The sequence below is a fragment of the Anarhichas minor genome, unplaced genomic scaffold, assembly GCF_050575085.1.
Source record: "Anarhichas minor isolate MPS153535 unplaced genomic scaffold, ASM5057508v1 ptg000090l, whole genome shotgun sequence".
NCBI lineage: Eukaryota > Metazoa > Chordata > Actinopteri > Perciformes > Anarhichadidae > Anarhichas > Anarhichas minor.
In genome coordinates, this window is record NW_027466536.1 from 832,741 (window position 1) to 1,121,098 (window position 288,358).

General features: G+C 43.9%; 3 protein-coding genes across 3 annotated transcripts; all 3 read left to right on the top strand.

Annotated features, from left to right (window-relative positions):
• Positions 1 to 8,762: 8,762 nt before the first annotated feature.
• znf423 (zinc finger protein 423) lies at positions 8,763 to 143,577 on the top strand. The gene is made up of 21 exons (XM_076082095.1): positions 8,763 to 10,092; positions 29,763 to 29,825; positions 40,784 to 40,981; positions 68,592 to 68,769; positions 69,362 to 69,486; positions 69,726 to 69,807; positions 70,006 to 70,081; positions 70,379 to 70,659; positions 70,765 to 71,048; positions 71,187 to 71,567; positions 71,822 to 72,003; positions 72,580 to 73,119; positions 73,255 to 73,405; positions 73,608 to 74,201; positions 74,346 to 74,530; positions 74,958 to 75,382; positions 75,712 to 75,925; positions 77,485 to 77,569; positions 126,397 to 126,528; positions 128,624 to 128,739; positions 142,554 to 143,577. Exons 1-21 carry the CDS (start codon positions 10,053 to 10,055, stop codon positions 142,581 to 142,583), a joined length of 4,362 nt encoding a protein of 1,453 aa, XP_075938210.1. The 5' UTR covers positions 8,763 to 10,052; the 3' UTR covers positions 142,584 to 143,577.
• A 3,680-nt stretch (positions 143,578 to 147,257) lies between these two features.
• peds1a (plasmanylethanolamine desaturase 1a) lies at positions 147,258 to 172,487 on the top strand. Its single transcript, XM_076082275.1, has 6 exons — positions 147,258 to 147,498; positions 160,138 to 160,257; positions 160,513 to 160,604; positions 165,890 to 166,034; positions 170,105 to 170,317; positions 172,172 to 172,487. Exons 1-6 carry the CDS (start codon positions 147,339 to 147,341, stop codon positions 172,294 to 172,296), a joined length of 855 nt encoding a protein of 284 aa, XP_075938390.1. The 5' UTR covers positions 147,258 to 147,338; the 3' UTR covers positions 172,297 to 172,487.
• Positions 172,488 to 212,658: 40,171 nt separating this feature from the next.
• Positions 212,659 to 229,536, top strand: cbln1 (cerebellin 1 precursor). The gene is made up of 3 exons (XM_076082253.1): positions 212,659 to 213,011; positions 214,382 to 214,501; positions 229,339 to 229,536. Exons 1-3 carry the CDS (start codon positions 212,754 to 212,756, stop codon positions 229,534 to 229,536), a joined length of 576 nt encoding a protein of 191 aa, XP_075938368.1. The 5' UTR covers positions 212,659 to 212,753.
• Positions 229,537 to 288,358: the final 58,822 nt, after the last annotated feature.

The following is a 288,358-nucleotide window of genomic DNA, read 5'->3' on the forward strand; positions in this document are numbered from 1 at the left end:
CGTGTTCTTTCCTATTCCGTTCGCTCTGACCGACTTTAGCGCCACTCTGTCTAAGAAACGGTAGGTTGTCCGGCAAAAGAATCCTAGCCAGGTTCAACTTGTTTACCCAACGACCCTGCGCTTGTTATCTGGCAAGGTACTGCAGTCAGTCAATATATACACTCTAGCTTACATTACTGGTTTATTACTTTGCAACGTGAATGCTGTGTTTCTGCTTATCTTCCGATCATCCTACGAAGGAATTGTTACACAAACAGTATGGAGATTAACATTGCTTTGAGATAACCTTTTATAAGTGACAAGAAAACTACAGATAAAGAGCAAACATTTGAAAGAAATTAAATAAAGTACACAGACAAAAAATAAAAACAATATATTGAAAAGTAATAATAGTAACTATAATACAATTGCTTTGCATTCTAATACTTCCTTATTAATCTTCCCTGTTCCTGCAAAGGGTCGGCAAGGACACATCTTATATATGGATCTGGTTAATAAAGTTGGGATCAGCCTCACGATGCCAACATGAACACTAAGACCGGTTCTTTAACAGAGGTCAAAATCCCTTCAGGATAAAGAGGCTGGCCGTCTGATCGGCTGGCTACCTGACAGAAAGCCTGGCTAACGGTTTGGCAGCCTGGTTTGCTGGCTGGTTATCTGTCCGACTGCCAGGCTGGTGGGTGTACCCAGTAGGCAGCTGGTTGGCTTCCTGACTGTTTGACTGGCTGCTGTGACTGAGTGGGCGGCTGGCTACTTGCCTGCCTGGCTGGCTGGCTGGCTGGCTGGCTGGCTGGCTGTGTGCCTGGTTGGCAAGCTGGCAGCCCCAGCTGTGTCCCAAGCCAAGCCCCTGCGCCCCACCAGATCTTAATTGGGTTAAGTTTGTCCGCCACAGATAACACTTCCTCTTTCTTCCGAGAGTAAGAAACAAAAAAAATGGCCTGGCACTAATGACGCTCTTTAGCGGGGCTCTTTTCTGTTTAGGTGGAGGGAAATTAAGAAGAAGGGGGTGGGTTCCCTGCAGTGAGAGATCGTCGAGGGAAACTTGCCATTGTTCGGAGCCGAGCGCTCAATGAGAACTGAGAATACCAAGAAAGAAAGAGAACGAAAGAATGTAGATTTGGTTTGCGCTGTAGTGCTTGTCACATTGCCACTGTTTCTTTTTAGCAGCCCCTCATGGCTGAGGCAGGCCCGACCCCGAGAGATGGAGACACACACGCACAGGAATGCAGAAGTGTCATTGTATGTGTGCGTGTACCAGTTGTACACACACAATTTCTCACTGTTTTGTTAAAAACAAACGCAAAGAAAATGTTCTGTAATTACTTTGGCTTCACCAAGATAAGTGTTTTTCGCAGGCACAGTTGTCTTAAAGTGAAGAAACGTGTGTGCGCCGATGGCCATTGAAGTCCTTTGTTCTTCAAGCAAGGAAATAAAACTCCCCATGTTGAATCTTAGAACAAAAGAATATAATGTTATGTAAATTGCTGTAATATTAGTTAACTAACTCCACTTAAAATTGCATCTTTGAGAGTTAGGGGTTCATGGCCCCCCCCCCATTCACGGTGAAAAATAGGCTACATCCTTGTTGATGGCCTCCACTTAAAGCAGCAGCTTGACATTTTGGGTAATCTGTTTCTTTGTTTTCTTGCTGAAAGTTAGATGGGAAGATTGAAACTACTCTATTAGTTTAGTTAACATAAAGCTACTATAACCAGCAGCTGGTTAGCTTAGCTTAGCATAAATAATGTAAATAGGGACTAGCCGGGTTCTCTCCAAAAGGAAACTAAATATGCCGTCCAGCACATGTAAAGCTCACTAAATAACACATTGTTTCATGTTTGTTTATTCCCTCCCAAAAACAAAGCGTAAAAACGGCATGTTGTGGTTTATGATCAGGACTATTTTTTGGTTGGGAGTAGTTTCTTCCCGAAGCTCCCACTTGTTTCCTGGAAGCCTCATGTATAACAAACAGTAACATATCAATTACTGAGCTTTAGGGCTGTTGGTGGGCAGATTTGATCAACTTTGTTTCCTCTCATTTCCAGTCGCTAAGAAGCTAAGCTAAGCTAAGCTAACCAGCAGCTGGTTGTAGCTTTAGAGCTGATGCACAAGCATTCGAGTGGTACCGATAGGCTTCCAATTTCTGAGTGCCTGAAACACAATAACATGCTTATGATTAATTTCCTGTAAAACAGCATCATCCTTCATTGACTATGTATGGGAGAACAATCGCAGTGAGCCAGATCTCATACAAGGTGTATAAGTAGCACGACTTTGCCGACATTTCTGCGTGTCATTATTACACATTTTAGGTTTTCCCATGTGTCATTTAACAGCACGATTTTACCGTAAAATGGTTGGGATTAGGTTTAGGCAACAAAACCATAAAGTAAGGTTTAGGAAAACCATCATGGTTGGGCTTCATTTAAGTCCTTATACGTATGGAAATAACGTAAAATGAAAATGTCACAAACGTCACTATCGTAACTTCATAAAAAAAACACTCCGGTCTCAAATACTCGTCTCCTGGTTTCAAGGGCTGTGTTTGTTTCCTCCCACCCAACATTAGCAGTCTTTCTCACATTTTATACTAAGTCACTTGTTCAGAGCGTAGCATATTCACACGGATGCGTCAACATCGCAGTCAGCACAGATTACAAATTACACGCAAAAAGCAAGAAAAGCGTTTTTATTGCACTCAAAATGACTTACAAATTGTCTTTCATTCGCCAATTAGTGAGAGCGGGCTGTGTAGGCACAAAGTCACCAACTATTTTAATTAATCGCACCAACATTAATTTACTTGAAATCATGAGCCAGCATCTTCCCATATTTCCAAAGGGGCCAGCCACCATTTCAGCATAAACAACCCACACTATTTCCTAAATGACATCCTTCACATCCTTCATTTACATGACATTCATCATTCATTATCATCATCATCCCAAACAGTGCCATCATTATGATGATATCTACACTAACCACAAAGTGTGTTATCATAGTGATCATCCTCAAAGTCAAATCAGCAAAATCGTAAGCATACATCATCATCATTGCAACCATGTTTTGTTTTCTTTTGAGATTTCAGACAGCTGGCATCCTGTGGCAGTCAGCCTCCATTCTGTCTTACACACACACACACACACACACACACACACACACACACACACACACACACACACACTAATACCTCTGCAAAGACCTCGTGGTTGGCAAGTGAGACTGTGTGTAGAATAACAGGCTTAACAAATGCTCAAAACAAATATTAAAAGTATTGTTGATCTTTTTCCTCTGTCTCAATACCCAATATTTATTCATAAGTAACCGCAGGGTAAATGTTCTCCCTTGTTCTCACCTTCGGCTCAGATAATGAATGCAGCCCACACACACACACACACACACACACACACACACACACACACACACACACACACACACACACACATATTTAGAATAAAGCAGAAGATCAACATACCTTTTATCCATACCACTACTGAACTCCACCTGCATAACAAATAGCAATTAATTTAGAGCACACTCACGACTATGTAAATTAAACACACACGCACACACACACATGCACTTTACACCTTTGGCATTGTGCACCCAGCCCACATTAAGTGGAGACAAAAGAATCTGGCTTTGCAGTATTTAAATCAGTTATGTGTCTAATTATTCCATATAAAAATAGCCGATATCTAGGGCAAAAGCAATGAGATGGAACATTGTTGTCTGCAGAGGGGAGACCTAGTGGAGCTGGCGAGAGTTCAACACAGCAGAAGACAGGGATGGAGAGAGAGAGAGAGAGAGAGAGAGATGGGGAGGCAGGGAGGGAAAGTGCGATAAAGGAAGATAGGGAGAGAGAGTGTGCTTTAGGCTACATAAATATAACATGAACTCTATTCGCTAGTGGCAGGCAAGCAAGCAGCACAATGGGCTGATGTTGAGGAGCAGCTTTGTGAGGGTGTGGAGAATAGACTGTGCTACCTCCTCACCTCAGGAATATCAGGCTTTGATACCTGAGAGACCGACAGAGTGGTACGTGGGAGAACGTGTGTGTGTGTGTGTGTGTGTGTGTGTAAACGAAAGACAAAAGGAGAGAATTTACTACACATGCAGTTATTCTGCAGGTTCACGCTGAAATGGAGACCCTGCAGTCAGCTCTCAGCAGTGTGTGACCCTGACTCTGCATTCAGCAGACTCGGCTTGTGATGGGTCTGCTAAGGATGCACATTGATCGTCATTGATCACATTTCACTGACAATGCACGTATTTTTAAAACCCTGATGCCATTGCTTTTGCCGATTTGCGCCTCTGTGTGTCCATGCAAACAGTTCTAATTGTTCTTCAGAGGCAATACATCTGGATGTTTGCATGTGGTACCTGCATATTGGGAAGTAATTCTTCAGAGAAAAACCCATTTCAAAAACCCATTTTGTCATTAAATGAACACATAAATAATTTAGCCTTTGTAAAACCCTCTGTCCTGAAGTGTTATTCCCTGTTTCCTCACAGTTTAAAATTCCAATTCCACAGCTTTCCTTATTGCTGCTAACTCGCCTGCTGGCCTGTGGAGGGCTGCAGACAGTGTGTGTGCTTCCTCTGTGACGGATGGTGTTGCCAGCTTCTTCTGTTCCCCTGTCAGCAATGAGGGTTTAACGTGTAGGAGGTTAAAGGTTGAGGTATGCTTGAAATAAGCGATTTATTTGTAAAGATTTTTTTAGGGGGTCATTTTTTACCGTTACTTGACAGATGACGGTGTAGAAATGGGAGAGCGAAAAGGGGTAAGACATGCTATAAAGGTCATAAAGCCAAAATAGAAACCGGCTGGTTCCGGTAATATGGTATGCACTGTAACCACTCGGCAAGGCACTCCGTACAAGTTTTCTTTGACGTGTCATCTGACCATGTAAAAAATGATGCCGTTTGGCCCCACACTCAAAGGCCTGCTGTCACGTACAGATGAAAAGTGATGGAAGTAGTGTGACGAATAAGACAAAGAGAGCTTGATGGAGAAGTCCAAATCCTGACTCCTTTCTCACCTGACCAGTCCGTACACTTGAACAATCCAAGCGTAAAGTGGTCATTCTTACCGGTTCGTTGGTTTCGGAAAGTAAAATGTCAGCCGCAGACCCCTCAGTTGTGACTTCACAAAGGTGTGTGTGTATGGGGGTTTCAGATGCTGGTCAAGGATCCGACACTTTGTTGAAGCATACCGACCCCCTCACTGAGCCAGGACCCTGGAGAGTCACTAAGTGCCAGTAGATTTGTTTTTTTTTGCTTAAACTTATCTTTATGAAGTAAATGTTGATTGCATATGGCCATAGAATAATGAAACCATCGGCATTTGGTTTGGTTTGGTTCCATATAAGCCACTGTGCAATTCTGTCTGCCACGGGCAACAATCACAAGGGAAAATGAAGACTTGATTTACAGCAGAAAGGAAGAGCATCAACCATTGCACAACCGAAACAGGAAGAGGATAGCACCTTCTTTTCCCCTGGTAGCTATCGAAGTTACTCTGGCCAGCAAAATAGGTAAGTATGTCATTTTTTCTCTCCCTCGCATAGTGGCTTTAATCGTTCATGCAAATTTTCAATAACTGGACGCAAAGTGCAGGCCAAGAAAACCTAAAATTATATAGAAATGAGTATAAGTCAAAGGAAACTAAGCGTGCCGTTTTTGTTAATTTGGGGAATACTCATTTCACTTCTCTAAAGTGACTTGTGTTCATGACATGAGGTAAATCAGGCTTACTGATGTCAAAAAAAAGATACGTTTAGGACGAGTACAAGGTTAGAGAGTTTTGAATAATTAGCCAACACTGGCCATTACAGATGCTGTGGTAATAACACCTCAATATTTCCACCCATCAGAAGAGCTACTTAGTTCAGTTATGCATCAGGTCTAATGTAGCTTTACACATCAGAGGGTATAAAACAGCTCTTTGAGGTGCACCTGGATATTCATTGTCCTCTGAAAATAATAAATACATCTTTATTTATTATCTTTTGGGGTATTAAATTCACCCCTTATAGAAAGTAAGTTGTAGAAAGTTAGCAGTTTTGCCATGCTGCATGTCTGCTGCAAACATTCGTAGTTTTACCAAAATATGACTAAAGATACTTGATTTTCTTTTCTTTTTACTTTTACTTCATATTAGAAATATAATTGCCAGTATAAAGCACTCTATGGTGTATATTAGGCTTGTAGTTCCCATGAGCATTTGATAAAAGGGGGTAACTTACTCAAACATGAGGATGTATGTACGCACACAAGTTAATCAAAGGAAGTTTTTTGTAATGACACCGTCTCACCACAAATCCATTTGGAGAATGTATTCAGGAAAAAATACACACAGTGCTGGCACCTTATTTTCTGTGTCATAATCTCGCTGCTCTTGCATTCCACATCACTGTAAACCAGACTGCTGTCAAGGTATGAAATCCTTAAGCCTAATCCCCATTTTTGGGGGGCTGTAATTCTGCCGGTTTACTCCATTGATGTCCTGTCTGTATCAATTCCCACTGCATGCCAGTTGGCCAACTTATTCAGTGGCTGTTACTTGAAGTTCTCTTGTTGTGTGTATAAAAAAGCCAAATCCGCGCGGAGATGACAGAGGGTGTAATCGCAAGCTATGTGATTCAACAATGCCACTCTTAGAAGCTATTCAGACTGGGGCCTGTCCTTGACCCTTAAGGAGCTTGTAATGTGGGCTTTTTTTCCCACTCTTTGTATTTACCGGCAGAAACGAGGAGGGGGGACCAACCACTGAGTGAGGGCTTTTGCCCCTCCATGCCAGCGGCAGTCACACTGGGGGAGCTATGCACGTGGACACACGCACACACACACACACACACAGAGAAATGCACACACACACACACACAGAAATGCACACACACACACACAGAAATGCACACACAAGTCTCCTGGCGTGCACTCATTTCATAGGGAGGGAGAGGTGAAGGTTGGAGGGTGAGGCAGAGGGAGACAGAAGGGGAGGGGGGGGGGGACAACGGGAGGCCACGGAGACAAGAGCCCCCCACCTTCCTTAACCCGGCGGGGGGGGGGTCAATCTTAAAGGCTAGTCTGTCTCTCCATGGGAGGACGGGGTGGGGTGGGGGGCAGGGAGGCTCAATCTGCGGTCCTGCTGGTCAGCACAGGGAGCTCCACGTTACCCAGTTATCCATGACAACCAGCGAGAGAGAGGGAGAGACAGGGAGGGCGGGCGGGGGGGACAACATGGAAAAGCTCAGCTGCGGTCAGAGAGCGCTCAGTTGGAGCAGAGAGTGAAGAACAAAGCACCCAGTGATTTTCATTTTTCCCCTCTTTGTCTGCCTTATATTGTCCACAGATGTGTCCCTCTTTTCTTTACTGGAAATAAAGGAGCTTTGACGAAGACACACACACACACACACTGGTGTGGCTAATTGAATTATGTTTATACAGTAAGTCAAACGGTTTATTTTCACTGTGACAGAGGGTGCCCACCGACGTGAGAAGAGAAAAGGTTTCTTCTTGGAGGGGAATATCCAAATCACCATAGAAAGGGGCAATCTGCTGAGCCATTTTCTTTTACAGAAATGGCTCAGCAGATTTGAAACATTTGGACGGTACATCTCTGCAACACAAAGGTCCATGTTGTTGTATGCCTGTATGGCCGGACAGGAGCAGACATTTCATGTGGTCTCGATCTAAAGTGCGGAAAATGTTCATTTTGCACGGATAGGTTCTGCTCAGCCTAAATGAAAAGGCTTAAACTAATCCTGTCAGAAACCGTCCCACAGAAATTAATCCGCCACAAATGAGTGAAATGATAAACGCTCAAGGAACAGCGAACATTTCCAAGATGAATAATGTCTGACATTCAATCCCTTGAATTCTTTTTTTTCATGTGGGAAATTGGCCACTAGAGTGAATTCATGCATTGGGATTGCAATGCACACACTGCCTCTCTCTCTCTCTCTAACATTGTGCTACCAAAAAACAAATCCAAAACATCCAAAATTGTTTTCAGGTGCTGTGCAGAGGACAGATACCAACAATAAAAAGTAAAGGATGTCTGTTGCTTTGCATATTAACTAGTTTTGACCGACAAGATGGCTGCTTACAGGTGAAACACTAATTTGCAAATAGATGAGTTCAAATCAAATGGCACGCTGTGTTAATTCCTGCTTACCAAAAACATTGCATCACACTCATGAAGTTGTTTCTTTTGTCCACTCACAACAAGTGGTATATCCATTCTCTGGCAAACGTTTTGTTTTGGCAATTCTGGTTTTGAGTATAACAGACATAGTGTGTCACAGCTTGCAGTGGCCCACTATAAAGCCACACAGGAGAGGGGCATGCCAACAAGAAATGTTTAACGCACAGATATAAAACACTGGCATTGCTACTGCGGCTTGAGAGTTGACATGTTGTGACACCGGTTGCTGACATAGCATAGCACATCCTGCACAGCAGAGCAGTGTTAGAGATTGTAAGTAGATAGCCTGCCTCAGCAGCACCTGGTGACGTAATCACTCGATCACTTGCGCTGTTAAAACAACCCTCATTTTGTTTGTAGTCTTAACCTCAGGGCCTCTTCCACATCCCACTTTAATCCAAGTCCATATTTTCCCTCTGCCTCCCCTTTTCTAGTCTCAGAGTCCCTGTTGTAGTTGCGCCTGTCGGCCACAGCTGGGCGCTGTTGCCTAACTCTCCCCGCGCTTCCCCACTCTCTCTCTCTCCGTCAGCCCAGCCTGCCTCTCTCATGCCTCTCTGCCTCAGCCAACCCGGGCTGTGCCGAGCTGCTCCCTGCGGGATCAGAGCGCTCCCCCGCCGGGACCCTTCTCTCACATCCCCCTGCTGGGACGCGGCTACATTTCCAGCCAAGCACTGCCTGCCTTGGCTTTATTATGTGTGTCTGCGCCGCAGCCCCGCCAGCAGAGGCAGGCAGAGGAGGAGGAGGGAGACTGGTAGCCAGAGTCAGGACAAAGAAAAAGCAGGGAGACAGAGGCTAGCGAAGGGTTAGACTGGTAGAAATATTAGGCTGCTATTAAAACCGCCGGTAGGGCATTGCGAAATATTAACAAAAAAAGGAAAAGCGTGGGTTGTAAAAGCAGTAGGCTATTTCCCTCGGGGTGGAGATGCTGGGGAAGAGCGCAATGTCCATGCCACCAGACCACCACCACCACTGCCTAGTGTAGAATAGCGGGACGGAACACGGGAGGCTGGTCGGTTCGGGTCGGTGTCGCTTTCCTGGAGGACAAAAACAAAACAAAACAGACTGAAATAGTTTCGATAAACTAAAAAAAAAAAAGCCCAGACGAAGCTGCGAGGAGCGCGGGGGAAGAAGCCACGTTTCATTTCGGAGCAATTTCCACAGAACATTCTCCGTCGTCTCTCTCCACCTGGACCGTCACGACCCGTTGTGGCGCCGCCGCCTCACACTCGGACGGTGCCGCCGCTGTCACTTTTTCCTCAATACCGCGCGGGGGGACCTGCTCAGGTGTTTTGCCGCGCGCGCGTGGCTGGCAGCTCGCGTCCCGGTCCGTACTGCTGGAAGAAGAAGTCGAAGCGGCACGAGCGCCCCGGGCTGCACCGGAGAAAGCAACGCGTATGCGAAGGGGGTGCAAATTGAAGAAACAACAACAACAAAAAAGCGAGACTGTCGGAGTCCGTGCACGTTGTCACGAAGACGAAGGCAATTCCAACGGGAAGTTGTTCCCGTTTACGCTACAGGTTGCGCGAGCCCTACAACGCACCGGAGGAGCTGAGTGTTGTCTCCGAGGCTAGCCACTCCACTCCCGGTGTGTCCGTGTCCGTGCGCGTGTGTGTGCGTGGTTTGTTGTCGTTGGACTAACGACCGTTTCCCAATCAGAGACTGAGGCTGCCGCATTGCAACAGGCGAAGAAGAAGAAGCAGAAGCAGCGGCGGCGGCGAAGTGGAGGAGCAAAGATACCCCGACCGTATCCGCCTGCATGGTTTGCTGAAAACACGGAACGGAACAAAAAAACAATTACAGATTAATAATTTAAAAAAAGAAAGAAAGCTGCTCGAGACCAGAGATGTCGAGACGAAAACAGGCCAAACCGCGCTCCGTTAAAGGTAAGTCACTGTTTAATAGTGAAGGCTACCCCATGTGAACGGACAGGAGTAGGAAAATAAGACAACGCGACCACAACCAGGACCAACATTTCATGCCCAACTCTGCTGCTTGTTAGCTAATTTAATTTACCCCCCCCTCTCCTCCCTTACTAGCGTTGCAAGCAGTCTGTGTAGTTTTACAGCAGAGGTAAATCCTCCTCTTACTTTTACAATTAGTGTGTTAGCTCACTGTTGCTGCTGGGCTCAATAATTGTCTGTAATTGTTTCAAGGATTAAAATGTTAGGCAAAGGAGAGCGCTACAGTTACATTTCACTGTCTGCTGGCTTGTTTTTTAAAAATTAGCTGTCACAACTTGAAAGATGATTCAGTGGTGTAAAGTTTCTGACAGCGTGGGTCGTGTTTTTTTGGATCGATTTGTCGTAATTTACTCGGTTAACGGGTCCATGTAATCTGGATTATTCCCTTGTTGACATGTAGGCCCGCTGCACTTGCTCTAAACAGATCACTGCTGCTTTGTTGGAGTGAATTTGGTTGGTTGACCCCAAACCATGTCACTTAGCCCCCACATGATATGCCTTCTTATATCTTCTCTTCACACCAAAATAATGATACAAATTGGATTTAAAACTCAAATGTTCTCTCCTAATTCTAAAATCCCCCGCACTTTAATAAGGGAGGTGCAGTTCATTGCTGGACATTAATGTATTTAATCTGAGATTTTATGAGTCGCTGTGAAGATTTTCCATTTTCTCTGGTTTTCAGGCCTTTCCTACTTTGAAAACGTGTCCTGCAAGGTTGGCCACACATGAAGACCAACTGTGGGATTTATAGATTTATTTTCCTGAAGTCCAAGAAAAATCTGAATTTATAGGATTAAAATCCTTGTGTTAAAAAGCTGTAGGCCCTATTTTTTTCTTCTTCACTAAGGCAGCCTCAATTTCCTGCCATTACCATAAAATAGTATTCATAGCAGTGCATGGGTGAGTGGGCATCTTGCATGAGGGCATGTGGTGGCCTTGGCCTCCATGTTTCCTTTATGGGACCCAGATGGGCAACGGGACGGGTTGACCATGTGGTTGCCACCCCCTCCCCCGTTTCCTCCACCGTATAGGCTTTCCCCTCTTTTTTTTCTCGACTATCTGGGAAGCGGGCAGAATTCTGACAGTGGTTCAAAGTGCGTGTTTAGTTTGATTAGCAGCGTAGAGGCTACTTACACGATAGCACACGCGAAGTACTGGAAGCGCGTGTTATTGTGGTTGCTTTGGGATACGTGTGAGGTTGTAATATCTGTTACTGTATATGTGCAGGATAACTGACATGTTTTATAACACGTTGTGTCTCAGTTCGGTCCACAGAACAGGGTTGTGAGTAAGAGGGATGCAGATTCCACATCCTCCTCAGGAATCTACTGTAAAGCTGGTTTCTGTTACAGCTCATCTTTATATCTATAATAAAAAATAAATAATGCTGTTTGTAGTTAATGACAATGTTTGATGCTTTAAATCGACAGTGTATCCTATAAAGTGGAAATTTGGGGGAGCACTGAAAGAGTGTCCAAAATGATTATTATTATTTTTTCATTTGCAAAGTATTTTAGAGAAATGACGAGGATACATAAACTGCTGTACATCTTCTACGTGATCACTGTAACATGATCTGTTAAACAGAAAGGCTTCGCTGCAGTGATTGGAGGCCCTGGCTTTTGACGCTAAATGAGGAAATACAATTGATTCAGCTTTTACATGTAAAAAACAACAACGATAAAATCGTTATCAGAGAGTGAACTTCAAAAACAAACAAGAACAATCAATTTATAATTATACGAAATGGTGAAAATCAAGCAAATCCTCACAATTATTGAAGCTGTGACCAATGAGTGTTTTCTTTAATTACTAAACAGTCCTGATCGATTTAAATTTTTCTTGAAATCAACTAATCAATTGTTAATGGAGTCACTGTTTCAGCATTTGTTTAGAGCGGCATGAATATCTAGTTGACTTCCACTTCCTCAGTATGTGTAAGATGTTGGCTGGACCCCCCCGCCCCCCCCTCGGTGATGCTCGGTGCAGTTTGTCAGGGAACAAATCAGCTGCTGTGGACCAGTGAATCTGTCCACTGTGTGTGTGTGTGTCCGTGCTTATGCTCGCAACATCCACATTCTTGTATTTGTGTTTGCATGCATCATGGACATGTGTGCGTGCGTGTGTGCGTGTGCGTGTGTGTGTGTGTGTGTGTGTGTCGCTAAGGCAGCCTGGTCTCAGCAGCCTGGATAACGAGAGCTTAGCTTTAGTCAGGCAGCCAAGCGAAGCAGAGCTGAGGCGGACGACCACCACTCTCTGTGCGCGCGTGCAGCGAAGGTAACGCAGCCCATGTCAAGCTCGCATAAGCACCATGTGTTTTCGTGGACGTGTACTCATGCATCTGTGTGTGTGTGTGTGTTTGTGCACATGCATGTTGCTATCTCCCCTCCACACCTTGCCCCACTGACAGCTTGGCAAGACCTGACATTGGGGGAAGATGGAGAGAGGGACGGAGGAGAGAGAGAGAGAGAGAAAGAGATGGAGGGTAAAGGGGAGAGAGAGGGGTTTTGGGGCAGCACAGTGGCACACAGCGGGTGAGTGGGCAGGGGGGAGGGAGCGATGGAGACCAGGAAGAGGTGAGCATCACCGGGGGGATTATCTGTGTTTTCGTGTTCTTCTGTCTTTCACCTGCTCACCCAGCTCTGACTGGCCGGCTGGCTTACGGACTTCCTGGGCGGCCGGGCATGGCAAAACAATAACAAAGAAGCACAAAGTCCCACCGTCGCCATATCCTGCTTTAGATTTGCACTGATTCTGAGTCTGGAAAGGATTGTTTCTTTTTCTTTTTTTTATTGTTACTTTATTTAGTCACAGTTTTCCTGAATAGGAAGATCTTGGAAAGGGTGATACACTTGCCTATGACCCATACATTTAGTTTGTGTCGGATGACATTTACTGCCTTCACCTGACTTAAATCACAGATTACTTCAAATGTATCGCTACTGTGCCAATAACAACCAAGTGTTAAATCACTGGAAGTTCTGTTTTTTTTCCTCCTATTTGCTGAGACTGAGGACATGGACAGTACCAAAGCACTGTGAAACAACTGACAAAAGTGACATCAATTAATTTTGGTCATTTGTTTTTTTTTGTCTTTCACGGTTTGTACAGCGCATGTGCAACTCTCAACGGAGACGAGGAAGAAACGCACTGCTTCTTCCTCGGCTAGTCTAGACTTTTTCTAGTGAAGACTGACTGTCATAGTTAATAACAGATAGCGTTTATTCTCTCTTTGTGTGTGTTAATGTTTGCAAAGGGTTTAACCTGAGCCAGGCCATACGACAGTTACTTATTCCAGCAAGTATTTGGCAATCATATCACATCCATACAGGGTCAGTAGTATACTGCTGTTAAAATAATTCAAATATATATATATATACATGTTTTTGTAATTCAAACATGTTTGAATTACAAAAATATGTTCAATGCATTGGACACAAAAATGTAAAGAATTATCAAGATGTTAAACCAGTCTTTAGCCATAACAAACAGCAGCATCAGTGTTATTACTGCTCCTCTGATGTACTTGACCAGTCTAGCCTTTACAGTGATTAGGCCTTGTTAACAGTGGGGGGACTTGACTAATTGCAGTCTGTTAATTGAACACGGACTAATGACGCGATGATGGGCCATGAAACTAGCTGATGGGGTGAGAGAGAGAGAGAGAGAGAGAGAAAAGGGAGGGGGGAGCAGGGGGAAGAAATGAGAGAGCACGGCTTCTCTCTTATCAAAATATTATTTCAATGGAGTAATCCGTTTTTAATGTGTGTCTTTAGCGAGGCGAGGCGGCAGAAATCTCCTCCTCTGTCTGCTCAGGCTGCCTCACTATCCTATCTCTCTCTCTCTCTCTCTCTCTCTCTCTCTCTCTCTCTCTCTCTCTCTCTCTCTCTCCCAGCTCTAAGCCCCTTGAGTCTCTCATGCATTATGTAGTGATGATTATTACTTAATTACACATTAATAAATCCGCTTCATTTGCAGGACATTAAACGGGAGTTGAGGGCATATGACAGAGAGATGGAGGAGAGCAGGGAAGATTTGAAAAGAGAGAGAGGGGGGGGGCACTTACTTTCTATCGTTTATTTGGTTTGTTTAGAGTCAGCGGAGCCAAATGAGGCCTTTGACCAGGAGGGAAAGACCAGGAAGTTTGGTTCGCTGTCCGTGTGTGTTGAGCTGAGCTCTTCCGGGTTAATGGCATCATTTACACTCAATCTCCTCTCGCTCTCGCTCTCTCTCTCTCTCTCTCTCTCTCTCTCTCTCTCTCTCTCTCTCTCTCTCTCTCTCATTCTCTCTCTCTCTCTCACATCTCTCGCTCTCACACACCAAAAGTTGGCGCCAAATGTTTGACCAGATAGTTATTTACCTAAGTTGATGTATACACTGAATTGTATTTGTTGTGTGATACATTTCATTGTTCTCGTACAATGCTTTGTGTTACCACAAGATTGACCACTAATGGATGAACTAATTTTGGATTATTTCTTCCATGAACAACGTTGTCAAGGACAAAGAGTTTGAAGAATGTGAAATACTATCCCGTCCCACTCGATTGCGTGCAGTTCGTTGTTGTGTCTACACTTGGGTTGCAACTAAATCTTTTTCATTATCAATCAAGCTGCCTGTTCTTCAAATTGCTTTTCTTTTGTATAAAACCCAAAGATACCTAATTTACTATAATGTAAGATGAGGAAAAGCAGCAATTTATGCCCCCCCAAAAAATGCTGTTGATCAAAATAGTTAGTAACAGTAATCAAATAATGGAATAATGCTTTCAGCTGTCGTCTACCATCTTAGTTTTTAAACACTGGTTAGGGCTGCGTGATAATTCATGTAAGTATGTGATTTAAATGTAACAAGAGACTCTGGGATATAATTATTCATTGCCTGGAGTTAAAGTTATTGTCAATTAACTGCTCAAGACTTTAAAATTAACAACCGCCAACCCGCCAAATGTGGGTAAAAATTAATTGTGGTGGGAAATGTCATCAAGCCGTTTCGCTGGTTCATACTCCCAAAACGGCAAAATGAAAACTGACCGCTGCGCAAACAGAAGGTCATGTGTGTAGCGACCGGCTTGCCCGAGTGCCCTTGTGACTTGTGTTCATATAAGCGCAGAGGAACCTCGTATCATCCCAATATCTGACAGCAGCATCGGTAGAGAGTACAGTACAGTTAATCTGTCATTTCTCTTCACCTTTCTCGCTCTTCTGTTTTTTTCTTTCTGCCTCTCTCCCCCCATCTGGCTTTACCATTAGAGTAATTTAATGTCACGCGTTGGCGGAGCACTTTCATAGGGCGACTGGCTCTTATAAAACTCAGAGACCCTGCACATGTGGTTTGGATTACTTGAAGACAGCAACATGTCATTCTGCATTGAGTGTATATGTTATGGAAGGCACCGTTTATGTCCTTTTTCTTTTACTAACGCCAAATATTCGACAGCTTATCTCGTTTTTGTTTTCTTTGGAGCTACAAAGGCAGTAGTGCGTACAGTGTGCGTGCAGACACATCGAGTAACTCCTGTATAAAAGCTTGTATTGGCTTTGCATTACAGCCTGCTGAACCATTAAATGGCTTTCCGAGAGCTTTGTTTGAAATTCCATTGACTTCTCAGCAGGGGGTGGATTCTAGTTTTTGGTAGTTTTTCTTTTTTTTTTTTTAATGGGACAAAACAAGCTCATGTAATTGGTGATCGGTGGAGCCCAGCAGTATGAATGTAATTGGACTCCCGTTGATCTGCACTCAATTTGAACCAAATTACTACACAATTGAATGCACGGAGTAGAATAGAAGTCAATAGAATGGGTCGTTTTCACGGAAGACATTTTGACACGCGTCACAGTAGGACAAGCACAGGTCTAAATAACATGAAGAATGTCTGATTCTGATTTAGCTTCTTCGGTTTCAGGGTCCTGGAAGTGTGCACGTTTGCCCACTGTCGCCCCGTCACGGGACACTTAACGAGAATCAAGCCACCATTAAAGTAATTAGTCAAACCTGTTCTTTTCACACTGTGAAAAGCCAAAAATGTCTGCTGTGAAAAAGGCCAATTGAGTTCAGTCAAATTTGTACTTTGGCTCGAAGTCTCAAACAAGCGCCTCAGGTAAAGAAGTACACGTGTGTAATTGGGGATAAGTGCTGTAGATGGTGAATGGTTTGATAAGTACCATTCCTTCATCAGCACTGAGCAGGGAAAATGAGGTTTTGTCTGAAATAATGGATGAGAGAAGGTCATATCATCTGGTAGGCTTGGTTAGGTTTTTAGTGTGTGTGTGTGTGTGTGTGTGTGTGTGTGTGTGTGTGTGTGTGTGTGTGTGTGTGTGTGTGTGTGTGTGTGTGTGTGTGTGTGTGTGTGTGTGTGTGTGTGTGTGTGTGTGTGTGTGTGTGTGTGTGTGTGTGTGTGTGTGTGTGTGTGTGTGTGTGTGTGTGTGTGTGTGTGTGTGTGTGAGAACTCATCTGTGTGTCCAGAAGGGGTGAAGTCCCTCAGTGAGGTGTGTGTATGCCAGCGACAACTCCTTATCAGCGGCTAGCCTGGTGTGTGTGTGAGAGAGCAGGGCGTCATGGGCCACGACTGTGCCATTGTAGCGGCTTAGCTAGCTTCGTTTATCAGCTGCAAACTCACTGGACCTTAACACACACCCACCCCTCTGGAGACACACACACAGCGTAGCTGCGCTCCGTGCATGCCTATGGTCTCAGCTTTTAAGAAGAGAAAGATGATGCTGGTGTGACTATGTACATGCGCGCACACACACACACACACACACACTTAGTCGATCCAGACCCTGCTTGCCAAGCCCGTATCCCCCCTCTACTAGATAGTCTCAGAGGACGTGGGCCCTTCTAAGTTTCCTACAAGGCTGAGTGTGTGTGTGTGTGTAAGCATCTCTTACAGTCTTTTACAAAGAGATTATGCTTGTTTCTTTGTTCCACACTGACTATTGGCCTGCAGTGTACTTCTCTCCATAGTTTGGGGTGTTTTTCCTGTGGTGTTAGTTGCGTTAGTTGAACCTTATTAGATACCCAACTACAGTAGCAACTTCAGATGAACTTTTTAACCATTCATTTAGTTTTGCATGAAACGTATGATAATGCTGGTGACAAGTTACCAGAGCACAAAGTAAAGCAATGGTAGCAATTGTTCTAGGGCATTCTGAACGAGTTTGTCCTCGTTTATTATTGTTAGTAAAGTTCTTTTAAATGGCGAAGGCGGCGACTTGCAGCTAACGGTGCTGACAGAGCTAACAGTGTTCACCTGAGGGGGAAGCGGGGGTCGGGTGCCGCGTTGACGCTGTTATCAACTCGAGACGCTTTAAATAATAATGCATTGAAAATCCATCGTTGCTTTAAAAATGCAGGGCTATTTTAGGTTACGGGTTTATTAACTCTTTGGAAATACAAGGCTTTCACTGACAAGATGATGATGTGGATATTGCCAGTAGGCATCCATGTCTCTTATAAATGGTGTGGAACTGGTCAGGGAACAGGATTATTCTGGATTTAACTACAGACAATGCTTTGCCTTATTCAGCCCCATCTCCCCCTCTTCCCTCTTCCGCAGCCTCATGCATTTCTTCCCCTCCACTTCTTCGTCCCGTCTACTTTGCCTTCTCCCTTCCTCCCTCGCTTCCTCCCCCCTTCCTTTTCCTGCCTATTCTGTACATTAAACATTAGTGGTGGGGGCAATTAGCGGTGCCCCTCTGCACACCTGGCTGATGCATAATATATTTATTGGGCCTCCCTCCCTTCCTCTCTCTGACACACATACACACGCACACTGCTGTTGATGAAAGGGTGACTTTTGGGAAATGGTAAATCTGTGTGTGTGTGTGTGGGCAACGAGGACTTCTAGAGCTTTATGCCCCCTGGTTTGACCCCGCAAATCCTCCTCAGTTTGAGCTTCAGGCCAGGTCAAAAGTCGCTGGTCTATTCAGGTTTTCAGACAAAATACTTGTTCTTTCTGATTCTTTTTTTCCCCCCGAGTCAGGTATTCAATTCCCCTTTTTTCCCCAAGCAACTTAATCTGGCAAAGTAAGCCTCGTTCATAGAGCAAGAAAACTAGGAAGACTTTTTCACGGGATAGCTTGATTGTCGACATTTCTCAACTAGGGCTGCAACTAACGATTATTTTAATAATCGATTAATCTTGCGATTATTTTTTCGATTAATCGATGAATCGGATATTAATGGGCCAAAAAAGGCGAGTGAATAAAAATGTGTCTTTAGTCTTGCAAACTATACCACCCCTGCTTTACTACTGTTATTAACGAGCTAACGCTAACTTGTCAAGCTGGATAACGAGTAAACACCAGCACCAGAAGAGCTGCTGGAGGGACGTTACGTTCCTCACTTCAAAACAGAACAAAAGTAGGATTCTGTAGTGATTTACCCTGCTGTTGAACTCCCTTCCTCCTCATCAAGGACTCCAACATGTTTACGTTTTAGGTGCTGAATCATCACCGTGGTGCTCCCGTGTCGTGCCATCTCGCTTTTGCATATCTTGCAATTAACACACTTTTTCGATTTATTTAGTGTGAAATGCTCCCACACCTTGGATGACTTCACCCCAGCGCGATAGCCTATCAGCGTCGAGATGTTTCTCCTGTCATCACTGACTGCCGTTGTTGAATCAGGAAATAAATACTGTAGCCGTCTGTGTTCACCCAGAGCTCTACGATACCTCATATCAATAGAGACCGGACCAAACTATGTGTATAAATGTGTGTGTGTGTGAACCATATGGTACAAACAATGAATAGACGCTGCCGTATTTACATCTAGATGACGTTATTCTGAGTGTTGGTGGAGCTGCTACAATGTTAGCATAGCCTAGCACCGATCCATCCGAGCTCCATTGAGAAGACAAGTAGCCTACAAATGGGCATCATTACGTAGTTATTTTGGAGTCCCTTTTTGTCGGTTTATTGCCGTTAAATCACAGCCAAATCAAAGCATACGTACTTTTGGCTTCACACGGGACACGAACAACTGGCTCCTGGGTGTAAGTCAACTTTTTTCCTGCCGACTGGGCTGTGCATGTCTACCAATGTTAATATGCACAGACTTTTAAGCACACGCTGCTTTGTCTGAATAAACAGCCTTTTTTTTTTTTTTGATTCCTCCATTCAATTATTTTATGTGTGCCTGCTTTGCTCCCTGTGCTTGCACACACACACACACACACACACACACACCATGGACCCAGACGAATGTGCAAGTCTTGAACAGAACAAGCTGCTTGTGTTGTGTTCCTTTTTTATTGGACACTCTGCCGGGTCTTTGTAGTGCGCCCCGCTATAGACCTACCAATGCTTCTTTTTAGTGCTCGAGTCTTCAGTTGGTTTTTCTAACTCCTTTCCATTCACCTCCCAGTCAAAAGGCAAGGGCACCCCGCTGTGAGACAAACAATGGAGCAAGAGAGAGCAGGAGAAAGTGAGAGTGAGAGAGAGAGAGCAAGAGAGCAACAGTGAGAGAGAGACCATGCTGAATAAAGAAAGAATAGAAAGGGTGTGAATGTTCTCTTTAAAGTGGCACTGCTCAGCAGTTCTTTAATTAGTCTGATACTGTGTGATAACACTTGGTAAATATTGTACGTGAATTTGGTAATTATAAAGTAACGTCTTTGGTATTTTTCAACATTTGTTACGAGCTAAAATGGATCAAACTGCTAACATAAATATCAACGTACAAAAGTGTCTTGGGTGAAATGTATTCAGTGTGTATGAGACGGCAGTACGGTAACCATCAGGCAAGCTAATATTAGTATTCTAGTCATCGTAGCAGAGTGGCTGAAATGAATTGAATGTGTTTCGGGGAAATGTCATTCCAACAACAAAATGTTAAACGCCTTTGTTGACATCATGTTCTCTTTCCTCTGCGTAGTCTCAAGATTCATTTCGGGTAGACTCGCTGAAGTTAGGAGAGCGAGGGTGCTCCTCTGTGACCGCACAAGCAGGTTCAGAAAAGCCAGAGTGACTTTGGAGGAGGAGGAGGAGGAGGAGGAGGAGGAGGAGGAGGAGGAGGAGGCTCCTCCTCCTCCTCCTCCTCCTCCTCCATGTCTGGTCCCTAATAAAAGCTTCATGCCTGTATCAAGACAGAGTGAAAAGAGAGACAACGCAGACAGAGAATAAGAGATCACATGGTGAGATTAGTGTGAAAGTGTGTGTGTTGGTCAGTGCAGGCCAATTTTAAAAATGCAGAAGTACTGTCTGCCTTAGAATAAGAGTTGATAAGCAGTCTAGGGACGAGCACACCCAGCCTCCTCTTCTCTCTTTTCCTTTCCGCTCCTCTCCCCTCTCCTCTCTTTTCTCCTCCTCTCCTCTAAGATAATAGCTCTCAGTAGGAGAATGATATCTGTAAATACATTTCTTATTTATTGACCAAGGCCTCTTTTGGTTGTTGGCACTTTTAAATGCATGTCACCTTTAGCTTTATCTTATAATGAACTTCAGCACCTGGAAATCTCTCTATTATTATAGACTGCCCTGTCCTCAGTAGAGTTTCTAGATATTGATAACTGAGCACTTGGCTACAACCTTGTCTATGACGAAGTCACTCATATGTTTCTCCGATAAGTTTTTTTTAAGCTAAGCAATATTAGCAAAACTTTTGCGACAATTATTTATGAATTGTTACGCTGGAACCTATACTCTTACCGTATGAAGTTATGTGAAGTTGACCCAAAGCCGAATATGGGCTAATTATATAAATATTAAACACAAAAATCTAAAAATAATTGTGAAAAGATCTATTTTGAAAAATGCAAACGACATTTTGTGTGTATAGCACAGGATGCTTCATCATTATACATCCACTCAAACAAACAAACAGCCATCCGCGCTCGGAGCTCACACACGCGCTGTGTGTATATTTTTCTTGTTACTCCCAGAAGGAGCGTGACGAGCAAGTTAATCTATCCGCCGGCGATGCGGCGTGACACAAAGCTGTTTATTTCCCTTTTTCCTCTCCGTGTCACCGTCTCTCGCTCTTTCTCTCCCCTCCTGTAAAGCCTAATCAAGTTTGTATCAAGCTAAATAATGCCGTAGCGTGAAATTGGTGTCTTCAGTCAAAAAGCACTCCCCAGCCTGTACTACAAGAGAAGGCAATTATGTACACCCCCCCCCCCCCCCCCACACACACACACACCCCTCTGCTCTTGTTGCTCATGTTCTCTATGTGCAGATGTGTAAATATGCATGCCCTATAAATGCTATAACCCATAATTCGTCTGAGATGTTTTTGACAGGATTTGAGTCTGTGTTCATTTTGGAGCTCAGTCTTCTAATGGTGGACTCGGTGCCTTTTATTTGACTTGTGTGTGTGTGTCCCAGTCTGTAATGGCGAGTGGAGACTGCTGGGGGAACTTCTAGTTCAGTTATTTCTGGAGCCTTCCCCAGAGTTGAGGTACTCCAGAGGAATGCTCTCCCTCTCCTCCTCCTGCCCTCTCATTCTCTCCTCCTCCTTTATCTCTCTCTCTCGCTCTCCTCGCTGCCCTCCTTCACCTCTCTACTTTCACCTCTCTGGTGCTTTCATCTCTCCCCTCCCCCTCTCCTCTCCTCCTCTGGTTTCCTTCTCCTCCCGACTTCTCACTCCGCTCTCTTTACGTCTTTCCATTTGTTCTCCTTTTACTCCTCACTCTCTTTCCTCTCCTCTCCTCCCCACATCTCTTCTGCTATCGATTCCTCTTCCCGCCACACACTCTCTGACAGACAGAAAAACAAATGTCAGATCAGAGAGGCTCTTTAATCTCAAGCTGTGTTGTTTGGCCCTGAACATCAACTCTGTGCTTGTGTGTTTATATGTGTGTGTGTTTGTGTGTGTGTGTAAAAATGAGAGTTCTTCTCTCCGACTGCGGTGAATCTGTTTGTTTGATAATTAGCGGATCTTAGTTTCAAATGCTTGTGTGTGTTTCCTGTTTTTGTATACAGATTTATTCATGCTCACATGCATGCGTTTGCGTATGTGCCCACTACTCAAAAAGGAATAGTTCACTGGAGTATACAAAAAAACAAAAAACAAGAAAGCCTTTACATTTTTTTGACACCTGTGATTTCATTCCCTTTGTTTCAGGCCTTGGTGTCTTTCAGTCTTACATCAATAATCTTTTTTAACACAAGCCTTTGGGATACATGTGTCGCGCAAAGCATGAGAGCCTGCGCGTTTATGTTGTCATACATTGCTTTGGGTAAGTTTTGGGGATGTTGGGGAGGTTGCATAGCAACTCAGTTGGACAGCACAGCGTGGTGTAAAACCACGATGACCTCATATTCAGCAAGAGACCAAAGAGAAGGTGTGAGGGGCAACAAGGGTGAAGGGAGGAGGGTAGATGGGATAGAAATACAGAGGGAAGAATGACCGGAAGACAAGGTAAGGAAAGAAAAGAAAAACTAAGAGGACACAATCAGATGGAAACATTTTGGATCAAAAGAGAGGGAGGGAAAAAGGGATGAGTGAGGATGAGGGGACGAGAGAGACAGCAGAAAGAGAAAGATAGAGAGGGCGATGAAGCTTGTCCGCCAGGCTTTGTGTGGTTGTTGTTCTTTTTCTCTGCCATCCATCTAAGCCCTCTGCTACCTCTGTCCCTTTACACACACACACACACACACACACACACACACACACACACACACACACACACTGTCCCAAACCCCAGACTAGCCTGATGTTTCTGGCCAGTGGCTCAGTGCTTGGGGTGTGTGTCTGCGTGTGTGTTTATGTATTTTAAGGCCGTTTTGTTCCGAATGCAGGCAGGCAGAGAGAGCGGTTTTACTGCTGATAAAAGTATTTGGTTAATCAGCTTCTGTCCCCGTCCCCTGGCTAGAAGTGCTTGCTTGTGTGCGTGCGTGTGTGTGTGTGTGTGTGTGTGTGTGTGTGTGTATGTGTGTGCTTGACACAGGCCATTGAAGTTAGGGGGGCTCCCGGGGGGCGGGCTGGGGATGGAGATTGGCATCAGCCCTCGGCCAGTAGCGTCACAAAGTCGTTCCTGAGGGACAGGAAGGGCAGCCAATGAGAGAGTCCCTCTGGAGCTATAGGGAGAAAGCGGGTTGGGGAGGGGAAGTGGGGGGTTGGAGAGGGGACGTGAGAGGGGGAGAGGAGGGAGGAAGAAAAAAGAAGGAGTGTCTAGGAAGAGACAGAAAGAGAGAGAGAGAGTTGGATGACAATTACCCTCTTGACTTCTGTCCAGCGCCAGTTGTCAATCAGCCTGCCCCTCTGGGGAAAATAACCGGCGTATCATTGGCTACACTGACCCACATCCCGCCTCTCTGGGCCGCCTGGCCAATGCGTGATTGGCCACAGTGACCCGTTCGTCAAAGAGATCTGGGAACACCAGAGCCTTGGGAGTAAATGGCCCTGATAGCGTGCGTGCATGTGTTGTTTAGGAGGGGAGAAAAAGACAAAGGGTTTTCTTATTGAGGCTATAAGTGCTTCCATGGGACAGAAGAGAAGGACAGACCAAGATAGAAGGGGAGCAAGTGGGAATGTGCTAGAAGAGGGGGGAATGCAGAGGGAGTTGTGGAGGACAGATGGACAAAAGGAGAGACAAAAAATACATTGAAAATGGGTGATAGAGAAGGATGGAAGGTGAGTTGTGGTCAGGGGAGAATCACTTAAGAGATGAAGGAAGAGAGACAATTGTGAAAAATGACGACAGGTAATGAACAAGGGAAGACAGAAAAGAAAAGTAAGGGAGAGAGGGAAAATAGATGAGGTTGTAAGTATAGGAGGAAAAAGATAGGGAGGTAGAGAAAGGAGACAGTGGAGAGAGAAATGCATTGTTGTACTGCTTTGCTGTAGTGTTTGTGTGTGTGTGTATAATTATTCATGATCATGAACATCATGATGTGGAACCATAACTTAAATGGCTTTTTCTGTTCCAGTTAGCTTCTCTCTTCTCCTCTCCTCTCCTCTCATGCCCCCTAGAACTCCCCCAGAATTACCATGCGTTGTAAGAGACTGTATTGGTTTGGATAGATCAAATGTGTAAATAATATCACCCATCAAGCACTCTTCACATTACTGTTTTCCAAGACAATCTGCAGTCGAGTTTTGGAGTCGGATTCTTTATTTCACCCCCTAGGATGCCACTTGCACTTCAAACGAGTACACTGTTTGAACGTGGAATAGCTTACCAGTTACTAGAACAGTAGGTCTGTTCCTCTAGGTGCTGTGTCAGAAAATGTAATTAATTACCCTCAGTGCTAAACCCACGTGTGCAAATATTTGCAGTGCGTTGTTAAAATGAGAGACTACAGATGGAACTCTGCGTATCATTGCTGTGTGATGGCTGCAGGTGTTCAGTCACCTGAAAGAAAGGGACCTCATGCATTCTACAAGCTGTTGTGGTGACTCGACCGTTAATCTAAGCCAGTGCTGCCTTAATCACACTAAGAAGTTATATTGTAAATGGGTTGAATGAAATTGCCTCCATTATCGTCATTAAAATGTTCCAGGAGATGCAGTTTTGTGTGTAATGTACTGATGTCTGCTGTTCTTCCCATCGTGGTCACTGATGACATGTCTCCTCATGCTACATTAAATTAGAAAAAAATATAATAATATATAATAAAAGGGATTCTCGTGGCCCATTTCTTTTCAGCTTTAAGGTCTAAAATCTCATTTCCAATTCCTGTATGTTTTTTGAAGCTGGAGACTTGAGACTTGGGAAATCCGGCATTGCAGATTATCATATTGGGACCTGTTTAGCGTGTGCATATAAATGTGTGTGTGTGTGTGTGTGTGTGTGTGTGTTTTGTCGCTGTGGACACCCTGGTATAATTGTGTGGCTGTCCAATGAACCATAGCAGCCCATTACAATGCAGACAGGGGTGTAGTTTTGTGTTGCAACTTGATGTAACGGTTAATGTAAATGTATTGTGTGTGTGTGTGTGTGTTTGCATCTGGTTGTCTGTGTTGCCTGCAGGTGTGGTGGACACTGTTTATTGTATGTTGCCTTAGCTTTGTATGTGTTTGCACAGAGTGGATAATGTGCTGCTCTTGTACGCCGCTTCAGTCGCACGCACGCACACAAATAACTTAAGCCAACAACCAATGACCGATGTCTCTGTCCTTGTCTTAAGCTGTCGTGTCTATAGCATAGTTCCACCTAAAAATAAAATGAAAAACAAAACAGTCACTTTGACAACACTTTGTCTGTGACATTTCCGCCATCTGTAGACCTCTCACATCAATCTGTGGAACTTACCCAAGCTGCCAAATAAACACAAATAGTCCATGTTTATATTGTGAGACAGCATTCACTGTAGGAGAGCTTCTCCAAAACCTTAGCAAGGAACGCCGCCTTCCAAAGTACACCGCCTTCCAAAGTACACCCCACTGCCAGGGACATCACTTCTATACTGTTCTCATCGAACCACATTTGGTCTATTTGCTGAAACAAACATCTGAAACACACATTTAATAGACTAAGGTGTCTCAGGGGTCAACAAAAGCAACAGCAAAAACAAGGCTTAATTGTTGTGTGTGTGTGTGTGTGTGTGTATAGATGCTTCCAGGGTTCCCAGTAGCATCTTGTTTGCTTTGTGTCACACACACACGCACATATGTCGTGCTCTGGGGTTTGTGTTCGTGCCGAATTTGTGCAGTGTGTGTGTGTGTGTGTGTGGTGATGTTGAGGCAGACTGTTTGACGGCCTCTGCTGTCTCAATAATTATCGGCTTGCCTACATGTGCGCTACTTTTGCGTGCGCATGTTTTTGCGTTAAAGTGGCCGTAGTTGCATAAGCCGGGATGATGTCGCATGAAATGAATATCACAATTATTTGTGAATGAAACAGCAGATCAGCATTAGTTCTTAAAGTCCCTGCATGTCCACACAGGTGTTTTGATTTATTCTGTCTGATAAGGACGACGTCAGACTCCACCTACAAAAAGCATGTGCAACAAAACCAACAGGAGAACAATAGAGATGTTAACGTAGCTCAGACTGTTCATATCCGCGCAGTACAAACAGGTGAAAGCACCTGCGTTTGACACACCAGAGGACCAAGTACAGGTGCAGCTAATTAGAAGTGATTAATGGTTCACGCACCAACCAAAGACACTAAGCTACTACTGATACATAGAGCTTTTGTTCGAGCTAAACACTGTTTAAGATCAGTTCCCTGCAGACCTCCTGAGCAGCCTTTTGACAAATCAAATCACATCCGATATCGTCCCAAAAAATATGAAAACATCTCCCTACAAAATGGGCAGTATTTTCTTCAAAATGTGTCATACATTACATCCTTCAACTCCTTGTGTTAGCCCGTATGAAACTCCGGCAGTGCTGTGAAACGTACTCATGGGGAAAAAAGAGACACCTTGAATGCTATATTTTCTTCAGGTCTCTCTAAAGTATATTTTCTCCTCATGGTGTAAACTAGACAGACGCACACGTACACACATCTCATTGAACTCTCTCTCTTTTTACTCGCACAGTATGTGCAGGCATGCCCCCCCCCCCCCCCAACCACCGACCCCCGTGGTGTGTGCAGGGTTCACAGTAGCGGTGTGCGTGTCTCTGAGGGGGGACAGAGAGAGGATAGGGGAATCTAAATAAAGCCGTGTGTGCTCGGCTAATGAAACGTACTGTATTCCCTACAGTCTCATCAGGAAAAATGGAGAGTTACCATACTAGGTCTTTGTATAACATCCCAAACTCCCCATAATTACCAAAAGAATTTGGTTTTATCATCAATTCACCTTTTTTTTGGCAAGACCAGGGAAGCCTGGTTCAGGCAGAGTGTGGTCTCAGCGGGGGAACACTGCTTGCGACAAAGGAAAGCTTTTGATTCTGGTCTCTGTCCATATACGTTCTACAGATCCCTCTTTTCATGCAGGTTTCTGAAGATTCTTCCTCCTCCTTTAAAGCCAGTGGGGCAGAATAACATTGTCAGGCTGCTGAGATGCGTGTTGTGCTCTGAAACAGTGAACCACAATGGGCCTTGGAATTAGGATTGAATAATTCAACTTGAACACATCTGACTGCGTTTTTTCTGCTTCAAATTACTTGTAAGCAAATGGCATCAATGACACGTACACATTTCATGTTGCCACGGTAATAGTATGGTATTAATCATGCAACCCGACACATGGCTGGATTGCGGGCTAATATAGGTGTTTTGGGGGGAAAGCCCTTTTTTTATTATCCTAAAGGAAGTACCGGTACTTTGTTTTACTTCTGGTTTTCTCTTCCCATACCTTCTCTCGTCTGTTTCTGTCTGCTGTGTTTGGCAGACGTGTTCGTCATGTTGGGAGGTCTCTAGCCGCACTGCAGACGCACAGCCTTCAAGTGAAAATCCTGTGTGGGTCCGTCTCGCGTGTGCGCTGTGCTGTGTGTGCATAGTGTGTTTGTCCAGGGATCTATTAGTCCGTTATTAGCCCACTGTGGTCCACATCTGGCCCTCCGAACCAGCTCCGGCCCCAGACTCTCAAAGGGAGATTTCAGACTTGATCCATATGGCGACCCGGGTTTGTTTCTTCAGTTTTGTAGGAGGGGGGAGTCGCTCCTTCTGATTTGTGGGTCAATCCAACATGTAACAGGCTGAAAGTGAACCCCGGGGCCACTGTTTTGAGATGGACTCAAGGCTGCTTCCTAACTACACCAAATGCACCAAACAATCTTCAGGGTCAGGGGGAAAAAAAAGGATTCAAGATTAAATATGTGTCTGTTTGTTTCTAGACGGTGCTTTAGCATCTCATTTAGCGCTGTAGTGTAGGCGCGCTATGCCTTGGAGCACCTCTGTATATATATGTGTGTGTGTGTGTGTGTGTGTGAGACAGAAAAGTAGATTTTATTTATATCTTGTACATTTGCCTGGAAGTTATGGGAGGCGCAACACTAAACTTGTGTGTGTTTTTGTGGTGTAGAATAAACAAATCCGTTGACTTTGCAGTAAATCAAGATTTTCCCCGTTTGTTTTTGGAAGAAAAGCTTTGAGTTGTTGTTTTCATATCCATCCCAGCTCTGCGTCCAGTTTTCTTTTTATTGTCATGATTATGGTAATATGCTTGATTTCTTCCTGTCGTTCTTAAAAGCTTGAACGTCAACATAAGTACGTTTAAAAGTCTTCACTTGTGTGAACAGATCAACAGAAGTATAATGTCGCCATGGATACAGTGAGTTTGACTGTAGGCAACAACGTTTTATATTCGTTTACATTTTGGAAAAATGAAGTTTGCAGAATGAACTATTAACAGTTCTTTCTTCTTCTGCCGCTGCATTGGATGTACTGAAGCAATGTGAACAGAGGATTCTCAGGTTCTGAAGCGGTCCTGTCCCGCTACATGATGAGTCATGATTATTGCCGTTATTGATATTGAAGTCAGTTTAACTTTTTCAACGGATGTGAAGAAAAAGACTCTCAGCCTACGGCCTCCGTTTTCATTGGATGTGATGAGCACGGGGAACTCGTTCACTAGCCCTGTGAAATGCTTCATTTGAATTTCACATAGAGGTATTCTGTGTTGTGCGTATCTCCAGCAGGTTGTGCTCCTTTATATTTATTTAGGATAAAAAATGCAAAGACAATGTATGACGCAGAGGACATGTCATCTGCTTCTGATGTCCGTGTTTCAAACTTTCCTTTTACTTCTTCTCTTATATCTCCTCCAGATCATTCATTTTATTTCCTGTCAAATTCTATCTTTGTTACCAGATGTTGATAGAACTTTACACACCAACATCAAGTTCTAACCGTCTACATTACCACCAGGGAAAACTGAGCCCCCCGGTCTTTGCACATATACAGTATATTTGACACAGTGTGTACAAGTTGACAGCATGGGGTTGAACTGAAACAAGGAGCATCTCAACAGCCTGTTATTCTTTTAAAGGAACACTTCGCTGATTTATGACTTGTTGTTTTCCTTTGAGCTCTTGGCTTCGCTTAACTGTGAGGATTGGGGCGCGTCACGTGGGAGCTGATGAGGATGTGGAGTGAGGAATATAAGGAGAGGTATGGAGAGCTGGAGGGGGGGGGGGGGGCACCGGGGAGAGCAGGATGAGAACCAGGATTCTGAGAGATCAGAGACAGGAGGCGAGTAAGTGAGAAGTGAGGAGTCGTGCGGTGGGGGAGGGGGTGTGTGCAGGAAACCCCATTGTGTGGTGGCTCCGGCCATTTCCTGTTTGTGTGCCAGCTGTACTTCCCTCCTTCCTGTTGTACCCAGGAAGTCGGTGTCACATTCCAGCTCTGATCAGCTCTGTGTCCGTGTGTCAGGGAGATCTCAAGACATCGGCATTGTCAAAACCCGCCTGTTTGTTGCTTCCCTGCTCTATTTATATATTATTAATATTGTTGAATTGGGTCCCAAGTAGCTTGTTTTGTCCGACTAAAACCGAAACATATTCAGTTCACTTTCACATAAGACAGAGAAAAGCAGCAAATCCTCACGATTCAGAAGCTACAACCAATTCATGTTTGGTATTTTACTCGTTGTTGATTGATCTTCATCTCTTCACTCCTCCAGTGTAAATGAGATGGAGCACGTTTTGGCTCGTGATCTTGTGCCTTCGGTCGGGGCTCTGACCCTTCTCAGTGCAGTCTGACAATAAACATTTCATTTATCTTTCTCTCCCTCGTCTTTTCTCCTCAGCGGTGGAAGAAGGGGAGTCCTCAGAGTGTGGAGGGACCTGGGATGAATCAACTGTCCAGACAGGTTTGTGTGCAGAGACACACACACACACACACACACACACACACACACACCACACACACACACACGGATAATGTAAGAGTTTCAGCAAGCTGTCAGATCCACACAAGAGGCTTAAGTCTATACTGCACGTCTGACACACACACACACACATACAATTTGTAATATCAATTCCACATGGTTTGTAATGGCCTGCTCCGAGGGATATCAAGGAGAAAAAGATGGAGGGATGAAGTGAACATAGAGGCGTTCGGATGGAGGGATTTGTGAAAATACTCGGAGAAAATAAAACCATATAAGCGAGAAAAAGGGGAGATTTGAAGAGAAAGGAACGAATGAGACATGAGAGGAAAGTGAAAAGAGACACTCGCTCGTCCCGGGAGTCGGACTGAATGGGAAGAGAGATGACAAAGGGGATATGTAGAGAGAAAGATGGGTGTAGGGGGGACAAGAGAGAGACTTGTGTGCTTTCTCGCTGCTCTCTGTGGTCTGGTGATATCCTGGGAGGAAGTGAGAGAGATGGTTGGGCTCTTCTTTTCTTTTTGTTCTTCGCTTGGATTTTGTTTTCTCCAACTGCTGTATTCCTCCCTCTCTGTCTCTCCGATCCTCCCGTCTCTCTTGTTCCCACCCTGAGATGGAAATGGTAAATTATCCTCACTTGCCCTTTCGCCTTGATGGAAAAGGAACAACTGAAGTTCGTTTGTCAAGATAGATGGAAGGCAATTATATGGATTCACTGGGTGGGTTTTTATTCATTGTTGGACATATGAGATTAGGCTTTGGGTGAGCCATACGTAAAATGTGGTCTTTAAAAAACACATTTTCATGAAAATAATAAGAATATAGTGCGTAATCTAACCGCTCAGAACTTTCTTTAAGGCGGTTTACCGTGTTTTGAAACTGTCACTGTGACTTCATAAATTAAGAAAGGCACAAAGCTGTTCTGCACATTATTCAGTCATTTATGTCTCAATTGACTCAGAAAGGATATGTGTTCTTGCATAAAGTGGAGTTCAGCAGATAAAAAGTACATAGAGTGTCTGTTTCAAGAGAATTTGCCCGATCCTGGTTCGGCTTTAGAATTCAGGTCAGCTAACAGAAGTTAGCACAGCACCTGGTGACGTGATTAAGTGTTACTCTTTTCCCCCAACTAATCGTCTAAAATCCAAACATGTTCAGTTTACTACCGTAGAAAACCAAAAACTTAATAAGAAAATTCAAAGAAAAATTAAATTATTGAAATTGTTGCAGGTACATTTTCTGCGATTGATTAATGGACTCATTACAGATTTCAAATGACTGGACTAGATGAGTTCCAGAAGATGACTCTGGCACAACCAGGCTGTTAACGTTTTTCTCACTGTTGTCATCCACACTTGGTGAAGATCAAACTACACATTTTACAAACCATCGGCAGAAGCAGTTTGACTAGTGTGGTTGTTTGTCAGCTGCAGCTAGTTTTCTGCTCTGGTTTGCAGCCTATCAGAGGACAGTTAAACACTTCCTCTGACTCCATCCCAACAGGGAAGTAAGATACTGCTGAATGTGGTAAATATGCAGCTCTCTCTCTCTCTCTCTCTCTCTCTCTCTCTCTCTCTCTCTCTCTCTCTCTCTCTCTCTCTCCCCCTCTCCTGCCTCGTCTCCCGTTCAGCTCTAGAGGGAGAGAAGGATAGGAAAGTATGACCCTTGGGGTGTCTATGACGTACTCAGCCCTCCCATCCTTGCCCTCCCCCTCCTAAGACCCGTGCTAACTCTCCTCCAGGGGTGCTGTGTGTGTGTGTGTGTGTGTGTGTGTGTTAAGAGGGGTGCTGACTGAGGTCCTGGGTGGCTCACTAGAACTGCTGTGTGTGTCAGTTCCTGCAGGAAGCCAGAGTCCCATGACACACACACACACACACCTATCTCACTCTCTTCCTCCCATAAAAACATACTGTCCCATATTCCCTTACTCAGCCACTCTTTCAATTTTGATTTCACCATCAATTCCCTCTCCCAGCATCCTCCACATCACGTTCTCTTTCTATCTCTGCATGCTTGTCTCTTTCTGCCCTCCTAAATGTCTTTGTGTCTTTATTTCTCATTGTCTGTCTGTCTCTCTCTCTCTCTCTCTCTGTCTCTCTTCTTCCGTCCCGAACCGTTTCTCATCTTAGAGTAAGTATGTGCGATAGAGAGAAGAGGAAGGAGAACTGCTGTCTATCCCTTATTCAAGCAGATTAAAGAAGAAGAAAGACCTTGTTTCCTTTACTCCCTGGGAGATGGTGTCGACAAGGACGGGGTGAGAAAGGGGGAGAGAGAAAAAGAATGGAGAAGTGTACCTTCCCATGCTGCTATTAAATTCACAAACTTCCATCCCTCCTTCTCTCTCTCTCTGTCTCTCTCTCTCTGTCTCTCGATCTCTTTCTCTGGAAAATGTGTGTTGAGTTTGCAAAGACCCGCGGGAGGGAGGGCGGTGGGAGGGTGACTCAAAGGGAATTGAACCCCCCCCTCCCTCCCCTCCCTTACATCTCCTCCTTTCCTTTCCTCCTCTTCCTCCCTCTCCCCCGGCCTTTCTGCCCCAGAGAGGAGCCCTCGGAGGTCAAATGTGCCACAACACCCTCCGCCTCTCTTTCCCTCTGCCCACGCCACCCCTTAGCGGGACAGAAAAACAACTCGTCCCCTTCCTCCCCTTATTTCCTCTCCTGTTTCCTCGCTCCCCCAGTGTGCTGGGAGAAGAAAAACAGTGACGGAAAGAAAGGAAATGAGAGATAAAGAATTGAACAGGGCAGGTAGCAGCAGAGTTGCCCTGTTTATAAGAGTCATCTTATACTTATATGTCTAAGTCTACTTATATATTCTCAGTCTCATGTAGGAGAACAAACCAAGCAGGAGACACATGTCCAACCAGGCCAGATCGCACTTTAGAGGCATGCGAGTGTCTGTGGTGCATTGACATCCTCTCTTTCTCCAGAGTCTTGTTTTTCTCAATTCTTGTCTGACAGTCTACTATAGACTACACACACACACACATCTTTACACACACATTGTGTTTCTCTTGGACAACACACACAGAGACGCACACCGAGTCCCGTCCAGAAAGAGCAGTGAGTCATCATGGAAAAGGTTTGTCAGGTCCCCAAGCTGAAAGTGAGAAACTGAAACTTACTGCATTATTGTTCTTCACAGCTTAAGTGCTGTGTGTGTGTGTGTGTGTGTGTGTGTGTGTGTGTGTGTGTGTGTGTGTGTGTGTGTGTGTGTGTGTGTGTGTGTGTGTGTGTGTGTGTGTGTGTGTGTGTGTGTGTGTGTGTGTGTGTGTGTGTGTGTGTGTGTGTGTGAGCATAGCTGGATCAATTCAGTTTCCATTAATGTAATTTCTAGTACCCTGAAACTTAGAACGACATGCTTTGTCTTTTTTCGTCTATCCGTACAAAAGAAATATGTGAGTTGTGTTTTGCACAGTTCACATACTACGTGTTCAACACCACACTCCAGTGTGTGTGTGTCTGTGTGCGCTTGTTGTTCTCCAGTATCTTCTGGGAGTAATTACCATTTCGACAAATGTCACCAAAGCGGTATTTCCTCTAGTGTAACGGCCCAGACTCTTCAACTACAGGTGAAATTGCACCTTATGCGCTGCGCGGCTGTAGTTCATGAGGACACGTGCACCACAGTGACGCGCTATGTGAGATAAGTGTTTAAGATGAAAGACAAAAAGAATGTGTTCCAAATGAGGAGGTGAGACAAAGAAGGGAGATTACAAGCTGGTTCACTGTAATATCTTGATGATGGCCAGAGCTGAGGAAAACAGGACACTGGCCCTTCTCCCTCCTCTTTCTCTTCCTCTCTCTTTTTTTGCCTCTTCCTCTACCCCTCTCTCTCCACTACCCTCTGGAGGTCCATAATGTAGTTTTAATTTCCCCAAGGCTACCACAGGAAAACAGTTCCTGTGTGTGTGTGTGTGTGTGTGTGAACTATTATTGCCTGCTTGTGACAGCGCATCTGTGTTTTTGTCTGTATTGCAGCATTTAAGCCCTTTGTTTGTGTGTCGGTGTCATTTTTGTGGGGATGTGTGCGTGTGCAGAAAAAATTCCAATAAATGAGCAGCTGTTAACTTGTTTGTGATTATACTTTTCTGCCGATCTGCTTGAGTCTGTGCATTGCATGTGTGGCTTATTTAATGTGTGTTTTCGTACATACATTGAGTGTGTGTGTGTCTTTTCTGCTCCCTTCCATGACGTGAGTGGCTCTTTCATCATCCTGTTTCCAGACATTGGTGTTGGGTGCTGCTCTCCCTTGCCGCAGCACGTCCCAGGGGTGTGTGTGTGTGTGTGTGTGTGTGTGTGTGTGTGTGTGTGTGTGTGTGTGTGTGTGTGTGTGTGTGTGTGTGTGTGTGTGTGTGTGTGTGTGTGTGTGTGTGTGTGAGTGAGAGACTGGTACTCTGTGGCTCAGTAGACCTGCTCCCGGGGGGAGAGGCCTTGTATTTTGAAAACACACACATACAGGCTATGGTGGGGGGGGGGGGGGGGGGACATGAGGCAGAGGGGAGGAGGTGAGGAGAGATGACCTCTTTATTTAGCCACCTAACATACATACACACCCAAACAGAGCGAGGCAGAGGGTGAGGGAGGGGTGGGGGAGTCATTCTCTTGAGATACAGAGAGCAGGCCTGTGTTGTCGTGTCCGGCTGCACCTGTTCAGCCTGTGTGTGTGTCATTGTGCATTTGAGTGTGTGCACACGGTGCCAAATGTGCCCACTGTTCTTTGTATACTTCTCAACATTTTGAGCTGAAATAGGTGGGTCATTGTGCTGACAGTTGCTGTCTCGGTGTCCCCTCACTGTAATATTGTGCTTGCATTTAGTTGGACAGGGACGTACCGCGTGAAGTAGAATCCGCACATTGTTCCATTGAGCCCCGTGGTTTCACCTCTCGTAACACTTTAACATTAGGGTCAACAAACACAGGCCGAGAGCACAGATTAGTGCGCAGATTGTTTTTGTCCACGCTGTCCTCTCACAGATGTATCAAATACACTCTGAGATATGACAGCCAGCCATCATCTACATGCATCTTTGACTAAATGTGACTTATTTTGCTTGATTTTTTTTTACCATGTACACCTTTTACACATAGCAGGAAAAACTTTTTTTTAAATAAATTCTATGATTTGCCCAGCCCCACCTCAGAGAGGAAGTTTGTTTAATTAAAACAAAGTGAAGCAGAATATTGCCGACAGTATATGTGGGTCCTGTATTAGTGTTTGAACCTGCTTCAGGGACACACAGTTGGGCTTTCCACACACACTACTTCACAAGACAATTTTGACAATCGCAAGAAATGATTGGAAGTATGTGCAACTTACCGTTCTTTAATTGTATCATAGCTCACACTTGTCCTGACTAAAAAGTCTCGACTAAGCAAACGCTCCGAGCTGGTCTGATGTGAACCTCATGGCTGGTTCACAGCCCCGCTGAAGGTGGTGGTGCTCAGCCAGGTGCTCTGTGAATCCAGGTCCAGTTTGCACTGCGATGTGGAGCAGAATGAAAGCCTTATGTCAGGACTGTTTGCTTTCTAAACATTCTGCTGGAAGCTGCACACACAATTTTTGTTTCCCCCTCCACCTTTTGATGCCTGTTTTAGGCTTACACAGACATAGATGTGTGTGTGTTTTATGCATGCTTGGCCCAAAGATATACATCTCTCTGAGCTGCCGAGTGTGGCCCAGACAGACCACAGAACCAGCTCCTGGCTGCCAAATGTAACACTTGAAAAAGGACCTTACCTTTGCAGTATTACAGTATGTTTTATTCCCCTTTAAGTCTCCCCCTCGCTCTGGCACTCTCTTTCAGTGCACTTCTATCACCCAGGGGCAGTTCAGGAACATTTCCCAGTGTTCATTAGTTCCCTGGTTTTCTTCCCACAGGATATATAGAGATGTGCGGTGGTCGTGCTGACTGTGTGCGTGTTTGATTTTTTTGGTGTTCTAGTTTGTGTCTCCACTAGCTTATCTTGGCAACCGCTCCCGCCAGTGCCATGAAACCAAAGTCCGACTGTGGGATGGAGTGGATCCACATAGAGTGTACTTGGATCCAGTACTGGAGGTTTTCTGTTCACTTTTTTTAAAGGGGAGAGGGAGGACAAAACGTCCGTCTTTGTCTGTCTGTCTTTCTCTCTCCCATCCAGTACGTTTAGGGCATATTATCATTTAGCTCAGTAATTACCTCAATGAAGTCATTTCAACGTGGGTAATGAGGAAAAGACACACCACTAACAAACACACCCATGCTATGAACGCACACGAGCATCCACACACACACACACACACACACACACACTCTTCTGTGAGCCTAACGAGTGGTGATTAGTGGGTCTCAGTTAGGCGTGGTTAGGCTGTGTAACATCATTCTGCACTGTGGACTCCGCTAATTCACTTCTCTTTATCTAATTACCCAGGGTGCACACACACACACACACACACACACACACACGCACTGCTCACACACCACCTGCATATATCTTTCCTGCAGATATGCAAAATGACCTCATTATTCCTGAGGTATCCATTTATATATTTATATTTGTATCTGTTAATAAACAGCCCATTGTCCTCGGGTTATGAGGCTGGTGGGTACAGCTAAGAATATGGCTTATTACTGTTCCTCTAGAGACACGAGGTGTAAAAACATCTTTTCTCGCCTGATGCTGCTCGCTGTGATAAACAGATGCCTGCATATATAAAATAGGCCTTAATAATGTTTGATATGTCTTTCTCTGGAATGTCACGGCGGCCAGTTCGTTGTCCATGAATGACGGACCCAGACCTTCGTAGATCAACATAGTAAGGGACAATGTACAGTTACAACTGATTATGGCGCTGTTGCCTTTATGTACCTATAATCCATGGGGGGAAAAGTACAAGTGATGCGCTCATTGATTGATTTGAATATTTAGGCTGCCGTGGATGTGTGACAGTGCATGGTCCTGTCTGCTGCATTGCCCCCTCCCGGACACTGAAGACCTGGATATGATGCGGCATTGACATTTAAACACAACATCTGTATTACATTTTAGACAAGGCGGCAATGCCAAAGAGACTCAATTTAGTTTTCTTCTGCAGCACGTACACCCTTTTCCCCCGCAGAACCAAACAATGGTCTTCAATCCTGATCCTCGGCACCCAGAACACCGCTGGTTCTCTGTCCTACCAGCTAGTTAATATCCTTTAATTGCATTCACTGTGCATCTCAGGTGTGATTCAGTCCCTCATTACATGGCTGGAATAAAACTCAGCAGGGCTCTGTGACTAAAGGAGAAAAACCCTCTTCTGAAACGCATGCCTTTAGGTGAGAACGACTGAGTGCTTTGACTCTCATTTAGTAGTGAAATTAGTATTTTTCATGTTTTCTGTAGTTTGTCTGCCGGATGTGATTTAGATATTATTTAGTGTGTCACGCTTGATGACGTAAGAATAGAACGGGTTTGGGATTGGAGGGTTTGTGTTTGGGTGTGAGGGTGAGAGAGAATGTGTCGTTATTCCTGGCATAAGGACAGTCTGTGACTCAGAGATAATGGTTCTCTGTAGAGCGTGCGTGTGTTCATATGTCTATAAGTGACTATAGCTCTGTGTGTGTGTGTGTGTGTGTGTGTGTGTGTGTGTGTGTGTGTGTGTGTGTGTGTGTGTGTGTGTGTGTGTGTGTGTGTGTGTGTGTGTGTGTGTGTGTGTGTGTGTGTGAGAGAAAGAAAGAGAGACTGGTGCTATTTGCTAGGGACCACTGTCGTACTATTCAATCAATACCCCAGCGCACACACGCACACACACACACGCACACACCGTAGCACCCATGGGAATTGCCTGACTTCATTAAGTAGGCCTGCTGCTTCTTCCCTGTGTGGTTGGGTGGGGGTGGGCTGGTGCAGAAAAAAAGGAAGGAGATGTGAAGGATTTTTTGTGAAAAAGATGAGCAAGACAGATGAATATATTTATGTCTGGCTAGTTGAATTCTGATACACCTGAACAACTGTCTGCAGGTGAAAACATGTGTCCACGCTGGCGATTTCAGATACTTTCACCTGTACTACTTTTTTTTTTTTTTACACGTTGGAGATAAACATATATATATATAAATAAACTAAAAAAACTAATATCCATATTTCCCAAATTGAAAATGGACAACCTACCCAACGAACAGATATCCGAATAGTCAGATATGTCGGGTCCAGCCCTAGAAGACACATACTTATCCCGTCCTTGTGTGGAGACTCATGTGCAAACAGAAACACCACCCACTGTGTTAGCCTCTCTCATCCCTTTATCTCCCTCTGTTCTGACCCCCATCTCTCTCTCTCGCTCGCTCTCTCTCTCTCTCTCTTTTCATCCCACTGCACCGGCTGAAGACCAAATAACAGGACGAGTAGACGAGAGAAAAAACAAGCACTCAAAGAGAAAGAGGAGGGAGAGATGAGGACAGAGGGGTTTCATCTGGCTCCTCCCTCTGTTGCTATGACAGCAGGTTGTGTTGGCATGCACTGGAGTTGGCACTGCCCTCACCTCTGGCATCAGGGCACCCTGGGGAGTGTGTGTGTGTGTGTGTGTGTGTGTGTATGGGTGTGCTCGCTTTTCAAAGGCACGAAGGAGATGCTGCAAAGGAAACGTTTTTTAAAACACATTCTAATTTTAGGGGAGCGTTTATTTATCGAGGTCCTTTTGTTCCAAAAGAAGAATTTGAGATTTGCGTTAATATCTTGAGAAAGAAATAGACAGAATGTTAACATGGAAACTTTTGAATGTGTGGATTTCCTCTTAAGCCACTCTTGAAGTAATTATACTGAGACACAGTGTTTGCATTGTGTGTTACAAACACAACTGCTCTTCCAAGGACTCACCAAAAGGCATTTCTACATTTGTGAAGTCTCTATTCTTGCACATGACCGAGTTTCTCCAAAAATTCCAAAAAATAAACATGTAATACAATATCATAAACAGCAGTGGAAAACAAACTAGGGTCGATGTAAATATTTGTCCAGAATCCTTCTGCTCAGTTTAAACAATGGAACAGACTGACCACTGCTAACGCGCAGCTTACTGCATTATGAAAGAAGCTGTGATGCTATTTGGTCACGGGTTCGTGTGTGTGTGTGTGTGTGTGTGCACATTTACATGCGTTTTTCACATGCATGCATACCTGTGTATGTTTGTGTGCACAATGACCAGCGTGTATGGTATGTGTGCGGCCTGTGTGCATGTGTACGTGTGTGTGAGAGCGTGCACGTGTGTGTGTTTTCTCAGCCAAGGGGCCACTTTCTCTCCCCGGCCAGACGGTGCTCTCACCACTGGACAGATGGCCAACACCCTCCCTCTCTTCCTCCCCATCCCTTCATCTATCCCTCCTTCACTGTCTTCCTCTCCTGCAGGCCCTTAAACACCCCAGCACCTCAATCCCTCGTTCCCCTTCCTCCCAAGCATCCCAGCATTCTCTCTCTCTCTCTCTCTCTCTCTCTCTCTCTCTCTCTCTCTCTCTCTCTCTCTCTCTCTCTCTCTCTCTCTCTCTCTCTCTCTCTCTCTCTCTCTCTCTCTCTCTCTCTCTCTCTCTCTCTCTCTCTCTCTCTCTCTCTCTCTCTCTCTCTCTCTCTCTCTCTCTCTCTCTCTCTCTCCATCACACACCTCTCCCATAATTCCTCTGGATGGAATGGAGCCTGTGCACCTCGCTCTACATCTGTCTCACTCACAGACACACTTTCTCTCTTAAACTAAATAGACTAAGCTGCTGTTACTCTTTTGGCTTTTGTTTTATTGGACCGAAAATGATGAAAAACCGGCGGAGTGGTGTGCGATTGTACTCGCTGATGCCGAGCTGACAACTGGGTTTTGGTCTTAGACTCTTTCTGACAAAATAATGTCGATGAAAGTGCCAAGAATAGCACATCATGAGAGAGAAATGAATTTCCTGCCGCTTACACAAATAAAATGATGTCGGTAGCTCCTAATGGAGAACACTGAATTAGAGCGTAATCATTCTTTGACCCTTAACTGCACTCTCAAGTATTTTTCATTAAAAGTGATGTCGATTATTGATTCGCTGTAATGGCCCACGCTTCAAATTTAATGACGGAGCTTTAACTCCAGTGAGTTAACCGTTTATTAGTCTGGCTATACCAGACAAGAGGCGGGAGATCTTACCTATACCGAATATCTGAGGCGAGAACAGCCGCTAACAAACTACTCCAGTTGCACGAAGCATTTAGAGATTGATTTGTGAGTCTACCTGTTCATTAGGTGCCATCAGTCCAATGCAAAAGCCCCGCAGGGAATCCTTTTCACTTTATTTGAGTGGTTGATTCAACTCTTTGGTCAATCAGGGGGCCGTAATTATTGGTCTTGTTGTATTAAATTGCTTTATTGTCGTAGAATATGGCATCTTGTTCTCTATGTTCCTAATTAGTCAAGATACTTCCAGTGTTGAAATAGTCAGATTTTCGTACAATGGGCTGTATGCGATTTATTGGGTTATTTTCTGGGAGGTTAAGCATGAGCGCACAAAGCAACACATTCCTTGAGCTCATTCATGTTTCCTGCTCACCGTTTCCAACATTTCAACCGCATTTCCCTCAAACCCCTCTCCTCCTCTGTCAAGCCAGTGTCCTCGGTGTCAATCCTGTTGTTCCTCGGCGTTTATAATGTGATAATAAGGTGTGAAAATGGAGACACAATGGAGCACTGAGGATTGGGCCGACGCAGCCTTCCTCTGGTCCCCTCTCACACACTCTGCTACCAGGACACACACATCTTCACACACACTCATTTATGTATTATCACTTGTGCATGTAAACAATGAAAGAATCTAAACTATCATAGATAGAGGGAGGACAATGACTATGGCACTTTGAAACTTGGATACGTAAGCTTTTCCACTCATGGTTGTGTGTTGTGTGTGTGTGTGTGTGTGTGTGTGTGTGTGTGTGTGTGTGTGTGTGTGTGTGTGTCCTCAGAAGTCCCAGCGTCTGACAGAGTGGCAGAGACCAAAGAAGGTCACGGGGCCGGCGGCGAGGACGGAGAACAAGAGGAACAAGAGGAACGCGATGACGACGACCTAGATGACGAGTCCATCTTCACCTGCGACAACTGTCAACATGACTTTGACTGTCTGGCTGAGCTCACGGAGCACAGAACCAACCACTGCCCAGCTGGTAAGTGTTCACGTGGACATTGTGATAGACAGTCTGCGTTCTTTCTGACTGACCGACAGGCCACACATCACTGTTTCACAGTTCATTATGAGCAGCTTACCAACGCGACCACAGTCCTGGTCAGGGGTTACTGATAGAAACCCTGCATGTATTTCAGTGACCATGTGCTGTGTTTTATAGAGCAAGGGAGCACGGAGGAAGGGTTGTGATAGGTGAGAGGATAAACATGACCAATCTTATGGGTTTCTGGGTGACTCCGTCTCTCCTCTGTTTCTCAATACCTATAGCTATTTGATTTAGTTAAACCCATGTGTGCCACAGGGACAGACTTGTGCATTACACACACACACATACAATGGCTGTTATTAGTACTGGTGTAATTAATGAAGGGGCTGAAAGAAACACGGCGGGGGCATCTGGTTCCTACAGATTAATCCAAACGCTCGCTTACCAAGCCAACACACACACACACACACACACACACACACACACACACACACACACACAATTGCACACATGTACACACACTTTCTTGCTACTGCAAGGCAGTCTGCCTCTTAGCGTGTGAGAGAGAGTGTGTGTGCATGTGTGTGTGTACTTTTGATAGGGGGATGAAGAAATACAGAGACGGGGGATGGAGGGCTTTGTTTAAACTGGTGAAGACGGTGTTTCCAGAGACCGTGTAATGTAGTGAGTCAGACCCCGGCCTCAGCAACCCCTTATTCACCCGCTGGCTTGACACCCAATCGGTCTTAGATCTCCCATACATGCTTAGAGAGATGCTTGGAGAGGCAGCAGGATACAGCTTAGACATAACAACAGTATTTACAGGAGTTATTAGGAATACGTGCAAATAACATGAACACAAACAATGGAAATACTACAGAACTGCATTTAAAAGAGAGCTCAATATAAGAAATGGGAAACCCATTTATGCTTTTTAAATTGTTTTTTTTTGCCTATTTTTTCCCTCTCTGAGCCCCAGACACACACACACACACACACACACTCATTTACTTCTGCATGCCGTGTCACATTCAGACACACACGCGGTGCACGCTCCGAGAGAATCACACCGCCAAAAGCGCAGGGCTGCTGTCACAGCACGGGATGTGGCCTGTGATTTCAGCACAGGAGTCTGGGGAGGGCTACATGTTGCTGAGCGAGAAAGCAGAGGGAGGGAAGGAGGGGGGGGAGGGAGGGAAGGAGGGAGCGCGGAAGAAAGAAATGAAATGAAATGATAAAACATGTTTTTCCCTGGAGATTGAGTGGTTGAGATTGCACAGTAATCCCCCAGCTCAGCAGGATGTGTGTGCACTTGCAATGCGGGAGTTTGTGTATGTTCTTCTATGTGCGTGTTATTGTGTATATATGGTCGTCTGATGTGTATGCTGGAGTGTGTATGTGCGTATATGAAGTTAGTGGTGGCACCACAGCTTTCTGATTATTATTGAGGAGAGGGCTAAATTAAAACACATGGACTAAAGAATCCTTTTAAGTTCTCTGGTAGAGACCCCTGGGAGCCAGTTTAGTAGGAGGGCATGGGACGCACACACACACACACACACAGCCTACTGGGGATAAACACACGCCACGCTGGATCTGGATAAGAGCGTTAATGTGTTCATGTGTTTTGTAGTTTGATGGTGTGTGTGTGTTTGTCCCAGAGCAGAAATCAAACAACTCAGACATCAGCCATCTTAGTTGGGGGTGACAGATGTAGCTAGCTATCATGTATGATGTATTTTGACCAAAATACATATAGAAGTTGCACCAAAAACCACAATTATTCCCAGTCTGTCATCAAACACAAAACACTGCTGGGCCAGTATGTATTGGAAGACAACTTAACTCTCATTCACACAGAGAAACTAATCACGACCACCTGAGTCTTATAACTTTAGCTTCACTTGTTCTTAATTACAAGAACAGTTTAGCATATTGTGTAGAGTTCGAGTTTTGTGGACTTTGCATTATGTTCAAGCATAAGGCGAAAACATCAGCCGGCTGTTATAGTTCTTTGAAGGGATTTATTGCATTTACACTCAATATAGGCGTAATAGATAATACCAGCGTCTGTGAAAAAATAGCAATAAGCACTTTGAGGATTTTATTGACTTTGATTAACATGTTTTGATGATATTTCCTGACTGATAAAACACGTTTGCAGGAATGAAGTTGCATGTGAACATTTTATTACACAAATAAGAGTTCATGCAGCACCGCCTGCTGCAACTATATACAGAATCCCCGCAATATGAATTTTTTGCCTTTCAGTCTTTTAAAGTGTCCCGTGGACATGTTGTCCACTCTCAGCGATGTCTGACGTACATCTGCGGGTCCCAGGTGCTGGCCTGAGAACCATGTTAGTTAGCGCTGAATTCTCTGCAGAAATAGCGCTTGTATCTGTAATGCTAACTATACTGTTGCAGCAAATGGGTCCCAAGTTAGCAGCTAGCTGTGGCTATAACATTGAATGGGTCCCAGGTGCGAGAGTGAAGCACCAAGTAATTCAGTGCCACTCTAGCAGAAGGCCTATAAAGAGGCACCATTAATTTGAGTGGAAATTGGACAAACACACACAAACACACAGTGGCACAGATCAATGACACATAAATGTGTGTACACCCACTCCAACACGCACATACCCACAGACCCCACACATCTGGTTAATGTAATGCACATTAATGTGCATGAGCCTGACTGCTCAGCTGGTTGTGTGTGTGTGATAAAGATTTTGTGCTTCAATTACAATATCATTTTTATTCCGTTCCACTGCAGCTTTAAACCAGTGTGACGGCTCTGCTTTTATACTGTGGATAAGACACTCTCTGTGTGTGTGTGTGTGTGTGTGTGTGTGTGTGTGTGTGTGTGTGTGGTGTGTGTGTGTGTGTGTGTGTGTGTGTGTGTGTGTGTGTGTGTGTGTGTGTGTGTGTGTGTGTGTGTGTGTGTGTGTGTGTGTGTGTGTGTAAACTGATTGAATAGTAGCTCCTTGCTGTGAACCCTGTAATTATTTTTTGCTATAAAAAAATGGAACCAAGTAGCTAGCACCCAAATTATACTTTTGGTGTCGATAGTAATGATACGATACCATGCCTTTATGCTAGAGTTCTTCAGTGCATAGTAGGGATCTCACCAAAGTTAGTAGTCGATACTAATACCAGTGAATTGCCCCGATTCTGGTGAACCAATTCGATACCACAATATGAAATGAAAACGGAACAATAAATCCCACGTACTTCAACATAAACTTCTTTATTACCGTTTGCAAACAGGTTTCTTTTGCGATTTTTTAGAATTATTATTAAAACCTGATGATCCGCCTTAAGTTTCTCGCCGAAAACTACATTTTACAAGATTACATTCGTCCACATCATGGTAACGTTATAATCAATTTTCCTTCGCTTGATACTCAATTTTACTAAATAGAGCTGGAACGCATCGCAATGTAATTCAATTCAACCTCCGTAAACGTCAGCTCCGCAGGACTGCGCCGGTCAGTGGCAGCTCACAGCTAAAGGTGCGTTCACACCAAACGCGTCGTTAATCGTGTTAATCTCGTCATTCCAACCACGTTCACTCGCCGGGGACCATTTGTGGTCATTCACGTGACTCGCCCCATTCGCGGTCAAACACGCCGGAGAGGGGGCTTGGCTTATTGCCCTGGAGCCCTGGAAGCCGTTCGACTGTCCGCCATTCATTTCCGCCATCAACCATGTTTGTACCATATGGATTATACACATACATTTATACACATACCGGTCTCTACTAATATGAGGTATCGTAGAGCTCTGGGTGAACACAGACGGCTACAGTATTTGTTTCCTGATTCAACAACGGCAGGACGTCACTGATGACAGGGGGAGCATCTCAACGCTGATAGGCTATCGCGCCGCAGCGGCACGCAATTTTTTTCGCCGGAGTTGAAAAATTTCAACTAGCGCGTTTGGGGCGCCATCTTTTGCGTCACTTCGGTCTCATCGCGTCTGTGCATAGACTTTGTATGTAATCTACTCGCGCGAATAATTCGCGCCGCGTTTGGTGTGAACCAGTGGTGTATAGTAACGAAGTAGAAATACTTAAGTCGTTTTTTTGGATATCTTTACTTTACTATTTATATTTCTATTGACTTTTACTTTTACTTCACTACATTTTGCAAAGAAAACTGATACTTTTACTCCGATACATTTCCCCTGAAACCTTCGTTACTCGCTACAAAATCAAATCTATCTTTAGAAAAAAAATGAATCATGAGACCAGCGTCGGGGACTGTGGTGGAACACAGACTGCAAGCAAGCAGGTTTGGTGAATCAGTGGTCCTAGCTTGCAAGTTAAATCATTGGTTAATCACGTTAATGCGCAATTGCAAACAAGTGCTCTCAAAGCCGCGGTGTTTTGATGCCCAGTGATGCTATAAGCTATAGCTAGCGAGCGACTACATTAGTATAACTCCACTCTACGATGACTGATTTCATGATGGAGGCAGAAATGGAAGCACCTGCTACTCCGCAACAAACGACGGTGGTGACAAAGACCAACACCCGTGGATCGCTAGCGAGTGTTGACAGTTGTGCAGCACTAGTTGGCTAACGTTAGCTATAGCTAGCCACCACACCATAGGATTGACAGGAGCCGCGAGAGCGCAGCATCAGGGTTAGCATTAGGGAAATCCTTCCCAGCTGTGCGCAAGCTGTCTGTGAAGCTGAACACACCTCTACCTGCCTCAGCGGCCTGTGAAAGGCTATTTAGCATCGCAGGACTAGTCTTCAGCCCAAGAAGAGCGAGACTGAATTCTCGCAATTTTGAAAACCAACTTCTTTTGAAGATGAACAGGACATTTTTCAGTTTCAAGTAATGACTGGGTTGTTACTTTCGGTGCTGCTTTAGTATTGATCATGTTTTGATATTTGAGTCATTTTGTGGATGATCAGATGGAGTTATGATGGTAGCAGTCGTCCAATTGCAGATTCAGCTTGAGCAAAACTTTTGCCTATTGTGTTCAAATCAGGCCCATAGGAGTTTACAAGGCAGGTGTCCATTCTCACAACACTGACCTGATGCATCAAGTGGATATTTTTTGCTGAACACAATATTATGCATTTGCCCTCTACATCCTCTAGTCGGAATGAGCATACTTATAAACGCACTGTTACAACTCCTTCATAGTGTCATATTGCTTATCGGAGAATTATGATGATAAGTTCATAGTAGATGCAAAAGTATACTTATGTACAATATATTATGTTGAACATTGTTGCTCCTGGATGGATCACAGCCAACCGCTCCTGGATGGATCACAGCCAACCCAATTATTGTCAACACAGCTCCTTGTCCTTGGTCATGGTGGCCACAGCACTTAAAAGAATAAACTTCATAATTCTCAAAATTCTGACGCTTTGCTTTTTTATTAACAGCATTTACTTGTACTTTTACTTTCAATACTTAAGTACATTTAATATCAGAAAATTACTTTTGATACTTAAGTACAATAAATATCAGATACTTTAAGACTTTTACTCAAGTAGTATTCTAATAGGTGACTTTTTAATTTTACTGGAGTAGTTTTCCAGTTAGGTATCTTTACTTTTATTCAAGTATGGCTTTTGGGTACTTTATACACCACTGGTGTGAACGCACCGTAACTTTAACTAGCTCTCCTCCTGCTGATTTCAACATCGATTTGTTTGTTCACTAAGCAGCATTATCGGAGTAATTCTCTGTCGTCCACAGGACTACCAGACGCCGTTAGTCTTGAGCCCCGATACCTGTGGTACTGTAGAAAAATCTGTATGTTTTCAAATTATTGCAAAACTGCAGTATCCATTTTACAAGAGTCTTATAATTTACCCCACATGGTTTAGGCTCTGGGAAAACTTACTTTCTCAGATGTATAAAGTGTGTAATGTTTATATGTGTGACGTGTGTCTACTACTTGTAGTAGATAGGTCTATATCCTGCATGTGTGTGTGTGTGTGTACAGTATGTGTGATAGAGACAGCAAGAGTCGGGGGAGTGTCGATGGGTCTCAGTAGGAGTCAGAATGTGGAGCAGAGGCTCCCCGAGGAGAGGAGGAGTGGGAAAAAAACTCCTGCAGATCAAATGCAGAACATTCTCTGGCCCTGCTCTGCCACATGATCACACACACACACACACACACAGACACAGACATACGCATCCCATGAGAGAATTCCAAAATCCATCTTACCGGCCACAAGGTTGGGTCAATGCGATTTTTTAAAACCGATGGAGGCCCTGTGTTTGTGCAGCCACTGTCCATTTACTTCAGTTATACTGTATATAATAGCTGACTGGCACACACACACACACACTTTTACACTGTCCACACTCTTCTGCTGGGTGTGAGTGAGAAGGAGACAAAAGGGCGAGAGATTGTTAAAGATCCGGTAAAATCCACTTGAGGGGGAAGAGGAAGTGATGAGAAGGTAGGCAGCGAGTAAACGAGGGAGCTGTCAGTCAAGGCAGGGGGGGCGGAAACTGCCGCTGTCAGTGACAAATAGCAAGTCATTAACCCAGCTAGTCGCTTCTTAGATGGTGTGTGTGTGTGTGTGTGTGTGTGTGCGTGTGTGTGTGTGTGCGCGTGCGCGCGTGTGTGTGCGGAGAGCCCGATACTGTGCATATTCTTTCCGAAGGTATTTTGTGAGGTCTCTGTTAATTGAGCACATACAGCTGCACTCTCGTCTATTCTCTCGCCTCTCTGTGGGGGAGAGGAGAGATTACCAGGGAGCCAGACTAGCTGGGAGGGAGGGGGGGAGACAAAGAAGGAAATGAGGGAGGAAAAGGAGTACTTGGGAGATGATGAAGACAGGTGAGGAGGAGGAGGAGGAGGAGGAAGGCTGGGAAGTGGAGGTAAAACTTCAAATGTGCAGCGAGGAAGTGAAAGACGGAAAAGGGAAGAGGAGAAAAACATGGAGCAGGGAGGAGAGCGCGTCTGTTCGTGCAGGGGCCCTTGGGTGACTGGTTGGCCTCCCATAGGACATCTCCCACTGCTAAGCTCTTACCGTCTGTTGCAACCCGCTGTCACACACACACACGCACACACACACACACCACACACCTCGCTGCGTCTGTCGTCAGGATAGCAGCTGAGTCCTGCGAGGCCAAGACTCTTATTAAAACCACAGATCATTTTCTGAGAGAGAGAGAGAGAGAGAGAGAGAGAGAGAGAGAGAGAGAGAGAGAGAGAGAGAGAGAGAGAGAGAGAGAGAGAGAGAGAGAGAGAGAGAGAGAGAGAGAGAGAGAGAGAGAGAGAGAGAGAGAGAGAGAGAGAGAGAGAGAGAGAGAGAGAGAGAGAGAGAGAGAGAGAGAGAGAGAGAGAGAGAGAGAGAGGTAATCTGAAGCAAAATTACAGGCAGCCTCCTGCACTCTGGCCTGCCACTGACTGTGCATGTGTGCGTTTCTCGTTTGGTAGTTGATTGACAAAATCAATATAATTCTCATTTCCTTTATGGTCACTACTTTTTTGTTTGTTTTTGTTTTCTCCCCATTTGACTTTCATCCTCTTAGCTCCTGTCTTTTTACCCTCTCCCTCCATCTTGCCCTCTTCCTCACCATGTGCCCCTTCTTCCCTCCCTCTGCCCCACCGCCCCCGCCCCCCTCCTCCCCTCCGTGTCTCTGTACCCGGGGGTGGCCCGCAGATTCCTGTGCTAAGCCCTTGGCATACATACAAGTGCACAGCGCACACACAGACACAGCTGGCTGCCGCTCAGGTTTTCCAGGGAGAGAGCAGGAGCCCGGCACCAGAGGAGAGGGGGTTGGAGAGAGGAGAGCAGTATAAGAAGAAGGGGGGGGGGTACAACATGCAGAGAGGGAGAGATGGAGGGATGGCAGGGAGGGGGTGAGATGGCGAAGGGGTTGTTGTGAAGTCATTTTTCATCACAGGGTTCATTTTTCACTGCAGAGTTCTCCCACTCTCTACATCGCTCTATTTCTCTTTATCTGTCCTCTCCTCCTCCCGTTCCCCTCCCTTGATCCCGCTTTGTCTCTCTTTATCTTCCCCTTTTTTTTTTTCCTGTTGTCCTTTCTCTCTCCCACCCCACCTCTCTCTACCTTTCTCTCTCCCCTTGCCTAAACTCTTCCCATCCTATCTCTGCCTCTCTCTCTTTCAGCCTAGTTTCTCCTTTATGAAATATGGATGGGAGCAGTTTTGGGCGCGCTGAGAGGTTTGCAGTTGGAGGGAGGGAGGGAGGGATGGAACCTGGGAACTGGCAAGGGAAGGAGGGAGGGGAGAGAGAGAGAGAGAGAGAAAGGGGAGGAGGAGGAGGGAGCTCGTGTCTCAGCAGACGTGCCTTGTGCATGCACCTAAACACCTCACTGAGCAATCTGTCAACATGTCAGCAACACATGTTTGGTAAAAAAAAAAAGAGAGAGAGAGAGCGGTTGGAAGGAGAGAGGAGAGGGTGAAAAAAAAAATCTCTCCCCTTCCAGTGGGAGTAATGGCTCCCACCAGGGCTCTGGAAATGCTTTGAATTCAGCAGATTTCTATTGCGGGGTCCTCCCCCGGGGGTGTCTTTTTACAATGCCTGCATCTCAGAAATTTGAGCCCGAGGACCCCTGGGGGCATCCTTTCATAATGCCTGAAAATGTAGGGTTATATTGTGTGCTCTTCCCCATGGGGCTTTTATTAATACCTGTATTCACTGCCACTGGAAATTACACAGGCGGCGCTGCAGGGGCCCGGGCTCGCTCCAGGAAGGGAGAAAGACTCTGCAGGGACGTTTTCTCTCTTCTCCTCTCACTTCTCTTCCCTTCTTTCTACCCCCCCCCCCCCCCCCTCCCCCCTTCTCCTTCTCCTTCCTCCTCCCTCTCCTCCTACTTCGCCTCTCTTCCCTTTTTTTTCTTACTTAATGCAAGAGTGAAAAAGAAGAATTTGCCAAAGGACACAAGAAGTGCGTTGTGTGTGTGTGTGTTGGCACCAGCTAACCGCCTTGTATTCAGCCCTACTTTGCTCAGAGGAGAAGAAACACTCGATTAAAAATGTAACTTCCCCTCTTCTTTCTCTCTCATCTCTTCCTCTCTCTGTCCTTGTGTGCCTGTGTGTAGATCTTGCGGAGAGTAAATATTTGTGTGTGTGTGTGTGTGTGTGTGTGTGTGTGTGTGTGTGTGTGTGTGTAGACAGGAAATATCCTAAATGTTTCGTCCAGTATGTGTGATTTTGCTCGGTGTGTAAGGTATCGACGGAGACCGCTGCTTCTGTCTCCAAACATTCATTAGAATTCTTCAGCCAAAGGGTTTGCCGCTTCTCTCTGCGTGTCAACGTGTTTGTTTGTGCGCATGTGTTCATTGATCAAATATTTACTGAGTCGGATTATAGAAAAATACATTTACATATCTTTGAATAAATAAAAAAGTGTTTGATCTCCCCACTCAGACTGTTTAGATTTCAGATTTCAATGTTGCACTCTGACTGTTTCAGACTGGACATTGCATTTAAGATCCTGCAACTCTGGAGCTGATTGAACTTCAGATGCCTTCATGTTATGAAACAAGTGACGCTAATCGTGTCAGGAAAACTAATGTTGAACACAGCTTTTTAAATATAAATGTGCATTTCCTTTTTTTTTTTTTTTTTGGAATTTCAAAAAAAATGCAAAAGAAGTGGGCAAGAACCACGTCCACCTTCCGTGGATGAAAGCCCAAGGGGTACTCATTATGATGGAATATAGTTTTTTTTGTAGAATTACACCCCGCCGCTGGGGGGACTACTTCCCAGTGAGGAGATCGGGCACCAGCTTCGGAGACTGACCGCCTCGGCTGTAGCAATTCAAATTTGGCCCGGGCGAACTGTAGCACCTCAGTCGGGGGGGTGCAGAGATCCAGCGCTGCTGCTCTGCTCATTTTCTGTGACCAGTGTAATGTTAGCATGAAAACATGGTGGACTTAGCGAGCTTAAGTTAGCTGGCTAACTAGCCAACCGCGAAACGAGAAAATCTAAACAACTTAATGCTTCATCTACTTATTATTGTCCCAGTGGAGGAAAACACATCGCTATCGCCAGATAATCATAACTTTGATTCACCAGATTTTGTCACCTGCTGATAGCTTCATTTCCAGGCTACAGACAGTGGTTACGGAAAAACTAAAAGGATAGACGTTGTGGGGAGTGGGGTCTGACTATAGGGCGTTAACGATCTTTTATTTCATGACGTAGACTAGTCCCAAGTGGACGATTCTATTCTCAGAATTGGCCTTGCGCTGTAGGATTGAATTAAAACAGCAGATGGTGTTTTGAGCCATTTTCAACAACGAAATGCCAAATTTTTTTAAGAAACGTCAATGCAGCATTGATGTGTTTCATGACAGTACAGTCATATCATTTAGTTTACAGCTTAAAAAAACACTTTGAAGTGAGAAGTTACTCCTTAATAACACAACTACCCCGTGGCACTGGCTAATTGCAGTATCACATGCAGAAATACCCCGCGGTACCCGCCTTGAGATCTGACAGCCTCTCGTAGGTATCAGACCCAGCACCGTTCCTAGACACCCTTTAAACGCCAGACTTTTTCCTCCCTCTGATCAACTCGTCAAATGATCTACTTCATGGAGTTCACAGGCGTTCTCTCCTTTGGGTGCTTATTTGAGCATCCTGTCACCAACCTACTGGTTAACAAACACACAAGTTGAAGGACCGTGATTAAAGACGTCCCTCCCAACAGTTTTGATCAAGCTGCTTGATATGTTGACACAGGACAAACCATAGAAATTGAGGGGGGGGGGGGGGGGGTCTCATTTTACTATCCTCACAGATACAGTGTCCTGGGTTTGTCTCTAAGTGTGTTTACGTTTGTATGTCAGAGCTAAACATGTACAGTGTGTGTGCCCTTGTTGGCTTATCTACATAGTTCTTTATATATACATATACATACATACATACATACATACACACACACACACACACACACACACACATACATATATATATATATATATATATAAAGAACTATATAGATAAACCAACAAGGGCACACACACTGTGTGTGTGTGTGTGTGTGTGTGTTATGTCTCTATCAGTGTTTGTGTGGCCGCGTGAGGATAGAGTTGTCATGAGGCCATGTGGGGGACTCTTCCGTGTATGTGTCGATACGTGTGTGTGTGTGTGCATGTGTGTTGGGGGAGAGGGGTGGGGGGGTTGTCTGGATAATGAGGAACAGGCCATTCCTTTGGATTCCTGCACCCCTGCCAACAACCAGGACCCCCAGAACCTCTACCCCCCTTTCCTTTTCTCCCCCCCCCCCCATGCTGACACCTGGGACTTTTTTCCCCCTCCCTCCCTCCCTCTCTGCTTCTTCTTTCCCTCTTCCCAAGTGGAACGTACAACCTCCCTCCATTTGATACACCTCCCCTCTCTCTCCCTTTCTGCCTTTTAACCTCTCTCTTCTTCCATTCTTTCTCCACTTCCTTCTTCCCTCCCTCATTTTCATCCTCCTCTCGCCCACTGGGATCCCAAGACGTATATCTCCCATTCATCCCTCCTCTCCTCTCCTCAGTCTTTCTCGCAGCATACAGACCATACTGTCTGCCTCCTTCTCCTCGCTCCTTCCCTCCTTGCTGTCCCTCCCTGCTGAGTTCTCAAACTCAAAACTGACCACATCCCTTCCTTTCACCCTCTGTCTCCCTTCCCCCATACCCTCCCTCTATTCTCTCCCCATCTTCTCTGTTCCCTGTGGAGCTGGCCCCAAAGCTCTGATCCCTTCCTCCATGCCCCCAAACTCCCCCACTGTGCCCTCCCAAGGCACATACACACGCACACACACACACATTCACACACACCCTGTGGCGACTGGCCCCAAAGCAGCCCCCGTTTGTCTCCCTCCCTCTGTTTTTCCACTCTTTCTTTCTTTCTTTCTTTCTTTCTTTCTCTCTCTCTCTCTCTCTCTCCCCCCCGTCTCCCACACCCTGTTTGATGCTTTAGATTTGTTATGCACTTCACTTAAACTGTTTTTCTCAACACTGTATTTTGAAGGGAGCTATTTATTGCACTGTACCCACTCGGGGTGAATACATCCTGTAAAGAATTACGACTTATTGTACGTTACACATTTGATTGAATGTGTTTCTACTCCAGGCTGTCTTGACAGAAAACCTGTTTTCTGTCTCTGTGATGTTTAGGTACTGATTTAAAATGATATTTTGCTTGAATGAGTCTAGGTCATTGTACTGATAGATGGCTCGAGATCCACAATATGTAATTCCCACTGGGGACTATCGCGGATGCTGCAACAGCAAAGACTATCACCCACTTATCTTTTAACACCTGTCCATCAAGTACAGGTGTGTGAATATAAATATATATCCACCGGCACACCTGCTTGACTCCGACAGCAAAGATATTGAATTTACTATTACAGCTTGCGACAAACTAAATTTAATACAAAGATACACTCAGGTGTTCTGGCACATGCACGCACACATGCACACACACACACACACACACACACACACACACGGTTTCAGTGGCAGACAGTAGTGGCAAAGGGCAGTGTACCACAGGGAGAGGGCCTATAATAGTTTTAACCCAGCGCTCAGGTGTGACTCGCCTTTGTCCGGCCAAATGTCAGAGAAAAGCACAACTCCAGGGAGAGAGGGAGGGTGGAGGGAAGGACGAAGCCAAGTGAGTCAGAGAGAGTGGAAATGCAGGAAAGGGGTGTGAGATGCATATATGTGTGTGTGTGTGTGTGTGTGTGCAGTGAGAGGGAGGCAGGAGTCGACCAGACTGATCAGGCTGAATGCTTTTCTGTGTTTTCTCAATAGATTAGCTGGCTCGCTGTATTTGTATCGATATAAATTACTGACTCTTTTGTTAACCGACTGACCGACTGACTGTTATGTCCTGCAAGTGAGCGGCTGTTTTTTGGCAGCCTGTCTGTCTGGGCCCCTGGTTATGTGGGGGCTGGGAGCCCCACTCTGCTCTGTTCTCTCCCCGCCTCAAGAGCTCCCTAGGGGGGCAGCAAGACCAACTCTGCCAGCCTCCCACACTCCCATTTACCCCCACCCCGATGCTGAGCATGCATGCACACACACTGACGTCAGCTGCTCTGGGCCTTCTCCCCTGGGTGCTACCAGAACCCTTTGTTTCCCCCACCCCGCTTCATCCCCGCCTCCCTCCTCTCCATCTCTCCTTCCACCCTCGCTCCTCTCCCTGTCCTTTGTCCCTTGAAATAGCTGTCCTGCTTACTGCCTGATTGGAATTCACTGCACTATGGGAAGTCACAGGGGAGGGCCATTGTCAAGTGTGTGTTTTTGTGCGCACAGACATGTGTGTAAATGTGCTTTTCCCCCCCTCTTTGTTAAATGATCATGAGTGCTTGCAAATTTTCTCGTGCGAGTTTGGCTCGTGTGTTCGGGTGTCAAGAAGGCATGTGGCGGTAGTGCTGTCGGTTCGAGAAGCAGTTCAGTAATAAACTGAAAGAAGAAGTCCGTGACTTGTTTTGAGAGATAATATTTTTATATTTTATATCCTGATCGAGTAATGATTGTTTGCCTGTTAAAATGTGATTGCTGGATGATATGATGCCGGACTTTCACCCAGGAGGCCGCTGTTTGTGTCCTGTGTGAAACCAAATATCGATTTTCTTAAATAACAAATATTCTCATTTCAAACCAAATGACCATGTTTTTACTCTAACCAAGCAGTCTTGTTGCCTAAACATGACCACGTAATTGTGTCGCGTTTTTGTTTTTCTTTCAACTTACAACGTTCTTCACATGTTTAAAACGGCAACCGTAACCTGTCTTTCCCTTGAAAGGTAATTGAGAAGGAGTTTAGTTGTATGGGAATGTGAATGTAGTTGGCGACATGGTTGGGGAGGCCGATACAGTATGTGCATACTCAGCCAGCATAGTTTTCCTTTGATATATATTGTCAGCAGGATACATGGTGCCATGGTGTGTTTACAGTATCTGTACAGTATTTGTAAGTGAACATTTTGTATGTAGGTTTTATCATCAGTGTGTTTTCTGAGTGATGGGGGAATGTGTGTGTGTGTGTGTGTGTGTGTGTGTGTGTGTGTGTGTGTGTGTGTGTGTGCGTGTGCGTGTGTGATCATGCGTGTTTCTGATCCCAGCATGAATCCTAGAATTGGGGTTAAGGAACAAGAGAATTCCTCCCTCGTATTCCCTCCGTTCCCCTCCTGTGGTCTCCCTCCCTCCCTCTCTCTCTCTCTCTCTGTCTCTCCCTCTGTCTTTGTCTCTGTCTCTCTCTCTCTCTCTCTCACTCACCCGAGAAAGTGGGATGTCTTGAAATATTAACCAATCTGCTCTTCATTTTTCAAATATGATAGAAAACAGACTGCTAAATAAGTCAGGAGCGAGGCCTGCCCGGGGAGCGCTGCAGGACGGGGCGCTCAAATAAACAACACAAACAACAACAATGGAGAAAGGGAAAGATGGAGAAGGGGAAACTCTTGTACTTGTATTTACCAGCATGGGTCACTGCAATGGCTGCTGCACCAGTCTGTGTTTCTCTGTTGGGGGCTGTGAAACAATGACTGGGGTGGGCTCCGAGGCCTTGCTTTACCTCAACACTGCTGCTGGCGCCCTGCTGGAGTGATGAACTCCCCCAGGAAGAAGCACTGCTACGTGGGCCTGCCACCATCCCGGGCTCCTCTCTCTCTCTCTCTCTCTCTCTCTCTCTCTCTCTCTCTCTCTCGCTCTCTCTCTCTCTGTTCCTGGGATGGTGTCAGGGCTAGTGCTGAGTCGGTAGAGGGCATTATTTCGGGGGGTTTTGGGTGGGTTAGGGTGAGTGGATATTTCTCCCCCTTGTTGGCTGCCAAGCCATGCGGCCTGCGAACGAGCAGATAAAATGTTTTGCGTGCGACTGTGAGTCAAGAACCGATCGTGCTTGTGTGCAGAGATTTGTATGTGCCTGCATTTGGAGTGTATGTGGGTATTTGGAGTGTGTGTGTGTGTGTGTTAGAGAGTTAGTCCTCAGAGAATAGTGTGTGTGGTGGGAGGTGCAGTGACAGCTGCAGAAGGGGGGGTGGGGGGGCTTGGGAGCTGACTGCTCGCTGGCTGATAAGGGGGGCTTCACATCAGAGACGCGACAAGAAGACTAATAATGCTGGAGTGCAACACGCACACTCAAACACATACACACACATGTACACACAAACACAGAGAATCTCATAGAAGAGAAGCGGTGTGAGAAAAAGTTAAGGAAAGCTAGATAGGGCTGTGGGACACCGGAAGGAGATTTTTTGTGTGTGTGTGTGTGTGTGTGTGTGTGTGTGTGTGTGTGTGTGTGTGTGTGTGTGTGTGTGTGTGTGTGTGTGTGTGTGTGTGTGTGTGTGTGTGTGTGTGTGTGTGTGTGTGTGTGTGTGTGTGTGTGTGCGTGCAAAGTGGGGGATCTCAGCGTTGAGGCAATAGACAGAATGAGAAAGATATGTGAATGTGTGTATTTGTAATGTACTTAACTTTGTGTACACGTAGTTACTGAAAGGCCGCCTCAGAGGTCAGTTTGAAAGGTAAAGAGTCCAAAGCACACACGGCTCATTAAGACATCTATAAAAGCCAACAGTTACAGTGTGAAGCCGCACACTAGTGAAGGCAAAGTGGAACTCTACATTGTGAAACAATACACCAATGTCCTATTTTCCAGTGAAGTAATGGTTGTTAAATATTACGTCTAAAACTTAACATGTCCGGCTTTATATTTAAAAAGCCATTTTCTGGTGAGCCGTGAAGGAATTCAGTGACATAAGACACAACAGAAGGAATCACAATAAATTGTAGAATAACGCACCAAGAATGATGGGCTGGTGCTGGGCGTCATTTTTGAATACTCTGACAGATAGATCAGATATTTTGACACTTCACAGCAGGAATAACGAAGGTGTAGCTGATGACATTAACAACGGCTTTGCATCAGCTAATTTCCATCAAGAAAGAAGTTCTATTGGAATTGTTTGAGACACTCAAACGTACTGAGAAGAGCAGGTGAGAGCATGTAGCCTCACGCTGAGCCCTGTGCAGTGTCACAGAATGCTGCACCAGCTCACCATCTACCAATACACAGTGTTTCGCTAATGTCTCTCTCCTAACGAAGGCCTAATCAGTCTCCGTTAAATCCACTCCAGTAGCACGATGCTTTTATTCCATTCCTCGTTCCTGATGTAATAATAGCCCCCACCAGTCCTTAATTATTCATGTTTTAGAAATACAATCCAAGTTAGCGGTTCAAACATTAGTACATAATAAAACTCCCGAGGCCTCGCTTTTAATTTAATTCCTCCGTTTAAATTAATTTTGGGGCATGCTTGTGCTTTTAGCTTGCTCAGCCGCCGAGGGGAGGGGGTTGGGAAACGGATAGAGGAGAGACGGAGGGAGAGAGGGAGAGACGGAGGAGTGAGGGCTCGCTCAGGGAGACGGATCTGCTGCAGGTGGAAGAAACAGCCATGCAGGTGTTTAAGCATGGTGAGGGCCACTGGATGGTGGAGGGGAAGACATGAGGGACGGGAGGCGGTGCAGGAAATGAATCCAATGTACACATCCAAGTGTGCTCTTAAGTATAAATTGGAAATCCGTATACAATCTGATCTGCTGTCAGTAGCCTTGTTAGACTTGAGTACTAAAAGGACAATCAGGACATGAGCAGGTGGACACGGAGAGATAGATGGAGGGGGAAAAAGGATGGTGGACCAAAGGGGGGGGGGGGGTGGCAGCGAGCAGGTGTAGGGAGAGAGAAAGATTGGAGGAGGATGGAGGGATACACGGGTGAGGGTAGAGGATCAAACGGAGGGGGAGGAAGAGAAAGAGATTAGCCATGCTGATGCTAGGGGGTCCCCCTCTAAAGGCACAGCAAACCCCAGTCAGTCAAAGAGGCATTTCCATTTCTCTGCTCTCACCGCTCTATTACACTGTTAGCGTCCGCTAACTGAGTGTGTGTGTGTGTGTGTGTGTGTCTCTGTGTGCCGTGTGTTTCCCGTTTTTTTTGTTTGTTGCATGTGCGCTCAAATTCATGTTTCATACCGTGTGCGTGACTACCCTTTTTCACGACAAACAAGAAAACGCATTTATAGAAATAAAGCAGAGCGGATAGTTTTTGTGTCTTCTTGGTAGCAGCTACATTCTTATGTTTGTCACCTTTACTTTCACAAATTCCAATTATCTAGAGAGGAGGACACACATACATATGCCAACACAAGGTCAGTTAGAGAGGGAATGATCCCCAAATATCAAGTTCAATGTGACGGTGGAGAAAGAGGGGCTTCAAAACAAACTGTCCAGAAAAGAGGCTCCTGTGTGAATTCGAGACCACACACTGGCTGCAACAAAGAGCAGCGCTCAGACACACAGGGAGCCACGCACAGACAGAAACAAAGGTGCATTTGGTAAGAAAAAAGAGAGGTGTGTGCGTGTGTGTGCGTGCGTGTGTGTGTGTGTGTGTGTGTGTGTGTGTGTGTGTGTGAGAGAGAGAGCTGGCGACATGAAACAGATCAAAGGGGGGGAGAGGTCGACAGGGCAGAGAAGGAGAAAGACAGAGAGTGAGAGGCCAGGGGGTCCCGTAATTACAACCTACATCCGCCAAGCTGAGCCATGTGTGACTGTGTGTGTGTGTGTGACTGTGTGTGGACTTCCTTCTGAGATTTCTGATACTTCTCTACCCCACACTACATCCATCCTTTTGCTCTTTTCTTTCTTTTCCCTTTCTTTATCTCAGTGAAAGGTGACTCACCTTGTATACCTTTTATTTCTGTGTGTATAATTAAGAACACCATCCAGGACATAACTTGCACACAGCGTACATTCTGTACATGAATATTGTCTCACAAAAACATAGTTAGAGCCTAATAACACATACAAAAGCAAACACAGTAGGTGACGCTGTCAGGCCTCTTATCTGGACCTTGGTCAGTCAATGTCAGTGAGATTAAATGCCTTCAGATGGGATGGACAGGAGAGCCTGCGCTGACCTGATCTTGGTGCCAGATGGAACGACAAAAATACTTCATGCACTAAAGCTTCTTGTCCTCTGTGGATTACGTTTTGATACGCAATAGTTATTCTTTCACTAGTATTTGAGAGCTAAATGTGTACATTTTGCTTCTTGAAAATAATATATTTGTTAATGAGGCCTCGAGGCTGTGCTACAAAAGTGACACACACACACACACACACACACACACACACACACACCGCACGCTACAGCTAATATCTGTTCTATTCATGTTAGAACTGAGAGGGAAATTAATTTAGCATTTTGTCTGATGAATGCACCCCCAAGTTTTTGCCACCTTACTGTGGTTGAGTTGCCATTTGTTGGCGCTTGCATGTGTAAGTTTATGCATATTACTTTCTGAACATTGTGTGTGTGTGTGTGTGTGTGTGTGTGTATGTACGTGTGTCTCTCTATCCCAGTGAGCATTCTCTCTCTCTCCACCTCTCTTGCCGTCTGTGCCTCTAATCCCTGAGTGTGTCACTAATGGCAGGTCCAGGTGTTCTGCTCTGCTCTGCTCCTCCCCTCGGGACTCCTCTTCAGTGTGTGTGTGTGTGTGTGTGTGTGTGAATGTGCATGTATTCCTCTCATGGGGGGTTTAGGAAGTGTGAGTAGGGGGCTGTCCAGGATCCCGTCCTCCAGAAGGTAAGGGAGGGAAGGGGAGCGGTGTGCAGGAGGTACCCGCTTCTCGCAGCTTGCTCTTGGGCTTCCCCTGGGCACAGGACCCCCCTCTACCATTCTCCCACGAGACCCCATGAGCCACATTGCCTCTCTGTCTCCCTCCCCTCATTTTCTCCCTCGCTCTCTCACTCTCCCCTCATATCCGTCGCTCGGTGGTTCATGTACCTGCACTGCTTCAGTTATTTTGCTCTAAATGGAGAGGCTCTGGAAGTTCGTTAAAAAGAAACAGTTTATGTGTATTCTCGGTGCATTTGTACCACATCCACATGTTTGTTTACCTGTGTATTCGTGTATCAGTGTGTTTGTGGTTTGAACAGAGTGCACCAGCTGCCATACATCTCTTATTTATAGGTCCCACATACACATAGGTGAAGGTGTGAGGACTCGTGTGTGTGTGTGTGAGATATTGTTTATACATCTGTAGATCAATCACATCCATTAGTAGTGGATGATGAATGCGCACACTTATATGAGGTTCTCACTTAGCACCAATTGTCCATCATAATTCACCAGGTAGCACTAATATGGCTTTGAAATATAACTCGACTGTTCTCATAACTGCATGTGCGTTGTTACGGTTATGTAGGTACTTCTGTGGGTATTTCTGAAACATCCAAGGGCCTCCTTACGTGCGTGAGTGTGTGCATTTACCGGCGAGTGTGTGTGTGTGTGTGTGTGTGTGACTCAGGTGAATGTGTTTCTAGGTTAGAGAGCGCTCTGTCAGTCCACCAAACCTCATTCTTAAAAATAGATAATTTAGCCGCCGGCATTCACACAACGGAACCACACCTCTTTGTGTGTTTGTGTGCGCGTCCTCATGCAAGCATGTGTGCATATTTACTGTACTGAGTGTGTGCGTTGGCATGGTGTTGTTGTTTGTCTAACACTCTGCCTGACAGCTGGTTCTCATTTCTGAGCGAACAAACAGCAGACGAGATGGACAGCGAGTGGGATGGGGGGGGGGGGGGGGATTTCCTACGCAGGGCACGGGACCACTAACCCTCCTGGTTAGTGCCTTGCTCTGCTCTCTGTTTTGACTGGAGCCATAGAAGAGATGAAGTAAATAATCAGAGGGAATCAGGGCAGCGTGAGATAAAAGGCTTGTTGAGAACGAGTTTGAAAAGAGGGAGGATGAGAAAAAGAGGGAAGTGTGTTAAGAGGAAGCAGATGCCAGCCCTCCTCTACCACATGGTGGATGTTTGTGTGTGTGAGAGAGTCAGTGCGCCGTTGCATGCATGTGTGAGTGTTCATGTCTTCTAGCTGTGTGTTTATGTTATTATGGTATATATAATACAGATCATGCATTTGAATTGGCACTAAATATTACGAGTTATTTTGCGTTAATTATTCTTCATCCTACCGACACTGCAACAATTGTTTTTTTGACAATTATTCTCTTTATCAAATAGACTTCCAATGTTTTGTTCAATAGATTGATTAGTTGTTTAGTTTATAGAATGTCAGTAAATGGAAAATGCCGTTCACAATTTCCTAAAACTCACGGTGATGTCTCCAAATTGCTTGTTTAGTCCAGCCAACAGTGTGGAATACAAATTCATTCAATTTAATATCACAAAGGACAGATATATGCTCACAATCCTTACATTTGAGAGCCTAGAAATAATTGACATTGACATTTTTCGCTATCTTTTGGTCTATAATATGTAAGAAAGAAAAAACGAAATACGGTCATCACTGTTTCCCACATTCCAACTAACGGTCCAGAACTCAAAGATATTCACTTTTGACAAATAGAAGCCGCAAATCCTCACATTTAAGAAGAGGGAACCAGTCAGTGTTTGGCACTTTTTGTTTGAAAAGTGAGGTTGAAACGCATTGAACACTTGCTGATTCACTTCATGGAATCGATCAGTCCGCTAAATGTTTCAGCGACGTGCAGCACCATTCAATGCTTCCCAATTTCCATTAGTTTTCTTGTAATTACAAGCATGACAACACAGGTGTGTCAAATACTGCCTAGGATATTTGTTGACATCTGAAAAATAAATTTGAAAATGTGTAATTACTTAAAAAAAACAACTAATATTGATGTCAAAATACATAAAACCAATTCTAACTCTGTCGTTCTTCTCGAGGTTTCTTTTTTTTCAATAAAGTTTTTTCTTGCCTCAATAGAGGATCTAAGGATAGTTGTTGTATGTTGCATTGATTTTAAAGCCACGTGAGACAAACAAAACTATTCCGTAAGTTTGTCTTCTTGACTCTTGTTACAAGTCTCAGATAAACTTCTGACTGTGTACTTCATTCATTCTGTAAGCCGTGCTGACCTCGTCTTTGAATGCTGCGCTGTTCTATATGTGTTCTCTCTGTGTGTGTGTGTGTGTGTGTGTGTGTGTGTGTGTGTGTGTGTGTGTGTGTGTGTGTGTGTGTGTGTGTGTGTGTGTGTGTGTGTGTGTGTGTGTGTGTGTGTGTGTGTGTGTGTGTGTGTGTGTGTGTGTGTGTGTGTGTGTGTGTGTGTGTACATTATATTATGCTGTGTGGTCTGGACAAACTCGTCATCTGCCAGCTCACTGTCCACCCACCCCCATCCTCAGCCCCCTGCCCCTAACCTTCTGCCCTCACACACACTCACACACACACTGCCCATATGGAGCAGTTGGCGCCCAAAAGCTTCCAAAGCAGCCGGACCCATTCCCAGGGCAGAAGGTGAGGGTCCCCACAGCCTGCTTAGTGTGTGTGTGTGTGTTTGTCCATCCACCGTGTCCTCAGGGGCTCGAGCCCCGGACAGACTCCCGCACCGTCCTTTCTGTCTGTCCTCGCTGTGGCGCGTATGTGTGTGTTTGTCCCGACTGACCGCATCCCTCGTGTGCGGCAAGGACAGCAGCAGAGGACTGTGGGTCCTCCATGCACAGGCCAGGGTTGCAGGGAGAGCAAACGTGTGAACCGCTGCACCCAGTTAAAAGCCAACCACATAGAGGATGCATTCTGCAGACTTTGGTGTTTGTGTGGAGGCCATGTTGTTGCCGTCTCATGAGATGAAAATGTCAGAACTAGCTAGGTAGCCTTCTTATTTCCTGTGGCTATCCCGTGCACCAGGAAGAGTATTTAAATGAGTGGATTTTGGTCACTTTTCATTGTTTTGGCTACTTCATACCTCGTACATCACACCAAGAGGAAGTAATAAGCAGCATTTGAACAGCCTCTAAGTTAATTGTGCAAAGCAAAAAACATAAATCACACAGTTTGTCACAGAAATGTAACTTCAGATTTAGGCTGCAATTTTCTGCATGAATCCAAAACGATGCAGCAGCTATTTTTGTTTAACCTGCAGGATGTTCTTTACAAAGATAAAGTGTGTGGTATGCTTGCTTTCCGTCAAACTTAATTTAGTAGTGGTGAATTATACTCTAATTGTGTTTGTGTGTGTGTGTGTGTGTGTGTGTGTGTGTGTGTGTGAGAGAGAGGGGGAAAAAAAAATAAGAGAGAGTTTGTGCCTGGCTGCCCAGAGAGAGCCAAGGGTGGAAGTTGTTTTTCTGCCCCCTATGGTGAGTCTGGGGCTGTGTGTGTGTGTGTGTGTGTGTGTGTGTGTGTGTGTGTGTGTGTGTGTGTGTGTGTGTGTGTGTGTGTGTGTGTGTGTGTGTGTGTGTGTGTGTGTGTGTGTGTGTGTGTGTGTGTGTGTGTGTTGGTGTGTGTGTGTGTGTGGGTGTGCACGCTTGGAGCAGCCTGGGGCCATCGGAGGGGGCCTGGGGAGCCGTGGAAGGAGGGATGAAGCGAGAGCGGGATGGAGGGAGAGGAGGTCAGCAAGGGTCTCGCTGGGTAAGGTGCAGGTCTGGGCCGATGGCCAAACAGAAAGGTGGAAAGGAGAGCGAGGCGGTCGGGAGGTGGAAGGAAGGGAGCAGGAAGGGGAGACGGGGAGAGAAACACAGGCTGATGGAAGGATGCAAATTTGAGCAGGTAGACAGCTATACCCAAGGTGAACACATCCATTGAACTCGTCAGAAAGCAGGTTTCCATGACACTATTACTTAGGTTTACATTGTTGATATTTGGAGAAACAGCCCTGTTTGCATATTTTCGGTGTAACTCCTAATGAGGACATCACTTGCTTATTCTGAATTAGATGAAAGTAAGGATGAAAGGTATGGTAAAACCTGAGATAATTCCTTTGATACAAGAATATTCAAACATTCAAGTCTTTGGTTCCAATACATATTCTTTTTCTTGGGGCGTTTGTCATCCTAAGGAAATGTTACTTTATTTTGACAGTCAATCGCGTGTTTAACTTATCCGATCACATTTTACATTATTCATTTCTAATGTTAATTCATACTTTTCTGCATGTAACAGTAGGCAGTATGCAGCTTTAGCACTTGCAGTGGGAGCCGGAACCTTTTTTTTTTTTTTTTTTTGCTGCTACCGTCTGAGCTCCTTTGATTCCAACATCAAAGCAAGAGGAAGGAGAGAAAGCACGACGTACATGGATTATATTTCCATTTCAGGCATTTAGCAGCCGCTGTTATCCGGAGTGAACTAATTGAACTCATTTTCTTGAGTGCTGGTTCCATGTCAGCCCATCGAGTCGTTTACTTCATCAGTTTGCCACTTTTACAGCCTCGTATAGAATATTTAAAAAAATGCCGGCTAGTTTCCAGACTCACATTTTGGAATGGTTGAAACCGTTCACGATCATTAAATCTGGAGATCACAATAGTCTCCAAAGTTTATTTTACCCAGAGTTCCATCTGATAAACTCTGCTGCTTTGATGCCATTTCCCTCTGTGTGACAGTCATGACAAAGCAACTGAGTTTAGATAGGGGGCAAGTAGACGGGGGAGGCAGAAACATGAAGAGAGATTGATCAGCGTGTGTGTCTCTTCATTAGAGTGTTTCACCAAGGCTGTGTCCTCCACACGTTGCCACACTGTCTGGCCTATTAGAGAGCCATGTGGGGAGTGTGTGTGTGTTGTTTGCATGTGTGTGTTTGTGTGCGTCTGCCGTTTCAGGTAGACTCAGGCGGTCCGTTTAGTTCCTTTCTGGTCTTTTCCATTTCTCATCACAGACCCCTGGTTTCTCCTCTCCTCTCCTCTTCTTTCTTGTCTCCCCTTTCATACCGCCATCTCTTCCCTCTCCTCTGGAGTTCAGAGTCTGTCCATCTGGAACGTCCTCCCCCCCCCCCCTCTCTCTCCCTCGGTCCCGTCCAGGCCGAGAACACAGGGGTGAAGGCCAACACCAGTAGGGGGAGAGACGGCGGGACGGAGGGAGAGATGTCAGCGCTATAATGAGTAACAACATGAAAGCTGACGGAGGGAGGGAGCGAGCGAGGGAGGGAGGTAGTGGAAGAGAGATGAAGACAGAAGAGTAGAGGGACTGCTGGGGACAGAGGGAGGGATGAAGGATAGAGGGAATGGATGGGAAAGGAGAGGACTGCAGTGTGAGAGATAAAGCGGTGGCAGAGCAGTTGGGGCCCTGTGGTCCTCCACTCCGCTCCTCTCCTTCGTTTTCATTCGCCAGAGAAGAACAGAAAGGAGGAGGAGGAGGAGGAGGAGGAGACGGGGGTTTGAACAGCATGTGTCGGCGTCCGCCTGCTCCTGCCTGTTACTCTTTCTCTTTTTCTCCCCCCCACAACTACTTTTTCGCCCTCATTTTTTATTTTTTTCCCCACTCCAACACCCCCTCCCCCCTCCGCAACCAGCCATCCTCCCCATCTTCTCTCGAGGATTCTTCTCTAATTTAACTTTTCATTGAAATTTTCCTCGCTCCCCCATCCCCATCCTCCAGTTTCTCCCAGTCTGCCATTCGGCCTTGTCTTGCCAGGTCCCCTCGCGGCCCTCTGACAAAGGCGCCGTTAAAAAGCCGTGTGATCCTCCATTTTAGCGCCAGCCACGCTAGTCAGAGGATTAGGGCTCTTTAATGACGCTAATCTCTCCTCCCCTTCTTTCTCAATCCCCCCCCCCCCCCCCCCCCCCCCCCCCTCAAAAAGAAGTGATTTCTCCCTCTTGCTCTGAATCTCTCTTGTCTCTCTTCCTCCCACTTTCCCAGCTCACAAACTTTACCATAACGGACTCATACTGGTGTTCCCATAATGACCCCCATGTGTCCAGACCAGCACTGTGAAGAAACACTTTCACTGTTTTTTCAAGGGTACATTCACACCCCCTTCCTCTTTACTTTGCTAAATATAACACGTACTTGAAATCAAATCGTTTTGCTGAACCTCGACTGGCCGTATTGGGTCGAGTGTTCGACTGTATGCTCTGTATCTCCGGTTATTGTTGAGTGAATCCTGTCCGACACAGCAGAGAGAAAGAGGGGGAAAAAAGGTGAGCGTGTACAATATCTGTGTTGGAGACAGTATCACTAATCTGTCTCAGGCTGCACTTAAAGACGTGTCCCCTGTTGAGTCGGCAGCGGGAGTTGTCTGGATTGGCGTTTTATAGACGCACTGTATTTTAGCACCAGCCCTGCTCCGTGTAGATGGTACATCTATTCATCCTGTTGATGTCACTGACATGGAGACAAATAGAGTCCGCTCTGCCTCTTATTCACCCATGGATTTGATGCTTGTGTTGTGGGTGACTCAGTGGCATAAAACAAATTAACTATCTGTAAAAAACGGAAGCAGCTCTTTGGACTGGAAGGACAGGAAGAATTTAACATCCATACTTGATCTGCACTGCGTTCCTAATGCAGCTCAAATGTTGGTTTTTAGATTTTTCATAATCTCATTCTAACTGTGTATCAGGAGACAATGCGTGGTGCATTTACAGGGATTGTTTAACATTTATCACTTGTACAAAACCTTTAAAAAACACATAAATGAAGCATGCTACCATTGATTATTTTGGCTACTTGTCATTTGATACACCCGGCATTTTGACATCTCACAGTAGGAAAGCACAGGCGTACGTATAAAATAAATGTCGGCTGAATTCCATTTAGCTGCTTCAGTTCCAGGGTCGTGGTATTATTCATGCACACTGTCATGACTTACCGGGACACTTGAATATAAGCAGAGTCATCGTCAACGTTGCTAATCGCACCTTTTGAAGTCCAAATGCTTGTTAAGATTCCACCCGATCATCTGACCTGACCTTGATGGATTTGGGATCGATATAGATGGAGGTTGACGTGTATAGGTCGCTTTCAGGCCGGGCGTACTAGAAAATGTCACGGGTCAGGGTGGGCGGATCAAAAAGTCAAAAAAGCAGCGTTGTGAGTAAGTTATTTATAACTTCAAGAAACATTTCAAGCAGTAGTCTGCCTTCTCGTCCCCCTTCACTGTCTCCTTTCCTCTTTACACAAAATAAACTAATCTGGAATGAATGCCGGAGTTTTGTTGGTGACAATAAATTGTCAATATCTTTCAAACATTTAGCAAAATTATACTTCTCCCCCCTAAGTTCCACTTTCATCCTCTCAAGGCTACTCATCTCATTGTCTCTCATCCTCCTCCTTTCATACTCTCAATTTCACTGTCTCCCCCATCTCTCTCTCTCTCACTCACCCTTCGTTGTCACCCGCTCTCCCTCCCTCTTGCCTCGCTGTTCGGCTTCATCTTGATATCTCTATTTTCTTATGTTTTCCTAAACCTTTTTTTTTAGTTTCCTTCTAGCTTCTAGTCAAATTTATAAGTCATGCTTTCACTATTTTTTTTTTTAACCCAGAACCCCCTGCTGATTCTTATTTGCTCATCGCAGTGCCTACATTTTCTCTGCGATCGATTCATCACAAGGATCCGTTTTCCACCCCCTCTCGGCTAGGCCTAACACCCAGTAGACTAGACACACACACACACACACACACACACACACACGGGAGATGCACAAGAGTGTAGGTTGAGGTAAAACGGTGCATTGGAGAGGTTTCTAAAATTATCAGCAGGAACTTCTCTTCTGCACACGTCTGTGCTGTGAGTGTTTGCATTTGCACACTCATTGGCCTTATGTCCGACTACTTTTTCTCCCGATCTCTCCGTCCTAACACTCTATTTCTATATTTTCTCTCTTTGATTTATTGCTGGCCTAATTGATACAGCTATCAGATAAAAGCAAAGAAAACCCCCCCCCCCCCCGCCCTCCCTTGCTCTCTTCTTTACATTTTTCAGGCAAATGCTAAATAGCCTCACGGAGCTGCTTCACGGAGCGCACAAAGAAGAACAGAACAATATCAAGCGTTATTCAGTTCCCTCTTTTGTTGCCTCAAATCCATTCTGAAGTGTCTATTAAAGGAGTCGTGGCCTTTTTGTCGCCCGAGCACCAGACTGCACAGGAGGGGGAGAAAGAGGGAGAGAGGAAAAAAGGAAAAGAGCAACGCATAATCTCCTATGTATGGCAGATAAGAGGAGAGAATATCGCCATCTTTCCGCTCTGCTCTCCACATCTCCTAATCGCTTTTCCGACGTTTCAATCTGCCAAGGCCCTAATGAAAATATGATGAGGCGGATCTATGGTCCTCGGGGACGGATGGAGGGATGGGAGGTGAGGGGAGGGGAGGGAGGGATGGAACGAGGGATGGCTGCAGAGGGAGGATGAAGGGAGAGAAAATACACTCTGTCCTTATTTCTGGGCTCCGTCGGGGATACATAGTTCTTGGAGCTTTCTATTTAGATGTTGCTGCTGCCGGAGTGTGTCTCGCTCTTCTGTTTCATTCTCTCTCTTTATCTCTGCCATCCTCATTTTCCCTCTGTATATATATGTGTGTGTGTGTGTGTGTGTGTGTGTGTAACCGGGATAAATGTGTTTATTTTTTAGTTTGTATTCCTTTTTTCTTATTTGAACTCCCACCGGCTGCCTCTCCCGCCTTCTGCCTTCCAAGGAAGATGTAACTTCTTCTTAATCATTCTAATGCTCCCTGTTTTACCCCCACTTTTCTTTCTGTCTGCGCTCGCCTATCTCTTTTTTATTTTTTATATAAATCCTGCAGCTGTGTACAAAATGTGTGTATATATGCGTGTCTGGCTGCAGATGAATCAAAGGCTTTTTTTAAACGTCCCGTGTCTGTTTCCCTTTCTGTCAGACGGTGATGATGACCCAGCAGGGCTGTCCTGGGTGCCTTCCTCGCCCTCCAGTAAAGACGTGGCATCGCCCTCACAGATGCCCGACGGCTGCTGTGACCTCGGCATGGCCACCGGCGGCGAGGAGGAAGGAGGCGCCGGTCTGCCGTACCCCTGCCAGTTCTGTGACAAGTCCTTCAGGTATAACACTCGCTGTCGTTCGCCTCCCCGGGATGCGGGCCGGTTCCGTCTCGGTGCCCGTCGTAGACTATGACACTGATATCATATCTGTCTGTTCAGCTGCCTCCTCATATGCTGAATATCAATGTGTACGTGAATAAACAGTATTCTCAATATCGCCATGGTAACATGGAGCACTAAGGCAAACAGTGAAAGGAATGAGGTGAATACATTTCCCACATACATCTCCAGGGACGAGCTAAGACCCACTTTAAGAACAGCTGTCACATACACCATAAAGTCATCATCATGATCCTCTGTATTACTTCTTACACCCAGCTGTCCTCTCTATTCCTCTGATTAGATGGATGCAGTGATATTAGTAATAGTTTGAATTTCAATTTGCTTTTGATACCAAAGACTTATATATAGAGGTTATATTCATCAGGGAGTGGTGTGTCCAAGCAGCACAAACCAGCAGTCACTTTCATCTTTTATGTGCTTACTTCCTTAAATTGAAGGTGGTGTGGAAGTTTTCATTTTGTCAAGCAACTTCGTAAACTTGAAAATGCCTTTTGTGAATGACCGTCCGTCTCCCATTGATTCTCCTCAGCCGTCTGAGCTACCTGAAGCGCCACGAGCAGATCCACAGCGACAAGCTGCCTTTCAAGTGTACCTTCTGCAGCCGTCTGTTTAAGCACAAGAGGAGCAGAGACCGCCACGTCAAACTCCACACAGGTAGATAACAAGCCCTCCAGGCCCGCTAAGTCTGCATCGGCATAGAGAGACCAAATGGGTTGCAGATCCACATTAATTTGATGAACGTGGATTCTTTTGTTATTCAAGAATTGAACAATGGAAAACACCAGAATCAGACTTGGCAACACATTTGTTCTGACAGTGTTTTGGGGGTCTACAATATATTGGGTTTGTTTTTCTGATCCAATCACCTCTCAAAAATATGCTGCTTGACACAGGAGACAAGAAGTATAGTTGTCAGGAGTGTGAAGCTGCGTTCTCCCGCTCTGATCACCTGAAGATCCATCTGAAGACACACAGGTAACTGCTTCTGATCCTGTTCTTAGAAACTCTTCATGTTGATCCAAATGTTCATCTGACGTTCATTTTACTTTCTTTTTACTCTTGACTCTTATTTGACTCTTTCTATTTAGATCTTAAAAATGTCTTTTGATTCGTAATTTATTTTTCTGATTCGTGATTGTTTTTGTTCTTTACATCATTTATCGACACCTCCAGCTCCAGCAAACCGTTCAAGTGCAGTGTGTGTAAGCGTGGCTTCTCCTCCACCTCGTCACTGCAGAGCCACATGCAGGTAAACGCTTGTTTGATATTTTCTGTTAATATAACTGTTAAAATGCCTCGATGCTTCAGCTCACTGCTGACATTTTCTATAGATAGTCTATCGTGTAGTTAAAATCTGATAATGGGACAGCCCTTATTTCCATTGTCGCTAGTGCAATTACCAAAATATATTACAATGGCAAATAATAAAAATCAGCAATGATTTCTTTTTAAGGCCCTAGCTTACTGTCATCAAATGAAACCTTTTGACAGAATGTTTTACAACACATGCTTCTTTAAACCTTGACTACCCTCTGACCTCTGGCAGGCTCACCGCAAGAACCGCGAGCACCTCGCACTGAGGAGCGAGAGGGATGGAGGGAAGAAGGGAGCAGGAGGAGACACTGACCTGGAGCAGGACCTGTATATGTGTGATTACTGCGAGGAGACGTTCAGCCAGACGGACGAGCTGGAGAAACACGTCCTGACCAGACACCCCCAGCTGTCTGACCGAGCCGACTTGCAATGCATCCACTGTCCAGAGATCTTTCTAGACGAGGCGTCTCTCCTCACGCATATTGAAACGCAGCATGCCAACCGCAAACACAAGTACTATAGACTTGCTTTTTGAAGTTGTCAAACCACTGATTTTCATTCATGTGCAGTAATGGTATGTAGCTTGCGTTTAACTGGTCTTTTGCTACTACCCCCCAGATGTCCTGTCTGTTCGGAACAATTCCCATCTGTGGAGGATGTCTACTGCCACTTAGACAGCCATCGCCAGCCTGACTCCTCCAACCACAGCGCTGCCAGTCCTGACCCTGCGCTGGGCAGTGTGGCCTCTATGAGCTCGGCCACTCCGGACTCTAGTGCCAGTCTGGAGAGAGGCTCCACGCCGGACTCTACCCTAAAGCCCAGCCAGGGCATCGAACGAGGCCGCAGAAGAAACATCGACTCTGTGGAAGACATTGTGATAAGCCTGGGTCATCAAGTGGGAGGTACGGTACAGTCAGTCACTTATCTACAGAGCAGCCAGTCCAGTTACATCTATGATTTGATGGCCAAAGCTTGGTTTATATGTTCAGACTACCTCTGTGTATTTCTAATTCAGTGGGTTTGCCTTCCTATCTCCACAGGGGGAGGGGCAAACTGGGCTAAAGTGACGTACTCTTGCCCTTACTGCTCGAAGAGAGACTTCCACAGCCTGGCGGTGTTGGAGATCCATTTGAAGACCATCCATGCAGATAAGCCGCAGCAGAGCCATACGTGTCACCTCTGCCTAGACACTCTGCCAACGCTTTACAACCTCAACGAACATGTGCGCAAAGCTCACCGTACCAGTGGAGGAACCATAGGCACAGCGGTGGCGGCTTTTCCCCTGCTGCAGTTCACTAACGTCACAGCGTTCCACTGTAACTACTGCCCAGACATGTTTGGAGACATCAACTCTCTGCAAGAACACATCAGAGTGTCGCACTGCCTGCCTGGTGGGATTGTGGCGGGGTCCACCACATTAGGTGTGTTGTTGGAGAAAGCTACTATTCCTAAAGTATGGAAAATGACTTAAATATGTCTATTGGTTTTGCTCGTGCATTGTTTGTTAAGAGGGCTTGTATGGTTTCTGGACTGAGAAAGGTTGTTGAAATATATAGCATGGTTAGTATTTGGTTAAGTGGCCATTGTATGGGATATATATGTACATTCATGTGTGTATTGTATCATAATGTAATTTAAAGGAAATAAACAATGCAACTTAATTCCTCCTCTCTAGAAGGGAACCATGCCTTCTTCTGCAACCAGTGCTCCATGGGATTCTTGACGGAGTCTTCGTTGACGGAGCACATTCAGCAAACGCACTGCAACTCCATCGCAGGGGGCGGATGTGTATCTGGAGGAGGGGTGGCCAAACTGGAGTCTCCTGTACTACAGACTGCATCGCAGTCCTTCATGGAGGTGAGAACTCGTCAAGAATTACATTTCAGAAATGATCTTTCAGCCAGAGTTGAAAATAATTGGTGGTGGGCCTGCCTGGCTTTTGCACACGTCAACGCTATTACCAATCTGTGGTTGAGCTCATAAACAATAAGCTGGTTCCTATTTAATTAGGTTGTTTCCTTTACTCTGTCATGAGCCCAATTAAGTGTTAAATGATGCATACTGCTCATGCAATTCTGATTAATGATAATTTGACTCTATGAATTACTTCCTGAGTTGAGTCTGCAGTTACGGTGAGTCATTGCTGGTCTAAAATCGTATTTTAATTAAAATTTCCCAAATTTTAATTAATGCAGACTTGACCGACCACAGTCAAAATTCTGTTAATCATCAGTCTATTATTTCTGAACTTAAAAGTTATGATGATGACTTAAATTGAATGTCTCTGCTTGTCTCCATGTCTCTCTGTCTTTCACTTCTTCTCTCTGTATCTTTCCAATATTCTGTTTTTCTCTTCAAGAACTAAACCACAGTATTTTGTCAATGTATACTATTCTTTAAAAAGTAAAATTAAGAGTTCTTTTCCACGTACAGGTTTACTCCTGCCCTTACTGCACCAATTCTCCAATCTTCGGCTCACTCCTCAAACTCACCAAGCACATAAAGGAGAACCACAAGAACATCCCGTTGGCTAACAACAAACGGCAGGCAAAGGTCGCAGACCTAAGCCCCGCCTCCTCTGACATAGAGATCTCCTCCCCGAAGCGCCACAGGCTGGGAGGGGACTCCACCCCCTCCATGGGGAGCAACGGGGACTACCCGTGCAACCAGTGTGACCTGCGATTTTCCAGCTTTGAGGGTTTCCAGGCCCACCTAAAGTCACACCTGGAGATGCTGCTGAGGCGCCAGTCCTGCCCCCAGTGCAACAAGGAGGACTTTGAATCCCAGGAGGCGTTGCTTCAACACCTGACAGTGCACTACACCACCACGTCGACCCAGTATGTGTGTGAGAGCTGCGATAAGCAGTTCTCCTCAGTAGATGACCTGCAGAAACACCTGCTAGACATGCACACGTTCGTCCTGTACCACTGCACTCTCTGCCAGGAGGTCTTTGACTCCAAGGTCTCCATACAGGTGAATCAAACCTCTTCCTTCCTTTGGGTGTTACTTATTTTCCTTCATATTCACATCACATTTAATACATTAGTGGTACAACCGTTGAAATTCACCTACTGGGATCGCTTCTTTTTTCCACTTTCTGCTATTTAGGTGCATTTGGCAGTGAAGCATAGCAATGAGAAGAAGCTGTTTCGCTGCACAGCCTGTGCCTGGGACTTCAGGAAGGAGTCTGACCTTCAGATCCATGTTAAGCATAACCACCTGGGCCAGAGGTCAGGCCTCCCAGGGGGGCTCGGAGCAGGTACTGTACATCTTTCCTGGTAGGATTGGCTAAGTTTCATTAGAAAAGTAAACCTGACTCTCTGAAAATAAGCACAATGATCTCAACAAGCAAAAGTCAACATTTAAATAAGAAAACCAACCCCCAAAAAATACCTGACAGAATTCTTGTGGGGTAGATTGGGCTTGAATCTGCATATCTTGACCCAAACTTTGTCCCACAGGACTCAAGCCCCGGAAGTGCATCTTCTGTGGTGAGACGTTTGGAACAGAGGTGGAGCTCCAATGCCACATCACCACACACAGCAAGAAGTTCACGTGTCGCTTCTGCGGCAAAGCTTTCCAGGCCATGTCGCTGCTAGAGAGACACCTGAGGGAGAAGCACTGCTTCTTCGATGGTGGCAGCATCACTGGCAACGGGGGTGGCACAGGGAGTGGCGGGAGTCAAAACGGGACGCCCAACGGGCTGGCGCAGACCTCCAAGCGAGGAGGAGGAGGAGGAGGAGGAGGAGGAGGAGGAGGAGGAGGAGGAAGTGGTGGCAATGGAAGTGCAGGAGGCATTGAAAGAGCAACAGTGGCGGCGGCCGAACAAGCCGACCTGCAGAACATGCTGCTGAAGAGCGCAGTTGCGGGAGGAGGAGCTGGCCAGGGAGGAGAGGCAGCCAACAGCCACGAGGCAAGCGGAGGCGAGGAGGAGCTGGACAATTCGGAGCCCATGTATGCCTGTGATATCTGCGGGGCAGCCTACACCATGGAGTCACTTCTGCAGAACCACCGACTGCGTGACCACAACATCAAACCGGGAGATGATGACGCTTGTAAGATTTGTTTTCAATCATCAACTTCTTGTTTATACCTTTTCATTATTATTTTACAGTTTAATACAGGACATGAAATATGTCTATCTGTATGTGTTATATGATGATGATGATGATGATGATAAAAGTCATTTCGTACACCAGGTTCTCGAAAGAAGAAGGCAGACTTCATCAAGGGGAACCACAAGTGCAATGTGTGCTCCAGAACATTCTTCTCTGAGAGCGGGCTTCGTGAGCACGCTCAGACGCATCGCGGCCCCGCCAAACACTACATGTGTCCAATATGTGGCGAGCGCTTCCCCTCTCTGCTAACCCTCACTGAACACAAGGTGCTGCTCTCTGGCCTGTATACGTGTATGGCTGTGTGCATGTCTTTTGGGCCATCTATGTTTCAGCATGTCATTTGGAGGTTTTACACGTAGGGAACAAGTACAACCCTCATAGGTATAAAAATACTGCCGCCTCCTTTTGTTTTTCTCTTGTGTTACTTTTTGGTCGCTTTCTATCTCTCTTTTGATCCAGAAGCTTCTTTGGCTGCTTTGAATTTAGAATGTTAAACTGTCCTAAGAGAGGCAATTACACTACAGGAAAGAAAATATTGAAAAAATGTATTGTGTAATGCCGCTACAGTCAGTCAGTATTATACCAACCGTGTGTGTTTCTGGATATGCTTCTATGCTTTGATAAAAGGTCGTATCACTCACTACTTTTTGCATCATTATGTTCATACCTTTTGTGTATATTCCCTCTCTGCAGGTGACCCACAGTAAGAGCCTGGACACAGGTACCTGTCGAATCTGTAAGATGCCCCTGCAGAGTGAGGAGGATTTCATAGAGCATTGCCAGATGCACCCTGACCTCCGCAACTCCCTCACCGGCTTCCGCTGCGTCGTCTGCATGCAGACCGTCACCTCCACCCTGGAGCTGAAGATCCACGGCACCTTCCACATGCAGAAGCTCTCCGCCGGTTCTACGCTCGGAGGAGGAGCTGGAGGAGGAGGTGGGAATGGCGGAACAGGAGGAGGGAACTGTTCTGCCTCTTCATCCCCTAACGGGCAGCTGCTGCAGCACAAGTTGTATAAATGCGCCTTCTGCCTAAAGGAGTTCAAGAACAAAGGGGAGCTGGTGAAGCTGGATGTACACGGCCTGCCTTATGGCCTCTGTGCTGGCTGCATGAGCAGGTGGGTGGCCAACTTATAAACCCTGTGGATAATGCCGTGTGTTCATATAGAGATACTTCAGTGGACAATACTTAACTTTACTTTTAAATCAACAGCAGCACATCGGTACAGCTTTGCCACAGAGTTTTAAACATGATTAAGTCTCTCACACATGTAACGCACATTTATTACCGGGTTGAACACTTGGAAGCTTGGATTTAGTATTGCTGTCACTATCTTTTCTCCGTACTGGAGCCTTAAAGGGAAGGAAGTCTGTGCTAAATTTTGTTTAGCAACAGTTAATATTACTGAATTCAGCTAAAACAAATTTAAATGTTCAATCAAATCAGGGGCACAAACGGCCAGAGCCCCAGCCAGGGAGGACACGCCACGCCAGGGGACACGCAGGGAGAGAAGGCCATGGGCGGGCTCAGGTGTCCGGAGTGTGGGGTGAAGTTTGAAAGCGTGGAGGACTTGGAGAGTCACGTCCAGACAGATCACCCGGAGATCAGCCCTGAAACCAGTGCAGCAGGAAAGAAGGCTGAGGCTTCACCTGCACCTAAGGTGAGACAGGACAGACTGAGACAAGACAGAGAGACAAGTGCTTCTATGGAAACTTTCTTCTCAAAACCTCTCAAACCAAGTCTTTGGCGTTGCATTTTTACTAAGATGAGGAGGACGTTTGGTAATGTGAGTAAATATAAAATATCTCTATAACACTGAAAACTAGAATCAGATTGGAATCTTAAATGTCAATACCTCTGTAGTGCTTCTCAACAAAAATATCAACACAAATGAACAGAACTGAGAGTACAGTGAGGTACATGAAACATTACCCAGTATCATTAATGTTAATGAGAAAAACTGCATTTAAAAGATGGAGACATTTTCAGGAGACTCAAAAATCCTGCTGTAGTATGTTTGCACGAGGTGTGTGTGTGTGTGTGTGTGTGTGGGTGTGTGTGAGAAGTATTGGTGCGTGCTGCTGCTTTTGTATCTGTAGCCTGCATACATATGCTTGTGTGTATGGCGGTGTGTGTCAGCTGAGCCCCACTGGGTCCTGGGGCTGGGGCGTGCTGAGGCATTGTGGGAGCTGTTCGTTCTACTTGATATTGACAGTCAGGCTCCCCGGGACCTGCCACGTGTTTACGTGTGTGAGAGTGTGTACTTGCAAGTGAGCGTGTGTGTGTGTGTGTCAGAGGCAGTTCCTAGGGACCCTCTGTCTTACCTGCACCTTTGTTTCTGCTTAGTCTAACAGCACAAAGCAGACAAAGTAGGATTTTCTGTGTATATGTGTCTCTGTGTGTGTGTGTGTGTGTGTGTGTGTGTGTGTGTGTACTCAGCCTAGCAGGCTGAAGCAGCAGAGAGATAGTGGAAGTGGGGCCTTTGTGTATTTTGTATGTGTTTGTGCATGAGTGATCGCTGTGTGCTATGAATGGATAAGCAGAGCCTCTGCTTCTCTCTCTCTTTGTTTCTGTGTCTCTCACCCTTGTTTCTCTGGCTCTTTATCTCTTTCGTCCTCTCTTGTCCTCTTTTCTTCTACACTCGTTTCCTCTGTTTCTGTTTCATTGCTTCTTCCCTTAATCTTTTTCCTGTTCACTCCCTCCCTTATTAATTTCTTTCTCTCTTTCTCTGCAGAGGCATTGTGTGTGTGTGTGTGTGTGTGTGTGTGTGTGTGTGTGTGTGTGTGTGTGTGTGTGTGTGTGTGTGTGTGTGTGTGTGTGTGTGTGTGTGTGTGTGTGTGTGTGTGTGTGTGTGTGTGTGACTGCATGCTTCTTCCTTTCACCAAATCTCCAAAGACTTGGACTTTCAGTATTGCTTGATTAGTGTGATACTTTGTGGGGTTCACATGTCTTGCATGTTGAGGTTTGGGAGCTTAAAAGAAAGAGTGACATTTAATACAAAATGAATAATAATAATAGTTTCTTACAGGTAAATCGTTACTACGGCTACAACATGATTAAATATATTTGTTCTGATCAACCTAACTAAATATATAACTAATATATATATTTTTAAACTATTATGCTTTCACAGTTAAAACACTCAAATATGATATATTGCTTTGTATTTTATTTAGTTTTTTTCACATTCTGTGGTGTTCTTGTGTCTCTATCTTACAGAAGAAGACCTACCAGTGTATTAAATGCCAAATGACGTTTGAGACGGAGAGGGAGATCCAGATTCATGTCGCTAATCACATGATCGGTGAGTGAGGCGCAGCTCTTCCACTCTGTTCGTGTGACTGAGAGTGTGTCGGTGTTGATGATGCACTTCGGCGACTGTGAATGTCTCGTCTCCTCGTGTTCTGTTTTTTGTTTCTCTCGATTTGTCACCACAACTATTGCAATTCCTGCACACTTTTGCTATAAAGCTAGCCAGAATAAAACACACACACACACACACACACACACACACACACACACACACACACACACACAGGGTGTTAGATACACAGATGAAATGAAGAGCTCTTTTTGACTTGTGGGCTGCCTGGACCAGCTGTTGTGCAATTCACCATTTGGCTACATCTTGGAAATCTTGACATAGAAAACAGTCGACATTACAGATAAACCTTTATAGACCAAGTGTAAAACAAGACAAATATTACATAACTCCTGGCTATTCATGCCTTGATGTGAGGGTTTATAGCTTGGCCTGGATGAAGTCAAACACCACGTAGCATGTGATGCTCTGATGCTGCTGCAGATGTGGCAAATCAACACTGAGGAGAGTCCTAATGTACTGTTGCACTCCTGGAACAATGTAATGCATTATCAAAATGATAATGTATAGGTCAGCTTCATCATTGAAAAGCCATTATTGCCTGTTAAGGGCTGAGAAAAGGTTATATAAAACTGTTTATGAGTGCACATATTATAAGTGGAGTGTGTGTTTAACGAAAAACTACCTCTGTAGTTTGGAGTCTATGTTCTTTTATGAGCGTCCCCTGTGACAGTTTTTTCAACTCGCTACTAATTTGCTGCCTTAGCATCTCTGTCGTCATGGAGATTAATGAGGTGGACCTGCGAGGTGTTCTGGGGAGCAAACGCTCTGCGCCCCCCCACCCTCTGCCCCTCTCGCCAGACCTGACAGGCACTCCCATAGTCACCGATGTACTCTGAGGTGTGTGTGTGTGTGTGTGTGTGTGTGTGTGTGTGTGTGCTGACATCGCTCGGAGTCGTCTGGAGACGTTGGAGGAGAGATTTGAAACAGAAGTACAGCTGGAGTAACTTTTACTTCCTTCCCCCCGTGAACCACACACACACACACACACACAGTCATAGATGCACAAACAGGGAACAACTCTCTCACACATGAAAGAACACAAGTGTAGTTAATCTCTTACCTACTGTTCCTCTCTGCGCGTCTTCTTAGCTCTTCACTGCGTTCAGGGAACAACTCCGTTTCTTTGTCCTCTCCTCCTCGGGTCCCTCAAACCTTCTCCTCTCCTCGCTTCTAACCTTCTTTGATCTCCTTCCACATCTTCTGTTTCACCTCAGTTTCCTCCACCCTGAGAATCCTGACAGTCATTCTGCCATTTCCCACACTACACACACACACACACACACACACACACGCATCCCTACACAGTGGTGACACTTTTGGGTTAATTAATGTGCTAATTGTGTGAAAACGTAGCACAGATTAATTATGAAATTGAGGCAGATTATTTTGAAGCACGTGCCCACCTTCTATTATTACATTTTCGACACCCCCACCCTGAGAAGAAGGGAGCAAATAATAAAGAGAAAGACCTTATTTGGAATAAAAGCATTAGAGGTGAGACAATTACCAGATCCAGGAGAGATTGTGTTCATTTCTCTGTCATCTTTAATTTTCTCTCTTTCACTGAACATCTTTCATTTTGTTGTTCTCTGCTCGCTCTAATCACATCACACAGTCACGAATAAAAGCTCAAACATCTGATTCCTCGGTTAAGCAGTATTCAATTTCCCATTCATTAAGCCAAATGTAATTGGTTTCAACTGGTCGTCAACATTTGAATGCAGTGTGTCTGGCTCCTAACAGAGGCACAATACATGACGCTGTGCTATCTTCCTGTTCTTTCCTCCCTCCTTCTCCTTCACTTCTTTTCCTCTCCTTAATCCTCATATTGTTTATATGACAACCCCTCCAATCATCACCTTTGTGAAGGTGTCGCTGTCTGCCTACTGGTCTCATTCACATTCACTCACATTCAATAACTCTACCACTGGTAGGTGTGCTTGTGTCACTTCTGATTCTCTCACATGGTTCAGTGAAACACCCTAAGGCATTAGAGTACCTCTCAGCTCGCCTGCCCGTCTGCGTGTCACTGAAACACGTGCACGGAGAAGAAGAAAAATCTCAAATAACATTCGACGTGAGGAGGTCTGCCTCCCATCCACACGCTGACAATGACGCGTTTCCACTGGTTGAGGGAGTCTGCGGTCGGCTTATCGAGTCCAGGACTGTGATTGTCACATTGCTCCGTGGGTAATATGCGGAGCCCCCCACGGTCCTGTTAATTACGCTGTCAGGAAGGGAAAGAGAGACAACATTCAAGCAGATAGAGGGAACAGAGGGTCAAAGAGAGGAGTCTACAGAGGAATCCATGCAGCGCTGAGGAGGACCCATCACAAGTATCACTGCTCCACAGTTCTCACTACTTATTGCTTATCATGTATCAGCAGTATTTTTGTTGCTTATACTTGGAGCAGTTATTCTTTGTTTTACCCTTTTATGTTACTTTTCCATTTTGCTCCCAAATGATGTGTCTCCACATTCACTAGCATAAAAGCCCCGTGTTATATATACAGTATATATATATAAGCCATTTTTTCAACCGGCCAGCAGCTGTTTATTTTTTGAAATATCGCAAGTGGCTGCAAGGGACAAAGGGACTCTCTGGGTATCTTTTAAACAGGGGCTGCACCTTTTGAGAAACAAGTGAGAAATGTGAACGGTAGTTCTCTGGTGCAACAAATAATGGTAAAGGTCGGTGTCAAGTTTAATAATGCTGGTCACGTTTTGATGCAAATAAGTGGTCATTAAAGTTATTATGATTGAAGTGAATACTTGCTCAACACTTGTGCTTGTGGTTAGTTAATGATGATGTGGCTTGACCGAAGCAGAAGAGCTGCTATGGTGTGTGTGTATATGTATCTATAATATTGACTTATCTAGCTTTTAGCTTGTCACATTTATAAAACGACAAACTCCTACAGCCCCAAATGTACCTGTAAATATCCTACACAATATCTAGTGTTGCCAGATTAACCCTTGAAATACCTAAAATGCACGAAATCAAAAGTTGAATATTGTGCGTGGGAATTGTCCTTTGTTTTCTATGAGCAAACGCAGTAATGATGGCAACAAATACATCAGACAATGCTCCGGATATTTAATGGTGTCTACGCGGTTATGGTCTTGAAATAAAAATCTAGAGTCCGTGTTGTAGGAGACCGAGACGAGACCGAGTAAAAATGCTGTCGAATGCGAGACAAAACCTTCAAAAGGTGGCCTCGAGACCAAGACTCAACAGTACTACAACACTGACACACACACACACACACACACACTACACACATATACTCACACACAGTTTAAGTCCATCTCCCACACACCGATGAGAGAAGGAGTGAAAGGAAATGGAGTTATCCATTTTTGCCTCGGGTAGCAGCTTGCCATTTGGGAATTTTTTGGGTGCTTTTGTGTGTGAGACAAAATGAAAAGTACAGTACACAGAGTACAGAGTAATATGTACACATTACAGTATGAATCACAACTTATGTATTTTATATAATATAGTTAGGATAGTTATGTAGTGATATGTAACATAGCTATAGTGTATGAATTTGTTTCGATGAGACAAAGAAGAACTCTGTCTATCCAGGTTTTTGTGTGTGTGTGTGTGTGTGGGTGGGTTGGGGGCATATCCCACCTGTGTGTATGTGTGTGTGTAATCACAGAGCCGTGTGCGTTCGGTTTTTCTAGCCCCCAACGCTGCTGAGCAGGTGGGAAGGGAAGGGAGGGCTTGAGGAAGTGGAGATGAGAGGAGAATGTAGAAAGTATTTATTTGTGTTCTTGGCTGCGCACACTGGGGGGGGGGGGGGGGGGAGACTTCATGGGAGGAGAAGATGCGAGGGGGGTTAGCGGAGAGATGAGAGACGACAGAAAAAAAAGAGAAGGAGGCAGAGCCGAGGGTGGTGGAGGGCAGCGCAGAAAAAGAGGCATGACGGTAAACTTCTGGGTTTTTATCTCTGCGTGTAGAGCTGCTCAGTCAGATCAGCTAATTCTGACCAAAAACAACAAAAGAACAGCGCCACTCTCATGTCTATCTGCAGCCCAATTAACACACCTGTACCATCCAAACTTACCCCGTTTGCTTTTAGATAACCCCGTACTGCTCCATCTCATCGTCACCAAGACTTTATAGAGATAATAAGGGAGGCAATGGCTCCCTATTCTGTAATGTGTGGTCTCGTTGTTAAGCACGCTCCCTCCTCTCATTGTATGAACTTGTGTATTTGTTTGTGTGCGTGTCTCCTTGGACCCAAACCGCAGCGTTTTTTTTTGGCAGGCTTTATTGTTGTCTGCTGTGCAGCTGCACATCATGAAGAACTTCCCTCCTCGTGTGATCGTGTGAGGTGAAGACAGTCACGTCTGTGTGCAACTACACATGCAAGTGTGTGTGTGTGTGTGTGTGTGCGTGTGTGATTGTGTGTTAATACTGTCCGTTGTCCAGTTTGGCCTGTATGGAATCAAAAAGCAGCTTCCACCCCAGAAAGTCCGACCTGTCCCGGTTGAGATGTCGAATTTCGATCTGGGTGCAGTGATGTAGCAAAGAAGCAGGTTGACTATGACATCCAGCTGGCAATTTTAAAGCAAACCACCAATATAAACACTGTTATAGCTTTAAAATACACAAATGCAAGATGAGGAAGAAATCCTGGTTCTGTGTATGTGTCCTGTGCCAAATGACCAATGAGAATGTTCTCACTTTGCAAAGGTATCCTCCTTCTGAAAGCCTACAACTCAAAATGGAGTCTTTGTGAGGACCACACGCACACACACACGCACACACACACACACACACACACACACACACACACCCCTAAATAAGGTCCTTGACAGCATGTTCTGAGTGTTGAACGCAGCCGCTAATGCTTTACTAATCACCTCAGTCTAGATTTCACAGCATGAGACCTCGCTTCTCAAACACATGTAACACACTCGCTCTCTTTTCCTCTCTATCTCTCTCTCTCTCTCTCTCTCTCTCTCTCTCTCTCTCTCTCTCTCACACACACACACACACACACACACACACACACTCTTAATATGCGTGTCTGCAGCAAACACGCATTCTGACTGTAACCCTTACTTTGATCTGACACAATGCACCATCCTCTCTCTCTCTCTGTCTCTTCATGCTAGCAGCTTTGGTCAAATTTCCTGCTCCAGCCATTACTCTTCACCCCTCTCTCACCTACTAATCTCCCCCTATTTCCTTTTGTTCACCTCCTTTTTGTCCATCACTGCGATCTTCAGCTGTGGCAGCAATAAAAAGTCGGCTTCAAGCCTTAATTATATGTCTGCGTCAAGGTGTCACTGTGGTTATGCTGTAGCTGCTGAGCGTGTAGGCCGTATTCTATAGCTGTACATACTGCAGGCCACACCAGCACCACAGACATTGACAGTTATGTCACTCAATAAATGGGTTTCTCATTTCCATACTTTCACGATGTGAGGTGGTAATAACGGTTGCAAAAAGAGGCTTGTAACCAGCTTTGCAAGCTAAGTTGTCTAAAGTTGAGGAGAAATGGCTAGTCTTCAAACCTGCTTCATGTTGTGTTCACTATCAAGGTATGAATCAACTTTTTGCCTCCCCCACACACACGCCACATTCACACTGCGTATTACTAACCCTGCCCATTCTCTCCTCCGCTCTCCCCCCCCACCTGCCTATTGGATGGCCCGTAGGAGAGCCCACCTGTCGGCCAGGTTTGTCCCCTTTCTGTCTCCTCTTAGCTCGCACTATGAGCAAGGCAGCATTGTGCTGTCTCACTGCCTGCCCATCAGCATTTCATTCTCCTGCTTTTTAATATCTCGATAAGTGCTCAGTATGTATTCACTTTGATTCTTTGGTATTGAACACAAGATACTGCCAGATCCCATATTGTTAGCAACCGTGTGCGGAAGCCACACTGCATGATGTGGAGAAACGTGGAAGCAGCTCAACTCAGGCTCAAAGTTGCTCGTAGCAGAAACCTATTTGCATAATGAAAACAGTATAAACTGTTTTCCACTGAATCCCTTGGGGATGAATTTGAATTTGACACTTTGTAGCCAAATTTTTGCACAATTACCCCTCACTTCACCTCAACTCCTCATTCACCCCAATCCCTGCTGCTAGCTGCATGCTTCATTGTCCTCCCCACCTCATACACGCCACACAAACACTACACACACACACACACACACACACACACACACACTCACAGATGCCTTGAAGGTATCGAGTGGCCACTCACCTGGATCTAAGTGCTCCCCGTGGAGTGTGGTGGCTAATGATGTGTCCTCAGCATGAGCTTTACTTACCTATTTACATCAGTGCACTCTAATAGTGTTACCTCGCCTTCCCTATATTCACATTCTTCACAGATTTGATGATCAGTTGTTGGGGGGGGGGGGGGGGGGGGCATAACTTTTACACTGTGTTCTTGTTGGCCAGATACATGCGAGTGTGCAGGTTCGGGTTATTTTCACTTGAATCGTCAGCACTCCCACGTTTCAATCTCACCTTTTGCAGGCAGAAAAACCGTGCGGAGCAAAAGCGCTGGATGAATTCAGCTCACTCTGAGATTGCTCCTCGAGGTTGCACTCATCCGCCGATTCCGAACAGTCGATCTGCATTCAGCCTGTCTGTTAGCCTGCAGTCAAATCTGTGATGCGCTTGACTAGTAATGCCGGTCTGCTGTCTAAGCAGCCGCCCCGAGGGCCTCTGTGTGTGTCTGTGCACACACACAGAAAGATGTGTGCACACCCCCTGCCCCTCTCCCTTTCTTCCCCCCTTTTTTGCTTTTACGCGCGCACGTACACACACACCTATCTGTATTTATGTGTATGTGGGAGTGAGCAGGGTCTGGTGTGGTTACTTTGTGTCACTGAAGACTTAATGAGGCGAATAAGAAGCTTTTAGAGTCAATGGAGGTGGATAATGTGATTGAGGGTTCACTCGTGTGTGTGTGTGTGTGTGTGTGTGTGTGTGTGTGTGTGTGTGTGTGTGTGTGTGTGTGTGTGTGTGTGTGTGTGTGTGTGTGTGTGTGTGTGTGTGTGTGTGTGTGTGTGTGTGTGTGTGTGTGTGTGTGTGTGTGTGTGTGTCCTTGCCACCGGCTAGCAATGTTGTTGTTCTCTTCTGCCCGGCTGCACCAGAACTAATGAGCTACAGACTACTCCAGCGTCTGCGTCGTTGCGTCTGCGCCTGTGTCGGCACGAATGCTCTGGACTGAAGGAAGCGCGTCACTTATTCTTTCCCGCGGCTTCCCGGTCGTACTGGTAACTGATGTCACAGCGCAGCATTTCACAAATACGAGAGTGAACCGTAGAATTTCTGTACCCAAAAAATGTGAAAATAAGTGGACAGCTTGTCAAAAAACAACCCTCTATGAACACGTGTCCTTACTGGGAGGGTTTTTATCACCACAGGTGAGGACATGTCCTCTCAGAGGAATGTGCTTAACTCTCAACACATTGATCAGTCGGTGTTCCGAAAGAAAAATGTGAAGTGTTAAAAGCTGTTTACACACCCAGCACCCAATACTACTGCTGCCAGGATCTGTAATGTTACCATTACTGGTACTTCTGCTGACAATAGACTGTGGGGTGAACATTTGATGTATTTATACGCTAAATTAAGCTTGTGTGTTGCCAAAGCATCAAAGAAAATAGTGAGCACAGAAAAAGAGCACAATAGTAATTTTAACATAAAGTGGTGCTTTAAGAATAAGAACTATCAGCGTTATTACATGAATGCTTTGCCAACCTATTTATTTGAGAAGGAGTCATCTAGTTTGACCATTTTATGGAAGCAGTGTTGATATTTCCAGTGCTACTGTTATACTGCACATTATAGCAGAACGTTCAGTAAAAAAAGTACATGTATTATTATTAGTAATTGTCTTGTCTAATTCAAAGAAATATCAATGTGAGTTAGAAAATCAAATTAAATCAAAAAGGTGTATTATTTATTTGAATGGCCAATTGCTGCATAAAATCCAGTCACTAAAAAGCAATTGATTATCACCGTGACTTATTTCTTTATAGCAGAGTCTGAACCTAAATACTGTTACTTAATGGAAACGTTCACATTTAATGTAGTATTTCGTTGGCATTGCAACTCTCTCTCCTGAGTCACGTGATGTTCATGTTGTTCTCAGTTCAATGTAATGTTTAGATAATGGGAGTGAGGAAAAAAAACAAACAGTTTGACTGTGCAGAGTACCGAGCAGGATGTTGGTCTGCACTGTGACGGTATGAGCATAGGGACAGATGACAGCACACACCCCCCCCCCCCCCCCTCCTGTCTTCCATCCCTCCCTCCATCCATCCTTCTCTACATCCCTTCCTCCCTCCCTCCCTCGCCACCTGGAGCCAGCGAGCCGTGACACCAGAGGGAGGGAGGGAGCGATGATGAAGGGACCAGGGACTGGAAAGAGGGGGGGAGAGAGAGGACCACAGAGGGCTAGATGAGGGAGAGAAGAAGGAAGGGAAGGATGAAAGATGAGATGGGGCATATGTAGGCAGATGTAAATAAAAGAAGGTACCGCAATTTGTGTCTGTCATTTTGATAATAGCTTTACTTTAATGGTATAAAAGTTATACATCAGATAAAAGTCTAAAGAATAAAGTAGTGAATTCAGGCAAAAAGTGACTATAAAACAGGTTTTAAATAAAAGATTATCTTCAAATATTTCACCTTAATTCAAATGGGGAATTTGAATACATGTTTCTTTTTCCAGCCTCACATTTACATATTTACACACAATCTCAACTGGAGCCTCTCCAGTATGACCTCAGTCTTCTGCCCACAAGCCTGCTGGTGTTTTAGTGACCGGTGTTTTATTCCGAGCAATTCGACATGTCACCGCATGTCATCAAAAGCAAAATGCAAAGCAAGTTTGAATCAACGCGGGAAAACAACGAGTGCATGCATTTCTGACCCCCAAGCGAGGAGAACAAAACGCCCGCGCTGTGATGATGCCGGAGATTCGCGTTGAATGCGGTCGTGATTCATCAGTTCTCGTAAAACCTTATCAACAGCATTTACTCACCACGTATAGTTTTCACAGTTTCACTCCTCCTCTGTCATCCTGTTTGTTTCTCTAACCTCCTCTGACACTGTTAAAAGAAAGCACTGGCTGTCTTTTAGTCCCCGTAACCTGCCATTGTCTGCTCTATCGACTGTGCATGAACACGCACACAGAGTTGTTAGTGTATTTCCGTTTGTGTGTTTTGAAGGCTCGGAGCATGGTGGTCCCCCGGAGAGCTCATTTTGTCGTCTTCTCGCTTGATTTACCTTCCTCTTCTTCTGCTGTTTATTACCAGTCATTACAAGCTGTTTGGAAACCTAATAGGACACACTGACAAATAGACTGGGAGAGACCCAACCAGGATACCAGGCATCAGAACACAAAGTAACTGTGTGTGTGTGTGTGTGTGTGTGTGTGTCGGAGAGGGAGAGTGTGCGCGTTTGCCTGAGAGAATATTTGTGCATGCAACATCAGCTATCTTAACTCATGTAGAGAAGTTGTCTGCTTTGTGTGAGTGATGTCTTTATTAGCCCTCTCCGTGTATGTATGTGTGTATTTGAGAGGATGGAGGGCTGTGTACCATACTGTACCTGAACCCCTCCTTTGCAATCCCCTCCTCTCTCTCTCTCTCTCTCTCTCTCTCTCTCTCTCTCCCTTCCTCTTTCTGTCTCAACCCAGGTGTGGCTGCACCAGCTGCTAAAGAGAACAGGACAATTACACACACACACACACACACATTAACATACATACGGGCTTCCTCTCTATCTCTGCTGGCTAATTGTCACAAGACAAACAAGGCACTTTGCCTTTATGCGCTTCATAAACAGGGGCCAAGCAACAATTAACTCCCTGCTTAATTCACTAACTATTCTGAATTCATTTTCTCTTGTGACAGGCACATCTGTCACAGCTGGTAGTGATTGTGTGTGTGTGTGTGTGTGTGTGTGTGTGTGTGTGTGTGTGTGTGTGTGTGTGTGTGTGTGTGTGTGTGTGTGTGTGTGTGTGTGTGTGTGTGTGTGTGTGTGTGTGTGTGTGTGTGTGTGTGTGTGTGGTAATATAATCAGGCTGTGGCTTTAAACAGGATACGTTACTGTATGTGTGTATGATAAAGTGCCGCAGGTGCCTCGGTGGCATGTTTGTGTGTGTGTATGCGACCAAAAGAGACAAATGTTTCACGGTATATGAACAAAGACAATGTCGTGCATATGTTTGATTTCTCTGTGTGTGTGTGTCCTTAGTTCCGTGTTTTGGGAGGCGGCAGCACACCCTTTCAGAGCGTCATGATGTAACGCAGCAGGGTGGGTTCACCTGTACTTCATTTAAAAGAGAGCGTGAAATGAGGACAGGGGAAGCAAGACGGGGCAGCTTGGGCAAAGGTCATCGTTCATTGAAACGAGTCGGCCAAATCAAAAACACAATGTGAGACAGAAACTACAGATTGGCAGACTTCTGGATTTACTTGCCCTGTAGATTGGTTGACATTTAGTTCAAACCCCTATATGTAAATACACAAAGATAAACATTAGGTACCACATATAAAACAGTGTTAAGTTAACACTGCACTGGTTTGTGAGTGTGAGATAATGGAATAGAAGCGACAGACAAGGCGAACGAGAGTAAAACGTAAGACTGTACATGACGCTACATCAAGAGACATCGAGAAAACAAGACGTTGACAGAAATGGTGGCGATTACAGATCAACTGAGTAGATTCATACGGATGGCAAACCGTGAGAGAGGAACTAGGAGGCATGCGGAGAACGAATCTGCAGAGGACACGGAGCGAGAAAGAGACAACTGAATGCAGATCAATGAGGTGAAATGAAGAGAGAGAGTGGGTGTGGATCAAGAATAAAGCGAGAGGCGGAAGGAGAGAGGAGAAACAGAGAGAGAGAGAGAAACGGGATGAGAGCAATTTCTGGCAGATTTTGGCTGGCGCTCAGTCCTCTTGCCGAGCAGCTGGACTTCATTAGTGGCTGGTGTTAATTACTGGGACTGTACACACTCGCATGCAGATACGTGTGCGCACACAGGCACACGAACACACACCGATAGAGACACACACATACGCGCACACTCACGCAGCCTGTGATTCAGGGTCACCTTGCTAGCCTTGTTTGAACCAACAGAGAGGGGGGGGGGGGGGGGGGAGGAGGATGGTGCCAGACAGACTGAAAAACCGAAATGGAGAGCGCTCACACACAAGTGGCGGTCCACTGTGGGACTTTTATAAGTATCGATGGCATTTTGAGCAGCTGGTAGGTGGACAGATGAAACTATAGTTCAGTCAACGGATGTGCGGAGTTGTTCCAGTATCGGAAACGCCTCCGAATGTGCCATTCCATCCGCCGATCCAATGTCACGTCGTCATGTGACTTGTCAGCTGATTTGCGCTACACAGGAACAGCAACACGTCTCACTCTCTTCCCGATCCGTACATCATGCCTGATCGGCCCCGCGCATGTGCAGCTCTCAACTCACAACAGAAAGAAGCGAGGTGGCTCACTAGGTGCGTAGGAATCGCGTCATTTTTAGAGAGTTAATCCTTTTTTTTCCCCTGTATATTTTTTGAGATATTTTGACATTATGACAGCTGACTCCCTGCTGTCCATGCAGACCAAACACATACCAACAAAGCAGTGTAGTAGGTGACTCCAACAACAGACTCTGAGATAACTCAAATCTGTAACAGCTAGTGTTTGCCGTGCAGTAATGCAACAGTAACTCACATGGCGGTGTATAGCATATACATAGGAACAGTGTAAATGTCTAAATGTTCAGTGCGATGCAACATTTGCAGCCCACATTGATGCGATTATCATTTTCTGGATCCTTGCGTCACCGTGATCTGGCTTTGAATACGCACATCGTGTGCTTGGCATACACACTGTATTTGGGAATGTTGCCAGTGGTGGTTCATTACTGATCAAGTGTTTTTTTTTTGTCAGTCAAGGTTTTACAAGCTGCCGGGGTGAGAGAGGGGGAGAAAACAAGACTTGGAAGATAAGAAATTTAAAAAAGAAATTGGCCAAAAAATTAAAAAAAAGCTTCAGTTTGATAGTCTTGGTAAATCCAAAAGAACATGATTCATCATGTTGAGTAGCAGTATGCTCCACCACTAGCTGTTGATTCACTAAAATCACGTTTCAGTCGGACCGTTAGCGCACAGTACCCGGAGAGGAAGCCAAGATGGTTTAAAGACGAGCGACGGCACAGCACGAGATAGGATGCAAAGCCATGCTGGGAGAGGTTGAAGGGTTTTCTTTGGCTCTTAATTACACGGTAGAAGACAGGAGAAGGCAGGAGTGCGAGCGAGGCGGAGAGAGAGGTTGAAACAACGGTATACACTGTCGCTCTTATCTTTCGTCTCTAAACAGATGTCGACCAGGCTGTTCTCTTTATTGCAGTACAAAGGCCTTCTGACAAAAACACACACACACACACACGCACGCATGTGCCATCCTCCTGGACAAATCAATGTATTCTGGTTTCAGTAATTTCCCAAGGTGCTTTGCTCTGTACCCCCCCTTGGGTGAGCAAGGTGACAAAAGCCAGCGAGGGAGGAGAGAATCTCTTACTTTCTGCTCTCCTTTTTTGAATCTATTTTCTCTTGTTTGCTTTCTTTCTTGCCTTTATTGCTTTCAGCTTACTTGTTCCCCAAACTGCATGTACATTTAGACAATATGCAATGTTCCACCACACTGATCGATCTACGTATACTGCAGGAGACTCTGTGAGCTATTTGCTTTTATCTTATTAGGTGTATGAGTGATCCATCAGTTCTTCTTTTAATCAACATCGTAACAGTATAATCAGCTGAAACCTTACAACTCATCCAGACCGTTCTATTACAATTCCACCCAGAACTTATTGACAAATCCACCGGCTGTGACAGGGCAGATATTCTTTCATCAGAATTCTTTCTCTTTATTATTAACACTGTACAGGATTAGTCCTGTATTGAGGTTAACACTGTCGGGCCATTGCGCAGCGTCAGCGTAACGTTACGTCCACTAAAAGCGCTGTTTTTTGCCTGCAGAGACATTTTTCTTTCTCTCGATCTGGCGTGTTTGTTATTACGTCCCACTCAAGGAGACGTGTCATTGTGAAATCTGAATATCTGGCAGCGACAGGTCCCACTCTTTACCCTCCTTATTCAAAGACCTCATCCACATTTTCGAAATCCTCTAACTTTGACGATTTTTAGAATCACAGAGGTAGACTCTAAACATTCTACAGCATTGTCGCATGAGCTCGAGTATACACAACCAGGCTGTAAAGGCGGACAAGTCGCGGTGCTGACGTATTTTATATTGTAAAACAAAGCCTTATGATCTCTTATTAATCTTAACCACAGACCATATTTCGGGCCTCTTACCAAAAACCCGTTCAAAAAGCTTCTCAACTTTGGGACGTGGGAACCGGAAGTGCAAAAATACCAACTCATGTCCCGGCTGTAGGACTTATTCCTGTAGCAGATATTTTAGAACAACAATCTGAACCTGTCGGTGGCAAAAACAAGCACTTTTAGTAATTCACGGTGCCAAATTGCCCCGGTATGATTACATTGCCGCCAGTGAGCAGCTGCTGTATGTAGCGCTCTCGCTCAATACTCAACCAATTTCAGAAATTGTTGTCACTATTAGTCATTTCGACAAAATACTGAAGTTACCCTTTTTGTTTTTTTTTCAACTGCGGATCTGGAACCAGGATCTTTTTTGGACCTTTTTAGAATCATTGTACATAATGCAATAATGAATCTCCAAAGGTGCGTACTTTGAACGCCAGCGATAGAAGCAGCAATACGCTGACAGCCTGTGCCCACACAATGTCCTACGCAGTGTAACAGCTCACCTGCAGCGCTCCGTCACGTGGTGATGTGTTCTGTTTAAAGGCTTTGTAATGTGGTGCTATACTGCAGGTTTGTAGATTGGACACAGAGTGGGGCCGCGAACACAACGTGGGTCCCCCTCCACCCACAAGATAATGATAATTACAATCATTATGCTAATATTGTATTGTCGTGCAATTTGGTTTAGGTGGAATAAGTAATTTTCCAAACTTCGTTCACCTTTTTTCCTCCTGGTTACTTTACTCTGTTCTCCTTCTGTGACCTCCTCTACCTGCTCTCTCCTTCCCCACCTCCACCTCCTCATCTCATGTCGTCTGTCCCTCCTCAGCCCTGCATCTCTCCTGGATGAGAGACACTCATTTGTGACGGAGCCAACCTGCTAATGGTGGATGGCAAGAAACAAAACTGGCCGTGCCAAATACACAGACACACACAAACAAACACACACACACACACACACACAGTATTATTACGTACCAACATGGACATCCATCTGGAAATACTGAGACATCCTCTGCAGCCACACACACACACACACAGCAAAACATTCCCAGGTACAGGCACACACACGGACACACATCAGTGCATAGATACACAGCACATTCACACTAATGTATTCACATAACACTCTGTGTGCTCCCTGCTGCATTGCTCCTGGTGCTGGGCTCCCTCTCTGCTCTGCGCCGCGCCTCCTTCGCCTCCTCCACTTCATCCTCCTCCCCCACCACCACCTCCTCCTCCTCCTTCTCCCAGTACATCTGGCACGCTCAGCTGCCGAGGAGCACCATAATTATCCCACCGGAGACGCACACACTCGCACAGGCATACACACACTCTGCGACGAAAGCTCACACACACTTGTCTTCGGCGATCCGCGCCGCTCCCTGCTGCTCTTCGTCACTACCGGGGCTTCATTAGAGTGTGTGAAGAGTGTGTGCAGAGTGTGAGTCTGTGTGTGTGTTGATGCATGGTGCCTTTGGATGCTATCCAGATGTTTTTTCTTTATAGTTGAGGAGTCAGGCGTGTCCTAGATGCAACTGCCCTGCGCCTGTATGCGTAGTGTTTTGAGTTTGAATCCTGTCTCGCATATAATCTCGTTACTTTCGGCCCTTCTCCTGCTGTTCACATCAGGGTCCGGTCCATGATTTAGCCATCATGCAGGAGACAGCAAGTGGACAGCAAGTGGGCAGCAGAGAGCATCGCTTTGCGTCAGTGTGGGATGGAACTAGCACCTTGTTGTGTCGGGCAAAGGGAACATTGATGCTGCGCCTTGCACCTCACCCGTCATGTTTGTCGAATCTAAATTCAATTCATGACAAAGACAATATTCCCAAAGCGTCAAGTAGTAATGACATTATAAAGAAAAAGTACAATTCATGAAATCAAGAAAATAGCAGTAAACAATTCACCGTGTGTGTGTGTGTGTGTGTGTGTGTGTGTGTGTGTGTGTGTGTGTGTGTGTGTGTGTGTGTGTGTGTGTGTGTGTGTGTGTGTGTGTGTGTGTGTGTGTGTGTGTGTGTGTGTGTGTGTGTGTGTGTGTGTGTGTGTACCGGGACAGTGGAGGGTCTGGGTGTATCTAGCTCATCATAAGACCCTCCATCACAAGAGTATCAGTTATTCTAAGAGCAGTAAATTATTCAAAAAGATCAAATAAAATCTGAAGAGAATTATAATTACAAAATCATATATAGCACCATGTTATAAAAGTAGAATGTAATAACTTAATGATTTGATTTAATAAACCATTGGACAAAAATCAAACAATAAAAAAAGAAGAAGAATTGTGTTTCTCAGGTTTCACTTGCTGTCCACATGTCATGACAAGGGGATGAATTTTGCTGCAATCATCTTACATTTGGGCATTTTGCCGAGTAAATGCATTACTGTGTCTGTTTTCTCTCCGGCTAGGCTGTGCTCGCCAAACCTGCACACACTCAAGTCTTTTCTTCATTTCGGATTTTTTTTACTGTGGTCCGATAATTTGCGAGTGTGAAGCCTGTTTTTAGTTTATTTAAATGTATTCTGTGCTTTAGTTGTTTCCTTCCAATATGCGAGATAGTTGTCTTTAGTTTTTTTGATGATTAGGTTTGATTGGGTTGGTGTTGTGGTCTTGAGGTTCTGTTGAGGCAGTTCTTTTGTCCGGACAGAGCCTCAGGACCAGCTGACTGAGGTTTCTCTCATGGTATGTCTGGGGGTCACTAGTTTTAACATGATGCTCTTTCTTGTATTTTCAATATGAGGGGGTTTGGCTGAGATCTGCTCAACAGGCTGATGTTTCTCATCTTTCGATGGTCATGCAGAACTCTGTGTGGAGAGATTCTATCGTTATTTTAATCCCATTTGTCAAATTCATTATTTACGTCAGAAGCGGTCGCTCACATCAGCTGCCACTACTTCCATGTGTAACTTGAGGGCCAGTTTGTGTGCTCTCTGCAGGGTGGTGATTGTACTAAGCCAGCTTCACTCTGTAACACCACTGTACAACAACCACTGTAGTCCCAAGAACTACAACAGAGTGACATCATCTAATGGATCGGACGATGCCAATTTCACACTATCTAGTTACATTTGCATTCATAATACATCAATAATTCAACAGATAAAGTGTCATCTGTAACATTGGAAAAAAATGTTGCCTGAATAGCAACCTTTTCTTGAAATACTGCTGCTTCTGTGGTGTTTGGCATTTCCAATCTGATTCTCACGCTGCACTATAAGAGCTTCAATTGACACGCGCCAAATAAGTCATTTAGTGCTTTTAGTGCATGTGGGCCTTTAGTCCGTTTGGTGTCACGTTGTAATTACTCGCCTGTTCACGTGAAGGGGAGGCTGAGGTCGGAGTGCTGCTGCGTGGGGTGGGTGGCGTGTGTGTGTGTGTGTGTGTGTGTGTGTGACAGAGAAAGAGAAAGAGAGAATGTGAATGAGTGAGTACAGTGTGATTGGCAGTAATTATGTGTACTGTAATTGTGTGTATTTATAGTGCGATTGGCATTCAGTGTGTGAGTATGTGGGTGTGTATTTGTGAGTGTAGTCTCATAGTGCCCGCTGTGGCTGCTCGCGGTGCTGCTGAAGGTTTGATTCCCCGTTCCACTTTGTGTCAGGCTTACCACAGAGCCAAAAGCAATTGTGAAAAGGTTCTGGAAACGCCTCCCACCACTTTATTGTCAACCCATGCTTTTAGTGCCACAGGAAGCATAGAATATAGCACCTGCATCAGTCACATGGATGGGGGCTAAAGACCAATCAGGTGACAAGCTTTGACTCTGTCTACAAGCCACTTGAGCCTATTGATTGCAGTCTGCCTGGGCCGGCTACCTTCAGTTTTCACCGAGTCTGACTCACCGGTCGGACGCGTATCTCATGCGGCATTCTCCTCCCCATCCGCTGTCTGCGCTGTCTATTTTCCTAAGGCACCATCGCTCCATCCCGGCCTTGTGCCGCCCAAGACGATTGTCATTGGCTTAAAGAAATACAAACAAGCCAGCACGTTGAGTTGTTTCCCTTATAACAGAATAAGCGTGGAGCCAGATCTTTGTTTAGCACTGACACAGCATTGTGCAGATTGGTCTGGCCACGCAAGAAGAGTTTTTACCTAATCCTTTCTTACAGAAATGGCTGTAAAGCACGTGTGGGTGTACGTCATTGTAATGAAAATAACACAAACATTCTTAGAATTGATTTAGAGTTTCCTTCCTGAATTAAATTACTGTGGAAAGTTATTAAGAAATGGCCCGGTCACGCCACAAATTGACACAGAGAATTATTTGTGGTTCTTGAGGCTTGGTGGCGTAATGCCTACTAGTTGGGCTAGTTAGTAAACTACTCTAGTTTGTGAGCCAATCGCTAACACATCGGTTTGTTAATTGGGTAAGTGCTTGTTTGTCACAGTATCTCGTGGAACGTCACTCTTATTTCCTAATTAATTTGTGAATAAGAATAACATTTAGACTACACACACATGTTCAGCGGTTTCTCCAACACAATAACGGGAAAGAAAAATGGATCCGGTCTTGTCCCAGCAGCTCATTGTTGCGTCTACTCTATGTGTATGGGGCCACCAATACATTTCACGCCATTTATATTGATTATACTACATGCTAGTTAATTTGGGAATAGATCTGAGGAGAGAACATCTTGGACACAGTGATGGGAATTCCCCACACACATAATGAGAAGCTATGTTGGCTTCACGTCCTCTGTCCTCTCGTCTTTTAATCCCTGCTGCTCTCTCCCGCACTCCATCATCCCATCCCCCCCCCCCCCCCCCCCGCCCACCACCACCAGTGCCTCCCTCTCTTCATTGTCTGTCCACTTCCCCTGCGGTAACAGGTTTACCCGTGAGATTCGCTGGACTCACACTCACAGACGCACAGTGCTAGGGCCTAGGTAGAGGTGTAATTTCCCCAGTGTTCTCCCTAACCTGGAATATCTGACACTGTGACACCAGAGAGGTGTGTGTGTGTGTGTGTGTGTGTGTGTGTGTGTGTGTGTGTGTGTGTGTGTGTGTGTGTGTGTGTGTGTGTGTGTGTGTGTGTGTGTGTGTGTGTGTGTGTGTGTGTGTGTGTGTGTGTGTGGGTGGACAGGGAGATGAGAAGTTTTGCAAGATGGGAGAGGGGGGAGCCAAAGAGAGGATTGAAAAAAAGGTATGTTTTTTTTCTCCGTGAGCTCTAAAAGGAAGTGCCCGGTTTCCACAATGGGGCCGAACAGGGCTTCAGGGTTAATAACAAACAATAGGGTTTATTACAAGGTCAAACAGGACTAGCTTTAGCCTACCTAGCATCACAATGCACCTTCAGCGAAGACGTGCTGACTGTTACGTGAAGTAACTGTTCTCATTACCGAAGCAGGGAAAAAGTGCTCGGCGAATTTGATTTGAAATCAGAAGGGAATCAGGTATTCAGTCATGGAGAGAAGACTGGGACTTTTTGTAAAGTATTGTAAGTAAGTAAAAGTTTCTCGACTCTTACATCTTCGGTACTTATTGAAGAAAGTTATCCAAGAGGGAAATTGAATCCCATGCGATGAGCCGTGTTTGAACCTCAAAATTGTCACCATGGTGGTCCTGTCTTTCTATAGAAACAGAACCTTAAAGGAGCTGTATTCAACGTTCTGAATATGAATATAGCAGCAAACCGCTTTCACCTATGTAATGTCTACCTGAGCAGAGAAGTAAGTCACTCTCTCTCTCTCTCTTATATTGTTATCCGATCTTCTCCTTGCTTCGTTGACATTGCCGGGCCGGCCGCGCATTGTGAGCGTGCGCTGCTCTCATACGGAGTTTAGAGCTGATAATCCCGTCCTGACAAACGTTTGGTTCCCCCTCAGGTTAAAACGGTCAGGCCCTTTCAGCACCTTTGCTGTCGTTAGTGCTGTCGGCTCGCCGTCGACATGTTGACAGCCGATAAGCGGCAATCTCAGATCTTACACCTTTAACTTTGACTGCTTTACTTTGTGTTACAGATAATTTGGCACTCCACAACACTTTAAGCCAATGTGAAATATGTAGCATTGCATCCATTTAAATGTTCTCTTGATTTTATTTTCACGTCTTTATTAGACACATGCCACCATAATTGCTATCCCTTTCATCAGCCTGAGCTCTGTCCGTCCCGCTGTCTGCTCATCTGTCCATTAGTCAGTGTAAAGGCTGCAGACAGCGCTGGCTTCCACATTTAAGTTTGGACAAATGGCTGTTGGATCGATAGCTTCCCACCAGCAATATTTGGTATCAATGCATGTCCTCCTCATTACCGCAGCAGGCTGCCCTCTCCATGGACCTGAATTATTCATACACACAAACAGGCACAATTATGCAGCAACACACACACACAGAATACCGCATCAGAGAAGAAGCTGGCCTTTTGCTTTCTCTCTCTGCCTCCAATCCCTCCTTCCTCTCTCTCTCTCTCTCTCCCCCTCTCTCTTCTTCCCTCCTCTCTTTCTCTGGTTCGCTTTAGCCCAGGGCAGAGAGAAGACGAGTAGACCAAGCAGCACCAGCCCCACCTCCCTGTTCCTCCCTCTCCTTTTTTAACCTTTCGTTCACCCAGATGCTTACTCACAGATACTTGCCTCGCTCAGCACATCCCCCTGCCTGTGTGTCTTATTTTAGTTTCTAATAATACCACTTACACCACACCATTACTTTTTAAAAAGTGGTTCCATTTAAATGTATCTTTAATGACTTTATTGTCCCCTCAGCAAAATGTGTTTGCAGTTTATTACACAGAGCATTTTTAAACCCTTCTTAGTCAACACAACAGTGTGGGAAACTAATGAGGCCTCACATTTATGATTGATAATGTATTATAAGCTAAATTGCAGCTTTTAGAGTCTTATCATCTGGTTGGTTTAGGTGGGACTGTGACTCACTTATTGGCCTGTCAAACAGATGCCACTTAATACAAATGTACCAAAACATGCACAATGTGACACAATGCACCATCAATTATTATTATATTTTCACTTCTCTGTCCCCTCTCTGTCTGTCATCCATCATTTCTGTCGTTGCTGCTGTAATCAAACAGAAATGAGCTGTTCTACACCTTGTGTTACCATAGTGGCAGCAACCTATAATAATGATCATAAAGTTTAACAGCCTGGTGTTGTTGTAGCCGCTAGCCACTTAATGTTGTCTGCTAATGGTTTCTAATGATGCTGCCTCTCTGTGTGTATGTGCGGTCCCTGTAGTCCAATCACATCTGCTCTGCAACAGTAAATAAATATGGGTTCAGTGTTAATTACAGATAACATAAAAGCTGGTGTAACTCAGTTTCGGCCCGACCCTGTTGACACAAACACGCGGACAGACGGATGGGTCGCCATGCAAGACATTCAATTCAATTTTTTTTTTTTTATGAATAAATATTCTAAATCTCCGTCTACATGAACTACAGTCAAACAACCTTTACAAAAGTCGCTTGTATTTATGATTTTGCCCGATGTCGTTACAGCGGATGTGTGCATGCTTGATAGTAAAGGATCCCTGTGTGGGTTATAAAATGTCATATAGGTCTTTTGGCTGCAGTGCCACACATCGCAAGCCAAGAGTGACCGTGATACACAGGCACACGCACACACACCACATATTTTCAGCATGGCTCCCAACACAGGGTTGATTTCAGAGCAGATGTTAAGAGCGCTCCCGTCGTAATTAATCTCATCACTATCCCTATGCTTGTGTGTGTGTCCGGCGGGAGGGACTGTTGAGTTCCAGAGTTTATTTTAATATTCAATATTTGATTTACAGTATTGTGCTTGATTACCAAAGAGGTTCCAATAGATTCCTTCTGCTTTTTTAGAATCAACAGCTATAACAACGTTTGAATTGTTTGAATGTTACGCTTGTTCGTCCATTTTTGCACTGTTCAGTATGAGGTGTTGCAATGGTGAGACATTGTTATATGGTGCGTTGTTTACTAGTTGTTGCTACGGTCTACTGTTCTGGACCATCAGTTGTTGCCATGGCACTGTGTTGTGCACCATTAGTTGTTGCTATGGTACTCTGTTCATCATCAGTTGTTGCCATGGTAAACTGTTCATGGTCCAGCAGTGAACTGCAAGTCCTGCCTTTTTACTATGTGCAGCAGCACCAACGCCTTAACTCTTGGGCTGAATTCAGATGACATATCTGCGTTGTTACATGTATGTATAGGTGTGTGTGTGTGTGTATGTGTGCGTGTGCATAGACGTAGGCTTAGGCAGGGGGGGGTATGTGCCCTGAGGCGCTCAGGCCTTAGCGGTTGGCTAACGGGGTGCAGAGCGACCCTCTTCCTTACCCTGATCGATGCGGTGTGTGTGTGTGTGTGTGTGTGTGTGTGTGTGTGTGTGTGTGTGTGAGTGTGTGTGTCTCGTTAGCAGGAAGCAGAGGAGAGTCCAGGGACCCCTGCATTCCCTGCCCAGGGACACACACAGGTCCCAGCACCTGGACCAAACATGCACGTGTACACACACTCACTCACACAAGGATGCAGATGCACACTCCAGACACACACAACTCACCACCTCTCTCTCTCGCTCTCGCTCGCTCGCATACACACCTTCTGCCTGACACACACACACCATGCATACAGATTGAGTACACACAGCAGTCCCAGTGCGCTGCAGTAGCACTAAGCCTAACGCACAGACATGGCCTTTAACACAAACACGCTCACTGCGGAAGGCAGTGCTTCCAGGGGTTTTTCACTGTGGAAAATAAAAAGAAGCGATGCATCCACTCTGGATGAACCGTGAGAGAAACAGTGAGAGGGTTTAAAGCTGAGCTAAATTTCTCATCATTCTTCAATTTCAGAGAATTCTGTGCACCTGTGTCTACAAATGTGTGTGGTTTTGTACACTTTTTTCTGTGCATATGTGCACAAGTACACGCTTGTGTTCCCAGTGATCGTTAACTATTTTGTTTAGGTCCTGACGCCGTCTGTCTAACAGAGAACAGGCAAGGGGAAAGACATCAGGGGTGGCAAATTCTACCCTGTGTGTGTGTGTGTGTGTGTGTGTGTGTGTGTGTGTGTGTGTGTGTGTGTGTGTGTGTGTGTGTGTGTGTGTGTGTGTGTGTGTGTGTGTGTGTGTGTGTGTGTGTGTGTGTGTGTGTGTGTGTGTGTGTGTACGTACGTTCTGTGTGTGTGTGTGTGTGTGTGTGGACTTGCCAGATGGACCATGAAACGTTGATGTGGAAAGGTATGGTGGATGCAAGAAAAATTGTGTGTGTGTGTGTGTTTCAATAGTCCTGATGTTCAAGGGTCCAAGAGTGTGAAAGCGCTCTGTCTTACTGTCAAGGACACCTTTAATTACAACTGCAGGAGGTCCTCTGTGTGTGTGTGTGTGTGTGTGTGTGGAGAGAGAGATGGTAGTTGCTGATAAATTAAATGTATTTGTTGGTGAGATGATCAGCTTTCTTTGACAGTACTGTGTTTTTTTGAATGTCATAGTATCTTTCAGTTTTTCTTTGGCATTTTTCGGCTTTGTTGGACGGATGAGAGAGAGAGAAGGAGGGAGGGAGAGAGAGCAGTATGACGTGCAACAGTCTTTAGCAGATGGAACTGGATCTGCAAGAGTACCAATGTCATTCACGCTGATCCCTTATTAATGATTGTGTGATATTATTTCTTATTACGATGTCAGTTCTGGCTACTTATTATATTTGAAATAATATAATAATCTAAGTACTTGTTATGGTTTGTAAATCTGTTTCACCTGCGTTTCTATCTGAGATAAGAAGGTTACCAAATACTGCCGTCCAACATTTTCATAATCTCCTCCTTTGAACAAATCAAATATCAATGATATAGTATATATATATATTTTATCGCTTTGACTGAGTAATGGATCTTCGATTTCAGAATTAGAGGAGGTGATAACAAAGGTTATGACATGTTCATAACTGTATTTACGTCCGCTCCTTTAAGGCCACAGGGCCGCGTTCCTCTCCTCTTCTTCTTTAAATTGACTTCCAACAACATTGACTTTTTCAGACAGTGGGGAGCAATAACAACGCTGATTACCTTTTGTTTTTGTGCTTGACGTGTATTTCAAATAACAGCTAATGGATAACTTATATTGAAATACAGTTCACTCTTATTAGCAGCCTTGCTGTTTTAATGTGCAGCCCCATTGACATCTATCAACTCTACTTGTTAGCACACTACCGAGCTAGTTGAGGAAGTCGCAGAGAAGCATCCAAACTGAAAGGTGTTTGCGGAACAACGTAATGTCGTCTTTGTCGCTCACGGAGGAATGTTGAACTGAGCTGAAGCTAAAAGATGAATTAAAGCTTCACACAGTAAGATGGTGACGAACACCGCTGAACATAAAGTGGCAGAGAGGGAACAGGGAACAAAATATGGCAACGGACCAGAAGATGGAGAAATAAGCGTCTTCTAATTTGGACATGATTAGAAAACTGTTGTACTGATTCCTGTTGTGTTGCAAATGATAAAACCATTCCAGCTGAATGCTCCAGCAGTTTTACAAGCTCTGCTGCGAATCACAAGTGCTTACCTTCAAATTTCGACTTCACGGGGTAATACGGGTACACGCCTCACCCGAGCTGATCTCGTTATATACAGACGTGTGTTACTCTAAATGTTTTCACTCCCTCTGCCTGTCCGTCTTTTTTTCTTCCCCCCCCCCCCCCCTCCTCCTCTGAGCTCCTCCCTCTCACTCCGTCCCCTTCTCTTCTCTTCTCTGCAGGAGGGGCTGGAGATTTTGGGGGGGGGGGGGATTATGAGTTGGCAGTCCAACTGCTGAAAGGGTGGACACCTATGGGGACCCACACAGCAGCACAAACACACACACACACATGCACACACTGCATACCCAGAGCCAGAGCCCAGGGAGTGTGTGTGCAGAGAGCAGCTGTAAGGCCAGTGGACTGTTACTGTAGTTCTTTGTTCAGCCCTGGCTCAGCTCCACTGAGCCTCTCTTTCTCTCTTTCTCTCTCTGTTATTCTTTCATTTTCTCTCTAGCCGTCTTTCTCTCCTTCTCATAAGTCGTTCACTCGCAACCTGTGCTAGCGTTTATTTCTTTTACTTGGCTTTATCCCTGTTTGCCTTTCTCTTTCTCTTTCTCTTTCTCTTTTTTTTTTCTCCTCTCCGTGTTGTCCGCAGGTCTTTAAAAAGTATTCAAACATTAAAAACAATATTAAAATCTAAATAGAAATTGACTTGCAGATGGAATGTCAACCAATTTTGATTCTGCATTCACACCCGGTTGGTGAAAGCTTTCATTGCTCAACAACAGCGAACACTGGGGAGTCAACACGAGCAGCGAGAGCTGGGAAGAGTGACACCTCCAGACACTCAAACTTCTCCGTTTGATTGACATGTGGCTTTCTGGGAAATGCAGTGCAAAACACCACTGCAACGCCGGCTTATCCTTAATGACCAAAACAGTGTCACATCTATTGAAAACATCTGAACAAGATGTCTGCCTTCTTTCATCTTCTACTTTCCAACACATGTCCAAAGTCCAAGGGAGAGATAAACAGACAGACGGAGCGATGAGAGAAACAGGTGAATTATAAAGCAGGACGGACCAAGAGAGAGAGAGAGGCGTGGATTTCTGTTTTGTGCAGTCGACGTTTGGTACATAACGGAGATCAAGCTGCTTTTTGTCACTGCTGCGACTCCCCCACACGCTGTGCTCGTGTGTTAACTTGTCTTTCTGTGTCTTCGCATGTTAGCGTGTAATGCATCCGTCCCTCTAGGTCTGCGCTCGGCCTGTAACACACACACATCAGTCGTGTGTGTGTGTGTGTGTGTATCTTCCTCGTGTCAGTGGGCCTCAGTGTGTCACGCCGGTTTCTGAAGTGAGGGGATGAAAGAAAGCATCTTCTGTCGCCACTGCGATCAGCCTAATTACAGCAGCTTAAGTGCTTTACCCACGGTCATCACACACTGTCAAAATACACCACTGAGCGCTTGAGCGCGCGTGTGTTTTAATTTTTAAAGACCATGAAGGCTTGCTTTTAACCAGCTCAGTCGTACTTTAGTGCTGCGCGAGCGTGTGTGTGTGTGTGTGTGTGTGTGTGTGTGTGTGTGTTTGTAACTTCACTTGTCTGTGGGAGGGGGTTTGAAGGCAGTTGATGTTCAATTTTGGTTATTTTGTTACGGTCCATCATTTAAAAGTGTCTTTCTGCTCCGTATTCTTATTTCTCACCCTCTCTTTCGCTCTCGTGCTCTTATTGAAGGTTAGATTTAGAGTCTTAAACGCATGGAGGCAGAGGGAAACGTGACAAATACGTCTGTCTTGCATTGATTTTTCTCCTTTTTATTTCAAAAGATATGGCGAATTGGGACAATGACCAGGCACAACACACGCGCTGGTGTGTTTGTGTGCATGTCCTTTGTGAGTGAAGAAATTAATTACTCCGGTAGTGTGCATGTGTGTACCTGTGTACCAAGGGTTTTTGGGTTCTGTGGCACTTGCGGGGCCCTAATGGAGTGTGGAGTGTGTGTTTACGCGGTCCCAGGCTGCTGTTTAACGCTTGGCGAGCTGGAACTAATTTACTAATTGAGTTTTGAGTTGGGAAGAAACGACAGCGAAAGAGAGGGAGAGAGGGACGGGGAGATACACTAGGGGCTCCTGGAAAAAGTATTCTACATTTCTTGAGAAAAGTAAGGGACAAGGATTTAGCTTTTTGTAGCTGTACAAGGCAGGACTCTGGTCTTTGTCTCTCCATCTCTCTCGCACACAGAATCCTTTCAGTGGCACTTGGCGTCCTCTGTACGGGCGTGTGGACATGGGTAGCTGACAGGCAGCTGTGAAAGCCTGCTGCTAGATTATAAAGAAGCCTGGCATCTCCCAGAATGCACTTCAACATGCAGTTCCCCATGAAGAAGGTGGCGGCTGTGAGCAGCAGAGATGGAAGTGCAATTTGAAATATGCAGCAACAACACGAGCACTTTTTGCTGAACTACAGGGAAAGATCTGTGAAGACAAGCTGCCGACCCATCTTACACAATGTACTGTTTTTGTGATAAAACAGACATTAAAGACGGTTTCCTCAAGTGACCAAGCTAATGATACTGTGCTAGAAAACAAAGGAACCAACCAGAAAGTACTGAAAGTGTTTAAAAACAAATCTGTAGGTTGGAAGAGGGGAAGGGGGGAAGGAAACAGGGAGGTAGGAGAAGGAGAGCTGAGGTAAAGGCACTGTGGGAGCAGTTCAGTCAGTGAAGGAGGTGAGAGAGAAACGGGGAGGTGATGGGGGGGGTCTCGGGTCGAGCCATTAGGGGACTCATGTCAGTACAAGCTGCCTCTCTCTCTCTCCATATTTTCCCATTATCCCCCTGGGATACTGACCGGAGATTTCCTACAAAGGTCAATTTAAATCCAGCAAACAAAAGACACCTGATGTGTTCCAACTGGAACAAGGTTTTCAACAACACAGCGATTTGACAGCAGGATAATTTATGCATGTACAAAGTACAAAGGGACTTTTCTCCGTGAATAAGGATTCATGTTTCATGCATATTTTAGTGTGGGGGGGGGGTTTCTAGAGATCTTTAGCACAAACACACACACACACATCTACAAACGGCAGTAAAGACACTGGACAACATGGATGAGATGCATCATAAACAGCACATTGCTTTTCTTCCTCCTGCTCCTGTGCTGCTGCAGTGTATGAACAGAAACATGTTAATAGACAGAATTTTGCATCATGCGAGTGTGGACCTATCGGCTTTGAAAACGTTGTTCCACTGCGTCTCCACATTAAAACGGTCTCTCCTGAGCATCAGTAAGGTGAGCACGGTGGGGATTTTTTTTTTTTTTCACTCAATGATTTTCATGATAAATCTTCCTCCTTTTCCTTCTTGATCTGTTTTGCCTTCATCCCCAGTCCTCCCTCTAACCCCCCCCCCCCCCCCCCCCCACACCTCTCTTAGTGGTCCTCCTGTTCTCCTCATCTCTCCTTCCCCGCCTCCCTCCATCCCTCCCAGGGAGAGCAAATCCCTCTTTTCCGAGGTAAGAGTGTATGGAGGAGTGGTACGGCTTAGATCTCGGCCCCCTGCATCTTCCCTTCATCGGCCCCCCCCCCCCCCCCCCCCGCAGTCCTCCCCACCTCTATCTATTCTCTTATTATGGTTTCATGCTTCTCTACTTCCCTCCCCCCCTTTTCTTTCACACTGCCTCCTCTCGTCTTTCCCATTACATTCACATTTACATTTTTGCATTGAGCAGATATTCTTATCTGGCATGACTCACAGTATTATCACTAGAATCCTCTTTCAAACAAGTAGCTGATATTCATTCAAACATCAGCAAACTAACTGTCCTTCATCAGAGATGTGAAAAGCTACTTTCTTCTCGTCCTTTCCCTCTTCCTCCATTTTTTGGTCCCCGCTTTTGTCATTTCTCACTATGCCGCGGTTTATTCTTTTGCTCTTGTTTCTCCTTCACCTTGTCACTATGGAAATAAACAGCCACCGTCTCGTGTTGCAGCCTCCTTTTTTCCCCTTCTCCATCTCACTCTCTGTCATCCCCTCTCTTCCTCTCTCAGTACTCTCTCCTCCCCAGTTATTGTCAAACACAGATTAACCATCACGTCTGTACCTGCAGCCCCTCCTCCTCCTCCTCACCCGCCTTCCTTTAGCTCTCTCCTCTACCTCCGCAGACTCAGTGTCGTACCTCTGCCCACATCCTTCCACTTGTGCACTTTTTTTTAGGGAGCAGGGGGGGGGGGGGGGGGGGATCGGCCAGTCATTAGGATTTATTTTCTCTATTCTGTCACTCGTTCTTTTCATCCCTCTCTCCATGCGCTGACTCTCTGCCACTTTTACCTGGCACCGTTAGAGGGTTGTCCCTTCCCAGCTGAAGGCCTTGTTTGAGGCCAAGGGTGTTCAAATGAAAGGGAAGGAGCAAGAAATGGAAAAGAGGGAAGGGAGAGATCAGGAGAGGAAGCATGCGGATCGGGTGTCCCTGGGGAGTTGTGGCGCATACTGTGTACTCACGCCATTATAAGTTAGAATCCAGCCCCCAACCTTTCTCCCCTGTGTATCATCTCTTTGTACACTGTTTTGTGTCACTCTGTAGTGTGCCGTCAATTCGGACATGTATTAAAATGCTCTTTAAACAAGCCTTCAGTTAGAATTCTCTTGACAACAACAATGTAATGTAATGGCACATTATAACATATAACGTACTTTATTGGTGTGTTTTTTTTAGTATGATATAATAGAGTTTGATGCGTTTATCAAAACTGAATAAGTCAAGTTCATGACATGCATGAACTTGAAAGACATCAATTATGCAGCCCACATTATTTGTCTGTTAATTCCATAAGATACGTGGTGTACATATGACGTGCCACTGACTCAATGGATTGTGGGTGGAAATATGAGCTGTGAGCGCTCTCAGACCCCAGAAATGACATTATGGCTCCATGGGAGGAAATGAATGTCTGTTACAATGCAGTGGGTGACTCGACACACATCTCTGTCGCTATACATTCTGGCCATTAAACTACGTTCAACACTCACCTCTTGTTTGATCAGGATCACCGTTCTCATGGTTATTCAAATGCCTGCTCAGTTTCCATGGTGTTCAGAATATAGTTACTGTATGTATTCTGGGAAGATGTGAACAGCTGACACCTTTACGGGGGGTTATTTTTCCAAATAACAGGCCGACTGGAATCACAGCTGTTGGCATATAGCGCAATGGTGGATTCTTGGTACATTAGGTCAAGTTGATCATATTAGTTACACTCTCTCTCTCTTGTCTCTCTCTCTTCCCGTCTCTATCATATATCCCGCTCCCTTAACATTTATCCATCTTCCCAACCTCCTCTCCACTGCTGTATCCCGCTCTCTGTGAGGCGGTGGATGGATTGCCCATGTGTGGTATTGAAGCAGCTCCTGAACACACATACTGTGCGTGTGTTACGGTTGTGTTAGCACGCTGCGCTGGTGTGTCCAGGGCTGCTGTGGATTAAACAGACTTTTTCTGTCTCCTGCCTCGGAAGCACACCCACGCAGTCGTACTGCACATACAAAAGGGCACAAGCCCATGTGGAAAACACATACAAGAAATAGCCTGGCTCACATGGGGCACACACACACACACACACACAATGATGGAGCAGAGCTCACCTGCAGCCAGAAAATGGACGCACACATGCCCACAGAGCACACAAACACACCATACTGTAGAACATGAATGTGCAGTTTGCTCATATACAGCACAACAAACACACACACACACACATTCTCCAATTTATTGGTCCTGATCTCATGGTGCGCAAGGTGTGTGACTGAGGAGTTAAAAGGCAAATGCCAGAGAGAGAGCTGGAAGAATGCACCCCCTACTATGTTTTGAATGGACCACCGGCCCCAAGGGGGCTCCTTCATTGCTCCTCCACCCCTCTCTCTCTCTCTCTCTCTCTCTCTCTCTCTCTCTCTCTGTCTCTCTCTCTCTCTCTCTCTCTCTCTCTCTCTCTTTTTCTCTGTCTCCCCCTTCAGCTGTTTTCTTGTTTTGCTCGTCTCTCTCACATTTAGTGTACTCCCCCTCATTGTTTTTATACATTCTGTCCTTTGTCACTTTTCCTCTTCTGACATCACATGTTGGGAAAGCTGTGCACAGAGATCAGGTTACGGGTGGCACGGTCACTTCCTCTGTGGTGTGTGTGTGTGTGTGTGTGTGTGTGTGTGTGTGTGTGTGTGTGTGTGCGCGCACGCGTTTGTTGGCCGTCTGGTTGCCATTCAACCCGTTGCACTACAGCAGTGGTTCCCAAAGTGGGGGTCGCGACCCCTAGGGGGGGCGCGGTGGTACTACAGGGGGGTCGCGGCTTCATCACCAACCCACACACACAGACGCACACATACACCGGTAAAACAATATAAAATAACCGACGTGACATGCACTGTGTTCCAACCACGCCACCAGAGCGGCTCATGTCACAGACCGACTGTGGCAAAACCAGCGAGAGCGAGAGCGAGCGCGCGCCCGAGCGAGAGAGCGCGAACGAGCGAGGGAGAGAGAGAGTGAGGGAGCGCGAACGAGAGAGAGACACACAGCGACACAGAGCGAGAAAGATACGGAGCGACAGAGAAAGATAAAGATAAGAGAAGGAAGTATGTACAAAGATGGACAGATTTGTGACTGGTCTAAAGCGCAAAAATATTTTATACAGTTCATGCATTATAATGCAATTCATTAAAAACCAAGACAAATTTGGGGTCGGGTTGCGGGGGGGGGGGGGTCGTCCAATGTTCCTATATCATCAAAGGGGGTCTTGACAGAAAAAGTTTGGGAACCACTGCACTACAGGATGCCGAGGTCCGGGGTTCTCCCACCACATTCTACAGTATGAGTGTAAGTGTGTTAGCGTCGCAGCAGCTCTGTGGGGCTGGGCCATTGGGACCAGGCCCCTGCTTCGTTGGATTGGAAACCCTGTCTAGTCAGACAGGACAATAGAGTGAACTAGATGTCTAAACAGCCTAAAGCAGTGTTGTCAAACCAGGGCTCAGGACCCATCGTGAACCGTGCATGTGTTTCAGGAGGCCGACTGTACGATAAAGGAAGCAGGCTAATGTGTTTTCATTGGACTAGCATTGTGGAGTAGATTGCTTTACAACAATGTTGATTCGTTTCTGTCTTGATTTCAGCAATTTTTTTATTCATTTTATTTCATGTGGTTAATAATAACATCATTTTGGAGATAAATGGTATTTTCCGACTTTGTGAAATGTGTGTTTGAACCTTGGTTTGCAGTTCTGGTGCTGCTAAAAGAATGCTTCTCTGTTCAAGGAGCCCGTTTTATTAGAGGCAGAAGTGTTTCCAGACCAAGTCAGACAGTTGGCGTTAGCTATTCTGTGTCTTGTGCAGCGCGTTGCATGCATGGACATGCCCACATCCACAGTTTCCAAAGCCTCATAGTATTGAGATATAGAAAAAGTTGCGAGTTGAGATTGTCTTGATGCAACAAGAGAACACGTTCTTGTATTGTAGATCTACGGGGTTTCCAAAAGGCTTCAGCAGCTGCTGCAGAATTCTCCTGCTGTTGACTGTCCGAGATCAGAGAAATTATAAAGTGTTTGGTCAGTGTTGTTTGTTTTCTCAGGGTTCCTCCAAGACACTGATGATGGTTTTGTTAGATTTATCGTTGCTCGTCCGTCTGCCAGTGGGTTCATTGGCTAATGACTAATCATTTAGACAAGTGTGTGTAGTGTGTCTGGAAGCAGCAGCAGAAGCTGAGGTGATTAAACAACGTTACCTCAACCTTTCATCCACTCTGGACCGCCCGTTCATCTCTCCGTCTTATCCTTTGTCTCCCCCCCTCTCTCTCTAAATATCTCTCCACCCTTTTCTGTCTCTCATCCAAACACTCTCCTCCCCCCCCCCCCCCCCATCCCTCTTTCCCTCTCCCCAGCTGCACAACATTAGGAGATGAGTGAATTAATAAACCCCACGCACACACTGACATGAACGCACGCACGCGCCAGTGCTGACAGGTAGACGGAGTGGGCGAGTGTTGTGCTGTCATTAAGTGGGAAACACCAGCTCTCCATCATCATGAACTGTGTGTGAGTTATGGGGAGACATCCATAGCTGTTGGCTGTGTGTGTGTGTGAGTACGGGTGCCACCCATGTTTACGAAATTGCGATGTCCTAATGTCTCCTTAACATTATCCTGTAGGACCCAGACAAGTGTGTGCGTGTGCGTGTGTGTGTGTGTGTGATATGAACAGACGACCTTTGATCAACTTGTATTAGTAGTCAGTTAAATGCAGGCAAGTAACACACAACTTCCAGTCATTGTGTCTGGTATGTGTGTGGTCATTGGCAAGTACTCAAGATGTGTGTGTGCGTGCGTGTGTGTGTGATCATGTATGTGCCTCTTTGCGCAGACAGCAGGGGGGCCCATGGGTGGAAGTAGGGGGAAAGAGGAGTGTTTGATATTTGACAGCTGATTAAGGAGAGGACTGAGGAGCAGGGAGCTCTGACAGGAAGTCTCCACGGGCGTCATGGGAGGTACGACCAGGAGAGGGGTGGGGGTTGCATGGGGGGCAATGGATGGAAGAGAGAGGGGAGAGACAGACGAGGGAGTCAGCAGGGAAAGATACAGCGGTGGTGCGTGCTTGTTGGTGGGAGGTAGATTGAGATGATGGGGGGGGGGGGGGCGTGAGGAGTGGAGCGGAGGAGGCGAAATGATGAGAGGGGCCTTTCCTGCGGCTGCCTAGTGGGGAGGAGAGAGAGGAAGCAAGAGGGAGCCGTGAGGAGTGAGCGGATGTCATGGAAGTGGAAGAGGAGAGGGAAGGTGGAGCGGCTGCATCAGAGGAAGAGGAGGATGAGGAGAGGAAATGGAAAACAAGGTGGAAGAGGAGAGAGGAATGTGGCCCGGCACCCTGCTGCTTATCCTTGAACACTCTGAGGAGGTCTCTCCTTCCATCTCTTCCCTCTCTCTTTTTCTCTTCACACACACACACACACGCACACACACACACACACAGTGCCCGACTGGCACACGAGGGTGCTGTTGCAATTAAACCGGCACAGCATGGAGCCCAGATTGAGAGAGAGACAGAGTGAGGGAGAGAGGACTCCACGCCGCATGAACACTACCCCTGGAAGACTAGAGATGGGAAGGGAGAGAGGGAGAGAGGGAGAGAGGAAGTGAGTGAGGGAGTGAGGGACGGCTACAGAGAGGACAGAGGTAAAGTGGTGTGATGATGGGGTAATGATGGAGAAAACGCAGGGAAATATATAGGCACTATGGTGGTTGTTATAGCAGTTACTGAAAAGCATCGTAGCAAACACGTTTACAGCTGGAGAAGTACTAGGAGTACTTATAGTAGGTTTAGTTGTACCAATCGTAGCAATAGTACCGTATTTTCCGCACTATAAAGCGCACCGGATTATAAGGCGCACCTTCAATGAATGGCCTATTTTAGAACTGTTTTTATATATAGGGCGCACCGGATTATAAGGCGCATAGAATAGAATAGCGTCGTAAGCGTGTCTCTTGAAAGGTGCCATTTTGGGGTCTTTATACACACACAAGTGGTGTTGGACTAGGAGTAAGCACAGTACCGGTGTTTACCGCGGTGTGGCTTTGTAGTTTACCAGTCGTACTGAAACATTTTGACAGAGCGCCGTGTACAACCAGTATGGATCAACCAATTAACCAATTGATCCATATATAAGGCGTTCCGGATTACAAGGCGCACTGTCGTTTTTTGAGAAAATTAAAGGCTTTTAAGTGCGCCTTATAGTGCGGAAAATACGGTACTAAAGATATATAGAAAAGTGCACTTGATTGCTCTTTTTTAATCAGGTTCCTATCGTTATCATACTCCGGAAGTGCTTGTGTTACTTGCTTGCCGTATGAGCTCCAATTCAATCAGTGTGTCGCAGAGAACCATCGCATTGTGTTCAATCTTTTTGCCCCGTTACTGTGACGCAGCATCATCACCTCTCCTGCTGTGATTGGTTCTTTAATTAGCTCCTAACAAGAGCCTCCAGGAAGCCGGTGTGCTGATTGGACGTCTTATCATTGTTAATTAGCTCAATTAAGTCATTAGGAGGGTCCTCGGCCCCGTTTCCTGGGGCCACGAAGGTAGTGTTCCCTCCCCTTGTATGCTTGTGTGTAAGTAAAGAAAGGTGGAGAGAGAGAGCGAGAGAGAGAGAGAGCAAAGGGGAAGCTATTTAGAAATCAAGTAATTTCCTCTGCAGTGTATCTGTGTGTGTAATGACATGAACATGGTGTTTAGGTTTCAGCTTCCTGTTTGATATCCAAGCATGAAGGCCTACACACTAACACTAAACACTCGTTCATCAGCGCACTTAATTGCCTACATTCTGTGAAGCTGTCTGATTTTGTTGTTTATTGGTGACATAGGTCATTTGTTTTTTGTTTTTGTGTGTGTGTGTGTGTGTGTGTTTGTGCGTCTCTGCGGTGTCAGGTGTGATATGGCCTGCGGTGGTTAAAAACACATCTGGAGCAGAGAGCACTCCGTATCCAGATGTGCTCTAGTGAGAGACACACACACACACACACACTTTGTGGTAAAATCATAGGTTTCTATTTGTTTCTGGTTAGAGGTGTGTGTGTGTGTGTGTGTGTGTGTGTGTGTGTGTGTGTGTGTGTGTGTGTGTGTGTGTGTGTGTGTGTCCAGACGTCATCTGTGTCTGTCAGGTGTATTTGTACAGAAGTTGACAGATGTTATTTTGATGTTGATGAGTGTTGAGAGTGATAAAGGACAGAGAGAACAGACAACAATGGAATGACAATACAGTGTACACACACACACACACACACAAACACACACACAGCCAGAGTCTCTGCTATGAAGTCAGCCATGACACAATGTTTGGTCAAGCATGGTTGGGTAGAGAGGCAATTAGTAAAAGCCGCGTAGGTACGTACGGCGGGGATAGACGGTTGTGTCGAGAACTCCAGCTGTTGTGTACCTACAAATTAGTCCGTTATTTTCACTTGCGTATGTGTGTCCGTATGCATGCACTCCAGTGAATGCAAACAAGTGTTAATGTGGTTCACATCACCGTATAATTGCTAACACCAACACACAGCCCCCAGCAATGAGCACACAGATGTCGAACATTACAGTCTTCAGCCATATTAGCTCGATAGCGTGACCTGATTGTGGGCTGCTTTTTCTTTTTGAAGCTGTTGGATTGTTACGTGATACAGACAGCAGGCTGGTTCGGCAAGTGATGACTTAAAGCCCTTGTCAAAGTGTATCACATGAAACCGTACAGTTTTCATGTAGAGAAGAGTTATACTTTCAGCTATCCGTCTTAAGTTTGCTAACACAGGCAGATCTAAGACCAACCAGATCAAATGTGAAACCAAACCGATTTTTTAAAAAGGTATCGTCTCTAAATGTCTAACTTTTTATACTTGTTTAGTCAACGAAAGAGGCAATGACAACACGGAGCTTTAAGCCGTATCTATATTATAGTACTCGACTGTATCTGTAGAGGTGAGAATCCAAAGAGAAGGGAGGGAGAGAGAGAGAGAGAGAGAGAGAGAGAGAGAGAGAGAGAGACTGATGGAGAGGAAGGAGAGCACCACAGAGACAATGAAACAATGCCCTCTAACCACTGCGCTGACATCTCTTTGTTGGGAGTGCGTGCGTCTGTGTAAGCGCGCGGGTGTGTGTGTGAGCATGTATTAATATTGATTTAGCATTCTGGCAGGGGGTCTTTGAACCTCACTTTCCCTGCTCGAGGCCCGAGGGACGTATCGCAGACACGCACACATAAACACACAAGAAGCGGCGTCAGATGTAATTAATGATACAACCTGAAGCCTTGACAGAGAGACAGAATGGACGCGTACGAAAATGCTTGTGACTGTCGGAGGTTGGGTTTTTTTTTTCCTGGTTTTTTTCTTTGGTGAATACAAACACATCTGTGTGTTCTTGCGTGTCTGGCTGTTTGTGAGACGGAGACGGAGCCGATGAGCGAGAGAAGAGGGCTAAACTGTGATTCCCAGTAGTGCCTCTGCTCTGCATGTGAACTCTCTTAAGTAGACTGGAGGACTGGTTAACAGGAGCACTTGTCTATGCATGTGCGCGGATGTGCATTTTAGTGTGCGTGTCAAGCGGAATGTCTAATCCATGATCTGCTCTCATGTAGCCTCTACCAGCCCTTGTTTTTAATGCTTATTAGCTGTGAAAGAGACACGCATTTTATTTGAGTTTGCAGACAACACAGAATATACATGAAGAGATGTTCCTGAACACACCGTTTTTTGAAATGTATTTTTGTAACGACGGGCTGAAAGATGGTAGTTATAACTGTCTGTCGGTTAATCACTACGAGCAATACCTTTACACATAATACATTTATTCCTTCTTCATTCACATTTCAAACCTGCATTTCACAGCTGAACGTACGGCCCTGAATGTGACAGTTTATCTGCCTTCAGATATATTTCCTGCATTGTTGTCTGTCAGTCTTATGCTGCCAGTTGATCCGTCAGTCTGCCTCTCTGTCTATCTTTTGGGATTATCTTTATAAGTCTGCACGTTCACGTACACACACACACACACACGTACACACACCAATCTCTCGACACATGTATATTTGATTCCTGCTTCAGAATAAATAATAACTTTGTGTTCATTTATTTATTTGTTTGTATTTGAGGCTGACAGAAGTGAGAAGTGTGTGTGTGTGTGTGTGTGTGTGTGTGTGTGTGTGTGTGTGTGTGTGTGTGTGTGTGTGTGTGTGTGTGTGTGTGTGTGTGTGTGTGTGTGTGTGTGTGTGTGTGTGTGTGTGTGTGTGTGTGTGTGTGTGTGTGTGTGAGCATGAAGAAGCTATTATTTTGTTATTCGAGGTTACACACGTTTCACAATCATCAAATATGTTTGGTTTTCTTCCAGGTATTACTTTAATATGTTGTAATATTCCTCTTAGTTGCATGTGCTTTTTTCCTAAACAATCCTACTGAGCTCACTGTCCAGCTTGTTTTTTACTTATAGATCAAGGGATCAATAGCTATAGCTACGGAGACGGCAAGAAATAGCAGGTTCAGTATTTCTAGCGAATATCAAGCTTCCATTTTATTATTTACATATTGTTTTATGTGTTGGCTTGCAGTGAACTCTCTGACAGGAAATAAGCTCTTTGATACGCGGCACCTTACGCACTTAACTATCCATACTGTAGCCCTTGGAGACAAAATAAATAAAGAGCAATTGAACGTAATCAGATTATATTGGTGCTTAATCTTTCAGGGCCGTGCAGCTGATCGTAACTCGGAGCAGGTAATCGGCGGCTTGTTTCTTTGTCAGAGTGACCGTGTCGGTCCTGGCGATTTTTGCTCCTTGTGAGCTTCAGCATTACCTGGTCCACCCAGCTGGAGAGGTCTTACCTTGATTAGCTGTTGTTGGACACACACACACACACATTATAGAGCCTTAATGTAAGCTGTGTAGGATAAAGGCTTCAGCTAAGTGCTTCTAAAACTTTAAAGTGTTAGATGGAGCTGTTTTTTAACATTTAACTGAAACTAATCTGAGTGCAAACTACTGGGGTCGTTTCAGTTGGCCACAAAGTACGGGAGATAAATGTTGAGAGGACAGGAGGAACACATGTCTAGTATTATATAGCATGTATTCTCTTCCCTCAAACAGCTTTCACCCCGTCCTGCTGACTCTGTTGACTCCGTGTTGGTCTTCCCGCTCCGTCCGCAGCTTGTGTTTGTTAACACGAAGACAGAATTCTAGCTGTGAAATATGGACCATCTTTCACCGTTCATACCGCATGTTTTGCCATTTTTGTGCCTCTTTGGTGCTCGCTCTGTTTTCTCGAAGCAGTCATGTTTACAGCCAACAGGCATCCTCCATCTCTCTTGCTCACCCACCCACACACACACACACACACACACACACACACACAGAGCGTGTGGCTGAGGGAGGTCTCTAGCCATGGTTGCAGGTATCTGGCAGGCTTTTCCACACATGACCTGGTAGTGATTTACTGTCTTCATTAGCATGCTACTGCTGTGTGTGTGTGTGTGTGTGTGTGTGTGTGTGTGTGTGTGTGTGTGTGTGTGTGTGTGTGTGTGTGTGTGTGTGTGTGTGTGTGTGTGTGTGTGTGTGTGTGTGTGTGTGTGTGTGTGTGTGTGCGAGCGATACATTTGTGCTTTAGGGAGGGTTAGAGTTGGCTAGCCGTGTGTCTTTTGTGTTGAAGTTGAGTGTGTTTTCGAAGTGTGAGTTTTTGGAATCAATAAAAAAAAAAAATCTGGTTTCACCCTCCCCTTACTTTTCTATTCTTTTCTACTCTGTACCCTGCTATTCTGATCTCTTCCAGTCTATTTGTTGTATTGTTTCTATGACCACAGCGTGGTTCAGTTTGGCACGGCCTGGTATGGCATGGTGTGTGTGTGTGTGTGCTTGTGTGTGAGAGACAGAGAGAGGGAGGGAGGGAGAGAGGGACAGGCAGGGTGGCTCGGTGGGGGATGTAGCTATCCAGGGCAGGGGGCGAGGACAGACAGCCTGGACCAAGGTCACTCCTACTGTGTGTGTGTGTGTGTGTGTGTGTGTGTGTGTCCACTTGTCCACCCCAGTACAGCTGAGGATGTGGCCAGCTTCCTCTCATTCTCTCCGTCTTTCTGTTTAGCTTATTGTTTTTGTTTGCATTATTTTAATATTTTTATCCGATGCAACACGAGGACACATGTTGTGATTTGAGACACACGACTGAGAGAAGAAACAAATGAAGTCTGACGGCTTGTATCACATCTGTGTTAGTGCTGACAACTATTCATCGCTCCACAGGAACTTAATCACTTGCTGTTTACAGCGGCTTACCTATGGGGATTTGCTGCTTTTCAAATTTGTTATATAATTGTGAATTTCATATTTCTGGGTTTTATTATTCTGGGAAATTATTATTCTTTCTAATACATTTTTTTTATTTTCTGACGTTACATAGATGACATATTTAGATCTATTTGTAGAATCTCTGCCTTTTCGTCTTTCACTGTCTCTCTCCCTCTCTCTCTCTCTGCCCGTCTGTCTCTCCATCTCTCTCTGTCTCTCTCTGCCTGTCTGTCTCTCCATCTCTCTCTGTCTCTCTCTGTCTGTCTCTCTCCATCTCTCTGGGTCCAGATGGGCAGTTTGCAGGTTAACTGGTACAGCTGGAGCTGCATTATTAGCATCCTGCTGTGAGCTCTTATTGGCTCTGCTCCTCTCCTCTTTCCTGCTCCCTCCTTCCCTCCTCTTCCTCTGTCAGGTTTAGAGTTTGTGTTTTATAGTCCCACAGAACAGTGCTAGTTGTATTTACATGCAAAGTTAACCTTCAGAGGATAAACACCTTTGTTTTTGTCGCAATTGCATTAGTTTGTATTCATATTTTCTTGATTTTTATATTTCATTATTTGTTTATTTAACTTCCATTTAGGGCAATTTTTAATTGTAAAGCATTAAGTGTAAGGAGTGAATACAGCGAGGGTATATTTGGTAACACACTACTTAAAGATCTCAGAGTATTGAAACCTATTTTAGCTGCTTTATTACATGTGATTGCAAGTGACAGCGTGTGCTTTTTGGGGTGGGGTTTACAGTGTGTGTGTGAGTGCGTGTGCGTGTGTGTGTGTGTGTGTGTGTGTGTGTGTGTGTGGGCCTTAATGTTGTTGTTGTGGAATGGAGATTGGCTTTTTAGTGGTATTTGGGAGATGCAGTGGGGAGAAGCCTGCTAGCTCCCTCTGACTCCTCCTGGGAGCAAAGATTAAAGAAACACACACACACACACACACACACCAGTAAACAGCAGGATAGGATTAGAAAGAGGTAGGCAAACACATACACACATATCCATTAGATTTAGCACCAAAAAACAAGCGATTAGTGAATCTTAATCAACATACCTCTTCTCTGCCTCCATAACTTTCTCTGTCAGTCTGCCGCCCCTCTCCACATGTCTCACACACACACACACACACACTCTCTCTTTCAACACACTGTTTCACTTCATTATTATTTTTTATATACATCCGTCCCTATAGAAAATAACAGCAATGTAAATAACAGTTGTATGACCGTCTCTCCATCACCTTGACAACTAGATCGGAGCCTTGATTACCGGGTTGCCGTGGTGATTAGCCCTGGATACAGACACGCTTGCTAGCCTGGATGGGCGGGTGATTTTGTGTGTGCGTGTTCTAATCTATCGCACCGCGGTGGGCTCGCAGGTTTCCTCCACCTCGCACTTAAATTTGGCTTTTAAAAGCATTTTGCCTTCAGTCTCCTCTAACTGTGCGTCTCCACACTTTTCCTTCTATAAAGTAACATTCAACTGCAAGTCGCGACTACATTATCCACTCAACTTGAATATTCAGTCAGAAAAAAAATCTATTCTCCAAGTCACTCAAGTAGAATTGTACAATGCCTTTATCTTTCTGAATGGAAGTTGCTCTCTGGGTTCAACTTTTGAAGTGGAATGGTGAAAGCGTGAACATTGAACATGTGTTCCAGCCTGTTCAATAAGCCCACAGAAGATCATTTCACAACAACACCAGTGACTGAATGAAAAACACCTGCAGCAGTAAATACCTGTAATCAATTAGGGCCTGCCCTGACCCACCATAAACACTTTTTATAACTCCTCGTGGATGTCGACTATAGTCTTAACCAGCATCAGCACACACACACACACACACACACATGTTGATGTGCATCCAGGGGGCTGTAGTTGTGCTTTACATATGTAAACAGATGGGGGAACGGAGGGACTGTGGAAAAAGCAGCAGCAGGAGGAGAGAAGGAGTTAAAAGGGGAAAGGAGAGAGGGAGGCAAGGAAGGAATGGACGACTAGAGAGAGAGGTACTTCAGTTTTAAATGTTATTCCAGGGAGTGGCGAGCTTTTTTGTGTGTGTGTGTGTGTGTGTGTGTGTGTGTGTGTGTGTGTGTGTGTGTGTGTGTGTGTGTGTGTGTGTGTGTGTGTGTGTGTGTGTGTGTGTGTGTGTGTGTGTGTGTGTGTGTGTGTGTGTGTGTGTGTGTGTTGATGGTTTATTCACACAGTGATTAGGCTTATTCCCTCCTGGCCACTTTCAAGCTTTCAATTAAGATTCTAAACACAAATATACTCTGCATTTATTACTCTCATCCCTGCTAACGAGCTAAAAAGAGGTGTGTGTGTGTGTGTGTGTGTCTTTCCAGCTTTCCGTGTGCTTATTGGAGGAAACCGTAATTCCCCATTTTCCTCTGAAACTCCTGAGCGATGATTCCAAGGCCAGAGCGATGATGTGTGCGCCTCTCCTGTTTGAATATTAATTAAAGTCTCATTACGTATGATAATACCAGACTTACATGTCGGCCACTCGTTACGACCGAGTGCTCTCCAGATGACACTGAACATCCTGTGTCGGTGTGTGTTCTTCGTGTTTACGAACAACAACAATATGTGTGACCGAACGCACTTGAACGCGATGGTTAAGCTTCCACCTGCTCCCTGCTGTTCAAGCCTTGTTCTGTATTTTCTTGCAGTTCGGAGCGCAGTCGTCTGATCACAGAGGTCTCATGGCTTAATAATCAATCATGTCAGTTGTGATGAAGCTTTACTGACGGATTTAAACGCTGTGCTTTAGGGGCTCTGAGGTGTCACAATAGGCACAGCTTTACAACCAATCATCCAACAGTCAAATCAGACAGCAATACGAGCTCTCAGACGACGAGAGAGCTTTTTAACAAAGCCCCGGCTGAACCACCATACTTCAGCCACTTATTTAGATGTAAAAAACCCAATGCACTTGAAATGATTCATTGCACCGCAGTTCTCCGCTGCATTTGTCAAGCGACAATAGATTAAGAAGTTAAAATCATTTATCCAGATATGATTCTTACACCATCTGTACACTCTCTGCTGTGAAGTTAAGCGCTGTTGTGTCCTCAAATCACAGCTGTAAAATATTATCAGAACGAAACAGTTTTTAATTGTCAAAACTTCATCAATCTATTTTGTTTTTTTTTGTCTATTTTTGATATCTTGTTGATATCTTGTGCTTCTAGAAAGCCATAAGCACCGCACGGCGAGGTCTAACTAAGATGTGATAAGATGTGTGACTTAAACATTTAAACAACAATAACTAGAGAGAGTAAGGGATGCTGATGATGATGATGATAGTTGTGTGTGTGTGTGTGTGTGTGTGTGTGTGTGTGTGTGTGTGTGTGTGTGTGTGTGTGTGTGTGTGTGTGTGTGTGTGTGTGTGTGTGTGTGTGTGTGTGTGTGTGTGTGTGTGTGTGTGTGTGTGTGTGTGTGTGTGTGTGTAACTGAGAAGGTTTTTGGCTTCTACAGGACAGAGCGCTCCAGCTTCCCACTGTTATGTAATCTGACAGGGAAAATCCAAGCTGCTATACACACACAGAGACACATACTCTTTCCAAGACACACATGCACTTTTGCCCCACACAAACATGCTCAATTTGTGCTTCCTTTCATTACACACACAAACTGCTTATCACCATATGCTGCCCTTGTCTGCCAATAGTGTGAGAGAGAGAGAGAGAGAGAGAGAGAGAGAGAGAGAGAGAGAGAGAGAGAGAGAGAGAGAGAGAGAGAGAGAGAGAGAGAGAGAGAGAGAGAGAGAGAGAGAGAGAGAGAGAGAGAGAGAGAGAGAGAGAGAGAGAGAGAGAGAGAGAGAGAGAGATTCCACTGAAAGTATTCATTACTGGACAATATGAGATGTGCAAACAAGGAATGTAGCCATTATTGAAGGAGTGCTCGAGAGCCTCCTTTCTGTATTAAGCTCTATGAAGTCTGCTACACATCTTCTACATCTTGTATGTCTGTGGCATTTACATTTATAACATCGCATCCCATGTATTTCAAATCTTTTTTTTGTTACCACAGGGTGTGAACTTTATTGTTTGTCATCCCTTCTTTTACAAACCTGTCAGACCAGTACAGTGCTGTATGTTATACCTGCATCTAGAGTCTACATGAATGGCTCTATATATGTCGTCTGATCTGTCACAACCTTCCTACCGACACACAGCTCTGATTTGGTGGACTGGCTTCTGTGTAGGATGTGTTATTGATGCTTAAAACAACATTGACGTACCTTACTACCACACGAATGTGACGCAAAGAAAGGGCACGCAAGAGACCAAGACACTAAAGTGAAACGGAAACTTTATTTTGCACTCGCTTTATGTTTTGTGGAATTAAAGTTGCACACTGGAAACGCCGTAGACACGTTGACCACAGATTAGCCTCTGACAGCAGACTGAAATAAACGGGTCAAAAGCGAGCTGTTTGAGTGGAGCGCGTTGAATGAGGTTCTTCTGTTTGAAAGGACTACAGCTCTACTTCCCATCTTCATGCAGCTACGTGTAGAAAGCCTCCCTGTAAATAAACAAATGATGAAAATATTAACAATTACCACACAGAGAGAGTGATAGAACGAGAGAGGCAAAATGGAAGATGAGAGGAGGGAGGGAGAATGTGTGTGGGTGTTGGGTACTCGCGGGACCACAGCACTGCAGCATTCTTTCTGTGTGTGTGTGTGTGTGTGTGTGTGTGTGTGTGTGTGTGTGTGTGTGAGAGAGAGAGGGGGAGAGGGTGAGTAAAGGTGGGGGCACTCTTGGGACCCCTCCAGCACTGCAGCAGGTTGTGTGTGTGTGTGCATGAGTGTGTGTTTGTCTATTCTCCAGCCCCCACACTACCAATGGGTCAATCTCACTACCCCCCCCCCCCCCTTCGCATCAACCCCCCCACCCCTGGTTGCCATGGAAACACACCTTGAGCGAGCCCCCCAGAGAGGTGCATACTCCTCCTCCTTCCGTCCACTGCTCTCTTCTTTGCTGCACTCCTTCTTTCTCCCAACGCCTCTGTTGCTCTCCCTCCGTCCATCCCATCAACCCTCACACCACCCCTCTCTCTGCAGTCCTCCTTTCTCTCTCTCTCTCTCTCTCTCTCTCTCTCTCTCTCTCCCTCTCTCCCCCTCCTTCTTTCTCTTGCTACCTCTCCCTTGCTGTCCTCGCCATCAATCGCCTGGCTTGCTTTACGGCCTCTATGTCACAAGGGACCCCAACACGCACACACTTTCTACGGCTCTTTCACGTGCACACACGCAACCTCACATAGTTTGGGGATGGAGGGGGTTGACATGAGCAGCGAAGGGCAGTAATGGGGGGTAGACACCCGAGGGACCTGCAGCAGCCCATACAGACACAGGGAGAGGAAGGAAGGGTGAGAGGTTGGGGCTTGTGGGGGGGGGGCAGGCACCCAAAGGAGTAACCCAGCCAAGACTGTGAAAGGGGGAGCGTGTGTGTGGGGGGGTGCAAACACCTCAGGGATCTGTCCCCCAACATAAACCAAGGAGCTCATTTATGTTGTGCTGCATGTTGCAGGGGTCTGTGATGAGGCCAGTGTGTGTGTGTGTGTGTGTGTGTGTGTGTGTGTGTGTGTGTGTGTGTGTGTGTGTGTGTGTGTGTGTGTGTGTGTGTGTGTGTGTGTGTGTGTGTGTGTGTGTGTGTGTGTGTGTGTGTGTGTGTGTGTGTGTGAGTGTGTGTGTGTGTGTGTGTGTGTGAGTGTGTGTGTGTGAGTGAGTGTGACGAGGATGATGCCACCTGGTCCCTCTCCTCTGGTCAATTAGCAGAGAGAGAGGAGGGAAACTAGAGAGAATGAGACAGAGGGAGAGCATGAGCAATGAGGTGTGTGTGTGTGTGTGGGACAGTATTGATAGTGGAATCGTAATGATGAGTCTGACAGCTGTATGGACTTTTCCCTGTCTGTGTCCCCTCCCTCCTTCCTGCCCTCTGTCTATTCACACACATTACATTCCATCCTGTCCTCACATTGTCCGTTTCCTCTTTTCCTCCCAATATTTTCTCTCTCAGAGGTGAAACCTCATTAGTTATTCAACAGATGCACAGCAGCAACTCACCAATTACCTGTGTGTGTGTGTGTCTGTGTGTGTCTGCGTTGCAGCTGTAATTTTGGGGGCAATTTCTCTTAAAAAGCAGTCTCTCTTGCTCTTTCTCAGTCTGCCTCCATCTCTGATACGTTGGTGTTACTTGTTTGCTCCCCACTGTGAACATGATAACACGACATGAAATGTTCATGTTCACAATTACAGGCAAGAATCTGATAAAGGTGAGCGCTTAGAAGTTGAGTACTATTCTGCCATGGTCAGGTAGACAATACCGGATGGTGTTGCCTAGGTGTGCTTTAAAAAGCATAAAAAGTTCATTTCTGTTAACAAACTCAGAGTCCTAACCTTCACCCTGCCTCGCTCTCTTTCTCTCTGTCATCCCTCTCTCCCCTGTGTTCTCTGTCCCAGCTTAGGCCTCCTAGGGATATGTGTGTGTGTGTGTGTGTGTGTGTGTGTGTGTGTGTGTGTGTGTGTGTGTGTGTGTGTGTGTGTGTGTGTGCGCACATGTGCGTATGCGGGTGGATCAAATGCACTCTGTGAGACAAAGCGTAACGGCAGGATGCTCTACGACTCTATCATCTCACTATGGGTCACACACACACACACGCTCACACACGGACTGGGTCTCAGAGGGGGACAGCATACAGAGACCGCGGTCCCCACACACACTGATCAAAACAATGTATTTGTCAGAAAAGAGAAGTCTTTCATGGGACACACACGCACACACACAGAGGCGTTGGAGGCCTCTCCCCATGCCCTTGTTCTGGACAGCCCAATTATCTCTCTGCACCTCACTGTTTTCCCTTCAATTCTCTCTCTCTCTCTCTCTCTCTCTCTCTCTCTCATTCTTATCCTCTCTCAATGTAGTTTTTGTCTTTTTTCATCTGAAGCCACTTTTTTCATTCATCCAATAATTGATTGACTGTTAAATCACTTTCAAAGTCTCATTTGAAATGCTGACGGCGACATTGATGTCGTCTAGAAAAGAAAAGAAAAAAAAAAATATATATATATATATACACACACACACACACACACACACACACAACAACAGCATTTTTGTTGGTCTGTGCCAATGAAATGTTAAGGTTAATACTGAAATTATCAACAGAAAACCAATAAAAAACAATTCTTGTGTTTTTAGTTTTAAACTGTTGGTCAAAATAAACTGTAAATGTCAGATTGGGCTTTAGGGAACTGGGATGGGCATCTTTGACTATTTCTTTCCAATTTAAAGACTTTATTAAATACAAAGGGAAAAACAATCATAGTTGCAGCACTACTTTAGATGACTTCTAAGTGAAAACACACTTTTATTGTAAGTTCCCAAATATTGTTTTATATTTTTTGCTTTTGATAGAGAGATATCTATAGATATTTGTAGATAATGACTAAAATATCTGACCTGACTGTCATGAGATAAGTATGAGTAAAGCATAACAACATATCCTGATTATGTTAGTGGGATTAAGAACATTGCTGGAGTTGTGTTAATAGAAGCCAGTCATAACCACGTCTCTATACCATACATGTGCAGTTTGGGATTTTTGTCCTTCTTAATTGCACCTAGAATACCTGCAGTAACTACAGTGGTCTGATACAGTGTGTGTACAGTGAGGATGTCACAAACTGTGGGTAATAGGCACATCACTGTGTACATGTAAAGGTAGCCCGTCTTTGACCACTTCCTCTGATCCTGGTGGCGTGGGAAGAGTGCGAGGCAACTTCTGAAGAGAGCGTTATACCCCTACTGAGGGCAAGGAGCTTTAAAGGTGCCTTCTACACAGACCCCCAACACACACACAAACATAGGAACACTGAGATCACTGAAGCGTGTCGGCAAAACTTTCTTAGTCACCCTCTGTCTGTATCTGTGCCTTTTATATCTCTGTCTTTTGCTTCTGTTCGGTTGAAACAATCTCTTTTGAAGAAGATTCAGTGTTGAATAAAGGTATACTTTCACCAAGATGAGGAATACTTGCATGATAATTAAAATATGAAACATGGCAATTAATTAAACTGGTAGTGCTGTACACTCCTCCATCTCTCTCTCTCTCTCTCTCTCTCTCTCTCTCCCGCCCTCCCTCCCTCTTTCTCTCTGTGTGTCTCACTCCATGTGACTCTCTCCTGCTGTTTCAATCTCCTAGTAAATGATAATGAACCTCTATCTGTCGCAGTATGTCTCGGACACACTGGCGCCCCACACAACCTAGCAGCCTTTGAGGTTTGTGTGTGTGGACAGGGGATATTTGGGGACCGGGACCATGGAGCATACCATCTCATCCATATAAACCCATGTGGCACCCAACACACACACGCACACACGCACACACTGCCCCACAGCTATTGAGACGGGATTAGGGCACCCTTGTGTCGGCCTTTGAGGCAAAGAGAGATAGGAATCTTTGTGTGTGTGTGTATAAGTCAGTATGGGTGTCATGGATGTATGATTGAAGACGTTATTAACCCCACGATCCCCTGCAGCTGAAGTTCTGCTGTGTGTGTGTGTGTGTGTGTGTGTGTGTGTGTGTGTGTGTGTGTGTGTGTGTGTGTGTGTGTGTGTGTGTGTGTGTGTGTGTGTGTGTGTGTGTGTGTGTGTGTGTGTGTGTGTGTGTGTGTGTGTGTGTGTGTGTGCGCGCGCACACGAGATGTGTAAGGGGAAAAAGTGACTGACCGTGTTCTCCATGAATTGTCGATGTGAATCTTTAAATCACTGTATGTGTATGTGTTTCTGTGTGTGAAGACACCATCTGATGCCTCCAGGCCTTACAGTCCTGTGGTGTGTGTGTGTGTGGTCCCACACGATGTGTATGTGTGACTGGGGTATTGGTCCTGTATGGTACAATGGTGATAAGGACAACTAGCAGGAGACCTGATCGTCAGGGGTGCCAGTGTGTTTGTGTGTGTATGTGTTTATGATGCCCACTTTTCATCTGGCCTTTCACCGTGGGTGCTGTGATGTCACTGACACCTTCTTAAAATAGACACAGACACACACAAACATAATCCAAGTGAGAACAACTAGGAAGGATGGAGGCTTGGGGACAGTCTCTTGTGTGTTTGTGACAAATATAAAGCTGAAGTGTGGCGTGTAAACTCATTCATCTGCTGTATACACCATCTCGGCAGTCCATGCAAATGGTTCAGTGACGAGCCCTGTGATCACTGTCAATTGCGTCTGAATAAGAGATTGTGGGAGGCGTGTCCACCTTAAATGACAGTCTGATAAGAGCACAGGTGTATGGACGGAGAGACGTGGTAGTAAGGAGACATTCAGAGACGTAAGCACAGTCTGTGTGAGGAGAGGTAACACGGGGTGAGGGGTTTGAATCGGACCCCACACAAATTAATCTGCAAGTGATGGACCAAGAGGGGCGTTAAGGGGACATGGAGGGAGGAATGGGCAAAGTGAGGGATGGACGAGCGACTGCAGTGGGCGAAGGCAGATAACGAGGACGGAGGGAGCGAGGGAAGGATGGCCATAGGAAGGGTAGATCATCCACAGCCCCGGTGGGGAGGACAGGCAATTACCAACTGGGGCAGATATGGCGCTGGGATTGGTGTGTGTGAGTGTTGGGGGTGGAGGGGGGGTGTTTGGGGGGTGGGGGAGGAAAAATGAGAAGGAGAGCATGCAGCAAGGGTTGACGACTTAACTGATCTGGAGCTGAACCTTAAAATTGTATAGTTCTTCAAATGAAATGAAAATGTTTGCCAATGGTTTGAGATTATTATTATTATTCACTCGTTTGCTGTTTAATGTAGCTTTTTTTAGTCTACACTAATACAAGTTGTGAATATATATATATATATTTAATTCTAGTTAGTTAGTAAGAGAATATGACCGATTGGAATATCACTTCTATTGATATTCCAGTTATTGCTGTGTGGTTTACGTGTGCATTTATTCTTAGCTGACCGTTTCTGTATGTGCAGACATCTGCCCTGAGCGTCGTATGAATATTCTAAAATGTCGTATGTTCCTGTTTTCGTGTTGCTTAACCCAACCTACATATGCGTGTCTGTCTCCTATTTGCAGAGGAGGGCATCAATCACGAATGCAAGCTGTGTAACCAGATGTTTGATTCACCTGCCAAGCTGCTTTGCCACCTGATAGAGCACAGCTTCGAAGGCATGGGAGGTACCTTCAAGTGTCCCGTCTGCTTCACAGGTGAGAGACAGACACACACACACACACACTTTCACCGTCAAGGACAGTAGCACAGAAAACCACCGATGAGCAAAAGACCTTAGAAGCCAAAGTAAGGGAGAAAATGTAAGGTGCGTCCGCTCTATTTTGGGCTTACTGTGGTGAAGATCCCGTCAAAGCAAGAGGATAAAAATAACGGCACACTTGGATGGATGGGACCCACATCAGGGTCAATGTCCAGTTAGTGTGCCATCATGAAAATCAAAATAACCAACGTTGTGCATTTTTCTATTGTTTTATTCCTGATGTATATTCCTTTCCTCTTCTCACCAATTTGGTTTTCTTGTCTTCTTTTATTCTGCCAGTTTTTTTGCGAGGCGGTAAAATGTATCACAAGCGCCAGTTCAAGCAAAAAACGGTCTCCATGGCTCTCTACCGCTGTAAAATCACTTTCAATGCAGTAAACGCCTTAACATTTCCCTTAACTAATGGAACGTTTTCCATGCAACATCCTACAGTAACTCCCTCAACTAAGGAGAAATTACACCTTGAGTACATCACCAATAAAATGACTATAGACGGTCCTACCCTAATCATGTGTGAATATTGTGGAACTGTTTTGCTTTGTGTTTTATTTGTATATTATATAAATATGAAGCCATAGGTGTTTTAACCACCACCACACATTCTCTAAACAGCAAACTGTTCACGTCTTGTCACTTATTTTAGTCAAAAAAACAAACAAACACATGAGTTCATTATTGCAGTTGGAAGCAAGGTTTGCACTTAAATCAGCTCCAGTACTTGTGGCACAGTAAAGCTCTCTCTGGGTTACCTGCATCATGATACATAGAGTAAATGGTTAACAGTGAGATCATGTTCGGAACATTCATTGTTTTCTAACATTTCTAACTGAGGGAGTAATATTCCAGCAGGGGGCTGCTGTTAAAGAAATAGACACAAAACTCTGCATGTGCAAAGGTTCATGCAGTATTACCTCCAAACATGCCAAATATGAAGTACCCTGTGTCTTTGAAATCCACTGGAGGACCCAAACAAAATGCTGGATGACCAAATTAGGCCTGTGGTTGGGTGTATTTCACCAGAAACTAAGACTGCACCTTCCCTCCCTCCCATCTCTTGACTCTCTTTCCCCATACTCTCTCTCTACCCTCCCTCTTTCTCCCCTTCACTGTCTCTCCCCTCCCTCAGTTGTTGAGTTTGTCTTGTGTTGTGTGCCTCTCTCTCTCCCTCCCCCCCCCCCCCCTCCCCCAGGTACACAGCAACGCTTTAAACTTTAACTCTATTCCTTGGTGGCTTATGAATTAGTAAGATGGGCACCACTCCTATGGGGAGGCTTAATAATTCAACACATACACACTCACAGTGAAAACCCAAAGTTTACTGAAACAAAGGGGGGAGAAAGAAAGAGAAAAAAGTGTATGAGACAACACTGAAGCGGAAGTTAAAAAAAGAGGAGATAATTTATTGATAAATATCACAAGGTCTGCTGAGGATAGCTCTTCCTGTCTTCTCTCCTTCTTCCTCGTGCTCTCACTCCTTTCCAGGCAGCCATTCATTTGCTTCAGTTGTGCGTGTTTGTGGGTTTAATTGTACTGAAAAGTCAGTTGTCATTTGCTTCCTCCTCTGCTGCTACAGCATACAGTAGGTAGTGTAGCACTAATCTTTGTTCAGCAGTCCGCTTGTAAACAGTCAATCAGTACATTGGATCTTGAGACATAGCTGGGTTGATACCAATGATTCCTGCTCAGTAATACAAAGCTACATGTACTGTAGTCTGTATCCCAACACCTTCAACTATCTTTCACTCACTGACCCGGGATCAGTTTTCTCCAAAGCTTGCACTTTCCATTCAACCATTCAAAACTCGCGATGACATTACAAATCATGTGACAGACAATCCAAGTTGAAACAACTGTAAATTGGATTACCTTGAGTTTGACACCATATACTAGTGACACGCCAACAACAATGGAGATCCAGCTGTTACTGTTCCCAATCTCATCTCAAATGTCCCCTTCAGTGGTAATAAGCATTGGCCTATTGACTAATAAACACTGTGTAACGTGTTGCCGTATGTGTCTTCCTCTCCCAGTGTTTGTGCAGGCCAACAAGCTCCAGCAGCACATTTTTGCCGTCCACGGCCAGGAAGACAAGATCTACGACTGTTCCCAGTGTCCGCAGAAGTTCTTCTTTCAGACAGAACTACAGGTAGGTCCCCGTAACGCTGACTCTGTGTTGGCCTTGACCTGACTCTCTGTCTCTGTCTCTGTGTGTGTGTGTGTGTGTGTGTGTGTGTGTGTGTTTTTAGTTCTTGTCTGGCATAAATTAGGAAATGGTTGTGTGCAGGTACTGATCTCATGCTGTAGTAAGTAGACTGTGTGCCCAAGGAGACTCACTGTGTCAGAGAAAGTGTGGTTCATATTCTAAACCTTAACCCTCCCTTCTTTCGAGGCTTCCACCCGTCTCTCAATATGCAGTAACCTTCTCCAGTTCCTCCTTCCATACCTCCCAGCTACTGTCCATCATTTTTACAGAATCCCGCTATTTACTATTCATCTGTATTCCTCCCTCCGCCCTCCTTCTGTTCCTCTGTCCCCCTCTTTCCATCTCTCCTCGGGAGGTCTGGGCAGGGTTCTGGCAAGCCTCATGCCATTAGGGTCCAGACACATATGTGTGTGTGCGTCTGAAAGAAAAGAGAGGGTATAAGTCACCCAAGAGTAGGTCCTGGGCCAGCTGTGGCCAGGTCTGTGATGATGTAAACCTCCCTGTCCTCCTCCATTTCTTCTCCTCCTCGTCTCTTGTATCCCTTTGGCACCAGTCTGTAGGTCAAACAGCAGCGCTGTGAAAGGTGAAATCTGTGAACTTTCATCAGGACCAGAGGTGTTCGCTAAAAACAGTTGTTCTGGAAGAGTGTGTGAAAGCCTGCAGTTTATTCAAAAATAATAGAACTGCTTGCATTGCATTGAAGATCATTTATTAGTACTGTCATTAGCCAAGTACTGAGAGTATCACCAGTGATACATTTTCTGGTGTTTTACGATTCTACTAGACAGATTAAATGATTAATAATTGATTACCAAAAAAATACTAGCTAAAATCACACAAGCTACAGTCTATCTTTAAGTGGAGTCTGCCAAAGCACCTCAACCATCATCCTGTTTGAGAGGCAGAACAGATTGTGCTTGGTGTAATGTTTTAGTGTTGAACCTGCATACACCACAGTCTGTGAATACAGATGTTCCACTGTTTTAGACAGGAGATGCTCATTCATTTACAGGTTAGCATGCTGGAATGTTTCAGAAAGGTGAAAAGTGGCTTTTGCTTGGAAGCTACAAGTAGAACTTCTCTGGCCATGACAGGGCTACAGGGTCCACCTCAGAAGGACATGGTCGGGTTCGCAGTATAGTGTTTTGTTTTTGATAAGCAGCTTCGTTGATTCTACTCAATTCTTCATATCTGACTGCTAACTAAATAACTACATCTAGCTAATGGTGAGACACCACAGGATCTCACTATCGGTAACAAACACCCACAGAACACAAGAGAGACTGGTTTGCCTTCACTCCACGTCGGTTTGTTTGCATCACACAGAGTACAAGCAAACCGAGTTGTCCCAGGATCACCAACGTCACAATAGAAGCACACATCCCCTCATAGCTTCGCTCTGCCCCGGGTCTGGGTGACTTAACTGTCCCAGGAGACCCCGGGGTTCCTGCATCCCTGCCTCTAGGCTCTTGAATTTGTTCCGCACCTCCGGGTGTCTGATTAATCACCAGCCTCCTTCCCGACCCGTCTTCCTCTGATACACGCCGCAGGTCATGGTTACCTGCTTATGTTTCTCACCGGTTAGAAATCCTACACTCGCATCACATCTGCTCCTGGCCCTCTACCTATTGCCCTTGAGTAACCTCCCGCTGCTATCCCCCAGGCCACTGTGCACCTTATGCTGACCAGCCTAAACCCAAGGGAACAGCGAAGCAACTGAAACAGAGCCTGGATGGCGACAAAATCACATTTTGGGATGAGTTGTGCATGAGAACGGGCTACGAACCTCGAGTTCCTGTCTTCTAAATGATCCACTTTTTAGTCATCCATCAGACCCCCCCCCCTTTATACCGGCATCAGCGGGCGCTCCACTGTTGTCTGACAGCTCCCTTGTCTTTACCACCTGGCTCGGCATCCTGTTTCTCATGCACACAATCAAGCTGCTGTCTCTACAAAGAGTGAACTTTTCTTTAGATGTGATTTAAAGGATACAAAGATTCATAAGTGCGCATATACTTACTGTAGGTGATTGGGTAACGCATTTGAACAGTGGAGACATACTGTACATCAGATTATTGATATCAATACATGAAGTTACATTCAATACACACATACAGTTTCCTACCACAGCAGCCTGTAACATCAATGCCTTATGAACTGTGTGGTTGACAGTGGCAAAAGAGCGCTCACTCCATAATATGTGCTGTGTTCGACTGGTACATAATAACATAGAGTGGTCGGTATGCAGGCTGTTGGTGACAGAGATTTGGACAAAGAAAGTCAGAAAAAGACCCAAAAAAAGACCTTCTACCAGGGAATATTTGAATTTACAAAAGCCTGCCCCAGCCACACACACACACACACACACACACACACACACACACACACAAAGTGGCAGTGATGTAGAGCCGGAGGTGGTGGGCATATGGCTGGCCAGTCCATTTAACAGCAGGGTGGCTGCTGGACCCTGTCGGTTAATGTCCACACACAGGCACCACTCACACCTCACACACTCACACTAACCTCCACACACCTCTACACACACACACACACACACACACACACACTCCATCCCAGATGACTCCTCTCCTGGTGTCTGACCAGGTCACAACATCTTTATGGACTGATGAATTGTTTGATTGTAATCATCAATTGGATAAATCTGTTGTGACCTTTGGATTGAACAGAAACTTGGCTACATTTCTCACACTACCGACCTAAGTAACTGTTGGTTTGGTCTGCTTTTATTTTTTCGATACCAAAAACATTCCACAGTAGTATTAATAATAATAATATTTTTTTTTTTATAGAGCATTTCTCATACAAGAGACGTAGCACAAATGCAACACATTCAATCAAGGGTAGATTGACAATAAATGCTGAAGATGCTAAAGTATACAAGTGAAATTAAAAACAGAGACAATTAATAATAATTTAAAAAAATAGAGAATGAATAATAGTAATTAGAATGACATTAGAATGCCATGCTTGGCTATGTTTCTAAAATGATTCACCTTCTTTATGTGTAAAGTCAAATGTAAAACGATGCCCAGGCAGGTTAGTTGGGATTCAAACCAAACTAATTGTATCAGAGTGGAGTCACAAGGAGTCAGACTACACTTAAAGAAAAGAAAGAAAGGAAATGAACAATTCTATTTATTTCTCTTTAATCTTATGATGGGGATTCACCTGTTGTCAATGCAAATCAGTGTTATCTTTATGACTCTGTCTTATGTCAAGCTAGTGTGAGTTAAAAGGTCTCAAATCTGTATACAGCTTTACTAACAGAGAGTTATTCTCCTCACATATTACCTCCGCTGAGTTTGGTCAGGTCAGATGAGTTTAATTCTGTTGTTTTCATTCCAGCAAAGTCGAGCTCAGTTCAACTTCCTTTCTCCCCCAGCTCCTTGTACTTCTTCCTCTTTGGCTACTGCACTCCGGCTATATCCATCTTGTTACACTTTGGTCATGGCCCAAGTGTGTGTGTGTGTGTGTGTGTGTGTGTGTGTGTGTGTGTGTGTGTGTGTGTGTGTGTGTGTGTGTGTGTGTGTGTGTGTGTGTGTGTGTGTGTGTGTGTGTGTGTGAAAACTTGCAGCCTGAGCCCGACCTGACACAGCTCCATTGCCCCATGGGAGGGCTCTCTAAGTGGGCTAGACAGAAAGGCTGACTGGGGAGATGGAGAGCTACAACCATGGAGGTTAATGCCACTGCTAGCTGTTATTGTGTGTGTGTGCTTGCGTGCGTGCATCTGCCAGAGAAAGTGGAATGGGGTAATTTGTGTGTGTTTTAATGAGGTACCGATGGATGAAGAAGGCCGGTTGGCCAGCGAGAAAAGGCTTTGGCCTCTTTCAACCCCTCTGAGGGGCCGTATGATGTCAAGCTCAGTCTCTCTCTCTCTCTCTCTCTCTCTCTCTCTCTCTCTTTCTCTCTCTCACACACACACACACACACCCAAGGGTACCTGCTGCATGGACACGTCGCTGCATCATCCTCTCTCCTTCCTCATTGCACTCTCTCTGTCCCTCTTTCCGTCTCCGTCGCTCCCTGTGCATACAAAGACCTTTGCTTTCTCTCCACCACTCTCTCAATCGCTTGCTTTCACCTCTCTGTCCACCTCTTGCACCTGCATACCACAACTTTCTCTCTCTCTCCTACCGTCTCTCTCCCCTCCTCTCTTTCTGTCTTCCTCCCTCTCTCTGACTCCCCCCGTGCGTCCCAAAAGAACCAGCCCCTATGCATATTTTAGCCCCTCTCCTCTCTTCCTCTCTTCTGTGCCTCTCCCCAGTGCCCCATAAATAGTGCAGACGTAAGCTGGTAAATAAGAGATGTTTTGGTGTGTGTGTGTGTGTGTGTGCGTAAATAAGAAATGCCGTGGCCCTGATCAGTGAGGTCCTTCTGGATCTCTCTCTGTCTTTACTCCCAGTATCCCAAACACACAGGACTTTTCTCATTCTCTCTGTTTAAGATTCTTTCTTTAAATTAGCATGACTGTAGAAACTGCTTTTGTATCGATGATTTAAAAAAAATGTCAGTTTTTTCACCACCAGCAAACAATTGTTTTTGCATTCATACAATATTTTTAAGTATACTCGAGTGTAACCAGTACCCAAATATCTACAGCATGTACTATTTTTTTAATGATCTTTGGAGACTGTGTATCCCTCTTGTTGAAGCATAGCTAGTCTGAAATAGTCATCCAGCTGTACATCAGCTCCCACTCTCTCCCGTGTTACATTCCCTGACAGACTTCTTGATCTTCACATTCGTTTTAAGCCTCTAGGGGGTGCTATACTGCAGCTTCTGCCCTCAATGCCTCCTCCGCTCCCTCGCTCCATTCATCACTCTTCAGCACTCCTCCCCGATCATCCCTTTCTTTCCCTCTGCCTGTTGTGCTACAGCATTTCCTTTAGCACTAGTGAATATTTAAACACTGCTGGATGAGTGGATTGCAGGTCAGATGTGTAAATGGATGGATGTGGGGGACCCTATCGTTTGTTTGCGTGTTGATTCCCTCCACCGAATCTTCCGCCTTTCCCCGTGTCCCAGCGGTTTTGACTATTTTGAGGGTTGTGCGTGCACACGGCCGCAGAGACGAGCGGGGGATCTGTTCCCTCGTAGACACACTCAAAAGAACATGTACACAACAGGATGGATGGAACACTGGGAAAGGAAGAAGGAGGCATACAGAGAGTGATGACGAATCAACAGACTTACAGCATTTTACATTTTCAGCACAGTTGGAGCACGTCCCTACATCGGAGCTACTATATCAGTGACATGATATTAATTTGTATGCAGCCAGTATGGGGGTGCCTTTCTCAGCAGTTACTGTATGTTGCCTATACCTGGAAAATGAAAGGAATATTTAAAGTGTTCCCCTCAGAGCTAAAGTAATGAATACAATCTTTATTTTGGTAGTTAATGCTCAGCAGAGAATAGCTGGGCAGACTGTTCAATACCTGCGGTTGGGATCAGGGCAGAGTGTGTGTGTGTGTGAGAAACGATCTGTGTTTAGCAGTCTGTCTGTGAATAATGTTGTCTTTGTCTGAATCTCACTGTCTCCCTCTAACTGAATTATGGAAAGGTGTGGATGTGGCTGAACTGGCAATGGGGTGTGTGTGTGTGTGTGTGTGTGTGTGTGTGTGTGTGTGTGTGTGTGTGTGTGTGTGTGTGTGTGTGTGTGTGTGTGTGTGTGTGTGTGTGTGTGTGTGTGTGTGTGTGTGTGTGTGTGTGTGTGTGTGTGTGAGAGAGTATGTGTGTGTGTGTGTGAGAGAGAGAGTGTATGTGTGTGAGTGTTCTCCAGTGTCTCTGAATGTTGCTGTCAGTTGTGAGTGTTGTGTCAAGCCATAGTGTGTACTCTCTGATCCTCAGCTCCCTTGGTGTGTGTGCTTCTCCGTGTGTTTGTGTGTGTGTGTGTATGAATTTGATCCGTAGATCCCTGTGGCGTTCCAGGGGAGCGTACTCAGCTGCCCCACTGCTCACTGGGAGACTCTGTGTTATTAGAATGGGGACCTGGGACACACAAAGACACACAGACACACACTCTTGCCTCCCAGAATCCCTGGGCTTGAAGGTATTTGCAGCAGGGGAAAGAGAGACAGAAACAAAAGGAGATTCAAAGAGAGTGGTAGAGAGACAAACAGGGAGAGACTGCATGGCAGACAGCTAGCCCTACCTGATTCAACTCCTACTACTACCACAGTACCACAGCTACTGCTGTTTCAAGCCTTATTTTACAGATCACTATCAAAACGACCATCATTTTGGAAGTAGTAAAGTAAGTTCAGTAGAGCTAAAAACTAGGCAACAAGGCAAATGCAACCGAATCAACAACAGTGTGTCATTGAATGTAACTGCCCTTAATCTTGGCGGACTCCTTTTTTCCCCCTCTGACCACCTAAGGAAACATCGCATAGAAGTTGTGTCCACGGCTGTTAACACTGCCGAGATTTCTGTAGTTTTCTTTGCTCCACACTGTGAATGCAAAGCTCATTCTGTTGATGTTGGATTTAAACAGAAATCTCAGTGTAGGACCAGTTAATCATCTGGAAACATTGTGTTTGTATGCACGTGTACACGTATGTGTGTTTGCATTTATGCTTTGAGGAACTCGCCGTCAGAAGATGGTAAAAAGGGCATACACAGTGGTTCTCAGTGAGGGAGGCGAAAAATCTGGCAAAATAAGTTACTTCTGCTTTGATATAAAGCGGAGGAACAAACAGACGGACGCAGAGAGACAAAGACGAGGCAGAGCGAGATGAACAGAGGTAGGGACGGATACAAAGGAATAACGCTCTGTGAGCCAGCACCTGGAGGCTTTCTAACAGCTTGGACCATGTTCCTGTCATTTGGGGTGTGTGTGTGTGTGTGTGTGTGTGTGTGTGTGTGTGTGTGTGTGTGTGTGTGTGTGTGTGTGTGTGTGTGTGTGTGTGTGTGTGTGTGTGTGTGTGTGTGTGTGTGTGTGTGTGTGTGTGTGTGTGTGTGTGTGTGTGTGACAGGTGAACAGAGGCAATGTGTCACAGAACAGGACAGACTCTGCGTGGCTTGTTGTTCTATCAGCTCTGCCAAAATACACTCGTACAGATGCATACACGACACACACAAACACACTGCATGTCATCACAATCAACAGCTGGAAAAACCCAAGTCCCTCATTATAATAATTATGAAACAGAGTATGCGTTGGTCTATCCGTGTCTACAATTGGTTTGTACATTTTCTCTTCTTTTCCTCTGACTTGTTTCGTCTGATTAGTTTCTCTCGCTCTTTTTTGCACATCTGGGTAAAACTCCTTCTGGCTCTGTTTCATTCTGATATTGAAGCCCGTCATTAGAAACATGCCAAGTATTAGTTAGAAACTGAATGTGTCAGAAATGTAGTCAAATTATATTAGTGTTAGTATACATTTTCTGACCGTTGCACAGATGCAGTACATTAATCAGCAAGTAAATCAAGGTACCTTTTTACACTGAAGTTTAATATTTCCCCCTGTTCCCCCAATATCCCTTAACATGAAGTCTATTGTTTCTTAGAATATAGTGAAAACTATCAATAAGCATTTTTACAGGCCCCAAATATTAAAACAGTGTATTTTCTCTGATCAACAGTCCATTCATTCATTTTACTATCATACAAGACTTAATAACAAAACAGCAAATATTCACAATTGACAAGCTGGAAGTAGGAACCAGATAATATTTGGCATTATTTTCTGAAGACAATACAACAAATGACTATTGGATTATCAAGTTGTCATCATAGTTGTAAGTAATCGATTCATTGACTAATTCTTTCAGCTCTGTCTGAGGCTTTCAACCAAAAATGAAAAGCAAATATTTCAGTATTTTTTTTTTTAAGCAAAGATAAACTTCTAAGAAAATGTATTTACTTCTGTGAAGTATCCAATCAATACTGCTTCTGTTGAATCTTGTAATGATGAAAGTGAATGACACACACACACACTATTGGTTAGCTGGCACAATACGCGTGCACACACACACACACACACATACTGTACTCTGCTCATCCATCTTTATGTCAATGCTCTCTCTCTGTTTTCCATTCTGCCCTTCTGCCAGTTTAGGGTGCATAGTAATCAAAAAAAAAAAGGAAAAAAAGCTGGCCCCCTGGGGACTCATGGGGATTGGGCGTGTGCAGTAATATGACAGTGACACGGAAAGCCGGCACGCTCTGCTGAATTGTGAGCTCACGTGTGTGTTGGATGGATCATGTCCGTGCATTTATTTGTACATCTGTAACCTTTACATGCATTTCTCATTTATGTCTGCCTGACATTTTGCATTGCCGTGTGTGCGTGTGCGTGCGTGCGTGCGTGCGTGTCCCCTTACATGCATATACATTCAGTGTCCTGCCTGTATTTTTATGAGTGTGTTTTTGGATGCTTGTGTATATGTTTGTCTGTCTCGTCACCCATGTCTGCAGGCTCCGGTCCTCATCTGGCACTCAGCTTCACAGTCTACAAGGACCTTATTCCTCGGGCCCTGAGAGTCGTGTGTGCGTGTGTGTGTTAGTGCGTGTGTGTGTGTGTGTGAGAGAGAGAGAGAGTGGGAGGGATCATTTTTGAGCGTACCCACATTTCTCTCTATAGTGGTGTGACTCAAACGTGTCATGTGATGCTCAGGAATGATCCGTTATCTGTGCTGGAGGTGAGGTCACTTCCTATTTTGTTTAACGCCTTCCAACGGGGATCTCTCACCTCTGCTGTGAATCTCGTGCAGATCCTTTGACATTGTGGTTGTGTGTGCGTGTGTGTGTGTGTGTGTGTGTGTGTGTGTGTGTGTGTGTGTGCCCTTCATGCTGTGAGTGTATTTTTGGGTTGTGTTTACTGGTCTAAACCTGGCTCTTTGGGCCAGGAGCAACAGGAGAGGGGAAGCCCCCTGGGAGAAAAGAAAGGGAGGGAGCTCAACAAACAGGACATGGTCAGAGAGGTCACCCTGGGTGCGGTGACGGAGGAGAGAAGGGGATGAAAGAAGTTTTGGATGGATCATTTGAAAGTATGGGACAGCGTTAGATTTACAATATAGGAGGAAGAGAGACAGAGGGATGATGAGGAGAGATGGGGCCAAAGACAGTGGGAGGGTAGCAGGGAATACGTGTCGGCGGGATGTTAAGGGCAAGGGGGTGCGTTTATTTTTGATCTGCTCCCGTGGCAGCATCCTGTCCTGGACGGGTGGGGCTAAAGACAAGCCAGGGAGCAGAGGAAGAGGGCTAAGACAGCCCATCTGCTAGACCCAGACACACACACACACACACACAGACACACAGACACGCTCATTCCGTTGGAAGAGTGTCAACTCTGAGCTATAAATACACTGAACCCAAAGAAGACCACAAGGCGACGAAGGTGATTTTTCATTTGGTGTTAAAAACAGCAGTGGAGATGGGGCACACGTACACACACACACTCAGACGCACGCAACATTTGGACGGCCTCCAATCACCCCCACATACACACACATTTGACACAAATTCACGAACTGACAGACTCGCTGATACATGGAGGTAGCTCACACACACACACGGCATTGTTCCAACAGCAATGCTTCCTCTTCCTGTGTCTATTAGATGCTTGGCACCTCCATTTCAAAGTGTAGTTGTTACATCATGACAGAACAAGCAAAGCGTCGGTGTGTGTTTCTGAGTTCAAGTTGCCGGGAGAAAGTTACTTCGCCGTCCGACCGGCTCGGCCCCCAAACGAGGTCATCGCCACGCGTGTCGGTGACGAACGTCTGATCGTTCTCGTTTTCGTTGGTTTTGCTGTAATCTGATGTTTAAAGACGGGTGTTCTCAGTTCAGTCTAGATACCTGTGCGTTTCTGCTGTACACAGGAAGCTGACCAGGCACGAGGCCGATCATGTACGTGCACACATGTTAAAGGCGACAGCCCTCGAAAACGCAACCATCAGCATCATAATGCAGTAGATGTCAGAGAGGAGCAGGACAAGGCAGATTACATTTTCTCTTATCTCTATCTCTCGGTTTCCTCTTACGCACCCTTCTTCCCTTCCCCGTGAGATCGTGTGTGTGTGTGTGTGTTCACTATTGTGTATTTCTTGTCTTTGCAAATTCTTTATTGGCATCGTGTGTGCGTCCATGTGCTCTTAGCTGCGAGTGAGTCTGTGAATGCATTCCTGTGTGTGTGTGTGTGTGTGTGTGTGTGTGTCTGTCGGGTTTGTGCGTGGGTAATGCGACAGGGCCATATTTCCCCTGAGCCCAGGGCTCTGCAGGCTTTAGCCTCGCTCTCTCTAAGCAGTTTAGGAAAAACAATGACAGGCCTCTGTATTGACTGGTCTGGGCTGGCTGTTCTCGCTACAGCACACACACCCTCTGCTGTGAAAAGAACAGTCGAAATATGATGGAATAAAGTCCAAACCAGGGTTCCTGGTGTGGGACGTGGGGTTTTACGAAACAACGCAATCCAAGTTGACTACCCTGAACTGGAAGAGGCTGTTCGAACAGAAATAAAAAAAACAGCTTCATATTATATGGCATGCAGCTCATACTGTAAATGTTCACATATTGTTTGAGGCCTCTCTTACCTCAGCTGAAGAGAGAAGTTGGCCTTCATGTCACATTTGAATAACAAGCCTTTCGGTTGTTGTTGACTCTTAACACAAATTCCTTCACACTTGCTTCATCTGTTTCACATTAAAACACTTCCAGAAGGTCGAGGGACATTATCCCCTTTGCTTTGCTGGAAGGCTTTTATTGTGAAACGTCTGCAGGTGTGGAGTGTCATTAAAGGCAGCTTCGCTTGAGAATTGGCCGGAATCACCGGCCTAGAGCCCTGGTAAACACTAAATATAAAAACAAACCAGTCTACTCCTCCTCCCCTACACTCCTCCTTCTGTCACCCATTTTTCTCTCTCTAGAATATATCAATTACTCTGCTGTAGAGCAGATGTCACACTGTGACACACAAACACACACACACACACACTTCTCATTGATTGCCCTGCTCCATAATCAATACCAAGCTCCCAACAACATAGTAAATGAAGAGAAGTAACTGGGAGGTGTGTGGGTGTGTGTGTGTGTGTCACATGAAGTGTGTAGCATGACCGACTGTCACACATCCGTCCATTACATTCCTCTCTCATCTCAATCCCTCTCTCCCTCTCTGTCTCCTCTCCTCTGGGCTATTTCCAGCAGTACACTGCAGCGCTACAAGCTCCTCCAGGGAGTGACCGTGGCCTCCCTCCCTCCTTCCATCCCTCCCTACTCTTCCTCTGTCCCTTCTTTCCATCCCTCGCTCCGTCTACAAATCAATACGGCAGCAGCAGAACCCAAAGAACCTGAGGGAACACACACACACACACACACTATCCCTCTTCTTTCTAGTTCTTTCCTCCCTACTTCCCTTTTTCCTTGTTGAAATCCGTCTACTACTGGATCACTGTTTATCTCCATTCACACGTCTAATGCCCAAGATCTCCATGTTAGAGGTCATACATGATGCAAAGGTGCAATGACAAAAGCCAGACATGGATGTGCAGGAAACGGGACAGATGCACTGGACAACATCTTGCCCTCTCCGCTTGTGTAGAACACGATCTCATAAAGAGGAATGAGCCTGACCTCTTCTGGCCATCAGAGGAAATGCAGCCAGTTGGAGCGCAGAGGCCGAGGATGGGAGGAAGCAATGGAGTGAGATGCAGCAGACAGAAAGAGAGAGAGAGAGGATGGGTTTTTTATCATAATGGGGTCAGTGGCTCCCAATGAGATCTGCTTCCTCACTGGAGAGGCCTCCACACACACAGACACACACACACACACACACGTATACAGAAACAGACACTTGTTTTTCACTGTCCCGTTCATTATTTTTCTCATTTGCTCACCCATTTCTTTGAAACCCCTCTACTCTGTGTCACTGTGTGTGTGTGTGTGTGTGTGTGTGTGTGTGTGTGTGTGTGTGTGTGTGTGTGTGTGTGTGTGTGTGTGTGTGTGTGTGTGTGTGTGTGTGTGTGTGTGTGTGTGTGTGTGTGTGTGTGTGTGTGTGTGTGTGTGTGTGTAGGACATTAATACCCTTTGCTTTCCCCTGGATGCGATAGCTTGGCCTCTAAAGCCGTGTACGGCATACTCTCTCTCTCTTTCTATAGCTTGCTCACACACACACTTACACACTTGCACACCACGGGGCTCAACGAAACATGCACAGCAAGATAAGGGCCATAGAATGACAAATAAGTATTTATCAACCCCAAACCACGTATAATCCTTCACATTTCTGTCCCCATCCACCCCTCCTCGCCTCTCTGTTCCGTTCATCCCCCTATCCCCTCCTTTTTTTCTATTCTCCCATCCGCTGTTCTTTTTTTTTCTGTAGTGAGGCCTATCTGTGAGAGAGAGAGAGAGAGAAAGCTGCTTTTAGTGGTGGTGAGGGGGGGGGGGCGTTGATTGGGAAGATCTCACTGGGAATTGTGTGTGTGTGTGTGTGTGTGTCTGTAAGTGAGAGTGTGTACTGTATGTGTTAAGAAGAAGGGATGATAGGGAAAGATTTCAGAGGGAATCTGAGAGAGAGAGAGAGAGAGAGAGAGAGAGAGAGAGAGAGAGAGAGAGAGAGAGAGAGAGGACGGTTTCATAGGGAGAAAGCCGAACAGTCTGGGGAAAATGAGGAGAGAGCAGGAGGAAAACATCCGTGTGGAAATGTATCTGACACACACAGACAAATTCCCAGAGAAATCTTTCCAATCATCTCCCTATCTCCAGTGCACACACACATACACAGACAGTATCTCCCCAGCTTTAGATGTGATCCTAGCCAAGTTCCAAACCAGCAAATCCAGATTATCATGAGTTCAGTTCCCCATTGTAGCTGATATGAGACAGCCACAGAGGACTGAGTGTGTGTGTCTGTGTGTGTGTGCTGGAGCAAACATACTTGTTTTTGCACATATCTGTGTATAACATTCCCATAACAGAAGTGTGTGAAGTATGTTGTGTACTTGACCGTTTTGGTGCCTATACCTCAGTTATGTACACATGCATCTCCATCCTGGATCTCAGTTCCTCCGCTCTAGTTCTTTACCCAGAGATCGCTGCATCGGTCTCCCTTTGTGCTCTCGCTGCTGTTGTGAATTTAAATTTAGAAAAAAAAGGTGTTTTTTTTTGGTTGTATTGTGATTATGTATTGATGTGTAGTGCGCTGATGCCTTTGGAGAGATGCGAGTGTAGGCGTCTCCGCGGTATGGAGACGGTCTCTGTAAAATATTAATCACAATATCAAAAGACACAAGGGTTCCACAGATCGGAATAAACAAATGGAGGCTCTGGGTTCCCACAGATTAGAAATAAAACAAAAACAGAACAAATACTAAATGAGCTGTATTGGTCGGTCCGGACCAAAACCAGGTGCTGCTTTTATTCGATTAGATTAGACTAGGTGCGTTGTTTGGGTGTGTCAATATATGTCAAAATGTTCAAATCTGTTTCTTTTTGCCCGATCTCTCATAATATTTAGTGTGAGCAACAACACCTCAGTGCTGTACCCACGACTTTATGTTTTGCCTCGTCCGCTGGTCTTGTTTTGTCCTCTTTTCTTCCCCTTCTTTCGTCAGACTATGTTTAAAGCGAGGAGGCCTCGCTGTCTGTACTGTGGGAGGCGGTTGTGTTTCTGTTCTATTATTGGGTGGGGGTGCAAGTGGAAAGCACTGTGCTCACGTAGCCCATTATTTCTCTCATCATGTGTTCTCACGTTTTTCTCTCTATCCCTCCCTCTCCCTCTCTCCCTGCAGAACCACACACTGAGTCAGCACGCGCAGTGAGACCGAGGCCCGGCAGGATCTCTCGACTCAGCCGGGGCCCCCGACCCGGAGCCGGCGGGGGACTCCCATCTCCACATCACAGCCAATCAAAGTGTCATTTGCTACTCACATGTAAAACTCTAACGATCGCGCCACTGGGCGCGGCTATTAGGAGCAGCGGGGGAAAGGAATATTAATGGGATATGCTATTAAATAAAGAAAGGAGAAAGTGGGTGAGAGAAACGGTAAGAGCTAGATGAAGGAAAGAGAAGAGTGAGAAAAGGTATTGTACGTGCAGTATTTTTTATTGTCCCTGCCAACCCCCCCCCCCCCCCCCCCACCCACCACCAACCCCCACCAGCTTCTTCCTCCTCCCCCTTCTCCTTTCCTCTCCTCCCAACCATCACTCCCTGGGTCAGGCATTTTATTTTTTTTAACAAATAGAAAAGGACAAAAAGCAAGAAAACACCCTTTGTTTTGGGATTTTTTTAATAGATTGTAGGAAAAAGGCTTCACTTTCTCGTCCCCTCGGTTGCTTATTGTATTTAACTTCATAGGTGCCACTTTCTTTGATTTTTCTTTCTGCCATATGCGCTTATTTTTGTTTAAATTTTTTGTACCTTTCATTTCTCGCCGTAAGTAGGTACTTGTGCTGTGTTGTGATTGTTTGTTTGCCAGTCGTAATATTCCTGATTTCCCCCCCCCCCCCCCCCCCCCCCCCAACTCTCCTTTTTATGATTATTGTTATATATATTTTTCTTTTTTGTAATTACTATCAAAAAAAGTCTCATCAAACAAAATAAAGTGCAGAAAACCATGCAGATGTTTCTTTTTTTTTTTTTTTGGATTGGGTTTTCCAGTCTCTATGGGGCCTATAATGGTTATTGTAAAAATGAATATCATCGATTTCAGTGCGTCTGGTCAATGACTGCTTTTTAAATGTGAATTAACCAGATTGCAATAATCTAGTACAGACAAAAAAGATAAAACAAATAAAGAAATGACAAATAAAGAATTCCTGTGTGATGTGCATTCATTGAAAATAACTAAATATGTGAGCTTGCATGTATACAGTGTCATTAGTAACTATATCTCTAATATTCAAGTGCAATACTCTCCAAGTTGGGTGGAAATACTAATGAGGATGATTCAGAGACGAGATGGTCTAAATTCAGAATGAACAGCCGGTTTAGATTTCACATTTCATGCACAAAGGCAGTTCACAGTGCTTTAGATAAACCTTTCAACATTCAACTAGAAGAGGAAACATATTTCTGCTACTTTTATTTTTTGTGACTTTTCTCGAATCATCTGCATATTTCTTTGTGAAACAGGTCTTCAGATCTACAGAATAAAGTATTCAAAGGAAACGATCTTCAAAGGAAACGTCCACCTAATGACACCTACCACCAAACCTGAAGGGTTGGATGTGTGAGTGACGGCGTAGGGGACAAAGGCGTTCAGATAAATGTCATTTTAAATGATACCATTATAGACAAACACATTTTCGTTGTGATCAACAACTCGCATGTGTGTTCTATCAGTACCGGGCGTTATGTTGTACAGTTGTGGCTTTGGTATAGTTTGACTCCATGAGTCGAGATGAACGTGACACACTGGTGGGGTCAAAGGTTACACAATGATTTATAAACTTGAATTGTTTATATTATTCTTGTTTCTAGTAAGTCTTAAAATGTCCTTGTAAATATGTGATTGCAAACATCTTCTGTTCTCTATCCTAATAAAAATATGATTAGATTACATTTTGGATTTTTAAGGATTATGAAACAATAATAATTTATTTTTTAAATGACAGCGTGAGTGAATTTACTTTCCGTGATCCAAAACAGCTTTCCGGGTAAAACACAGTGACAGCATGAGGTCTCCACTCGATTTTTTCATGGTTCTGGTAATTCCTACATGCTGCATGTGCATCGTTGCGCATATGAGACTTCCTTCTTTGATTATTAGAAGTCTGAGTGAGAACACATCACACACTCCAGCACAGTGGAAGTCCTCGTATCCACTCTGTTCAGTGTAAATGTCACTGCCGTGAGTGGAGTCAGGAAAACTGGAGTCCAAGAGAAATCCGGGAGATTGATTCGATAACATCACAGTGACGGGTCACTTTCAGATTCCCCTTAAAGGGGAGACCTTAAAGGCAGAAATACTGTAGAGGTGAAAATGTAACATTGTCACCCACACTGTAAAACCAAAGGGATTTACAGGGACGTTAATATTGACCGATTCACACAGCGCTGTGTGAAGAATACTGATGGCATGACACGGGGAAGATTCAACAATTGTTGGCAAACTTCTCCCATCTCTGTTGCAACAAAGCACAGACTGTCATGATACCCAGGGACCACACTCACAAAGATAACTGTGGCATTGATCACACTTTGCCACCATCATCTCGGTATGGACCTACTGATAAAGAGACACATAATGCCTGTTTGGGATTTGTAGTCGAGTGCTTGTGTCCTCCATTTAACTTTAAAATGGAAAACAACAGATTTCTATAATATATAATAACTATAACATTTGAACAAGTATTCCTGTTCAGATTGAAATCTCTTTTGAGTCCCAGCAGTGTGAACAGTACAGTGACTGGCTCCCAGTTATTTTGGATGTAGAAAGTGTACAAATATGGAGGTAAGATTCTCCAAAACACAGCCTTGATGTACCAGCCAGCAACTGCCTATACTGGCACATCCAGCAGACACAGAGCATCATGACCATCCCATTGAAGATGCGTCTCCGCTCCCCTGATGAAGGTAAGATGTCGTGGATCAAACACGTGTTTAGATTTGGTATGAATGAGCAATGAGACTCAGCAATACAGTCCTGCACAGGTTGTCAAGCCAAAACAATGACAGACAGAGGCAAATATGAACAGAGCTGCAAAATTGAGGAGTATGTTTCTCAGTGGGATGAGCAGTACTGACAACCCCTTCACTTATCCTGTCTGCGGTAAGAGTCTACAGCCATGCTAGCTGCTCTGTGAGGCCGTACCTTGGCTCAAGGGTGCTTTGGGCTGCATGCTAATGCCGCTATGCTAAAATCCTCACAATGCCAATGCTAGCTTGTTGACATTAACAGGTGTAATGTTGACTATGTTCACCATCATTGTTTTTTTTTTTTTTTTGCTAAATAGCACTCAACACAAAGTTTAGATGATTCAGGAATTCCCTTATTTGGTCTTAAAGTATTTAGTCAGAAACCAAATGATCGGGCAAATTGAATACTTGACCTCATAGCTGCAGTAAATAAAAGTTGGAGGATCACCAAAGTGATTACCAATCATCCAGATGTCTGTACCAATTTGTATGGCAATGCAGTCGAAAGCTGTTGAGACATTTCACTCAAAACCTCAAAGGTCGTCCTCGTGGTGGCACTACAGGAAAAGTCAGACGGTCGCCAATTAGAATTCAGCCTCTGGGAAACGTTAATAATCCGGACACAGTTGTGTGCCAATCCATTTCGTAGATCTTGGGATCTTTCACAGGATAAGTGGAAACTCTGACCAGCTGTTGAGTGCGAGATGAAAAGTCCGGGCATCGTTTAGGTCAATGTGATTCATCGTCTGCATGGCGAAAACCATCACTTAAGAGGGCTTATATAAAAAAAAAAACTGAGTTTCACTTTGGTATTTTGTGTTATTCCAAGAATGTTACAGTGGACTCTATGACCCACTTTCCCTTCCATCTGCTTTAAACATAAATCACACACATGTTGCTGTTTAACATGATCTCCTCTGGCTGTATTTTTTCATGACTGACTGACTTGTTTAGATGTATGCAACCTTCTGTTCCAGCAGTATCCATGTGTCTGGGCAGCTGAGTTTTTGCAGCTGCTGGGAGCCTCCCCACCAGAAGGCTGTAGCTTGTACAAGTTTTCCTCTGTAGGCTCACTGTGTATGTCTTGTGTATGAATCCACTGGTTTCAAGGTTTTCTGCAGAAACCGGACCTGTTAAACTTTCTGCAGGACTGACCCTAAAACGTATGGTGTGGAGGGTCAAATAATACATTTTGTTCTATTAAATGTATTTGTTTTGTGTCACACACTTAATTTACCAACATAACTAAATATTACATTACAAAGATGTCATAATTCATTTTTACACATTTAATTGTAATATATATATATATATATATATATATATATATATTATTATTTTTCCACAGTAGCCAATACTGTTCCCACTTTGAATTTACACCTGCAGCAGATGACTGTTTAAAGTGCATTAGTGTCCTAATTGTATTGTTTAATGTCACTATTGTTGTGCATAGAGAGAGCAGACAGACCATTTTCACTTACACACCAGAAACTGAATTGTCGGTAGGCCTACCACTTCCACTACGTATAGAGATGCAGACGGTCCCTGTCTTCAGCTGTCGTGACACATACACAAAGGTTGTTGAACTAAACCCGCGCGGTAAGAGCCGTAAAATAAACAAAAACAAACTTCACGTTTTTTAATGTTGTGAAACGCATATGCACGTTTGTTTTTTTCTCCGTTACAAACTAACAGCGCGGCATGACAGACGGTTAAAACTGTGAAACAGGTCTGTGTGTCAGCGCATCTCCCTCCGTGTATTTCCGGGTGGCGCGAGGCTGCTCCGGTGCATCCCAGCTAGCATCAGTCGGTTCAGCCTCCCTCCGCCATCCAGCCACAACAACAGCTACCGGAGGCCGGGACACCAAACCGTTATTGACCGAGACACATCTGTTATTGATGTCGTAAAGCTGAAACCGGGCAGCGGGAAGGAGTCATGGCGGCGTCGCTTCTCTCCGAGACCGACATCAGGCACCGGTCCATGGCGGAGGAGGATCCGAACGGGAACGAGCACGGGGCGGCTGCACGCAGCGCGGAGCCTCGCTGGGGACCGCAGCACGCCGGGGCCCGGCACTTGGCACGGCTCTACTCTCCCGGTGAGGACGTGTTTGTGGTCGTTTGTGTCACCGGTGTTGTCACTTGCTTTGTCGGTGTCGGTAACGGGACTACGAAGGAGACATGGTGGAAGCCTACATGCCGCAGAGCGACATGATGTTAACGAGGATGATGGAGACAGTGTGGCAATAGGCTAGCTATTATTGATATGTAGGCTAATTTAACCGGTCACTACAACCTTATTATGGCTGCGCATACAGTAGGCTCTCTTTGTCCTGTTGCCTGCTGTAAGTTATTGCATTAAACAGTGTATCGGTCTGCATCGTACTGATTAGCCTGTCCCTAATATATATTTGGTTATTGACATCTAGACTCTGTCCACACTGTAATAACACTGAGATAAATACAATATTTTAAACACCTCTCTTAGTATTTGCCTTTTATTTAAGGTGGACCTCCTCAGGGAACTGTACCAAGGTGTCTCAATGATCAGGATCAGAGTCTGGCTTTAGACCCACTGAGACCTGAACACACTAAAAGGACCCGGAGACCGAGGGGTCAGGGCCAAGGCCATGAACTGCAACATTTGTCCCCTGGCTGAGGACCCCATCTTCCTTCACCTTATTTCCTGTCATCTGTACTCTCGTGTATCTAATGAAGGCATAACAGGCCCCAAAAAATAATATTGATGACCAGGATATTTGTATATTTAAATGAACAGTCTTTTTAATGTGTGTGTAGAGATTTTACAGAGCTTTCCAGATAACTCGGGGCCCTTTGCTCAAGGTCTGTGAACACATTCTGGTGATGTAAACAAACATTTAACTGCGGCAGAAGATATTGCATAACTTCGTTGCTCAGTGGTTTGTGGGTCAAAGCGAGGTTCCTTCACTGATACTCTCATCGCAGAGTGCTGCTCAGCCTGTAAAAGCTGTTGCATAATGTCTCTGGAGGCAGCCCTCTGAAGTATGAATATTTTTAAGATATTTGCATAGAGGTTCTAATAAACAATGCTTTTTAGACGCATGATGGAAAATGTAGGATCTGGTGTTTTTGGAGCCTAACCCTAACGTCGAACCCAAACGCTTCCTGGGAATTAGAAGTCAGGATATCCCATGCTTGGCTGCATGCATTTTGATTATTCTCTGTTGAATATGTCTCTCGCAAGTCCCCGGACTTCATGGAAGTACAATAATACAGAAGTACAATAATGTCTTGCTCCACGTACCCCTTTGACATTTGGAAAACAGAGTGGGTCTTAAAGGCCAACCCCAGTCACGTGCACACGTGTTTAAAATGCCCCGAGCACTACCTCAGGTAAAGGCCCTTTACTCCTACAGGAGTCACGGGGAAGTTTTTCAGATGCAAGTGAAGTTGTTGCCCCCAGCTAGGAGAGAGAGAGAGAGAGAGAGACGCTCAGTCCCGGGACAAAATCAATGTCTGCGAACACAGTTTACAGCAGTAATCCTCAAATCCAGTCCTCGGGGTCGGGAGTGTTGCCAAGGTTGTCTTTTTTCCCCCCTGCTTGTTTAAATTCACCGGGCGTCCCGGTCCCAATAAGTGTCTGATTAGGCGTCTAGAATGAAAATGGCCTGGCAGAATAAAAAAACAACTAAGCAGCAGTCTGGACCCCGGAGACAACATTTCAGGAGCGCATGGTGCACAGGCTGGAAATACTTTAATAAAGCAACAGTGGTCGTTATTGTTGGCAGGATTGCAACAAAGTGTTGCCTCTGAGCGTGCATTGTGGGCGTCCAGCAAATGTAGCTTCCAGGGGATATTTTCCCCGTCAGCTCCACCCCTCCCTGCCCTCTTCTGTGTTCATTTCAATCACATCTTTTTTTTTTTTTGTCTCTTAGCCATATCGGCTTTTATTCAGAAGTCATCTGTAAAAATAAAAAGAAGCTGACGAGTTTCATGTCTTTCTGTTCGACATGAACCTCCTCATGGTCTTCAGGATTTTAACTTCAGCATCCACACTTCTGTCACAGCTCAATTCTGGCCTCTATTGACTGGCAGGGAGAGGGAAAGCAACATTTAACCAAGGAGATAAATTGAGCCGTTTTATCGCTGTAGCTCCGTTGGTTTCCGGGGAGGCAGCGATCGCCTCGGCCCTCAGCAGATAAAACCTGCCCCACCAGTTGTGCATCAAGCTGGACTGTGCCACTTTTTGCCCGACCATCTGCCCCGCGTCTCACTTCACTGAGCATTTTAATTGCCTCTAGACGGACCACGTTGGCCACTTGTTTAGCGCTTCCGAAAATAGAAACGACGATCAGAGAAACGAAAGGTATTCACCAGCCAGAGGCACGTTATTGTGAGGTTCACGTGAGGTCACGACATGTGTCACATGGTTTCCATCTGAAGCCCTTACAGCACTTTAAGTGCTGCACTCACTGAGCTGTGAAGGATCTTCTGATCGAGCTGGTGACTTAAGACTTTAAAAAAAAAAAATTTCACATCCGTCTGCGTGCAGAACAAACCGCTCTCTTCAGTGGGAGCTGGTGGGACATGTGGTCCTATTTTTAGAGTAAAGGAGTCACCTTCGCCATTAATGGAATTGGATCTACTTTGTTATTCAGCGCTATTACATTCGAGAGATAAGCATCTCCACTCTGCTGTTTGGTCTATTCCACTGCCAGGCACCGCAAACATTACACATTCATGTAAACAGACAAGCTTTTGTACGTGCAGGTAGACACACACACACACACACACACACACACACACACACACACACACACACACACGGTTGATTATTTAGCTTCATTAGAGTTGGATACGAGCTGATGACGGGGAGCGAGAGACATGTTGGACCAGGACCAACTGTTTTTTTTGTGTTCATTTATTCACAGATCACAGCATCAGCTCATGAGCGGTAGTAGTAGCAGTGATAGGAGATGTGAACATTTACTACCGACTCATCGGTTTGGCAGCAGTTTACCATCAGCCCAAGTTAAAGATGAAATAAATAACTTTAATATGAAATTTTTCTAGCACAATGCAATTAACATGCGCTAAAGTCAAACACGAATTAACATCACACATCTTTTTGTTATGAAATATGAGAGCAGGGTGACCGCAGGAAATGAGAGGGATGCTGATGAGGACTTTGGTCGTGTTTGCTCTGCCAGCTTGTTGTTGTCGTCGTCGTTGAGTGCAGCGCTGTGATTGGTGGATAAGAGGATCACACATGGTCCCGACACTTTATCCGTGAGCGGACCGACTCTGGGTAAAAATAGCTCGCACAAGGCAGTCGGACGCTACACAGATTATTTTCTTTTGTGGCGAGGTTCTCAGGCATCTCCCTCTGAAACGTCTGCCGGCTTCTTCCTGTTTTTGTCGGGACCACCTTGTTGTAAGAAAAGGTGAGTTCACCTGTGAGAGCATCTTTGTGCGGCTGACCTTACTGCTCTTTGAGAAATGTTGAGGGCGTGTAGTGACTCTTGATCCCTTTACATCGACAACGAATTCCACTGAAAAGAGCTTTGGTAGAAGAACCCAGCTGATGCCACTACTGGGTTGTCCGGGGTTGGTGGTTTGATTCTCCAGCTCCTCCTGTCGGCATGTCAGAGTGTTCTTGAGCAAAACACTGAACTCCAAATTGTTCCCGAAGCGATGCGGTCCCCCGGTACATGAACATAAAGGTGTTATTTTTATTTGGATAAGCACGATATAGATGTGGTGAATTTACCATCTATAATTCGATACATCTGCTGACATCAATATTACATTTTTTTACATATAGCAACATTTTTAGATGACCGTTCCTGCAGTTTCTCATTACTTATTGGACATTATTAATGTGATAAAATGAAAATGATAATAATCAGTCGGGCTTGGCTTTATTGTCTAAATGGCAGAAATGTTTTCCATCATCTCACTCTGTCCAGGATTCTGACTGAACAAGTTTAAATTCAATTAAAACGACACACGGACAGTGTGGATGACATTAGGTGGGTCTACAAATATGGACAGAACTCTACCGTGCCGTTGACACATTTGAAATATTCTGAAGGCCATGCTACACAGGCTTCAGTCACGGATAAATGTTGCTCAGATGGGGATTAACAACATGAACAAAAAACAGTGTTTTAGTAGCATGTCACTTTTTTATACTGCGAAAGTAATTCTAGTTCATTGTCAGTGTTTTTTTCTCAGAACACAACAGGTTCTTTTGATGAAGGACGATGGCAGCTGTCCGCCACAAAAACAGTCGTATTAGATCAACTTCCTCAGTCGACTGTAAAAAGCTCCGCGGGAGGCATTTGGCTGCAGTTGGTGGTCAGTGGCTTTCCAGCTGTAATCATAAAGAATAGGTTTTTGTGGTGTGCATTTCTGTGTTCTTCACCAGGTAAATCTCCAAATGACTTATAAGCTTTCCCTCATTCCAGCCAAAGCGCACAGCAGGCTGCAAGTGGAAGACGTGCTCAGCGGCGCTAACAATGCCGCCGAGCCATTTTTTACGAAAAACTTAAAAGCGGAAATGTTCCCCACATGCTGACAAGTGTCTGTTGAAGGAAAATAAACAGCAATGATTCAAAATGTCAAAGTGTCCATTTAAGGGAGCGCCACGCTGTTATGTGCTCAGTTGTTTGGGTCCGGTTCAGTGCCGGTAGGAGGTAAATCTAAATAGCAGTTTGGCTTGTTAGACTTTGGAGAAGTTAGATGAGGCGTTGGCGATGCTCCATAGAGCCAAACATGTGCTCATTACAGCAAAGCTAGGACGGACAAACAGCTGGACGCATCTCCCTCGCCCTCTGTTTCTGTGTCTCTCTGACCGACTCTCTTTTCATCCCCTCCTCTCTCCTCGGTCCTCCCATATGTCTGAAGTGTCACGGTCCACTGACCGCCTCTCCTTTCTCCTCTCTCTCCTCTCTTTTCTCTCCTCTCTTTTCTCTCCTCTCCTCGCATTCTCTGGCTTTTTCCTGTATGTTGCGAGACATCCAAGTCTAGTCTCATGAGCGGCATGTACAGTATGTTTGGTCTGTCTGTTAGTGTGTGTGTGTGTGTGTGTGTGTGATCTCTAGTTACCCCGGAGGGTCTGTTGTCGGTGTGTGTAGGCGATCTAAAGAGCGATACTGATCTTGTGTGTCAACCTGCTCCCGTTAAACACACATTAGGACGTCCTGCAGCACCGGAGCGTCTCTCAAAGCGCTCTCTTATCACGGAGACACGGGACCGTATGGAAATGTCACGATGACCTCGGTGAAAAAATAACCGCGATTCACGATATTAAACGATCACGCCACACCAGATGCCGTTCTCAAGTTCAACACTTTCAGGTTTCTTTAGATATTTATCCGTTACGTTTCCAAATATTCATCCAGTCACTTTCCCGAAATCCACATGAACCCGTCTTCACATCGGCATAAATTAGATCCAAGTGAATTAAAGCACGCGAGGCTTAAGGTACCATAGGACCAGCTGCACACAAGCAATGTAGCATTTAAAAGGTTCTGGTCCGGTGCTACCGTGTTGTTACCTTTAAGCTACCTGCAGCGTTACCTTTACTAACCTCGGCTTAGATTGTACTGGAAAATGGACTCAAGTAAAAACAACAACATGACAATAAACAGTAACTGTTGGATTACAAGTCTGCATCTGTTATCGGTGGAGGAATAACACGAGTCTCCAGCGGTGAAGAAATAGTCGACTTGATTTGCAAGAATTGTCATTTCCCCTCACAGAGAGGTCTGCGTGCTGCAGAGGAGGGACAGGTCTCAACCCTCAAATCTGAATTTATCTGTTGAAGATGTGACGCTGTGATAACACTCACTTCTCGCATGTGACAGCTGACACATTCTCTCACACACACACACACACACACACACACACACACACACACACACACGACCAGACTCCCTGAACTGCTGACCCCAGGGTCAGAAAGGTTGTGGGGTCAGAAACCATTTTAGCATGTGTGTAAGTCACATGGGCTGTACTTGGCTTTGACCTCAGCGTGCGTACGACCAGAGCGGGCCAGAGAATACTTTAGCACAGTCAGCAAAATCAATAGATTAATCTCCTCTGTTCAGTTCGTGTGTGTGTGTGTGTGTGTGTGTGTGTGTGTGTGTGTTACTGACCTGGTTTGCCTAATATTGAGGACTAGAGTGAGAAGAATGACACGTAGCCTACTTTTTCTCTTTCTATGAACAGTGTTTCCTCAAGACTCCACTCTGCAGACGTCAAACACTTTGTTAAATAACCAACAAGGTGTTGCTTGGTTGTTATCACACCGCCTTTTTTGCGGGGGCGGGGGGGGGGGGGGGGTTGACATTTTTACCAGTTTGTGTCGCCGCAGTGAACCACCGGAGACCCCGACAGATTCAGTTTCACTTTTTTTCTGCTGAATTCCTCAAGGTACGCCTGATTTGACAGAAGAAACGCACTGTTTTTTATTTTAATAAAGTTCCAATAAGTTCTCTGATGTGGATCCTCCCCGGGGTTCTTCCTTGAAGTTTCTGCTGATGCTGTGTCTGAAGTTTGCTCTCATTTAGTTTGTGTTCAACCTTGGTGGCTACTGCTGCTCATAACAGTAATCCAGAGGATACGTGAGAGAAATACCCTCCAGGAAGTTCTACTTGTGTCTGGACCGTGATTAACCCCGAAAGAATATTGAGTATCTTTGCACCCTGCACACACGACAGTGGAGATGACATGACATAGCGCTCTTGCTTTCACACACACACACACACACACACACACACACACACATAGGGACATGTGTGCATGTAAGCTCTCTATTGCTGTCTCTCTTTCCCTCAAGCTCTCCTACCTGCAGTGTGGCCACATCTCTTCATTTTCCATGTCACGTTCTCTCTCTCTCTCTCTCTCTCTCTCTCTCCCCCCCCCCCCCTGCAGCCGTCCCTCAGACCTCTTCAGGCTGCTGCTAGTTACCTTAAAACGTTCTCTCTTTCCTCCTGTGGTTAGTCCATTTAGACATCCAGATTCTTGCAAATGTCAGACACGTTTGAAATCAAGCTTAGAGGGTCGTTGTTTATCGGCTTCACAAATAACCGTAGCTCCACGGTCCTTAGCTTAGCCTCGCTGCGGCTGTCTCTTCCTATAGTTTTAATGAATTTAGATAGAGCTGAAAAACAAACACCTGCGCTATTATTATATAGGCCGTGATGAGCTGGCTCTTAAGTGAGTCCCTTTTCTTGTCCCAGTTGTGGATGCACTTTTGTTTTATTTTGTTTCTACAGTAGTAGCTAGCGAGGATCAACCAGCAACATGTCTAATTTCAGAAGCTTGTTTTCATGAACTGTGTGTCGGAACATTTGTCAACAAGTCTGAAGGCGCAGGTTTGTTTCAACGGAGAGACTTTGCCTTAAATAGAGGGAGAGATTTCTGGCTCGTTATCCACACAAAGCACACAGACACATAAATGATGTGCACGCGTATTCAGACACAGGCACCGACGCACTGTACATGCACACACACATACACACACACACACACACACACACACACAGTGCAGTTATGGCTTTAGGCGAGCCTTCTAGGTAGGCTTTTACTGTTGACCTTGACCAACGCAAGAGAGTAGCTCTCAGTGTGTGTGCGTGTGTGTGTGTGTGTGTGTGTGTGTGTGTGTGTGTATGTGTAATTATCCTTATGAGGGCCGCAGATGAATATGGTGGTAGCAGAAAGCCCAGGAGATGAAGTGATGGCATACAGCACACACACTCACACACAAAGGAACACACACATGATGGGATCTGTCCATCCTTTTTTTTTTTTTTTTTTGTCTCCACAGGGGAGGGAGGCTGGAGCAGGGCCCACTTACACTGGCTCTCATGTGGGTTAAAACGTGTGTGTGTGTGTGTGTGTGTGTGTGTGTGTGTTATTGTGTCTAGATGTATGCATCTGTTTGTCTACGTGTGTGTGTGTGCCATTGTGTCGGTATGCCGTTATTGAATCTCATTTGCTACATTCCTCTCTTTGCTGTTGAATCTACAGGGTAATGGATTTATTAAGTTTGTCTGGCAGGCTTGTGTGCGTGCACATCCACATAAAGACATACATACTGTGTGTGTGTGTGTGTGTGTCGTTTCGTCATCTGTGGTATGTGTACTCTGCGTTGATGTTGGTTTTGTGTGTATGTGTGTGTGCCGAAGAGTGTGTGTTTGCTTGCGTCCCTGTGTTGTGTACTATTATTGTGTGTGTGTGTGTGTGTGTGTGTCCCAGGTTCTGTGGTCCGCTGAGATCAGATGAAAGGAAAGCGGCCTGTGACTGATCCACTCCTTCTGAACAGGGGAATTCAACCTCCCCCCTCTCTCTCCCTCACCCTCTTTGTGGCTCTCTACCTCTCTCTCTCTCTCTCTCTCTCTCACCCCATCTTCCCCTGTTACTGTCATTCTCTCTGTGTCTCTCTCCCTCGACGCTCGCCGTCTCCCCCTCTTTCATTCTCGTTCTCTCTGAGCATGTGACCCACTTTTACCACCCACATTTCTCTCTCTCTCTCACTCTCTCCCCCTTTCTCTCCCGAGTCCCATCTGAAGACAGCCTACCGAGAGCAAACCAGGGGGACGCGGAGAGAGAGAGAGACGGAGAACAAAAAGAGAAGCAGAGCCGTCTGCATTCTGTTCGTACATACAATATCACCCTCTGTGAGTTAGCGCCTAATGTGTTAGCGATCTTTACACGAGTATGAATAAGTGTTCGTAAACACAGTTTATCTCGGGGACAAACTGTGTGTGATGGGGAGAAGAAAAGGCACAGAAAGGCGCGTGACTCGGCCTTTGAGCCGCTGTCAGGCTCGCTGCTCAGAGCGTGACACTTTTCTCGTAGTTGGTTTTTTGGTGTGGCGGCCGGCTCATTTCGTTTCTTTTGCTGTTTTTGTCCCTCACTGTGTTCACTTGATTGGTCTAATGAAGATTAGAAACATGACGAACGACAAGACTAACTCCAAATCGCATGCTTTTCTTATGTCCTTCAGTACACACTGCCGCTGCCTTTTCAAAGTACGTATACTGTTGCATGCAGTCTGCATTCGATTGGGACATACGACTTCGTCATAACATGGCACTTTGAACTTTGTCCCTCTTGCTCATATAGCTGCTCAGAGGATTGTGGGTCAGAACAGCCAGAAGAGCAGGCGGGCTTACATCTTGCAAAACGCGACCGTATGCTAGAGCATCTCGGTAGTTTTAGCGTTCTGCATTTGACATATTGGGACATCCTTAAGCTTTTTCTGGCATACTTAATAGTGTTGTAGTACGGGTATTGGAACGCTGCCTATAGGATCAGGGGTGTTGGGGAAGTTTCACAGAATGCACCACGGCGTACTCGCATAAGTTTTTTTTTTTTTACACACGTTCCTACGTTGCTCCTGGCGTTATTGTGTTTCACACTGTGTTCTACTGTGTTTCCTCGACTTCCGCACTTCACGGTTGCAGTACACGTGGTCACCACACGGGCACACGTTCACAAGAAATAAAGTTGCTCCTCTCATCAGCACATTGAAGCACAGTGTGATGTTCATCACTGATGCTCACAATTTGGCCCCTATTCTGCTTTTGCTGGTTTTGCGTATTTACTTGCATCTGTCATCAATCTGGATGTCTGTAGGTTGAAAGTGCTCATCCTGTATATATATATCGTAACACTCCTCAGTCCCTCACCTTTTTTCCTTCTACCTGACACACAGCAGAGAGAGGGAAAGGTCCACTTTCTGTCTCCCCTCTCCATTAGTCTATTAGTATTCAGGATGTGTTGCCTGCCTGCTGCCCGCCACTCATTCCCCAGACAGCAAATCAGCCGGCGTTGATTAATTTCAGCCTATTAGCACCCCTCGTTCCCCTCCCCCGGCTCCGCCCAGGTTAAATCCCCGCGCACACCCGCGTGCGTGCTCACAAGCGGGGGATGCTGTTGGGTGAGCGATGGCAGAGGGGTTGCCAGGGAGCCAGTTGTTGTCAGAATGATATTAATGAGTGTGCTTCTCGGGCCCTGTGAGTGCGTGTGTGTGTGTGTGTGTGTGTTTGTGTTTACGTGTGTTTAAGTGTACGTCTTAAATTTCGTGAGTTTGTATGCCAAGTGGAGGCAGGTCAGGTGTGCGTATACGTTGAAACATGCTGGCATACGTCCGTCCACACGTACATACTTGGAGAGGCTGTTTGTGTGTGTCTGTCTGTAGCTGCATGCGATATCCAGCAATGCCATGGCCTGAGGGACGAGTGCTTATGTGTGTGTGTGTGTGTGTGTGTGTGTGTGAGAGTGTGTGTGTGTGTGCGCTCTGCGGAGGCCTGTCCTAGTTTCCTTCCCCTCACCAGGGAGCCGGAGGATCCAAGGACTGACGCACATCACCTGACAGCCGCCCCACTGCTCCACGGCCCTGCACCGCGTTTGTGTGTGTGTGTGTGTGTGTGTGTGTGTGTGTGTGTGTGTGTGTGTGTGTGTGTGTGTGTGTGTGTGTGTGTGTGTGTGTGTGTGTGTGTGTGTGTGTGTGTGTGTGTGTGTGTGTGTGTACGTGACAGAGATGAAGTGTCTGAGTTTGTGTATGTGTCAGAGGATCTGTGTGAGAATGTGTTGGGAAATCCATCAGTTGGAGCATCATTCTGTGTGTGTGTGTGTGTATGTGTCTGTGTGTGTGTGTGTGTGTGTGTGTGGTTTTGCGTGCACGTGACTTGGGACAGAGCGTTGAAAATGGTGTCACATGAAGCTCGGAGACAACAGAGCCAATTGCGCTCCACTTAACCTCAATACGGACTTCAGGCTGTTTGGACTAAAAACACAATAGCTGGACTACGTGACGTGAACGCATTAAGTCATTTCAGTGGACAAATGTGAGTAAAGCCCTTTGTGTGACTTGCATTTCTCTGACTGGAGCTTTAAACTAATGACGAATAACTGACGTGTTTCATTGTCAGGTGTCTTTGGAAATGAAGTTCTCCTTTTTGAGTCGCCGCAGCTCAAAGTGAGGTCATTTTCCAGGAGTGCTGCCTACTAACTTGCTCCTTCAGTGTGCCACAGTCAAACGTCTAATTGCCTTAGTCAGAAGTTGACTTTTGAATTTGCCTCAAAGCCTCTTTTGGCCATAAAATGACGCAGCATATAGCTGGCTGTAGAATCCGGGCCTGTGTTTAACGTGGTCCTACGAGCAGGGTCCTCATTATTAAATGAATTGGTTTAATATGCCCTGGGATACGGTTGGGAACTTTGGCATTAAGGTAATGAACAATAAATCAATGTATTATTTTGTCTTAGGGCGCCTCCTCGCAGTACTAACTGCAGTACTAACCAAAAGCTCCCATCTTGTTACTCTGTCTGAGGAGCAGAGATACTGCTCATTACATGGGTTCCCTCCTTCACATACGATGCCGTCAGTGTTTCTATATAGTCTGTTGTGTTGTGAGTCAGAATCGCTTCCTAAAATCACGTTCCACGTCCGACTACAATGAAGAGCTGAGACAACGGAGCTTTACGAAAGTCAAACTCATCGAGGAGCTGAACTTCGGTCCACACTTGAATGAGCCATCTGTCTCTTCACTTTGATACCATCTATTTTTAGAGGGTGAAGGGTCACATTTGATGATCCTTAAAATATCCATAATCCCATATTTTAAATCTCCCATGACCACTTGAATCCTTACCTTATGAGGGGCTGATAGCATATTCATAGTCGCACAGGTCTATAGGCGCACACAGGCCTGTGTGCTTTATTAAAAAAAAAAACCCTGTCATGAATATCTTATAGGCTGCTAATGCTGTGCGATACGTCAGGATCTGAAGACATTAAAGTTTTAAAAGCACATTTGACTGGCAAAGAAAGAACGATTAGGACAAAGGGGGTGATGGGAGACAAAGAACAAAAGGAAGCGACTTAGAAATAGAACAGCGGTAGTTTTGTATTTTTACTTTCTATAGTTCGTTTCTGCAAGTGGGTGAGATATTCTGTTCAACTTCCTGCAGGTAAGGAAAGTAAATACAGGGAAAGTAAAACACCTTGCAGTAGGATATGGTGCTCTGCCATGTTAGAGGAGCGGGGTGTGTGTGTGTGTGTTCAATAATTCAGCGTGTCTAATCTTCGGGGTAGTGTGGCTGAAGGATTGTCAGTTTGACCCTCCCTTCTCTCTCTCATAATATTGCTGATCTGCGAGTTTAGAGTACGAGTAGTTCTGCTCCCACGTCCTCTGTCCTTTAGTTAATACTGCTGACCTTTGAGTTTGGCCTTGTCTCTGCAGAGGCCGACCTCCCACCTGAAACAGCCCGAGTGTGTGTGTGTGTGTGTGTCCATGTGGGCTTGGTGCTGCGTCAGCGTTGGTGTTTCACATATGAGAGGTCGTGACCCCGCAGCCTGGAGTACACTTGTCTTCATCTGACTGATTACATATTAACACCCTGGACACACACACACACACACACACACACACACACACACAGTCACTGTTGGGCGAATGGTCCTTTGACCCTCGGTAAGGAGTGAGTTGTTCTCCCAGTGGCTGCTGGGACCTCAACCAGTTCATGAATACGACACAGCTGAGCCGAACACCCTCACCTTCTTAGCGTCGCCACGCTCCGCTTCAGCCTCCTCTCCTCCATAATCAAAGCACAACACCCAACAATGAAATAAGTGAAATGATGCTGAGATACATAAAATGCTTTCTAGCTGGGAAGTTGTATGCATGTAAAATAAATGAATGTGTTTTTTTCTTGTTCTTTGTGTTGCCCTTGGTCAGGTAAGCGGCTCCAGGAGTGGGTGTGTGTGATTCTGTGCCTCTTCCTCTTCATCATCAACTTGTCCTTCCTCCTCCTGCACTTCTCCACCGCTCACGTCTACAAGATCATCCCCGGCATCGGTGAGCTGGCAGCCCAAAAAATACTGTAAAGATAGCGCTTTAAAACGACCACTGTTACCGCTTCACATTTATTTACAGAGGTATTTTCTTTAGTTTTAAACATGTTTAGCCAGTACAGTCCCAAATCATTGCTCCAGTCCACGTGATTCTTTTGTAACACGTTTGTGAAATTGTGTTTTGGTGTTTGCTTGCATATCTAATAACAACATATGTTATTCCTCTCTTCATGTGTCTCTTTCTGTGGTCGTGCGCCAGTCCTAGGAATAGTGACAGCAGACTTTGCATCGGGGATGGTACACTGGGGGGCGGATACCTGGGGATCTGTGGACATCCCTGTTATTGGAAAGGTGAGCACACATATATATATATATATATATATATATATATATATATATACACTCAGCCTGGACAGGCCAGGACATTAAACAGCTTCTAGTCATTTGCCATCAATGATCTACTGTACAAAGTAAAGCCTCATGTTCCTCTCTTTCCCCTGAAATCATTAATATTACGCCACAGCTGAACTGGCACGTTGATAACAGCCCTAGAAACGAGGTTCACATTTTGGGCCAGTGTAACAATTGCTGTTGTGTTTGTTGCTACATTTCTATTCGTCCTCCTTGGGTCGGGTTTATTTCGACAAATACATCCTGGTCAATTACAGCCAATGAGTTCAGCTGCAGTAATGTATTGCATGTTGTGCAAGAACTACTTCTTTTGCTGCCTAAATGAAAGCTTTTCAATACATTTTTAGTCTTATAAACCATGTGTCATGCAAATTGCACACATATGTGTGTGTATAGGCGTGTATGAAGATGGATGCACGTACACCTAATTCTCACATTAGAACACATCGCCTACGTTAATGCACACACACACACACGTTTTGGCCCTTTTCCCACAGCCAATTAAAGTAAAGGTTATCCTCATTTCAGCCAATTAAAATCAGTGTGATCAGGTGCAGCTCGCAGATTGGTTCACGTGAACTCTGTCTTGATTGATGGTATGCGAGTTCACCGTGTGCGTATTTCATCTTGTATTTCTTCCATTTATGAAATATTCATTGATGATTAATCAGCGTAAAAGTTTGAGCGTGTGTTTTGAGGGCTGAAGCGTCCTAATTATAACAACAGTCATCATTTATGCTGAAGCCATGTGTTGACATTATTCACTGTTTCATTAAAATGGATGCGATCTGTTGCATGAACCGCATACTACTGACATTTATATTATTTCATATTTTACAAAAATGGCACAACAAACCTCAAATCACAAAACGTTACAAAATTGCGATTTTGTAGGATATGTATTAGTTTGCGATGCTACAGGGACTTCCTGTTTGAGTTGATTGCTTTTGGCTGTCTGTGCTACAACCCATTTACCCTTTACTAATATTTAAGTCTTTATTTGCTCAGACATTTACGATGTTTTTTTATGGTGCAACCCACTTAAATTGATCACTTGTAGTTTTCTAAGAACTTAGAAAAGACTACAAAGAAACGTAATAATGGATTTATGAGCAGCTGGTGCAACCCAGTCCTGACGAGTGCTCTGCTGTAATTTGACACTGGTGGAAAATGTGACGGAAGCGGCTGAAGCATAATCTTATAAATGAAAGAATACCACAGATTTGTTTATAAATTTGTAAAAGAAGGTTCGACACATTCATAAATACTGCAGCCAGTGATGAACCTCATTTCCACGAGTCCAACCTTCAGTAATATTAATAGACTGTATATGTATGTATCTAGAGCATAATCTAACACCCATTGTTTTTATTCTTTCACCGCAAACACGACCCTTGAATGACAAATTCTGATCAATTCAAATGATTGTCATTCTTTTTGACTTGATTTTGATGGAGCTTTACGGTGATATTTCATGCCAAGCTGTTAATCCTCTCATCATATCTATAATCAACTCTAAATCTTATGTATTTTGCTTGTTTTGTTGCCACATTTTGTTCCCTAGATAACAACACATTTTATTTTACACGCATTGAACCCTTAGTAGAACTCTAAACAATGATTTTCCAATCCCAGTGTTACTGTTTTTTTGTTTACTGAAGGTACTCGGTGGTTTTGATGTTTATTTGTTGTGTGGCATTCATTGCGGTTTGGGGTAGTTACTGGGACCAAAGGCACTGCGGCAGCCACAGATTTGCATGGTGTGTCGGACACCGTAGGAGACTTCTAATAAAGACTTTAACTGGAAGAGAAGAATGGACCTTTGCGGAGAACAGAGGGACGGCAATAGGCTGGTGGAAAATAAAATATGTGTGCGAGTGTGTCTTTGTGTGCGTGTGTATTTTGAGACTGAGAATAAAGCAGGCGTGCGCTCCCCAGTTAAGGTTAGTTTGAATATCAAAGAGGAGCACGATGGAGAACACCTGAGGCTAACAGTGGTTGCAGCTACAAACATAGAAGACACAATTGAAGGCAGTGTCGCTCTTTGTTACTTGTTTGTTCTGTCGTTTCATTGTTTACTGTGGATGTATGTACATTGTGTATACATGCGTCTGTTCTTTCTCTGTTCCCTATTTGTTGAGACCTCTTTGAAGAAGTTGCTCAGATTGTACTACAGACGACATGTAGAGCCATTACTGCAGACACAACCCACCTCGTCTGCACATATGGACTCCTGCCCTCCATAACTTCACCATAAGGGGATACCTAAGAGTCGGCTGTCACAGTATCATAAATAATATTTCCAGCAGTGGAGGCCACAGAGCAGTAACAGCTGCCACTGGAAACTGCATTTTCTATCCGTCAAAGTCATCGGCCCAGTATACTGTACGGCCAGTACGGTCTCCAGGATCCGGGGGAAGTTTCTGCCAACAAGGTCACAGAAGGGACATTTAATCTGTTCCATTTGTCCCGAGCATTGGCACATAGAAGAGTTTAGATGGAAACATGAGATGAAAATAAAAAGAATTGCAGAACCAAACAAAACGCTCATGGGGACAAATGTCTAAATACCTCCTGAATATATTTGTACGAAGGTAGTTAACCGAAACATGCACTGATTCACTTTTTCATATTCAGAGATGCAGAGAAAATGTTGCTAATAGTTTAGCCTTCTGCTCCGTGAGCTAGCCTAGTATGAAGTGAGTGACTAGTACTCACACAGGTTACTGTATCGATGGGGGTGGTTTGAAAAATGAATGACTAGCACTCGTACAGCTTGCTGTGTGAATCGCCAGAGAATGCTTGGCATTTTGCTTGACAAATAACTAAAACTATCAATTATCAAAATATTTGCAAGTATTGTTTTTCTTCTTCTATCATCTATCATTCTCTAAAATTACAGGATTTCTGTCTTTTTAAACTACTCTGGTGTGTAAAAGGGAAAAAAACATTTATTTTTATTATAATAGTTATTAGTGAAAAGCACAATATTCACAAAATGCCATTTTTGTGACCAACATCAACATCCCTTAATTGGAAGGTGACGTTGCTCTACCTCCAAGTTATCCTGTACGTAAAGCTCTCCCACACTGCTCAATGCTAACGCTCTTCATCCAGAACTGTACAACAATGATTGGCTTTGATTTAAATCCATAAAAGCCTTTTTCCCTCCGCGGTGCTGAAACTGCAGCACTTTCTTAAAAAGTGCCCTACGTTCTCCCAGTGGTGTTTAGAACTGTTCCTTCACGAAGCTTTGGGACGCGCTGTGTTTTATTTGTCGTCGTCATGTCGTTGAGCTTTAATTGACTCAACAAGGATTTAGCAGTCCTCTAATGACACCACTTTGAGGACAAAGTCACGCTCATTAGCTCCCAATGATGCTCGATTCACGGGGAAATTTGCCAGATGTGCTTACAGTTGAGGGATACAGGTTTGAAGATCCTCCCTTTCTATCTGTGTCTCTTCTGCAGTGTTTTAAAAGCAGCACTACCTTCCTCCTTATGTCCTTTTTGATACATCTCTAACAAACATGTCCTCTGTGATGCTACTCTCTAATGAGGATGAGGAGAGCGTTGAAGTAGATGTAATTGAATGATTTAAATCAGTCCCCTATTAAAAAACCAGGAGGGAAAAAAACATAGATGGAAATATGTGTTAAAAAAAGAAACCAACAAAAAGAGAGATGAAAACACACTAAAAAGGTCAGAAGGACACAAAAAAAAAAGGGGGTGGAAGGGCGTGTCCGTCCAACCAGTGGGACAGCGCTGGTTGCCGCGGCGATGGGCGATGTGAGCTGGTGATTAACGGACGTCGTGCGAGGCGGGCCGTTAAACGGTGTGGGATTAGAGCACACGCAGCGACCGGTGGCCTGCCGTTAACTGGGAGCGCTGATGCCGCCCTGCTCTGCACGACCTCCGTGGCTTAGCCGGGCTTTCATCTGGCTGAGGGCTGCGGCAAGAGGGGGGGTGGGGGTGTGGGAGAGGACAGGTGGGGAAGAGGCAGATGAGAACGGAGATGGGTACATAATTGTGAAGATACCAACAGATAGTTTCTGTGTTTGCAGTCACACCCACCGACGATTCTTCGCTGATAGGCGCGTGTGATTGGCTCGAACAGCTAACACGACAATAATGAGTTCTCATGCTGATGCTTCCGCGGCTACACGCAGACACACATGCACACTGTGGAAATACAGATGCAAACCTACCTTTTTTTGCCTTGTACCACAGAGGGAAATAAATTACCTTTATCCTGTGTGTGTGTGTGTGTGTGTGTGTGTGTGTGTCTCTTTTTGTCCTCTTTTGTGCTTCTGAGATTCAGATTCAGTCTTTCATTTGAGACCCCCATGCTCTCACAGACAGGTGTCTGCCGCTGCGCAGGTGGGGTTTGCGAGGCGTGTTGGTGTGTGTTTGAAGCTCACATTTTGTGAGGCTTTGTGTGGCGTCCATGGGTCATTTATGTGTATGGGTGTTTTTGCGCGGGCCGACTGCTGTTCTACGGTTTATTAGGATGCTGGATATGAGCTTTGGGGTTGTGGAGGCTGCTGGGCACCGCTGAGTCGTGGTGTGTGTGTGTGTGTGTGTATGTGTGTATGTGTGTGTGTGTGTGCGCGCATTTGATCTGCATTCACTTAAAGACTGTAGATAATGCTTTCCAGTGTTTGTTTTGTCTTCTGATTTAAAGTGAATGTAAATGAAGTTGATACATCTCCCCCTATTGTTGTTTATCTCATCACTTCGAGTCAGAGAAAAGTGGACGTTCATGTGTTTTTAATTGAGAGGACAGGAAGTCAGAATCTGGGCAGAATGTTCTGCTTGCTATTCATTTAAAGGATTGGCCTTAAAGTTTAAATTCCATCTCGGTTGATTTCAATAGAATTTCTAAAAGTATAAGATGCCTTTTCTGGTGTAGAATGAGTTCAAAATAAAAGAGAAGATGAGGTGTTGTTTCAGTATTAATACAGCTCTGTGTTTTGTTTTCCAGCCTTTAGACTGCATAGAGAAACAATAGATAATAACACGTTATTATTGAATGCAGGAGCGACATTTCAGTAAACTCAATTCAAACTGCTATGGCTCGAAAAATGAGCTCATCCTCGGTGAATGAGGATCCCTCTAAATTTAAATCGATCTCATTAAAGGCTGCTTGAGACGCTGGAGGTAATTACAGAAAGTGTTATTTTCTTAATGTTCAGCAATAATCTCTCTCTCTCTCTCCTTCTGCAGGCATTTATTCGTCCATTCAGGGAGCACCACATCGATCCAACCGCCATCACGCGCCACGACTTCATTGAAACCAATGGCGACAACTGTATGATCCCCGTCCTGCCGCTGGCTCACATGGCCTACAAGTTCCTCACATACACACCAGGTAGCATACGCACACAACACTCTGCCCTACTGGCTGCGTAGCACAGAACTAGTTCATCGCATATATGTGCTTTTTTATATCCTGTGTGAAACATTTTCTCATTCATGCTGCTGTCACCTGCGAGTTAGAAGCTTGGGGGTTGTAACACCTGCAGGGGTTCAAGCTCTCCATCAAGGCCTCACCTTATCTGCTACAAAGCAGTGGGAATCGCAAGTGCAGCAGCATGGATGAGATCCCTCACCGGCTTCTTCTCCCATAAAACACTGCTAGCGTACCTGCAGCCACACTGCATAAAGCTGTCATGTGACTGTAAGGACTTTAGAAGGTCGGCTTTACAGTGTCTAACAAAGCGTAGCAGTGACTTAGTGTTGCAGGATGTGTGTCCACTGGATGTGGGAAAGCATTGGGGCAGTTTTGCGGGTAATCATGTGCGCTGACCTTACGAGTGCAGGGCGGGAGGGGCGGGACTGGAAGAGGAGGATCAGCAGGAGAAACGGAGCAACCTGTTATTGAGGAGGGGACATCTCCACCCGTCATGTCCGCACTTCAACTTGAGCAGAAAGGTCACTGATGGGTGGAGACGAGGGGAGTTGACATCGGTTAGCTGAGGTCAGACGGGGCTGAGCTGTTCACCAGCTTTGTCAGCTTCATGTGCTTTGTCAGCTGTTGTGAATAAATCAATGCAAATAGGCCACCATCTTCCCACTTTAAATACCAGACCAGAGAAAGAGTTATCTCTCATAATTTGACATGTTTTGTGTCATAGTTTTGCTCACCTGAAGAAGATGGACGTTCCATCAAACCCGTTTATCGCATGTCTTCTAGACATTTGGTTTGCAGTGATGCCTTCCAACAAGAATGTCCTGCTGTACTTGGGCAGCACTCTGTAGAGAAGTCGTAGAAGAGACGTTCAATGACGTGAGGGAATTCTGATAGAAACGGAAAGAATGAAAGGGATTTTTACACATCAAGGAAGGGACAGAATAGGACAAAAGGGGAGACTTTGGGGGGGGTGAGGTGAGGGAGAGAAGATTAGAGGGGAGAGAGCAGTAGTGAGGTTCACCTGCAGGTGACATCCACACCTGTCATGTCACACGCAGCGGGTGGTGAAGAGGTCACGAGACGGAGACGGGGAGCGACGCGGTGACATCCACACCTGTCATGTCCGAGGCCTTAAGAGGTCACCGCTAAGAGTTTAAGACAGAGGGTGAGAGTGCAAGGAGAAGAGAGGGAAGCGAGAGAGCGTGGGGGGGGGGGGTTGGGGTGACGGAGGGTCATGTAGCGGTGAGATGACATCTACACCTGTCATGTCAAGCTCCTCGCTGTGTCAAGCGGTCACCAGACAAAGACAAGAGACGGAGGTGGATGGCGAAAAGCTGAAAGCCGCGAGGCGACATCTCCAGCTGTCATGTCTGCACTTCAGCTGGGGTCAAGAGATCGCTGTTTAAACCAAAGAGAGGGAACGAGGGATGGAGGCGGACAGAGAGAGGACAGCTGTAAGTCATAGCCACAGAAGGACTCGAGTGAATAACAAGAGTTAGCCGCGTGACAGAAGAGCTGGAGACTTCTGAATCCAAATTCTCTTCAAACAGCAACTGTAGCTGCGTTTCAGGCTGTTTTCATGCATAGTGTTTTGAATATTGTTGCACTCGGCCGCTCCTTTGTATGAGTCCTGACATGTTTGTCACCTGTCAGCTCACATCAACACGGAATACGAACATTGACTTCCCTGAAACCAGTCGCTACTTCAAGTACTCTTTCTATAGCTTTGGGGCTAATTCTGCTTTTATGAAATGTAATTATATACTAAAGCCCAGCTGACGAAGATGCTCTTAGTTACATTTTTGCAACGTTTGAAAAGAAAAATATCATCATTTTGGGTTGTTTAATCTATAACAGTGCATCATATTTCATAAGTCCTCGTATGTTTGGTTCTGTAAAATCTTAATTAAACGTACTGGAGTGAAATGTACAAAGATTTCCAGTGAAATGTAGTGGAATAAAAGTATAAAGTAGCATGAAATTGAAATAATCAATAACGTACAAGTACTTCAAATGTTTGGTTCCATTCCACCACTCTAAATAATATGCATACGTCAGCAAAATAAAAACATGTCCTCCCTGTTTACAGTTTATTTCAGTTTGTAGATATGTTCCACTGGACGTCTGCTCACCAGACATCACATGTAAATGAAATGACTTTTCACCTTGTTAGTCAAACTGCCCAATCATATACCGTCACAAACTAAATAAATAAAGTCTGTGTTTAAATAATATTCATGTGTTTCTTCTGCTGCTGATTTTGTTCTCAGTGAAAGCCTTCATAAACAAGGAAAGGGATTACGGCTCTTGAACTGCTGGAAATGTGACTGGAAGCAGATCATAAAACAGGGATGTTCCTATCTGAAATATGTATTCATTTTATCTGTAAACTACCACGTACACTATGAAGCAGAAATGTAACCATTTTAAGTACTGTACCACAAACGCATAGTAAAAAAACAAGACAAGTTGCAGACAGTAGTACGTCACACACGCAGCAACAAATGTAATGAGTCATCAAAAGTAGAGAAAACCAGGTATCACAATATTTTTGACCAAATACCTCGATATAAACACGGCAACGATATTTCAGGGTTGACCATTGGTGCTTTTACAAAATATTCACACACAGAGAGTTTTGGTAAATGATCTTCATTAATGTGGGTATAATGACTAAATGGGTAAAGTCAGATAAAAGGACAGCTAGAACAGTCTGGTATCACATCACTGTGATGTAGCCTTTAAAACCGTGAAAAGACAACACTTATGCCTTGTTATGATCGTACTATATCCAAATCCTAAGACTGGGTTTAATATTTTGTAACAGAGAAAGTAGTGAAAGAAATTGGGAAAACAAGTTGTGTAAAATTAAGAAGAGGTGAACAAAATGGGCTATATTACAATATAACAAGAGTTAATATAGTCAAGACTTTCATCCTATCTAAGATATCTCGTGTCATATCACGATATTGATATAAATATTACTGATATATTGTCCAGCCCGATTAAATAGGCACGGTCACTATTTCAGAATTCATGGCCTTTTACACGAACATTTAGAACAAAAACATTAATTTTCTTCACAAAATCTCATTCCTCTCATTCCCTGTCAAACCGTTAACATTGAATTAAAGATTCTCCGTTAGTCCCTCCCCTTTGCCCAATGACAGCTTGTTTACACATTTGAATCCAGTTGTCAACAATTGTGTAAAGTCCTGGACCAGGTTCCCTTTTTTTTTTTTTATAAAATTCTTCACATCAAGAGATTCACTCCAAATGTTGTGTTTTTTCAGCGTGACTGTCTGTCTATTCCCCGGCCTCCATCTGAACTCCAACTACACCTTCATCTAAATATCACATAACACCACGGCACACATTCTGTCCAGTCCCAGGGCGCCTCTGTAGGGATGATGTGTAGCTCCTTTAGAGCGGGAGAGCGGGATTGCAGAAGTTGTTTAAATATTAAAAGGTGAGGGGGGGGGGGGGGGGGGGTTATGATTCATAGTTCCATTTGAACATCAGTGGGACTTTTACTTGCTCGATAAAGAACAGACAGAGTGTGGAGACTGATTTATTTTTGTGATGGCACTCAAGGCGTAGCGGGGCTGAAGTGTCTCGCCCCAGACTAACTGCCTTAAATCCTCCTCTCGATACCTGCGGTGCTGAGGCGATAGCACTGTGATTAAAAAAACAGTCGAGTACATTGATATCAGACGACTGATCTCCATTCGGCCTCTCTGATTCTGGAAGACATCTTGACAGTCACTGTTATCTTACATCTCGGACTATTTTACCCTCTCGTCCTCATCCTACGTCTTTGTCCTCTCCTCGGCCACTGATCCCCGTTGCTCCTCCTCCTCCTCCTCGGTCTCTCCATCTCTCCCAGGCTCCCTCCAGCATCCTCTCTGTGGGAGTACTACGCCTTCATGTCTTCATTTCACTAAACAGTTCGATCAATTATTCTATTAACTTCACTCTCTTTTCTTCCTCTGTGTGTAAATGTCCGGCTGTCTCCTGTCCCCTTTCAGAGGCCGTGGCGGCGTCCTATCCTTGGGACTGCTACGTCTTCGCCCTGGCGGTCTTCGTGACTCTGACCAATCAGATTCATAAGTGGAGCCACTCCTACTTCGGCCTCCCGCGCTGGGTCACGCTGCTCCAGGACTGGCATCTGGTGTTGCCACGGAAGCATCACCGCATCCACCACGTGTCTCCGCACGAGACGTATTACTGCATCACTACAGGTCAGAGCTGCTGTGATCATCATGATAACGGCCACTTCTATTGGATAAATATCTATAGAGCTAGTGTTTAACTACAGCACAGGAACAATGGCCGCCGGCTGGACTCCAACCAGAGATTTATTAATAATATTACCGTTTTTTATTTTGATCAGACTAATTAAACCAGGATCAAACCCTACCGATGACTGTGAAAAAAGGATCATTTTAACTTGATAACATGTTGGACTGGATTAGTTAAGCCAGGTTTAAAGGACAGAACCAAGGTTATCTTAAGGTCAAACAGGTCAAAAACATTCGAAGAAAAAAACAACCAAAAAAAGTTATTTCTTTTAAATTTGCTTCCATCACAGCATCAAGGCCCTGAAGGACAGAATGTGTGTAATGTGCATTTTGATGACTTATTTGTTCATTTTATTTATCAGTGTGTATGTTGTGGGCATCCATTTTGGATCGCCATAATTGAAGCTGATGACTCCAGAATAATTTCACTTACAATTCTCTGCAGATTGAGACAAAATGGCGTCCGTGTCTGTCTGTCTGTCTGTCCGTCTGTCGGCTTCGTATAAATAACTAAAAGAAAATGTTCTGTTTTGCGTGCGCGCGTGTCTTCAGAGACACGAGGCCTCCGTAATAGATCCACATTCAGTATTCTGTGTGCATCTGGGTGAGAGGGAGGGAGAGCGAAGAGGGAGGATACACAGGGGGGACTCAGCCTGTACGTCACCCTGCGCCCCTGCGGACGACAGATGTGTGTGTGTGAGCAAGTTGAGTGGGGGTGTCACAGGGAAAGTGTGTGTTTGCGAAGCGCACACATCTGCATAGTGGAGCATCTGTGTGTGTGTACAAGTCTCTTTGACCTCCTCCTCGGTTTCTAACCTGTGAGTGTGTGTGTGTGTGTGTGTGTGTGTGTGTGGTGGTAGGTGGGTTGATGGTGGTCGGGGCCCACGGGGGATGGCGGCGCCCCCTCCCCCCTCCCCCTAGCCTGGCTGCCTGGGCCGGGCTTGGATTCCACTGGGGCTTGCCTAGCTGCCTTTGTGTTCGCCACCGGCTGACAATCCCCATGTATATTTAATGCTAACCTGCTGTCTGTTCTAACAAATAGGACTTCACAGGCAGAGGGGGGATGGAGGACAGGGGAGGGAGGGGGGTGGGGGGGAGCAGGAGGGCGAGGAGAAGGCGGGTAGGAAGTAGGGATTAGGAGGGTAAGAAAAGAGTGTGTGTTGAAAGAAGGAGGAGGAAGGAGAGGTGGAGGGAACGAAAGAGTGAAATCAATCAAAACCTCTGGCTGCTTTGCTGCCTTACTGTTTTCTTGCAGAGAGAGGGTCACTGGAGGGACACGCACACACACACATATCCCCGCAGCTATAGCATGCACCCTATGCAAACACATCATGGGTGGTACTGTGTGAGCGTCAGACGAGGGTAGCCTAAGTACACACAGCTGATGTGGATGTCTCTATTCGCTTCTTGTGTGCGCGCTTGTGTGTCTGACACCTTTTTGTCATTTCTGCATCACGTGCGAGATCAGAGAGAGTTCTGCAACATGTCACAACCCCTGGTGTGTGTGTGTGTGTGTGTGTGTGTGTGTGTGCGTGTGTCTAAATTGCTCAGGCTCATGCATCAGGTCTTTGCATAAAATCGAATTGAAGTAGAAAGACATAAACATTATGCTTTATAATTGTATAATACATGTTAGAATGAGCCAGGCTAGCGGCGTGTCTATACAGATGGCTTTTTGTGTCAGTCTAACACTTTGGTCCAGTTCCGTCTTACTTTTTTGCTTCTTCCTCTCTAATCCTCTCCTCCCTTCTCCAACATGCTGACTCTCCTCTTCCACGTTTCCTCACATCCCAGGTTGGTGTAACTATCCCCTGGACCAGCTGGGCTTTTGGAGACGAATGGAGCAATTGATCAAACGTCTCACAGGGCACAAGCCGCGATCAGATGACCTGGCGTGGGCCAAGAAGATCGACAGATAAACGCGCAAACACACGGCCGCCGGATGGACGGACGGACAGTTGGGCTTGCCGATGAAAACATCTAGAGACGGGGACGGATGGGGAAAACACATACACATGCATGTTACTCATGTCTTTGTGCTTCGTGCTTTTCTGCTGAAGAGCGAACATTCAAAGAAACTGTGTTTGCAAAAAGAAAAATCAAAGATGGTTCGAGGGATTTCTGTCCGTGCTGGAGTCTGCAGTATAACGAGCTTCAAACGTACGAGGTGAAAACATAACTCTATGCTGTAGTAGCCAATCAGCTTGTAGTCCTGTTTAACCAATGAGATGTGTGGGTGTAGGAGGTTTCTGGAGGTTGGGCTCTCCAGGAGTTACACCGCACTGCCTGTTGCAGGCAGCTTCTTACACACACGCACACACACACACACTCACTCACACACGTACACGAACAAGTTTGAAAGTCTCTTCTATTTCTTCTCGTCTTCTTTTTTTCTGGCCCACCCTGGAAACATCACCATTCTCTTTAAATTCTCACGTCTGTTACACACAAGAAGGTGAAAATGGGATGATTGTGAGGATCCATTAAGACAGTGATAACTCCCCTCTTTTGTGTCTGTGCTTGGTGATCTCTACAGGCCAGACAAGACTTTGGGAGGACAAACATGTGGAGAAAGGTTTGATAAAATACATACTGTAGCTTCCATAGAAACGTATAGCACTAATATAGATAGGTCAACAGGCATGTTGCAGATGCAGACTTACACATGTGCATTTCTCATTGATCCTTTTGTACAGAAAGATGGTGTTTTTGTTGTAGCATTAGGAGTTCACCTCTAAATGTATAGAAACCTCTAAAGAACATATTTACTGCATAAAACCTGTTCAGCAAAAAGCCGTTTTAAGGAGGTTTAATACGAAAATGTATTTCACTTGAATCCAGACGAGTTTAGAATTGTTTGTATTCCTTGTCTCTTTGTATATAACGTTTTCAGTGAGGACATGCGCTCTGAATGAAAGCTACAGTGCGGTCGGATTTCCGTCTTTCTCGACAGACAGAAAAGGGGACACAGCTGAACTTGTAACTGGCGGTTTAGAAGGTTTAAAGCAGGCGAGCCTGTTTCTCCAAAGGTAACAAAATCCCCCTACCAGCACCTCTAAAGCTCACAAATGTATATGTTATATACCTTGTTGGTTTAATCTGTACAAAGCCAAGGATTCTGTTACCTTCGAGCAGAGCCAGGCTAGCTCTTTTCCCCTGTTTCCAGTCTGTGTGCTAAGCTAGCGTTGTGGCGATAGCGTCCTATTTAGCGTACAGTTGTGAGAATATTATGTTATCAAAATACAACAACTAAGATGAAATGGAGAAAGTCTGGCATGAAGTCTGGATGACAGGTTGATGTTCATATATAAACTTTAAGTCTCTTTGCTCCATTTGAACAGAAATGGACACAGAAAGAAGCAGAAACGTCTTGTCATCGGTGGTTTATCCTTACTGTACAGACAGAAATCTATCCAGCAGAAGCTCCGTTTCTTGGAGGATGCTTTCGGCTTCCCCCAAAGGCTATCAAATAAGCCTACATGTGTAGTTAGCGTTAGCTTTCCACCTCCACACTGGACGAGCCGGGGCAGGAAAGCACAGCTTGTTGTTGCCTCCTAGTCCAGCGTCATTCTGCATCACTACAATTTGTTTTTATTCAGGATTTTATGCAGTTCAGACACTATTTCCTAAAGCACTTCTTAGTTGTTTAAATTCTTAAGAGAGCTTGAAAAATCCTTTTTTATATTTATTTCTCAACAGATAACCATTTTGCATCGTTCATACCGTTTGAAAAAAATAAATAAAAAATCCCCTTGTAGAAAAGACAAAGAAATTTCGTCAGCAGTTGTGCGAGATGCTAATTGGTGCCGCTGTCTGCCCCACTGTGCAACTGTAAATACTAAACGCACAACAACAAGGAATGTTTCACAAACCTCTGAATCAGAGAGATACGCATGGCAACATTTTTACATCAGTCTGTGTCGGCTGATGTGGAAGAGGAAAAGGGGATTCTTTTTTTATTGCACAACAGAAGAAAAAAAAATTGGTTAGCTAGTTTATTAGGTGCAAATAATGTATCTCTGATTTTTGTTTATGTTGCGTACAATGACACATGCACTTTAGTTGGCTGTTACTAACTCTTAACTCGCTGCTCGACTTGTAGTTTATTTCTAGGCTGGAAATCCCTTCAGTTGCAGAAGGTCAATAATAACAGCGCTTCATTGTTTTACTCAGTAAATGTCTGAAAATGTGTCCTGCAATCACTCGTTCACTCGTGTGTTTTCTCTGGCTTTATAATTTTCTATTTTTTTATGAAGCCTTGTACAGTTACATTTTGACGTTCCATTTCGCTGCTCGTCTTGCCTTAATGTTTTTATCTGCTCTTTGATTTAAATAAAGGTTTATGAACATGTTTGTTGTTGTCTCATTTGTCTCGAGCATGTAGTTGTAATGTGGTTTCAAAGACTTGCATTAGTGCAGACGAGGCCTGTTGATCTAAGAATATGTGCAGACAAAAGGGGAACACAAAGGATGTGTGTTTTTCATTCATCTTAAATGTTTTGGTGTCGGGGGTTAATGCCGTGTCTCAAAAGTGTAATCGTAGAGAAATACAACCGAGGAGTAAAAAGCCAATGCTGAACCAACAGCACCCTCTAGTGTAAGGTTGTATTTTTCCTTTCACTGATCCCAGGTCCTCACTCAACAGTACGTCGGTGGATGGATGGACGGATGTGGAGTCCTCAGCGGAGGTCAGAAGGTCACCCCGTTCTGCTCTATATCAGGGGCCACGTGACCTCCGAGATCGGTTCAGTGTGAGTCTCACCATCCACAGGAAAGCCGAGCCCCTGTTGGGATGCAGCTGCTGCAGCGGCCCCTCTGGATCCTGCTGAGAGCCGGAGGCAAGGCCGGGGCCGGGGAGGAGGCGAGGGAAGGTAATTAGAAGGCAGAGGAGGAAAAGAGCGGCAGAGACAGGTGAATGACTTCGATAGATATCGCTTTGATATGTGCAAGAAGCTAGTGAATAGTTTGATTTCCTGGTTTAAGCACGTGGACCACTGAAAGCAGACGAATGAAACTGAGTTACCTGAACCTATGTTCTATAAATAGTTCAAATTGTACAGTCGGTATAAGTACAGCCTTCTGAGTTTAGTTAACTGAACTTGAGAAAACAAGCTCTGTAATCTACCAAGTTGACCTGGGGAGGACTTTGACGTTTCATTTACAATGCAGACAAAATATGCTGTGATTTTTCACCTGAACCACAACTGTACATCCTCTGGGGACCATGACTGTCTGGTTGTCAGTCTGGATCAAAGGTGGACTGACCGTTAGACAGATATTGACAAGTCCAAGGCTAAATTCAATACAATTATTAGTAAAACAATCACTGTTCAAACATAATTGAATGCCAATTAGCATGCCAATTTTTTGTTTTCCTCCAACAAGTCAGCCTCTCCGAGTTCTGCAGTTATTCTAACAGCTACATACAGTATGTTCGTCTGGACCGACTGACCTAAAGACTGAGCCTGGATGTTCGTGGTCACAAGCTCTAATATGGAGATTTATAAGCTCTTCATAGCGGAGTTTATCTTTGGGAAAAAGATGGATTTCAGTTAATTACCTTAGCTGCGTCACTTCTACACATTTGATGACACAGTTTGGGGTTCGTTAATTTTGTTAGAAGATCACGCATACAAACACAGAGACAGTGTCCGTTACCTGAGCATGTGCACACACACACACACACACACACACCAGGGGTTGTGACATGTTGCAGAACTCTCTCTGATCTCGCACGTCTTCATATAGCTCACAGTAAGAGCTCCTTTGCCATTCCCGCATTACTGCCACCACTTCCACTGCTAACAAGACACACATGCAGCTCGCCTTCCTTTCTCACACACACACACAGACACACACACTCACACACACTCCCTGTCTCTCTGCGTGGTGGTGACATATTGGATCTCACTATGCTGATGTGCTTGGCTGATCGGTGTCTCATGCTGGTAGCTATTAAAGTTTCTATCAGACATACTGAGACACAGGGCTTGATGGCAACACAGCAGTGAGATGCAGGGACACGAATGTGCAGCTTTTAAGTTAATACTTCATTATAATATAAAAGTATAATATACAGTTTTTTTTACCAAGCAAGCTTTATAAAGCAGTGTGCACATCGTGATCATGCATGCCATTAAAATGTCCACTCTCAGTTCCTCTGAGGTGCATGAGTCAGAAAACGCCACCTCATTGGTTAATCACCATATATATATAAAACATAATGCTCGTTTCCAAATCTAAGAAAAAATGATCCAAGACTTGAATTAAAGAGGGATGAACCATCTTAGCTCCGTTTACTGACTTTGCTCTTATATTCTCAAAGAAAGACTTAAATAATATTTGGAATCTTTGGAATTTATATATTAATTATTGTTTTTTTATGTGGACACACAAATTCAAGGCATCCATGTGAATATGTAGCGCTCAGAGCCGACATAGTGTGAACGGTGACAACGATTACTTATGGTGGGAGAGGAGGTGGATGGTGTCAAACAAAGACAGGACTTTCAACCAGGAGAAAATGTTGTTGAATTGTTTGTGACGCGTTTCCTTAGTTTACGTACTTAATCTAACGAAGTGGTTTTGTTGCCTAAGCCCAAAGTTAACTTGTTTCCGTGGGGTCGGCAGGTAATATTACACATTACCTGCCACCACCAGGTAATGCACTGTGAGGAGGTTGTGGTGATCTCATGTATTTCTGTGAGGTCACGTTGATAAGGGAGGGGCCAATCCTAGGAACAAAGGATACGATATAGTTTGCCTTGCAGGCCTGATTCAGGGTAAATTTGGCCTTAGATCAAAATGAGAATAAAAAGTGGACGAGGTAAAGCCATGATGTGAAGTTTTGGTCGATCATTTGATAATTAGAGCATTGTCATTGAACATATGATTTAATATCAATGCCTGAGAGATATTACTCCTACTCATGTGTGTCTTTGTGTAAATGCTCTGCTTCTTGAACAGCTTCCAACTTGATTCTAAACTAAAATAGCTGTTAAAATATTGAGCAATAGAGAGAAATAGTTAAGGTGCTGAATTTGATACAATACAAATGAAGTTAAAGAATAAATCAATCCATAGTTATCATCTGCTCCAAATCCAAAATTACGGTTTTGAGGGAGAGATTTAGTCCTGCTCGTCCCAGTTCAGTTTAATTGGGTTTATCAGTATTTGACAAAAAAAAAAAGTGTCTACGAGTGGAAGCAACAGGGAGCCTCGACTCGTCTTTAATGACATCTGAACGTGTGGCTGCAGGTGACTTTTGTCATGCAGGGTGTGAGAATCCCACAAGAATTCTCGTCAGAGATTAAGGTGTGTTCACACCCTTCTCAGTCGCTTGCTGTGTGTGTGTGTGTGTGTGTGTGTGTGTGTGTGTGTGTGTGTGTGCAGCTGCACGCCTAGATGTAGATGAGAGTGTGTATGTCTGTTGCATTGTTTCATATGGTGTGGATGCTTGAATGTATATGTATCTGTGTGTACGAAGGTTGAGTGTGTGTGTGTGTGTGTGTGTGTGTGTGTGTGTGTGTGTGTGTGCGAGACTCACTTGCAGGTGCAAGTGAGAAAGACAATTATAAGGGCCCGACAGAAAAGCAGTGAGGCATGAAAGAGTTTGTCACATTCATCACACTTCTTGAGTCAGAATGGGGAAAAAAGTTTTGTAATGAAAACCAAAGTGCGTTGAGATTGAAGAGATTTGAATGTCTTCTACTTTTCTTAAAGGATTTAAGTCTGGTGATATTCTTCACTTTTCTTACTGTAAACACATCTAGTAACCGTAGACCCTGTCTGCGGCATTCAGCTCCAACTTCATTTATTCCTACCGAAAAATATATTTTCATTTTTCAAAAAGGCAAAATGATTTGCTAAAATAGTTGGGCACTGTGTTTGTCTGCAAATGTTACTATAACAGGATTACATAGGGGACTATTTTCAGAGGTGGATTAATACACATTTGGAGCAAAAAAATTGTCATATATAAAAAGAACAACAAAAGTGCAGTTCAGTCTTTGCAGAGCCAGATCAGACTCACCTGTGTTGGGCCAGCACAACAACGTTTTTTGGGGGCATTAGAATCGTTTTTTTTGTTTTTTTCGATGAATTCGATTTTTAGAAAGTCAGTTAAACAAGCCTACAGATACTGAAATCCTCCCTTTGTTGTCCAAACTTTACGGCTGGTGTTGTTTTACCCTAGGCTAACCCTCCAGCATGTAAAGGGACAGAACAACAAACAAATACATCCTGCTTTTTATATTATACTATATATATATATATATATATATATATATATATATATATATATATATATATATATATATTATGTCTGGTAGACATATCTGTACATGCTATACATGAAGAGGAGGTGGAAGGAGAAGTGGGGAATGTCACACAATGCTTTTTTTCACTGGCAAAGAAAAGCTAAACGGGGAGGCTGTTGTGATGCCACCTGCTGGTTGTATTCTTAACCTCAATGCGATGGTATGTGGCAAGTTACTACAAATAGTTAATTAAGGTTTAACTGGCATCCAAACTGCTGATTGTCATACTAAAGCGCATAAATGTCTGTTTTCATGGACTTCTGTGTGCGCTCTCAAACTCTGATGTCTAATAGATTCTGTGAAGCGTTTAGAACAAGTCCACCTGTTATGTTGTTGAAACACGTCATTCTGATGTGATGATGATACAGGCGGTAAGATGTGAAAGTGATCACACGGATCATCCTGTAGAGGAAAGGTCGTAAAGTTGTGTTAAAAAAACATGTTCAACAGCCAAATATGCTTCAGTGAGACATGAGCACATGGCTGCTTTTATAATCATAAAGATGAAGATGAATCTGTTACTGTGTAACCTGTGTATTTCAATACTTGGGTCGTGAATGGACAGCGACTGGAGCTCTGGATAAAGCGGACAGGAAACACCAATTATCAAGTTATTGATAGTATTAATAAACAGGTTATTAAATATTTGGAGCAGCTTTCCTCTAGATTAAACAGGTGAGGGTCACCAACCTGAGTCATGAACTGGCAATGAAAGATGTCTTTTAATGTGTTATAACTTAATTTATTACTCATTTGAAAAGTAATTGATCAAGCGACTATTAACAACAAAATGAGTGATGACATCACCTTATTCGTGTGCCGTTTAACCTCGGTTACCACACAGCTCAGTTAATTCACCACAAGCGACACCAAGAGTGTAAAGCCGTAAGAGAGAGCGTCTTACCCAGAAAGCTTTTTATTTTTACCATCTTCAAGATGAAATGAGTGCTACGTGTAGTTTTTAGTATGAACGTATCATTTTGTCATGTTTTTTTTCCAAAAGCTGAAACCTTTTTTGTAACACGTAGCAGCACACAGCTTTGGCTTCCTGTATTTACTACCAAATACTACCCTGACTATTAGCATTACACATGTATTAATATTTCATTTTCTGACACCAGAAACTGCCAAATATGTAAACTTAGACGAACAACATGACAAGTTTAAAGCAATACATTCATACTTCATAGCTCGTCTTAAGCATGCAAACGGTTAACGTTTTGTACTCAGCAGTGCGGAAGGTGAGCGTGATAGAGTGGGGGTGATGGGTGCTGACGGGTGAGGGGAGTGAGGGGGGTGGAGAGTCAGTGCGGGGAGCATGGTGGGAAAAGGGGGCCTTGCTGGTGTCATGGGACCCGTGATGAATAGCTGACACAGGACTACAGGGACCTGAGCACTGTCAAACTGTCATACCACTCCCACTCCCACTCACTGGCAATGCCAATTAGACATGGGCCCTGTGTGTGTGTGTGTGTGTGTGTGTGTGTGTGTGTGTGTGTGTGTGTGTGTGTGTGTGTGTGTGTGAGTAAGAGAGACAGATGTACTCACGAGTTAGAGCAGTTTTTGTGCCACTGCCAACATGACCAAGGAGAATCAGTCATCAGGAAGTTAAAAAAAACAAAACAAACTGAAAAGATTTAAGAAAGCATATGACCCGTGTGTGTTCATGTAAGAGCCGGGATCTGTGTTTACCTTTGAGTCGCTCTCTGTCAAAAGTGAAACCAAGATGACACAAACACCCTCGGTGTAGTCATGCACTCAGACATACATTGTAACAACCTCCTCCAGACAATATCAGTGTCAAATGATTCAATAAAAAATAACATTACATGTTTATAAAGCACTAAATGTTTTAAGGGTGATAAAAAGAAGCAGCTTTTATTTAGAGGATTGGTATAACACATCTCTTAGCTTAAAAACACAACCGTAAACCTGCAATAATCTATTGTGTTTGTTTGGCCACTAGAGGGCAGTGGAAACAAGCTGTGAACCATCGTCGATATGGGGAATGCGTCAGCTAACTTTTGCTTATTTACACATCCAACACTTATGGAGGAACATTATCATTAACTAAGAGTTATGGTTTTGGGCCTCCTCACGGATGTTGATGTGGCAGCGCGATCATGTGGTATTGCAGGACGTGCATCCGCATGTTTTCAATTGAACCAAACTCCACGGTGCAGATACAGATACACCAACAGATACACCAAGGAGGTTAAACAATATCATGGATAACAAACTACCGCATAAGATACAGCCAGATTTTCAGTAATTGTTTGATGAAAGGTTTCATAAAGTAATAAGGTGTTCTTAACGAATGGATCCGTGGGATGTCGAACATCACAGCTTCTATTTAAAGGAGCAGCGTGCACAATGTCTCACATCTTCAGCTTTGAGCTTTCACATCTGTTAAGTTCCAGGAAATGATTTAAGAGAGAAAAACAATGTACAATACAGCAGATGATTAGGATTTTTCAAATTACAAAAATCTGTTACAAACCATGTAAAGAGGATTCACATTCGTTCTTCTCCTTTGTGTAAATGCAGACGGATACAGTTTTGAGGATGTTATTGAAAGAAGTGAGGATGAACCTGCTGGTTATTGTGAACTTTCAACTGAAGGGCCATCAGATGGCAGCATTGTACCTCAAACTGCAGGACGTAGACTCCAAACACAGTGGGCAGTCAGAACATGGCTCATATACTGGAACATGGAAATGAGTGCTCTTTGACTGGTTTTGTCCTCTCAGATGTCCGCTGGCCACTTCAAAGAGACACCTACACTGTGTGGCTTCGTCTGATCTCGTTTTAAATCTGCTTGGCATCATCACTGGCCAAGTCCTCCACCCATCTATCCCGTCTTGCCTTTGCCTGTCTGCTGCAGCTTGTCTTCATCTATCCATCATTCATCGGGCCAGATATTCAGCCTCAGAGGGCTTTACAGTCTGTACACATGCGACGTCCTCTGTCCCAGGACCCTCACATCGGAACACTGGTCTTTCTTTCTGTCTACAGTGTTTCCCCTTTAAAACCAGATATCTGTAATTGGGCATAAATAAATAAATGTAATCACAAAAATATAGAGAATGATTAAGTAAAAAAGCCACTATGAATTATGTTGTCACACATTTTTGTTGCATTTATGTTAGAATGTCTTAAAAAATATGAGCATTTCTACACAACATGTAGCTAAACAAAACTTTATTTTTAATTTAAAAGCCCGGTTGATCAGAGATGATTAACTTGTATCATCTCTGTGTGTGTGTGTGTGAGTGTGTGTGTGTGTGTGTGTGTGTGTGTGTCTCACAAACAAGATCTGATATTTCCATCTAAACACAAAGTATTTTGACAAGCAGACTTATTGGACTGTATGTTTACTGTGTGTTTTTTAATCATGCGCCAAACACACATTCTTATTTGTTGATTTCCTTCTCCCGAAATGTAGTTACGTCTTTAATTGGAAAAATGTTATTTGAATGTAGAGAAGCCATAAAAGTAGAGAAGAAGAGGTAAAGACGGAAACATGTGTGGGTAGGAGCAGCGATAAAGGAGGAGAGGATATGAACGCAAGAGGACGAAACCAGGAATAATAAAGAAAGTGGGAACAAAAGGGAGAAGGTAGAGAGAGAGAGAGAGAGAGAGAGAGAGCTGTCTGTGGGTTGAAAAGACGTGGGCTGTTATTTTATTTCCTCTGTGGGTACACAACATCGCTGTCTGTCTGAGGTGCTGACACAGCAGAAGTGCGAGGAGACACACACACACACTCAAATGCACACATGCACGCACACACATACACACACATACACTCTGAATAACACAGTATCCACACATACATGAACACGCAACAGACAAAAGCATGCTTTCACACACGAACGGGCATGAGTGTATCCGTCTGTCTCTACGAGTAGAGACGACATTTGCGCTGATTTAAATGTGTGTTTGTTGGTGTTTGTCCTAAGTATGCACACACACACACACACGTCCTCAGCTCTGTTGGTGTGTATTAATATGTTAAACTCATCTAAAACTCTGTGCTCAAAACCACTGACAGCGTGTGTGTGTGTGTGTGTGTGTGTGTCCCTTGAGCCTTGCAGTGATCTGGGTATAATTTGACTAGTCAGGCGGTGGAAGCCAGGGCCTCAGCAAATATGTGTGTGTGTGTGTGTGTGTGTGTGTGTGTGTGTGTGTGTGTGTGTGTGGGCTGACCTTAGTGTTAAGGTGAGGCAGAGATCAATGCAGAGGCAAACAGAAAGGTTGAGACAAAACTCACAGCCTTCTCTACTGCTCACTCCTCTGTTTCTCTTTAGCTCTCCTCTCCTCATTGCTCTGCTTCATTCCTTCAGCCTCTGCCCAATCCCTTCCTCTTTCTTTGCTGATATTAAGTGTGTGCGTGTGTGTGTGTGTGTGTGTAGGAAGAGGATCAGTAGAGAGGAAAGCTTGATTGATCGCAAGCTAATAACCACAGTTGATCCTCAGCTGCACACTGACCGACCGACTGAACAATAGGCTTCCAGCCAAAACAAAGCTGTCCATCTCAAGCAATCATCTCTCTCTCTCTCTCTCTCTCTCTCTCTCTCTCTCACTCACACACACACGCACACACACACACGCACACACACACACACACACACACACACACACACACAGATGCATGCAAATAACACAAATATAAACCCTAATATGTCAACCTCTGAACTACTGTGATTTGACTAAACAGGAAACCATATTCCTGAATTACTGTGTGTGTGTGTGTGTGTGTGTGTGTGTGTGTGTGTGTGTGTGTGTGTGTGTATGCGCGTGCAATAGTTCTAAAAATCCAGTAGCGTTTTGTTGGCTGGCCACTCATTACTAATAAGATCAGTATGGATCTTTTTGTGCACTGTAGGTTTACGTATGAGTCTCTTGAGTATGCTCATAGTGTGTGTGTGTGTGTGTGTGTGTGTGTGTGGAGAGAGCAGTAGTGATTTCTCTCGACCTGCATATGTGCCTGTACAGTTGCGTTGGTTTCAGTTTTGAAGGAGAATGATAGCGGCAGCGGTGTGTGTGTGTGTGTGTGTGCGTGTGTGTAGTACAAGGTCACGCCTCCGGGTTTCGGTGCTGACAAACACACACACCTGCGGTGCGCTCTCTGATCATGTGAATAGCTGTCATGGTAACTGTCACCAAGCACAGTGATTGATCAAAGAGTCATGCGACAGGAGAAGGCAGAACAAACATACACTCCCTATATCTCCTAATCTCACACAAACGCACACAGAGGATGGCAGGGAGGCACGAGAGCTAAGAAAACTATTTAATTGTGTTTCCTTTTTTATATTCAGAAGATAAATGATACATTTATAATCCTGTTTAGCCATGCTAGTGCCGTGTCCAATGTCTGGCTATATGTCAGTCATTCAGTCCAGATATTCTTGACCCCCAGATGATGAATCCTACTGACTTACTACTGACATTGCCATCAGAATCAATCACAAAATACAGTAAGCAGTAAATCAGACAGTTGCAGTTGCTATAGGCTTTGCAAGTGGAAGAAACTACTGGAGTATTTTTTTTTCCAATCCTGTTTTCCCCAATTCCTCAGTGTCTCCACAGGATGTGTTCAGGCACAGCATTGAGTGTAGGTCACCTGCAGTTTTGGCAGCGCAGAGCCCAACACACATTCACTGTAGTTACTGGCTTTGAAATAAGCTTCAGGTCTGTATTGATGCGTAGAGCACGAGCCATTCTGCAACCTGTGTAAACAGGTGTACTGATTGAAAGAGCAGGATTAGGACTTCTTCTTTTTTTTTATCAAAGAACCAGATATTTTCTAACCTAGTTGTTCAATTTTGAGTATTTAATTTCAATCCATGCTTTTAGAAGTGCTTCAACTCAGTAACTTGTATTGGCTATATCTTCAGCACATTTAGCACATTATGGCACTAAACACGTACTACAGTACAGCACCATTGGAGCTAACCAAAAGCTGTCTTACAACACTTTATATTAACAGTCAATGGGGTTTTACAACAAGTAAGAGCTGTTTCATTTTGAGCCACATATTTACTGTAAACCACAGCGCAGTTTTTAAGTGCACTACACCCTCATAGCAAGTTGTTCAGATGGACATACACTACATGTCCCGATACGGCAGCCATTGGTGTGTTTCTTTACCCCTAAAAGTTAGTAATACATGTGCATTAACAATATGATTAAATCACTTTACATTATGGAAAGGCTGCAGGGACACAGAGTGACTTAAGGAGAGGAATAACCACACCGGACGAGTTATGTAAAGTTTACTACAGTTTATACATCTTTTGGAATGAACACATTTTAATTAAATACAACAGGCCATAAATTAAATACTTTTTCAATAACAGGTTAAATGGAGTTTGAGTTTCACATGTTTTATGAATAACAGGTGCTTTTGAATATACAGTACACATAAACGATTATCAGCACACACACACACACACACACACACACACACACACACACAAAAAGTCTTTGAGTAGAAACTTGATTCGTGCATTTAGATAGATGGAGGGTATTGATATAAATGTCGTGGGTCTGTGTGTATCATTGTGTGTGTATTCCTGTGTGGTAGTTGATAAGCCACAATGCTAGAGGCACAGCTACCTGATCTAATTGCACTGCAACAAAGTCACAGACAGACTGCAGTGTCCACAGACACACACTGAGTGAAACAACTGCATTTTCTGAGCTGTACAGTCACACAGTTGTCATAGACGTTGGCCCATCTCTTCTGCCTCAATCAAGCATGACAGGAGATCAATCTTAAAAGTCCGAAAACTCTCAGAGTGACACATATTTTGAAGTGTTGATACAGTCTTGGGAGTAACATCATTTATTCAACAAAGGATATGACTTCCATCTCTTCCAGGATTCAGCTTCAGAGCTGTTAGTTCATACTAGTTAGTGAATGAGTGACAGGACGAACATGCGGCAGATTCCAGGAGGTGTGGAAGTAGAAACTTGATTTAAAATTCTAAATTCTTCAGTTGACTGATTTTGTTTAGAATAATCACTTCAACACCATTTCTTTATTATAAAAAATTCAATAATTTCAACATCATTATATATGATTACACTGGAAAACCATGCATTATCCATAATTTTTAATTGTCGCCAAAGCACATTCACAATAACGGAAACGTTTTATGTACCGGGAAATCATTTTAAAAAGATTTGTGTGTCATTTTCCATTTCATCATTCATTTACTATTGGGAGTGTCACAAAACGCAGATGCCATCCATTTCAAAAAATAACTTTTTTGCTGAGAGTGTTTTGGAAGATTCCTGAACAGAAGTTGGTTAGTTTAACTTTCAATAGACTCCCTACGAGTAGTTCTGATGGCACAGGCCCTGATATAATCTAAGAGTCATCCTTGTAACAGTTGTAACAGTGTGCCAGTGGGAGTCTAGCTCCAGCTGGATGGATAAAAGAATTAACCTGAAGAATAAAACGCTTTTAAACGTTTTAAAACCTGATTAGATCTAACTAAACATAAAAAATATATGTATAGAAGTTGTAAGCGGTCTTCCCAATCTTATCTGTGGATACCAGAATGGTATTAACATATGCTGAGTTATCAGTTCTATGTTGCTGTAATTCCTTTTCACTCGTGAAGCTGCTGTCATGGGACCTGCAGGAGAGATCCTGTAAAGGAACCCTGTAAGTTTTTGTGATGTATTACCTCTATATATGCTTTCTTGCTGAACTTTGTTTGTCTTGAATCCATTCAGCCATCCATTATCTTCCGCTTATCCTGGGCAGGGTCCTGGGGGCAGCAGGCTTAGCAGGCTATATCCATTCCATTCCTATCCCGAGCAACATTTTTCAGATCTTCCTGGGGGACCCCGAGGCCAGACTAGATATATAATCTCTCCAGCGTGTTCTGGGTCTACCCTAGGGCCTCCTACCAGTACGACATGCCTGGAAAACGTCTAGAGGGTGGCGTCCAGGAGGCATCCTGATCAGATGCCTGAACCACCTCAGCTGCGCCCTTTTGAATGCGAAGAAGCAGCGGCTCTACTCCCTTGCTCCCTCCACATGCTCCTTACCCTGTCTATACAAAGGAAGCCCATTTCGGCTGCTTGTATGTGCCTACCGGCTCAGCTCCCTCTTCAACCCAATGGTCAGGTACAACGCCTGTATCACTGCAGATGCCGCACCGGTAGCCCATATTACCGCAGTAACCACCACAGGACTACCCAAGGGACTGTGTTGAAAGCTTTCTCCAAGTCCACAAAACACATGTAGACTGGATGGGCAAACTCCCATGACCGCTTCAACAAACCTGCAAGGGTAAAGAGCTGGTCTGCTGTTCCAGTGCCAGGACGGTATCTGCATTTCTTCTCCTGGATCTGAGATTTGATCTGTTGGAGCCTCTTTTCCAGCACCCATAGATAAACTTTACCCTAGAAGCTGAGCAGTATCATACCCCGATGATTAGAGCACACTCTCCGGCCCCCCTTTTTAAAAATGGGAACCACAACTTCACAGGCACTGTCCCCGAACTCTATGCAACATTGAAGAGGCATGTCAGCCAAGACAGCCCAACAATGTCCAGAGCTTTCAGCATCTCAGGGCAAATCTTTAACACCCCTAGCGCGTTTCTGTCCAGGAGCTTTTTGACTACCTCAGCGGCCTCTGACAGGTATCTGGATAAGTCTTCCATCAAGGCTTCAAATTCTGCCTCCTCCACAGATGATGTGTTGGTCAGGTTCAGGAGTTCCTTTAAAGTGGTCTTTCCATCGCTTGTGAATATGCCCAATCTGGGTCAGCAGTTTTGTCAAACACAGCATGAGCCAATCCCTGTTCTCCCTCTCTGAGTTGTCTGACTGTTTGCCAGAACTTTCTTAAGGCCAACCGAAAGTCTTTCTCTGTATAGTCTCCGCAAACTCATCCAACATAGCGGCGCTCAGCAAGGGGCACGTGAGTATCCCCACATCTGCCCCGGTGCCTCTCACCCTGGGCCACTCCGGAAAATGAGTCCAGCCCCTCTCCAGGTGTATGTGCGGAGATGAGCCCAACTATATTTAGTTGATACTGCACCAGCTCCTGTTAACCCCAATGCCTATCCCTGAGAGTGGTTGGCCCAGAGGCCCTTTGTTTTGACTACCACAGAAAATATATTTTTGTAGATTCTGAGAGAAGTTGCTTACATAGTTGGGAAGTGTTCCTCCATGTATTGCGCCATCAATCTAAGCTTCTTGTGCACCTCTTACTCAAAAGAAAAAAGTGATTGAAGTTCTTTTTTTATTGGACTGCTCAGAGGCATTGTTAGGCCTATTTTAGGGGGGCTGAAGCCCCCCTAAAATGTTCTTCAGCCCCCCCAAATAATTTGGCATTATTGGCTTTAAAAAAAAAAAAAGAAGAAAATTTTTTTATTTTTTATTTTGGTGATGTCATTAAATTAAACTATTGTTTCTCACATGGACAAGTTATTTATAACTCTAACATGCTACATCTGTGCGTGCGTTCTGGTTTGTATGTTTTCTCCCCCTTCAAATTACAATCCAATAGCCTATCATCATACTGAACGATATAAAGTTGACACTGTCAGATCCATTCTCCATCCATTGTGTGCGGTCCCTTTAAGAATTAGGATTTAGGAGTGACGCAGATATTCTTTATTTGAGAAAAGTTCATATTTGTGTTGTCAAATTTCGCTATGACCCTCAAATTCTGTCTCTTGTGTTATCATATACTGAATGCAAGCAAAACTACGGAGCAAAATCACCCTCTTTCTGATTGAATCAATCTATGAACTGTCTGAAACAATGAATATCCGCGGCCCCAAATGGGCCCCAAAAACAATTGCCGCGCAAATATGCCACTCCCCTTGGGGCTAAGCCCCCCCCTTTCTTTGAATCCTAGAAACGCCCCTGGGACTGCTCATGTCAGCTGACGGAAAATCCCTCCTATTATAGCCCTCTCGTTCTTCTATATGACTCCAAAGATAATACAAGGCTCAATGAATTTCTCCCTCTGAAACAAAAGCATGGTTTGATGCGGTGGAACTGGGTGTCTCAGCCGGATGATGTTCATGTCATGCGTTTCTTTCTTAATTATTCTCTGAGGACTGACACATTGCTCCCCCTGTTCTGCTCTTTGTAATGCCTTTCCTTTGCCTCTCTCATTCTCTTTCTACACTAGGTTTGTAGTCAATGTGTGTATGTATGTGTGTGTGTGCGTGTGTGCGTGTGTGCATGTGTGTGTGTGAGGTGCCTCCTGAGTCTTAAGGAAGATGAGAGGAGGGATGCAGTGTCACTTCAGTCAGTGCTTCTCATCTGTCTCCCCCCTTTTGCAAGTGCATTCATCCTACCTACCAACACACATACACACATCTGGGGAAGTAAGACCTTTGAGATCGTAATCTTTCCACCTTTCTTTCTCTTCTCTTTTTTCCTCTCTTGAGCTCACTGGCTTTTCTATTTCTTTCTATCTCTTTCATCTTTCTCATGCCCTCATTCTCATGTGACTGTGGCTCAGTGGAAGAGCAGGGTTGTCCTTCAATCAAAGGATCGGCAGTTCGATCCCCGACTTCGCTAGTCCATGTCGATGTGTCCTTGGGCAAGACACTTATCCCCAAATTGCTCCCGTAGCTGTGCCTACAGTGTATGAATGTTAGATAGTCCTGGTGGGCAGGTGGCACCTTGCATGGTAGCCCCTGCCAGTCCATTTACCATAATCTTTTCTTCCTTTCTGCATCACTCCTCACCTCATATTTACAGTATACAATGTCAAAAACGTCATTGTATATTATGTCAAAAATGTCATAGAAAAGCCATAGTGTAGTATGTCAATAGTGTTAGTATACATAGTATGTTAATAAAAGTCATAAATACAGCACAGTTTGTTATATCGAAAGAAGCCATAGTCTAGTATATAAAAATTTAATTTAAAAAGTCATATCCTTGTATACCATCAAAAGTCATAAAGTATAGTCATAGACAGAAAAAATGTCATAATCTAGAATGCCAATGACATGTTATATTAGTATGTCATACTTTAATAAGAAAATATAATGTTGGAGTATGTTAAAAAGATTTTTATTAAACACGACATTCGTTAGAATGTCATAAAAATGTAAAACATTTCAGAATATAGTACACTTTTTCTGTGTGGCCCTCAATCTTATGCTGGCTCCCTCAATTGGCTCCCTCAAACTTTGAGGCACATCGGTTGTAGTATGTGTAGTATTAGTAGTAGTTGCTATTGCAGTAGCTGTCGTAGGCAAACATGTATTTGAATGTGATTCAAGTTTGTCGTCCTTCTTTTCTTTTCTCCCCAGATGAGTGCAGAGTTCTGGACCAAAACTGTGAATGAAGGAGTTACTTCACTTTGTCGTCCAACATATTCTCCTGTATTAACTCAGAGGTCTCAACAGCCCCATGTCACACGTCTCATAAGCATCAAATCCACAACCAGAGAGCTTTTGAGTAGCTCGACAGGGGAGCCAGGATTTTACATTTTTACTTTAGATGTTTGTTGTAGTTTTCAGGTTTTCTTGCTGAGCCTCTTCTCTGGTCAGAAATGTGCTGTTCATTGTTAATCTTGTTTACATTAATGACAACAGATATACTGAACGCTTTGAGGAGTGGGAGGGCAGGATTCCAATTTGTAGCTGTCGTTAAAAAATAAATATGAAAGTGAAAATGTAATTTATCCACTGAATAACAATTTGCTTCTTTTTTTCATTTTCATAGTTTAACTTTCAAACCGATAAATACCTACCTCAAAACAAAAAGTGACAAATTAAAGCTACATTACTGTTATGAGAAGCAAAACTCACTACAGCTACTGGATTAGTCCAACATTAATCCAAAAGGGAACTGAATTAAAATGTGTGAATTTACTCTTTAACATTAAATATACACTTTCAAGCTCTCTGGTTGTGTCTTACAGCAATGCTCTCTGGGACTTGTAGTTGAATACATTCAGTCATTTAACTTTTTAAAGCAGAGATGTCTGATCTTTTGTACTGTCACCTGATGTAATAGTCTATAAACATATCTTTTGAACTGAATTATTTCTCTTTGTTGAGTCCACCTGTTCCTCTCATTTCATGCTGTAAGACTCCTGTTATGATCCAGTGTTGATTTAATAAAAGTTATAAAAAAATCAATTGGATGTCTGTATTTTTCTAGCGTCGTTTGTAGAATTTAGTTTAAATGATTTGATTTGGAGAGAATATCAGAATAATAAAACATCTTAAAGACAAAATTCAGGTATCGGAACAACTCTAGTTTTCTTTACTCTAGCAAAAGAAGATCATCTTGTCGTTACTTCAAAAATCTTGACTTAACACCATGGTTCTTTGATTATGTCAACAACTTGAGGAAAGCGGACAGGCAGCTGTATCCATGCTGAGTGTGATATAGGAAACTTGAGTGTATTTCTGGTGGACTGTTTGTAAATCAATTTATCTGACAAATAGCTACTGTGTGGTCGCACTATGTTTAAAAGTAGCCATCCATTATGATGCTGTCTAGTTAGTGTCACTTTCACTCTTGTATGTTTTTGTTTTAATTGCAAGATTATCCTGGAGGAGGCCGGTATCACTTACATATAAATATCAATTGACCCCGTTTACTTTGCTCACTGAAACAGACAACAATGAAAAGCAAACAGATCGAAGTGATCCTCTGCTGTTCAACACAAACAAAAACTGACCTGATCCAAACCGGATAGATATTCTTAATATAAAAAATATTATACTACATATGTATATTGTAATATTTTGTAAGATATTGTGATATCGGGATCTCCAAATCCCTACGTCCATGGTTGTATTACCGCTGTCTTATTAGGGTCTCTCTGTTAGCAGGATAGATAAATGTCAGTCCATCTAGCAGTCTGTTGATCCATCCCTTTACCTGTCTGCTTTCTCTGCTGTTCTCGTCTTCCATCCATTCATCATCCATCTAGCCAGCTCTTCAGCTAACCCCCCCCCTTCCCTCCCTCTGCCCATCAGCCATCCATCTCCCTTATTCTTCATGTCTGTTTCTGCACACATTTCTTCCTCCATCCACCTGTCTGTCTATGTGTTTTCCTCTGTGCACAGTTGGCAGCATTGCTAAAAGGCTGTCAGCTTTGACCTTTACGTGCAAAACCCTTCGCCACCAACACACACACACACACACACACACACACACACACACACACACACACACACACAGTCTGGAGAGAGAGGGAGTGGTGCCCTCATCCTCCTCACTGTATACAGTGAAGTACAAAGGAACAGGATAAGATGGAAGGAACAGGCCCACAGGGGGACACAGAGAAATGGGAAGAAAGAAGGAAACAAAAGAGCGTGCGGATAAAGATGTGCAAAAAAGACCAAAACAACTGTGAGGGTAAAAGTGGAGGGTTAAACCAGGCAGACATCAGGTATTGATTTGTGTCTGTTTAAGACCAAAACACCAAAAGATGACCTTTTGAGTTGTGATGAGATGAAAATGTAGTTGAAGTCACTGAACAGCTGCAGTTCAGACTTTCCCCACAACTCAAGTGTTTCATTTCAAAAGTGTATGTCTGCTTGAAGGGGAGCGGATGTTGAAACAAATTCAAGTGTATTTCATAGTGAGAGTGAGATTAAGAACAGCTCATGCGACTGTCCTCGCGGAAAGTATAACCAAAGCTTTACCAACGAAGGGTGGATGCAGAGTGCAGGACTTTTACAGTGAACTGCTGTTTATTTTCTGGGAATAATCGGACCTGTAATGTGACCGGACACGTGTAAATGTGTGCTGCTTTACACAGCTGTCAGCCTTCCCAGTGCATCACGTTGGTGATTTTTCACAGGGAAGAGAGAAAGGAGGCTGTGACTGAGACGCTGCACTGACTCAAGAGGCTAATGGACTGCCTTTCAACCTGTTTTTTGGCAAAACACAACAATCCTAATGACAACTGCATACTGTAGCTGTCTATTTAGATACTACCACTGGGGGAGCAATGGTGTTCATTTTCTTACTCTTCATTTTCTGTATTTGTAAATAAAATGTAAATTAAAGGGGAGATATCATGAAAAATTCATCTGTTCAGTGCTTGTGGACATATGGATTTGGCTCCTCTTCCAAAGCGTGAGGGATATTTTAATGCAAGCGCATTAAAATATCCCTCCACCCACGTCTAGAGAACTACCTTTCTTGCAAGCCAATCAGTGCAGACTGGGATTTTCATTTGGAAGGGGTGTTAAAGAGACAAGCGCTAAAACAGAGCATTTCAGACAGAGAGTGCAGGTCTATACTCAGGCACTGTGAGAAAAATAATTGTTGTCGATGTTTTGTAAACATTAAAGCCTGTTAAAATGTTCTAGTAAAAACCTAAAGTACAAGTATGAACCTGAAAAGTATCCTGATACGTCACCTTTGAGAGACACAGATTGAGTACAAAGTGGCTTAACCCAACAGAGAGTGTCGTTACAAGAACAACAAAAGCATTTGATGCAATTCTAATGGCCAAAAGGACCTGTGCCTATATTTACCTGTCACGGTCGTCTTTAGGCCCTGTGTCAGTTATGATTCTTGTCTTTCAGGAGCAGTGAAGTTGCATGAGTTTATTAGCCCCCAAAACCCTCTCAGGTCAGAAGGTCTTGTCAAAGGTTTGGTCAACATTTTTCACATCAGTATAACAATGTTTTCTTTTTCTGGAATTATTACCATTTTGATTCTATCAACACACCCTTACCTAACCCAACTACTTCCATGTCAGTAATTCCCTGCATCTCTCAGAACAAAACACAAAATGACTGTGCACTTGTTGCGCTCAACCATGTGTTGCAGGTAGGTGGAGAGAGAGAGCACTTGATTGTGACAGCAGTACGAAAGGTATCCTTGTGGAAAAAAAAGTGACTTATGACTGCAATGCACTCTGGTCGGTGGAGGAACATAATGTCTCTGCCTAAAGTCATGGCATACAACCAAAAATACACCTAGAGGAAGCACATCACCATTAGTTTAGGTTCACGTGAAGCTCTTCCCTGCAAAAACACATCATGTGAGAATAGCACAGAATTGTGTTAATGTTACTGTGTTAGAGTGCACATTTCACTATAAAGATAATTAGATTACTTTGAATAGTGTGGAGCATAGATGTTATTAAGGTAATAGTTCATTTTAGGTGTTAACATTGTTCATATTAACCAAGTTCCCTCAATTACCAGAGTTGTGATCATTGCAGACAAACCTAGTTTGTTAATGAATTTACTGAGCACTAGCCAGCGTACACTTACTGATGACGAGCAAACCATACTCAAGCAAATTAGTGTTGATCTTCCATCAAATTCAATGGCAAGTCAGTTAAGAGTTGTTGAGACAAACCTGAAACATCATGTGAGGTCGTCAGGTGGATTAATTGTCTAAAGAAACCATAAACGTCAGTACAAAATCTCACGCTAATACACAAAGCGGGTAAGTGAAAACTTTGACCTGCTGGAGGACTTTAGAAAGCTCCTCCACAGCTACAGAAGTGGGGGTAGCACTTCCTGAGACGAGTACACTGATCATTATGTGTAAAATGTATGGAGTGCCCCTTTAATCATGTCACTCTGATCATAATGTGAGTAAGTTAACCATGTTACAGAGTTTACACAATATTTTCATGCCATAATTGAATTATTGCTGCTTCAGATAGAATCACATTATTAGAGAGAGTGTGTGTGTGTGTGTGTGTGTGTGTGTGTGTGTGTGTGTGTGTGTGTGTGTAAATGCTTCGTCTGTGTCTGCAACCCACAAGGTATTTTCTTCTTTTTACCCAGCTCTGGTTTTTTTGTTAATTAAACATCTCCACATCCTCTAAACCCATTTCCTCCTCTTCTCACAGTCTCTCCTTCCCTCTATCCATCACTACATATTTTCCATTAACAGCATGTGACCTGTAGGTAAGTGCTAGTTGAATTGGTCCTCTCCTCTCTTCACTATGTTTTAAATAGCTCTGCTTTTCACTGGCCTCTGTTTTCTTATAGCCTCCCAACCCCCTCTCTCTCCCCCATCCCTGCTCTTCTCATCTCTCCCTTCCTCTCAGTGTTTTTCAAACTGAGTACTTGTCACAGCAGCTCAGTGGTTACAACTGATTTTATTTGCATGTCTTCCGTGTGTTTGTGTGCGCTCAATTCTGAATTTTACAGACGTATGAGGGAGTTGGACTGGAAACACTGAAATGCCTGCAGATGTCAATGTGTTCGTCTGTGTTTATTGTGTGTTATCACTGTGATGGCTATGTTACCTGTCTGGCTGTTCTTCCTGCATCCCACTTACTTTATACTGGGACAGATCCAGCATCTATGCGACCCTGAAAAAAACCCCACACAGTTACTCTCTATCTCTTTCTGTGTTCCATTTTTAGGTGTTTTCACACTTTTCTTCTTCTCGGTGGTGGAGTGGAAAAATAACATCCTTCCATTCCTTGTATTTATAAGCTGAAACCTGAGGATCCAGGCTCCGAAACAGAATTCCATGTTCTATTTGTAACCCCACATTAGACAATTACACACAATGGTCTGAAGCAGCAGTTCCCTCATTGGGAACTTGGACTTGTCAAACACAGGTGTAACTAATTACATCACTGATTGCTGCATTGTAATAATTGCTGGAGCAGAGCCATCGTTAATGTTATTAGTTCCACCTGTGCTTTCCTGCTATGACAAAATGTTTGCTGTGAAACGTGTCTTGGAATCCAAATAATTTGGGAGCAAGATAGATAAACAGAAAAAGAATGAAAGAAGATAAAGGAATGCTGCGATGCTAGCGTATAAGTATATTCACTGTACATTGCCTTTTAGTTGATGGTTTACCATTAGATTGGCGTTCCATTGTACATTTTCTAGTAGGTGGTCGGAAATTTTCGAGTTCCAAGAGGAACGCAGCATAAGTGTAAAACGTGTGAGGTCATCAATAATAATGTCTGGAGCTGATCCATAGACAGTGGATGGGAGACTGATTTTGTGGACCCACAGACTGTGTTCTTTTACATATCCAAATTGTGGTGTTCTCAGTTCGTAAACCGTAAATGTACCAATATGCTTTTCCCTGGATGATCTCTAGCCGTGTTTCCTTTCACATAGTTGTATGGAAAGGGAAAAAATCAATAGAATATCCTCAATAGTGAATTCTTACGGTCGATTGAGGTTGTTTTTAAATGTATTGAAAAACATGGAAAAAACATGGGATATGGAAAGACTAAAGTCTGACATAGCAAATATTTCATAACTCACATGACTTAGCATCTGTTTCTGCGATTGGTGTCTTCGCTTTCACACCGTGTGAACGCTTGTCTTTGTCGATGGACAGCATGAAACATGACCAATACCAGCTGGCATGAAAGAATATGAAAGACTTGCCCATTTGCAATACGTAGCCTATAGTTCCAACTTCTGCTAAAACTACTCTGTAGCCAAGTTTATTTACTCCAAAGCAGTCGATGGAAACACGTCTAATTGGCTTCTTTTTTTTTTTGCGACATTTCGAAAGTTTGCCTAAAATTTGCTATTAAATGGAAACACAGCTTCTAACATCTTTGCCAATTCACTTTCTTTGAAGCAGATCCAGACTTAACACTTGACGACATCTTTGAGTTTTAACACTATAGTTGTTAGATTTGGGAGAGAGTTGTTCATGTGTAATAATACTTTGACTATAGGAAAAACTTGTATGCATTTCACAAAATGTGGACTTCTTTGGCTCTCTGTAAAATCAAACTGCTGGATAACATAAATGACAATGTAACGAACAATGCAGTGGAGAAATCAACGTAACAGGGGCTCTGAGTAAGGAGGATAAAACTGTCATGGGATTTTGTTTTGCTGTCTGTAAGTCCAGCAGTGTAAGATGTATTATATACAAAAGCAATACCACATTAAAGAAACAGTCCATTACAAGTAAAATTCCTTGTCATTTGGGTGTTACCACTCTGAACTTGCACAAATTACTGTTTTCCTCTGCGTTCGGTTAAGTTTATCCAAACATTCTGCATTGTGCGGGATGTTTCAACAAAAACAGAAGGTTTGCCCTCATGTGGCTTCATCTTGTCCCTCTGTCTACTCCTCACCCTCCTCACCCTCCTTCCCCATCGCACCTGCATCAATTTATCCCACTCTCCCTCCCCCCCAGCAGCTTACCTCCCTCTCTCCCTCAACTTCCATCTCACCCTTAATATGCGGATGGAGTGAATGGACCAGCCATGCTCTCCTCTCTGCATATATTTAATTTAATTGGGGGCATGAGAAGCAAACTCAAGTTTTCATCTTTACAATCCAATCAGGTGCATTTAACACACTAACAGACTGAAATACAGACACAAGCTAGGAGTGTTAATTAGTGTGCTGAGCCACTCTGTGCACTGCTTTGCCTTCTAGGTAAAGGTATCTGCAGTGGGAGAGTTTCAGATGGAATATATTTTCTCGTAATTTATTGGTGGTAGACGGTTTGAGATGTTTTCACCCTCAGCAATGTCTTTATCGAGCGGGCAAACTTGTTTTAATTCTAAAAAGAAGAAGAACTTTCACTTTCCCGTCAGGTGTATAATATACATTTTAGGAATAATAGTTCCCTGTTCTACTGGTGTAAAAGTAATTACCTTGTATCTCCACCAGTTTTGTTGGGCTTCATGGTTTCACTTCAGCTGCAGGATTGGGCTAAAAAAGCCTTTCAAGACCCACCACAAAAAAAAAAAAAAAATCCACAACTTTTCTACTGAGACGTTTTCAGGCACAATATGCACCCAGTCTTGACTTGTATGTATTACTTCAGGAAGTAGCCACAGCCTTGGACTCACCTTCAAGCTCCCTCAAGTGCTGTTAGAAAAAGTAGTGAAGTTTTCCTCTTGTGGACTTACGTTAGCTGTGTGTCCTTGCAAACCTGTAAATTCCGACGTACATACTTTCTGAATATTGAAGATACTGCTTAGGGCCTTGTACCAGAGTCAGGCAGTCCACCCAATGCTAGCCTGTGGATACCCTTCTTGGCTCCCTTCGAAGTTTGGCGGGACTCACTTTTCCAATTCGCTTGATTGTTTGACTTGTTATTGTTGAACTTCCTATAACAGACTTTTTGGCCTCTTGGGGATGCAGCTGTAAACACAACACTGACACGTTTTCACATTAGTAGTCCACATACTCATACTCGTCACTACATTTCCATCTCTTTAATGCTCTACTATGCTCAGCAGCCAGTTGCTAACTTTATCTGTAAGCCCTTTGTTGCCAAGCAAGTAGCGTATAATTATTTTTCACAGGGTTTTGACTGGAAACAGCTGCCTGTTGCGGCAGAACGTGACGCTGTGAGAGCGGAGAGAGTGAACAGAGGAAGTGTAGAGTTGGGGGATAATTCTCTTTGTCTCTACAAGCAACCCCTTCCACACCAACTTGCAAACTCAGGGACGTTCTCGCTTGATGTAGCGACTTTTAGCACCCCTTTAGCGTTTGGCCTGCCTTTGATTTCTCTGTCTTGAAGTGTTCAGTGATTAGAGGAGAGCAGCAGCAGCAGGTTCAGGTGACCAATCATCAGCCAGACAAAAAAGCTGAATGAGCTGTGAATGCTCTCCATTGGTGTTTTAATTCCAATGCTTTTAATGCATATACTCATGCTAATACTGGGAAACCTTAAAACTCAAAGGTTTGACATCTTTAGAGGTATGGACCCAGCGTATACCAAGGCAACATAACACTCTAACTTCCCGGCACGATAACACATAAAGTAAACATATATTTGTCAAGCCAAATGCAACGCTCTTGGAAAGCTACAGTTGTCTGGAGTTCTTTTTATCGTTATTATTATTGATGCTGTACCCAGCATTGACGCTTGTCTGATGTTTTTATTTCAGTTGCACATCTGCACAATGTGTTGAGTGAAATATGTAACCCCTGGGTCCATCAGATCTGTTGAACACAGCTGAATAATTCAATAATGAATTTCCAACCACATCAGTGAGAAAGAAAGCCTCCACACCTTGCCTTCATTTGCTTTTGGAATGGGATTTTTTTTTTTTGTCCTTGACAGTTGCATAAAATGACAGGGACACAATGGGTGGAAAAAGGATACTTAACATAATGCAAGAAAAGGACCAGATATCAAGACTGATGGTCGTCTCATCTGTATGTCACTATGAGATGAAAGCCTTGGTTACTGTATCTTGTAGGTGTACGCTATGTTTTATAATGCTTTTTTCTCTGACACACACACACACACACACGTATAAGTGTAGTGTGCCAGTGTTATTACGGTAGAAGATTGGCCTTTTCCTCTTCTCGAGAGATCAACCATCGATCTTCAGAGTCAACACAGCACCTCACGCCTCTCTGATATTTGCACACAGCTGCAAACAAACATTAAAACAGGCACACACATGAAATCAAAAGAATGAACACACATACACACACACACACACACACACACACACACACACACACACACACACGTATAGAAAAGACACTGTGACCTGACAAGATTTTCATTTCGATAAACAGAGATGCAAAACCAAACAGTCTTGTGTCCTACTCACCTTGTTAAAATTGAACACATCACCTGCTGCCTTTGAGGCAGATTCACACTCATCTGAGAAAAATGAGCATCCACTACTTGTTGGCCAAAGTGACATGTTTCGTCTTCTGGGTGTGCTGCATACCAAATGTTCTCCAACATGTCTGACTTCCTCTGGTGAACACAAGTGTTTTCTCTGACCGCCCACTTTACACCTCCCATTCAAATCTATTTAAATCACTCTTCTCGGCAGCTTATGGCGAAGGAGTCGGCCTATTTGTGTTCAGGCCGTTTTCTCGGTGTCTGCCCACTTCACACATCTTTAGGACTTTAGAAAATGAACATCATGAACAAAACTGGTCGGAACAGTTGATGAGAGTGAACAAAAGCTATTTCTGACAACAAACGGCTGCACTGTGTGCGTGTTAAAGTAAAGTTTCATAGCTCTCCTTGTCTGCCGTATGTTTGTTTGTTCACTGGACAGTGAATCAATCCATCAATCAGTTAATTCATTTAAGTCGTCATGTCACATATTTCATATGCAGCTCGATACTCTTCACACACAGTACACATTTCAGAAAACAATGGAATCATTCTGCACCTGCCTTTTAGCTATATACTGTATATATCTTGGTGTTTCTCACCTCTCCCACATTTTTTCTTTTAATTTACCACTCTCGCTCACGCTCTCACACTCGTCTCGCAAGTCCCATCTTTCCCCCGCCTTCCAACTGTCACGCTAACAGACGCACGGAGTCTAACCCTCTCACCTTTGCTCAATAGCTTTCATCCTTTGTGACAGTGTTTTGTGTGTGTTTCCTTGTCCTTTTCTTATACACACGCACAGATTTGCTACACATTCTGTTGTCCAAAAACTGGCACTGACAGAGTGTGAAATAAAGTGAGAGAGAAAAAATCCAAAGGGAAGAAAACAGAAGGAAGTTCATTAAATGACTAAACTAATAATTTATCAGTCTGAAAAGCAAAGTAGTGTGTCGACACATATTTTGTTCCCAGAGTTCAGTTCAGCTTATATATACATATACGGTATACGTATATATATATATATATATATATATATATATATATATATATATATATATATATAGAGAGAGAGAGAGAGAGAGAGAGAGAGAGAGAGAGACAGCAGACAGGGTAGAGATGTCAGAAAACAAGAGGAGAGAAATAAAGCAAGTGAACATACAAAAAAGATGCCAAGCCGGAGCAATTGGTCGAGTGCACTTAATTCTAGTGCATGCTTTAAATTGATTTAAAACATTGCTGAAGGAGTATGCAACAGAAGCACCACATTTGATGTAAAAACAGGGCCTCATGCCAGTCAATATTGTCCTTTGGTGGTGAGTATTTCGAAAACAAAATTTCAATTAAATCAGCTCAAACCTGTTGATACATACATAGTAAGTCTGGTGCTTGTGGGGCCCCTGGAGGCTTACCTGGAGGTTGGTAATAAACATTATTTAAAAAAATACATTTTTAAAGTTCAATTTTGGCATTTGGCATTTGCTAAAACCCCTATCTTTATGTCTACCTGACAAGGACCTGTAGCTACCATGTGAATTATGACTCTCTTGTTAGGAACAAACGGGGAAGAAGTGTGACACTGACAAAACCTGCAACTTGAACCTGGGAGATGGCTGTTTGCATATTGATTCTGAATGACAGTCAACCTTTTTTTTGTTTTACCTATAACTACAATCTACATTAACCATAATCTTGTAGTTTTTAACAAGTGATCCAAATCATTTGCCAACCATAGGAGCACATTTCAGTTTTCTTCACAAATCTTTCGCTGCACCCACACAAATCTCAACATGGTTACATGATTACAGCTTGAATTTGATTTGTTTGCTCCTTCATTTCGTCGTCAATAATCTTCCATATCCAAGAGAAAGAGAGGCAAATCACTAATGCCACAAGCAATGAGGGAACAATAGAGAAGCGAGAAAAGCTACTATTGAGCGAGAGAGGGGACGCTACAAAAGGTGAGAGGCAGGACAGCTAGGAAGAAGGGGATGAGACGGAGAGAGAGAAAGAGAGAGAAGTGATGACAGGTTATTTTTCACCTCTCCTCTCCTGACGGCTGATGTTATTTCCCATTTTCCTCAGACACACAGCCTATCCAATATAAGACTTCTCTGGACAGCCCTTCTGAAGCCCCATAACCAAATGAAAACCTTTATTACATACACCTTACAAAGACCACACACACACACACACACACACACACACACACACACACACACACACACACACACACACAGAAAAACAGATCCTATACAAAATGTATATACACCTTCAATCAAAATTAAAGAAATATCACAGTCACACTGTTACCCAACACTGGGTTTAACAATATTTATTTATTACACATACTTGCATATACAATACAACAATTATACGACAGACTGATAAGGGCTGCAGGAGTCACAGTTTGAATCTATGTACAAATGCATGGAAGCTCCCAGTTTCAGCTGCACTCTTTTTGTGTGGGTGGCATGCTCGATGAACCCGGCCTGAATGGCCATTTGTGTTCCAATGTGTGTGTGTGTGTGTGTGTGTGTGTGTGTGTGAGTGAGTGTGTGTTTGTTAATAGTAAAGGCCATGGGGACCATATTGGGTGAAGGTTTAATTTTTTGGCTGTTAGTTTACGGAGGTTTATTATTGTTCACAAGGCTGAGTGTGTACACAGGAGACATATAGCCAGTAGATGTACACAAACACACACACTTACATGCAAGCACAACACTTGAGAGCCGTATGCGTCCGGCCATAAAAATAAAAAGCCCCACAGAAGATCTCTACTGTGAGTACTGGTAAATTATTATTCTGCCTCCCCCTCCCCGCTTGGTTTTTATTCATTATCGTCTTCCTCTTCCCCGCTGTAACCTCCCTCACAGCTCATGTATGTATGAGCTCCAGACTGTGGTTAGCACTGTATTTATTCTAATTCATGGGATGAGATTGGGACTTTTGAAGAGAGATTCACACAAAGTAAGGGACCTACAAAGAGACTGTGTATTGTGAAATTTAAAAGACAGGGTGAGCAAGAGTTAGAGGTGATCTTCATAGAGAACAAGGGTCACGAAGAGAGAAATGGAGCAACTCGAAGAGGCTCAAAGACACTGAGGAAGAGATAAAGACAGGAAGAAAAGGGTGATGACAGCTAATCAGATAGGTGTGAGAGAGGAGAGTCAAGGTGAGCGTTTCTCTTAATACGCCACTACCACCATCAGGTTACTTCGGTCTATTACCGAGACACACAAAGGGCTCAAATTGTGGGAAATTGAGTTTTTTTTAATGCACTGGGGATATCAGTGTGAATTAGAGAAAAAGGGAAAGGTCAAAACCTGACATCCTCCTCTGACATTTCTCCAACGCTGCAAATCAGATCCAATGATCTCAATGCTGCTGTGTTACTTTACTCTCCGCATAATTTACAGATATATAGGAAGAAAGGAAAAATACAATTTTTAGCGACACAGCATTGAATCATTAAATCATCAAATACGACAAGCAGCGAAAATAATCTGCTCGATTATAACAGCCATCCTGGCAAAGGCCCCGCGACTCCTCATACTTCAAATGACTCCGTGAAGGATGGACTAAAGAGTTGTAAGAGAGATGACAAACCTGAAAGACAACATGAAGATGACGAGGCGATTCAGGCTCACAGTAGGAAGGAAGCCCATGAAGTGGCTCAGCAGCTGTGATGCTCCAGACACACTTTGACCTGTGATTGAGCTTCAGATAGGGGATGCTGGGTCTATTATGGAAAATAATCCATCCATTCTCACCTAAGGGAAGAATAAGCTGCAAGGAGATTCTTTCCAAAGTGTAGTCAAAAGACATCTGGCACCAAGAAAGACTAGAAGATGCCTGAACGATGATGATGAGGTCAACCTGTGGTCTCTAACGGAGGAAGAGGAAGGAAACCTTTAAGGTGGCTGAACTCATCTCTGATAGACTTTAGGAGTCAAATGATGTCTATTGCCAGGAAAGACCACACGATTGGTTAACAAGGACATCTTCTGGTGTTTAATGGAGGATGAGGACATGTGTATTCACTTGAGGCAGGACGCTCATAAAGTGCAAGACTGGATCACCAAAAGAGTGGGATAATCAATACACATGTGCATTGTGTTTTGACCACCGCACTTTGAGGCACATTGCTGTTCAACAAATTATAAACATGTTCTATGATGATAGATGACTAATGTAACAATGTGGGTTATTGTTACATTAGTCATCTATACAAGGCAGAATGGAAGTTGTATTCTATGTTGTGTTGCAGTATACATAATGTTTTTACTTGGGGATTTATAGGTACACATTTGCATCATGTTTAGCATGAATTCATGTGGATTTACCTTGGGATTAATGTAGTTTTAGAAGTTTCAATCAAATTTCTTGGCCTCAAATGTTTTTCTACAGAATAAGCTATAATTTTAAAAAATGCATCTCAATTTGTTTGAGAAATAACTTTTCTTTTTTTATGAAGAGCGCATTTAGAATGAGGATTATATAAATACTACAGTTGTGAAACTGTAAAAGGCTGACTAATTCCCTTAACATTGATTATTTTTTCTCTGTTTGCCACTGATCACACACAGTGTGAAAGACGTTAAGCCGTGTTTTACTCCGAGCGCCCCGGAGGGGCACCTCAGCATGAGTCATGTCTCAACCGAATAATGTGTTGAAACATGTTCCCATCCTCTGGACTAATACCAGTTACCCTCAGGTGATGCTTAGCAATTAAGTCGACCGGACTAAAGTTGTGGGGGTTTATCCAATGGCTACCGCACTACTAAGTCAAAAACATTTCCTTCCAGATCAAATCCGGCTGCAGCCCAAGCTAGACTTTTCATTTGCTTTCTAAACATAGAGAGAAAACATGTGCACTCAAGGCAAAGTTTCAGGTATTTAAGTATGCCTGCTCTGAGTGGTTTTACTTTGTCGTTGATAGTAGATGGATATCATGTAATATTAATGGCAGATTTCCCAGGGAGTTTGTTGCTTGTTTCTGCTGAGTGCTCTCTTCACGGTGAACAGGAGCACAGCTACAGCAAGACAAATAAAAAACATGTTCCAAAAAAATCTAACATCATACATTAACTAAGCCCTGTACAACCAAAAGAGCAAGATGAAACCACTGACCCAGTATGTTATGTAGTATGAGCTTAGGCTGGTGTCAGGTTTCCTTAATCACCTCTACAAGCCCCTTATGCTTCTCCAGACAGTCACTTTGTAGATAACACATAAAAACTGACCATGTTTAACGCCCAATGAGCTGATTTAACATATCAAAGGTCCTTGAAAATATACATTGACAATGTTGTTTCCTCCACCCTGACCTTTACAGCAGGGTTTACTCATCTTTTTGAGCCGGAGGGATACCTGATGGCTAGAGATTAATGTGGAGGGCTACTTGTTAGGTATGATCTTCCTGAATAATATACGTTTGATAGGTTTACCTGCTGAGGAAACATGTCGTTGTTGTTCAGCACTTGTAGGATGTACACACACAGTTACGTGTGTCGTTAGTCGGTCAAGTTAACATCAACCACGGTTTTATTGCCTAAATGTCCTGTGAAGATGTAGGATGTGAAGGTTGTTTATGGTATTTGACTCGCCACTCCTCCACTGTGATTGGACTTTTTTGGCAGCCAGAAAAAAACGGCAAACGTATACAGCGCCAGAACAGACTCGACCGGGGACTCGTGCTATGTTTAGAACGTTCCTGGGTGAATCATTAGCTCTATGGCTTGTGGGCACCATGTTGGGTACCCCAACCAATGGGATCGTCTGACTGTTTGTTGCCCCCGTCTGGTTAAATTTAGGAGTCTCACAGCCTGAGGAACGAAGCTGCTCTGAAGTCTGGTGGTACAGCAGCTGATACTTCTGTAGCTCTTGCCAGATGGCAGCAGGGTGAACAGGTTGTGGCTGTGGTGGGTATTTTTAATATCCTTTGAATTCTTTGCAGGCACCTCTTCTCACCAATATCACTGATGCCCAGTAGATGGGTACCAATGTTCTGTGTGGTTACATGCACCCGCTGTAGATCCCTCTTGTCCTGGCCCGTGCACATCCTATTGCTCCTCTGCACAAATTAACAAGAACCTGGCAGGTTGTAATTAAACCAATAAACATCGATTTGTCTGTTGATCTTGTCTGGCTTCTTATCCCTTCCAGCTGTCGTATAAGTTACTGTTCAACTCTAGCAGGAAATACTTGAAAATAGTCCCAGGCACTAAAAGTAACTGTTTCATGTTGTTCTGTTGGTCCAATGGTGACTCGGCACATAGAGGACTATTTTATATAGGACGTGACAACCTTGCGGTGCACTAGACTGTCAAGCCCAGCAACCATCAGACCCACCAATGTCCTGTCAACAAAATGTAATCAGGTTCAGGAAATGAGATTATAGGCTGCACTTTACATATCTGATTTGATTATTTCAACAGAAGTGCTGGATGTGGTGACAGGAGATAATTCACTTAATGGCAGCCCCACTTCAAAAATACGCCTATAAATAGAGCCTATAGAGCCAATGATAATTAATCTTATGCCGGGACAACTATATATTAAACGACCAATTAGATTTGTGCCAGCGTGCTGCATCAGAACATCACAACGCTGATACATCAATAAAAACAGGAAAAATCTATGATACTGTGCAATGTTTTGTAAAAAAGTCAGCACCAGGTGTGGTCTGAATCCTTACAACTGATAATTTGAGAGTTGCAGTATTACTGTAGTGAAGACATTTTATTGACAGATCGAGTGGTTCTTTTTTCTTTCTTCTAATATTCCATTTACCTGAGTGTTTCCATTTTATACTACTTTATACTTGAACCCCACAGCAATTCAGAGGGGAATACTGTACTTTTTACTTCTCTTATTTATCAGAAAGCTGTAAATACTAGTTACTTTAAAAATTACATTTTTTAACCAAAAACATCATCAGCTTATTAACTGTGATGCATTTTTAAGGAATAAGCTGCAAAAGACCATAAAAGTTGGTCAAATTTGCTCCACCTCGACCAACTAAATGATTCTCAAACACTAATGCATCCATAATAATAATCCAATAATATACTGTAACATAAACAGTAAAAGTACACTAACAAAAACACTCACAGGGGAAATTTGTCTTCACTACATTTTGTCTCCATACTTATATAATGTTACTTAGGTGAAACTTTTAATGCAAGACCTTTACTTGCAGTGAAGTATTTTATATTGCAGTATTGTTCCTTTTAGGATCATTGGGATGGGTAGAATACACTATCTGTATTTGTAATTTCAGCATGATGTAATAAAGTTGTTCAACATATATTAACAAGTAAGAACGGTTGTACATCTACCTGTAAATGTACTCATGTAAAAATGAATAACTGATAGAAAAAGATGCAATATTCACGCAAAAATCCTACACATAAATAATTAATACATGCCAATTGAAACACGTGATGACTCAGGGAATCATCAGCTTTTGACCACAATTCATTGTAAACCAACAGATGCATCTCCTGTGCTGCACATGGATAGCCTAGACAAATGTAGGACCCATTACAGTAAATGATGCATAAGATTTATGGTCTCCTGTATATCTGCCTTCCCATCTGTTCATCCTTTTATCAGCAAACAGATTTATCGGTAACAGCCGCTTTGACAAAAATGTATTAGGACAGAAAAATATACGTGTCTGTATAATACAAATATTGTAGCAAACAAATCAATCTTGAGTAACACACAACCTCCATCAGCAGATTGAATTTACACATTTTCGATGATTCTGAGCACACAAAGACTTCCACGTGAGCTGAAAGCCCCAGAACGAGCAACACCTTGAGTTGAGATCGTCTTGAAAACTACTGTGTCCAGTAGTTGTGACGCTTCCAACTCCTCAAATACCGACGCTTGGTCAGTGCCCCTCTGCATCTGATACAGTCATTAGGTAGTTACGTGTGTCGTTAGTCGGTCAAGTTATCAACCACGGTTTTATTGCCTAAATGTCCTGTGAAGATTATTTTGAAAAGACACCATGCATGTAACAAGTGGAAACTGACGCGCCATCCCTGACACGTCCAAACTGACACTAGAGGGGTACCTAGGGCGTCACAGTTTGAAGCTTAGAGCACCTGCCCAAGCGTCGGTATCTGACCAGTTAGATGTGGAAACGTTTTGGCAGAACATGACCGTGTGATACAGTCGAAAGCTCCAGAAGACGCGATTAAATGGACCTTGTGAACTGTCAAAGTGGAGAATGACCTGTCAAAGTTATACAAGGTACGCATTCATTTTTCATCAGTGGGCTGTTCAGAGCTATACACTTAGATAGGAATCTTTCAGGTTGATAGGCATGTTCTCTGCCTGGCTTGATCCAGATACAAGTTAAGCCTACCTGAGTTCAAGGCATGAATAATCTAGCTGACACTGGCTCCATTAAAGATTTAAAGATTTAAGAATATAGCATTTGTGATTTTGCCCTCGCTGCCTAACACAAGTATCTCAGCCTCCCCTTGGAGTAGGTAGAACAAGCAGTTCCATGCATGCAAAAATGAGAGTTTGGCAATCGGCTTGTTGAATAATTGGGACCAGACACCATTTAGCCCATTGCTTCCTTGCCTGCTCTGCCAATGGCTCCTAAAAAGCTTGCTGTGTAATGTCCCAGTGGTCCACTGCATCCTCTGCCTCTTTGCTTTTCTCTTTGTGTACAGTCAACCCCATTTCCCAGAGATGTATGACATGTACAAGCAAGCGAAAAGCAGCGATAAAGCTCCCCGATGAATCAAAAGAGGGCAGTTAGCTGTTAGAAGCAGAGGGCATTGGGCTTTTTTCCCTCCTGCTTCCATCTCTTTGACACAGTGGGAAAAAACATACTGTACAGACCTAGGCAATGTATGATGCAATGAGATCGCATGCTCACATGAACCCACCTACACACACACACACACACACACACACACACACACAATCACATACACACTCTGAGACCCTCGCATATAAGAGGGCCTCAGGAGGGAAGCGAACAATCACCAGACAGCCCATCCCACTGATGGTTAACCCTGATCCCTCTGTGCTTACCTGACTTGCTGTGTGTGCGTATGTGTGTGTATGTGAGAGTGTGTGTGCATGTTTTCGTTCTGGAAGACTGCCTCTGTCTCCCTGTGAGCCTAGTGTGTGTGTGTGTGTGTGTGTGTGTGCGTGTGTTGTTTTGCTGTGGGATGGGAGATTTTTCCTCTGATTTCTCTTTCAGTCCACTTCCCATCTTAACACGCTGAATATTTTTTGGTTGATATTTTTACACTCTCTGGGTAAATATATAACACTTCTGAAATAAAAGTGAGAGAGAAATAAGATGTACAAAGAACTTGTTATTTGTAACGATGTTAATCAAAATCCATACATAGCAGATCAACACAAATCAAATTTGGGTTTCGAGTTTCATGGACAAAACTCAATTGTTTTACAAATAAGGTTGATGTCACCTCTTTTTGGTTTTCGCAACTTCAGAATCTTTTTTTTAGTCTATGTACTTTTATTATAGGGAAGTATTTTCGTGCTGACTATTTATACTTCACACACCGTAGATGTGTCACCAAGACATCCAACAAGTGTGCATGATAAGACCTTAGGAGTAAACTACAATTTTGTGTATGTGTTAGATGATTAATAGCTCATTCATAAACAGATATTATTTCTAGACAATGGAAGAGTATTACCAACTTATTAACATCATGTCATGACTACTGAGGGAGGTTCCATGGCTCACCACCAATATACTTTGCAGAAGATGTTTGTCTCAGTGTGTCGGGCCCAGAAGGCTCCACTTGCTCAGCTCTTTCTCGTAGGTGAGTAGGTGGGGACCATGTGACTACTGTAGCCAGACGTTGGAAGTGCTGCAGCTCAGACTTGTTCGGTAATCTTTAATTAGAAAATGGCTGTGGGAGGTGGGATAAAATTGTATCTGTAAGTATGATCAACTGTATATTTAGAACATTAGTTGTTCAAATTGTTTTTAAACTAGGAGATTTAAACAGACGTTTGGTTAGTTGGTGTTGAGCCCCTTCAGCTGTCAAATCCTTTTTTTTTTTTTTTTTTTACTGAAGAGAGTGCAGTTTTTTGGGAGCTATGTTTCATTAACAGTTCAACACCTGCAATTTTAAGAAGCCTCACACTGTTCACTTTAAAGTGAGGCAGCGCTCTCTGTGACTTAGTTATGGACCACCCCTCTGCTTCAAGTCAGTGTCTGCACGGCTAATGGGAAATGACACCCAGGGACATATAGAATAAATACTGAATGCAACACATAGAATGAGCCAATTTTCTTGCAGACGGGCTCAGACACTGTGCCATAATATCGAAAAGCAATTTGACAATTGCACTGAGGAAATGACTCTGCATGCGCCTTTATCTATTATACTTTTCTTTAGCCCCAAACAACGCAGTCTACAATGCCATATGCTGTATCCCTGTCCCATTTATGTATAATAAGTAAGACTAAAAAAGGCCTGCAAATAGAAATTGTTCCTTTCAGCATTCACACCTAATTTGCTTCCAAACAGCATGTTTTAGTCCAGTACAATACAACACACCGATAGGACTCTTTGCGGCCAACATGCCAACTAACTAAAGCCATATTTTTCTACAAAGTACAGAGTACTGTTCCCTAAAGCTATCTTCATATCTGGGATTAGAGGAATGTGTCTTTTCCTCACATTAGCTTTGATTTGATCATTTTCTTTCTGTCCTTCTTTACCCCCCAAAAGAAGAACTTTGGTGGTCTCACTTCCTAAATGTCACGGCAGCACTGCGCAGCCTCAGAGTCTGTGGCTAGAGAGCATCATCGGCCAGCGGCGTGCAGATGGACGGACGGACGGACGGACAGACAGAAAGACGAACGAGGATGACAGACAGACAGGTAATTAGGCTGGCAGGTGGACAGACAGGAAAAGACCAGGGAAAGAAAACAGGCCTCGTGGTCCAGAGGCGATGAATATGATCCCCATGATCGTTCCTTAATCTCTGTCGAGCACAAACCAACACACACACACACACTGGCGGACATACGATCACACACACCGAGACACATGGACACAGTGGGTCTGTAGTGGCAGCTTGTTCCTGTCTGTCAGTCCAGTTAAACTGCAGTCAGGCTGGTGTCACCCTGAGAAACAATGAGCTCTGTTCCCCCTGTGTGCCTGTGACAACCTCAGACAGCTAACACACACAAACACACACACATACACAAATTGTGGTCGGCAAAATAGCAACGTGGTTGTAAGAAGGAGAGAGGAAATGGTGATTTGGATGTGTGACAACACCTGTATTTGAGTGTATGACAGAGAGAGAGAGAGAGAGTAGATGTGGCTCGTCCCCTGCATCCTGCATCTGAAAGAAGTCCTTTTGGCCCGTCATTCACCATCAGCATGTGTTAGAGGCTGAAGGAAACCCCCGGGAGAGGGAAACAGCAGCAGAGGGGAGGAAGGACGACGAAGACAGAGAGAGAGAGAGAGAGAAAGAGGACGGAAACAGTGAGGAGGAGGAGGAGGAGCAAAAGGGAGAGCGAAAATAAGAAAAAAACAACACAATGATGAGAAAGGGGACAAAGAAGAAAAAAGAAGAAAGCAATGGAAAGAGAAAGAACGAGTGTCAAGGAGAGAAAAGAAAAAAGGAAGAGGCAAAAGAGGAAGATGAGCGGAGGCGTCTATTGAGGAGAAATGTGATGACAAACTGAGAACAGATGCTGAAGTCGTTTTTTAACTGTGTATTGTACAGTTTGCATACTTCACCTTCTGTTTATCCATTGACTTCCATTGACTTTACTGAACTCATTCTTTCTTTCTTTTTTGTGCTTTGTGCAAAGACCATAAAGGAATTATATGTTCTCTTCTGTTATTTGTTTTTGTTAGCCTACTTCTGTTAGGTCAATGAGATAATTGGCAGACATTTTTTTTATTGGGCAATATTAAGAGTGAGAACACTTGAATAAACTCTGTTCAGGCTTCTCTGCTACACAGTTTCCACTGAAAGCCTATTTAAAAAAAGTGTGGAGTTTGAAAGACACAGGTGTCAAAGATGCTGTCCAGTTGGGAAGTGTAGGATACAGCATTTTTGGAGCTTGACCCGAGGGATTCTCGCCCTCTGCTGCATCAAATTGGACCCTTTTTGTGTAATGCGGATTCACCGGAATACTCCTTTAAAAGATGCCTGTCATGTTTGTGTGTCCCTGTTGTTTCGGTTCCCACTGGTGCTCATTTGGCACACTTTCTGCGTTGCTGCACCTCCCCAAGGTGTCTTTTACGGCTGCCACCATAACAAAATACGCCTAATGTTTCCTGGTATCTGAGTATGTTTTTAAACCATTATGCTTAAACCATGTCTGCTTGCACACATTTGCAGCTTTAAATCCCTCTGCAAACTTTCCTATTTTACATATAGCTTTAAGTGGTATTTACACACAGATCTCTTCTTGCTGGTTGCAGAGCAGTTTCACAACTCCGTTTTCAGTCAGTCGTCTGCTTTACAGATGTCGATAATTCTGATAATTCTGATAATGGTGGAACACATCATGAGTGTGGACTATCTTTGGCCCCTCCTCTATAGTGGTTCACCTGTAAAATGCCGAGAAGACGTGTGTGTGTTTGTGTGCGTGTGTTTGGGGAAGGTCAATAAAACAGGAAAAGGAAAGAGAGATCAAGAGAGAGAGAGAGACAAAAAGATATAAGAGATAAGATTGATTTTTGACAGGTAGATAGATAGATAGATGTGCAAGAAAGACAAGGGGAGGGGGAGAGAGAGAGAGAGAGAGAGAGAGAGAGAGAGATGCTAGATAAAGTGGTGGGGCGGGGAGGGGGGCGGTCGGCACGCAGCGATTGGAAAATATCGAAGACGCGCACGCGCTAATCCGATGATGGGTCTCAGTTACCGGGGGGAGGGAGGGGTTTTTGAAAAAAAATAAACAGTAGGACGAGGGCGGGAGCATCTTGCGCTCTCGCGCTGCGTCTCTTCCTCTCGAGCCTTTTGTGTTTGAAACTCTCATATCTCACATATCAATAATTCAAGCGCGCGCGAGAGAGAGCAGACGGAGCTCCCCCCCCCCCCCTCCGCGCGCTATGAGTTGTGCTGCCTCGTCACTCGTCCAGGGCCCCTCCGCACCGCGCGCGACTCCCGCTTATTGTGTTTTCAAGTGACAGAAAAGCTGCTGAGAAAGTGAGAAAAAAAGAGGAAAGGAACAGGTGAAAACTGGCGACTCGACCGGAGGTACGCGGGCAATAAACTGATTTTTTCGAAAAAAACGGAGAGACGCAGAACAATTTACCGTCTGGTTTCCCCTCCAAGAGACTCCGCGAGGGAGAAACTGTTTGCAACGGGCTGATTAAATACAAGAATACGGAGTGGCATCTAGTTGTGAAACAAGCCTCATCAAGGTTCATCCGGGGAACACCTGGGAAACTCTTCCCACCTTACTTTTTTTTTTTCAAGGGGAATAGACCCGCGGTTTAAGGTACGAAGACGACCGGAGAAGTTCGTCGTTCCGGTCCGGTATGTTGGCGTTTTGCCTGCTGAGTGCCGTGTGGCTCGCGGCGAGCCCGGCCCGCGCTCAGAACGAGACGGAACCAATCATCCTGGAGGGGAAGTGCCTCGTGGTGTGCGACTCCAACCCGGCTGCGGACCCCACGGGCACGGCGCTCGGGATCTCGGTGCGCTCGGGCAACGCCAAGGTGGCGTTCTCCGCGGTACGGAACACCAACCACGAGCCCTCCGAGATGAGCAACCGAACCATGGTCATCTACTTCGATCGGGTAGGAGCAAGAAATATATATTCTATTATTTTTCTATCCCGTCCATTAAAAAAAATGACAATAGGAAGAAGAAAAAAAAAAATCGAAATAAGTTTATAATTGTTTTCAGTCAGTCTTGTCAGTTTTACGTCTGCTTTATTTCAAAGCCTCCATGATGAAGGAATGATTGGCCTATAGTGAACATGAAGTTTCAGATGAGCGTGCGTGTGTTTCACGTGTGGCGTGCGTCTTTGCTGGTGTGGCATTTGCCAAATAGCTTATGGAAGTCGACAACTCATAGCTATGGATGGAGGAGTAGCATGTCACAGAAGCAAAAGAAGCAGGTTATCCGTCATTAACCATTCAATGACCTCTTGAAAACTGTTTCATTTGGTCTCTTCATGGATCTTAAAAAAAAAAAGAAAAAGTCATGTGTAATGAGGGTTAAACTCAGTCTAAGAGCATGTTGTGTAAACATCTTGAAACGTTCATAAAACCATGAATCCAGGACGGATAGGGTGGCTTGAGATATATATATATATATATATGCGCACAGCTGCATCTCGTGCACATCTGGTGGTCTCGTGGGCAGCAGCAGGCAGAGATACCGAAAAGTGGAGCGGAAATTAATCTGTGTCGGTAACAATTCTTTTTATAGGTAATCCGTTCCCAAAGTGGTTGGGAAAGTATAGCCTCGAAGGCAAGCCTTTTGAATATTTCAACTTTTCTGAGCATGACAATATGGGATATGGGAACTGACATATCGCCAAATAATTTAGTAACGGCAGGTCGCGAGGGCTCGGTCCTACCCGCCTGCCGTTAAAGGTTAACTCTCTCTCAAACTGCCGTTCAATTACACGCCATAGTTCGCCTCCGTCCATAAAACCAGTCATTTGGCTGCGGAGATGCATAATTGAAAAGTCAATTTGAAAGATTGATTAAGTTCCTTTTCATTTCCCATACAGTTTGGAAGTTCTGACAGAAGGGGGGGGCTAGATAAAAGCAGAGAGTTATTCCACTACATCAGTGAATCTGAATGTGTGGTCCGGGGCCAAGGGGGGCCCCTTTATAGCCCTCTAACAAAAAAATATGTGACGTATCAATTTCAATAAGATATCCTAGAAATTATTCACTTCAGAAAATGTACAATAATAGCATCGTTTCTCTCCTTGTAAATTAGACAGTTTAATACAAAATATATCATGGTGAAATCCCGAGAATACATCTTGTCGTTGTGTGTTAGTCCACGTGGAAACATTTGGGATTGTTTGCTTATTAACATGCGGGCTATATATGGCTGACTGAGTGCAAATACTGTGAAAGACACGATCCGGATGAAGCAACGTTATCAATGAAATGTTGTCTTTCTTTCTTTCTTTTCTTCCTTCCAGGTTCTAGTAAATATTGGGAAGAACTTTGACGAGGAGAGAAGTAATTTCATCGCGCCGCGCAAAGGGATTTACAGTTTTAACTTCCACGTAGTGAAAGTCTACAACCGCCAAACTATACAGGTATGGCGCCTGTTCCTGCCTTTGTCTTTTTTATGTCCGTGTGTAATCTTCTGTGTCTGTGCGCGTGGACCACACCACGCACCCCCCACGCTGTTTTTTTCTCCCTTTTACTAAACTTGAATATCAGCCGCACTGGAAGTCATTTTGTCGATGCTTTGAGGTGTCTTTCCGGGAGACAGTTATAGTCGCCCGCTGGCCCGATCATAATTAATCAATACATGCAGAGAGGACAGAGACAAATCAAGCGAGTGCAGCCGACAGGACTACGGGGTGCTGCGGTGAGCGCGAGGGGGGGGGGGGGGTGGCGCACGCGGCTCCAGCAGCTACTTTCAGCACCGTGGACAGCGACGTCTTCTCTCTCTCTCTCTCTGTCTCCTCTCATTAAAAGAGAGGCAGCAGGCCGACTAAGATTTTTGATTATTTAGAAGATCAAAACATTAAGCACATTTTGAACAGAGCAAACAGAGACAGGCATTTTAATTATCTCTCCCTTACACACAACGCACTCATAGGGGTTTTATGTAGAACTGATAAGTGTTTTCCACTTATTTGTTTCACACACACACACACACACACACACACACACACACACACACACACACACACACTGCCTGCAGTATGCCCCATCACAAGCCTCCTTTCATCCCACTAACAGCTCGTGTTCACTCTGCCTTAGATGCAGTCTCCACGTTCTTTTGATGTGTCAAGCGATGAAGCACTTGAGCAGTCTTAAGCCCATTTCCCGGATTTAACATGCACGTGATGACGCTTTACAAGTTACACAGCGTTGATTACAATGTATCTCTTGCTAATTAATCTGTTGTGTAATTATGCTGTTGGCTCCCCGGGGCTTTGACATTATGTTTTGCTACTTATATTTTATTATGGGAGTCTGGAATTAATTAGCATGGCAGCACCAGTAACAACAACAAGAGGGCGGGCGATATGGGGGGGGGGGGGGTGGCTGTGTCAAGCTCGCTGCATACTCTCATTTTTGTGTGACTGAATGCAAATAGACCGCTAACACTTGACTCATGGCACTGAGGTAATTAAATCCGTCATGCAGAACACAGTGATGATAATTAGGGATGCACCGATACCAACCTATTCATCACAAGTCTGTGTGTATTTACTATATAGATTATACACTGGTGTGTCTACTTTTTGACCAATTTGTTGCTGCATTTAAAAGGTTTACACTTGTAATCCCTGTGAATTTGAAGATTTTTCTCCAAGTTGCTGGTGTACGCTCTTAAGAGATAAATAACTCAGTAAATTCATATCGATGTATTTATTAGATATATTTTGTTTTACAAAGTTAGGAACTGCCATGTTCAAGTTCAGTCGATGTTGTTTAACACATAAAAGACCGAGTCACTTCCACATAGTGAGGCATACTGCTTATTAATTAGACACCGGTATCGGATCGGTACTCGATATCGGCCGTTACCCAAAGCCCAGGTAACGTATCGTATCAGTGCAGCCCAAGGGTTAATGCTTGTCACGACACCGCACTGTAATTTGTGCCAATTTGCTGTGTTGTCAATACATAGCTACAGTATATCTATGAGATGTTGTTAGCAGTAAAACGAGAAAAGCTGTCATTTTAATATTCTCCTGATCGTCTCACTTTTACAACCAGAATCTTAAGGCTACAGTACAACACTTTAGTTGAAGTCATCTAAAATATTTTTTTTTAGAAAACACCATTTCAAAACTGATTTAGAAACTTGTGGTTTTCTGTGAGAAAAGGCTGTGTTGTCCGTCACGTTCCTGACATGAAACAGGTGTAGGTTGTCCTCTCTCCTCCAAGCATCCAGCCTGTGTGCTGCTCACCCTTAACCTCTTCCACTCATCCTCCCATCCATCCAGCGCATCTGCTGTGTTGAAAACTCCCACTGTTTGATTGCCTTAGAGGCAGCTACTGTGGTGCGGGCGAGGGATGAGAGACAGCAGGGAAAGGAGAGCAGTGTGGATGAAGGGGACGGGACGGAGAGGACCGGATGAGAGTAAATGTAAAACGGGAAAAAAGAGATGAAAGATGACAGAGGGGAAGGAAGTCAAATGGAGAAAAAAAGAAAAGAAAGAAAGTGAATTAGAAAACGGAGAATGGAAAAAAATGGAAGGTAAATTTGGAACTGAAAAGGAGGGAGGATTGAGGGGAGGGACAGGAGACATAACCAGAAAGGAGAGAAAATAGGGATATGACAGATAGGAACAAAGGATGGACAGGAAGGGAAGAGAAAGAGAAGGTTCAGGCAGAGAGAGAGAGCGAGAGAGCCACACATCATGAGTAACTATTGATCAGTGGATGCTGGGTGGATGTACAAAGGGAAGGAGAAACAGTTTGTTCCATCTCTCATCAGCCCTTTGCTGTGCAGAGATCTGTCCATCTACCTGTGAGGGGTGAGAGAAGAGACGTGGGTGTCAAAACAGCTACAAACTAAAAGGTCTCTGTTTGCATTTTGCCGAGCAATTAAATACAGATATTGCAAATTAAATACAGCACATCCTCTGATCTGAACAGTCACACTACCCATAATGCCACATCCGCTAATGGATAACTTGCTTCCATTATTTCTGAAAATCACCTGCAATATACGTATCAAAAGGGTTTCATTCCTGGTGGCAGCTATTTACATTTCCTACATGTACCGCTGCTCTAAATTTGAAATCAAATAGAAACAAATTAATTATATATCCCTCAGTGAACATCTTGTACCTGCAGCTTGGAACAGAGAGCTCGCGGATCAGAAAGACAAACAGATGAGGCGCTGGTAGGGTATCAATACCCAGCGATGTGAGGTGTTCCCGGGATAGATGGGTGGGCTCCACAGTCGCGAGTGTGTCTTTCACTGTTTTCTGAAGAGCATAATGCCGTCTATTGGAACTAACTTGAGGTGTTAAAGCGGGGTTAATGTGCCTTTTATTAACGCACTGTGCAGCAGCTTGAGTAATCAAAACATAGGCCAATAGTTTTATACAAATCAGCCAGTACCTTGATGGCCTTCCTCAGAGCACCGGATCCAAAATGTCAGAAAAGATCCTTTTTTTTGGTCCAGCAAATGTGAATGGAATGGAAAAATTAAGTTGAATGCCATTTCCCGTGTTTTTGTAGTGAATAAGTGGTGTTTTAAGAAAGTATTTTAAAAACCCAAGCCATTCAGAAATGGCATTCATGAAGCCTCGGGTCACAGCGGCTCTGTATGGGTGAAGGCAACACAAAAAATGCCTCATGCTGTGTGTGCATTAGGCCTTCTGTAACTATCATTTCCCCATTGAGAGAGGAAAACCTGGAGGCACTGCTCCAAGCTGTTGATGGAGCACTGCACTGATAGTAGGAGCTTTTTTTTACCTCTAACGTGCTGCTCTTTGGGTTATAAGAAAATGTATTTTACATTTTGACCCAGAGCGGCTGCATCTGTCTGCAACAAAGCATAATCCGTTCAGCTCTTTGAGTACCAGCCCATGTCTGTGCTTTGGTTTCCAATACGCGCATTTTCATTCTCCGGCTCGGGTCACTGGGGTCGATGTTGTTGGTATTTCACTCCTGAGAGTTAGCAAACATGCTCCGCTTTCAAATGCCAATGCTGGTTCATTCAGACCCACAAATGCTACCCCTGTTAATCGCAGTGCGTGCTAAGGCAAGGAGATTGTTTGTGCTACCACAATGCTCTCATATCATTTCAATTTCCTACTGTTATCCCATGCTGAGATCAGATGTGTGTCTAAGTGTGATTGTTAACAGTGTCAGTACCTACTGGGTTAAGTCATACAAACAGAAAGACCTAGAACTCCATATCAGTAATTATATGTTTCATATAATCTATAATGAATGTCGTGTGAGTGTGATATATCACAAAGTGCTTACACCGTATAAGCACCACTTCATTAAAGTGTTGGCCGAATTCTGTTTTAAAAACGCTTTTTAAAGATTGATGCGCGTATAGAACCACTGAGATGAAACATCCCTTCTCCTTAAATATCATCAAACAGTTTATTTAATATAGTCTGAATCCCTCTGCAGCTTTCCACTACTGCCAACAGACGCTGGCTAAACACAAACATGGCCGGCCTTTAAGTAGGAAGGCTGGGAACACACGTATTAACATTAATAACACGGTCAAATTCACACTTTTTATGTTACCCTTTGAGACAAAGTATCAATAATACTGTTAATACTGTGTTAAAGGTAACGCATATGATGTGCCAAACAGATCAAGATCACAGATCATGGTGTACCAGGAAAAATACCTTCTTTTTTTTTTCATGTCGCAATATTTGTGGGTAGATATTAGGGCTGGGCGGTATGACCAAAAATGCATATCACGGTATTTTGTAAGATTCTGGTGGTTTCACGGGATATCACGGTATTTTTTTTTCCGTGTTAAAGCATTAATTAATTAACGACGAAAAGAACCTGCCGGTCAACCGGCCAGCGAGCGGTGAACAGCTGTTTGTGTGGCGTGTCTTCCGTTCCGTCACTTCCTGTTTCCTTCACCTACATTCCCCTGGGTCCTAAGTCCCTCCATGTACAGCTTCTTATCACCCTCTATGTACCAACGTACATTTATAACAAATACCACACATATTACGGTAATCAGCGTTGCATATGTGTCTGACCAAAATACCTTTTGTTGTTCAGTCTTTGTTCATCCTGCATCGCTCTTTTCTGTTCTTTAATGTAACATTACTGACGCGACAGAGCCTCTCCCAGCTGTTAGCAGACTGTTGTTAGCGAGCTTTACCCAGCATGCAGTTCGGCAGGGAAATTTTATAAATGTACAATTATTAGTGTGACAAATTGTTTGTGTCACAAACTGTTGTGTCGTAGTGTTTTGCCCTGTTAAAGAGCGTTAGTTGTGGGTTGGTAATTGTTATTATAAAGTTATAACCATGACTAGGGTTCCCTCTCAATACAGTTAAGACAACTAGCTCCGACCGCAGCGCTCTCATCCGCGAACAATATATTTTGCTGCCTGTTGAAGAGCGACAGAAGTTGCCTCGGCTGTGTGTGTATGACGGTATATGACAAATTCATATTGTACAGGAAATTAAAACCGGTATACCGGTTGAACCGGTATACCGGTTCAACCGGTATACCGCCCAGCCCTAGTAGATATGTGGTTCCACAAATACTTAAGATAAATGATTTTAAGACTCATGTATCGATAATAGTAAAGCATAATATTACAAGTACACCATTTAAAATAACAATGACCTTTTGACTCTTAAAGATTTTCAGATTTCAAAACATGTTGAAAATATCTGAAATAAATAAAAGATAAATAAAATAAAACCAAACAATAAATACAATGGTCTCGATTTAGATGAGAAAAATGTGCAAGGTCTGCGCAATGCCCAGTCTTAAAATGGTAGGGAAAACCCTGCTGTATATTCTGGCATCATGTTGCTAAAATGTTGTCTACAACATGCTCGTGAACACATAAGGTCAGCAGAAAGTATTGAGGTCATGTCCATGTATTTTAAGTAATTATTGTGACAGGCCTAGTCTAGAGGACCAACTTCCTGTTTCTACTCTGGAAAAAGACAAACAACGTACGTGGCAATTACAACGATAGCCTGGACAAGGATCAGTCGATGGAGTGAAATAAAGTGACTCTTCACATAACTGACTAATTCTAAAATGCTGCTTGATTGTTAAGTCTCTGTAAATCAGAGAAAAAAAGTAGAAAAAGAATGCGTCACCGCGCTCCCGACGTACTACAGCTGTGTCCGTGGGAAGTCGAGCAGTGTGTTGATGTGTTGCACGTGAAGCAGTGTGAACACAACGAGCGGCATGAACAAAGAAAAAATAGAAATACACCAGTGTCCTGCTTTTGGCTCTGACAGCGTTCATCCCATTCAATGGAGATGCAGGGAAATGAAAGGCGAGTCAAAGCACACATAAATAAACACCTTATCTGTTCCGATGTCCTCTTGCCTTTGAAACGGTGGAAGGAGGAAAAGACAGGCTAGTGGAGTTGTAACAGAGAGACGGTATATTCTGGGAGATGTCAGGCCTCACACATAAGCACTGTATCCTAGCAGCTTGCTTGTGAGCTTGTTTCAAGGGCACGTATGGAAGACTCTGCTGCACTGAGGTATTCTTTTTAGCCATGTTAGCGACATGGTGGTAGGGATGCAATGTTGGCCGGTCGGTCGGTCGGTCCACCACTGAAATGTCTCAAGTACAGGATGGATTTTTTACAGACATTCATGGTCCTCAGAGGATGAACCCTACTGACTTTTTGGTGATGCCTGACTTTTTCTCTGGTGCCACCAGCAGGTCAGAGTTTTCACTTAACTGACCTGTGTTGCATGTCGCACCCCTCCCTCGCTGTCTCCTGGTCTCCTGTCTGACACTTCAATACCAACTATTCAATGAAATGTGCAAAGAATAGTATTAAACGAACAAGGATTTTCTTTAGATCCATACATCCATTATAATCTGGATACACCAATTCAACCCATGCAGGGTACTTTATGCTTATCATATTTACATTCATTAGTTAAGTGATATTCATTGATGTCATCATTTAGAAGCAAGAAAGGAAGATCCAAAAGGTCAGACACAAAAAACGTGTCTTTCAGTTCACACTGGTTCTTTTGTCTCATGTGACGTTTTAATGGATTTATTTGGGTGTAAATACAATGGCTACCAAAGTGGTGACTCGTCCATTGAAATTATCCATTGTCCAGGCATGCGTCACCTTATTTTGCGAAAGTTGCCGTATTGAATTCAAATTAGGCAATCTACCTGATTCGTGCAGATCCGATGAGTTGGAGTCAGTCACACAATGGCGAGCTCAAATGAAACGCTGGAGCTGGAGGACCCTGCTTGCAAGCAGCCTCTTTGCATGGTTTACTTCTATAATAGATGAAGCCTCTGATCTTCTGTTTATACAATTTATGTCATTGTCTGCACACACACACCCACCCACACACACACACACACACACACACACACACACACTTGCACAGTAACACACCGAACCAGCCAGCCAGATGCTTGGTTCCATTTTTATCCAATCAACCTGTGCTCAGTCTCCTTCAGTTTGGCAGAACATTATAGAAAGCTGCTCTGGTCTGTGCTCATGTGTGAAAGAGAAGAAGAGATGTCAGAGAGAAAAAAAGTATCCTTTGAATATTCATAGCCTTTTAATGGAACAAGATTATTACAAAGATCCAACAAAAAAGTACATTTACATTTCTTGCCAACTGCTCTTTTGGCCGAAAGCGATGTTTATCTTAATCACTTAGAATGTCTCTGCTGATCAATGATATAATAATTACAAAAATACTCGTTAAAAGTTACATCCTAAACATTTCAGGAAGAAAATGCAATGAGTCCTTCTGAAGGGGCTCAGGTGAATATTTTATTGTTGTAAAAGTCAGAGGAAACAGTAAAACCATGGCGCTGACGTCAGGCTTTCAGAGAGCCAAACAATGTGTTGAACAGGAATGTTCCATGATGTGTTTCCGGGTCGCAACCTCTACAACTTCTTCTTCTCTGTTTCCTGGTGGAATACAGCCATGTGTAGCAAACACGCCAATTATGACCAACCTATGTTGTAGCTGAGTTCCCCCCCCCCCCCCCCCCCGCTCCAAATCAGATGAAAAAGCGCCTAAATTCACTTTTATTTTTTTTCCCGACATTTCAAAAGTTTGTTTCAAATTGTTTGTAAACACAGATTGCAAGCCTGGCTGCTGCACCTCCCCCAGTCTTTAGCTGTGTTGGTGAGACAGAGCTGGTTTGAATATCTGCAGTAGTTTTGATGGAGAGATCTCATTAATGAGCAATATCCGGGAGGAAACCATTGATTTAGTCATCATCAGAATCAGGCACTCACTTATAAGCAATCACGAGTCCAACTCTAAGTTGTGTATCAGCTCAGTCTTGGTGGTACCTGAACCTCTCGTTTGGACAGCAGTTGTGCTCAGTTCAAAGAATGTTGTGCTGCCTTAATGTGGTATTTCGGTGGCTTCTGGTGCCTGTCAGATATATTGGACAAGAGTGCAAATACTGTATGAAAACAATGGTGTGGATTTTGGGGACGAGGGAACGTGGACTGCTGGGCATTTTAATAACAGTGGCACATGTTTGTAAAGGCAGTTGCCTCCAATTGGTCCAGAATTGCCAAACGTGTTCATCGTTCCTCGTCAGGTCTCGTTAATTCCGATAGCGTGGCCGGGATTCACTGTAACTGCAGTCCATCTACCATTCGTCTTTGTGGTCAGAGTGGTTGGATCTGACACAGCCTCCCTCAGTCAGGGCCTGCTTTCAGCATGACGTAATGAACTCCTCTAGGTTTTTTGGTGCGTTCGTTGTAAAGGCTGTTAAGAGCCATCTGCTCTCGTTGAAGTGGCTTACCTTAATTAATTGTTCTCTTTTGGGGTGTTTTGACATTTGGCAGCTGATTCAGCGTTGCCTATTTTGCCTTTCACCAAATGGAAAAAAGAAGTATGGGTGAAGGCTTTGCCCAGTGGTTTCCTACAATGAACGATGTTGTTCCCTGAGGCAATATTGATGAAGACTGGTGAAGATTTGCTGACATTTGTAAGATCTGTTTTTGTGCCCTGGTCTACAATGTAAATAGCTTAGTAAACTTCTGACCTTTGCTTTAGTCGCCTCCTTGTTTTTTTTACAGCTGCTGTGAGGAACTTTAACTTTGTGTTTGTCTGTCCCTCTGGACTAAAGCAGTAGTGTTTCAGAGAAAACCTCTCATTTTACTGACAGTCTGCTCCGCTCAGTCCTTGTTCTGCCTCTCTTCCCTCCAGACGGCCCAGAAACACGGCTGGATCTCTTAAACAATAAGAGGCGAAAAGGCCAAGAGGCCAGTAAATTCACAGCGTATGCAATATCTAGTAAAAGCTAATAAGAAATATAAACTCCGATACATTGATTGTTGATAGACCCTCTTAACGTCATAACCTCGTGTGGTTCAGTACTATTTTTTTTTTAAAAGGATTTTTTTTTCACAATAGACCTTTTTCACACAGGTCCTGCCCATAACATTAACAATGGCTTTGTTCCATTCAAGTGTCCCCACAAGCCATGACAGTGTGACAGTGCGCCAGCACGAACAACACCCGGATCCTGGAGCTGAAGCAGCACTCATTTCATCATTTACACCCCCGGGCCGTGTCAAAATGTCTTCCACAATAAGGGCTTATACACCTACACATGTATACTACTACACTAGCTGGTACTCAATGGAAAGCATACTTCAATCATTTTCAAATTCATTTTGAAAATCAATTCATACTTTTCTGGGATTTCCTGCTAATGCAGTGATGATGTCATTACAGAGCATCCCACTGTAGCGACTTCTATAAACAGACAGATATGCTGCACACAAACACCCCATTACTGTAAGGTATTTAGGCTCTTCAGGTATTATAGCATGTTAACTCTGTCCTCTAGTTATGGACTAATTCCATCCCAAATGAAAAAAAAAAAAAATGCTGATTAAAAATGCTTAAAAAACGCAGCTGTGGCCCCATACTGAGAGTTGCATGGTGGTTAATTGCGTTTCTGGGTTGTATTGCTAGAAAGCACCTACTTTCTGCTGACGAGGTGAATCGACTTAAAGAACAGAAATCTGAAAACCAAAAAGCTTGTTGGAGAGCACTGAATACATGCGCAGAGTTGACCTAAATAAAGTCTCCTGGCCAGCACAGATATTATATATTTTCCCAAAATGCAAAGCATGCCGCCAGAAATTACGAGTTTCCACATTGAAAGTTGGCAGCAGGCGACTAGTTAGTGGGTAATAATCATTTTAGCCAGCATCACGATAACTCAACAACATTCATTAAAAGTAGCACCGCTGTAAAACCATGCAGAATAGTGCTTTATTGATCAAGCACAGCATGTATCCACAATAAATAGATGTTGCAACATTAAGACGGTGATACGCTTTTATTGTTGAACAATAATAAAAAGTGGTGATGAGCCAAGTTAGTTTCTAGAAGTTCACAATAGACACAGTTTGTACTACCAACTCCTGAATGAGCTCGGAGGAACTTTGCTACAAACTTTAAAAAACGCCCGCTATGGGAAGCCTGGACATTTGTAAAGACAGAGGGTGTCGTGGGCCCCCAGACAGAAGCGCCATTATGTATGAATCCGTCACCGCGTCCGTCTGCGTCAAGACTGTGGAGGGAGAGACGGTCGAGAAAATTACAAAGAGGAACGAGAGGTGACAAGAAAGAGATCTGAGTGGAAGGAAAAAGATCTCGAGTTAAACGAAAAGGGGGAGAAATCAAAAAAGAAATGAGAGGGGGGGGGAGACGGACAAAAAGAAGAAGAAAAACAGGGACAGAAAAAGTATCATTGTCATGTCAAGACAGTCGACTGGACAGGAATTGATGATGCAATAACAGGATGTCATCGTGTCGTTGGCATTAAGTGCTGCGCTGAGACGTCAGGCGCTTTCTATTTACATATGGAGAGCCAGATTGTTCTCTCAATCTTCTTCTCCCTCCGACCTCCTCCGGCCGTTTCACCCTTTCTGTCTCTCTTTCCCTCTTTTTTTATCTTCCTCCTCCCCGTTCACTCTCTCCGTTACTCAGCCAGTTAATTGGTGCTTATGCATTAATGAATGCAGATCGATCGAGGCCTGACACGATGCGCAGCCCTATTATCATGCTTTCATATTTATGGTTGGCAATTGTAAGGGTGTAGTTGACAGTGTGTGTGTGTGTGTCAGAGAGAGAAAGAGGGAAACTGTTTTTTCGTCTGTGGTGACCACAGTCTCATCCTTCCAAAGCTACTGTCACAGCTTTATTAGAGCTATACATCACTGGCACACGCCACACACTGACCCGTTGTGGCTCTCTCTGTGTGTGTGTGTGTGTGTGTGTGTGTGTGTGTGTGTGTGTGTGTGTGTGAGAGAGAGAAGACAGAAAGAGAGATCTGAACTGCACTGTTTTTCTGTAAATGCTCCGCCGATTTTACATGTTGACAACAGTATCATTCTGTGTATTCTTGGTTTAGATATCAATAAAAGCGGTCAGGTTGACAGTAACCACAGACACAATAATATGGAATCTACACAGGAGATACAAACATGCTGCATTTTGATCACAGCGATCAGTTTGAGGCCGCTGCTTTGACTCTGAATAATATCCTCTCCTGTTAATGACTGGACTGAATGAACTGCTCTACCTGCTCCCTGCACCACATCTCACAGGGCAGCTTCGTGCAACGTTGCAGTAGACAATCGTTTTGTCTTTTATATTATGGCATAACGTCCAGACTTGCTTCTTACCTGCCAAAAATCCCCACCATCCCACGAGCACTGTGGCTCTGTCAGTTAGCAGCCCCGTCATGCTTTAACAGAGTCAACGTGCCAAAAGGCCTTTATTATATAACTGGTAGACGGGCCCAGCAACGGCACAGAGTCCAGGTGTGACCGGTGCTTGTGTGTGAGCAACAAGGGAGTTTACATGACTGACTGAAAGAGAGGAAGATTGTGTGCGTTGTGTGTATAGAGGAGGAAACACTTACAAGCCTTCACCCATTCCCCTATCACACATATTGAGAGCTCCACATGAGTGACTTGGGTGAATGGTTGGATAGGAAGGAGGGTGGATTTAGTCTGTGTGTGTGCGTGTGTGAGAGTGTGTGTGTGTGCATGCTCGTGGATGTGTCCGAGGGTAACAGAGTGATGTGGTGATGCTTTTCTTTGTCTGCCATCTCTGTCTCTGTTTGAAATGATCTATCTATCTATCTATCCATCCTTTTGATATTGTCATCTGGAGGTTAATGAGGCTAACTTGAAGCCTTTGGTTGCACCTCTCCATAACAATGTTCTCTTTAGCATCTGCATTGTAAAAATATTGTGCCCAGCTTGACATTTTGGATCGGGGGAGGAAGTACTGGATATTTTTAGACTGGCCTGCATTAAGTCTGCTTGATTTGCTGCAAGAAAGAGGCAGATGTTGCAGTAAATGACATGTTTGTCTGTACATGTATATCTTTTCTTTGCTATAGCTGTCTTTAGCAGTCATCGAGCAGCACTACAGATTTTTAAAGAAACTAGATAGACCGGGAATGATTGAAATCACATCCCAAACTCACCCTGGATCTCTACCATACTAGACCTTGCCCCTGAAAAGGGTTTCGTACTCGTCTCCTTCACTCACATCTAGAGTGTTATCTGGAGCGATGTCAGCTATTGATGACGGCTGACGTCCCAATTTGTTGACACGATTAGCGCTCATCTCCTTCATCTCCGTCTCCTCTGTGATATTCGTAAGCAATCAAGATAGATCCTAATTCATTTTGACTGTGAGACGCCTTCACTCATTATCGCAGTTGCATTGAAATCGGTGCGCTCTGCTGGTGTAAACTAGACACGAGGTGGTATCGCTGCTTTTAGTGGTGCCATTATTAGCTGAACTGTCCTGGGGAATTATCGGCAATTTTTGCACAGATGTCAATAGTGTGCATCCCTGCAGCATATAGGAACAGGTGTTAAACCAATTCCTTTAAACCACTTATTTACACAGCAGCTGCTTCATCAAGACCGTCCACATGTTCAGTTATTCCTTCTGCGTCTCTCCTTAAGTTCACTGTGAAGCTGCTGCAAGTACAGTTAGAAACCGGCTGCCATCGGTGACCTCTCCTTGTTTGTGAGGAGTGTTTTATGTCACTGCTTTAGAGGCTGTGACTATAGTTGCCGGCTCCAGACTGCAGAGGGAGGAACAATATGGGTCAGTAGAGGGAGTAAGAAACTGTCAAAGTGAAAAGTGGAAGTTGAATAAACATGTACGAGGAGGAGAGTTATTTTCCCCCACAGTACGAGATGTGTTCAGAGCCAAGTTCAGGTCACACAGCCAAAACAAAGCTCTCTTTTTCTATCACCGAGTGATGCATCCGTGGCCCCATGTGAGTCTCAAATGACTATTGCATATACACTGCATACTGCACATGAATACTAGGTGTATAAAATACACACAATCTGCTTTAATACATCTGTTTCGGCCTTAACTAACGACATTTATTTTGTAGTGTGGTTCCACCCTGATGATGAAAAAGACATGGTTTAAGTACAGTCTGAGTGTTTTTCATCAAATTCACAGACTGGCTGTTCAGAACACACACACACACACACACATTCAGTCTGAGTCACTATCTTCAGTTTGCTATTAAGAGGAGTGCTGGGCCAAGAGAGCTCTCGACTCTGACAGGCTCTCCATATCCTGCACACACACACATGCACATCCTCTCCCTCTCTTATGACCATCAGGTAGAAGGAGGTGGATAAGTGTATAATTATGGGATGTTTATGACTGTGTTCCATCACTTGGCAACTGCTTTACAATTACTTACTTCCAGGAGGTACAACAAAATATATATATTCACATATTTAGAGCTCAGATGTGAATTTCTGTCTTAAATGTCATGTTCAGCGATTGGCTGTCCTTAGCATGTCAAAAAGCCATCCATAGCATAACTGTAAGTGGCATGAAGTTTGTGGTATACGGTTTTGAAGCCTCGAGTTCGGCTGTTTTTCAAAACCGTATACCACAAACTTCATGCCACTTACAGTTATGCTATGGATGGCTTTTTGACATGCTTTGACATCAGGGACCGGGACCCGGATCCGAGCACACTTGATCCCAAAGTTCTGTTTGTGTGATTTGTGTGAACCTGGTGAACCGTACTCTCACTTGAAAAGGTGGTCTTGAGTATGGCTCATGTGTACTCGCCAAAACACAGAAGTGACCCGCACGGCCACAGGTGACAAAGCAGGAAGGCAGGTGAGAGGTTCGTGCTTCTCTCTGAATATTAACAATAAATAATGATATTATAATAATATTTAGCAACATAAATAATAAAAACAGGAGACCATGGTTTGTTTCCTGTTTCCAAGTGGTTTTGGGCCTAAACCTAACCAACACTGTTGCATCATAATATCTTCCAATGATGGGATTTGGGACACTTGAACACATGAGCTGCTTTATTTGTATACTTCTTTCAGACACATTTGTCAGATTAGTGATTCCCCATAAACAGTTTGTGCTTTTTAGCACTCTTTAAAACCGCCGCTTTTCAAAAAGGAACTGGAGCCGCAGTTTAAATGGCAGGATGACATCGCTGACTCAGCAGTGGTTCTACATATTTCCCCCTCCCTGATGCCGTGTGTGTTTCTCTCTTCAAACAGCGAGTTTGCTCACAAGGAAGGCGAGTAATCTCGCAGGTTTTATAAAGTGTGATCCGGCATAAACAGACATTTCCAAAATTCATTTCAGTTTGTTTTAGCACTGCATCGGTGCTGGGGGGGGGGGGGGGGGGGGGCAGGCATAAAACCGCTCCTCAGTGAAGCATGAATCCAGGCAGCGCTCGATGTTCTGCTGTTGCTCAAGAGGAGTGATGAAAGCCGCTGTCTTGTGTGTGTGTGTGTGTATGTCGGTCGGCCTGAGAAAGGGAGGGGACGCGTCACTGACAGCTACTTCTCTTTGTAAGAGGAAGATGTTATTCCCCCGTCGACACATTTGTCGAGTCAGACACTGTCTGTGAACGTCTCTCCAAGTCATTGTTCAATTCTCTCCGAATTGAAAAAAAAGGAAGCGCACACACAATATGATGTGCAGACAGCACAAAGCTGCATAAATGTAATATTCTGTTGTATCATCATCATCATCATCATCATAACAGCACGCATTGCTGCATTTTTCTTAATGAAATTTTGCAGCTCAACTAGGAAGTCTAAAAATATGTGCCTATGTTTCCGTGTGTGTGTGTGTGTGGGGGGGGGGGGGGGGGGGTGAGAAAATGTCTCTTTTCCCTCCGTGAACTGTCTCTCCTCTTCCTCCTCATCCAGGTGAGCCTGATGCACAACGGCTGGCCGGTGATTTCAGCATTTGCCGGCGACCAGGATGTGACGCGCGAGGCGGCCAGCAATGGTGTTCTGATCCAGATGGAGAAGGGAGACCGGGCCTACCTCAAACTGGAGAGAGGAAACCTAATGGGAGGATGGAAATACTCCACCTTCTCCGGCTTCCTGGTGTTCCCCGTGTAGAGAGAGAGAGGGGGGGGGGGGGGGGGGGGAGCAAATGGGGTTGGAAACAAAACGAGGAGGAACTGATGGAAGACGGAAAGTGTGATGGCGACGACGGGGGGGGGGGAGAAAAGGATGTGAATAAGACGGTGGAAAAGAAGAAAGAAAGATGAGGGAATGTGACAACAGACTCTGAGAGATGTTAGAGAGATGTAAGAGCTTGACGGAGAATTATGAAGCCGGTACATGGAAGTGTATGGCAAAGCTTCTTCACTTCCCTTCCTCCCTTCATCCATCCTTTCATCCATCCTCTATCCTCCCTTTGTATTTCTCCGTGGCTTGACTGCAGCTTTGGACAGCCAAAACTTTTTTTATTCTCTGCCGAAAGACGCAATTGATTCATTTATGTGTTCCAGAGTGTTCTGAAGCCCGAGTGTAAACCCCCCCCCCCCCCCCCCCCCCCCCCCCCCATTCATTCATCCATCTCTGTCAGAATGTTTCCTGAAGAGCTGCTCTCAACATTTCCCATTTCCATATTTGTAGTGTTTTCTTTTTTCATGCTTGACATAAATTGCACTGATTTTGGATCAGCCTCTGCCCCAAAGCCAAACTAGATTTATTTCTTTATAGGGGAAACATTAAACTCTGATCACAAAATCAGGCGCTACATGTACATACCCTGTAAAGCTGTGTTTTGTAGTTATTATAATAATTATTGGCTTTCAACATACACACATATTTCAGGCCGCAATTACGTTTCTGTACAAAATGTAACCGGTAAAAATAAAATAGTATATAAATGTAAGCAGGCGGGGGGGGGGGGATAGTTTCATCTATCAGGAAACTATAATGTTTTAAATGAAAACACTGCTGTCTGGCACAATCTTTCAAAAAGCTCTACAGGGAAAGAAACATTTTCATTTCCACTGTGCTGACAATGTCAAGTACATAGTAAAGGTTAAAACAGCAGGACTTTGGTGTAAACTGTTCAGTGTAGATACAATAATTTAAAATAAAAACTCCAGCCATGTAATTAATTCTTAACCGTGACTCTTGAGACTATGTCTAATAACCCTTAGATTGGATCACACAGAAAGTATTGCTATACCTTCTTCCTTCAGTTTTTTTTATATTATCATCTCTCTTGCAGACATTCGAATCGACCTCCATCCTGTCTCACCATCCTTTGCCCCCCCCCCCCCCGGTCTGTCTCTCGTCCTTTATCACCGCTGCTAGTTTTTTTTTTCTTCAGATTCCTGTTCCTCTCCGGGATCCTCTTCTCTCTTCGACTATGCTGTTGACCCACAAGTGACCCTCTTCCTTTTTTGTACCCCCCCCCCCCCCTCAACAGTCCATCTTCCGCTCCTTCCTCATGTCTGTACTTTATCTGCTGCTGTACTCGTTCGCCTCCCAGCGCGGATCCTTCCTTGCTTTTCTTCAATGTTGGACTTTGGACACTGAAACCAACTAACAACCACGAACTCTACATATATATATATATATATATGTGTATATATATATGTATATACATACATATATACATATATATATATATATATATATATATACATTTACACAGTATATATACAAATGGATATATAAATATATCAAAATCTAAGCCACCATTTCTATTCTACTGGTATTATGATGATAATAATGATTATACTAATCCTGAAAACTGAATCTGGTTGATGACTATAATATCTGTATTTCCGTACTTCAATGTTATATAAAAGAAAAAATATTCTATGAGAAACTTATTAGTGATTGTGTGTGGAAATCTGAGGCTGCCGTTCTGCTCTTCTGATTAAAAAAGATGCTTCTTGTTTTTGTTTTGGGTCGAACCAAGTTGTGACTAAAAAGCTGAGACTACTACTTATATAAAAAAGCTACAGCTAAAAAGGAATTTTATTTATTTATTATTATTATTATTATTATTCATCAATCAATCATATCAATTTATCTACTGTTTTCTTATTTATTTGCTCCGATGAAATCAATAAAATTTAAATGGTACTTTTATTTTTCTTAAACCTACTTTCCTCCTGTTCTGGCACTTTATTTCGTTGAAGCTGGCGTTACTTCTGAAAGCAATCAGAAGCACACACAGCCCCAGGTGTGTTGATGAGTGTAATGGTGGGTGGTGTCTTTCTTTCTTCCTCGTTATAGTCTCCTCCTTTCTCCACATCTCCGCAGATCTTTACTGAATCACTTCCTCACTGCCTCTCTGTATGTTTTTCTCTCTAAATCCAACCAATCAGGGTTCTTTGTTTCTGTGCTTCCTCCGTCCCTCTTTCCCTTCTCCTGGTCCACCGACACTTTCTGTCTCAATCCTCCTTTTCCATTTGTTCATGGGTTATTTTCTTTGGATGCCAATCTCTCTCCGTCTCTCTCTCTTTCTTTCTCTCCCTCTCTCTGTCTCTCTCTCTCTTTCTGTCTCCCTCTTTCTCTCCCTCTCTCTGTCTCCCTCTCCTCTCCCTCCCTCTCTTTCTCTCCACTCTGTTAGTTTGTAAGGTTTTGTGGTTTGTATCTCTCTGTAATGAGCTCCAGTGGGAGAATTAGAGCTGGAATAACAAGCAAACATCAACATCATTTTACCTTTTCCTCCAGATCCCCCCCCCCCCCCCCCCCCATCTCACTTCCTTTCTTCTCTTTATGCTTTGCTTTCCCGCCATTTGATTCCCCCTCCTGTCCTTCCTCTTTTTCTCTTCTCAACTCGTCCTCACACCTAAACGACAGAATAGCTTGTTTGCCTCTGTCTCCCAAAATTACACATATGACTGTTTGACGACGAACTGGTGTTGTGCAGTTGTGTGAAACGCTCGCAGTTTTAAACACGTGGTTAACGTAACTACTTAGTTTGATTTAGGAAGGTGGCATGGCTCTGGTTAACACAACTATGTTACGGTTACGTTACGTTAGTCAATTTACGTACGTAAGTTCAAAAAGTCAACCTGCTTCCGTCGTAATGTTTACGGCCACTAGACGTCGCAGGGTCGAGCGTCTTCTCTCCAACTCACCTCTTTCCTATCTGACTTGTTGTGTTCTCTCCATCTGCTCAGACCAGTCTCAATGGCACTTCCTTCCTTCTACATTCCCTTCTTTTTTTTGTTACATTAATTTCCCTCCAAATAATGTATTGACATAAATATAAGATGTTTTTGTTCTTAATTTCATTGGAAAAACTGGAGTCATCCAACTTCCCAGGAGTACTTTCAATTCTCTGCTGGACTCGTGTACATTTTTTCTTATTTTCAGAGTTTGCTTCGGTTTAGGCACCTTAAACTACTCAGTTGAGGTAGAGAAAGAGTTCAAACTTTCTGTGAGGTAGATGAGAAGATAGAGACCCTAAACATGAAGCTACAGTCAGGAGCCAGTTAGCTTAGCTTAGCTTAAAGGCTGGGAACAGGGGGGAACACCTCGCCTTACAGTACCTGTACAGTTGACTGATTAGCTTGGCTTATCTTGTTTATGAACAACAAATGCTCGCTGTTTCCCCCGTTTCTAGTCTCCATGCTAAGCTAACAGACCGCAGGCTGTAGCTGTACATTTACTGGACAGTTGTATTAATCTGCTAATTTAATTTACGTGAATAAGTGTTCCTAAAACTTGTGTTAACAAAAAACAACCATAAAGACATTCCCTCTACATTAAACACATATTTGACACATTAAGTGGCTTAAATGATAACCAAAGTGTTGACTCATTTCATGTGGGTTGATTATTTGAGTAATTGTTAAATAAGAAAAAAAATGTAGCTCTCCAAAGGGAAACACTTTTGTGAAACACATCTGTACGTTTCCATGAAAGTTGGTCAATACATGAATACATGTATTGATTTTTGAGATCAACAGTACTCCCAGAGTGAGCCCAGCCATCAGGCACATTAGCATATCATCCATCCAACATATTTAAATCAGTTAACATATCAACTGACATTATAATAACATTCTGCTCAGAACTTTGGGTATTTCCCCAATCAGGACTAAACAAAGATGCCTTCCTTGACCTAATGTTTGTCTTCGTTGTGGAGCTACTGTTATTGATGATTGATTGTAATTTACTACATTATGTTAGTTGAGTATCACAGTGGCATAAAACCCACAAGGCATTGGGGAACCTCACACCGCTCTAACAAGAAGACTTACGTGGACATCTCTTTACATTCTAGCTTGTTCGGTAACGTTGGTCCTCTTCTATGAATATATGCAAAAGAGCAAACCTGTTTTTTTTTCATTTCAGTGAACCTGTAATTGTAATTGAACCCTTGTGTCAGGAGTATTATACCGTATTTATCAATCCTGTGCACACTATACTCTCTTTCTACTGAGTGGGAGGGAAAAAGACCTCCATCACCGCCAAATGATGATGAATAGTTCTATTCATAAAACCATGATTACATGCGTAAACATAGTTCGGGGGTGTTGTCGGGTGAAGTGCATCACCCAAGCTGTGAAAGACCGCAATTTATGACTGGTCAGGGTACAAGGTGTGGTCTCTTGGCCTAGTCATAGCAAAAATCACATTTTTATTGATATATGTCAATAGCTTAAAGGCTACTAAATACACCATATCTTCCTATTTTTATTCACAATGTTTATTATTTCAAAAAGTCTCATCCAAAACAAGTGCTGCATAATTGGCTTGTTTCTTTTTTTTTTTAATCTGTTAACTCAGTCGCAGCATCACCTGCTAAGAATTTACAACGGTGTGTGTGTGTGTGTTCGTTTTCCTCACAGCAGCAGGTCCAAAGGCCTCGTCCTCCAGCAGTAATTTGATTGTGGCAGAGCGAGGGGGACATAATTGTCTGCAGCAGGTCACCGCATAGCAAACAAAGTGGGAGTGTGTGTGCTATGTGGCTCTCCTCTCCTCTCTCCTCCTCTCCTCTCCTCTCTTCTCCTCTCCCCTCCTCTCCTCTCAATGTCAAGAGAAAGCTGACAGTTGGGTCTGATGCAGCATTATATTTTCAGCTCTATGGAAATGTGCTCACACTTATTTACAGTTGCCAAGACCACACTGACACGCACACAGACACACACACACACACACTCACACTTCCTGCTGCCATACACACTTTGGCCCCAGTCCCTTCTCACTCCAGCCAGATGGGCATGAGGGCAGATAGACAGTCAACAAGACAGACCGACAGAGAGCGAGTCAGGCGGACATCTAGATGGGGAAAAAAAAGACAGAGCAGCAATTCTTTTGTCCCAGTGAGAGATAGCCTTTGACTTCTGCCCGACTCCCCCAATCCTCAGGTCACACACACACTCACACATCCATGGTGACTCGATCTCTACCATTTTGAGATCATCTGACACCAGGTCCCTAAGGCCGTGCCCTTTGTCTCACCCCTCGTCACTCAAACGGCAGTCAGACAGGAAGAGGCAAAAACAACTCAAATTCTTCAGGGTAAATGTTTCAAGACAGCAGTTTATGCATTTGTTTCATATAAGAAAAGCAAAGTGAATACATCATGTATGCATATCCAGTGACTCTTTAAAGAACTGTAGATCTTTCTTCAAAGTAAAAACTACATATCCCATGTAGGCTGAATACAGCATTAGTTAAATCAAAAGGAAAATCAGTATTATCTCACACTGCTGATTCTATATGTCTCTTTCTCTGTGTGTAAGTGTTGGATTTCCCACTTCTTCGAAAACATTGTACTTTGGATGCTGGCTACCGACAGGTTGAAGAATAACCGTGCAACACACCCGCCAGGGTTTGATAGTCTCATACATTATACTTATGGTCAAATATCACAAATATAATACAACCCTGACCTAACGCTAACCAAGCTGTTTTAGTTGCCAGCTTACTGTCACTTCACTTGGATGAAGGTTGTTTTCACATTCATCTGCTGAAAGGGGAAAATGTTCTCTGTGCTCACTTTAAATATCAACTGAACTCATGTTAGTAGCATGTTTTGTGACATCACAATTAGTTTGGGAGCCAATTGTGGTCAAATATATAAATTACTCTAGAGTGATGTGGAAACTTGAAGGGCCCTGTTTAAAAAGCGTATGGTCTTAAGTGCAACTGCATTTGATGCGCGTCCAACTCCAATTTTGCATACACAGTGCAGAATCTGGGGGCAAAGTGAGGCACAAGGGGCAAAAGGGCTGAACGCCAACAAAAATTGATTGAAATAGAATATTTTATTGGTCAAAAATGTTGTGAATTCTGGAATTGATTACATTTATCTTTTATTTTCATAGAGTTTGACTTTTGGACTTCATAAACGTCTGTAATTATTCAAAATTCTATGCGGTCACCAATGGAATGGAATTCTACTACAATACCAATAATATCAGTGTAGCCTAATCTTTATGAATGAAGCTTCGATGTTTCAAACTATCCGCTACAGCCCTGGAATTGGTTCCTATTGATGACTTTCACATTCCGTTTAAGAGGGCACTCCGTTTACTATTTGTCAAATAAATGTTGCTATGGTATATTGTGAAGGGAGGGAATGGGCGGGTTTTTTCGTCCTTGGCCGGCGGGCCCACCGCCTCTGCAGTCTACCAATCCTCCGTCCCAACAACTCCATTTTACTGCAGAAGAGCAAATGCACCTATAAACATTCATGCTTCCGCTGTAAGAGGCAATGCTTTCAGTTACAAATCAGAACATCCATGAACCTGGATTTACCCGTTTCTTTCAAACTTGTAAAATTGTTTTTTAATTCATTCCCAAACAACAAAACAAACGCATAAAGCCATATTTCATGTGAGAGAAACACAGCTGACCGCAGCCAACTGAAATAAAAACAATGCCAACAACGCGTTTACTGTTTCACTGTTTATTCTGCGTCCAGCAGAATACAACATTAGCTGCAGACGTTTTGCTAAAACATTAGTCCAACATACTTTGCAATTAGCAGGAGACATTGCGGCTGCATGACAGTTCAAACTAACACTCAACTGAAACTGAAGGACTGTGCGACACAGTGCATCCTCTCTCACAGATGTTGTCATGAGCGGATTTATTACACGGATATTTCATTACGTTTTATATTCACCTTCAAGAAAAAAAACGTGACTACACTGGGTTCAATTAAATTACATTTACTATATCATTTATCAGAGAGAACGGACAAATGTGACATGTTGGACCCTTCGGTGAGTACTGTGTGGCTGCAGTGTCGCAAGCAGAGACGGACCGTGTTGATTTTGTGTTATGAGCTGAGGCGATGGGGGAGCTCAGGTGAGAGAGCAGAACACAGAGTTACGGATAGACATGGCACGAGCAAAGAAAAGACAATAATGATGTTCAGAGAGGAACAAATGCATGTAGCGAAGACTTTTATAAACTCAAAGGGGTTCGTGTTTGTTTTTAATGATACAACAGTTCTCAGACTCTGACTGAGCCACGTGCTGATTGGCGTCCTGCGCTCCATACACACCTCTCTCACATTCCTATCAGATTCAGACAGATTGCCACAGCACCATGCAGGCTAACAATTAACAATAATAATTAACATTTCCTGCAACACATTGTTGGCTGGGAACAACATAATGAGCAGATTTTTAGCACTGCGTGAATGCCGAAAAACCGACACAGCTGTGACAACAGGGTGTGAGTGAGTGTGTGTGTGTGTGTGTGTGTGTGCGTCTGAATGGTGCAATCAAGACAAATTTGTGAGACACAAACCAACTTTCAGATTCATCAATATGTTACTGGCTTCAGTTGTAATTTGTTATTTTATAGAAAAGCACACTTCAGGAAAAAACAACACTCATTTAGTCTTTTTTATTAAAACTAGAAATTCCTCTACAGACAACAAAATCATCAGTAAATATTACCTTGCATGATATACTGCATCTTATACCACCATGCAAAATAACTCCACTGTCATCCAAAAACTAGTAGCAGTTACAAAAAATTGTTAATTTCTGTATTAGACCTGCTGTTTATGATACGCAGTGTAAAGAAAAAGAAAAAGCGCGATACAGAACCAGAAAATATCCCATCAAGAAAATGGCATTTCATCCAGAAGAGCTGAATAATATATTAAGGTGAGAGGAGGGAGAGGACCACACTGGCAGAACAATTGAGCTGATCAACTGTCAAACAAATGTGTGTGTGTGTGTGTTACATTAACACTGACTCCACTTTCAAACCAAATGGATGTGTTTATGAGAAAAATCATTTCTGTCTAAGTACGACGCTTTTGGGAAACACCTCTTGAGTTTGAAAGGGTTCGAAAGATGGACTTAACAAAACATGGCCCGGAGCTGTAATATCTGGACACATACAACACAATGACCATGCCGCTATTTTTTATTATTATAGCATGCTAACCTAGCATCTCCGAGCATGCCTGAAGACATTATCCAGTGTTTACACCACTATGAAGTTTAAAACCACGTGTTACATCATTTACTGTATTTTGATTTAAATCTCCTGTATAGTTAGTCAGTACGGTATTTAAGTTATATTACATATATCTGCGGTAACACTTTATAATAACTACACACTATGAAGCATTAGTTAAGTGTGAGTAAACACTTAATTCATAATTTATAAAGCATTGTTCCTACATTAATAATTCATTAGTATGCAGTTCATAACAACAGTTGTAAATGTTTTATTCTTGATTAATAAGCTCGTTTATTATGTGTTTCATTATTGTGTTTTCATACTTTATAAATGATGGATATTTTACAAACCAATTATTAATGAGTTGTAGATGATTAATAAGATAATTTATAAAGTGTTAGTAAATGATTAATAACTTATTTAGATGTACATTATTCATGCATTTATATATAATGGTTAGGGACTATGTTAATATATGCTTTATAAATGCATATTAATACTGCAATTCATGATTAATTCATGATTTATTAAGGTAGTTACTACTCGTTAGTAAAGTGTTTTATATGTCATCTAAAGTTAGGACTATTTATGCCTTATAAAGCATTTATAAATGACATTGAAAGGCCAGCAGTGTCTCAAAACACATAGTTTTTGAACAGAACAGGCAAATAGACACAACACAAAGTGATACGTGAAAACATATCAATATTTATTCCAAGATGCAAACAATATACTGTTAAATACAAACCTCTCAGCTATTAATTCATGTAAGAAACAAACAAACAAAGACATTCTCCTTCAGGAGAACATGGCTGGATACAAAACATTTGTAAATATACGACTGGAGCTAAACAGGAGCTTTGCATATTAGTTTACAGTTACTTAATTATTCATTTCATACCAAGCATATCAATCTCATTCCCATCCACTCCACATATAGCAGCTAGTTATATGTGGTATACCATATCTGCTTATGTCGCTCTAGAACTAGGAAGACCTGAAGCAAGCCTGAATGTGTCGGTACAAGCAGAGCGTCGGCCAATAAATATCAACCCCAAATTTAATAAAAACACCAATTTGGATTTGTTTTCAACAGTTACCATGGTTACCAGGTTGGTGATATTTGTTAAAGTGCGTCACCTTGCTTGAGTGGCCTGAAGTGTTCTGTTACTGGAACCGTGATAGCCATTGCTGTGAAAACAAGGGAATCTAAGTGCGAGATTTGAGCGTTTTAGCACTCTTGCAGTCATTTACAATCCTTGTACAATCTTCTTCTTCTAGCTCGTCTAGAAATACATCATTCAACTGCCTTTCTGCCTCAACAGTGTGCTGGGTTTTTAGGTTTTGTAGTCCGTACGTAACATTATTAATAACCAGCTGTCAGCCTCTGTAACTGAGGAGCTGGCAGAAACCTCAAATGAAGAGCTGACCAGACATGAGGAATATACAGATGGAGGAGACTGAAACAAGTGGGGGCAGGGTGGAGGTTTAATAGCGGGCATGTGTGTGAAGACGCCCACCTGTGTTTTGAGAGCTCTCTGTTCTGTGTTCATGTCTGCGACTGACCGCGTCACTGAGCAGGGTGATCAGTGCAAAGAGAAGCTTGTTCTGCCTCGGTGTTCACTGCTGCTGTTACACTACAGTGCTGCGGCAGGTGGGTCCCACAGGAATGCAGTCGTGGTGACAAAGGTGGCTGCAGCAATGATGAAGAGGCACTAGTGGGAGGCAGGGAGAACACCAGGATTTTTAACTCAATTTTCTTTCTCCAAATTCATGAATTGGAATGAGAAATTGTTCCACTTCTTTATTGTTTTTTTGCTGTTTGGCTACATTGCAGTTTCAAGATGTAAAATGAAATGTATATACAGTAGTATACATATAGCTGTTTACTGCTGTTTAAATCAGACTAAATTAAGAAGAAAGACGTTGCTTTGTCTCAAAATAAAGTGTTCTTTACTTCCTGTTCGTTTAGAACCTGACCCACCACATGGTTAGTTACACAGAGCCATCTGAGAGGCCGTCATTTGGAAGCTGTTTGGAAAAGGGCGGGCACTTCCAAAAAATATGTGGCAGGTGATCGGATGAACCATCTGGGAAAGATGTCGACATTATCAACTGTCAGCCATCAAAAGACGAAAAACTTCAGATTCCAGAACTGCATCTCTGCTCTTAAATGTATTTTAAGAACCAATTGTTTTAGATAGTTTTGACGAAACACATTGAGAAGACTTCTTCTGGTGGGCTAATTAATATGAAGGTCTACTTTCCTGTGTATTTACTACTGCTAGAGTTCTGGCCTTTGTTTTACTTGTGTGGTGATAGCCTTATGAGAAAAGACACACTTATTCTGTAAAAAATCCGCAAACATACTGTTTCTGTGGTGAGACTAATGAGACATACCGAACACCAAAGTGCAAACATAGGCAGCAGATTTTCAACTGACTTTTCGCAAGAGTGATAAAACAAATATCCTGTGTGTTTCTTAACAGAGAATGAGGAGTACAGCTACTACCATGGTTCTGGTGGGAAACACTGAATCTAAAAGTAAAAACATTTCACAACATGGAAAGAAAGAAACCAAGAAATTAATAAAAAAAAGAAAAACAAGCTTTGTTTAGGTCTGTTCAACCATTTCCATGTTCTACTGTAACTAATGACAACTGGGCTATTTAACATAGCCAACTTGACACCTGACAATTGTTGAAGAAAATCATCATATAACTTGATATGTTGAACACATTAGGTTTCATAAAAACATTCTTAGGAAGAGATTAAGGCACGCCAGACAAATTGTAATCTATCACTCCAATGTGTGTCCAAACATTTCCCGTACACGAATCGTGTGTTCTGCCAAAAGGTTATCTCGACCCAAACGAGGACACGAGGACATGACATACTGAAGAGACCAGAGTGTTTTGTTTGTGGTTCAACCCACTAGTTTGATTGGTGGAAAGTGACTTAAAGGGGGGTGAATTTTGACGATAAAAGTAATCTGTGAAAAGTAATACATCGGATTTGTTTGGATTTGCTGAACTTGTTGTATGTTGGCTTTTGTTATTAAAACACTTCCCGCTGGGTTGCAACTTCAGTTCGCCGTCTCTTCTGTCATTTTGCCACAACACTATCTACAGTGGGCTGTCAATCAGTGGGCTGATTGTGAGGGCCAGAATGATGTATTAATTATGTTTATGTATGTAATGGTGGCGTTATTTCTAGCTTCAGATGATTTCCTTTGTGAGTGATCAAAGAGCGTGACTAACAATGAACCCCCAAATTAGCTTCAAAAGCTACTATGTACCACACTGCTTTTCTGTGTGGCAAGTTTGAGCAGTTTCGAGATTGAGTAAAACAGAGTCCAAATGTCTTTAAGATGTAGACGGGGGTTCTTCATAGTGTATGAGGGAAACAAAGGGAGAAATAGATGGGGAGAGAAGGGTGATGACAGCTAATCGCACACATGTGAGAGAAGAGAGTCGAGATGAACGTTGCTCTTTATGCGTCACAACTACTATCAGGTTACTTCAGTCTATTAATGTCACACATGGAAGGGTCACACCAGATGGGCGGACTCCTGTGAAGCCAAAAGGTGCCTTAAACTTGCGTTCTTACTAATGGCAGGGGGGGCGTCAGGGGGGCGACGCCTCTGGTCGCAAAAAGAAGTCAGATTGTATAGAAGTCTATGAGAAAATGGCGAATTGATTTATTACCTCAGTAAACGTTGTAAAGAGTTTATGGTCTCAATCGCTAGTTTCAAGTCTTCCTCAATACAGCATGATGTTCATTCAGTAAATCAAAATAGACCATAAAGCAACGGCTAAAATCCAAGATGGCGACGGCCAAAATGCCGTTTTCAAAGCTTTGAAACGACAGTTCACAAACCAATGGGTGACGTCAGGGAGACTACGTCCACTTCTCATAAACAGGCGATAGTCAAGATCAAGTCCAAATTGGGTCTGAGTCAAAGCAGAGTCCCAATATGATCAAGTCAAAACATCCACAAGACAAGTCAGAGGTAAAGGACACAATGTCTTGAGACTGAGACCGAACGTGAGCACAAGGGTCGTGGAGAAGACAGTAGAGAAGGAGGGGAAAAGAAAAAAAGAGAGTAAAACCACAGCAGGAGAGGTTACATGATGAGAGGAGTAGAGAGGGGATGAGAGAGGACGGTGGAGAGTAGAGAAGAGGAGAAGAGGGCTGCAGCGAGTGGCTCACATATCAGACTAATGTGTTTTGCGGTATCCAGCAGGTGTGTTTCTTGGACAGATGCCAGGTCTGGTCTAACTCTTGGACGCAGAAAGAAACCATAGAACTGCTGATGGTCATTGACTGTGTTTACTTCCTAAAGATGCTTCAGGCACGATCAGCAGGCAAACTAAGTTCATATATAAAGCACCTTTTCACGAACACCAGTCACAAAGTGCCAATAATAACACCAGATACAATATACAAGGGGAAAGCAGACACCAGACACATGTTCAAACACAAACTGCCACGTGCTATCAAAGCTTGTCTGAACTTGTCTTAGATTGTGTTAAGAGCCCAGCATTTTTGGACACTTTGTAAATGCTGTAAGGACAATTGGCCTCGCCTGCTTCCGGCTGGATACCTGAGGCTGGTGCTGCGTACACAGTGAAATCATGACGGGGAAAAGAAAGTTATTTTTTCTCAATGAAAAATGAACGCATACGGGAAAGGTTGGAGCTGCCCTTGTCAAGAGGATTGATAATGCCTGGTCACGGAACGCAAGGATGCAAAGGACCTTACAGACTGAAGTTCGTTTATGTTTCTTAAAGCATTATTGACCAAACCAATCAAACCAAGATTATGCAGACTAGACTAAGAAGAGGAGGCACCAATGTTCTGCCTGATCGCTGATTGTGTCAGTATGACAAACTAGGTCGATATCTGAAAACGTGAATCTCCATCACATCTCTTTAAGTTGTGTCATTCAGGGACACGTCTGTGGTGGCGGGCGTGGGTGGCTCAGCTGTGGACGGGACGGGACGGAGTGTGGGAGTGGTTCAGGGAACGGTGCCGGGAAGAGACTTAATTAGGCGCAGCTGAAACTGATCCTGATTGTCTCACTCTCAGCTGTATTTAATCAACAGTAGCGACGGAGGCGAGAGGGACAGCTCGGGACGAGGGACAATGATACACTGGGACGGACAGGACGGGAGATCACTGCAAACTCCCGCGACGTGTGCTCGGAGGCGAGGCAGGAGAGCACACGGCCAAGCCAGTCAGATTATATGACAATAAAGAACATTTGAAACCGTCATTCAACCGTGTGCTGGCATCCTTGTGCTCACCAGACCCACCGGGTAGCAGAGAACCTGTTCCAACGTCATATTGGTTTTTTCCCTTTAAAAACATCCATGTCCCTTAATAGTTGTAGTAGCTTTATAGTTTGGCAGCTATAGATCCAGTGCTTCCACAGTGTAAGTATTGTATATTTTATCCTATTTATTGTCTCCATAGACAATGTAAGGTGACTAGAGAGTGGAGCTCTTTCACAGCTTGTCATAAAATATCAAGTTTTTGAGTTTACATGTCTGTAAACTTAAGAAGAGAAGTCAATTGTATCTCCCCAAAGAGCATTTAGGTAAGAAATATCCAATCACAGAGCCTAGACTCTGCTGATGCCTAGACTCTACTGATGCAGCGTTCACATCACATAGGACGGATGGGATGACGACAGATTCCCATGTTCCTGACTTGCGAGCGTTCCCGCAATTAAGACAGTGGTAAGATTTCAGAACAGAGGCGTTCGCTGCTGTATTGATCTAAGACCCAATACGGCAGATTGAACTCAGACAGGTGAGAAATAAGGAGACAAACACTCGCCAGCTGGCAACGCTCTCGCTCGTGCACAGATCGGTGGCGGGAGGGCAAGCTGGGCAGTGTGTGTGTGTGTGTGTGTGTGTGTGTGTGTGTGTCTGCGTGCGTGCGTGTATGCGCATCTGTGTGCAAGTCAGGGCAAAGACAAATGAGCAGAGTCGAGACAAATGAGCAGAGTCGAGACAAAGGGATTGAGATAGAGTAACCAGACAAAGAAAAGAGGTAGAGGCGAGAGGAGAGGAAGAAGGTGGGAAGAGAGAGAAAAGACACGGAGGTGAGAATTTTCACAGGACAGGAACAGAGGGAGAGGAGACAGGAAGAGACGCCATATGGCATCGCTTCAGGAGTCGAGGACTGAGATGATTGATCGAGGAAGAGGTGCCTTTGTGCGCATTATGTCCACTGGGTGACCATTACAACACAGTCTCCACTCAGGACCGGATGGATCGTTTAATACCCTGAATAAATGAGAGAAAAACACTGAGTATAAAAGACATTTTCTGAAGAGGATTGCTTATTATCCAATTCAACCCACTCTGTCATTACCTTATTTCATCCCTCTTGTGCGACTAATGTCTCATGCACGCTCCATGTCTCCCGCTCATCATATTCTCATACAATTGCTCATCTCCTCTCTCATCTGAGACACGATGAACATTTAACAAGGGAAGCTTTAGTCAACAGTTTAAATGTACCAAATGTACAGTACGGACTCTAAAGCAACATACTAAACCAAACCCAACGAGTGGATGCAAAAGAGGGCCGCAAACTGCTGCAACAGCACGGCAGAGAGAGAGAAAGAGAGAGAGTGAGTCTGTTGACAGCCTTCTTAATTAATACACTAAATGATAAGTTGTGTTTGTCGCCATAAATCAACCTGTCTTTACCTTTTAAAACGCAACTTATACACAGATATTCATTTGGTTATCTGATTGAATATATTTTATTTTCTGTGTAGACCAACATAAGACCTAAGTTTATTTTTAGGAACCCTCTTCAACATGATCATGATTTACTGAGACATGGAAAATGATATCATAACCATGTGGATGGTATATTGTCAGACTAATCCTGTCAGTGTGTCCCTCCATGAGAGGTCCAGTCACAATATTCCAATAAATAGGCCTAGTTATGATCCAGACACTGAAGAAAGTAATTCACGTACTGTCCAGAGGATACAATTACTCCTGTGTAGTGGTCTAAACCTTTGCTTTTGAATGCATTTCATTCATTGGAGTTCGCACAGTCTAGTTACAAGAGTCCTTTACACCACATGGACACACGAGGAGCCTTTTTATTGGACAGTGGAGAGATAAGAAACTGTTATTGTCTGTGGTTGGTCATAAATACAGGAGAAGTACTCAGTATCAGATGTCTCTACTGATAGCGAGATCATGCCTACACCACAGCTAGGTTGGAAGACGTTAGTAAAATAATCTGTGACAAGCCACATTGAACGAAATAGCGTGCCCAAGTAGCCTACCCAAAGAAATCCGAGTTGTACATTTTAAATTGACATTAGCTTCATCTTTTCTTTGGTCAGTTTTGGTACCAGGATCAATTCTTATTTGCTCTTAGGTTAGAGAAAGCATTTAGATGTTAAACCGCATGGAGTCAGTATATGAAGAGTTGAACCACTTTAATCTTTTGACAAAAAGATGCCACAAGATAAAGGCAAAACTCTCCATTAGTGTGTGACACCTACAAACGCAGATTAGAAGGCCGTATGAACTTGCCTGATAATTGAATCACAGATTTGAGGTCTGGAACCAGGGTGTATGTAACCTCTGCCTTTTGGTTCTGTCTCATGCATACTGTACGTAAACTACAGGAGGCTGTTAAAGGAAGTCAGCATTAGCTGGTTAATTCACTATTTGTTTATCAGTTTTAAAGCGCAAAAACCCAAACATTCAACAATCTTTGTTTCATATCAATGTAAATTAAGTGTCTTTGCGTTTCGGACTGTTAAAGTAACATAACTGTGTGTTTCCTGTGAAGACAAAAGGGAAGTTTATAGAGTCACCAACCAAGCAGGACGAGTTTAGAGTGAGAACGTGTTGGTTGATTTGTAAGTGCGTTACACATGTTGGATGTGTTCCCATTCACATTCCCTGCAACGGTGGAACAACAATGTCCTTGTCTTATACGTCTCTTTGTCAGTTGTAACTGACCGGGAACATTCAGGTGGGTCTTCCAGCTCCGGCGGGGGGGCAGGTCACCCAAAGAGGGCAAATGGGCCGGAGCCCTTTGGCAAGTCATTATCAGTGTATTAAAAAACACAAACTCTGTTTGACACCGCTTGTCAAAACTTTAGAAAAGAGGACAACTGTGTCAACACATGATGCATTGACAGACAACATCCTGCTGTCTGAGCCACTAAGATCAGCTTCATACGAAATGACTGGAGCTCCCTGTCTCTGTGTGTGTGTGTGTGTGTGTATATCCAGTTGGTATTTTGAAATTTCCTCCCATAACTGCTGATCCATGAATAGCCCAGCTAGCTGCTTCACCACATGTCCTGTCATTGAGTGCCTAATTGGCAAAAAACATACACACTGTTGCTGTACACACACAGAGAGATGAATAAGCATGCCGGCACACGTGCACAAACACACGCACACACACACACTTGCACACACATATTGCAAATACAGTTTTTGTTGCACAGCCACGCACACAAAGTGAAACGAACAAACCCACACACACACACACACACACACACACACACACACACACACATCCAGCAAGGGGAGAAGAAAACACAATTAGAGGAGAAAAATGTCAGGTCTACTTCACAGTGTGTAGACTTCTCAAGTGGCCCCAAAACCCTCGCTGTGCTGGGAATGGGAATTAACAGGGCCGGTAAATAAGGAATGTGTTCCTGGGAGAGTTGCCCTCCGGTCACCGCGCACCCAAATGAAGATGCTTTTAATCTGAAATACTCTCAACACTTATGGAAAACTACGCCTCTACTGTCAGGAGTGAAGGATAAGGTGTGGCAGTTCTATTTGAAGCAACCCATTTGATCGTTTTGCCATCAAGGTCTTTTATATCGAATGGAAGTGCAGCGACAGATGAATTATGGGCCTGTGTGTTTTTCTGTTTTTCCCAAGTAGCATCTTGATTTGTTATTTTCCGAAATGACTGTGTTTTATCTCTTCCAATTAGTGTGATAAATTGTAGCAGCAGAAAGAAAACTTGTGTAAACAAATGCGCCAGCCTAATGATTATGTTGCCTGTTTCTAACTCTGGACTGCTTGTAATTCATCTTATGTGATTTCTGAGTCGTTGTAATACACAGTTAACCCTGTTTTACTTCATTAAACCGATTAAGATAACACAGTGATAATGAGGCTCACCAGGTTGATACTGGAGTTCGACCCCCTCCTCCAAATCAACAGCAGAAAAAAAGAAAATAGAAAAAACCGGCACACTGAGGAAGTCATTGTGTCTCGACAACACCCATTTTACGCTGAGCTAGGTCCTTTCCCTCTCTCTCTCTGTGACTGACTATCATAGCCAATTTTACAGTAAATTACTCCCTAAACAAGCTCGATAGAGACAAGCCCAGCAGTCTGGCACCCGGCGCTCGTGTGTAAACATGATTATATCGAGGAAGTGGCTTCACAATTTTCGAGCACACGGTGACAGCCAATTAGGGCCTGCGTTAGCGCAGGCTAATTCTTCAAATGCAGTATGGTGAGGAGCGGGCGAACTGGGATGGAGGCAGGGCAGAGGAGGGGGAGGAAGAAGAAGAGGAAGGGATTGATAGGAAGAGAGAGGGGCAATTAAAAGAGAAAACAGGAGCAACACAACAGATTGCCTTGTAATTACTGTGTGTGAGACACCATATCAGTGCTGTTTATTTTGACTCGGCCGCTAACAGCCGAGACGGCTATTTGTGAGTGAGTGTGAAGATGGCGAAATTCAATTATACATGCCTTTAGAGTCCATTGGCTGTCTATAGAGGAAAGGAGATAAAGAAAAGGGGTTTGTGACACCACTCTGTCAATGCTCACGAAGTTGTCCGTGAGTGCCGTGAACAATTACATACAATCCCATTCATGTGGCAGTTTTGAGCCGGAATTGCACCCATAATTGCCAGGAGCAATTAAGGTAGGAGCTCACTTCTGTGCCGGCTGCCCATCAAACAGGCCACGAGGCTATTGGATAATAATTGGAAGCGCTCAATTAGTTTGTCCCCTCTCCTCCCCTTTTCCCTCCGTCTCCATAAACAAAAAGCGCATTACACATCGATCCCCGGGAGTTGCTGGGGTAACGAAGCGGTGGCGGGCCTTTAATGAACTGTCTTGTGCCAGCGGCTTGAAAACGCTCCACTTCTGATTCTGATAATTAAGTTAGTCCAAATCAGATTGAGGGGAGTGAGCTTTTTACAGCCATTTTCACCAGCCATTTCATTTGGCTACTCTCTGTTGAGGCCCAGAGGGGACGTGGCTCCTGCCTTTCAGGGTGGTTTTACCGGGGATTCCCCCCTCTCTCACTGGCGGCCCTCCAGTCTTTCACTGAGTGATTCCGTCCAGGCAGGGTCTCACAATAACAAGCGGGCAATTTCCATCTTTTTTTCCATGTTTATCGATGATCCAGTACAAAGTGCAAGTAACAGATTGAGGCGTCAAATCGCCAAATTCCTGTGTGGGCGTTTTAGCGTGTAACACACAAACAATAGAGCTTATTTCCCTTAATGCAATGTCTGACATGCCAGGAGTGTTTAGCAGGTGGCAGCAGGTGGCCAGGGAAAGGAGGTTAGCAACTTGTTAGTATAAATTGTGTTCTCAACAACAGACTTGAGGCAAAATATTATGAGAATAAATCCGAACGTTTCCTCATGGTCACTGTTTTGCATTCATGGCTGCAGTCTGGAAATGAAACCACACAGGATTGATGATTGCAATCCTAATAGATACAACTCACCCTCAAAAGGTTTAAGGCCAGATATTATTAAAACTGTAAAGCTGCGTGTCGATCTTCTGACTCTGGATGTTTCTCTCCCTCCCTTCCTCTTGTCCTTTGTGTCTTGCTCTCTCCCAGTGCAGCGGTTTTTAATCTTGTCGAGGCATTGTGAAATACACTTATGTGTGTGATTCTCATAATTCCCATGTTAAACGGAACATAATCACACTGGCACTGAAAGGCAATTCTGTTCGACCTCAAAAAATGAAAGGAAAGGGGGGAAAGAAAATGACCCTGCACAGGTTATTGCTTTCCGTTGAGCGTGCGTCAACAACTCTTGAATTTAATGCATTCCCGCAGCGGTGCGCGGCTCACTGGCCCTCAGGGGAAATAACAGAGTGTAGCCATTAGGGTATTGTCGGGAAGAAAAGGCGTTGAGACGTATGCAATGTAAGACCGTATAAGTGGAGAGTTGAGCGCCAGGGCCCTGAGGCCTTATCGACGTACTGGCGGACTTCATTATTTAAGTCTTAACATGACAGGGCCAAATCCCACTTCACCCCAAATAGAAATATTTTATCACTTCTCACGAGAAAATTATGATTGGACACCGTTTTTAGGTAAGTTCAATCATACCCAAACTGTGTACGTTATGTCGGAGGGAAGCTTGATGTGACTAAAGGTCTGTGATAACCAAAATCAAATAATACTCTGGTTGGTAAGTGAACATGACAGTGATTACACTGGTTTGGGAAGACTCTTCCTGAATCAACCTCTTTTATCTCCAACCCTTGTCTGCTTTTCTCAAATCCACCTCCTTCTTTGTGATTACGTATGAGGTGCATACGCATAATGTTGGCCTGAATTTTTCTGACATTTTTATTGGGTAAGGTATATTGGGCTCTGGTGTAGGCTTAGTTTTCTTTGCACTTTAGGTGTGGAAGGGACACATACACATCTCTTCAAAATCACATGAACCCCTTCTGAAATATACCTGGAGATTTTCAGGTGTTGCTTGGATACATACAGTATATCTTACCTCTAAGAAATGTCCAATGTGTATCAAAATGCAATTGAGAGTCCACAACTGCTGGTCTATCTGGTGTCTCTAATTTGAGGGAGGGGCGCGGCCAGAGTTACTTTTGGAGTCTGATATAATATTTTTATGAATAGCCTGAATTGTATGTTATTGTTTTTTTCTTCCTCAAAACTTGTACTTAAAATGAGTCAAAAGACATTGGTCAATGCCACCCGCTGAGCCTGTGTGCTGCGAGCGTATGGTGCGTGTGTAGGCACTGAAACAGAGCAGAGGACATGGATAGAAAAACAGACAGAACACATCATTTAGTTTGTTTTCTTAGCCCGCTTGCCTTTCCGTGGTTGCAAAGAGAAAGAGAGAGATATTTGTTCTTTGTGTTATTTAGCCTTTCCGAGGCTAATGCGTGGTTAAGTCAATTAAATCTGTTTTATGAAAATAATTTCCCCCTCGCAATTTCTAACAGGCCTCTCAGTTACTTCGTCCAGGCGCCTGGGCCGGCTGCTCAATACTCAAATGCTAAACAAGAGATTGGGAGCATTTCAAATCCCTCTCAACGGCTCTCAAGATGTCAACAGCAAGCCGGCGACTCCTAGTTAACGGTGCTAATAGCGGCGCTAACAGTGCAAACTACGGCGAAGGTGCTGACCGAGCTATCAGTGTTTACCTGAGGGGGAACCGCTCAAAGCAGCCATTGCCGAAACCGCTTAAATGACCTCTATGCATATGCATTGTCTGTTTCTGTCTCTGTGTTCATTGACATCGTGGCGTGGCCCATACGTAAGGTGGCAAGAAACACAACTCCAAATGAACGCTAATGTTGCTCTGCGTCTGCTGGATGAATGAATAGGCAACTGTAACGTGCTTTTTCCTCTGTGGAGGAAAACAAAATAATTAATACTGCTTTAATTAAATTACAATTAAATGTATTAGTGCATGAATATGCACACTAGGGAGTGCTTGCGGCCAGAATGTTATTTTTTTCACATACCGCGCCTTTGAACACATGCGTATTAGCACAGACACATATCCTCAGTGTACAAACCACTCTGCGAGCATGCTTGTGTCTGCACTGAGATTTGTGTTTTTTGATACGAAAGCACTTTTCTAATCGCCGAAGATAAGCAACACTAAACATCTCCTAAATATTCACTCAAGCACACATACGCCATTACAATAACACGCGGCATTAGAATATTAGGTTTACAGCCCAGTCGTTTGTCAAAGGGCTCTTTAGGGGCTGTAAAGCTGTCTGAGTGTGGGGATTTGTCATCACCACAAAGGCCTGCTCCTGTGATGATGACAGGCTGTGATGAAGACGCAGCAGTGAGACGGAGAGAGGTAAAGTGTGTGTGTGTGTGGGAATCAAATGAGTCACAGGCAGCAACACTGATGCTAAGATGTTCACTGAAGTTCTGTGGTTTCTTCATGATGAACACAGAGAAACTAAAGGGGAGATGAGAGGGGAAGACAGAGACGGAGCAGTGCAGTATGAAGTACTGTACATCCTCAGCTCTATGTTGAGTCTTTCTGCACAAGTGTGTGTGTGTGTGTTTGTGTGTCTGCCCTTTGATGCATGCAGTAATTTCCCATTTTCAATATCCTGTTCTATTTCATTCTGTTCAATTGTATTCCCTTCAATTTACACACACACCTACACACACACACACAGACACACAGACAGACAGTGTTTCTATGAAGAAAGATGACGCCATTGAAGATGATGACAACTCCCATCTGACATTTACTAACCTTTTGAGCAGTGAGATGGGGATGGAAGAGGGAAAGAGAAAAGGAGGAGAGGGGATGGACAGATGAGAGGGAGGTGGGGGGTGGAAGGGGGTTGCATGCATGGCATTCCTGTTTTCTATTCCTTTCACCATCATATTGTGCTCGGCTCTACACAAAAAGCTTTTGTTGCGGTCTGCACATTCTTTTCCGCCTTAAAGCATACTGATTTAGTTTTTATACTCACAAAGCTTTCAATTTCTTCTTTTTTTATGTGGAAGATGTGGCATTCTCCAGCTCTGTATGTGAGTGTGGTGTTCAGTCATGAGTGATCAGAGGTTATGGGAAATACTTCTGCACTTGGTTAAAGGGACACCTATACTTTGTGGCTGATAATCTGTGACGAATGCATACAAATCCAGCTCACATAGGCAAGTGTGCAGTACTAAGAGAGGGAAATGCTGTCAAATGGTTTGTCACACAGAAACATCTGAGAAGCCGTCATTGGAAACTGTTTGGAAAAGGGCAGGCGCTTTCAAAAAATACTTGGCAGGTGATTGGATAAACCATCTGTCAATCAAAACTCTCGCCAAGCCAGTCAGGAGAAGAGCGTAAACATCTTTTCCATCGAGAAAAGCCTTCAGTGTTATTTTGTTTGTTCGTATTGAATTTGAACAAACAAGTGCCTCTCCGTTTTGTCTCGCACACACCTAAGCCACGCCCAGTGCTGCCAGTAGCACCTAACAGGACGCTGATTGGTCCATGATCTATTAATCCAAATGCGTCTACTGTAGAATATAGCAAGCTGTCATGTACTGAGGGATGGCATCAATGTCTGGTCAGGAAATTTGATAATCTTTGATGAAATAGTTCCTGAATTAAAGATACTACAAGCACTTTTTATTTTGTGTTGATTTTGGCGGTCCCTGTGACCCGAAAGTGGTAGTGTTCTGGTTCTACCGTGCCTCCTTTCCCTTCACGGGTCCAGCAATACGACATAGGCCTCCAGCAGCGTGATGTCGGTGTTGGCTCCCGGCGGAGCAGTGAGGTAAAGCGTTAAGAATAACTATAAAGAAATAGTAACATAATATTATCTTCTCACTGGTGTTCTTGTTTACTTATGAAGGATATATATACATACATATATATATACATACATATATATATATATATATATATATAGTATATTCAGTGACTGTAAATAAAGGTTTGTCAGTTTAGGAATCATTTATTTGGAAAAGTTTTGTATGTCTTCTCCTCTTAAGACAACATGATACAACATTTGAGAACTTTGGCTTCTTTTAACAAATGGAAAAAAATAAATATTGTTTCTTAAATTGAAGTATCAAAAATGTATCTTTTTGGTGTCGGTGTAAAACTCATTTTTAATGTCAACGCTAGAATTTAAAGCCACAATACTCGTTCTTGGTGCTAAAAGTCTTTGACTGAAAATGTCTTCACACTTGGCAGCGCTGTCTCTTAAAAATACAGTAAGCAAGTCAGAAAAAAACATGGTATTATTTTGGATACTGATCTTAACTTTGAAACACATCACCAATATCACCAGAACGTTTTTATTAGTTAAAAATTATATAGAAATTGAAAGAATTCATATCTCAAACTGACCCTGCATTTATCTCAAGCAGATCAGACTACTGCAACGCTCTATTTGCAGGATTTATTGGCTCTAACCCATTCAAAATGCAGCAGCCAGAGTCCTTGCACGACAATTTGAATGTGAAATCTCTTCATAGCTCCCTCTATAATACAGAATCACCATCAAAATCCGGCTATTAGTCTATAAAGCACTAGATGGTTTGGCTCCTCTGTACTTTTCTGATTTGCTGACTGATTAAAACCTAAACAGGCTCATCAGGCAGAGTTCTTCTGTGCCCAGAATTAGATTCAGGCCCCGTGTGAGTGCCTTCAGTTACTGGGGTCCTGCTCTCTGGAACAAGCTGCTTGATGACTTGAGGTCAATAGCAACTGTGTCCACTTACAAAAGCAAACTAAAAACATTCCTATTCTCTCAGTCTAATGGCTAATTACAGTGTGTGTGTGTGAATGCGGTTTATATTTGATTGTGTTGGTGTTTTTATTGCTGTGTGTTTACGTGTCATTTTGTTTTTACATGTAAAGTACTTTGAGTTTACACATGAAATGTACTAAATAAATAAAATCGCCATTGCCACATTTATCCCCCTTCCTGTATCCATCCATAGCCATACAAACACTTCCACATCATTAGACCTTTAATGCTTTTGTGGTGGTGTCCTTGCTTGTGAAGCCCGAACTTGACCACTCAATGTGAGTAGAAAATCAGAAAATGTCATTAACCAAAGTATAGGACGAATAAAACATTTTTGAACCTGATGATGACGCAAGATTGAGGGAACAACAAAGTTAATAAAAATCATCTTGAGTACGATAAAACCTTCCGTACCAAATCTTTGGACAATCCATCCTGTTGTTAAAACGTTTTGGTTCAGACTGGACCAAAGAAGTGGACCATTGTTGCCATTAATATAGCCACACTGCTAGTGCAGCTAAATACATCGGATCCAAATAAGTTATTTTATGCATCACCAATTCAACTGCATATGAGGAATTTCTATTTCCTCTCCATTTAGAAGTTATTCACCTCATTGGTGATTCTTCCAGTGGATTTAATCCTAAACAGAACTGTACATCAGCCATTTCTCTGTCTGAGCCAATAACGTAACAGCAAATACCATAAGCTCTCATCAATTCCTCGGGTGCTGTAATGGCGTGTCCAAGTTAACAACCATCACTGGGGATTCAAACATGAACAAAGGGTCAATTGGAATGGAGAGAAGATAAGAGGAGGGAGGCAGCGAATAATTAAAGAAGAGTAAAGGACATCAGAGGGATGGGCTTGTGTACACATGAGGGAAGATGATTAATATAATTTGGTGATGAATATATGGTGCTGATATCTTGGGTAGTTAATACATGAGCGGACCATGCTAGAGTGCAGACAGCACATACTAATGAAAACGTACTCTAGATACACAGGAAAACACACGTACAGTTTGTTATGTAATACAACTTGTGATATATTATTACTAAATGTTCCAGTGAAACGAAAGTTAGAAAATAAATAAATAGAAATTCTTCAAGCTAATGACATATTATTGATTATAATCATGAATCTAGCTGCATTCATTACAAAGCATATACATAGAGGTAGGAATGATATTGCAAAGAACTTGTTTAATGCAAGAGGTCTACAAAAATGATGTTATACTCTCAGGTGTACAACAATAGCATCATGACAGTTAGATATACACTTGTAATCCAGTTTCTCAGCTTCAGGCGATGCCTGTGGCAGCAGCGTGTACTGACTACATTGGCTTTTTTACGGAAGCACGCTGCTCACACACACACACACACACACACACACACACACATTAAAACACACACCTCTGTAGGCTACAGAAAACGCTTTTCATTCATCCCCCTCCGAACGATTGAAAGCCACAAATATTCAGTCCCATATTAACAGTGTTCCCACCACACTCCCGCCTGAAGCCAGGAACAGCCAATGGGGACACGTGCTTAAACATCGCAAACAGGGAAAAGAACTTGCTCTTCAGTGAGGAATGATGTTACACCTGCTGGCTGCGCTTGCATGGATGGATGAGAATGTCATGAGGCTACTTCACAGTCTGCTACAATCTGATGGGCAAGAAGTGGTTTGGTTAATACGGAAAATACTTAAAAAGTTAAGGCAAGCGTATCAATCAACAGCTTTACATCTACTTGAAAAAGTAGATGACGGTAACCTTTCAGTACCTGTTTTACAGCTGCACACAAACTTTCCGTCACACACACACACATACAGACAATCTATCATACTGAGAAATATATCATCTCTAGGGCAGTCATTGAAAATGGATCCGTTCAACACTCACCCACACTGCTTGTGTTGATTTCGAAGCACGTCACGTCATCAGTGACTTCATCTGTTGTTGTTTTCTGAGCTCAAGGATATTAGGCTATTTTAAGTGATCCTCATAGAGTACCAAATCCCTTTTGTAAAGCCTTTAGAATATCGGTGCTTCTGAAACTGTGCTCCTTTGTCCCCCAGAGCGCAAAGTCTTGCATACCTATAAGTGGTGCTACAGTTGATTTGTCAAACCTGGAGTTAAACAGATTCAGACCATCACCTTTCTGTGTCAGCCTGCTGGATAGTTATGAAGAAGAGGGCTTGTAGTGTTGAACTACAGTGATGCACTTCTCTGTATGGGCTACTGCAATCTAAACGAAATGATCTTTTCTGGGCACCTATTACCCCTAATGCAGCCTGGTTCCTTGGAGAAATATTATTAAACATTATTTACAGTTCAGTGAGAGCAATATTTTGTTGTCTGACTGAGAGACTTTGAAGCAGAATGCCTCATTGTGGTGACTTTGGTGGACGGTGTGGTTAATGGTGGCGGAAGAGTGTTGCCATCGTTGTACCTCCTCTGCAACAGGCTCATTCCAGCTACACTAAGAAAACCAGCAACTTAAACGTAATAAGCAATGTCCTTTACAATAGAATCGTTTATTCTAGAAACAGATTAAATACAGTCGATGTGTTCTCAAAGCCAAAGCAACAATCAGATAAAATAATACTCTATGTAACATTTTAAATATTTAATCATTTTTGGAATTGCACATTTTTACATAGTAACCTGTTGTAAGATATCATCTGCATAAAGGCTCATTTTACTTTCTGAATTAGTGTAGCAGACTTCTTTAATTAAAGTTTTCTCTAACGGCAGCATCAGCAAGTGGTTCTATGAAGATAAAAAGATGGAGAGAGTGGCCACGCTTGTCTTATTCCCCAGTAAGTGTGAGTGGGTGCGCACAGAGAAAATCAGGTGGGCCTAACTCGTCCAAGATCAATCATTCTACTTAATAGGTTTATTAGTATGTTAACAGAAATAAGCCGTTCCAACTATACTTTACTGAATGTACCAAAGTTTAATCATACAAGCCTTATACATCACACACACACACACCTACACGCCTGACAGACGCAACAGTATTATCATAATAAGGATAGAAGTAGATGACACCACAGCACCAGCATGCCAGGTAACGTTAAAAATGACACTTGCCACAGGCAAAGCATTATCAGCAGAAAATCCATTGACACCCAAAAAACTGTACCCAGTAAACACTCATATTGGCAATATATATATATATATATATATGCTACCACAGCTTGAAATTGTAAACTTTTGATTATTGCAGCGGGAGACTACAAGGCTTCTCTTTCAAATCAGAGTAGGGACAACGAGTTCAGTCTGTAAGTTCTCATTGATGCTAAAGATGAAGTGAGTCTTTCAACAGTCCTGTTGCGGGTAAGGGGACGAGGGGTCACAGACATGTTGTTGTTACTTAACAATCGACTGGTGAATTTCAGCCGAATGCGTCCGTGGTTGTTGGTTTATATAAATCGTTGGCGTAGATAATAAACACCAAGGAGCACTTTTTGGAAAATGATTAAAGTAAAGTTGAAGGCAATTACAATGACACCTACAGTATGTTGTGTTTGTGTTTTCAACAGCTGCCGTCACTACGCTCAACCGGCATACGGCTGAGAGACAACAATTAACTCCTGAGAGCAAAACGCTGGCTGTAAGCTGGTTGCAATCCGGCATTAGCGTAATACTGAGCCACTCTGTTCTTGTTTAATTCACGCTGTAGTCAGACAATTGAAACAGCTTCATTTACTGCTATTCACGAGTGATCCAACAAAAAGAAAGCCTTCTGATTGGACACGAGGTGGGTGGTCGCAGCCCCACCTAGACCCGCCCACAGCTGCCACGAAGTTCCATGCCCCAGGTCACTTTGACAGCACTCGTTGGACGACATGAAGGCGTCGCTCACTCGTGCATAACAGCACAGAGAAGAGATGTGACGATGGAACAATCTGAGAACAGAAAAAAAAAAAATGTAATTAATGAAAATCAGCTGTGTGTTTTAACTGCACCAATGTAATACTTCAGTGGTTCTCTGTTTATAGTAACAACAGACACACACACACAGACACACACGAACACATCTGGGATGTTGTGGCTATGCCTGAATGCAGCTCTTCAGTGTTACTGCTTTAATAATCAGTTTTAATGAGCATCACTCTCTGTTATTCCCTTCAGCGTGGTTCACTCTCTCTCTCTCTCTGTATCTGTCTGTCTGCATTTCTCTCTCTCTTAACCCCTTCTTTCTTACTCACATTCTCTCTCTCTCTCTCACACACACACACACGTGCACACTGTCTTTGACTTCGACTACCCCCTTGCTACCTTTATTCCCTTTAGTTTGAAGCTCAATGTTTCATATCTGCTGTACTCAAAGTCCCCCTAGCTTTCCACCACACACACACACATACACACTAACATATTGTGTCATATTATGTTGGTTCAAATACATTTCTGGTATCTTTGCATGAGCATCCACGTGTGCTTTTGTTTGTGTGTGTGCGCATAATGACCTATTGCTCACATGTCACATGGAAGTGGTAAGAGAAATGATCTTAACCTTTTCAAGCGTGGGTTTTGAGTTTTTTCAACCACAACCTCAGTGTGAGTTTTCAACGTGCACGTTGGTTTTGTCCTCGTGACAGGTTGAAACACCTACATCGCGTTGTTGCAAGCTCTGCAACTGTCATTGAAATTTTAACACAGAAAAAAAAAGATAATAATAAATAGATACACACACACACACAAACTGAGAAAAATGTGTTCTACTGATTAAACTCAGACAAAAACTTCCGTGGGCTTGTTCGTTCCACGATCCCACACGTGACTGAAGCTCACAGACAAAAGAAAAAGAAAAAAATCAGACATCCTGAATTAAAGCATTGGTTACAAAGGGGAATGCCGTCACAGGCAGCATCATCATATAAAAGTGCTGCCGGTGACAGAACCCCCACTTCTCTCTTTGCTGAAGCCCTGAGTAGACATTTCAATGCCTAACAGTTTGTAGACCTGATTTATTTCAGATGTTTGGAAAGGACTATAAAACAAAAACTGCCTGCTGTACGTGTGAGAAACACATCTGTAAGGTCCTCACAACATTGAATACCGTCCTACATCTGCTAATTATAGTTGACTGATTTATCGGCAGCACTTTTTATGAAGCCTTATAATGCATTATATACATACTTATGTGTTGTAATCTGCTTATCTCACTGTATCATTATAGCAATAACAACTCATAACAATAATCATAACACATGATAAAGCATTTTTAATGATGATACATGTCATCATACTTTATCATTAATGTTCCTAACTAATATTTTTTAACAGTGATAATAGTGTTTTACAATTACCATCGTTGTAATGCATTATAATATTCTTAAAATGCATTCTATATGCAATATATGCAGTAAGATCATAAAACATTACATTACATTACCCTGCATTACATACAAGTATGTTTATAATGCATTATAGACATGGTATTGACATTATTCTTCAGCTTGGCATAATTAAATCTACAGCTTTTCAGACAAAGTTTTGCTTTCTGTCACGCTTTTCATTTTGTCTGAATTCAATTGAGATGCCACTTTAGTTTTAGAAACAAAACATAATATACTTTGAAGTAAAAGAATAGGATGTGTCGTGTTTCTACCCAAAGATCAGAGGATATGAACCTCAGAGATCAGACAGAGACAGTTGACGATGGTGACGTCTCAGCGTGGATTCTTCCATGCCAGAGCCAAATTATTTGGAAATTGAAACCTGACACGTCTAATGCATTTGCACCACCAACTGGTTCACACAATTATATTCGTAGGACTATTAGTTTTTAAACCTTTTGCATGTATTTTGAAAAAGTTCATATCTGTGTGTTTGGAGTATTACATATTGTGAGAGTATGGAGCTTGGAGATGGTTACCGTAGCTAAGCATAAAAACAGGACTGTCCAGAGCTCAAAAATACAAATATAGTTCCAGCACCTGTTTTTTATTTGTTTAATTCATACACAAACCAAAATGTAAAGACAACATGTTGTAGTTTTACAGGTTGTTACTTCTTGGCCCGGCCTGGATTTTTAAATGGATTATGCTGTATTCACATTAGGCAGACGGTAGAACGCAGATGGACAACACTTTCTGGACAGCAAGGGAAAAATAAAACAAAGAAACAATCCGACAGAATGGCAGGACTGCGAAACGAAACACGTTTTCTGTGCTGGTCTCCCCTAATTTTACCGTTCTGCTCTCGTCCACTACCATGATATTCGATTTGCCATCTATTCACATGATTCCATGTGAATGCAGCATCAAACAGAAAAGATATAGCATGTTCATTTGTGAGCTGTAGAGGTACTTGCTCTGGCTTTATAATTGATAAATGGATTTGAGAGTCTTCTCATCTAACTCTTGGCAAGAAAGTGAATACGCTAAGTTCCCAACGTGTCAGGGTATTCCTTTAAACTGTGAAATAACTGTGCATGTCTAAAGTGTATTAGATGTATTTACGAAATAGTAAGCTGTAATGGGTTAGCTTTAAGGATGATTTTACCAAATTAAGTTGCCACATATAGCGCTATGTATGCATGGTCCCTCACTTCCTTGTAGGCAACAGTGTGCATCTCGGGATCGGGAACATTTCCAAAGCCCCGTGTGTTTCCACATGTCTCACTCAGTGGGTGTACCTTTAATTAGATCGTGTGCATCTTCGCTCGTGCTCTTGCAAAACAGGTTCACAAACTTCTCTCTAGGATTCCACTGAACTTTTAAGCTACAACTCTGTGTTCTGCACAATTTCTCAATTCATGCCTCCTTCATCACAAGGGGTTGACGAACACAGACAAGTGGACACATCAGTCAGGACGTTTTCAAAGGTTGGTTGTAATTATTTTGGTTGAATTTGATAAGGCGTGAAAATGTTGCTTCCTAGGGGACATGTAATAATTAAAAGCATCCATTCTTATCTCTTTTGTAGTAGGTTCATATAGGTAACATAGTTGACCTTTTTAAGCCAGTAGCGATTCATCATGTATGTCCCTGCTGCAGATAATTACTGTAAAAATGTACTGAATAATTCATTTACTATTGATGATAGAACACTGCAAGAGAAGAGTAAATAAATTAATGTCATCTTTATTTGTAGAGATCTTAATCAATGTTACAGCGAGAAAGAGCTTCACAAGCCTCACATTGTGAAATGAATAAAACTTAGACCTTATAACTCATTCGCCACTTAATGAATGCATTTAAATTGAACATGTAGTCGTTCCACTATGTTGTTGTAACAGGATGAGCCTGAAGGTGGGGGAGGAGACATGGTAGAAGGTAGGTTTGGTGTGATTGAAAGGTCATGAGTTGTCTAAAGGCTGGGGGAGGCCGTTTATGTCATTACTGGGCAAAATGTGATAATAAACCTTGATCATAATTGCAACGGGTACCCAAGGGTAGGACGTTTTCTAGAAAAGGCAAAACATGCCATGTCATGTGTACTTGGGGCGAGCACAGCCTTTAGAGATGACATACTGGGATTCAAAGATGTGAGCAGAAGCCTTATTAGCAATATTTTCTCAAGATATTTTCAATCTTTGAAACATCTCCGATACTGTCAGACATTCTTTTTGATAAGACAATTGTAGTGTAGGCAATTGTTGCCAATGCTGGAATTGTCACGGGGCATGATGAGGACTCAAGCGCAGACAGTCAGAGTAGGGGGAAAAAAAAGGTCTTTAATAGCTCACAAACAAAAACAGGTAATCCAAGGACAAGACAAAAGACGAGGGGAAAAATCCGGCAGGACAAGGCAGGGCAGACAGACTGGGAAACCGGGAACAGGATGAGCAAAACGGGCGGGTAGGTAGGAAACAAACACAATGATCTGGCAGTGAGTGAGTGAAAGACAGGGGTTTAAATAGTGAACTAGACAGAGTGAACAGGTGAGACTAATAAGCTGATGAGGTGAGTGTGACTGGCAGGTGCACTGAATGAACTGATTAGGTGAGTGAGGAGCTACAGAAAGAAACAAAGACACAGAACACACAGGGCAAAGCCTGATCGTGACAGTACCCCCCCTCCAAGGGACGGATTCCAGACGTCCAAAAAGAAAAAAAGAAAAACATGAACATCTTCCAAGGGAGGGCGGTGGGGGCCCGGAGGAGGGTTATAACTCCTCCGAGGCCGAGAGTCAGAGTCCACAACCGGGTGGGTGGAGGGGGTCCGGAGGAGGGATGGCCGGCCTGGCAGACTGGGGAGACTGAGGGTCCGGAGGACGGAGCTCTGGAGACTGAGGGTCCGGGGGTCGGAACTCTAGAGACTGGGGGTCCGGGGGTCGGAACTCTAGAGACTGGGGGTCCGGGGGTCGGAACTCTAGAGACTGGGGGTCCGGGGGTCGGAACTCTAGAGACTGGGGGTCCGGGGGTCGGAACTCTAGAGACTGGGGGTCCGGGGGTCGGAACTCTAGCGACTGGGGGTCCGGGGGTCGGAACTCTAGCGACTGGGGGTCCGGGGGTCGGAACTCTAGCGACTGGGGGTCCGGGGGTCGGAACTCTAGAGACTGGGGGTCCGGGGGTCGGAACTCTAGAGACTGGGGGTCCGGGGGTCGGAACTCTAGAGACTGAGGGTCCGGGGGTCGGAACTCTAGAGACTGAGGGTCCGGGGGTCGGAACTCTAGAGACTGGGGTCCCGGGGGTCGGAACTCTAGAGACTGGGAACCAGGAGGGGAACGGCACTCGAGAGACTGGGAACCAGGAGGGGAACTGCACTCGAGAGACTGGGAACCAGGAGGGGAACTGCACTCGAGAGACTGGGAACCAGGAGGGGAACTGCACTCGAGAGACTGGGAACCAGGAGGGGAACTGCACTCGAGAGACTGGGAACCAGGAGGGGAACTGCACTCGAGAGACTGGGAACCAGGAGGGGAACTGCACTCGAGAGACTGGGAACCAGGAGGGGAACTGCACTCGAGAGACTGGGAACCGGACTGGGAACTGCACTCGAGAGACTGGAGATCGGACTGGGAACTGCACTCGAGAGACTGGAGATCGGACTGGGAACTGCACTCGAGAGACTGGAGATCGGACTGGGAACTGCACTCGAGAGACTGGAGATCGGACTGGGAACTGCACTCGAGAGACTGGAGATCGGACTGGGAACAGGGCTCCAGAGACTGGAGATCGGACTGGGAACAGGGCTTCAGGGGCTGGAGATCAGACGGGGAACAGGGCTCCAGGGGCTGGAGATCAGATGGGGAACAGGGCTCCAGGGGCTGGAGATCAGATGGGGAACAGGGCTCCAGGGGCTGGAGATCAGACGGGGAACAGGGCTCCAGGGGCTGGAGATCAGACGGGGAACAGGGCTCCAGGGGCTGGAGATCAGACGGGGAACAGGGCTCCAGGGGCTGGAGATCAGACGGGGAACAGGTCTCCAGGGACTGGAGATGAGGCTCCGGGCAACCGGAGTCCATAGACTGGGGCTCAGGGGGATAGACTGATGACCCAGCAGGGTAAAGGGCTGGAGGTCGTTGCAGCGCGGAGGCGGCAGCGGCCGGGACTGGAGGTCGCTGCGGTTCGGAGACGGCGGAGGCCGGGACTGGAGGTCGCTGCGGTTCGGCGGCGGCCGGGACTGGAGGTCGCTGCAGTTCGGCGGCGGCCGGGACTGGAGGTCGCTGCGGTTCGGAGACGGCGGTGGCCGGGACTGGAGGTCGCTGCGGTTCGGAGACGGCGGCGGCCGGGACTGGAGGTCGCTGCGGTTCGGAGACGGCGGAGGCCGGGACTGGAGGTTGCTGCGGTTCGGCGGCGGCCGGGACTGGAGGTTGCTGCGGTTCGGAGACGGCGGCGGCCGGGACTGGAGGTCGCTGCGGTTCGGAGACGGCGGCGGCCGGGACTGGAGGTCGCTGCAGTTCGGCGGCGGCCGGGACTGGAGGTCGCTGCGGTTCGGAGACGGCGGCGGCCGGGACTGGAGGTCGCTGCGGTTCGGAGACGGCGGCGGCCGGGACTGGAGGTCGCTGCGGTTCGGAGACGGCGGCGGCCGGGACTGGAGGTCGCTGCGGTTCGGAGACGGCGGCGGCCGGGACTGGAGGTCGCTGCGGTTCGGAGACGGCGGCGGCCGGGACTGGAGGTCGCTGCGGTTCGGAGACGGCGGCGGCCCGGACTGGAGGTCGCTGCGGTCCGGAAACGGCGGCGGCCCGGACTGGAGGTCGCTGCGGTTCGGAGACGGCGGCGGCCCGGACTGGAGGTCGCTGCGGTTCGGAGACGGCGGCGGCCCGGACTGGAGGTCGCTGCGGTTCGAAGACGGCGGCGGCCCGGACTGGAGGTCGCTGCGGTTCGAAGACGGCGGCGGCCCGGACTGGGGATAGCTGCTGCTCCGAGGCGACAGCTGGAGTCGGCTGGATCGCCGACCGGACACGGGGAGGTGGAGTCGGTCGGACCGCCGACAGGACACGGGGAGCTGGAGTTAGCTGCGGCCCAGCGGGAGCGGGGAATCGCTGCGGCCCAGCGGGAGCGGGGAATCGCTGCGGCCCAGCGGGAGCGGGGAATCGCTGCGGCCCAGCGGGAGCGGGGGATCGCTGCGGCCCAGCGGGGATGGAAGTCTGACCCTTCTTTCTCTGTCTCCTACGAGTGTTGAGCTGGCAGTCCATCAGGTCGCGGTTCGCCTTCTGGACACTCCGAGGCCCACCAAAGGCCAGGCGGGTTCCCATGAACTGCTCATACCACTCAGGGAGACGGCACTCCAACCCATGGTCTGCTGAGTCCATTGTAGGCCAGATCATTCTGTCACGGGGCATGATGAGGACTCAAGCGCAGACAGTCAGAGTAGGGGGAAAAAAAGGTCTTTAATAGCTCACAAACAAAAACAGGTAATCCAAGGACAAGACAAAAGACGAGGGGAAAAATCCGGCAGGACAAGGCAGGGTAGACAGACTGGGAAACCGGGAACAGGATGAGCAAAACGGGCGGGTAGGTAGGAAACAAACACAATGATCTGGCAGTGAGTGAGTGAAAGACAGGGGTTTAAATAGTGAACTAGACAGAGTGAACAGGTGAGACTAATAAGCTGATGAGGTGAGTGTGACTGGCAGGTGCACTGAATGAACTGATTAGGTGAGTGAGGAGCTACAGAAAGAAACAAAGACACAGAACACACAGGGCAAAGCCTGATCGTGACAGGAATAGCAGATTTCCCTGCAGGATATTCCGCCATTGAATCAAGCCTTCATCAAAGGCGCATCTGCATTAGTAGAAAAGCCAATAGGAATGCCTTTTCTCTGAAATGAGCCGTTATTGGTTATTTCTGTTCTTTATGCCCCGATGAGTAAAGAGAAGACTAAATAATGGGCTTTATTCGGGCAAACAAAGGATGCTAATTTGCATTTTTTTCTAACAAATAGCCAACCCTCGTCAACCAACCATTAGCCGTTAATAGAGAAGATATAAATGTAGGCTACTATTTTAAATGGGCCACAGCATCAGTGGTCTTTGTGACATCAGACTGTATCCCATACTCGCCGTCATTGTTAGACCTGCTTGGTTTTAGAAGGTATGTTCTGAATAGTTTGAAGCTTCATTCATAACATTAACATTCAAATTCTAAGCATTAATCAGTGTTTCCCTTCTATTCATTCTGTGCTCTCATTTTTCAACGGGAACTCCGGGGTTTAGCCTCTGCACATACAGAGAGGAACAGAGGAGAGAACTGAAGATAAAGTTGTCGGTACAATTTGCAGGCTCATGTAGTAAATACGATACTATTTGTAAAATTTAATTCCAGTGGCGGCAGCCTAAGATTTTTACTGCCATGTGATGCAAACATTTCCAAATCCTAGACCTTTGCAAAGTCGAAAAGTCAAAATTGAGTAAAAAAGATGTTATTGCTTTTACCAAAATTCACAACATGTTTTTATCTTACAAATAATTCTGCTTCAATACATATTTGTTGGTCTTTACATTATATAATGTGGGGCTAAATATGGGGAAAGTTTAGCCAGTTTTCGGTTGGTATATATATGCTGATATATAAATATATTAGTGCTGGGCAAGTTAACGCGTTAATTTCGCGTTAACGCATTCATTAATTAACGCCGACAATTATTTTATCGCGCGTTAACGCATTTTTTAAATTTATTATAATTTTTATTTATTTATTTTTTTAATTGAAAGACAAGAGACAATACATATACATAACAACAAGAGGATGACAAGAACAGTGGGATAAAAGCCAGCAAACATCCTATAGTCAGTCATTTTACTGCACCTATATACTGAAATTCACGGTAAACGCATTTAAACAGCACAGATTGGGAGCGAGCGAAGGACTTTGAAAGTTAGCGGAAAGATTAACGTGAGACAGCATCCGGTTTCTTCAGACGAACATCCGGTTTTCAGAATAAGATGCCAACAAAGTATAAATTATATTCACATTAAGTATAAAACATGCTACCTGCATCTCGTGAACCAAATGTTATTGCACTTTTGTTCATATAGCAGTACTTTTAAAATAAAAGTGCGCAATACACTACTTTTGAATTCATTATTGAACTTTGCCATAACAATGTGATTAATCGCGATTAATCTCAAAAAATCCATGCGATTAATCGCGATTAAATATTTTAATCGTTGCCCAGCACTAAAATATATATATATATATATATTAGGGTTGTAACGGTTCACAAAATTCGATAGTGGTACCACGGGTCGGTAAGTTTCGGTACGTTAGTTTTTCTGCTAAGCTAGTTTAGCATAGCTTGCCTCTCCCAGAACAAACGTAGCTCACCAGAGTAGAATGTTTTTCTTCCGTAGTGGGCGTGTCCGACAGCACGTTGTCTGTTACGTCGGGTGGGTTGCCATGTTGAGTGCAGTGGCTCCACCGAGAGAACATTATATTTCCCACAATTTAAGCTTCTGCATTTTCCAAATGTAATAGTATTATTCAAACGTATTGTTCGGCTCGTAATGCGTACAATACAAATATGTGTGTTGTTACATCCCTAATATTAATATATATATATATATATATATATATATACACACGTGCTGGTCATATAATTAGAATATCATCAAAAAGTTGATTTATTTCACTAATTCCATTCAAAAAGTGAAACTTGTCTATTATATTCATTCATTACACACAGACTGATATATTTCAAATGTTTATTTCTTTTAATTTTGATGATTATAACTGACAACTAAGGACAATCCCAAATTCAGTATCTCAGAAAATTAGAATATTAATTAAGACCAATACAAAGAAAGGATTTTTAGAAATCTTGGCCAACTGAAAAGTATGAGCATGTACAGCATTCAATACTTAGTTGGAGCTCCTTTTGCCTGAATTACTGCAGCAATGCGGCGTGGCATGGAGTCGATCAGTCTGTGGCACTGCTCAGGTGTTATGAGAGCCCAGGTTGCTCTGATAGTGGCCTTCAGCTCTTCTGCATTGTTGGGTCTGGCATTTCGCATCATCCTCTTCACAATACCCCATAGATTTTCTATGGGGTTAAGGTCAGGCGAGTTTGCTGGCCAATTAAGAACAGGGATACCATGGTCCTTAAACCAGGTACTGGTTGCTTTGGCACTGTGTGCAGGTGCCAAGTCCTGTTGGAAAATGAAATCTGCATCTCCATAAAGTTGGTCAGCAGCAGGAAGCATGAAGTGCTCTAAAACTTCCTGGTATACGGCTGCGTTGACCTTGGACCTCAGAAAACACAGTGGACCAACACCAGCAGATGACATGGCACCCCAAACCATCACTGACTGTGGAAACTTTACACTGGACCTCAAGCAACGTGGATTGTGTGTCTCTCCTCTCTTCCTCCAGACTCTGGGACCCTGATTTCCAAAGGAAATGCAAAATTTACTTTCATCAGAGAACATAACTTTGGACCACTCAGCAGCAGTCCAGTCCTTTTTGTCTTTAGCCCAGGCGAGACGCTTCTGACGCTGTCTGTTGTTCAAGAGTGGCTTGACACAAGGAATGCGACAGCTGAAACCCATGTCTTGCATACGTCTGTGCGTAGTGGTTCTTGAAGCACTGACTCCAGCTGCAGTCCACTCTTTCTGAATCTCCCCCACATTTTTGAATCGGTTTTGTTTCACAATCCTCTCCAGGGTGCGGTTATCCCTATTGCTTGTACACTTTTTTCTACCACATCTTTTCCTTCCATCGCCTCTCTATTAATGTGCTTGGACACAGAGCTCTGTGAACAGCCAGCCTCTTTTGCAATGACCTTTTGTGTCTTGCCCTCCTTGTGCAAGGTGTCAATGGTCGTCTTTTGGACAACTGTCAAGTCAGCAGTCTTCCCCATGATTGTGTAGCCTACAGAACTAGACTGAGAGACCATTTAAAGGCCTTTGCAGGTGTTTTGAGTTAATTAGCTGATTAGAGTGTGTTCATACTACAAGGAGACTTAAAAGATACATAAAACACACTCACGCGGGGCTCACGGGGGTGGAACAGTGACAATTGGACAGGATACAAGAAGGAAATTGCACAGGATATTCTGTCATGTTGTAAGTGGTGTGTGATGGTAACAGGCAAAAACTGTTTTACAATTATATGTTTGTGTGAAAAAGTGTGACTGCCGTTCGAACAAAGGATCTGCAGTCGCACTCCTTCTTACACTGTGGGTATTGGAGTCTGTTACTGAGGGTGCTTCAATAGGCCCCCACAGTCTCACACAGGGGGTGAGAGGTGCTGTCCATAATTGATGGCAGCTTAACATCCTCCTCTCACCCACCTTCTATACGGAATCAAGGGAGCAGTCGACTTTGGCCCTTTTTGTTCAAGACGTCCGCGTTGTCTGACTAGTCCAATTTATTGTTGAGGTGAAAAGCCAGGTACTTGTACACTCCAACCATCTCAATATCCAATACTTGAATGTCCACCGGTGTAGTCAGCGCCTCTTTGTCTTGTTGGCGTCTAAGTGATGGTGGTTGAGCTCACACCAGTCAATAAAGTCCTTGATGACCTCCCAGTATTCCTGTTCGTATTATGTTGCCAGTTAAGTTACTGTCAGTAATCTTGACAAAATATATAACATCAGAAGTTAATGTTGACTCATCATGACCTTCAGCATCGTCTCAGGCCTGTGAATTAGTGAAAGAGATTTTCTGTGGTCGTAGAGCTCTTGTCATTCTTCCTTCACAGTACATAACACACATGCACATACACACACACACACAACCACACACACGCTCCATATTGGCCCAGTGTGTTTGTTTAACAGTGTGTGGGTGTGTGTGTGTGGTTTATCTCAGTAGGACAAAGCTCTCCCTCCTTCGCTTCCTCTCTCTTCTTAGTCTCCCAGCAGTCTTGGCACACTTGGGAAGCACCTGTGGGCAGAGAATGACAGGTAGCTATAGTTTTGTGTGTGTGTGCGCACAGATGTGTGCATCAGTGTTTCCTCTCCTCTTCCTCCATTCCACCTGCATTGCAGCAAACGCTGCATCTTGAAAGCGTGTACAGTACAATATTTAAGCAGGGAGGAGGCAGAAGGGGACAGCACCCCTCCTCCTTTTCAAACTCTCATTCGATCATTTTGATTAAATTAATAAACACAATGGATCTGGTGTTGACCAACATTTCCATATCTAGATAAATAAAACGTTTGAAGTGAATGTGAGTTGATGGCACAGCGACAGCTCACAGCAGAGGCCACACAACAGAGAACAAAGATGTTGTGGCAGTATGTGTATCAGCACAACACAAAATATACGAACACACATGGATGCTACGTGTTTGTATGTTATGTGAATCGAAAATACTGGTTTCATTTTCGATCTTTTTTTATTTCTCTTGAAATTACTGTTTGAGGGAGAATCTGCATAACAATTGATCCATTTCATCCCGAATATGAATGAGGAGTAAATCCTTTGCTTCTGCCTACAACAGCAGGTCAGTAATCTTTGTGCATCGGATTCTACATTGAACATCGACAGCAATAACAGATAAATGTGAAAGAAGCTGTCGAAAAACAATGTGGTTCCGTCAACAGAAGCTGAGGTTTCACTATGGTTTTCATTATGGTAAAACATTTTGGATGTGAACCTTCCTTATCATTCAACTTGTTCTCACTCCCAATTCACAATACTGCAGTTTGGTCCCCATCATTGTTACTCAGAGGAACTGACGTAATATAGAGTATGTAAGATGAGTGGAAGGGGAGTTTGGATGTGCCGAACAAACACAGGACTTTCACCCAGGAGACCTCTGTTCATTTACTGTGTGAAACCAAGTCAATGTTAAGTTTTGTTGCATAACTAACATAGCCTATTTAACCCGTTATATAACAAGCATACTTGTTTTACGTAACAAACATTATTAGTTTAACCCAAACCATGATCTTTCACTAAGCCTAAGTATTTTTCTTGATAAACCTAAAAAGTATTTCCGCCAAGTTTATTTTGAAAAGAGGTCTCCATGCATGTTACAAATGGAAACTGTACGTTCCCTGTGAACACGGAAGCTTGTTTTTAAAGTCACTACGCATGTAAGAAGTTGAAACTGACACACCGTCCCTGAGTCCAAAACGGACGCGTCATAGTTTGAAGCATAAAGCCCGTGATCCCGTATTCCAGCAGTGAGAATGTGTTGCATCATCCCTTGTGGATTCAGAAATCCTCAGCTTTTATCAATACATTGTCCTGTTAACTTCTCTGCTCCACTCTGCAGCTGTATTGTCAGTAAGGTAGGATGATGAAAACAACATTTTTATTTTTCTATTTTCTATTGTCCTTTGTAGTCACTTCCAAAAGTAATTTGGTGAGAATGACAGTACAAAAAACAAAATCCTAGAGTCACAAAGACAACTCTGGGCAAAACGACCCAAAGAAAAACATTTTGCAATCACCACGACTGATCAAAGCAAGAGCTGTGTGTGTTGGCATCACGGTTTCAGTCAGTTTGTAAATTGACCATTGCCATTGACCATTGCCATTGACGGAAACAATATCTGGTTGACTGTTTTACAGTAAAATAGGAAGATATTTCTTGGCCAACACTCGATAGACTATGTCAATGGCAGCCCTTTTGTGTCTACTTGTAGGGGAGTGGTCCCCAAACTAAAGCCCGCGGGCCGGATACGGCCCGCCTCCACATTTGGCCCGGCCCCCTGAACAATACCAGAGACGCATTATGATTTTTTTTCAGTCTGGCCACGCAAATCCTAGACTAGCCCCTGTCAAATAGAACGGAATAATGGCGAAAAGGTTAGGTAAGAGAAAAATTTATTCAGAATGCAGGGTATTTAACCTGCAGTGGTCAAACGATTATTTTTTTGTTCAATGCAAAGAAAAGGCTGTTTGTCTCATCTGTCAAGAGGCAGTGGCGGTATTCAAAGAATACAATCTGCGCCGACACTATGAATCCCGTCACAAAGACAAGTATGATAACTTGCAAGGCCAAATGCGAGCAGACAAACTCTCAAAGCTAAAAAGTGGACTGTTAGCTCAGCAGAATATATTTGTACGCCAAGCTCAGCTGAACTTTTTTCTGTGAAGATCCCGGAAAGGGTTATTAATATTTGGTTATGTGTGGCTTTCTGGAAAACAATAAATGTTTACATTTAGGCACCCCTGCGATCGTCACACTTTTTCTGTTACAAACTGACCCCGGCCCCCATCAGAGAAGGGAAAAGTTATGTGGCCCTCACAGGAAAAGGTTTGGGGACCCCTGGTATAGGGGCTAAATCTTTCCAGGGCCCACCATCTTGAATGCCCTGTCATGTGGGTGATCATGAAGAATGTCAAACTGTCCAGCAGGGTAAAGGTCACCTCAGAGCCAATCCTTTCGTTCTGTCTAAAGTATTGACAAAAGAAGATTTACTGTCAAGCTGGGGAAAGAGGCTTATTAAAACATTATTGCACACTTGTCAACTGAAGGCAAATAGCAGAGAAAAGACAATGGACCTCAGAGCTACAAACTATGTGTCTGAGCTTGCAGAAGGTCTTTTCTTACTGTCAGCAAATGGAAGTGAATGGAGTTGTGCCTTATCGTCCTCATACAGGGCTGAGGCTGAAGTGCAGTAAAGTGGTGCTTACTCTAACACAATGCTGACTCCGACATTGAACCTCTGCATGTGAGCAGGAGACAAGACATAAAGATGTATTCTACCATTTATATACTTTCTTTTTTTTACCCTATGTCTATCACATTATGTAGGCAGTGTAATGCTCCTAAGAAGCGAGCTTTTAAAAGATCCTGAGAGGATGTTGTATTGGCAGGGTGCACAGAGGCTGCCCGTTCTTTAAATGCTGAATTTAACAGATACCTTGTAAACACAACGTTTCTGTGTTCCTCTGTTTGCTGGGCTTTGATCTGTCAGCTGTTACGATGATCACACAGCCAAGATCCGTCTGATGTTATTTCATGCACTGTCTTTCCATCCTGACGACAAGTAGAGCGACAGCCCTACTACAGTGCCTAAATCAGAGGAAATGTCCAAACCAATTTATCCGAAGTTTCTTTTAAGCAAAATGAAATAAAGAATCAATGACTTTATTTGATCAAACATGTATCTCTGTTTTTCACAATCGTACAGCTTAAATTATAATGTCGTACAGGTAGGTAGTGTGTAGAAGGTTTATCAGAACTATTTCTGATGAGAGCAGTGAGAGTGAACCAAAATAGTAAAGATGTAGTTCATTAGATTTCTAGACAGGGACACCTGTGGTCACTGGTGGTATCAGCAAGGGCCTTTAAGTTACAGTAGATAGACGTCAGAGTTCTGTCTGCGATGTAGAAACCACTGGGGGCAGCAAGCACATGTTAAAATAATACTTCACCCACATTATGACCAGTTGTATCTTGAATTTTTGAAAGAAAAACTCAGCATACGACTGGATAAACCAGTCTCTCACACACACACACACACACATTGGTGTTTTCATAACTTACGTTGTGGGAACGTGCATTTTTGTCCCCAAAAGGAAGGCGAGTCCCCACAATGTGTGCAAACTGATTAAGGTCTCCTTGTGAACTTTGCTGCACCCTGGGACACCAAATAGAAGGACTGGGGGGTTCCTATTAATTCCTGTGTGCCTCTCTCATATGTTTGCAACTGACAAGCAAAGTAAGGTACCACGCAGTGAGTTATTGATATACAAATGTTATTTTAAGGGTGAAGTATTCCTTCAAACTGCTACCCTATCAAAAACTTGTGTATCTGTTTACAGTGCAGCCAAACAAAAGTTTCCTGTCTTCTGTCTAGTCGTGCACATGCATTGAGTCATTTTGGAAAAAAGTAATATAGGGAGAAGGTACACGACACATTTCATTGCTATTGCTGAAAAGCCATAATAAGCACTGAAAATGTCATTTGATTAAATTAAATATCTGAAGAATTGTGTCTTGTGAGCAGTTGGCCAGTGTTCAGAAGTACTAGACTTTTCAAGTCTATCTTAAACAATTTAGCACATGCCTATTTGGTTGTACCAAACTGGCCAAGAACAGATCCCTTCCTGAGGCAATTTAAATGCTTAAGCCTCATATTAGCTTCAGCTGAACTTTAGACTGCCTTTTTCCACTGACGACACCAATGGATTTTGTCCCTCATCACTTCCATTAGATTCGCATTGCCTGAACTTTGGCCTGACCATCTCTCCATTATGTGTCTTTCCAAGGCAACAAGTAATTGTATTATCCTAACATATCATTTCATGTTTATTTGATAGGGACATAATAGTGAGCCATACCATAGCTGAATTTAGGTCAGTGCAGCTGGGATACACCCCTGCAGGAGATGACTGTTGTCATATGAATGGTTGCAATATCTCTAGATCATAAAAATGTTGATGTGTGTGTTCATTTTGAATGTCAGTGTATGCGGTGGGGTAAAGGTCAATTCAAATCCAATCCTCTCGCTCTGCATGAAGGGAAATTAAGATTGATTACAGATCATACAGCAGAGGTCATACTTCAATCCCCACTAAAAGTGTTTTTGACGTCCGTCACACCCGCGTCTCACGGAACAAATACGCTTCCGTTTTATTAAATGTATCAATTCAGACTGACTCCGTGAGTCGCGAGTCTGACTGAGATTCCCCCTGCCTTTTTTTACGCTTCAAGTCTATTTTTGCTAAGCGTAATCTGCATAGACGGCTGTTTAAATCACACAAATATCCCGCTGTATATGTGCTTTGAACTTATTTAGCGTATCTATATATTGATTAAGACTCCCAGTCCGTCTGTGAGCTTGACTGTTTCACTATAGGCATATTCCCCTCACTCGCTACGGTGGGAGGGGCAAATCAAATCAATACAAACACTGTTGATTTCTTCCCATGGAGCCAACATGAATACTGTTTTGGTTCAGTAAAGGTCTGCTGTCAGTCAGCCTGGTGAAGGATTAGCAGGAGCTGAGTGAACAGACGCTTGTGAAAGATGGAGTCAGTGTGGGTTGGTTGACAGAACGCTGAATGAATTCCCAGGTATTCAATTCAATTTCAATTCAATTTTATTTGTAAAGCCCATTATCACAAATCACAAATTAGCCTCCGAGGGCTTTGCAATATGTACAGCATACGACATCCTCTGTCCTTGGACCCTCACATTGGATGAGGAAAAAACTTCTGCCAAAAAAACCTTATGACGGGGAAAAACAGGAAGAAACCTTTGGGCGAGCAACAGAGGAGGGATCCCTCTCCTTGGATGGGCAGAAGTACAATAGATGTCATGTGTACATAATGAACACATGTGTTTGCAGCCCTGTCACTTACATGTCTCAGAACTCTTATGGTAACTTTAGCATGCTCATATGGTTCTAATCGACTGTAATCTTGTACTACTTGTTTAAAGTTCTTCACAGAATTATCAGTATTGGTTGGGTTTCTTTGGCTGACAAGGTCAGATGACTGAAGTTGTTAATCTTGAGTTCCTTTAAGAAAACAGACACATCCTGTATGTTTCTTCAGTTACTGTTGTAATAGTGATACTCATGTTAGTGTGTGCATGTACTGTAAATGTACTGTATGTGCATGTTACACATATGTTATAACAGTAAATCATTCCAATACATTTAAGTAGACTAGAGGTTTTAAAAGTCACTGTGAGCACATCCCCCCCCCCCCCACAACTCACCATTTTGCTTTCTTTTGTTCTACCTGCATTTCCTACCGTTCACCCGTTTCATTTTTCCTTGGAAGCAGGCCGGCTGACAGCATGTGGTGACAGGAATGTGCACGGGAAGCAGGAGCCCATTTCCACACTTGACCTTGTGGAAACATCTCCATCAATTGCTCTTCCCTCCCTCGGTACTTCTCTATTCTTTACCCCTTTACAATTTGACTTTGCTCACTTCCTCCAGTCCTGTCTTCGCTCTAATTTTCACCACCTCTTTCTTATCTTACATGCTTTGACGCCTCCTCTGTCACTCTCCTTCCTCACACCTTCCTCCTCCTCTCTTAGCTTCCCTCCTTCCTCCCGTCCTCCCCTCCAAGTGATGGAGGTGTGTTTTTATAGGAAGTGACAGAGTAAAGAGCTGTATAAAGGTTACCGAGGCTTCGTGTATGACACTGCCATATTACTTATCACACTCTCTCTCTCTCTCTCACTCACTCACTCACTCACTCACTCTCTCTCACACACACACACACACACAGGTGTTTTCATAACTTACGTTGTGGGAACATGCATTTTTGTCCCTATAAGTAAAGCGAGTCCCCACAGTGTGTGCAAACTGATTAAGGTCTCCTTGTGAACTTTGCTGCACCCTGGGACACTTAATAGAAGGACTGGGATGTTTGAATTTTGTTTATATTTGACAACACTGTTGAGTATGAGTTATTTTCATTTAATGTTATTTTTTTATTAGGGTTTCCTGTGGAAATGACGTTTCACCTCTTCTGCACCTCCTAAGCTTCCGTAGTCCCGTCTTCCCCTCACGATGGTCTTTTGCATTGCTGAGGGTAAGTTGTGTGGAATAATGCTGTCGCACTATTTTATTGTATTCTTTGAAAATTTAACCGTTTATGTATCCAGCTGTTACATATTATTTTCACTGTTAAAATATAAGTTTTGTGGCTTTTTTATTTTGCCTTTTGGGCGCCATTTGCAGTACGTCAAGCCACCCTACCCTATAAAAAAAAAAAAACCTAGCACCGCAGAGATTTCGGCATTCCTTTCCTCGTGTTATTTTGCATGTTTAGGAGCAGAGGTTCAGAGAGAGATATTTATGTGTGTTATATTGTCTTCTGCAGCTATGTGTTTTCCTTTGTTTAATGTTATAATTTTCGCGGTTTCTATTTAGTCACTCCACCCCATGCACCTGTTTATTTAGCTCAGTCGGTGTCGCTGTTTTTCCTATTTTATATTAGCGTTTAAAATTAATTCTGGTTATAATTTAGGTTTAATGTTTTCCTGTACATTTTAAAGCTCTTGATTAGGAGTATTACATAGTGATGTGATACAAAAAGCGTAATAAACACTATTGTCTACATTTTAAGGAAAATATTGAAGTCTTTTCCCAATGGGCATTTGCATTGCTGAGGGAGCAGATGTGCAGACACAAAAAGACCAGAAGGCAATTTATGCATTATATTATCTTCTGCAGGAGCAAAGAAATGCTGGAAATCCGTTAGAGTCGTCTCCTTCCATACCATAATCACATCTGTTACATAACCTTTCTCCTCATATTATAAATTATTATTGATTGACTAATAAAATTGGGAAAGAAACAAGCTGTATACCAAATTTGTCACGGGAGTTCAGGATCAGGACCCAATAGCAAACACAAGACACAGAATCCGGTACAAAACAGACTTTATTTCTACCAGACAAATGGCAGGAATAGCTGTGTGGTACCCGTGGTCCGACACGGGACGGCAGGCCGGATCGATGGTGTGATTGCCCGTGGATTGGAAGGCAGTCACACTAGCAGGCACTATAACCCGTAGCAGAGAGGAGAGAGATCAGAACCAGGAATCGCCAAACGGGACACTTACCGGGGAGTACCGGAATACCGGGGCAGAAGACGGTTCGGACTGACAACCCAGGACTCAAGGACCAGGGTTGATATACTGCCAAGATGTGATTAGTGGAACCCGGGTCTGGTCAGCCTGCAGGAGATGATCAGCTGATTGTCTACAGCTGTGCCCCAATCAGGGGTGTGGCCATGGGAGGTGTCTGGAGGCAGACGGATGAAAACACAGACACATGGCACACAATAACAAACAGGGAAATGACAGAACACATGAGGAGAGGAGATCGGGGGAAACAGGTAAACACACAATGGATCAGACAGGGATCCTGACAAAATGAGGATAGCCATACTATCTACGAAAAAGCCAAAATAAAATATATGGCTTTAGATTGTTCAGGGAATTTTAGACCAAAACAATAAATAAATAACGAATCAAATGACAAGATTCTGTCCTTCCTTTTGTGGGTGAACAGCCCATAAGTCTTCCGTCCGTCCTGGGCCTGGCTGGTTGAAGTGTCCCTTTGTCCCTGCGCTGAGCGAGGTTTCCTCAGATGTGTTCGAAGCCATCACCGGAGTCATAAGTCTGACCCCTCACATGAGACTGGATTACCTTGGCTGTTGCTAAAAGAGGCACATGGCTCCTGCTAGCATTATTGCTAAGGTAACAGGGGATTGTCATTCCGTCGCTCTGCTAATAGTGTGGTAGCCACGATGGAGAGACGTTGGGGAACAAAGAAGCACGTTTTGCTATATTTGTTGAAATTCTCCTCACATCCCAACAGCAATCAACAAATCACATTCGCAGACAAAAAGAGAAGAAACTAAAATCTGGTATCTGTGGCTGTAGCAGGACTGTAATAAGCCCTCTGATCATTTCACAAGGGCCGAATGAAATGATTGGCCTACCAGCCTGTCTACCTACACACCCGTGTACCTGTGCCAACTCTGCCAGTGTGACCAGGACGGTGGTCGGATTGTTGGATATTTTCAAAATCTAGCTTTGCTCTTGCTGGCTTTAAGAAAAATGGGTTCGTAGCTATGTCACTATGACAGTAGCTATGACAGGAGGAATGTTAGGGCTGGTCACAGAAAACATGAGAGATCATCGGAGTAGCGGCGAAAGGTCGTGGCTGTTAAACTCCAACCTCAATGGGACCTACTTGTCTCGACGACCGGCCGCAGTGTGAAGGTTGAGGTCAAACTGGTTTCATGGTGAATGTTGGGCTGTTGGCAAACAGCGTTGCATGAACTGCTGACGTGGAGCTTGAATCGGCTGTCTTTGGGCCATGTTTACAAGAGCTTTACGGAAACTAAGTGGACAAACACAGGTGAGGTCAGAAATACATACACACACACGCACACACATGCAGAGAGACGCTGGAGCCCTCCAGCTTCTCTTTGTTGAGGCAGCTTTGACTGACGGAATACTATCAGATCGTTTAACAATCATCCTCACACACACACATAAAGCCTTCTCAAATACGACGGGACGCACATGCACGTTCTGGTGCACGCTGCCGTGCTCTCGTCTTCTCTAATTTCGCACAGAATTCGTCTTTCTAATCTGTATATGTGAATGATTTTCAACTGTGATAAGATCCCTCTGTAACGTGCTTAATAACTGTCTCTGTGTGTACCTTCATCTCTGGAATCTGCACCTGTGTGCTCGTGTGTGTGTGTTCTCTATTCTCCCTCAGTCCTCCTGTCAGTCAGTCTCAGAGGAAGTGATGCTTGTTTGTCAGCTGTCAGACACACACACACACACACACACACTCGCATACGCACATACACAGAAAAATGCAAAAGGGCTGCTCTAACGCACACTCAGAGAGGCCTACACCCACATGGCTTACATTGCAAACACACACATGCATTCATGTAACACACCGTACGCCTCCATGTACCTCCTCAGTGAAGGCTTGTCGAGCGCGCTAATGTAAGAAGCCCCGCGGAGAAACAGAGATATTCTTTTCTATTCAGTCCGTCAGCTACGTTTAATCCGAAGCCGCCGTCTTTGAGGGCGCAGATACTTTTAGCATTTAGGGGTCCGCTGGGAATTTGATGCATGCCTGTGATTTTACAAGTGGGTTCTTCAACAAATTGAGTTTTATAAGACGACTAGGCTGAAGATATTTTGTTTATGATTGCCTCAGTTTTGAAGTCAATCTTTATTCATATCAAATGTGAAAAGTACGCTCGCCCCCCCCGTATATCAGGAGAGATTGGATTAGTTCGGAAGATCGGCTTCAAGTAAAACAGCATCTCACTTTTATTTGTAAATTTTTGTTGCCTCTTGCTTTCCTTTGTCTCCCTTCACAGCTCTCTCTCTCTCTCTCTCTCTCTCTCTCTCTCTCTCTCTCTCTCTCTCTCTCTCTCTCTCTCTCTCTCTCTCTCTCTCTCTCTCTCTCTCTCTCTCTCTCTTCTACTGCCATCATTTCTGCTTTCTTTCCCGATGCAGCGAGAAGTAACAGTGGATACACTCTAGAGTTGTGCTGCTGCAGTGTATGTGCTGTGTGTTTATGTGACTTTGTTTATGTGTGAGCGAACACATACAGGTATTTCTGTCATTGTGTGTTGTGGGAAACAGAGTCTAATGTGTTTATAATTGACTCCAGCTCCAGCGGACTGGCTCAGTGGGCAACAGATGCCACAGTTGCTGCTGCCACAGGCTGTGTTATCTGTGTGTGTGTTATTATTATATCAGACTATATACAGTATATGTGTGTCTGTGCCTGAGCATTGCCTGTGTCTGATAACTGTGTATGTCTGAGCACATATATGTAAATATATTTGACAACCATTCACACTCACATTCACACCTACGGGCAAGTTAGAGTCATCAATTATCTTAAGCTGCACGTCTGTGGACTGTGGGAGGGAGCCGGAGAATAAGGAGAAAACCCACACCTACACGGGGAAAACATGCAAAGTCCACACAAAAAGGCCCGTGTGCAGGATGCACAAGCCAATTTTGCATGTTGGCAGTCTGACAGACAGCAGAGGTATCTGTTTGAAAACATGACTTTTAATATCCAGTAGCTTTCTAACGCTATAATGTGGCACGGTGTAGGCATGTTGCTTGTGACCAAGGCCACGCCATGACAGTCTCTGCCCCTCTTCTAGGGTGTGTAAATGACTGGCTCCACATGTGTGGGAGTGCAGGTGACTAGAAAGAAGCAACCTTTTAAAATATCTTGCTATGTTCATCTTTCAGTGCCTTTGTAGACAATAACACACATAATAGCAAACAGCATAGCTAAACAATGAGTTCAAGTGAGTACGCTAGTTTAAAAAGGTTTTAGGAACAGTTTTGAATTATGTAATGGAATCCAGTATGCGGATGTGAGGAGGATGTGAGGTCCAAAGTTTGGGTATTTCACATTAGTTAATTTAATGTTAAATTAGGTGGTTAAGTAGTGCACTGTGGGATGCTTTTGTCCCTGTAATAGTGCTGTTGGTCCAGACCAAGGTAAGACATTGCTTCTGGTTAGTTTCTGGTCCTCTTCCCGATCAAGCTTTTTACAAATAAACCAAAAGGAGTAAATATTTAGTCAAAGTTCAGCAGATGGATTTAATATCAGTTAAGATCAGTTATCATCATAACATCCTGTGGTTAGTCGGCCCGGTTCGATTGACGAGGGTTTGATCGACAGTTTTCACACCAGCCTAAACAAAACGTACCAAACTGGTTAAAACCAAACAAGTTAGATGTGAAAATACCCTTCTTTTCTTGGACCTAACGAAGTAGTTTTGTTGCTTAAACCTAACCAAGACTTTTCCAGAATTTATTATAAAAAGACAGTGTGTTCATGTAACAAGTTTAAAGTTACACATGCATAACTGACGCTAGTGAGATATACGTACATCAAAGTTTAGAAGCGTGGGGCCACAGTGGAGCTCTACAGTACAGCATGAGAAAAAACGAAGAATTTACTACAGATCCTATGTAGTTAAACTGAGGATGGGGTGATAGAAACTAGTCTATAATTTGGATGAACTGAGTATGTGCTCATACTGTGTCCAACATTTCTGAATAACTCTTTATGATGGTGTTTAGCGTGACTTTGAACACTGTCTGTGACTGGTTTGCACCTGTGATCTGCTTGTACTTTTAATCCAATAAAGCAGCTGGTTGATTTTCATGCTTGTATCTGTTCCTTTTCAAATAAGCCATAATAGCCGGGAGGCATGAGAGGGGAGGTTTATTATAGCAGGGCTGATGGGGACAACAGTGATCCAGTGTTTTAATTACTAATATCTGGTTAGTCAGTATGGCCCTGCATTTGTTAAGCTGCTGATTCATTCATCACACACTTCACTTCTGCAACTTTCCTCTCTCCTGTCTGTTCTTTTTTCACTACATCCGTTTCTTTTCTTCTCTTTCATCTCATTTCCTTTACTCTCATCCTCTCTCTCTGGCATTCTCTCCTTGTGTACAAGCTAGACTTTAATAGAAATATATTGTTTATGAACTGGAGACCATAATCAGATTTCATCCCCTCCCTCTGACCTCATTAGTATTGACCTGTCCTTCAGTGATGATGTCACAGGCGGCTGTTGTAAGCTTGCCAATGATCTGTGGTTGAAATTGTCCAAGTGTCCAACTTCTTTATCACCTTGTGCACACAATTACACATGGCAATGTAGAAGACTTTCTACCATTAAGATGTTTTTTTCTGAAAAATGTTATTTGTTTTATTTACTCAAGTTGATATTGTTTCCAATCATCAAATATGTGTTTGGACAGACACATCACATCCTTTATCCAGCCTGATACCAAAGGAAAAATGTTCATATCGGATAATTCTGCAAGGCATGATTTACATCCTGAGCCCATATCCAGGCTTAAGTGTAACAAGTTAACCTGAGATTTAGCGATTGCTTTATATATAATTATGACAATGATATTTTTTCTAGCATAGTTGTCTAAACATACAAATGTTCTAAAAGTCTTAAGAAGTGTGTTCAGACTGAAAGGAAAGACATTTTGTTTGCCTCAAATTTGACCGTCTGTGTTGATTTAATCATCTCTTTTATTAAAAAACATTTTCATCCCGCAGCTGCTCCATGTATATCATAGATAAAAAACATTAAAAGAGTGTGTAGAGTTGGCATATTTTCAAATCCAACTCAATGACTGTGGACAGTTTTATTTTCTTACTTTCGAATTTGAGTGTAGTGTGTTTTCTGATGCTCCGCCACTCAACCAGCTGCTCACCGGCCCAGATATGAAAACCGATCCGCACGCCCCAACACGCAAAAGTATGCACTAGTCAACCACCCACACACGACCGTCAAACCGCCAACTTTATGCATTACACAGGATTGAGACAAGAAGACAGACGGAGCACTGTGTGTTTGTTTGCAACAGAGAGAAATAGAGGACGAGAGGGGAAGTGAAGGTGGAAGGTGATAGAAATAAAGAATGATTTTGGCAAAAGTTTTTATTTTATATTGCATGTTTGATATCGTCAGCATCAGCATTTAATGAAGTCGGTTGCACCTCGTCTCATTTTAGTCTTGGGAAAAAAGGTTGTTGTCCAAACATAGTCCGTGATAGTTTTATTTAACAAAATGAACACTGATGCGTGACTGTGCGTGTGGAAATGTTTCTGATTATGATGATTAATTGTATGAATGTCGATGATAATGAGATAACATATTCATAAAGCTAGGATGAAGTTAGATTGTCAGTTGGTATACATATTCAAGGACAGAACACATCATAAAAATACAGATATTTTTGAAAAACGAAAAAGTGATTTCAGAGAGAAGAAGACAGAATGATCTCCAAAATGTATTTGAAGGATATATCCAGGATGTTAAACTGACTCAGCAGAAAAAACAGCTTAAAGAGATAAAGATCGCAGTTTAAAATTGAACGACCACATCACCTGGTAATCGAGACAGAAGACAATGGAAGAACACTATATACCTTCAGTAGCTAGCGAGAAATAGAAGTGCACGGTTCTAAATGATGAGCTAACTTAGTGTGTTAATGTTATCTCAACAGGTAGAAAACGTTCAACCATGGCTATAGCTCAAAATCCACAAAGCCAACCTGAAAAAGAAGAAAAAAGGAATTTCGAAAATCAGCATGAGTCTATGAAACAGTTCTATGTAGTCGTTAGACCCTGGTCAGAGCTGGCCGATGCTACGCTTTGATTGGCCAGTCAAATGAGAATAAGTGCCAAAGTCTACTTTCCCTCACAGACTTGAGAATTGAGGGAAGTCTAGAATGGTTTCGAATTTGAGGGTGTTATAAATGTTTATAATAAATATAATGTAATAAATGCAAAAACACAAGACACTTGCAGTCACCTTCAAGACACTATAAAATACATTTGGACGTACTCTCTATACTGAATGTATTAGCCCACATGGCTGAAGACTGTTCCCAAAGTTTCCTTTTAAACCAGGTAAAATAAATCTATTATTGGGTATCCAGCAGTTTCCAGGTTCTGGCAGAATTCCTGAAACCGTAGAGCTCTGCTAATGAGCTGATTTGTGTGTCAAATGTCAAGTGTATTTGTTTCTTTGTCTTTCTTTTCCCCCCATTATCATATGCCCATTATTTTATTTTCCTTGCTCATTTCCCTCTTTCCCGATATCGGTGTATATGTACGCGTGTGCCCAGATATATTTCTGCTACGAGTTCATGTGTGTGTATTTGTGTGTGCCACGCTTCTTCTGCGTGTGCATCAGTGTGTCCATTCTTACATGTTGGTAAGAGGGCGTGACAGCTTTAATGCCACCCAGCTTTACCTTGTTTTGTGTCTGTGCACATGGGCGTTGTGTCGGCGCGTGAGTGTGCATAGATGTGTCTCTATCATTTTTTTTTTTGTTTGTATGTGTGTGCCTATAGCAGAATCTGCCACTGATATTCATGTAGAGCTCTTGAGGTGAGGCGTCGGCCCCACAAATGCAACAAACTAAACAACAAAAGCTTTACCTGTGGACAAAACCTCACAGTGAAATCATTGCAGAATCACTGTAGGAAGCTGTAGCAGCCTATAGCTTTACATCTGCCATCCACTGACAATTTCTGACTAAAGATCCCTCCACAAAACCTTCAATAAACGTTATTGTACCATTTTTATGCAGTTTAACGTAAAGACTCCAATTCTCACACAGGAAAAAAAAAGTTTTTTTCGAGCAACATTGTATCTGTTACTGGGAATATTGTATTTTGTCACACTGTAAATGACATAATGTGGTCCATCACATGTATCTTCACTTTTATACGCAAACATATGCATGAGCAAATGGAATTATAATTATGTGTGTGACTGTGTGTGCGTGCGTTTGCTTGCAAAGTCTAACTTCCATTGTAGCAGTGATGAATGTATGCAATATGTGCGCATGCCAGAGGGCTTCCATCAGCAGTGTATGAAAGCAAGCTTCAACATGATTCATTAGAGAAAGGGAGAGAATAAGAGAGGAGGAAAGAAGCTGTGAGATGAAAGAAGACAGGTAAAGCAAAATATGATATTCTGATGAAGCAAAGAGAACAGTACAAAAAAAAAGGTAACTGAACTACAGTGTAGAGTAGAGAGTAAAAGAGAAGCGCAGAAAATGCACAGAAAGAAATACGAGAGAGAGAGAGTTTGAGCAGAAGACAAGCAGAGAGAAAGAGGGAGAGAAAAGTGCTCAAAGGAAAATGAAAGGCAGAAAGCCTAAGTTGAATCGTAAAGAAATGAGTTTTTATGATGAACCTGATAAAACCAGACTTCATTAACTAACTAGAGTGGAGTACAAAAATGTCTTACTGGGATTTAATTATTGACAGTAGAAAAGTAGAATACTTCAATCAAAAACGACTTGCAACTCAATTTTGACTTTAAAGATGTTATGTGGAGCATTCATGTTCAGTGTCTCTCCCCAAAACACATCGCGAGTATTCTTGAGCTCTAACAAACATTAGTAGAGCTGCTTGTTGGCAAGCTTGCAGGGCTGTTCTTCACTGCCTTTGTTGTTATTAGCCTAACTCACTATTGATGAGCGCAAAAATGCGAACCCAGTGGCGGGATTACGGCTCACGTTGCCTTGTGCGTGAGTCACATGTATGTAAACAGGGACACGCTCATACAGACATTGCTCCATAGTGCTACTCATGGTCAAAAATTCCACAGTGTACCTTTAATGTCAACGTGGGACTTCACTTGACCCTGAGCAACAAATGAAAGCTATGTGTGCAGTTTGTATTTCCAGTGTATACTGTAAACTATGAGAGTAGCATTACTCCTAAGGTAATTCAACAGTTACGGTTCAGACTGGTTAATAAACAAATAACCTTACACAATACGATTATTAAAAACTTTGGGGAAGACATTTTACACAATCTGGGGCGTACATCAAGAGGCCACCGTTTGTGCTTGAGAACATTCACCGAGGCAGAAGGAAGATTGTGAGGCATCATTTTTGGTGAACCACCTGACATCACAGACATATCCCAGCAATGGTAACAAAGTGTGTGTCTGTGTGTGTGTGTGTGTGTGTGTGTTCCCCAGAGGCAGATAATGTCTGTTCCCAGGTAGGTGGCATGGCCCACAGTGAGTTCCATTATCAGCCTGTCATACACATTCACATCTACCACTGGACACACACACACACACACATACACACACACACACACTCACTCACTCACTCACTCACTCACTCACAGCACTTCTGACACACACAGATTCACAAAGTTTACATAAGATATAGTCCACGGAGAAGAGTCATAGAAGAAGAAGAACCAAACGGAGGAGGAAGTAAGTGAAAATATGAGAAGCTGTGGGAAAGAAATAATTACAAACAATTAAAATAAACATGAATAAAAAAGACAAACAAGAATCTAAATAAGTGACCCATCATCGCTGTTACTCTATATTTCATGTCTTGCTTTTTCATTCTCTCTCTCTGTGCTAGCTGCTGGATGTTGCTGTGTGACTGTGCACTTAGCTCTGATTTGTTCGTGCGGATTAGACAGAGCTATGCGTTAGCTGGTGTTCAACATGCACACACACACACACACACACACACCACACACACACACACAGAGCAGCAAATGGTGAGACTCCCTAAGGTTCAGTTTGAGCTGGCTCATTCTTCCAGAGGTCATTAGCCAGTCCATGCACACACACTCACACACACACACACACACACACTGCATAGATTAACACCTGCAAACACACATACACACTCTCACACGCCCACACGGTGTTAGGCACTTGAACCTGCTGAGGGAGGTCTCAGCTGTTAATGCAAAAAATGAATTCTAGACATTACATCTGCCGTCACTTACCTGTGACATTGTGAACCCTGGTGTCTGCGTGAGTCTGTGACAAACAGAAAGAAACTAGGAAGGCAAGACGGAGAGATCGATGTTGCAATTTACATCAGATTTTCACATCAAATACTCAATGAACATTGGCCATTATCTCATACAATTACACCGATTTTGGCTGAAAGGTTGATATATTGAAACTGCGTGAGGTTCATTGAGTACACGTCCTGTTTAAGCTTTAGTAAGATAAGTTGGAACCACGCAACAGAGCAGACGCTCTCAAAATCTTCATAGGTCAGCTCATTCCACAGAAACAAAGCCTCCTGTAGTACCAGACTAAACCTAAGACACATTGGAGTTGGATTAATTTCGCTTGTGCCCCACCATACCATCCAGAAACATCACTGTTGCCATGGCAAACTCAAACTCAGCCAAGAACTTGAACAAAGCACGGCTGCACTGCAAAAACGAACGTCAAGTGGTGCTGTAAAGTAAAGTAGTCAAGGTAGAGGTGACAACAACCAGAAGTTACAGAAGCAAATCCTTCACCCTCATGTGCCCCCACACCGCCTGAACACAGATGGGCCCAGTTTGGAATGGTGTTTATACCTGAAAGGGTAGACTCTGCAACATTTCACAGATTTGAAACAGCACACTTCCCTGAATGAAGAAAAGAGATTAGTGTATCCACACTTTATTAACACTCAATATATATTAAATATGCATCAACTCCAAATCAGAATTATTGAATTAAGTTGAAAAAGTAACTCTAAATGTATTACATCCATAGCTCCAAACACAATAACCATCCACGACTACAAAAGCAAATAGTGTTACTGAAACATGACAACTACAATTACACCAAATTAGTTTTACTAACGCCACACAAACAGAGACTCACTGACTCCAAAGTGCAGAAGAAAAACTAGGAACACAAAAATAATCTAGCAATGTGGGCAATATCTAAATGTCAATTTGTTAAGTCCACTTGGACATAGAAAACCTATAATTCCAATAAATCGCAACTGGAGTCACAAATAAATCATCAAACGTGTGACAGTTACCATATTGCAGCCAGCTCTACAAATGTTTTAACTGTGTTACGCAGCGCTCACAGAAACAAATAATTGGCAAGAATCGACCCTGTGACTCACATTACCTGTTGAAAAAGTCAAAAGTCTGTGTTTTGCCATCTGCACTGAGTCAACAGTTGAGGCTATCCTGATGGAGTCTTGACTGAGAGGTCGAAAGAACACGAGTCGGAGAAAAAGGAAGAGAAAATAAAGTGAAGGAAGGAGACAGAGAGACAAAGGCATTATCTCCCATTTTCCTCTGCAGATGACAAGGGTAAAATAATTATTATCACACAAACAATAATCTGTCTTTCCTGTGCCGTCTCCCCGAAGTCGCATCCGTAGCTCCAGGCAGATAATATACTGGACTGCCTGAGATGCATTTGAATATTTCTTTGGCAGGAAATCACATTACTGGCTATTAAAAAGTAATTATTTGTACATAAATTCCCTGCAAGTTTGAGCCTAGTCTTGGCAGATGCCTCGGTGTGTGTGTGTGTTTATGTGTGTTTACTTATGTGTGTGTGAAGTTCGATGCTAAGGCAGTTAGCGTGTGGGGCGTTGCAGTGTTGTGCTTATTAAAAAAGCAGACAGCCTCTCCATCATCAACTCCACACACACACTTGGTGTCACTGAAACTATATTTCATAGGGTAGCGCATGATAATGTAATTACTAATACTTAGCATAGACAGTAAGAGAGAGAGGGGGCGCAAAAAGGAAGAGAGAAAAGAAAGACGAGGGATAGAGCGAAAGGATAAAAATGAGACTAATCAGCCCAAAAAAAAAAAAAAGATGTGACGGAGGAGATGGACAGTGGCTTAATGATGGGGTGCAGGAGTAATACCAGTAATCCACAACACAGCAGAATATTTCAGTTGGCTGCTGTTGAGGATATGTGAAAGAATAAAACTGAACAAACACACCAAAACTTTAAAATATCCTGATATTTACCTAAATATTTCCTTTACGTGCAATGAACCCATTTTACACTTGCTTCATCAGGTTTGTTTAGTCCCTAGCTGAGTTTTGGTTTAACGTAGATTCAACCCTATCACCTAATAACTATCTATACTACTAAGTTGTTTGACCAACTACATTTTGTTAGGAAACAGTGTTGTTACCTGATATATTTCAAGTGTACCAAGCACTACATTTATGTACCACACACAGATTGTAGGAAGGAAGGGAAACAAAGCGCAGGACTTTCACACTGGAGACCTAAATTCACATCTTGAGTCCCATATATGGTTAAATCTACTTGTGGTTTGCCAGGAGGACACTGATGGAGAGGTCGATTGTGCTGAACATGATCCATTATTGTCCTGACAATAATTGAAAATACAGTTAATATATACTATTTGAACGTATTCAAAGAGCGTTGGGGATGAAAAGGGCAAATTTTTCCATTACTGGTCCCAGTTGGATCGTCTCAGGTGCGGTGTAGGAGCAGTATGTGTATGTCTACAAGGTGAAACATGCGTGGCAAGCTGTGTTAACATTGCAGAGGGCAGGGAGCAGACTGTGATGTCTACCTGCAGCTGAGCCATGAGGCCTCGACATGAATGTTACATGTTACAGCAGTGTTGTATGACTGAACCTTAGTCTGACGCTCCTTTTATCACACCAAAGAGTGATAAAAACAAAAGGCCTCAATCACTAATATGTTTGTGTAAATGTTCTTACTTTGCGCACAAGATAAGTGCGGATTCATGACATGTGCGCACCGACCAATTTTGTTCTTACCACCATATATGTAT

Bases quoted from the DNA above. Each gene is read 5' to 3' on its own strand.
- znf423 (XM_076082095.1), top strand. From the start codon at position 10,053: ATGTCGAGACGAAAACAGGCCAAACCGCGCTCCGTTAAAG. The intron at 70,082-70,378 runs GTAAACGCTTGT...GACCTCTGGCAG, and splicing joins CACTGCAGAGCCACATGCAG to GCTCACCGCAAGAACCGCGA. The intron at 73,120-73,254 runs GTGAATCAAACC...TCTGCTATTTAG, and splicing joins ACTCCAAGGTCTCCATACAG to GTGCATTTGGCAGTGAAGCA.
- peds1a (XM_076082275.1), top strand. From the start codon at position 147,339: ATGGCGGCGTCGCTTCTCTCCGAGACCGACATCAGGCACCGGTCCATG. The intron at 147,499-160,137 runs GTGAGGACGTGT...GCCCTTGGTCAG, and splicing joins GGCACGGCTCTACTCTCCCG to GTAAGCGGCTCCAGGAGTGG. The intron at 166,035-170,104 runs GTAGCATACGCA...GTCCCCTTTCAG, and splicing joins GTTCCTCACATACACACCAG to AGGCCGTGGCGGCGTCCTAT.
- cbln1 (XM_076082253.1), top strand. From the start codon at position 212,754: ATGTTGGCGTTTTGCCTGCTGAGTGCCGTGTGGCTCGCGGCGAGCCCG. The intron at 213,012-214,381 runs GTAGGAGCAAGA...TCTTCCTTCCAG, and splicing joins TGGTCATCTACTTCGATCGG to GTTCTAGTAAATATTGGGAA. The intron at 214,502-229,338 runs GTATGGCGCCTG...CTCCTCATCCAG, and splicing joins ACAACCGCCAAACTATACAG to GTGAGCCTGATGCACAACGG.